A 244,591-nucleotide genomic window follows, 5' to 3' on the forward strand; every position below is an offset into this window, starting at 1 on the left:
TTCCAGTGCCTAAGCACACCTCACGGCATGGCAGGTGGCCTTACATCGATCAGACACAACACTGCCAAGATTGGTCGGCAGAATGAGGAAAATGGCAGCTCACAGTAATTGTGTTTGTCTTCCTACTATTCTGTTTCACAAAAGGTTCTCCATTTCCATAGGAATGGCCTGATGATATTGAACATATCCACAGGAGTCGGGAGCATTGAAAAAATGAAGATGCACTGTTTATTTTTACACCTACACTACAGTTATGGCTTGGGCAGGTGTAAATGTAGAGATACAGCAGTAAAACACAGAAAATGGACATAAAAATGCTAAATCGGCACATACCCTGGAGTAACTGCATATTCTGTTTATGCAAATATAAAAAAAAGTACCATCCCCTCTGGATTAAAGTTAAACAAAAACTAGCATTTAGAAGAATATATTTTCAGATATATATACAGCACTGCACAAAAGTTGTGAGCCACCAGTCATATCTTTTTATTTGGCTAAAAAAATGGGAAATATCTACTGGCTGTTATATAAGAATAACAGAAAAAAGAATAAGACAAATAACGCCTGACTACAAACTGGTATTTCACAAAATCCCATAATATTCTATATAATCTTTGACTCGACTTCAGCACTACTTGCTGTATAAAGTATATGGTGTAACTCATACAGTCTGACTTCACATCAGTACTAGTGTATTGAGTATGAGTATGACAAAATTATGAGGAGTTGTTAAATTGTGCTCTGACTTCAAAGAAAATAGCTATGAAAGAGTTAGGTTAATTAATTAAGGTTAATTAATTTTAAGGGCAGTCTCTTAAAATAGAGTTCCCCGATTTAGTGTTTCAGTTTCCAGCCCTAAAAAATCCTTGATTTTTTAGGGCTGTAATAACAATAAAGATCAACAATAACAATAAAGAATTTTTTACCACCAATAGACATTCTCAAAGATTCATGAAGTCTTATTCATTTGTGGTTGTGTATCTTATCTCTATATGTGATTGGTTTAATAAATTATCTTGGGGCCAGAATTAATCTGCACTCTCAGTTGAGCTGACTGATCATCGTGACATCTAGCATCAGGATATAAAAGAAAACGATTCCACTGGTTCCACAATCAGTGCTGCAGGAACACTAAAAATTAGCCAGTTATTGCCCTGGGTGGATTAACACCATTGGCAAATTTTATCAAATACTATCCAGCTGTGTGCCCTCACATTATTTTAAATGGCCAGTGCTGACTTGTTTTCAGCAATCCTAATGCATGGTCATTAAACCACTAAGAGACATTAAACCACTAACTCTTAGAAATCCAGCAGAATAAGTATGTTAGAACAGCTATGCAAAAGTGTGGACTTAAAATTACAGTAGATTCAGGCTTATGTATTGCAAAGAGAAAATCGAATCTGGAGGAATTTGGAGGCAACATGTCTCTTAACTGGAAAAGGAGTTGACAATGAAGTCATATATCGGGCAGAGTTTATGAAGAAAAAATGTATTACAAGCTAAGGCGTTGACCACTAAAGGGTCCACTTCACAATAATTGTAAAAACAGATGACAACCATCCTGGGAGATGTACTGGTATTTCCGTTGTTATTGCTTCTTTAAATCTGAGCAGAGATTTGGGATTACTATCTGTTCAAATTAAAGCGAATAAAGGATGATTAGAGAAACAGAAGACAAAAAAAACAAAAAAAAAACAAACTGGATCTATTATGCTCTGATTTTTGGACCTGTGGTTCATAGAGGCCTGGGTCAGTGAGCTAGTGAGCAGCCCCATTGCCAACTCACCTGCCAGTCAATATCCTATTTAATTTAATGTCACAGCCTATACGAGCAAAGCATATTGACAAGCTGCCGAATGCAGCTTCAAGAGGCCCCCAGCTGCAAGTGCCAGATAAACTGCATTTGAAAAATTCAATCTTGCGTTCATGGATGCCCCTGAGTCCCTATAAATTATTAAAGCTTGTCCACCAAAAAAGTATGGAAAAAAACTTATAGTTAAGGAGCTAATGTCAGTCATTTCATAGGTGGCATGAGTGATCTGTTGTTACACAGACAAACTGCTATTCCCGCGTCACATTTTTAGCTAAAACCATCTGTTCTGAAAGGTGACACAGTCTAACTGGCCTTTATGAATGTTTCAGGGGAGACGAAGGAAAAGATGGCATTTCAACATTTAATAAAGTGTCCTTCCTTGTGTGTAACGATGGTTCTATATGTTATGATGTAGACTGACATTTTAAATAAGGCCTCTTTTGCTTTCTGAATACGATGAAGAAGATGGCAAATCAAAGCGCATAATGAGACTTGTGGCAGCTCCATTTGAACTCTCTGTCTCACTAAACAAAATCAAATGTTGGCACACAATTGCCTCTGATGCATCCCTTTTGTGTCTCCAAGAGTTCACTGGTTGAATGACATCTGAAGGTGACTTCCTCTACAAGTCTACATTTTTGATGCCTCTGTCCTGTCGCAGTCAATAAGCCATTTAATCTTGGTGCTGAGCCGAGTCGATGCAGCCGATGTCGTGTCCAGGGCTTATAGTAGACAAGATGAGGGTTCTGCCCGGGCCTGATAAACCATTCATTTCCTTGAGCTCCTTTGTTTTCCATTTGTTTCAGAGAAAAGAGCTCTTGGCCTATTTCAATCATGGGTGCCTCCCTTTAATGAGCTACTTTAATCCTTAGCAGTGAACGCAGCATGCCTAGCCAGCATGACAAAAATGTACAAGATTAGAGGATTACTCACATTTTTGAATCCATGTGCTAATTTATGAACACAAGCAATTCTAGGAATCCCTTGCAAATTAATAACTATAATGAGAGTAGGTCTGTATCAGTGTTCATCTGAAAAGCTTGTGTTGCACAAACTGGCCTTACTGATATGGGTTAGATTTTTTTTTTTCATTTACCTACATAGATAGGTTTTCATGTTTGTCGTATTAGTTTGAAAAAAAAAACTGTTATAGTTATTGAAGAGGAGGATTACTGCTTTGAAATCAGTTAATAGGAACAGTTGGAAAGACACAAATGTTACCCACGCTGTTTCTTTTTTACTTGTGATCTAGCAACTGCCATCAACACAGCTCATGGAACGAAGAATAGAGATGAAAACCTATGTTCACTGCTCAGAGGCATAAAAATGTCAATATTTTGTTGCCGTATGTACTCCTTTTTTTAACATACTGCATTCTGACGCTCCTGTTTTTACAAAGAAAACAGAAGGAATGAGTTCTTTGTTTGTATTAGCAATCTCTCAAGAGTCCCTACATGTTTTGCAAGCTAATCTTATATTTCCATTCATTGACATGCATAATAACAGACAAATGTTTTTGGGTTTTTTTGCATAAACCAAATTCACAGGCCAGTGTTTATTTGTGTCTAATGACACATTTCAGTAGCATGAAAAAAGTGGTAGCCACAACAGGCAAAGGTCACATGAAAATACTGAGTTGGATCTGTTACTTACTGATGATAATAATTAGTCGCTCCATGGTGTAGTGGTTTACACAGTTACCTCGTAAGTGCAAAGCTCCTGGTTGAATTCCAGCTGGAGACAGACATTCTTGGAGACAGAAATTCCTCACACTCTTGCACTAGGATGGGTGTCTAGTATAAAAAATGCTAACACGCAGAGTTACCAACTATGGTGACCCTTTGTGACTAAGGGAGCAGTCAAACATAGCTTAATGACAAGTAGAAAAAATGCTAGCTGGAGTATTTGTTTTGAAGCCTTTTAAGTCCTGAAGCTGTCGCCGTCATGTAAATGATTGTCCCAGGCTAACTGTTAACCAACTCTATCAATTTCCCTCTTTGCCTTCTTTGCTTGCATTTCCAAAAGTGCTTATATTTCCACTATACCAGCTAACTAAAGATATCTCAAGATAAAAATCTAATCAGAATCAGAATCAGAATGGGGTTTATTGCCAAATGTTGAGCAGGTTTACAACATTAGGAAATTGCTGCGGTGCTTCAGTGCAAACATGCTGTCATAAATAGCACTTAAATAGACATGGAAAAAAATAAAAGTAGGGATAAGAATTAAAAGTGCTACGTGGAAAGATATGTGCATGAGATATACATGAGATATATACATGAGAATAAGAATTAAGAGTGCTACGTTGAAAGATATATACATGAGTGCAGGTGGTGATCAGTGCCAAACATAGAATGATGCAGTGACACAGCGTAGGGTCATGTGTTAGTGGCGGGTACAGTCATATGGTTATTGTTCATGTGTCCAACAGCAGAGGGGAAGAAACTGTTCTTATGGCGAGAGGTTCTGGTGCGAATGGACCGGAGCCTCCTGCCTGAGGGGAGCAGGTCAAACAGACTGTGTCCAGGGTGAGAAGGGTCAGCTGAGATCCGAGCTGCACGCCGCAATGTCCTGGAGGTGTACAGGTCCTGCAAAGATGGGAGTCTGCAGCCAATCACCTTCTCAGCAGAGCGCACAACACGCTGCAGTCTCTGTTTGTCCCTGATAGTGGCTCCAGCGTACCACACGGTGATGGAGGAGGTGAGGATGGACTCGATGATTGCAGTGTAGAACTGCATCATCGTCCGTGTTGGCAGGTTGAATTTCTTCAGCTGCCTCAGGAAGTACATCCTCTGCTGGGCTTTCTTGATGACGGATGCTAGCAGACTCATGGTTAAGTGATGCAGGTTAAAGGCTCTAGCAATCTAACAGTGGCAAACGATTAGCAGCTAACTGCTAGATGGGTACATTTACACTCAAGCAATTATCTGGAGCAGCGGTCCCCACAGACCGGTACCTGTCCGTGAATTGTTTGGTACCGGGCCGCGAGAGTGAGACTCGGGTGTGAAATGTATGGTTTTCAGGGTTTTTATCGGTTTTCAGCATTATTTTGTTATCGTTTTTTTCGTTAACTCTGTTTTCCTGGGTCTTTTCACGTGTGTTATGAATAAAGCTTATTTTTTTCGGTACCGGTACTAGTTTTATTTTGTTGTATTTATCCGCAACACCTTAAAGGCCGGTCGGTGAAAATATTGTCAGGCACAAACCGGTCCGTGGCGCAAAAAAGGTTGGGGACAAAAATGTCAAACTGTATTCTTGTATAGCAAGAAACTGCCAAAACTTGCTGTGGTATTGGCTTCTGAAACTAGTTCTTGCCATTGGCCCAACATTTAATAGTGTCATTTTTCAGTGGCTACTACAAACAACCAAAATATTGCATTTTATAATAAAAAGTTAAGATGCCATCTAATTTCTCTCTAACAACATTATTGTACTATAATTAGCTAAGTATAGAGCCTAATGTTAAAAAAAATACATATTTTTGTTTGATTAGATGTTAGGAAGTAGGCTATAACACTTTTCCCTCCATAAAATTTTATGAAATGGACAATTAATGTTGCATATTTCAGGTAATTTTGGATACTGGCATAGATCTTGATATAGATACAGAAAATGAATGTGATCATTTTAGATATTTATTCAAAAATATTAAGATTTTAAACAAGTGATTTTTCTGTTCAATCACTTGTTTCAAATTTTTCAGTGTTATTATCGTCACAGGTTGATTAATACTGATTGGCTTTTAACTTCACTTTTTAGACTTCTGCAACTATTGTATGTGCGGGTTTCTATATGGAATATGAATGAAATACTGACTTTTCAATGGAGGTATTATTGTGTGGATGAAAGATCAAGTCCATTGTAGCTTATGTGGGAAACAATGAGTGTGAGGGGTGTTGGTGAGCAGACAAAGTGCCGTGGGACACCTCCCAGGCTCCTCGGGATCTGGCCACAGAACATCTCGGTAAATGCGGTCAGACAGATGAGTCTCGCCTTGGAGCGCTGCCTCCCAAGGGCAGAGTGACATTTTCTGGGGACAATATGGGACTGCAGTGACATAGAAAACACCCCCCTCCTCCTCTACACTGCATTTCTATGGCCCCTCTTCTTTTTTCCATCTCTCTATCCTTTCCTACTTTTCTCTTTGCTTTCCTTTCTCTGCTAATTTCCCTGATCCTGAGTGCTGCAGTAACTGCCTTCCGCCTTTTCATTCTGTTACAGGTCAGAAGACTTGACTAAGTTCCAAAAGCCTGGTGGCACTGCACCAGGGAGCAAAATGGATGAAAATGTGACTGGGTTCAACAAAGAAAAATGATTACTGACAGAAAAGACACACAATGCCAGAACAGTACGATGTTTTCAGAAAATTCTGTATGTAAAACTCAGTCATAAATATCAAAGTTTCTAAAATAAAGTTTTAAAAAACACATTACTAGTCACCAATTTGAGAGATGTTGAGTATATTTTAGGATATTTTTTAGGTTTTTTTTGGTTTGTTTGGCCCTGTCTAAGTAAGTAAGTTTTTAATTTTCTTTACTCTAATGTTCAAAGTTATTATCTTAATATTCAGCAGGTTGAGTTTTGGATTCATCCTCTAATGACTTCAACTAGTAATGTTTGATTATATTTGATTTGTTGTTCCTGTTTAATTTTAAAGAGTTTTAGATTCCTGTCCACCCTCAGTGTATAAATAGTATACTATAAATAGTACAATGGAAAGACATTGGCTTTTTACACTACTTTTTATACTGTTAACAAATAGTATACAAAACAGTATAAATAGTCTTGTCTTTCCATTATCATTTGTCAGAGTTTTGTTTATGTTCTTTGCACCTCACGTTTTAAATTACTATTCCTTTTTATGTTTTTTAACCTAAATTAAGAGTTCACCTTAGGTTATTTAGTGTACAAATATAGAAAGTAATACCTCAATGCTCATTATAGATCATCGCCATAAATGTAGACCAATAGTTTAATTAAGATGTATGTCAGGGTCCCCGCATGTATTTACTGTTCAGCCCCTTGTACAGGGCTGTCATCCATTTGAGTCAGACTGCGCATCTGTCATTGTGCATCGGTACAGTGGTCTGTATGACAGATGAGTCCTTCCCCCTCAGCAGGCACTCTCTCCGGGGAGGTGCAAATTTCTGCGCATCGAAGCATTGGCAATCACGCACAGCACCTTGATGAGAGACAGGCCCCTGCCACTTGATTGACTGGCATACTAACATGACGCGAAGGCTACAAACACCACAGGCACGGAAACATAAAGACCACAGGCAACAAGCCACATCCTTGATACACAGAAACATGCTTGGACACACAGAACAAATCACTGCACATTAAGAGCTCATCTTTCACTCGCTCTCCTGGACTGAATAGTGTGAGTAGCTTATATCCATGGTTAATCTCATTTGGGTATGTCACAGAGGAGGGGACAGGTTGCTATTGAAGCTGCACGAATTGGGTATTACTGCTGATTACACAAACACAAGACTCTCCATCATGGTTGAGGATGTTTTATTGTCCACTTCAGAGGTAGGATAATATATTCAATCAGGGTTTGGAGAGTTTCTTGACATGGGTAGCAGAGGGTCAAAGACAATTAACTTTCAAGGGTCTGGTGAATCAGGGTTAAAAGCATCCAATCAAGTCAGGCAAGTAATTTGCTGTCTCCCTTGTTGCACTGCTAAAGCCAGTTAGTGGTCGATACAATTAAGACTTTGGTTCAAAACTGGCCCCGTTTCCCCTTGCAGTGACACCCTGCAGGTAGAGACGCACAGAGCAGGAAAAGATCTCTGCGGAGAGCTGTCTGTTGCACGGGGATTGTTTGACACTCTACTTTGATTGCTCTATTTTTCTGCGCTGGGTTTCACTGTAGGAGGCTAACGGGCTCAGTTCAAGACCGTCTTTCTGTCTGTCCTCCGCAATGACACCAAGCATAGCGCTCCCACAGCAGGACACTGATTGGGTGAGAGATTCAGCGCCTGGCAAGAGTGAGAGAGAGAGGAAGGACTCAGTGGTCCTGCTGTTTGTTTAAGAGCAGGAAGCCGTGTGGAAAGGCCTAATGTCTTAATTGGTGTGAGTGGCAACGGACGGTACCTGACGAGACCCATTAATCAGGATGGGTTGAAAAGACTAGAGGCTTGGATACCAAGAGAGAAGTGGAGGGGGCTGGTGAGTATCAGACCAGTGCTGTATTTCAAGCAGGGCCCTTTAGCAGCCTTCTCCTCCTGCCTCCCACAATCTCAGACACCCACTGACACCCTTGCAGCTGTGTCTGTCACTCTGAGTTACTCAACCACAGAGCGCAAAACAATGCAAAAATAATTTGAATTTATTTAGACTCACACACAGGCATGCAATCCATGGCATAATAACACAGCAACACAGCAATATTAAGTGTGGTATGTGAACAATAACATTGATCACTGATATGTGCAGGAGTGCTGAGGTTGTTGTTCCTCTGGGAGTTTTTCATCTCTGTTTGTCATGTTTAACATTGCTTTTGCTTCTGGGTGACAATGAAAGCTGTGTCTCACATCTCAAAGAGCTACCCTCCAGAGAATGATGCTGTAAAACAACAACATGCACATACTCAGACATGCACGCAGACATAAAGAGAAGAAATTATCACAGACACTTGTGCATAATACACACATACAAAAGTTTTCCCCTAAGTCGAGCCCATCAGACAGCAGCCATTATGTAGGGACTGATGTTCTCTGCACAGCGATTCTTTTTTCATCATTATATTTCTCAGTGCATTCTTTCACCATGTTTGCCCTGATCTCGTCTAGGTCACTTCACCCAATGGAGTAAAATGGAGACCCCAAGGCCAGGAGTTGTCCCGTGGACACAAACACCCATGTTTCGGGACAAAAACTGTGCCTCTGCTCCAGGCTTGCAATGAGAGATGTCACTTAAATGCCTTTTGCATTGCCTTTTTCTCTGGCCATTCATGGGCATACCATTAAAGCAAGGCCCTCTCTACATCTGTGTCACTGCATTTATGGCTGTCCTGCATTTCTGTCATTCACATAAGAATCCTTTTTAACATGATACCACTGTGATGCTGCAATAGAAATGCCCCATACTGTAAGTCATAAATACAATATGTTATTATTCATTTTGTAGCCACCTTTTTATATTTTCAAAACTTTAATGGATCTCCTACGCAGTGAGAATTTGGAGCATTTTGTGGACTTAGATGATAGTAACTCATTTTCAGCTAGGTGTAGTTATGCTGTGTTTACGCAAAATAATCACTTAAGTTCACTTTTTTTAATTTGCTCTCTGTACTGTTAATTGTCTCTTACATGTACAGTATGTTAAGAATTTCTCTTCAGCTTACATAACAATATAATTTTTTTCTAGTTTCTTTGAGCAGTGTTAGTCCTTCTGATGGAATTTCATTCACAGATGTGTCAGTTTCCAAACTCACTGGTGAATTTACCTCTCACTTTTCATTATTTGCAGGATGGTGTAAAAGAAAAAAGAGAGCATTTACACTCTGTTTCCTTCTAAAAAATTGTTCCCCAAACTGAGTGTAATGTCTTTATCACACAGGGACAATCAATTTCAAAATAATCACTGCAGGCTTTGACAGACCATGACCTAGTACCTACCCACAATAAGAGCATTCCAGCTGTATAACCCACCAACATTTCCAACCCCACACAATTGTTCCCATCAGGAAAAGTAAGCTGTGGAGGGACAGTTTGCTTGGTGGGCATTGTTTTCTTCAACTGTCCGCCCACCAAAACTCATCATCTTAATTGTCCCTTCTGTTGATGTGAAATTCAATAAACGTGGCAGGGACCATTTTGAATTGATTTTGAATAGATGCCACTGCCTGGTTGTCTACAATCGTGACAGCTCGAGGAAAGTTGATGTACTGTATTAGACAAAGTGTGCATGTGCGTGTAGTTGGGGGTGCGGGTGGGGGCCTTCTTCATTATCTTGACTTGAAAAGTGTTTTGCTCAGAAATGTGGCACACCAGTGACAAATTGTGTCGGCATCGCCCACCCTCCATTTTTTTTTTTAACATAACCTTGCTAGTAGTGCATAGCAAATCTGTCTCTTCACATTTGTATAGATATGTTCAATTGCTTACAGGGCATGAATTTCTCTTTGGCGCTGGAAAAGAGGGAGGTAAAAATGAAAGACCATCAAGTCCTTACTTTTCACATGGCTGCACTCAACCCATTGCTCTTTGATAGCATGCCTCTGCAACTTAAGCTGTGAATAATGATGGTTTTTTTTAGCCCTTTTAACCTTGACTCATATACAGCTTGACCAATCTTTAACATGCTGCAATTCCTAGTGCTAGTGCTGTCCCCTGGGAAACCACCAGTAAAATACTGGTGGTGTTGGTTTCAAAGAAGATAAAGCTTGTCAATTTCAAAATGAGGTGTGTAATAACAGGTGATCATTTGGAGAAATGCATTCATTTATTCATCTAGAGAATTAATATTCTAGAGGTTAGGACCTACTTTAGTGTACTGAATGCACTAATGGTGGTAAATCATACAGACATAGAAAAAGGACATGTAATTCTCCCAATTAATTGATCTCTTTCCATGGCTATTTTTCTTTATTACAAAATAGGATGAAATGCATTTGACTGCTCTTTCTTGATAAATCAGCAGTATTGATCTGTAGAATCAACGGATGTGTTCTACTCTCCAGACAGCAATCAAGACATTCCAGCGCTTGGCACCCATTTCCTCTCTCCTCCTCAGGCTACATTGATTTTATGAAAGAGGGGCTCTTCTAAATCTAGTCGGTACTTTAAAACATCATAGTCCTCTATAGCCCATTATCATCATGGCTCATGAGGCCTTTCTGCCATTTGGAATGACAGCTATTTTGGAGAATCTTGCCAGGAGGTTTGCCTTATTCCCATTTCATCTATGTTTTTAAAAACTCCATTGCTTTCATCCTCTTAATTTGTAATTTTCCGTGTCAAAGAGGTTTGATGTTTTTTTTTTTTCTTTACAGCTTGCGAATATTAACTCACTGCATCACTTTATGTCATATTATATCGACACTCTATATTATATACTGATATTGGGTGACTGCTGCTCCCACACGAGAACCTGAAACTGCAATACGATGCAAGTGGACAAGCTGTCTGTTTCTCAGCAGATTAAGGCCCAGTGATTGTAGTTCTGAAATAATATTTGTGTGAGACCTGGAGCTGTTTGGCAAACTCAAGAAGTCACTATAACAAGAAAAGATTCGCATGATTTGGAAAGATAACTATTAGTAAAACAGTAACTTGTCTGCTCATACTGGGAGGTTGTAAGCCTTGAAGAACAATATACCATTCTTTAAATGCTTTGAAAAATGATTCCTAATTATTTGAACTTTATTTACTCATAACAAGTTATTATTCAAACAAGGAAACAATGTCCAATTTTAAAATTATTAATCAAGCAAGTCAAATTTTTGAAAAAATGACCACCCTTCTAAACAAATATGGGGTTATAGTCATATAGTTTAGCAGATTGTGAAAATTACATACATGAACAGATTTCTTTATATGAAAGTTTGCACCCATTTCAAATTGAAATTATTAAGAACATGTTAGATCAGATTACATTCAGTCTAACAAATAATCATTATTCTGACAGAAGCTCAGAGTTTTTGCAACATAACATATAAGTTGTGGATTACTCTTTATTCATTTCACACTCGGCATCAGTAGCACTTTTCACAGCACAAGGTTAACTTCGCCTAGGGAACCTGCTGTCTATAATGCCTAATCTACTTACAGAACATTTGGCCTTTTTTCTGGAATAAACCCTGGTCAGGTTTGTGGCTCATGTATCTTATTTTGTGTGGATCAGGCCTAAAGGTCTGGAGATTTTTAAAATGATAGAAGCTTTCAGCCTTTGTCTTTAGGGCTCCAGATTATGTGGATTTGGAACTGACAGTGGAGAGCTGACCCTTCTAAAGTCAAGCATGTGAGATATGTCTGTGCAGTTGTTCAATCTCTGTGAAAATGCTTCATGTTGTTTCCTACTGGAGTAGATTAGATAGACTAAAACACTTTTTATGCTTAATAAATTCCTCCTACAGTGAAAAGCATTAGATTTAACCCCATCTTTGTAATGTATAATGTATGTTTTTGTTATTATAACATTACTGCAATGTATTCCACCATATCTGTGGTGTATGGATTGGATTAGATACAGAATACATAAAGGGATTAGTACGATCAGCGTCAATCTCCGGCAGAAATGATTTATAATGCCTAGGGTGTACTTGTTCTTTTGAGACAAAGACAAGTCATGATTAATTAGTTGCAAAACATTGCAATATTGCAGTGACGCATAAGGTGAAGAAAAAACAAATTTAATTTGGAATATCTGTTCCGTCTGATGTATGAATTTTTCTGGTGCGCTTGTAATTGTGCTCTTGCACAGTAAATCTCCCATTCTGTTCGGTGAAACGCAACCCTCACAACTCACCTGGGAAATACATTCTGTTATTGCTTTGGATAAATAAATAAATTCAATTATGTCCTATGCATCGAATAACTTGGCTCAGCTGTGCCTGTTTCAAAGTGACTAATGTTACAATGGGGAGCAGTAACAGAAACATGGAAGAGCGTTCCTGACATTAAAGCACATATCATCATACAAACTCAGACTCAGCCTATCAATGCTGGCGTCACTCCCACGTCCAACACCTATGCAGAACAGATTGAGAAGTTTCTAATTTCAGCCAGGTTTATTGAGGCGTCAGATTGCACCTGCTGTGGGCATACACACCGATGGCCTTTCAGACCTTAACTTTCTGTCTCAATCAGGGAAAATGATTGCCTGCCTGGCTGCTACCTGCCTGCATCATCCTGTAATTATACTTACTTCCATTTAGAAACACATGCCTAGCAGCTCTGACTGGAACCTGACAGCTCCCACTGAAAGACTATGGGCTGGGTATCATAAAGGACACAGCTAGTAGATGAGGTACCAGATGAGGTCTTCTTGTGCTGCCTCTGTTTTTATTTAAGGATAAACGACTGATTCTATAGTAATCACAATCACAATATCTTGTTAACATATTTGTCTTCTTATGCCAAGTTAAATCTTCACATTGTGCATTTCTGTTCCAGAATCATTCAAACAGTACTGTCTATCTATGTAGGACTACAGCTTTGAGATTCTTTTAAACATAAATCCAAAACTGCCCAACAGGATCCAGCAAAACAACAGCACCTCCAGCACACACGATAATAATGCTCACATTTTTCAAACAACGCCCCGAGAGACCACGGTGGGTCCATCCTAACAGCTGCAATAGTTCACAAGTTTGGCTTAATTTCACAAAGCGTCTGTTGTGCACAGTTTTGTTTGTTGTGTAAGTTCCGCCAAAGGATTTTTGTGCTTTTTGTCTAAACCGAGCCTAGTTGTTTAGAAGTTAGCTGGGTAGAGTCATGACACAATAAGCTGTGTCGCCATCTGTTTAGAGAAGGAAACATTAAACACTCCTGTACACAAGTTTGTTTTCTCTTTCCTTAATGAGTGGAACAAAAAACTGTACACATCAGCATAATGGTATAATATCGCTTGTTTTCCAGCTGTTTCTAGATGCTACAGATGGTTCTGGGGATGTTATCTTTTCCTTACTACATTTTTAAATAGTTACTTTAGAAAAGATGCTACAAAAAGAACTGTGTATTTGAATGGGATCTTCTATGTTTTTTGGTGCTTATATTAAAGGAAAATAATTACCATTATCCTCATATGCCATAGACCGAGCATCCTGTTTCAATTTGGTGTTCTGTTTAAGCCATCTTTCCCTCATGACCATTGTTGCCCTGCATTGTTGTCTGCTCTTTCAACCACTGTACCACCAAGGCATCAGCTTATAGGCTCTGAGGAGATGTTTACTTGTCACTTTCCAAATTTATTTGTATCATTTTTGTGAGTTTGGAGCCTAGATGCCAAACTCTGTATATTCTTCTTCAGTAATTATTTTAAAGGTGATTTGTAAGAATAAAAGAACAAAAACAAACCACAGTCACATTTGTTGCCAAAACCCAGCAGTTAGAAGATATCTTGTCAACAGAAATGCTAAAATAAATGCAAGTGACCTTTTCTACAAGTTGTATACTGAAAAAAATAATCTGTTACTATTAGTCATTGTTTGTGAGTCTGAAGTGAATGCAGGATAAGCATCAACAAAAAAGACAGACCAACCACAAACAAAACGTTAAGCTGGAATGCTGAGACACACAACCCAAAAGTGACGCGCCACAGCTGAATGCCTTGACAATGGCTAATTTATCTGTCATGTCCGTGGCATATGCCTCAATTAGAAAGTAATTTTCTACATACATCATTGTTCAGCTTCCCGGTCTATTTTTCCCGCTTTCCACAGTGGTTCAGCTGCAACAATGCTATACATTAGGTGCATTATCGCTGCCTCCAGGGGCTTTTTGATCACAAAACATAGCATCCAGGTTTCTAGGGGACTAAAAGAGAAATTTGGGGCAGGGTTATGCATTGCATCAAGATGATGGGCCATTTTGCCAAATGGAACCCAATATGGAATGACTTTCTTTAGGAGCTGCAGACAATGGCCATCAGAGCTGCAGGCCAGAACAAAGAGGCTTCATTATCATCTGTGGCTCTCATTCCGTTACTCTTGGAGTGATGAGGAAATCAAATAGAAGAGAAAACTACACAAAACGGAAGTAAATGTTCAAGGTTATACAACTGATGGAAATGTGTTGAAGCCATTTTTTTATTTTTTGTCTTGCTTGTCAATAATTGCATCAGCTTCTGGATGTGGCCATATCACATTTCTGCAGGATATAAAGGACAAAGTCAACCTGTGTGTGCTGTAATGAGCTTTTTGATTAAGAATGAAAATCCGCTGGAGGGGGGGGGAAAAAGTCTTGTGATAGAGTAATTTCCTCTCGTGCCACTATGTGCCTGCCTGCGTACACCGAGAACATTAAGCTGCTGCTGTAGCCGCATGTTCACATCCTCCTGCTTTCCATGCAGTCTGCCCAACCAGTAAGGCAAGGCAAGGCAAGTTTATTTGTATAGCACAATTCAACAACAAGGTGATTCAAAGTGCTTTACAGAGACATTAGAAACAAAAACAAATAAAAAGCATGATTTAAAATTGATTATAATTGATTAAAATTGATTAAAATTGTTTTGTTTGTTTGTTTGTTAACTAATTAACAAACAAACAAACAAAAATGAGCTTCCTCCGAAGGGTGGCTGGCCTCTCCCTTAGAGATAGGGTGAGAAGTTCGGCCATCCGGGAGGGGCTCAGAGTAGAGCAGCTGCTGCTCCACATCGAAAGGAGCCAGCTGAGGTGGTTCGGGCATCTGACAAGGATGCCCCCTGGGCGCCTCCTGGGTGAGGTGTTCCAGGCATGTCCCACCGGGAGGAGGCCCCGGGGCAGACCCAGGACACGCTGGAGAGATTATATCTCTCGGCTGGCCTGGGAACACCTTGGTATTCCCCCCGATAAGCTGGAGGAGGTGGCTGGGGAGAGGGAGGTCTGGGCCTCTTTGCTTAGGCTGCTGCCCCCGCGACCCGCCCTCGGATAAAGCGGATGAAGATGGATGGATGGACAAACAAAACAGTATATAAAATCAAAACAGATAAAATCAGAACAATAGATAAAATCAGTAGTTAAAATGTTAGTTTTGAAATTTAAGCTTAAAAGTGTGGATTTGGTGCTTTATTCAAATGCAGCTGAGAATAAGTGAGTCTTCAACCTGGATTTAAATAAACTGAGTGTTTCAGCTGATCTGAGGCTTTCTGGGAGTTTGTTCCAGATATAAGGAGCATAAAAGCTGAATGCAGCTTCACCGTGTCTGGTTCTGACTCTGGGAATAAAAGACCGGATCCAGATGAGCTGAGGGATCTGGAAGGTTCATACTGGGTCAGGAGGTCACTGATGTATTTTGGTCCTAAACCATTCAGAGCTTTATAGACCAGCATCAGAACTTTAAAGTCTATCCTCTGACGGACAGGCAGCCAGTGTAAGGACCTCAGAGCTGGACTGATGTGGTCCACTTTTTTGGTCTTAGTGAGGACTCGAGCAGCAGAGTTCTGAATGAGCTGTAGTTGTCTGACTGATTTTTTAGGTAGACCTGTAAAGATGCTGTTACAGTAATCAAGCCTACTAAAGATGAATGCATGGACTAGTTTTTCCAGGTCCTGTTGAGACATCAGATCTTTTATCCTTGATATATTCTTGAGGCGATAGTAAGCTGATTTTGTTACTGTCTTAATGTGTTTTTCTAAGTTTAGGTCTGCATCCATCACTACACCCAAATTTCTCGCCTGGTTTGTGGTTTTTAGATGTATAGATTGAAGTTCTCTGGTGACCTGTAATCATTTTTCTTTGGCGCCAAAGACTATTACCTCAGTTTTGTTTTTGTTTAGCTGGAGAAAATTGTGGCACAACCAGTCATTAATTTCCTCAATGCATTTACATCTGTTGTAGTTTTGGCCTATGTGCAGAGTTCATTACTCTCTTTCTCGCTTCATTACAGCCTAAAGATGGGCTGTCATCACCATTGACGGCTGCACATTAGTATTTCCCCTCTCTCTCCTCCCCCCACTCCTGTGAGAGGACACCCAGCGCAGCAAAGCAGACAAGATGGTGTCATGTGGCATGCGCATGTTTTTGTGTCTCTTATTTGGGAGATGGAGCTATTTCAGTGCTCTCACAAGAATCTCTGAGCTGTTATCAGTGGAAATAAAAGTCACCTGCCTGTAAGAGATCCAAGAAAATCAGCCAAGAGGAGGAGCAGGAGAGAGAATGAGGGATGTTTCTAATTAGAGCCCATGGTGAATTTGGTGGCAGTGGTGGAGTTGTGGTGATGTCTGTTTTGCTGTAAAGCTTCGGGGCACTGGTAGACTTCCACTGGCTGTGTATTGATGACATGCTGCGTCTGCATGTAGAGATAATCAGCCTCTATTCAGATGAGGATCAGGCAGGTTTGTTTGCTGGAATCCTTAGCACCGTATCCCTGCCATATAAACACGATGCACGCCACGCATGGCGGGAGGCTGTTGCTGCTGCCAGAGGTAACAGAGATGAAGCATAGCTGCTGATTGAATTACAGCTTTCATCAAGTGATTTTCTTTTGAGTTACCGTATGAGTCATAGTTGCTTCATATTCTCCTTTTGAAAAGTTTTCATCATCAGAATTAACTTTTTCACAGAGCAGAGTAGTTCAGAAGAGTCTTTGACAAGTCACTAGTTCTGAGTGAAGGCTACTGAGGCTCTTTGCAAGATAATTTATAACTGACATACCAATGTTGGAGATTTGAACAGCAGGAATATATTTTGGGAAAATTGTCAAAGGGGATAAAGTACAAGGATACCATTTCTAAAAATCAAAAAAGGTACTACTTGATATATACAAGTTCAGGTAGCTGAAAACCTTTATTTATTCATTTAAACAGGACCTGATTATTGTTGCAGAGCCTCTTGTGTCTTCACCTCTCATGCTCCAAATACTTATACATGTCTGTAGGTGGCAGTGGCAGTCTGATTTTTTAGAGGTGTTTGACAGATAGGATTGCTAATTTTGTAACTGCATGAAATACACCCTTTCATCTAGCTTAAGACAATGCAAGAACAGATCCTGCATGGGTAGATTTCAAAAACTTTAATAAATTTGTTTGTGATAAGGATATTTTCAAACGACAAGTTTGTCTTTAAAATGTTAATTAGACGTATTGCCTTTGTCTCTGTTGGTATGAATACTCATTAGCACATCGCAGCATTTTGAGATTGCGGCACTCTGAAGTAGTGCACCCTTGCTATAGTATCTTTTGGTGAAAGCTGGAGAAAAGAATGAAAGCGAGATGGTTGTGGTTAGAGTGCTCGAGTCCATCTGTGGCAGAGCAAGAAGGTTACTGTGTCATTTCCCACTCCACTGCACTAACATCCTCAATTAACAGCAGCCAGATACTGATTACATGTTTTCAGGATGTTGCTTTGCCTCTGTGACCAATCTTCTCACACTCTGCTGGGCTCCAAACTGCCAACGGAAAGCTAAGGTTAGAGGACCATGCAGTGGCAGCACACGTGCCTATACCTTTTGCACCGTTCCCACTGTTGCTCTTTTAGTCTGCAGGAGGAAAGACAACCAAATGTGACTTAAGAATTTGTGCATAATCGCATCTCCAGGTGTAAAGGAATTTGTGCCTGTTTTTTCTCCCTGGCTGCATATGGAGCACATAATCAGTTGGCACTTGACCTTGACTTGTGTCATTAATTCAGTGAATAAACTGTCAGCCTCTTTCACCAGCTGTGCTCTGGATTATAACCTTGGTTCCTTGAAGGTCAAGTGTTCTTCACAAGAGTTTTTACTTATGGAAGGATGGATGGATGGACAGGTAGATAGATAGATAGATAGATAGATAGATAGATAGAGAGATAGAGAGAGAGATAGAGAGATAGAGAGATAGATCTATCTATGGTTCTGGCATGTTTTGCATTCTGCAACATGATCTCCACAAAATGACTTACTTCATGCCTGAAGCCTAAATCTAATTTACTCAAATCTAAAGCATCTAATGTAATTCTTACTGTAATTGTACAGTAAGCTATTAACAAGCCACACCATTATTACATCACTTAAACATCACTATCACTAAGCCTTTTTTTTTTTATCACTAAGCTTTTTTATTTTAACTGTCCGAAATGATGGCCTTCAATGTCCCCAGTAATTTCTAAGTATCTATGTATCTTTTTAAAGTCATTATAAAAGCTTTAAAGAAGAACCAGAAATGTTAAACACTATGTAATTAGTGTTAGTGTTAGTATTAGGTTCCTTCTTTCTTCACTGCATCACACTAAATATACGAATAATACACTAGATTGGCAAAATGCATGTGAATCATTAAGATAATGACACCAAGAAGCACTAGGTTGTTTCTCAATCAATGTGGTCATTACTCCACCAGTTGTTGTTTCCCAGTCTTTAAAAATGGCTGGCTAAGGTTAGTGCAAGTATCTCTAAGCCATGTTTAACCGTTGAGGAACACACACTCAACTACATCTGATGAACTTCCACTTGTGGTCTATGGAGATCTCTACTTGAGCAAACCAGAAATCTGGTCAGTGAAGACTAGAAGTGTGTTAGAGAGATGGAGAAAGATAAGAAAGAGGACAGGAGAGGAAGAAGAGAAGTTGGATTAAAAGGTAAGGACTCCTTATTTAAAGCTTACATGTAAGTCCTCATGTTTTTAAGTGAGATAGTGGAGCTGTACATGTGACATCATGTTTTTGTTCATATTGTGAAACATGCAAATCATACTGAGGCAGACTAACTCTGCTATTTAAAGTCTGCATAAAAATCCTCTGCAGGTTAGTGCAGGATAAACAGGTTAGTTTGCTGTAGTGTGATGAATTTAAAGTAAACAGTGGCTGTGGTTTCATGGTCAGTTAGGTTACATCTAATGTACCAGAGATTCATGTGAATTTTAGTTGATGATGCTGAGATTCATTGAGTGAATTCCACCTTCATACCAACTTTATACCAGTTAGAAAAAAGATAGCATAAACAGTGTACTGTCAGTGTAGTGGAAACTCATGAAACATCTGCTGACATCTGGTTGAATCAAGTTGTGCACATCCACAAAGAGCTGCAGGTCAGCTGATCAGAACCTGCATACTAAGAAAGTTTACTGGAGCTCTCAAAAGAAATTATTCTGATTCTTTTCCCCACACTGAACATTTACAACCAATTTTAAGGTTTCCCCACATTCTGAATCCCAAATTAACACCTTTGACTGTACATATTTTCCTGAGAGCCCCCCTCTACAATGTAGGCAACAGAAAATAAAGAGTGTTTTTTTTCCTTCTTTTTCTTTAGATTCAAGCAGAATAAAATTAGAATGTTAAAAAAGTAGAGTTTGTATTCCCATCTACTGATATTATTTTATCATTACATTAATATAGCACACAGTTCAGTTAGCTTTGCATAAAAATAGAAACCCCCTCCAAAGAGCTACTTTTTTTTTTTGTACTTTGAGTACATTTCAGAGCGTGTTCTTTTTAGCTTTTACTTGAGTAAAGAAGTTGAATCAGTACATCAACTTTTACTAAAGTATTTTTTAGTAGCAGTATTTGTACTTCCGATAAAGTACAGAATGTCTGTACTTTTTCCAACTCTGCTACATTTGTAATTTGTAGGGTTTCTGGGATATTTAGAACTTTGACTGCACAGTTGGAAATAGTTTATTTTCATGCACATGCTTTTTTCTTTTTTTTCTTTTTTTTGCAAATTGTGCACAATAATATCTATTTTTGTTTTTGCTGCAGTTTAGAAAAATTAGCAGATCTCAAAAATGAAATTATGAAGACACTCAAAATAAATTTCCTGCAGTTAGAAACAGTTAGAAGCAGTTGTGTCACGGTTCTGGGTCCATTGGACCCAGTATTTTGAGTTTATTATGTTTTGGTTTATTTTTGCATTATGGATTGTTTTCTGATGTTCTGGTGCTTTGTTTATTATTATCATTATAGATCTGTCTCTGTTATTCTTGGTGAGGGATCAGTTAGGTTTTGGGTTCTCATGTGTGTTGCAGTTTCTGTTCAGTGTCATGTCTGCATCTGGTTTAGTAATTCTTGTTTCCTGTCTTATTGTGAAAGTCTTTGTCTTTTGTTAGTGTGTGCAGCTTAGCTCCCCCTAGAAAAATGCGTCAAAATAAACAAAAACAGTGCAATTTCTTTGTAGATTACTGCACTTATTAGAAATTTATGTAGTAACTATGGACTTTATACATATATGTTATTAAAATTTGGGATATAACGGATGTAATGACACAACTTGAAATGCTCCAAAAAATGGCACTACAGCATCTAAAAATGTAAAGTTGAGCCCCGGCAGGCTTAAAACATCATCACACTTGTTTGGATCTCTTTGTTTTCAGCCCCTGTGACTCTGGTGTAGTAGCAGTTGAGCAACTGAGTTACCAAGCCAGGAAATTTATTTAGAGCCCAGAGCCTGACTGCATTCAGTTTATTATGGTGCTGCTAACAAAGTCCTTCTGTCTGACCAGATATAGCCAAAGGCTGCTGCTTTTTGTTGGTCCCATCAGAGGTGACGCTGATCAGCTCAAGATGCCCTCAATTCTTCCTTTGCCAGCAAGGAGTGAACAATGAATTACTCCAGCTTTTGAATCAGTTGTGAAGTTCTACTTAAAATCATTTCTACCCCTGTGTCTCCAATAACACCCCACCTGCCTTCAAATTACATTAAGGACGCTCTATAGCACATTTACCAGCGGACAAATCAAATTGCCATTTTAGAGGGAGGACCAGAGCTAAATGAGGCTTTCAAGAGATTTGGACCCAGACTGACTTTTAAAAGCTCATCAAGCAAAACACTTATCCCTGACATGCCCTTTAGACCTCAGTGCCTTAAAGTAGCATCTCCCCGGCTTATGTTTGTAAGGATACATCATGTCACCTGCTCTTCCTTGTTTGCGGTGCTACAGAACTCAATCAAATGAAGCATTGCTGACTGAGGGCGGGTCACTGCAGAGATGTCCCCGTCTTTGGCGTGATATGGCTATCTCAAGTGAAATGAGCTGGAAAACCTGCTGTCATGAGGTGGCAAAGGAGACGCGGAGTGTGGATGGAAATAGATTGTAGTCAGAGCTAGATCTGACTTTTGATAACAGCAAGCCGGCCTTTGTGCGAGCAGACATACTGATGTGCAGTTAGCAGGGGCAGTCATCCTCGGAGTCGATATAAGTCACATGAACCGTGAAGGGCAGAGGTCAGAAGAGGTTAGTCACACACTTGCACACCACCTATGCAGAAGAGCAAGATGCTAAATGGGAAACAGTATCTGTGACTAGTGATGTGAAAATGTTTGGAGCAAAGACCAATCTACATGTGTTATTTTGGTACAGCCAATTTCGTATCGGTAGTCAAACATATAACATAAAACATATTATGTGATCAGAAAAGAATAAAGAGGACACTGGGGAAATGCATGCTACTTGTGTTGTGATTGATTGCTTTAAAAAGCCAAATGCCAAAGATTTTCTTATAGTCTGTGATACTTTTGCTGTTATGGATTTTCAGGATGCACCAACTGTCTGCTTTTTCAACACCAGCCTCAGTTTTAACTAATAGTACCTCTGCTTCTGTATTTTACTGCAAGGAAATCAATAATGGATGGCTGGAAGTCAAACATGATCTTTAGCTTTTTGGCAATTTTCACTTTACACAGGGACTGTCGTCAATTCTAGTTGGAGGGGTGTCGTATATTCTGACTAATTCCTTTATTATTGGTTTCATATGTTTGGCCTGAAACAACAGTGTAAGTCTGTAGCATAAATGAAGTTTTAACTTTGAAAGTCTGATGAATATGAACGTGTAAGCACTTTAATTGTCTAAAAGGCGAGGGCAATCTAAAGGATTGATTAAGGGATTCACACTGAATAAAGCAAAGATGAAGCCAAGTTTGCAGCTAGAGGCCAAGACAAACAATTAGCTTGCTCTCCTACCCATGCACATTTCCACTCACACATACACACTCAAGGAAACAAAAGAAACCTGAAGTCATCTCACAGCTCTTTGTGTCTTAACTCCAGAAGACTCTCACAGGGCTGCAACCACTTTACGACAAATTTATTACTGAACAACCAAAGAAATCCTATCTCACCGTGTCACAAAAGTGTTTATGAAACTTCCTCTACTTCCTTGTTAAAAGGAAATAAAAAACCACATGCAGTCTGAGCACTGTCTTAAGTGTTCCATGCACAGTTCAAACAAAGGTTATTCAGTGGCTTTTTAACTCAAGATACTATTTATTGCATGGTACATGTCAGTGCCTAATGTCCTCTGAATGTCAGGAAATGTGGTATATAATGGTTGAGTGTTTGTGACACCCTGTCCTGCCCCTTGTTCTTCAGCGACGGTCAAAGCCACTACTAAGTATAGTGGGCCATAACTGAATTAGTAAATTCAATCTTCTAAAACAAGATCATGTGCTCTTGAAAAAACACTCACGCTACACTTTTAGTGTAATTGCCCAAACAATTATGCTAATTTACTTTACTTAATGCATTATGTGTTTGTTATGGATAAAACCGTATGGTAATTTAAAGGGAACGGTTTCTTCATTAAAGATAAAAGGCTCAGATAAATTGGACGGTCCTTTTTAAAAGTGCTTTCAAGTATTTGTGCACTAGAAGTGCTTTAGGATAGTTGTAGCAAGAACATATTTTGTCCACTATGCTACTTGGGCTATAAAGGTCATTTTAAACCAGAAAATTACTTTAACTACAAATATCATAGCTTTTCTCCCTGTGCATCTCTTCTGAGCATAGTGAGACTAGGGCCACACACAGTCTTTCACTTCTATTAGAAATGTGTTTGCCTCCAGCCTCTGCTCTTCCCAGCTGGTCACATCTGTGTGAACAAGCAGAACAGGGACAGCCGTTCGGCCTGTGTACAGCATTCATGAGCAGTTGTTGCTTGGCAACCTTAAAACTCTAGGTGATTGGGGAAGTCTAGCTGACTGGCTGACGGGTAGGGTTAAATGAAGAGACGGAGAGTTTTAGCCAATATGGCTGCACTAGTCTGAGACAAAACTAGCTTTGACTTTCATGTTTCTGCCCTGATATCTGTGTTGGGTACAACATTTTTGAGCCATAGATACCTACTGTATTTAGGGATGAAATTCAAAACCTAAAAGGCAAGAACAACAAGCATCAAAAGCGCTTTACTCAAAGCTCTTGCAAAGAGCAGTCATCTTGAAATCATACTGTTACCGGTTTAAAGGTTAGACTTTGAAAGTGAAGAGTGTCCTTGTGTGTTAGAGCCAAGACACAGAGGTGTTAGCAAGTAGAGCATTTTGCACACGTGTGTGTGGCTTATAGAGTGTACTCGTGTGGGAGTGTGTGATACACTATATAATCATGATGCTGTCCTACTGCATAGCCAAGGGCATGCCATCGTAATTGCTGTGAGTGATTCAATTATTATCTAGTTCTACCTACTCCACAGGGGGCAGAAGGTGCAATGGGACATTAGAAATGGATAATTTACTTCACTGTCAAGAGATGTGTAGTGCTTAGTCTTTTATCCATGACAAAACACACATGATTTTATGTGCACTACAAAAACGCTAAACATATGGGTTCAACTTTAGATCTCAAGCTGTAGAGAAATGTGTTTTCTTCTTTTTTTTTCAGAAATGTCTCATTGGATCGTGGCTCCATTAACTCTACATGCTACATTAGGAATGTCGTTTTATGGATTTCACAATGACTTTCTTTAGTGAATCTAAAAGTAACAAACAAAGAAACATCTGCTCTGGCTCTTGAAAATGTACGTAAAAAATGTAGTTGTGTCCCATCCGGAAGGTGTGTACACTATCTTAATGAATCCTGCTTTCCTATCTATGGTCATAACATGATGAGGCCTGCAAGGTCTGGCAAAAATCAGCCATGTGTGAACAGTAATCATGTGGTGTCAATCATGCACCTGAAGCTTTCATTCAGGAATCAATCAGCCTTGGGCGGCTTACAGGCAAATCAACACTTCTGCAGGTGGACAGGATGGACTGGCTGACTGGCAGCTTATTCTGTCTGTCAGCAAAGAATTGCAGAGAAATCGAACACTGCCCTGCTGTAAAAACTATCCGGAAGACTTTTCAGAATGATCCCCCCCCCCATCACCAAAAATACACATTTGCACACATTTATCAGTTTCCACACTGAGAAAACTTGAGCTCATCCTGTATCTGTCATAGCAGAAAAACAGTCACATAAATCTTAGTATGCTGGAAACATGATTTGAAAGCTGTTTTAACCATTGAAAAGACAGAGAGAGAGAATCATCACCCACCCCTATAGCTAGCGTGAAAGGAAATGATGGCGAGCAGATGCATGAATCCCAATTTTACTGATCCTCGTATGATTCAAAACAGTCTCCGTCAATATCTTGTTGAAACCTGAACACGAGTTTTTTTTTGAAAAAAATAATAAGTGCACAGAATCTCTTCTAACATGCGTCTCCATCTGCTCCACATAAAATTATTTCAGCTAACTAGTGCATCAGATGAACCATAGTTCACTGCTCGGATTTACACTGCAATAAAAGGACCAATTAAATGCCCATTCTCTTAGTTTCTCTTATGTAATGGCGCTGTTTGGCTGAGAAGACTTCAGCTGGTATCCAGCTGAACTTGGTCATTGTCTCATACTCTGCTGCCAATCCAGCCCATGTGTTGACATGCCCCATAAAAATTTAACTGCCATTTTACAGAGCTGTAACAAGTCACAAAGAGACACACCGGGTGTCTCTAACAACCGCTTTTTAAAAAAATTACTGACATTCTAATTTACCACTGTGAATGGAATTGGTAATCAACAACAAAAAAAAAACACTACAAAAAAAAAGACACTAAAGCAGCAGTGCTCCAAAATGAAAAAGCTGTTCAATTTCACACTAGCATATATGTTTGAGATTGTAGCTTAATCTTCGTCCTCTGATCCATGCATGACTACCTTTGTACACATCATTCAAACCAATAGGAATTATATTTAATTCTCCTGTCACACAACTTATTCAAACTTCATTAGCCTTCTGGGCACAGAGGTGGGTGACGGCAGTAGCAGAATCCAGTTATGATTTAACATAGCAGGGTTCAGCCATCATTCACATGAACACATGGCTGGAAGAGGGGGCGTTGACTAGCAATAGGACGCAAACTTTCATCACTCACGAATGTTGAAAATTCATCATTACAGCATATATGGCATAAATGCATGCAGTGAGGTTTTGCTCTATCTGCCTTATAGCAATATATAGCACTGCGTTGTTGATGATTGAATAAAGTCTGATTAGGTTAGTGTACACCACACTAAAAAATAGCATTAATTAATATGTAACAATAAATTAAATGCTAAATGGTCAATCCTGGAATAAAACTCACGTACTGCCATGCAATCCAGAAATTCCTTGAACCTTGTGCTATATTAATACAATAATAAAATAATATAAGTACATGAGAATACAAGTGTTCAATTTAAATTCTAGTTCTAATAAATGTACTCAGGTTGAATATGTTATGCAGAAATAAGCTGTGAAAATTATTAAAAACTACAGCTCCATTGTCTGTTGCCTGTTTATACTGTTGCATTGAGAGAATGAATCTAAGCATCATTAGTTTAAATTCAGATTAATCTCTGCTACCGTTGATTTAGCCTAACATTAACCAAGAACACTGGCGCTCTCTGCGTCAGTCCAGCATAGTGCATTAGTGTAAATTCACCACAGTATGAAAAACTGTTTATCCTGCAATAAACTGCTTAGTATTCCATCCTATTTTGCAGGAAATTTTGCAACGTAAAAATACATAATTTACCAAAATACATCACATAGAGATCCAATATTTGATTGAAAATTGAGTACATTACATGTAAGCCTTAAATTTCCATTTTATCAAATGCCACTGAGCAGACCTTGCCTTTAAATATAGCCTCTCTCCATCATCTCCTGTCCCCTCTTTCTTATATCATTTTCCATCTCTGAGTGAAGTTATCTGTCATTCTGGGAAATACAGCATCTATACCTTTAGCTAGCAGACACACTGTATGGCAAGTGCATAGAAACAGTTTTTTGTTTGCTGTTAGAAACTTTGCATTTTAAATTACCACAGCACGTTCCTCCCTTTATGCCTTTTTCGACCACAATTTACCGACATCTGGACTCTTTCTGGGCTACTCTAACCCCTGAATATAGCACTAAAATGATAAATAACCATTTATCATTTATCATACTGCTCTTGCTCTTGACGAAGGCGGTCGCACTTTTCTCCTCTCCTCCTCTTCTCCTCTCCCTTAGCTTCCCTGCTTAGCGTCTTATGTCTTTGTCTAGTCTCGTGTTTTTTGTATTATTTTTCCCTGGAACACTCTTTCACAGTCTGTTCTCTAAAACCTAAAAGAGGAATTATGAATTGGATCAACTGGTCCCTAAACGCAATTGACACCCCTTTCTCAACGAGAAGTTTGGGCTTGGGTGAGCCTGAGTGCTGAAGATATCTACCTATTTGGAACCATGGTAACAGGGTTCTGGCTGATCGGAGCTGGCTTGGCCCTGACTTATCGAAGAATTAAGAAAGCGGAATCGGCTGTTCAAACCTCCACAAGGCTGCCCGCTGGGATTGAAACGATGGGAAGAGGCATGAGTTTCTCAAAATGGGCTCATTGAGTGCAGCACGGATAAGATCTTGGAAAGGCTACGGCTGCTGTGAATACTCAGAATAAGATCTCTGAGTGCAGACTGGATTACATCTCGGAAGGGCTAGCTCGGAATAACATCTCTGAGCGCAAATTGGATGACATCTTGGGGAGGCTCACTGTTGTGAGTTCTCAGAATAGGCTCCTTGAGCACAAGAATGACAACATCACAGAACGCAAGTATGGCGAAGCTCGCGGCTCTCCAACAGGAGATTGAGAGACCAGTGTTGGACTGTAGAACTGCTTTGAAATTCATATGAGCTGTTCCCACTAAAGTAAAAAGCACCATCATTTCATGCGGATACCCTCTCGGCGCCAGCTGCGGTCGCAAGCTGCGGTCGCAAGCTGGAGCCTAACAAAAACACCCTGATAACGACTGTGTTTAGACTGTTCCTTCCCATTCCATGCAAGGCCACCTGGGTTGGCTGGAAGACTGTTTACTTAGCCTAGCAGGGCGAAGGAAACTGTCTCAGCTGAACTCTGGACACGCACACACATACATATACACTGATGTGCACACACTCATCCCCTCTCCCTTTCCAAACGCCTTCGACGCTTGTTCCCTTCCGATGCTGACGGTGGATCAAGGAGACCAGCGCACAGGCTGCAGGCCCGGATGTACTGTCTAAATCAGCCTTTACCCACCCCTGTTGCTTGTCATGTGTTTCTTTGGTGTTTTAAGAGTTTTTTTTTTCATGTGCTATGTGCAGAGGTGTTTTTTTCTGTTCTCAAACTGATCTCCCTGTTGGAGCTCAGTCTGAGTGGAGTTATTTTTTTTCTCCTTATCTTTCCTCATGTGGTGCATTTTCCATTGTTAAACCTCTCTGACCTGTCTTCCCCATGTGATGTTTTGTGTAATGTATGTATGGTCGGAGGGTAAGATCGCACCGCCATTGCGTGCAATAGGTCGGCAGCCTTATGAAATTTCCCCTTGTGGGACTAATAAAGGTATATCAAATCAAATCAAATCATTTAACCACATCATCCATTATTTGTATGCAATAAGCCCCAGTGACAGAGGACGCACCGTCCATTTAGGCTCAAATCCATTTGTTGTTTTGAAGGGATGCAGTAATGTGAAATAGTAATGCCACTCCAATGTCTTAAAGCTAAAGTAATGAGCCCACAAAAGACAATTGCTTTATAACCACAGTAGCACATATGTGGCAAAATTATTTAGTCTTTTAGAAAATAATCAATCTTTGAGTACAACTGATGAAAAAGTGGAGTTATGAGAAGATTCATTTTTCTTGATGTACTGCTTATCCAGTCTGCTATTTAGGACACAATTAAGGTCTCTGCAGGTCTCACAGTCAAGTGATTTTGAATTTAAATTAGGAAATGATGATCCTAAAGCTCAAAACTGACCATCCTTTCTTTAGGGGCCTATTTAGCTTTTAACATAAGTAGGACACTTTAAAATTTCAAATTTAACCTCCATAAGCACATACCTAACCTGGCAGTCAGACAAGATTTGGGCTCAAACAAAAGGCTTATATTGAAGTAAAATGATATACTTCAATAAATGCTACGACTGCCCTTAATTTTTGGACAGTTACCTCTTTTTTACAGCATCATTCATTCCCTTTGTGTTCCAAGTAACGAACTGAAGCAAGCTGTCCCCTCTATATTTTGTGTTGATCATAAACACCTAAAAAAAAATTAAAGGAACACTTGAACAAGCTTTTCGATTTGACTTTGACTCTAGCCCTCAAATGGTTGATGATTTTGGTTTCTGCCAAATATATAATTATATATATTTGATATATATAATATAATTTTATCCTCAATAAATTGCACAGTGTATGTAGTCTAGATTTTCAACTTTTCATTGATCAATATCTTATATTTGATTTAAGCACTCACCTAATTTTTTGAGCACTATATTTGATGTGCTCACATAATAAGACAAGTAGATAAAACTGTGACTGCCAAAACAAAAAATTACTGTAAGATAACAAAAAAGTATCATTTAGATTAAAAAAAAAAACCTATTGGTTGTATCTTTAGAGATAAGACACACAAAAGAAAGCTTTCTTAGGTGGTTTGGTAGGTAAGACAGCTACCTTTTGTTTCCATTTGCCATTTCCTGTAACCATACCAATTTGCAACACATTTTCCTCATAAAAAAAGAACAGAAAAGCCTCAAAACAAGAGTAGCGAGCTGTGCTGCTGGAGTTGTCTTTGGAAATCAAGCTTTAGAGTCTCTGCCATCAGCGATGTTTGGTGTGCAACACAGGGCACATGCTGGGCAGGCTGCACAAAAATAGTAGCATTACTAAGGATCTTAGGAGGGTTTGGCTGGTCACAGGTCCCTGGGGAGGAAATCCTGATGCACTCTCTGACTATCATACACGTCCACACATGCACACACACATACACAAGCAGAAAGAAAAAAAAAACAAAGGACATGGCATAGACGAGGAAGAAAAGGAAACAGAATGATAAGACTGTATAATTCATAATAGTCATTGTAAATGGGACCCTTACTGTATTTTTATGAAAAAAAAAACATACTTGAAACAAAATATACTTCCTGCTAAAATGAACAACAAACTGCCTGGAAACTGACTACTGGCATTAAAAGTCACGTCTTTAATAACACACAAAATTATAAGACTTAACAAAGCCTTCAGAGAGTGACGTATCCTAAAATCCAACCCTACTGCAGCTGTCCTGAAGCAGAAACCTTTTATACCAAGCTGTGATATGCCTGCAGGAAAACTGGGCAACACTGTTTCCACATAGAGAACTATATGGTCTGAAGTTTGGAACCAGCCTCAAATGGCTTTTCTGGAAACTCTAGTCTCTGGTACTTCCTTTATGGCTTAATTTTTCATTTGCTTGTATTACCCCAGAAATACACCTTCTCTCTACTCCACATTGCTAAAATAGTGCCGGATCAGTGCTGTCAAGCTGCACAAAGAAGATGAAAAAGGCTAAATTCAGACAGGAATAGCACAGTGAATCAAATTTCAAAATAAAAGACCTTTTGCACACTAAGCACTCTACCTCTGAAACAATCCTGGTGCGATCAGAAGCCATGCAAAGGATGGAACAAAAGCACATCAGCGATGCGGTTTCACAGACAAACCAGCACACATTGCATTTCCGGGGTTAGAAGTGACATTTCAGTGACTTCATCTTTGATTGTCTAATAAAGATTGAAGGATCCAAATATAGAGACTCAATCCTTTTAAAGATTAATTTTCATTCTTGAACAAGCTTTGATTTTTGGTGTGATTTTTGAATCTTGCTGTTACATTTTGTTCACAACAAATTACATAGGGGATGTCAGCGAAGATCTTCAACTTGAATATGTCCCTTGTATTTCTTTTTAAAGACACATTTTCATTGTTTATTACATTTAGAAAATGTCACATTACATTTTTGAAAAGATTGATTTAAAAATGATTTTTTTCTGTAAATGAAATAATTTTCAGTTATTTGAGTCATGGCAATGTGTTTACTCACTGTATCTCTGAACTCGATTCATATTTATATTTGGGAGTCAGCTATCCCTGGTGCCATAGTTCAACAAATGGGGTACACCCTGGACAGGTTGCCAAATAATGTACATTTGTATTTATGACAATTCAAAACTCCCACGGGATAAATTTACTAGTCTTTGACAGTTATTTCATATTTAGTGAATAATTCATGATTAAAAAAATGAAAACTTTGAATTAATTAATTTAAAATGACTTTTAATTTAGCAAAGGAGAGAATGATTACAGGAGCTGCTGTAAGCAGTTAAATGCCATCCTGTTAATGTTTGTCTTCCTACTCTGCCCACGTGAACATGAAATTGAATGCAGCACCATCACAGATTTTAGGATACACTGCAACAACAGAAGAAGTTGTGCTGCAAAAATACAATTGATTGTTCATGCAAATATATCATGTAATTACTGGTGATGAATATGTACCATATGGACCACTTAGTAAAAAGTATTAGCATCATACAAATTTGCTTGTGCATTTGTATGTAACTGCCTGAGGTACATGTTATTATTGGCTTACTTTCTTTCTTTCTTTGTACTTGTGTGACGCAGAATAAAAATGAAGGTGTAAAAGACTGTCAGATGTTATGCTGGCATTTCCCTATTGACACCGTCAATCCCCCATTTACATTTCATATCTGGATGACTGGTTAGAGTCCCACGTGAAAAGGCCAGGTTGGATTAAGGTGTCTGTGTGATTCTATGATATCTTACGGACAGGCAGGCAGACCTAATTCCCTTTCTGGAGCAGGGCAGGTCTGAAGCCCCTAGTAAGCTCTCATCAGTCTCATCCTCTATCGCACGGCTCTCACCCTGTCATGAGATCAGCCATGATGGCATGTACTGGTGGATATACAGTAATTGCTTTGTCCTCTATCTCCCATTTTCCTTTACTTGTCTGTTATGTTTGAAGTAACCAAAAGAAATTAGGTGATACACAAGGAGAGCACAGACTCTTTCTGTCAAAGAGCCTTGTGATTTCTGTCTCAAATCCAGAAGAAAATGTCAGATTGCCTGTTATTCGACAATATTTTGATAGCATATCTGGCTGTGTTTTCCTTCTCACCCACATACATCTGGTAGCTTAGTATAAGTCAACTTTTATATATTGGTGCAAAGCAGGAAGTAGCAGATGCTGCATGCTGTCTGAATATGTTGTTCTTTCTCTGTTTCACAGGGCTTATAAAACATCAACTCGTGTTTCATTTCTGCAAGCTTGCTCCTCGGGACTGGAAATCGCCAGTATCAAACAGTGAGCTAAGGTGGAACAGTAATCCAACCCAGCGCAGCCAGTTGTCAGGATTTTCTTCCTCTCCTTTAGAGATACAACAGATAAAGAGATTGTCTCACACTCATGAGTCAGAAAATGTGTTTCTCGTTGTTGCAGAACATATCCTATCCCCCATAACCGTGAAGGATAAGAATATTCAAGGTCCCTCGTTAGTATGCAAAACAACGCATCATATTTTTCACCATGTCTCATTTCCAATTGCAAATGGAGGAATGAAAAATATGCAGGAGATTACTGCATTAAACAATTTGGTTCTGCTTAATAGTGACTCCTTTGATTTGGTCCCGGGCCCCTGAGATGAGCATGGATGAGGAATGATTGAGATGCATGGAGGAGCTTGTTCCTGACTGCTTACACTGCTAAGCAGACCCACTTCACAATAATAAGAGGTCATCCCTGGTGGAGTGTGGAAATGTGTCTAATTAAAACAAAATGGTTTATCAAGAGCTGAGGCGAAGTGAGCAGCCCCAGTAAAATAAATAGCCAGCAATTTCCTGAGATTCAAATTCTGATAAGCATCTTATTAAAACAGTCCACCATCTAATGGAAATGCTTTCTATTGTAAGGGGATAATTCTTCCTCTCTCTTGTGCTCTTTTTCTCTCTCACCCAGCCTCCATGTTGCATGTGCGTGTCTTTGAGGATTCATGTACATGTTGGCAGCTAGGTGTGTACACGAGAAAACCATACTGCAACAGATTGGAAGCCTGCCTATTTTGTTAGGCGTTTTGGATTTTGCTCACCTTGCAGCTAAGCAGGAATGTAAATTACTGCTGTAGGCACACATTACTTAATTGTTTTTCATATCATCATTATTCATCTTGTCTGACAGCTCAGTTGTGGCACTGATGTGTTGAAAGATGGACCATCTGTACTTTTGTCACTTTCTCGCTTATGCTCCTTTTGGAGAGCCGTGTTCCATACTGATGGATGACATGTCCATGATTTGTTGCCATGTGATGCTTTAGATTACAGCACAAAGCTGAATCTCATGGAATGCCTCCAAGCAAGGACAAAATAATGACAATAACGCTAAATATTTTCATACAATGCTTCACTCGGCAAGCATATTAGAGGAGCTTGCAATTACCATGTCTCCTGCGAGTGCATATCTGTGGAAATTAATTGCATTTTGATATCTGCTGACAAATACCGACAAGTTCAGAAAAGTCCTCCAGTGACAGACATACGTTTGTGCCGAAGATCGGACACATTATCTTCTACTGAACCTCTGGATTGGTTGTTTTTCATGGAGAGGAGACAGAAAACATAACAAATATGAAACCTCTTCAAACTAAACTCACTGAGAGCTCACTCTCACTGCCTCCAAATAGCTGCAATTTGTTGGCTAAAACCCAAACAGGGCATGATAGTGTCAGATTTAATTTTCATTTTGCTTCTTTTTCTCTTCTGCTCACTTCCTGTGTGAAATAGTTCTCCTCAGCATAGAGTAAAAAAGCGAGCCCTTCATCACAACATGGTAGCTGAGGCTCCATCAGTGAGCTATTACTGATGTAATCGGCCACTTGTGCGAATGTGGTTTCTGTGTGTAAGAGTGTGAATGTGTGCATTTGCTGATTGCATTGCAATATTCCCCAGAGCCTTTTGAGTATGTATCTGGTACCCAGTAACAAGTGGATGGTGAAAAGTAAGCAGCAGGATAGATGGACATAATGGACATAGTTCAACTGACACACAAATCCAAGTTTGAGGATTCCTTCTTGCCACTCTGCAATTAAGAGTAAAACTAAATATACACCTGGAAGCTAAAATGGGAACACAGAATGCAATCATTTGAGCTTGAATTAGACCATTATGAGTTTTAATGTCACCTTCACACTGATCTATTGCCTTCTTGACAATAGAAGAATTATTTTTTATGTTATGAATATTAAATTCTGCAACAAAAAACCTAAGACTTTACCATGGAACAGAATTATTTGGCACCACATGCATATGACTGACAGTTAAATTTTTTAATCCGGTTGTTTCCTGTTACATTTTTGACTCTCCAGTTAAGCTGATTGCATGTGCGAGCAAGAGAGAAGGCAGAATGTTTCAGTTTCAGTAGAGTTGACATGATGCCACGTTCCCTCGTGATATTTCAAATATTGCTAGAGGGTGAAAGAATTAAAGGCATCACAAGAGGGCCCTTTGAAACCTTCCAACTTGGTATGAAATCGCGGCATGTGAGCACTTTGATCAGCAAACGGTCAAGCAGCAGCCCTGCAGTCAGCCATCCCCCCACATTGGGCGTCTCTTCCCCAGCAATGTGAACACTCGTCCACCTGACCACTATTTGATTTGCTCACTGAACTGATCTTATAACAGTTAAGCTTTGTGCTATTTCACAAATTACTGCCCTCTATTTCTAATCAGCCATGCTTTAAAGCATGTTTGTATCTACCCAGCCTCCATGTAGATGCATCGATTAAAAGCAGACATTATATATCACACAATCATGGTTTCAGTTATTAACTTCTTTATCCATTTTGGGCTTTGAATCTACTTGGTTTCTTATTTATAAACCAAACCAAATGTAAAAATTAATGTAAATTGACTTGTGGTTTGCCTTTAGTAGCCACACCCTAAAGACCATTGATACCAATGATATCGGTCATGGCAGATGGCCGCCGCTCCCTGAGCCTGGTTCTGCTGGAGGTTTCTTCCTGTTAAAAGCAAGTTTTTCCTTCCCACTGTCACCAAAGTGCTTGCTCATAGGGGGTCATATGATTGTTGGGTTTTTCTCTTTATGTGTTATTGTAGGTCTACCTTACAATATAAAGTGCATCAAGGCAACTATTGTTGTGATTTGGCGCCGTGTAAATAAAATTGAACTGAATTGAATATGTGCTTTGATTTCTCATACGGGGTGGAAAAGTGCCCGGACTGATACCACTGAAAAGTTGGAGCAGTTTCACACAGCTTTATGCTACATAAGATCCAGAATTTGAATTCTGTTGTTTTAATTTTTAATTTTTAGTTCTTAGACTATTTCTGAGTTATGAGCATTTTGATAAGCACTGTATCTTTTTATTGAATTAAACAGCTTGGAGGAACTGAGCTAAGTATGAAACATAACCAAGCAAGTATCAATATTTTCCTACTACACATATTTGTGCTTTTGACAGACAATAAAAAAGTAATTAAATTTTCTACAAAGTTTTCAAAGTTCAAGAAATTAATATCATACATGATGAATTGGGCTACGTATATTTACAGTCCTTGCAATTCTCATTTACTTTCTAAATATTTATAATCGGAGCTACAAACTCTTTCTATTTTCTTTTTGTTTTTTTCTGTTACAGAATCAGGAGCCAGGCTTAGTCAGTCAATATGTGTCCTAAAGTGAAACATGACTGATAGAATTGTACTGTATGTAATAACCAAGCTTCACTGTACAAAATGGGTTAATCTATCATCTTTCTCTACATAAAACAGGCAAAATGTCTTCCAGACAGTTTTGTGCAACCTGTTCTTTCAATATGAATTGAGTTATGCTCCAATCAAACAAATCACAGCTTGTTCCAAACAGGGCCATGAGTAATGGATTGAAAAAGTCTGTATTTGATTACCCCTGCTGCCCAGGGTTGACTAAGATCCATTTGAGAGGCAGTGCGGTGGAATTCCAATATGGACACCCTCCAGCTATTGACCCTGTCTTTAAGTGGGCGCTGTGCTTTTAGTGTACTTACGCTGGTTGTTCCACATCTTCTTCCTCCTGGCAGTTTTGCAATAGTTTTGATGGCAGATCCGGGCTAGTTTTTCACTACACTGCATTATTGATGCGTCAGAAGATGTGGATAGCCTACTTTTTGTCATAAGCCACTGAGCGTACAAATGCAAGAGAAGGTGAGGGGGTTGTGGTATAACTAGTTCAAAGTAATTACTGTGAGTTACTGCAACAGAACACAATATGATACACAAATATATAATAAATATACACATTGCATTGTACAAGCTGATCCAGTTAATGCGATACCAATACCAACTGCTCAACTTTTTTGAGGCTGCTCTGAAATTTAGCATATCTTCAAAATATAAACCGGTTGCAGCAGTTTCATTTTTATTTTATGTTTTTATTTTATGTACACTTGCAGATATGTGTGTGGATACATGCAGTCCACCTTTATTTTTTTTAGTACCTCATGTCTGTTTCATGCACAGATAAACATCAGTGTCTCTGGTTGGAAAAGTCAAAATCTCCTCAAAATGCAAACATTTACAGCCAACTTCACATGATGTTACCTTGAAGTGAGGTTAAAAATAGAAGAAATCTGAATCTGAATCATCTTTATTTGACCAAGTTTGTGCACACAAAAAAAGAATTTGACTCTCGCTTTGCTCTCTGCATGTACAAAAAAAAAGAAGCTCCTACCACGGACCATATGGGTACAAAAGTACCAGGCAGAAAGGTTTGATCAAATTGCAGGATATGAATGAAAAATATACTAGTAACAAAATTAAATATATTGAACTTCTTCATAACTAAACAATGTTACTGTTTATGTATCTGAAAGCAATGGCTGTTCAGTGTTAAAAGCCAACACTGCTTGGTTACTGACTCAAGAATCCCTGCTGGACAGGAAGTGGACAAACAATCACAGGTCTGAAGTGCAAAATCCATGGGCTGAATGGCATTAGCTTTGTGTTTTTTAGCTTAATAAACTCAAATACAGTAGCTTTTCTACTGGTAACTACAGCATTGCCCAGTGACCCACTCAGTGCCACATGCAAAGAGCATTAAAAGTATCACTGATCAAAGCATTTAGGGGAAAATGCTAATATGTCATGTCAAAGATTCTTGAATGTCTTCAAACTAAATAGAACATAGCTGATACTGAAGTCTAAAACACTAGAAACATTTTTTCTAGAGCTAAAAACCACACACACGCACACAACCAAACTAATCAAAACAGACACTGCAGCAGAAAGAGGAGACAAAGCATGGGCATCTGGCAACATACCATAACTTCAAGGCGATTTGTCACTAATATCACGCATTTTAGGAAAAGATTTAAGGATTAGAAAACGCTTTGTTTTTTGTGAGTATCATTTCCAAACTTGGAACACTCCATAACTGCTCAGATCAGCTGTTGAGTGGGGCAATAAATACACAGATGAAGAGAAAATAAACCCAAAAAGAAATAATGATTCTTTTTGTAAAATGTCATAAATGTAAAATGCCAAAAAATATAAGAGATAGTGAGAGCGAGTGAGAGCGAGAGAGAGAGAGAGAGATAGCGAGAGAGATGGAGCGAGAAGTATGTTCACAGTTTAATCCATAGATGGCAGTACTCTAACAGAAACAGAGCTGGACGAGCACATGCCACCGACACCGGCTTCAGTGTGCTCTGCAAGGACAAAATGCTGTCATAGGTAAGATTTTTTTCTTTTTCATAATTGTGATACAAATATCTTATAGTTATATAGGCGATTCCTAAAAAGAAAACTACAACTAGACATTTGTTAAAAGAATTTTCCAAACTCTTAATCATGCTTAATACGCTACAGAACTTTAGTGTATATTTACTGAAGCATATTATTTTTATTGTTGTTATTTTTGGTAAAAATGTAATTTGGCAGGTGGGTAGATGGTGCTCTGCACATTTCTCTAACCCGCCGTGTTTGTGTTTGTATGTGTGTGTGATTAAATATTAACGTTTAAAATCTTTTACTTTTTATAACTCCACGTTTTGTACTAAAACTGGTGAATTATTAAATGGTAGCCGACGTAAATGTTTATTTCTTTTATGTATGATTAATGTTTGGGCGGAAACAGTTAACACCATAATGAGCGTGAGGAGTGTGAGGGGGCTGGGTCTAAAAGCGCAGTGTGCCAGCTACAGGCAGCATACACAGACTACTGTACATTGATGGAGCCGATTTCTATGAGTCCGGCAGAGCCCTGTGAGAAAGCCACGCTGCGGGTCTGAACCGATGCTGCGAAATCACAACGCCAGATGATGGCAACTCTGGCCACGGCTTGTACATAACCTTCATGTCCTACAGAGCAGCTCGGAGGACGGTGAATGCCAAACTGAAGGAATGTGCCGTTTCTGTGACATGGTCTGGTAAAGTAACAGGTCAGTTCAGATGGTGAAGGCTCTGCCACGAAGTTTACGCGCTGAATTCGGAATTACCGGCGACGACGAAGGTTTCAACTTCAATGAATGACGCCGTCCCTTCACAGGTTCCGTATGCGTACAGGCAGTATTTATAAATTGGAAGAAGTAGGCTACTGACTATTAAAACTATCCTGAAAGGGACAGTTTGACCTGCTCGAGCATTTGGAAACATTTCTTACCCGCTTTGGAACTGAAGCGAGTCCAGCGCATCAGTTAAAGCCCAGAAGACAGCAGCAGCATTGGAGGGAACAGGATAGGGATAACCGGGAGATTCACTTTAAATGAAGGGGTGAGTGATGATCAGCACGCTCGTTAAGGCTAAATCAGCCTTACCGGGCACAAATATTTGCGTAAATCCCCTATGACTGTCAGCCACTCTGTTCCTCAAAGAGCTAATATCCGACACTGCGGAGAGTCAACTGTGGAGAGGCATTTTTCATCTCAGGCTGCAGGCTGTGTGCAGTGCTGGGGTACATTGTATCGTTGCCACTGCTCCCACTAGAATGACAAGGTGGCATTGTAAATACCGTGCGGGGTTTATGCATTTAAAAGCACTGCAGTTAGATCAACAAAAGGCTTTACGCACAGTCGTTGGTCTGTAATCTTTTACATTAATGCCATTTACTCTCCTTCTTTCCCCTATTCATTAGAATTTGGTTGCCTCACAGTACATAAGAATTACTGGATTACAGTAGGTTTTACTGAGGTGATACATCATAAGGTTAGCATCATTATTGCTTGTTAGTTTCTTCTGATTGTGTAAGTATATAATGAACTTACTTGACCAGAGGAGTTATTTTTAGAGTGGAGTGCTTATAATGCGTTGCTTGCAGTCATCACAGAGCTTGGCTTTCTAATAATTTTGATTTGTTGGCCTTGTTGGCGTCTCACAATTACACATGCATGGTCTTCCACACAGTATCCTCAGGAAATAGCCTTTGTGTGTTAACAAAAAATCAAAATTTGCTTTTGACTACACATAGTTATTACTTTTGATATACTGGCAGGTAACAGGTTACAGATCTGGATCCTTGCCTTTCTGCAACAAGTGATCTATGAATTTAAAGTCAGAATGACTTGGAGATTGTTAAATATCTCACTTCAAAATGACTTGGTCTCACAACGTGACATTATGCAAATTTTGCCACTTTTGTTGCCTCATTCTCAAGTGGCAAAATCAAAAACCTAAACTATAACACTGAAAACAACAACAACGTAATGTAATAGTGCCAGCTGGCAACAATTTAGTATTCCAGGTTGACTTCAGACCTCGTCTGTCCAGATCAGCAGATGCACCTACAAATCTTCCTTCCCTGTCTGACTGCCAGTTCACCAGCAAGCACCCATGACAATGACTCTAAAGAAAATAAATGTTGTCTTAAGTAGAAAATTGCCTTACATTTGCATGAAAATGACTTACATCTGCTACGGCTGATGGGTAGCATATTAATCCCTCGGCTTGTGCAATCAAAACCCCTTCCTTCTTGGTGCAATCAGGTTTTTTTGCATCTGAAGCGTGACCCATTCAGATAATTATTTTAATATCCATCTCAAAATGAAACAGTAGTTTGACCCCAAAGCAACCACCAGGGTGGAAATTGCTGCCTTTGGAAGAACAAACCAGCACTCAGCATTGGTTTGATTATCACATTCTGATTATATTCACCCAATTAACTCCAATCTAATGAAGAAAAAGGAGACATTCTGTAATATTGTGGTGCTTTCATTATCCGATTGACCAGCCAGCAGCTGCTATATGACTATGCTATTTTCTATTTTAGTTCAACTTTATTTTTTATCATTTATGAATCTTCTGTAACCCATGTCTGTATTACTGTTAGTTAAAAACATTTCTGCTGTTCATCATGTGAAATATTTCTGAGAGCATAGAATTTCAGTTCATTTGTTCCCCTTTCAAATAATGGAGGATATAAGCAGAAATGTTAAGAATTCTGCTCAATGAATTGCTTTCAAGTGAAGTCTTTGAACTCATGCCGTTCAAGAACGCCTTTTGAGAACCAAAACATCACACATCCATCCAATCAATAAGGTTAACCTCACCAAGCTGGAGAGAAATTGCTTTGACTGGACAAAGTTAGATCAAGCTTTGTTGATGCTTCTCTGCCGCTGCTTCCCCACTTTACCTCTTTATAAGGGGCTATTTTGATTAGATATTTAGTGTCGCTGTGTCATCAGCAGTGCATTCTGGAATGATTTGCATAGGTCTGTACTTTACTTCTAGATTTCCCCAGGGAATGTTTCAATCTCTCATTCTTTAATAGTGTAGTCTGAGCAGCGTACAGCATAGATGCATTTTTGTTTGAATTATTCTGGATATTGTCTTCATGCCAAACATATTTTGGAATTTCATTTGCTTTGTTTAAATGAATGACCTATATCAGTTTCTTAAGAGAAGCTGGTCCTCTAATGTGCTCTGCCTTGTTTGAAGAGAGTCTAAGGCATCATAATCTCCTGGACAAGGCTGCCTGTCGCTACAGCTACCACTGCCACCATCAGCATCCATCAGTATCTGCGACAAACTCTTGCTGGCTCAAGAGCGTCCTCTGTTGATGAAGAGCAAAGAGTCTAAACAAGGAGCTGAGTTAATTATTTGGCTATAATGTGAACACACAACCCCTCTCCGGTCGAGTCCTTTTACTTGGACTCTTTAGCAGCCGTGCTGATACTCAGAGCAGTTTTTTAAAAGCACAATTTGCTGCTGAATGAGTTGTTGCTGCTTTTCTCACCACCAGCATTCACACAGCATGCCGCTTGCTCCTCTTTGGATTCCCCCCTTAAGGCAGCCAGACTCGCCACAATTTAGCTTGAGAGATTTTGACAAGTCGCTACGCATGCAGGCAGAATCCTTGACCTATTTCTTAATGAGTGAATACTGCAAATGTGCTCAGCGGCTGTGTATTCTGAACACCCCCCCCCACCCCAAGCTTACAACAACCCCCACTATCCCAACTGTCTTTTGGTTTCACACATACATAAACACTTGAACACATGCTGATAACGGTGCTTTTGTGGGTTCACCGACTCATTCTCTTATAGATATAGGTCCTCTCTTTCCTATCTGATAGAGTGTACAAATACTGAGTGTTTGTTTTAATGCAATTGGCCTCCTGTCTTCCCTCACTGTGGGCTGTTTATCTGAACCTCTCAACTGTCCAGCTGTCACAACAGAGATCTCAATCTACTTGACCCACACACGCTCCGCTCACTCAGCCTTGCTATGCACATGCTTGTGTCTGGAATCTGTATTTATGTTGAGTGTGTGTGTCTGTGTCTGTGAGCGAGAGAAACAGAATTGACATAAGAGAGATCTGGATCTTTGGTGATAATGATCAAGTGGAGCCAGGGAGAACATTTAGTCTGTGATGAGTTTGGTTGGCTTCAGTGAAAAGCAGAAGATCACAACCACTACTCTGCTCAATTTATATCTTCCGTGCTTGCTCTCTCCCCTCTGGATACTGATTGTAAAAAGTTTTTTTTAAAACTGATCTCTGATGAGTCTTGCATCAGATTCCAAGTAGAGAGAGTTTCTTTAGGTGATGATTATCCTATCAAACGTTTGTACAACGGCTTATATGTTAAATTAGGAGTGAAAGTCTGGAGCTCTGCTTGTGGATTACACCACAAGAAACTTTTGATTCTCAGATATTGGTGAGGCATCATTATGAAGTGTTTTTTCAATTTCTTAGTGCAGAAAGAGCTATTCAACACTCTGTACCCATTAAAAAAAAAACCTGTTATCCAATACTCAATCCGTTGTTCTGCTTTCTGTGTTTTTATATCCTCATTTAAAGAAGTTCCCCTGATATTTTGAACCTATAGATGCCAGGGAAGATACAGGACAGAATTACTCTTTGATAATTTCCACACAATGGCAGATGTTTGAAAACACCACAGGGCTACATTTAATGGTCTAGTCATGCTGCTGTAGCCATTTTCATCATCTTGAGTAGTTGTGCTTTGTTGCCTTCAGTGACTTATTGAATCGTTGAAACCATTTTAAATTGATGACTACAGGCCACTACATTGTTAAGTAGCAGCTTGCTCAGTATGAACAACACATAGCACAGAGTGCAAAAATCAATGCCACTTTGCATTTCATTTTTCATCATATACAGTGAGTACTTGAAAGAAAAAAGCCACCTTTTCTGCTGTAGCAGTTACCGTGCTGGGACTTTTATTCTCTGTAACTCTGTGATAAGCCTGTTGAGAGAGTTTGTTTCCCCATATCTGTCAAGCTGTAGGCTTTTTTTTCCCCCAACAAGATATAGGCTGTGTGTGTGTGTCTCCAGCTTCCAGACAGGCTCCAGCCGGTCTCATCAGAGGACCAAGAGGGAATGGTTAACAGTCATCCCTCTGCCGTGCAGCCGTGGCCAGTCCAGATCCTGCTCTCCCTATTGATGGTGGCAAGTTTAGCAGTGAACCCCAATGCACACTCTGCTGTCCCAAAGCTTGCCAGCTTGCTGAAACAAAGCCTTTTGTAGGGCCACTAAATCCAACAGATGGAGAAATGGACAGTAAATGAAAGTAGAGGGAAAGGGGAATAAAGGAATTTAGTGGAGCATGTTTGTGGGTAGGCATTTAGGCTGCTCCTTTGGGAAGCCTAACACTCTTACAATGCAATACTGGCAGAACTTAACTGTTCTCTCCTTGACATGCTGCAGCAGCAGCAGCTTTGGGCCTCTATGTGAGAGTAGAAGGCAGTCTGCTCACGAATGCTCTCCAGGGCCTGGGAAGCCTTTATTAAGATGTTAATAGAACTGACTTCATGACACATTTCCATGGGACAGGATCCCTTGCTTCTGCCATTCTTTAGTGCCTCAATCTGCCTGCCACAATCATCAGTCTCTCTCCTTCACACAACAGCCTGTTTAGGCATTCAGCCCCATTTCCACATTCCCCTGCCCAGGCACTCTCACTTTATCTGATCTCTGCTGTCACAAACCATCCTATATTTACCACGTGTAACAAAATTACGCGATGCCAGTGATAAGGGCAGGAATCATGGCATAGGTACCCGCAGAATAACAAGTCTGGCTGTTTGTTTGTCACTGATCTTCTCACCGGCTGGAAGTCAGACTGTCACCCCAGCAAGCCATCAAGGCTTTTATGATTTTTATTTCTCCAACCACCGTTTTCCAGATCACTAACTATATTCTTCCTCCTCGTTCGCTTTAGTCCTCAAACTGCTTCCAAGGTTGCCTATGAAGCTACAGCAGCTACAAAACAAGAGACAAGAGAGACCTCAAGCTTTACATCCAAATACCTTGACTGACTTCATTTTCATGAAAGGCACTGAATGCATTGTCTCTACCATTTTCTCCTTTCACATGTATTTGAATATAAGTCAGTTTAGCCTGGCACCATCAATAATCAATTAGCTGGTGTCAAGGGAGGATGTGCGTTTTTGTTTGGTGGAAAACTCAACAATAAGTGAGCAACAAAAGGAGAGGCAGGGTGGGAGGGGGCTTCTGTTAGGCGCCAAGGGGCAGCTGTCAGGAGCAGATGACTGTGTGTGTGTGTGTGTGTCATATGTTCACAGATCCATGTGTTTGTGTCCATTTTAATTTATTTTAGTTTGACTGTGTGGCACTTTGTGTGTGTGTGTGTGTGTGTGTGTGTGTGTGTGTGCGCATGTTCAAGACGATATACCAGGGTAGGCAGTAAGGGTAACAACATGCTGCGCTGCCCACACTGCCCCCTGGTGATGAGGATGCCCCTGCCTGCCACTGTTACCATGGTTACTACAGGAAAAGGGGTGCAGACATTACTTGTCTAGTCTGCTCATGTGCTATAGGGGAGTCCGGCCAATGGCAGCTTTGTCCCTCCCATATAAACTGAGGCCAATTACAACTAGAACCGCTTTCAACTCAAAGGGGCTGTTATGGCCATTACCCCTTACAACTGTCAAACAATGTAAGTATTTGCTCTGGAATTGTAAAATGAAGAAAATCTGTGAATTTACGTGCACTTAATTTTCTCTGTAGTTAGTGTATTGACTGAAAAAATGTTAGCATCGAACAAAAGCTAAAATTCCCTCATTGGGCTCCAACACTCAGTGACATGTTGGTGCTTGCACTTGTGCTGTCTTGTTACTATTTTGCACTCAGCTGTGGCCTTATCTGGGTTGATATCTTCTCTCAGTATGAGGCAGGATCTTTGAGTCATCCTCATCCTTCAATAGAAAGAAAACAGAAGAAAAAAGGGGAAATAAGGCCTTCTAAAGTTGTTCCTGAGTTAGATCGCAAACAGAAACTGTCTGGAAAAGTCCTCCCCCTTCCTCTGCTATCTTGTTCCTTCTGTTGCGTGCACACACATCTTCCTGATTAGCTTTTTCCACTGTCGTCGACCAAAGTAAATTGTGCTAAATTGATGATGAAAGACCTTGAAACTCCCACAACTTCAAAACACAGAATCTGCCCCACTGTGGCTTCTTATTTCCTTGCAATTTTGATAGAGGCAAAAAGGAAAACAATTAATGAGTTGGCTTCTACTTGCAAAACTTCACATGTAATTTAAATTTTTTTTTCTTTTCTTTCTTACTTGAATGCTTGATCAGTTTCTGAAGGTACAGGAAGAAAGATCCTGGATGCATGATGAAAAAAAAACAGTCTGGACTAGAGTTTGTGCCGCCAGTCTGTAGACTGCAGACTCTTTACTTTGGCCCAAGGTGATTTATAGTGTCCACGCCAGAGGAAATGAATACTCCTCTGGGATAACATTTATGTTTATGCATGAATCCGTGACTCTGATCCACACACTGAAACCAGCAGGAGAAAAGGGATGAAAGGTACTTAAAAAAGGGAGGCAGCTTGTCATGAAGCCCACACAAAGTCTGTGAGGACATGTCGTTACTTTCCCAACTTGCTGTGACCCAAACCATTAATAACACTTTATGAATGTAATTGCTTTTGTTGTTGATTTTTCACCTCTGCCCAACCTTTTAGATTACAGCTCAGCACACCATAAGCATAGGGCTTTGTGAAATGTGTGGGATACTGAGGAAGCAAAAACCTCTTCCTTTTTCTTTTTTTTTTTTTTTTAGCAGTGACTTTTAGGGGAATGTGTCGTGTCAAAAAGAATCAGCAAAAGTTATCACTGTGAATCACACTGTACAGTGTTTATATTAACAAGGTTAATCTATAATGGGAATGTTGGATGTTGTTGTTCCACCACCCTTACTTCCTAGTGCCCTTTGCTATCAAAGAGGAACGCTGCATGAACTCAGCAGGAGCTCACCCAGACAGGCATGTTTTTCTTCCTCTGTCATAACCAATGATATATGAAAGATGACAGCAATATCTTCTTGTTACCTACAAAGAAAATTATTATCATGTGATGTGATGCCATGCTAAACACATAATCAAAATTCATCACATTTTCGACCATCAGCTGCAACACAAGTTGTGGGCGTTTGGCCTCATTTACTAGCAGTTTATAATTACCTCTACCACTACTGCTACTATTGCTGTTGTTGTTGCCTTTTGGACATTTACAGTTTTCCAAAACAACACAGGCCACAAACTGGCCTTACATAGCCTGTTAAGAAAACAAAATACTTCATGGAAAGGTTTAGCTTTAACCTTTTTTATTTAAAAATATTTCAGTGTTCTATGTCTCATCTTAGCTTAAACTATCTCATCTTTAATTAAAAACGACTTCTGTCTTTTCTAATACGATCACTGAGTCTAAATTCTTGGCACGTTTCCACTGATACTGAAGTATCTGGATTTTTTTTAAGTTAAGTCTCTCAGCTCAAGAGTTTCTCATTTCGAGCTGACAGATCGCGTATTCCTTTTCCTCCACCTGTTTTTCTCGTAGCCTTGTAGATGAACTGTTTTTAGCCTCATAGTTTTTTAAAAAAAATATAAATATATATTCATTTTGACATCCAAATAGTTTTCTTTGTTTTGAGCCACAGTGAATGTGTCAGGGGATATTCTGAAACTTATTTCACTTTCAACAAGATTTTCATCACTCTGGTGGAAACACTTGGAGAGGCGCGCCTTTTCTGGCTTCCTCCTCGGACACTATTGTTTCCATCAGAGTTTGTCATGCCTTAGTGGTGCAGGCTTGTCTCCTACAACATCATCACCACTTTCTCTGCTTCACTTGGAGTGAAGCGGGCTCAGCTGTATGCAGATTGCCCAAGCCTGCTGGGATAGAAAAAGTTACTGGCATATTTATTGTGGTAACAACAAAATAAACCTGTGCATATGTTTCAAAAATTCAACAGTAATTTTGCATACATTACTTTTTTTTTTTTTTGTGCAGGGCAAGAATGTAATGTTTAAGGAGAATGAAACAAGATATGAGACAATTATTCAGATTGTGACAACCAAACCTTTTGCCGTGGACCGTTTGAAATCCCTGTGTTGTCCATGAAGATGTTGATTAAACATGACTGCTCTGAAACATCTTACTGCCTAAGGGAGGCAAAGTGGAAGAAGGGAGGTGAGTAAGCAGAGAGAGTGAGAAAACTGAGGATTGACTGGGCAGGTTTGTACTTGAAAGCAATGAATGAGCATCCTTTCTTGTCTTAATCTGCTCCAGTTAGGGAATTATGCTATAGAAGTTAATACAGTACATTATCCACACAGAAGGTGCATTCAAAGGATATTTGACACGTTATTGCCACTACAGGCCCAGTTTTACTAGACACATCTTTATTTCCTCATTCATCTTGCAGTAAGAGCTAGAGTAAAGCTGGGAATTAGAAATATTTTTCTCTCTGCAGAAGGCATCTCTGAGCGTGTAAGTACAATGTTTACCGTTAAGTACTTTACACAAGCCGCGTTGCCTTTGCTGCCTCAAGTCCTCCCCCACATTTCTCAGAAAACATGTTCAACCTGACAGGGGTGAATAGGTGAGGTGGATTTGCATTTATTTACAAAGTATGCACAATGTTTCAGGCATATTTTTGTGCACATACTGTTGAATGAAAAATAATTTGCTTTTGCATGACTTTAAGTCCCCCAAAGAGTGTCCTTATTCAGCATTTTTTTTTTTTTTTTTTTTTAAACAGAAGTAGAGTAATTTATTTTTTAGCTACACACTGAAAGTGTCCATGTTTTATTTGTTCTGGGGATTTACATAATGCAGTATCATATCCTCTGTGTCCACTCTCCACTCATCTGTCTGCCTCTTCTCTTCACCTTCCTTTCCTGTGAAAGGGAGAAGCTGCAAAGGTGGGTGGAGGCATGCCAGAGGGTACTGGCATATGGCTGGGAAATCGTAGCGCATTTTTGCATTCACCTGTGTTTTGGGACCATGGCCTGCATTCTGCTTTGCATCGTCAAACCAAAAGGAAAATTACAAAATGGAAAACAGGAACGGGCTACTGGGCATTATGTTACTGTTGAATAGAGTGAGAATGTGCATACGTATACTTTCCATCATTTCAGGGCGCACAGACACGCTTATTTCGCTGCAGTGTGCACAGACATGGACTTGCCTGATAAAGGACCCCTTTGCTTTGTTTATTTTGTTGAGGCACAGTGTTTTGGGGTTGTGTTCAACAAAGCATTAGTAGCTTCAATGGCTTAAAGTCTAAAAAAAGCTAAAATGGGGTGTCTCTGCTTGCTTGGCTCCCTGTGGTGCAGAAAATGTACAGTAGCTCTGTGTCAATGTAAACAACTCCACCTGTGTTTGCATACTATTACTTGAAACAACCAGTTAGAAAAGGGAAAGCAAAGGAAGCAGAATGAAACTGCAGGCTGAAGACTAGCCAGAATGATTTCGCTGCAGGAGATATTGTTACGTTAATTTAGTGCAAAGCCTTTAAAACACAAGCTAAAAAAATGTGCTTCAAACATCATGCGTCTTCTTGTAATGTTTGACAATAAAGGGTGTTTCCCAGGAAGAGAAAGTGGTTGCAGAATGTAAATGCAGCTATACTGAACATAACCAACAGTGAGATGTCATTTATGAGTTTGCTCTGCACTTGATGCTGTTACTAAGACTTCATCTTGTTGAGATTTTCTGACTCGGATCATGATTTTAGATTTGTGTCTTGGATGCATGTGATCAACCTCTATAAACACAGAATCAGAGCTTCTTAATTGAAAAACTGGCGTATTGCTCCTGTTTGTCAGCACCTTGATCGTGACTCATCAAGGTCACAGGGTCACACTTAATTCTCAAAGGGTTCCCAGTACCAGTGAAATGCAGCATTCCCAGCCTCTTTTATAAAACAAAGGAAGAAACGGGGAGGTCTGGGATTTTTGCTTGTGATACCGAGTCAGACAGGAAGAGAAGAGGAAGCTGGAAGGGAGTGACGGAACCGGAAGACAAGGCTGTTTTCGTAGGAGTGAAGGGCACCATTTGCCAGAGAGAGGTATAAAAAAAACAAACCCACTGAGAACATTTGCACTGGGCTAGTTAAGGAAAACTGAAGACCTGGGATCAGCTGACTAACCATGCTTTGGTGATCTCACCGGATCTGCATCTACATCCTTGTAGATGATGTAGGTGTGTGTTGAAGTGTAATACTCCAGACTAATGGGAAAACACACTCTTTCTTAGTGGGTCCTAGGCAGACTGAAACAGCAGTGAACCAACCACCAAGTGTCCTAATTAGCCCACTTCAGCATGTTATTCTGCCCCAGCTGCTCCTATTTATGTTACTGATGAAATGCTGAATGGGGCTTTTCCCCCCCCCCCTTGGTTACATTTTCTCGAGGGTAGCAAATAGTCGATTTTTATCGTTTTTCTCTTTCCTGTTATTGCAGTTTTTTGCTGGAGTATGATTATATGTTTTCTCTACTGCTGATGTAGTTTATGGGAAGCAGCACCAGCAGGGCTGTTTTGTTTGGCTAAAAAGGGTGGCTGCTAAGTACTCAATCCAGTGTTTTGCCTCCCCATATCCCCCAACTAAGAAATGACAGAATCTGGTGATAGAGAGAAATACTCTGTTTGCCCACTGCTGTGTTTATGGTGACTCCATTGTGGGCTTTAGTTTCATCATATATTCTGCAATAGCACACTAATCATTGAAAGAGTTCAGTGAGATTTATCTGTTGAATGCAGCGAGCTGGCCTACTTGTTGAAACTTCATTTTACTGCTCTACTAAACCTGCAGACTATGATCACATTTAAAGTAGTGAAGCCACAGCATTTCTCCCTGAGCTTCATCATCTATGTGTGCGGCCTAAAGAAAGAGTTACTGAGGGAGAAGCTGCCACAGAGGAATTCAGAGTCTTGGTTTGGCATTGGTCATAGTGACCAAGTTAGGAAAGCTCGTTTCTTTGATTTATGTTCATTTATTATTCCTCTGTCTGTTTTTGAGTCGTGTCTTTGTTTCTCTTGGTCTTTCCTTTCACGCTCTCCTCTGTTTATTGCACTTTTCTTTTTTGACTTTCTGTCTTTATGTCTCTGCATCTTGCAATCTGGGATCCGGTCCCTGCTTACTTTACGCCCTTAACAAGGAGACAGATGGTAATTTTAATCATCGTTCTAGCAGAGATTAGTCTTTGATCAATTTTAATGCTCAGAATACAACCGCTACATTTAGCTTGAGAAAGGGGGAGGCTGGGCTTGTAAAAGTGATTTGGTGACTAAGGAAAGGCAGAATACTCCAAGATAAGTCCTCTATCCAAGTATTTCTCATGCCCAACATTTTACATGCAGTCAAAGCGTTGTTAGAATTACAGTCTAGTTAATACTTCAGCTGGATTTGGGAAATTCGTTCTCTGATTTTTTTTTTTTTTTGTATTTTTGTTTGTTGTAATACCCCGTTGAGACCTACTTCTGTACATGCAAGTATATGCGATTACTTCTACGCTATGCCTTCCAGAGATCCAAGCCTCTTTGCTCTTTGGGTGACTATATCAAGATGTCGTACAAGAACACTACTGACAGACGGTTATATAAGGCTGGGTGGCCACATATAAAATATGGTCTCTGGTGTCTGCCTGAAGAATACAGATGGCCTGCCTGTCTACATGTTATATCTGCAGCAAGAGCAGGGAGAGAGACTCGGGAGTCTCTGGCCTGTGAAAATGAGTGTGAAGCACTTATTCCCAGAATGGCTATAGTAGCTCTTCATACAGCTCTGACACACTCAGAGCAGCTCTGTAGTCACAGATCGTGTACATTATAGGCATTTCACACACATGCTTTGCTTGTAAATAATATTGGTGTGTAGTTATTGTGGTTACATCAGTCAATTATATTGACATTTAGGCTGTTTACATTTCCGTAGTTCATCAAAAAGAGCAATACCCAGCCCAGAGCTGACGCAGCAGCAGAGTGGACCAAGCAACAAGCAAGCTAGCCAAGTGAAGTCTCTAGATCTTTACTATTCCCTGGTCGTTTGTGTCCGTGGCGCCGCTTTCAACCTGGCGAGTATTGGATCTCTTTACTGATCCCTGTACTTCATCACAGTGCGTATGCTGATGCTTGGAAAAATTGATCTAAGCGGCCTGGAAGATGTGTACTATATGCCTAATACACAGATTATGAAATGCTTTTCAGTGATCAAAATAAGAACTTGGTCAATAGCCTGATGACTTTTGAAAGAAAATGGTTAATTAGTCTTTTTGTGGCAGCGAAACAAAAAATAATTATTGAAAGAAAATATAATTGTTTGAAAGTGCTTCAGCCAGTCAACACATGAGTAAATGGAGCTTTTTACATCCCAACACTCTGTGTAACGCAGCTTGTAGGACTCTTCCTTTATCTCTCCAGTATATGGAAATTGTCTTTTAGCTCCACTCGTATGCTTCAGCTGTGGCTGTATGAGACACTAAAAGATAACATTCCCATATTAAAGCAAAGTCCTCATAAGGAGGTTGGCATGGGTGGGGCAGGATATTTTCAAGAGACCCTGGTTCATTTCACATTTGGTCCGTTTTGTTTTGCACTATTTTTTTTTTTTCTCCCTTGCCTTGCTTTTTAAAAGAAAACCTTACTAACATTAGGATTAGGAAACATTCATGGTACCGGTTCAAACACACTCCTTCGAAAGTAACCCTTCTTGTTGACAAATGACAAGTTGGAAGTGACCCCTCAGTATCAGGTATGTGATACCTTGTCCATCAAAGTAGACAGACATCTTGTGTGTAAGGACGTTTCGCCATCAGTTTTGACAGACAGTGGGCTGAATGAGCAGAATATTAATAATCTAAGTTTATGTATCTGCATCGCAGGTATAAGGACTACAGAATCAATGGAACATACAGCCACTAGTTAATATTGCCAATAGCAGTTAACAAGACAAATAGCAGCAGATACCAGAAACCAATATTTTCACCATTTCTAAACTGCAGCACAAATCTGCAGTATGCTCTACTAAAAAAAGTGTTTTGGCTTATATCTGTTAGATTATACATCTGTGATCAGCCAGTATCGTTAGTCAACGCTGATTGTTGTGCAGGCAGCATTCTTATCAGATTTGCTTGTACTTCAGCTGCATCATGTTTTATTTGTGTACTAGAGTTTTTCTAAATAAACATCTCATATGTTTAGCAAAGTTTATAACAATCTTTGTTCTGTGTGTGTTTATTTGAAAAGTGTTTGCCTTGGTGATATGCCTGCTAGATTCTCAGGACACTATCTGACAGGAAACCAGCAAGTGCTGATTTTCCACCGTATCCCAGCCAGAACTGCATCCTGTACGGGGCTCACATGGAACAGGCCGGAAGGCATGCGTGTGTGCTTCAGCACTGATCCAGCAATTCACTCAGTCAGTCATCTGGCTTGCTCTCTGTGCTCTGTCCCATCATATTCAGTCCTGTCCTGGCATAGCCTGGCAGCAGCTGCTGCACCCCTGAGGACGATCAGGTGGATTGTTATACGCCCACCATGCGCAAGACTGAGTTAATGCTTACTGCAGCACTCACTACTGCTTTATTATTCATATTCATTGCAAACCCTAGTTGGACTTGCATACAAATGTAGTGTAAGCTTTCCTGCGAGCTGTGGTCTGTAGTAGCAGTGTAACTTTGCTTTGCTTTGTACTGCACTTTACCCATTTGAGAAATGTTTGGAAAGCTTTCAAATCAGCCTTTGAAATTAAGCATTTCTCAATTGATTTAAAAGTAAAGATCTCCTAGTGGAGCAAAGTTTGCAGGTGGTTGCAGTTTTGTTGTGGGAACTGTGGCACATTTGGGTCCAATTCATCTCCTTTCTGCTCGCTTTATACCTGATGATTATTTTCAGTGTACAGACAGACAGTCACTACCTTTGTTTTTGTTTGTGGTCTGTTGTGCACAGTCTTGACAGTAACCAGGCCATTCTGCTTGCTCGGCATGTATCCTTCTGTGTGAATAAGCACCCAATTTCCTCACCACATGCTGTTATTGCCTCTCGTCCAAAGGGAGATTGGGCTAAGTAACTAACCACAGACTGATTTTGTGGTGTTTTATCACCCCTGATGAAATTAGAAGGGCCTTGACCAGGCTGAGTTAGAGAGAGAAACAGACTGAGAGAACAGGAGAGAGGTTGAACCCTGCTCAGCTGTGTGATAATGCATCTGTTTTATGTGTCCAAGCAAAGAGCTCTCGAAAATAGGCTTTAATGGTCCTTAGACAGTAGTGTGTATTCGAGAGGCACACAACATTATGCTTGTGGTCAAAGCCGATTGTGAATACAATGGGTAAAAGTTTCTTTTCATCCTGTAGGGGTTCACAAAAAATACCACAACATTAACTTAAGTTTGCTTTGATACTTTACTGGTCAAATGTTAATTAGATTACCAGACAAAAAATGAGTTACATATGTTTATAGGTTTTTTCATATGTTTCCATATTAAGGTCACAGGTTTTAAAGTCTCATTATCTTTGCCACTGTAAACAGAGACACTGTTTGCCTTTGGTCAAACTTCAGTGTTTATTCAGGTTTTATTGCAAAAAGGATTGGACTTTGTGAGGACAAAGCATGACTGCTATACTTCTGCACTCACTGTGGCAGGAAAGAAGAGTGGGTCATTAGGGTTAGGCGGTTTAACTTCTCACAAGTGCTGCCATTGCAAGGTAGCAGCCTTACGTTTGCGATAAGACAGTCCAGTGTGTTTGTACAGAACTGCGGCTGACCCTTTTAAGAGTTGGGGTTTGAGAGAACTGAGATCTGTGCTGAAGCTTAGAATGGAAGGAAAAAAAAAATCATAGACCCAGTGTGACAGCTGTAGGTTCATGCTTTCAGTGTGACAGCAAAAAACATTTCACTTTTGTAAGAAGAAGCATTTGTTTATACAGTCTTGCTGTGTTTGTTAAAATTTCCATGGAGGAGTGTGGCTAGCTGTAAACAGAATAGTCCCAAAGAAAGCTGTCTGCTGTCCTGGATAAGCACAAGGAATTAAATCAGCCGCATGCGCACTGACACAGACAGAACAACAACTCGTATAAACGCAGCATGTACACACTGCGGAAATGAGCAACTGAGTGACTCTTGTGTTTATTATCAGACAAAAAAAAATGACTCATAAAGTTCATGGAAGAGCGATGGGTGTTTATATGATTTTTTTTTGCATAATGTAGTTAGTTCCCTCCCCCCCCATTTTTGTCCTTCAATGCCGGTACTGTGCATCCTGCCAGCCAACTCTTCTGGCATTCAGAGCATTCACAGAAACTGAGGTCACATGCTCAACTGTTATTTTAATTGCACTGGGATATTATTGATTTTTAGCATTGATAGAGCTATATCTGGCACAGCAGTATAAATTTCTCTTACATCACAGATCACATTCTCACTGTTCTAAGTTACACCACAGCCCTGGTTGTTGGGCAATACTTGTCGCTATAATCAAAATTAAACCCACATACTACCTTATCTATAGCCTATCCTCTGTAAACCATGCAGGGATCCATAGTGACCATGTTTGTAGAGCAGTTCAACAGAAAAGTGTGTTTCCTGCTGAGTTTATAGTGCCTGGTTGTTAGCCAACCCAGAGTAGCCTCATCCTTTCAACCAGCGTGTGATTACAGAGCTCCAGGCTATATCATACAGTCCTTAGATGAAACGGTAGCAGTAGAAAATGAAGGGATTACTTTGACTGACAGGATGCACATCATTTTTTCCTCTCCTCCAAAATCTCTTGTATAACCATTCCTTCTCCCCCTCTGCATTTCCTGAATGAAATAACAGGTCTCGTCATGTAATGAGTAGATCTATTATACATTTAGACCAAAGAATAGTCCTGTGTAGATTTCACTCATCTTTGACCGTCTTTGACCTCCTCATTCCTTTCACTTTTTGATTGATCTTCCTGTAGCCTGAGTGTGCCAGCCATGTTGTGCCAATGTTCTCCAGATAATGGAGAGACCATGCCAACTTCTAGAGTTATGGCTGCCGTAGTCTCTAACAGCCTTGTCAACTAGCAGCAGTACTTGACATTCTTTGTCTTTTTCATACACCATCATTGATTCTATCCCTCTTTTGGGTTTCGGTTTCCCTCTGTCTCCTTCTTTCTTAGACCCTTTCAGCATTAGTCACCTTGACCACTGAGCCATGCCTTAGGACTATGATCCCAGTTGAACAAATGATGAAGCTGTGGATGGAGAAAATTCATATTACTACACATTATATGGAAGGTCTTCCTGCAGTGTTTCACACACATATGGAACATGTATGGAAGAAGTACTTAAATTCACACACATCTCCCCACTTGCAGATCAGTTTGCTGGTGTTTTACTGTGGATTTGGCATGATATTTTTTTGACAGAAGGTTCAGTCCATCGGTGCCTTATTCTGACTTGGCAGCTGCACACCAAAGGTCAGAGTCCATGCTTTGTTTAGCAGACTGCAGCTACAGGCAGATAACGCCTCTGCGGGGAAAGTCTGCTGATTTTTTTTTTTCTTTTTTAAGTAAATCAACGCAAACCAGTACACATAGACACATGCTATGATGATGCAGCTGCTTGCATCCACACACGCAGTTTGCGCTGGAGTGTGGTATTGCTTGGTTTAATGTCATCTGTGTCTTTTTTGGTTCGGCTGCCTTTACCTCTCTTATGTTTGGTGCTACAGCACAGAGTTTATGCAATCTGATTTCACCAAGGCAAGACGAACTGAGCCTTTCATGCATTTCATTTCTACTCACAAGACGCGCAATTGCCCACTCGTTCAGACCAATGCCCCTTTAGCTGTCCTTTGCACCTGCTACCTGGCACACCAGCCAAGTTCTACATTTTGCCAAGTTCATTTGTCTGCTTCACCGACTCTTAAATTTGCATTGAGATTTGGCCACTATGAAGTTGCCTTAGATATGAGAAGAGCTATTGGTAGTTACGAGTTTCAAAATATTCGCTTTGCTGAACTGCCTAAATTCATAATGTCATGTAAGAGATCAGATGAATTGATTTTATTCAAATGCTTCTTTCTCTGCTCAGTTCACGATAACCTCTTGAAAGGACAAAATGCTACTGTTTTTACAGGTGTTCAAAATATTGTGAGCTGTGTGTTTGCAAATTTCCTTTCTTCAGTAATTCATAGGAAAGTGATTCAATTTCAGATACGCAAACCACTGAAACACACCCCATCTACTTTAACTTAAATGGATCTCTTCACATCTAGCTTCCATTATACTATTATACAGACTTTCAAAGTGCGAGGACAGCCCAGCATCCACCACGTGCGTCAAAAGTAGTTAAGGTCCTTCGGTTTGATAAAATGTGTATGATGTCAATCAAAAAAAGCCTGATTCAATTTCAATCTGTGTATGAGCTGAGGTAGATATCTGATCCTGTGGTCTCCCCTGACATCCTGCTTTGTTTGTTTTCTTTGCCCACTGAGGATTTGCTCTGCTCTCACTAAGGCCCTTTACAATTTAGATTTATGGAAATGCCTCCTAATAGAAATCTGCTCTCATCGGATGACAGACAGCAATGATGAGACGTACACCACATATGACTATGCTGGGATTGATTGAGAAGATCATGCCTCAGGATTCATCCTTCAAATGAACAAAAGCATGTAGAGCTTTGTTAGTTTTGTCAGTCAGAGCAGAATTGAGAGGGAAAAGGAGTAATTCATTTACATTGAAGCTGCCACTATGTATTTGTGTATCTTTCATTGTAGCTGTGGATACGTACATGTCTAAGCTTGCATGAAAGTACAAGTTTAAATGTGTGCATGCCTGTGTGTTAGGAGAATGTAGCGGCTGTGGGAGCGGAAAAATATAATTAGAGTAGCAGTGACACTGTAATCTCTTTAGTAAATGTTACTGGTTTTAGCTGCAATACCAGTGTGTTAAGTTTGTGAAGTGGGAGTGGAACTGTGTAGAGACAGGGTTAAAGGGAAGGATTAGGTACACATGCCCTTGTTTGCACTGGGGAATAAGCGTCTATGCTAAGTCTTGACTATACCTGATGAAAAATGTTTTTATGTAAGTTTGTGGTGGGTTGTTCTAATCATTTTTATGTGTTTTCATTAAAATAATGCTAAAGCTGGGGCACGACTGTGACTGCTTTCAACAAATGCAGCTCATTGACAAGCAGTTCAAGGCCTCTCTGTACGCCTCTAAACTCAGATGCTCATGAGCAAGTGCACTGATATGGGTCACTAACAAAGATAGTGCTATTAAATACTGGATGCAAAGTGCTCTGTCAGAGTGCCCAGAGAGCTCATGCTTAATTGTGAGCAACTGTGCATTAATTTACTATGCATCGCTAAATTGCAGCTCTTTCAGCCATAGCTCAGAGCCTCACACATATCATGTCAAAAGACAAACAACAACTAAATGGCTTATAAAAAGGTCAAATTAAAACATTTACACAGTGATGGTTTTAATTTAGCAGCTCTGGACTATTTTTTATGTTATGAGGAAGGCTTTAATGACAGTAATTTCCTCCTGGTTATTAGGGTTTATCTTTATGGTGGAATTTTGAATCGTTACACAAGAAAATATTGGGAATAACCAACCACGTCCAACATCACAGCACAGGAAACCAGACAGAATTAAATGATAGTTACTGGAGGGCTTGTGGTTTCTGAGGGTGTTTTCCCTTTCTGTTGCTATTGGGTCGTAGCAGGAGAAAATGCTATGTTTCCTTGCAGTGGCTGGAAGGATGGATGACTGGAGAATAGTTTTCCTGGAAGCTGACAGATCGTAATGGCACTGGAACAGAGAAATTCATTTCCTATTGTCACAGAAGAATGTATGAATATAACTCCAGCTCAACAACATAAGATACTAACGAGGCCTCTCATTATTTCTTTTCCTGATAGCAGAAAAGAGAGAAGACTAATAGACAAACCTCTACTGCTAATACTTTTTATCGGTTCCTATAGAAGGAGATCTCCCTTTGGGGAATATAAAACTTTTTATTTTTACTGTCCAAATTGCCACATCCACTGAAAAGTTTACCAGGAAATGAATAAAAAAATCCAACATATTTTTAAACCCTTAACTGTACTTTTCCTAACTAGAAAGTTGAGGAAGGTTTGTTCCAAATTGTCTCTTTGATTCGAAGCATATCACTTTCACTTAAGCTTTCAAATTTCATGCTTTACATTAATCGTTGAGGGAATAACACATTAATCCAAGGCATGAAATTACAATCTCCCATTTCCTTTTTTTTTTTCTTTTTTTTTTAAATTCAACAACAATGGATTCAGCACCATAAATGGATTTGGTTTACATTCTTTATCTTCTGCAGTACAATTGCTGTAAATATGAATTTAACAGATGAAGCAAATTTGGCTAGAGTGTTAAGAAGCTTAGGATGTAGAGAGAATAAACTGGGGGAAAGCACAAAAGCAGAAGACCTGCTGCCTATTTGAGGGTGATGGAGCTTTAGGGCTGCTCCTGCTTCAAAGACAAATTCCTTCTCTCCTGTGCCATTTTGCTAGTTGCTGGACTACCCTCAGGCTGTTTCTTCCCAACCATCATTGAGGGTTTACTTAGCTCTCGTTTTGCATTTCGCCACTCCTTTATCCTTGTCCTGTACCTAATGTCGCTCTTTTGCATCTTTTTAAAGTGCTACAATCCAGCTCTTTTGGCCACAGTTGGCATTGTCACAGCATCATGCCCAGTGGCTGGGGAAATCACCAGCATTTCAGCAAGAGACCCACAACCAGTCACAGTGACAGTGCACATGCAGCCAGTGGGACCAGTTTGTTTAACAAGCACTCTGAAGCAGCCTGGCTGAGTGTGCCAACACAGTGTTTTGTGTGCCTGACTATTCATTATGAATGGGAAGTTTTGCAAAAACTGTCTTTTCTCCAAGCCATGATCACAGCTTGCGTTTGTGCGGGAACGTGAGTTCTCTTCCGTCTCTCTTGACATGAAGATTTTCTTTCTTTGCCTTCTACGTCTGCCAAAGAGACTGTCATATGAGTGTGAGTCTTAAAATGGAAATCTACTGAGAATGACCATAAAGAATTTTGTTTTGTTATATAATTTTTTTCCATTTTATATTCTTATTTGACGCTGACAGTTTTGTCATCATGGCAGTCTATCATTCTTTCTGTGCCACGGCCACAATTGTGAAACATCTGCACACTGAATTTATTTCAGGAACAAGACTTTTTTGGTTCATCCGCTCACCCTATGTTTAAAAGACAAATAAAACGTCGATTGTCATCCGTGCCTCAGCATTAATGGCAAAAATCTCATGTAGTGAAAGTCTGAATTTTTATTCAGAACTACTAGCTGCAAATGTGCCTATATTCTAGTTTACCTGTAATTCAATGTCAACATAGTCATGCCCTCTTCTTTTTCCAGGTCACTAGTTAACTATGTTTAAGTATGAATAATTTCTGGTTGCATTTATATGTTAATTTTCTTTTACTTAATTCTGACTTCTCACAAACAAAAGAAAGATATGGCTTTGAACTAAAGAGCACGCTGGGGGATCGAGTTTTGTTCGTATTCTTTTAAAGTCTTCAGCTGCATACTACTGTGGAGTGCTATGTCAAGTGCAACAAAGAGGTGGTCATGCAATCAGCTTGAACAAAGACTTCATTCCCTGTGTTATTGAAAGCAATATGAGGGGATAACCTTTTTGTGGAGGTTTTTATTTACACCATTCAGTCACTCTTTTTCTTTGCATGGGCAGCTGTTGCCACAACATAAGAGACTGATGCATAATTTTACTCCTGACAACTGAGGAAACGTAGGGAAAAATAAAAAGTAGAAGGAGAAAAGATGGATGGCCTTAAAACATTGTATATACATACGATTAAAGCGTGGAGGTGGAGCGTAAGATCTAAAGGGCAAAAGGCTTTGGGGCTTGAGCGAAAAGCTAGCTCAGCAGGAAACTGATTATGCCACCAAAGGGATCCACTTTGCAAATCTACCATGTACAAACTCAAACAAAGGAGCATGGCAGCATGCAGGCAACTGAAAGTGAGGGTGGGGGTCTGACCCTTGCTGTTTTCTAGAGTCACTGGCACTTTTATGACCATGCTAATAAAGTGCTTTTGGGACAGCGCACCTCCCACGCCTCTGCCTGTGCACACACACCAAGAACAGGTTGACTGGGCTTTAGGACCTGTGTTTCTGGACACATAGATCAATATGCTTCCTTAGGGTTATATTTAAGATGGTGCTGTGTAGTATACTCGATCACAAGGAGTAGGGAGGGACCCTAAGATGGCCATTAACGGATTTGGATTGAGGTCTATGAAAGGGCTGACACGGCTCAAAGGGACCCCTAAATTACTGCTGCAAATCAAACCTGCCTTGAACACGTCACAATGTAAGCTGGCTATTCAGTATCTTCCCATACAATGTTCCCTCCCCTTTTCAGTCGCTTGTTAATTCAAGGTGCAGTTACTGATTATTCAGGCCACATCTTTTCACCCTTGATTCTCTGTGCCCTCGCTGCTGGAAATGCAAATCTGGAGCGTGACAAACGACGTAGGGCCGTCTCTGACACATTCAAGCCCCCGGCGTCCCCATGTCACTCCCCAGCTTACCACCTCCAGCGCCATAGTAATTACCCTTGTTGGATCGCTACGCCTAATCGTACTTGATTTTAGGATGCACTGCCATTCTCTCCACTTGTTAGCCCCTTACACTACTTGGTTCTGATAGAGTACACCGATAATACTTGGGGAATGAGACACACTCATACATACATCAGATGTTCTATTAGTTAATCTTTGCATGAGGATGTTTTGTATATATCTATTACAGTGGAGGGATTAATTATAGGCAGCACAAAAATCACCTTTAAATTAATCAGTTGTGATCTGAGCACACCAGTATTAGAGGAACTTGATTTATAAACAATGAATAAATAAATAAATTGTATAAAAGAATAATTAATAGATTCAGAGTCTATAAAAATGAGCCCCTTAAAGAGCAAGAGTAGGGGTGTGTGCAAGTGGCTTCCAATTTGTTCTCAGTTTGTTCCAGTAATGAGATCCAGGCCGTCTTTTCCAATGGATGAGATAATTAACTCCTGGGGACAGACTGCTTGGTTTTATAGCACATGGAGAGAGATCTTTACAGCCCAGGCAGAGCATGGTTGCATTAATTGTAGCGTGATACATTTTGACTAATATAGTATATCAAAATGGGCAACTGATAGGGGATGTGTTTAAAGAAATCGTGAGGATGGGGTCAGTATAAAAATAAAAAGAAGAGAATGATGTTTTAAGGATAACAAAGCACACAACGTTAAGCTGTGTGCTAATGTTTGGCATGGTCTCTAATATTGAAGATGTGTTTTAGGTTTTCCTTTGTAGGTAAGCCCTATCATCTGGAGATGGCGTGATTAGATGTTGGTGGTCAAAGATCAAACATTAGGTCGCTACAGATTAATGTATTTTCTGAACGAAATATTCCTTAAATCTGCCCCAAATATTCACTTGCACTCAGGGATGAACTGATTAGATCTTGGTGGTCAGTAGTCAAGGCCACTGTGATGTTATGCCCATCCCATTTGTGAATGGAATATCTTTGGAAAGGTATTTGGAATTTTGTCCAAATTGGACACAATTATTCACTTTGATTTAAAGATAAACTGCCTAGATCTGCCATGGCCAAAGTTTCAGCTACTAAAATCCTCATAAAGGGTTATGGACAATAACTCAGAAATACAGATGCTAATTATGACAATATTCTAAACCATTTCTAATAAAATAAGTGAATATAATACATGTGTAAAAGGTTAGCTTCACTGAAGTGTCACATTGTTTTGGAAGAAAAAGACAGTCAGTCTCACAACACAGTGACCTTGCTTTTAGCGAGCAATGCCTGTTTTGGCCTTTTTTCTGTTCTTGGAAACCTCTTACTCAGTGTGTGGTGACAGCAGCAGCGCTAGCATGAGTCAGGTCAGGCTAATTTCCGTTGCTGTAACCTGCCCTGTCCTTTGGAATGTGCACCATAATGGTTTCCACCAATTGTCTATTCTCCACAGCTCATTGCTTTATTAAATTTGAGCCTCTTATTCCTTTTCACTTTGAAACACTCTTAAATGCATCTTCTTCGTGTGACATGTAACTCAGCTGTGACAATTTACAACTTTTCTCTTTGTTTCTTGTTTTCTTTTACAGAAACATGTGAAAAACCTTGTGAAGCTTGACCTGCAAGATAGCCTTCAGCAACACAAAGGCAAAGGTCTCCTCCACGTATTCATTACATCCATTCTCTCAACTCCCTTAGCGATTTCCTTCCAGGCCTGTTAAACATGGAGGGCCAGCAAGCATTTCGCAGAACTTTATCACTTAACCCTAAAGTGGGACCAATGGCTGCTCTACTAGGCTTCTGGCTCATAGTAATACCTGCTTTATCCAATGGGCAGACTTTTACTAGTTTCCACCCTGAACGTCGGGACTGGGTATTCAACCACCTGACAGTTCACCAAACCACAGGCGCTTTGTATATTGGAGCAGTCAACCGTGTGTACAAGCTCTCAGGCAACCTGACTCTTCTAGTCTCCCATGACACAGGCCCAGAGGATGACAACAAGGCGTGCTACCCTCCTCTGATTGTCCAGCCTTGTTCTGAGCCCCTTGTCTCAACCAACAATGTCAACAAGCTTCTCTTAATTGATTATTCCCAAAACCGGTTGCTGGCCTGTGGCAGCCTGTACCAGGGAGTTTGTAAACTCCTCAGATTGGATGACCTCTTTATCTTAGTGGAGCCTTCCCACAAGAAAGAACACTACCTCTCTAGTGTAAACCAGACTGGGACTATGTATGGGGTCATTGTGCCTTCGCAGGGCCAGGATGGGACCCTGTTTATTGGCACGGCGGTAGATGGCAAACAGGACTACTTTCCTACAATCTCCAGTCGAAAGTTGCCCCGTGACCCAGAATCCTCTGCTATGCTTGACTATGAATTGCACACAGATTTTGTGTCCTCCCTCATAAAGATACCATCAGACACACTGGCACTGGTCTCTCACTTTGACATCTACTATGTTTATGGCTTTGCCAGCGGCAGCTTTGTTTACTTCCTGACTGTTCAGCCCGAGACACCAGAAAACAGCATGTCGTCAAGCGGATCCGGCAGTGACCTGTTCTACACTTCTCGCATTGTTCGCCTCTGCAAAGATGACCCCAAGTTCCACTCCTATGTTTCCCTGCCTATTGGCTGTGTGAAGAGCGGTGTTGAGTACCGGCTACTGCAGGCTGCCTACCTTGGCAAGCCAGGACGTGTTCTCGCTGCATCACTCAATATCAGTGCCCACGATGATGTGCTCTTCACCATCTTCTCTAAGGGCCAGAAGCAGTTCCATCGCCCACCAGATGACTCAGCGCTCTGCGTCTTCACCATTCGTGACATCAATGCACGAATTAAGGAGCGCCTGCAGTCCTGCTACCAGGGAGAAGGAAACCTGGAACTTAATTGGCTGCTTGGGAAGGATGTGCAGTGCACCAAAGCGGTGAGTTATACTAAATGGATGACAAACACTTCATGCTTTACATGCACCCATCCACAGATCTCCAGATCATCCAGAGTGTGAAAGGGAGAACAATTGAAATAACCCTCTTCCATATGGTAACAATGTGAAAGAGGATTTGAAAAACTTGAAACGCTTGTCATTGGGAAATATTATTGGGATAGTATAGGAAATAATGTAAGGACACTGATAAATTGGCGAATAATTACTTGCACATTTCTGTTTTGCACATTCGTGTTTAGATGAATCAATTTATACTTTTTTTTCCTTTTAAATTCTTTGAGCTTCAAGTAGCTGAAAACCAAAAAAGAGCTATTCATTTATATAATAAGGTCTGAAATTTTTATAAATTGAGCAACTTCTACATTTAGATTCTTTCTGAAATATGCTGGTAAACCGTGAAGGGAATTACTAAGTCCTCTCAGTGAACCAGAAAAACACAGCAAGTTGTGCAAGCGTATGCTGGTTTATTTATTTATATATATATTTTTAAAGGCAATCACCCAGAAATGCTTTTGAATGCCTAGTATTGCATACTATTTTACAAATGACTCTTCTACTGCACTCAATTATTTCAAATTGTTTTGTAGCTTTGATATCAGAAAATATCCACTTTCAAGTACATTTCAATAAGAGATATTCATAAATTAGAGAGGATTTATTTTTCTTGGCAACCATCAAAGTGATAACATTCTCCTCGAGCACAACACAAGTAAACACACTCCCCTTCTAGAAAAATAAAGTGTGTGTGTGTGTGGTGGGGGGTGTCGCTCAAGTTACTCTGCTTCTGATGTTGGCATAATGTAGATCACACAGCAGACTATTCCTTCTGAAATCCCCAATTATGCTATAATACAAGGCCATGTATCCGTTACATGTTGTCACGTACAATTAAGGTTTCGCTCGTTCCCAGGAGGCCACAGTCCTCTGTGCTTTCATTCTTTAATTGCAAATAGGACTTTAAGAATATTAAGAATTAATGACTGGCTAAGTGTGCATGTGTGCTGTATATCTGTGTGTGCATAGGAGACACTTTTAATACTGGGTGTACAAGCAGTATGTGAAGTGTGGGGTTTAATGATATCCCTATCCTTCACTATGATGAGAACCGCACTGATCAGCTTCTTTTGTTGCTAACCCCCCCGGGGAACTCAGTTGACCACTGCTATTAAAATCAGTAAATTCCCCATTAGCACAATGTCAGAGGTGACTGTCAGGAGGAGGGAGACATTATCTCAAACTAGCTGTTGGACTTTATTAGCTCTGCTGAGAAGGCGGAATAAGATGTTGTAAGATGCAGAGTTGGCAGAAGAAGGGGAAATAGTGGTATAAACTGATGACACTGGGAGCCTTTTAAACTGTTGGAGCTCCATTTGGAATATTTTTCTAGTTTCCCAGAAGATTGCCCAATCATGTATGTGCATGTTTATAGTTGCTAGTTTTTATCTGCAAAGCTGCACCCCCACTTCATTCTTTAGGCATTTATTTCCAGTAATGCATTACACTGCACCAAGCATTGTATATTTAGCCGCAGTCACATATAAAACGCAGTCCTTAAGACCAAGACTGGCTACTAAATCCATAGTACAATATGGATTATAAAGACAGATGTCAGTGCATGTGGAACTCATATAACCTGTCCCAAATACATTTAACACCCAGATATGTCAAACATGCTGACATTGTGTGCTTGATGTTAAATCCTCAACTTAAGTAGTGTGACTACTTTCAAGTACACATACTGTATGCTTCACATCTTTCTTTTTTTTTTTTTCTTAAGTATGTTCCTATGTGACTCTGTGTGGTATTTTTTAGTGTTTGACATCCATCACAATGTGAGGTTCTTCAAGGTTAGACCAACCCAAGTGTATTTTAGCTAACTGTTAACTGTACCTTTCTTGGTTTCTGAGTAAATTACACATGCAGCTTCAGTACCTCTCGTCTGGTCTGTTGTAAACAGCAGGTAGCCAGCGAGCTCAAAGCAGAGAACTTTAATTATACCCCCAGCTCTCATTCTTGCAGACATTTTACTGTGTTCAGTTACATGCAGGCCAAGGCTGAGGCTGGGAATGGAACTGAGGCTGAGCCAGGGGATTCAGATACAGCAGCCAATCAAAGATTTATCACCCAGCCATCCAGCCTTCTGCCATCTGGAGATTCACACCATCTCTGTAGTCAATCCCATGGAGTAGAGCCATGATGGGATTCTTTCTGTATCACACTGTGTGTGTGTGTGTTTGTGTGTCCATGTGTCACACTATCCTCCAGTCTTGCTTTTTTTGCTCATGCCCTTAGAACTAATTAACCACTTGTGAAAGCGAAGTGGGACTGGAGTTGATAAATTTGATATACTCTGAGAGGAAAAATCTCTGAGAGCACATATCCTGTCACATCTAAACAGGGTAGCAGCTATTTTCTCAGCAGAAAATTAATATGATTTCATGTTGTGAGATGTTCAATAAGGATTAATCGCATATGTTTAATTTAGGTCTCATATAATTTGTCTCTTGAAACAGTGGTATAGAAAACTACATTTCTGCACTACTCGTGAGATTTGTTGTAAGTCAGCAGTAAAAACACAATGAAACAAAAAAATCTGCAAGAAGGTGAACAAGAAAGCTCAACCACATGGACTCCAGGGGGATTTGAGCTGTCTGCCAAGTCTACTAAGCATACATCATCTGAACAATCTAGATATAATCAGAACCAAATGGTTAGGAGCCCAACAGACCATATGTGGAATAGCTGCATGATTTTCAGGGAGTATATATTGATAAGCCGATGCCTGGAACTCACGGCTGTTCCTCAAGATAGCTGCTAGCTTTCCCATCTGATTCATACCGTCTGTGTCATCAACTTGTGTTTAAGAGAAGCCTAGAACAATTGCATACAGTACATTTGATGTTATCACCACATGAGACATGAAAATGTTAACTCACCAGATTGTTTTTTTTCTTTTTAAATACCGCAGTAGTACTCCATAGCACTCTGTGCTATTTTGGGCAAAGGGAATAAAAGGAAATGCCACAAAGTGAGGGGCGTGAGGATACAAGCGGAGGCGATTATTCCCCTTCAGCGTTATTGCTCTGTTCATGAAAATATATGTAGAAAGGTTGTACAGCCACTGTGTGAGAGACAGAGCTGCCTTCCACACATTCTCAACACAGTCTGCTTAGACCATTCTGACAGTGAAAAAGACAGAAGCAGGGATAGAAAGGAGACGGATGAGAAATGTGAGAGTAAGAAAACTAATGAGTAGGGGTTGTAAAAAGGGGATATATATTTAGAATTTGAATAAGATAGAGTTTGTGAGCAAGGGACTATGGGATATACACATGTAATGCTTGCCTGGCCATTTCACTTTAGCCTGCATGGCACATTGAGGCCAATGATACTTGGTGACTGTCAGCTGACCTGATTCAACACCAGACAGATCACTGTCTTACTTCTTATTCACCTCCTCCTCATTGCCTGTATTTTCATATCTTGAAAGAACAAGAAGTTTTCATTCTAAGCAGCTGTCTTAAGGCCCAAATTTTCCTTAAGAGCTGAATTTAAATTCACTGAGAATTCACTATAGCAGTTGTTTTCTAGTGAATAAGTAAATGTTATTAGTGCTTCTTTGGTTACATGCACATTTCTATGTTGCATAGTTATCACGCATTGTGCTCGCTAATGCCCACTGTTATCGTGCAATATGTGTATTTCTGCTGTGATGTTGTGATAGGCCAGGGTAATGAGCCACAGTGAGAGCAAGGTGGAGCTCAGTCGGGTGGAGCTGATACATATTCTTTCTGGTGTGCCCGAAAGAAAAACGTTTGTCTGGCTAAGAGACTCACGTGAGCAATTCCTCCTCACTCTGACCTTCCTCTTTCCCTCAGGCTCACCTCTCTCATCTGCCCATCTCAAACACTCTCTAACACTGCCACTATTTCCACAACTTTGGCCATCACCCTCGTGTTTCAGTCTGTCACCTTCATCTTTGGTCCTTACTGAGCTGTCTTGTTTTATAATGCTCTGTATCTCAGCCTCTCTTTACTGCTGTTGCCTCATCCTGTAAGTCTGTCTTTCTCTGGTGTATTTTTTTTTCACTTCCTATTCCTACAATTCAATTCACTTTAATTACATTTTATTTATATAGGGCCAAATCACAACAATAGTTGCCTCAAGGCACTTACAGTATGTTTAATTTTAAGGAATTCTTTGCTTAATGTCACATATTACCCTGATAATCATGATCACCATTTTTTAAACATTCTTGTTATTAATTTGTAATTCATAACCTTTTTTTCTTCTGTCTTTAGCCCGTGCCCATTGATGACTCCTTCTGTGGTCTGGACATCAACCAGCCACTTGGCGGCTCTCAACTAGTGACTGGCCACACTCTCTACACTGAGACTCGGGACCGTATGACTTCTGTGACCTCTTATGTCTACAATGGCTACTGTGTAGCTTTTGTGGGTACCAAGAGTGGACGCCTGAAGAAGGTGAGTACCAACTCCCTTCCTCTTCTCATCCAGCAGTTAAAGGTCTCATGTATAAGTTCTCTGCTTGTGTTATTACTGTGATACATAGGGAGTTATACTGCTCAATAGTCCAGAGGGGACTGACACTGTGAAGTGGTCCTATTTCTGTGTAGATGGATGTTGGTCACAAGGAAACATAGCTGCTTAATATTTAATCCCAGCTGTCAAAGTGTCAGGGAGGTGTAATGGCAACAGCTAGCTCACTGTAGTGGTCATTACCAGTTCCTTGTTAAATGAGCTCTAGTGTTGCACTGTTAAGTATCCTGCACTGAACCATTAATTTTAATAGGCACCTTTCTGCTTTGGCCCACTGAGAGCCAAGGGAAAGAGCCAGCCCATGCACTGAAATTCCTAGTCTTGGTGAGAGAATACAAAGGCTACAGAGGGTTAAGGGCTCCTGGCCAGTTAATAATAATAGATTTCACACCCTAGCTACAAGAAACATGGTATTACTGTGGATTTATATTTCACTGGGAAATCTACACCACAGCTACACCGTAATGGCAAATCCCTCTGAGACCTTACATTGTAACTTACGGTGCATCTCCATAGAAATGTGTCTACAAGTCTCATCAATGCAACTCATAACTATTCGCTGCAGTTGTTGAATTTTCAGTGAGAGAATAAGAATCATGATCTCAATATAAGAAATAATAATCATAGCATCAATAAAAGGATTTACACATGTTGGCAAATTCCTAGAGGAGGATGGGGGAAACTATTGGAATGGACATGAGAGAATGTGCAAAGAAGTGAAAAACATTCAGGAACAGAAGAAAGAAATTTTAATTGTTTCTGCTGGTTGGCACCACATGTAAAACACTGGGAGACAACTGCGTGGTAATTAACGTGTAATGTCACATGCATTAGTATAAATGTCAGCAATGATGTTGGCCACTTATGTAGGTTACATTACCGGCTCAGAAGTCTAAATCAGGCATGAGATTAAACTTTTGACTAGCTGGAATAAATAGTGCAGAGGAGAAGTGCTGTTAAGTGCCGCTCTGGGTTTGATTGTCAGTCAGACACATCTATGATTTATTGATTGTTTTCAAACAGCTCTTGCACTGTTGTGTGACACTGACATTCCCCCAAACAGCTGATTAGCTATATATATTTTTATAAAAAGTATATGTTACACCAATGTAATGCATATAGGTTTAATATACAGACTCTCAGCTTTAACTTAAACATAAATAGTGTACTACTAACCACTAAACAATTGTAAGTGTTGCTATACACAGTCCCCCATTCTCAGGCGCCAAAATGTAGTTACCTGTCTGGTAATATTGTGTGATATAGCCTACTATATGTATGCATGGCTTTGGTTGAAATTTGAGTTTTCGGGTAGGCCTATCATAGTTGTCCTTTGTCTCGTGTCCAGACTGCAATTAGACAGCTAGTTGAAGGATATTGATAGATTTATTGACCTTGCTTCTCTCATTGGGCTGACTGTCTCAGTGTCATTCCGAGATCACAAATGTCAGGAGTGGAACATAAATGTCAGTGTCGTGGGTTATTTTGGTCTTCATTTTTCCATTATTAAATCAATTTACTAATCAGGCTGTTGTGTAGAGAATATTAATTTGACTTAACCACCAGTTTGAGCTTTAAATAATGTCAACTTTTTTTTAACCTTTTCATCTGTTTCAATTATTTCCAACAGAGGAGTGTTTTCCTCACTCTGTTGCTTGCATATGGTGTGTGTTTGCCTGTTTCTTTCCACACTCTTGTCTGTACCTGCCGCTCGCAATCACCCATTTCCCTCTGCTATGTCCTTAGTCTGTTTCAAAATCCATGCAAAATAGCCTTCTGTGCATCTGTGTGACTACATACAGAGGCGTGACTGTAACCACAGTAACGCTAAGGTGGGGCAGGAATTAATCAGGATATGAGAAGCGCACCTAGACAAAAGGTACCACGGTCCAGTGGTCAGAATATAAAAAAAGCAAGCAGTCACCCACAGAGAATGATCCCATGACACACAGAATATGGTTTCACTAACAGAGCACATTAGAAAGTTCAAATGATGTGTTGTCTTAATATTTATGATTATAATAATCTTCTTACTATGAGGTGGCTGAAGTGAGAAAATAGTGGAAAAAGTTTAACTCTGTTAAAATATTCTCAGTAATGTGAATGAACTCAGCACGAGATTATATTAAGTGTAGAAATCAAAATGTCTGCCATAATGAAATATTAATTGTATATTTCTGTGACATTCCCAAAACTTAAATTGCATTTTGCGTTGTTAACTCAGGTTTTTACTGCTAAATAAAAGGTTGTGTTTTAGTGTGGTCTTGCTGTCAAAGTAAGTTTGGAGGACTTTAATTGAACCTAATTTGCTTTTGATCGCGTGAGAATATATGCACTCTTCTGCTGTGCAGAAATTTGCAAGCAGATGTGCTGTTGGATAGTGAAACGTGATGATTTGCATGAACGCAAATGATCAACAATGTACAAGCTCTGACTGCTGGGAGAATGACAGAGAATTGGGATTCCCCTGTAGCAATTTGCAGCAGCTTAAAAAAAGCTGTTTTCATGTATAATGACTAATTGGTAATTAAGAATAATCAGTCTGTCCGAAGTATGCATTGTTTACACTGAATGTTATTCAACACCCTGGCTATCCCCTCCACCCCACCCTTCTCCCAGCCTGCCCTGCCATGCCGTGGCACAGGGAGGGCAGAGGGATTGGGTGACCTAAAGAGTATGAGCTACAGTTTCCTCTGCAGAGGGATGGTAAGCTCCTACAGAGTTGCATGAGACACCTACATGGAGTAGGATGCTGGAGGCTTCCTGCAGATCTGAGCATGACACAGCTAGGGTGACAAGATTTGTTGCTTTGCTGGTGATACAGTGCTATACCTCCAGCTCTTTCATGCATCCAAGAAAGACAGACAGATGGGGAAAGGGAGGGGTGTGGTGCATAGGGATGCACGATTACAGGATGTGAGTGTGAGCCACGATGAGCAAAAAATAGGAAACAGAGTAGCAGGAATAGGCATCTTTAGAAGAAGAAGCAAGAAGGTACTAGGGGAGGGAGGAAGAGACCGTCGAAATGTGAATTTTGTGCCGCCAAAGAAACCAGGGCTGCACCACTGCTTGTAATTGGATTGGCTCCCTTCCCAAAGAATACCCCCTCCCCATCCTTCCACTCAATGCTTCCCCATTCAATCCCACTCCTCCTTCCCTCCCTCCATTTCCCTCCTGCTTTCCCTGCAGATCAGCTCCCGTATATGCTGCTGTTTCCTTGGCTTTGCGGGAACATGGCAAAGCATGAGGGATGATGTTGGTGGATATCGCTGCCTGTGGCAGGCTTTTGTAGGGGATTGATTGAGGAAGAGGGGTTAAGAGGGTGGGGGAGTAAGCAGACACCAAAGTAAGAAAAATGCATATATAGTGTGGAACACTGCAGGAAACAATAACACTACACAGGAGTCTCATACAGTGCTGCAGCAAAAAATATTCTGTCGTGATGTTAACAGAGTGTGAAGTCATTGCATTTTGCTGAGAGATGTGGGAACAAATGGGCATCTCATATACTTTATGAACTTAGAGAATTTCACTGCAAGCATAGACTAACACATGCATAAGCTGTGTGGTTGAATGTGTTGTGAGACTTCCATAAATTGGGTGTGGACTTCTGGGTGGTGTTCTTGAAGGCAGTGATTGATGGTGGAGGCCAGTAGGTGTTCACCTCAGCAGAAAGCTGTAGAAGACGCCCAGTACACCAACCCTTATGAATGTGTTTTAGCGATTGGAAAAACATTATTTATCCCAGTCAAAGCTATCATTACAGATCTTCTAGTGAGGTGGTAGTCCTGCTCTTAAGTTAATGTATTATTTAAATTCTAGAGCAAGATGTAAAGTAATTGTGTCCAGACTGCATATTATCCACATCAGCCTCTATCATCTATGTTATCACGCAGAAACCAAAGATGGCTCTGTGGGTGAACTTTATAAAGATAGGCAATCTGCTATGCAATTGGACACACATTACCCAAGAATTGCATCATCCAAGTTAAAACTGACTGTGTGTGGTTCACTTTTTGCTGGGGAGGAGGCATATCCCATATGGGGACTGGGATTGGTGGGAATCAACGATGGCATTGTGGAGCAGAGGAGCTGCGGAAAGCATTGCCTTTGATATAGATGGGGATGGAGGGCACTGCTGCACATGTAAAATTAGATGTTGAAAGAAGCCAGAACAAAAAATGAATGGGAAAGTTAAAGCATGTTCAGCAGAGGGGCATTCACGATTCCCATCTTAATTGGAATCAGTTCACAGACAATGAGAAGAAACATCCTCTATCCCTGTTTTTCTCACAAGCTCAACAGAGTTGTTGAACCTGGGACCATAGGGATACATTCCCAAATGGTAGGCTCCCATGTATTCTAAATCCTGCAAAACTATTAAGATCCAAACAGGCTTTGTGATTACATTATGAAAAGGTAACTGAGTCATGAAGGATTGGCATAATTTGTATAGCTATTGTACTGTACACTTTACAAACAGCAATTATCTTAGTAAATGTCGGGTAGTTTACCCTTCAGTGTTTTGGTTTGGATTAGGCGAACAAAAACCAAAAATGGAAAAGTTTGTTGTTGTTTTTTTTTCTGTCATGCCCTGATGAATAATGGGGTAATTGGTTTGGATAATATGTTTTGTAGCTAAAAGAGGCAACTTAAAAGGGTGGTTCAGGTGTTTAACTGGACAAATGTCCTGTAGATCTGGTTAACGTAGCAGAGTGTGCGCAGCTTACTCACATGGCTCCCACAGTAGCCTGAAGAACAGCAGGGTTGTGTGTGTTGTGTAGACAGTGATGTTTGGGTGGGGGGGGGGGGGGGTCACTGAGGGGAACAGCTGATCACAGGGCATAAAGTATTCCAGACTTAAAAGGCTTGTAAATGCAAGCAGCTGCTACTACAGGGTCCTGGTGGACAAGTGACCATCCTCCCTCCAACCCCACTCTCGCCCTTCTATGCTGTGGTTACCCCGAACAGAGAGGGTGATTTTGCAATGAACCTCTGTGAATTATTTCTTGGATTTGTTGCTCTGAGAAAGAATACGATCAGAGCAACTTGGGTGTCTGGCCTGTCAGCCAAGAGGTTGCTCACCTGTCTTTGTGTGGCCTGGCTTTGCCTGGCATGGATTTTTATGTGAAATTGATGGATTAGCTCAGCAAATTTACTCACTGCTTTCCAACCCTTGACTTTTGTTTTCACTGTAGCCCGGCTATGTTGTCTAAATAGTAATGCACAAGGATACTGGGGCAGTAATGAAGGAGAGAAAGAAAGTAGAACAGGTGGAAAAACTGAGTCGGTGAAATAATAATAGACACAAAGATGAACATCTAGAGTAAAAGAGGGAGAGAAGCACTAAATATCATTGAGGATGATGTCCATAGCAACAGCTGAAGCTCATGGCAACAACTGAAAGGAGGCCCATCCTGTTCCCCCAGGGGTACAAATTATTTTGAAAACAGAAGTGAGCCATCCTGTCACCTGCATCCCTTAAAACGCGCTAACACAGAGTGACTATGTGGAAATATGAAACCTAACCTCTTTTTATGGAAAATGTTCAGTTGTTGTTCATAATTGCAAAAACGAATTCCAAAAACCTAAAAACACAGAAAATTAATATTTTTAACGGCTTTATTAAAGATCTTTGTAGTCCCTACACAACATAAATTAACCTCACAATACAATACAATACAAAGAAATACAATTACAAGTGAAAAGAACTGTCACAATCGCCACCAGGTAGAACTTATTTCCAGTCATCATAGTCAGTAATTGCTATTTCTCACTGAATGCTTTATATAATAACAATTGCATCACTTAGATTGAATAGTGTGTTCTACTTAATCCCAGACTGAACAAATAATTGCATTCCATTGTTAAATTATTGTTTGTTTTGCCTTGTGTGGTTAAAATTAAATGGAAAAACATCACACGAAATACACCTATTTATGGAGCAACTGACATTTTAGATAAAAAGTGGCATGTATGAGCGATTCTTTAACTGATATTACAGCTGTGTTATGCACCTATTACAACCATCTTTGTGGGTCTCTCTCTCCTTGATTGCTGGCAATCTTTTTGATCACTATCAATACAGCCTCAGTTTCCCTACTAGAAACAGCTGAGCGCTTGGCATACCCTCTAGAAATCACTGTTGCTGGTCAAATAATTTTTTTCCTCCCAGCACAATTTCCAGCACATCCACAGAGAGGCTGGATCAAACCAACACAATATCCAAAACTGCGAACAGAGGCAAATTTAATTTGTGTAGCTTTTGTGTGTGGTACCTGAGAGACTATCTTTTTTTACAATTTCAAAAAAAAGAAAAAAAGTACAGTAAAGCTCTGTCTTGTGGAATTAAACTGTCTGATCAACAGCAGGATATGGGGGGGAAGGAACTTCAGCCAGGACTGAAGAAGTCCTCTGTTGGGTGGTTATTGAGACTATAAAACTACTTTCATTGGCATGTTAAATCTGGAAGAATCATATTTTTTGTATTCTGTTTATTTTAAATGATATATTTGTGTAGAGGCTTTGTATCTTTGGGTGTAAAGATGGTTGCCATAAATGTTTAATTACCACAACCATCTCTCTAGTCCAGCTCAACCCCAGCTTGTTTATGGATTTTTGGACTGGCAGGATGCCTGTGTGACCTTTTCGATCCTGGCCTCTACTTGCTCCTGCCCAGTCTGTTACCCTGAGCCAGATAAAGAGGTGGCCAGCGGCATCCCCAGCCAGCAGGAGCAGGCTGTGCCTTTCATGGCTCTCTTTAGAGCACAAGCTTCTCTATCTGCCAGACCTGGTCGAGGCTTCCCTAAACACTTCACTGTTAAAAGGCCAGCAGAAGACCAAGAGCCCCTGCTGTTCCATTCATCTGAGCTTTATATCTCTTTTTTTCTTTGTCTGCCTGATTTACTCACTTTCTGTCAGTCGTTCCGTCTCATTCCCCCTGTCTTTTCATAGCAGTGAGTTAAATGTAGCCAGGTCAGTCAGCTTGGTTTCTGCTCAGTTTTTTTCTCTTCCCTCTCATGTCTCGCTTTCTACCCCATTCTCTGTCTCAGTCTCTAACTCTTTCTGCCACTCTATTTTTCCTCCTTTTTGCTGCTCAGACTTTTACAATGACACAGCCTACCCTGCAGTGATCTCATTAATCACATTCAAACAGCTCTATGTTGCTTTCTCTCCTTCCATGTGTCTCCCTCTCCTTTCACTTCCTCTAATTGCCTGCTCTTTTCTCTGCCAGTGTTTCGAAGGAAGTGTTTTTCATTATCTAACAACAGGAGACAAATACTCATGCAGTGCATACATTTTACAACAGATGAATTTTATACATGTAGGCTTTATTTAGCCTAAAGGTATTCATTCACCTATGCCAAAATGTCATCCGAATCCCGAAAGAGACAAAGTCTGATTCACACATGTCCCTAAATGTGTTGTGCACTACTTATTTATTCATTTACCTTTGTCTGAACAGAACTTTTTTTTGTGAGACCTTTCATTAGCAATGCATTTTATTACTATTATTTAGGAGACAAATATTCCCTGTAGAGTGTGTCCCATAATTGGACTAACTTCACAAGTGAAATTAATTAACCCATTGTTGATTAGAGCCACTTTTCACTGGAGATTGTCTAAAGAAAAAGCCTTGCAGTAATCTAGCTTCTTCAGCATGTTTTCCTATTGATTAGGCTTCAAATTGTGTTAATGGCGGAGTTATGTAGCTTGAACTTTTTGTTATGTTTAAAAACTCTCACTTTTAAACTTTTGTTTGCATGGAGAGCTGTAAGTGAAGTCTGTGTCATTGCTTTGTGTGACTTTTATTAATGTGTGAAGCCATTGTGGTGTTAGGATTAAGAAGCCACATCAAACGCAGATCCGTGTCTTCCAGGATACACAGAAAGGTAAACAAGTTGGGAAAAAGCTGAATGTTCTCTTCATTTCTAATGAATATTGTATTTTCCAAAATTTCCAGCCAATTGAATTTGTAATATAAAACGCACAAAAATACTGTATGTTCAGAACATGAGGGCGCGTTGGGAGGCAGCTTATCCCAGCCTATCAGTTTTAGCTGTTTAGTCTGCTGCTAGTGTAGGCACCACAGGGAGAACATTTGAAATTCATAGAAATAGTTATCAGTTTTTGCTATTGATCTGTTACTCTGGAAATGGTATAGTATGGGTGTAAGCCTTATTTATTTATTTTCTTTTTGCCTGAGGTATGAATTTCTGAGATGAAATGTCTTCCAATCCACCAATCAAAGAGGAAAAATTTCTCTCAGCTGAATGAACTTTAAGTATTCAGCACTTGACTTGTGTCCCTTCTGCAGCAAGTGTGAAATGGAACACAGTTCTGTTTTCTTCTTCATTTTCTCCACTGACCTTGCTGAAATAGACAGGCAGAAAAGGACGGCTAGCTAAAGAGTAAACATCTTTAGGACAGAATGGCGAAAAAAAATAGAGAAAATAGATTAGCAAGCAACATCTGTCAAAGTGGATGACTGGCTCAGTGCCAGGCTTTATTGATTTGCTTTACAAAGCACTTGAATGGGCCAGATAACTGTGATTAGCCAATTCATTACTGCTGGCTCTTAGAGTGGTCCAAAATTAGATAAAAGGAGGAATAGGAAGGACAGAGGGGGATAAGAGCAAACTTGTACTTTGTAAACTTGAACAGAAACTCCAGCAGTGACCCACTATAGAGGGAATCTTTTTGAAGTTCGTGGTGAATTTTCCATATTTTACATGCATCTTAATGATCGTCCTCATTAGAAGCAGTTAGAAAATTAAAAAAAGAAAAGAAAGCCATGCCTTGTTTATGTGTTTGATATCATGCATAATCATTCCAGATTACACAAGCAATGAAAACAACATTCCTCTCATCTATTTTGCAAATGTGTACTTCCATTTCAATAAGCTTATAGTGCCAATAGATCTTATAAATGAGAATTGTTTGGGCTTTGATGATATACTAAACCGTTGTCTATGCTGAGACAAACTGAGTGTGACAGCTACTAATGTTTCTGTCTGATAGTGAGACAGCTTTACTGCTTCTACTTCATACAAGACAGCAGCAGCTATCAGTTCCTTTAGAGTTAGGCTTGTCCTGGTGACAGCATTGTTTAATGCATTTCTGTGATCACACAATGTTTACAGGAAGCTTTAATGGGCGCTACACAAATCATTTCTTTGATACATGCTTTTAGTCATTGAATAGTCATCTGCTTATCATACATTATGGATGTTATGACAATAAAAATTGGGGATTGTAGTAATGTGCCTCATTCTTTCTTGTTGTGACATTAAATACCACAGCTGTCCGGTTTCCCATTGAGGTTTTGCCTCTTGGTTAAATGTCTGACAGTGAAGGATTGAGGCAAGCAGACCCTTATCGTTCACCCTTATTTTCCTTTCGCAATGATTTCCTTTTTACATTTTATTTTCTGTGCACGGTGTAACTCCCAGAGTTCTCTGTCTTTACTCACTCTTGCCCTCACACTTTTCATCTCTCTTCCTTACAACAAGGCTGTCAAGTAACTGCACCTAGCCATCAGCCTAATGAACAGTGATACAGTACTAATAGCATGTGATAATATTTCAAGCCACTGGTAATCTCCGCTCACTCAGCCTGCTCATCACTTCTGAGACACACACTCACACCTATACACGCACTCACACAGGGCATCTCTTTTCTTGACAACTGTATGTCAGATCTTGGCCTCATGCTGTCATGAAAAAGAGCTGTCAGCCGAGACTCCCTCTTAATAGTCCAGCTGTCCAGCAAAGAAAAGTACAGTCTTAATGCAAGCGGACATTTCTTTCTGCATAGCTTGTAACACTTTGTACCAGAGCGTCCATTCAAACGTCTTTTTCTTCTGTTTTAAAGACCCTGTTATCCATGTATCTATTTTTATATTACTCCATTATATCATACATTTTTCCACTCAAAAATCATAGATGAATTACTAATTTATGTCCCTAAATATTAATGAGTGTACAATGTACAACACTTTTAATATTTTAATTTCAGAGAGCAGACCACTTGAGCACAATGCTTTATAGTCACATAAAGATCATATAGAGTATTAGATGCTAGAAACATTAATTGAGAATGTACTTTAGAATGAAGAGAAACTCTAAGCTATGTGAAATGTGTGAAATGTCAGAATGCGTCTGTGGTTAGATTGCTTGACAGGTTCATTGTACAATGGAAGGAATGGAGAAAAGGTGCAGAGCTGCACATAATAACTGTGACCCAGACAAAACTGAATACGAGGGCATATATGTGGTTTTTGAAAAGCACCTGTACTTCCAGAAAACCCATGGCAGGCCACTGAGAGAGCATGAACAAGGTCACGATATCAAAGAACTTAGCAGGAGCTAGAGGCTTCAGCCAGCCATAGGTCAGCTCAGCTACTGCTGTTATTCATTAAACACTAATGGTTAGCGGTTGGGAAAACATTATCTGGGCCTCTGGTAACTTGACTAATGCAAAGGGTCAGGGTCGGAGCCAGGGGTGAGGCATCCCAATGTGTGGTGACATGGGCCCACTGTGTCAGACTGGATTATTGGTCGAGGCACAGACATGATAATTTGATGGAATCACAACACAGCCTCAAACTACTGACGTTCCTAATTTTCACTCTGTTTAAAAGGGCAGTTAAATATTTCTGTTTTGGTGTAATTGGTAGCCACAGTGTGGTGCTGCCACAAGCAGCTGTTTGCTCAGTGGGGTGTGTGGATAGAGGTGGTGTGTCTCGTGTTTGTGTGCTTGTGCGTTTGAGCTGTATTAGTTGGCTGTGGCAATGAATCAGTTCGGTTTGTGTCATGTTTGGGAGTTGTAGGGCAAGCATTTTGTCAGCATCATTTGCATGTTGCGTCTCTGAGGTATTGTGCCTTTTAGTCTACAAACTGTTTAATTTTAATACGTGCCATAACATAAGTGGTTCCAAGTTTGTTTACTGTGTGTTTTATAAGGTGTACACATGTTGATAATATTATTTAGTCAGGTGCACATAGAGGTTTTACGCAGTTATTTGTATGTGGGAGGTGTGCGAAAACTCCCTTGATCATACATTCAAAGACACTTGGTTTCACTCTATTTCAAGAGTGTTTCATCACATGAAAACGAATGCACACACACACACACACACACACACACACACACACACACACACACACGCAGACACACACAGTGGGGAAAGAGGAGGGGGTTGCCCTCTAACTGATTAGGAAACGAGAAACACTTGTGTCATGAGTTTTCACCCTAATAAGTCCAGATTGTTGCAGCTGGGTGAACATTTGGTTGCAGGTATGCTGTGTTTGGGCTGCAAGCTGGATTAGAGGAGAGGGGAGAGGAGGGAGGGAGGGAGGCGACTGTTGGGTTGGAAGGTGTGTTAGATCAGATGACTGTGTCGTTCTCCCCAGGATCATCAGCTGAAAGGGAATAGGACGGTGTTTGGGTTACACCATGCTGGTAGTGATGTCCTCTTTGAATAAGACACACTTGAACAAAGTACAGCTGATCAGATTAGTGTGGCTGATCAGGCTTCTCAGCAGGTTGTTGGCTCCCACTGTCTGAACATCTTGAGTAAGAAATGTTGTTAATTCTAAACACAATGAAGAACAAAGAGAGTAGATTAAAGGGATATAGCAAGAATTTTTGCTGTTGTGTTGCAAATTCGTGTGCGATCAGTAGAGCTCTAGCGGTTAACATTGTAAACATCTATTTGTTCAAGGTTGTTTTTTTTTTTTTGTTTTTTTTCCACATGCAATTTTCTCAAGGGCAAAAATACTCTTTCTGACATTAGAGAAAAATTCTACAATGATCTATGGGACTCAGGCTGAAACAATGGTAGTAGGATGAATTTTACCGTTCCACTTGTGCTGGGCTGTATTGTTAACTGTGCTCTTGTTACAAGGAGGAAATTGTTTCTGTTTTGGAGACCTGATGCATCTCTCTTCAAAGACTGAAAATCATTGAAACAACATCAGAGGAGCAGCAAACAAAGAATATCACACAATAGGCAGCATCTTAGTTTCACTCTCCATTTCTTTTCGATTTATTTTTTTCATATTCTGCTGCTGTGTACTGCTATCCACTTTTATTTTTTTCCTCAAAGTCCAGTCCTCATTCCTGTCTCTGCCCTCTTCTATCTGTATTTTTCATTCTCCGTGGCTTTTCACCCTTTATCCATCCAGACCAAGTCACAATCCCTTATAAGGCCAAGGGAAGCCCCCATCTGGCCTCTTATTTCCCTATCAGATCTGTAGTAACAGACAGGATTTATACAGGATCAAGCCTGGAATGTGAGGCTGCCTCTCCGTCGGCTATGCCACAAACCCCGCTATGCTCTCTGCTCCGAAGCACAAACCTGGTCAAGCCTCCTCTTCTTCCCTCGCTCCCTCTGCTCTTCTTGCAGCTTCTCTAGCCTCTATTTTACCCACATTTCACCAAGCTCGTCTTCCTAAATCTCTCCTTTCTGCTTTTCCTTGTGTTTCTTCTTTCCTGTCTGTTTTTCTTCCCAGCTACACCTCTCATCTGCCAGTATCCTCCATTTCCAACCACGCTATCACCAAACGCTTACTCATGCTTCTCTTGTCTCGGCAGCATCTTAGCAAAGCACACATTCACGTTTGGGGACAGAAACACGGCATGCTCAAATGTTTGCTTGCTCTAAGTTTATAGCTTACGCTGAAATGGAGCCGCAGACGGCTCAACGAGAGACTAAGCCACATCTGAGACCAAGACAAAAAGAGGAATGCAGTAAAGCCAAACAGAACAACACCACAACAAACATTCTTAAAACAGACTCATAGCATCTGTGGTTAAAAGCTCTCTTTCCTTCAAAATCATCATTACAACTCTGTTTTTATGTCTCTTTCTATGCTTTATGCACTCTCCGAGCCTGTTCCTCATTACAATTTGATGTTACCACAGGCTTTCTTCCCCTCCCTGCCGAGCTTTAATATGTAAAGTGTCGACTTTCCTGTGTGTGTGTGTGGTTTGGTTTGTTGTCGTAGTGAGTCTGTTTCTGATTAGGCCGGCTCTCACTAAGCCTTCCCTTTACTGCCACATTTGGGCCTTGCTTGGCAGTGGAACTTTTAGTGAATCTCATCCAGACCTTAATTGTTTTAAAAGGCTGGCAGACCCGCTTTTCTCTTTGGCTCTCCATTCTCTCTTGCATCTCTGCTTCCATTCCACCACAGATTCCTTTGTTCCTCAGTTCTCTCTCTGGGTCTGACATAAATGGAGGGATATAGGGATGAGAGGGGATCTCATATAGCCTATAATGCTCATCTCCACTGGGGCTTGTATGGCTCATTAACCTACGTTAGTCTCCACATGGCTCCATTAAAGAGAGACACCTGGCTCCCAAGAGCCGAACAGGGAAAAGACAAGTCCAGTGTGCTTTACCTTCATTGGCATCCTAAACACACATAGGGAAAGGACTCATTACACAGAAGAATGACACATTCAGGACTCCCTGACCTTTGTACTCCTGCAGCACTTCCTCTTTTGTGGCTACAACCGTCATTGATTCTGACATTTTATGTATTGTCATGTCAGCTGCACTGTAATGGGATCTGTATACCACACTGAAATGATGAGATCCACATTATATACAAGAGGCTTTCCAACAAACAAATAACAAGTAGCACTGCCTCTCGCTTTAAAGGAAATCTGAGTGTTGAATTTGAACGACACAGGAGAAAAGCTCCAGCACTTACACACAGCAGCTCTATTCAGAGCCAGGAAAGCATCAGTTACATTGCGGGTTACGCATTGAAATGTATACTCCCAAGTTATTGCCAGTGAAAAGCCTAAATCTTATTTGGGCAATGCTTCCTAAATCTGTGTTCTTGTCCCATGGCTGGCTCTGGTTAATCTGCTTGGTGGGGACTTAGCCTTTCTAATGTTCCTTCCATCCACCCCACAACACAGGGGATTGCTGAGATAAGCAGAAAATTTCCCCACACTATGACACCTGGCCAAAAAGTAAATTCCGTAAGTTGTCTTATTATGAAAACAGATGGACAGAGATGCAGGCTATCAATCTTTGTTAAATTTTCAGGATATACGGTAACTTTGTTCTTTGTTTTTTCTTTCTCCACCCATCTGTCCTACTCAGTCACTCCTTTATATTTTATTCCCCTTACATATCTCTTGACAATGCATTTCTGGCGCTATAGAGCATGGAAGTTGAGCTGCCTCACTTTAATGTCAGACTCCATGTTTTCCGCAATACTGACCTCTTTGTCTTCTGCTGCCTGCAGTTTCAGTGTCGTCTACTCTTCATTTCTTCTTCTTATTCCCCAGTACTCCCTCTCACCCAGTGTGAGAAAGTGTGTGTGGGTGAGTGAGAGAGAAAGGGAGAGGGAGCGTGCTTGTTTCTGGCAGACAAGTGGATCTTAAGGAGTTACCATGACCTGGAACTATTTGTAGAATCTCTTTTCACCATTTTAACATTTTATCCCCCCCCCCACACACACACACCCTTTCCCTTCACTCAGCACATTTCTCTTCTATTGCATCTGGCTGCTTCTTATTCTTCAGCCCATCTCCAGTGCTAAGAAATATTAGCATATCATTGCCATAAGAAGCTTCAAACTTTACAATTAATGGGTTTTTAATGGTTCCTTGGGCCTCACTATTATGTGACTGGGCTTTTTAGCCTAATCCAGTGGGGACCATATGGGCAGCAGGCTGACTCCATACATTGGACCCAGAGGCGTATTGAAGCCGATGGGGAAGCTGAGCCAGAGTGTATTTAAATGTAGTGGAGCTCAGAGCTTTATTTAAACCCAAAGAGAGTTTATTTGTTAGAGGACCTCGGAGAGTGCGGCGAGAGTAGTCGCTCTCTTGGTTTTACAAGAACTTGTTTATTGTTCTGTAAATTTCAAGGTTTAAACGTGTACATTAGTGAATCCAGTTTACACTTTCTTGTGACTCAGTGTCATTAAAAATTTGTATGGAACTTGCTGATTGTGTCTTTTAAAATACCGTTGAGACCACCAGCGTGGTTGTCTGTTATCCATGTTAGGGGGACTTTGTTGATTTGAAACTTCAACAGAGGAAAATAAACACTGCATTTGACACACTGACAGTGTTGTCACATTGAAACCTGCAAGGGTTTAGTTTTGAACATTATGTTTATATTCACGCATCCATCCTGCCCCAAAAAGGAAAGCGTCTGTGTTATAGGTTTGAGAGCTGCTGTCTGTTTGGACAAGGTGCTTCAAGAGAATGTGGCTCAAGTAAATACAGAAGTAGATACAGTTTATGCTTTAACTGTGAGACTAATAGGAATGAACAGAAAGAACCAGACTCAACCAGGTAGAGTTTTTCATTTAAAAATCTGATCAGGCATACATTTTTGTTTAGAGCAGAGTATTCTTTTATGTTCCTTGTCCATTAGTTTGCTTGGCTGTTAGTTTAAATTCAAATTTCTGTGTCTTTTTAAAAGTTGTTGGTTTATGTTGTTGTTGTTGTTGTTGTTTGCAGATCCTTGATTTAGTCTGCATACTCCTGCACATTCATGTCAAAATGTAGACCAGTCACACTGTGTCCTTGTTCTTTTCAGAATAAACTCTGACTGATCCAATTTGGAAATCTTATATTTCTAGTTGGATATGAGAATAAATTACTAAAGGTCAAACTAACTGGCCAAGCAGCTAACAAGCCAGCAGACCACAGTCAACACCTGCGTGGAAAGCAGCCAGAAAAGCTCTTTACTCATTACAGTTTCTGTCAATGGAAAGAAGATTAAAGCGACTAAGGACTGTGTCGCCTCATGTCACACACTTTTCTTCAACGTGATCCGCTTAGGCTTTTAATGTAATGCATGTTATATTGCAAGGTTGTAGTGTTATGGTGTATACACGTTACTCGTGTGTGTGTGTGTGTGTGTGTGTGTGTGTGTGTGTGTGTGTGTGTGTGTGTGTGTGTGTGTGTGTGTGTGAGAGAATTCTAGGCAGTGCAGTAAGTGCTGATGCAAGCTTTAAGCATCCCTGTCCAGGTAATGGCCTGTAGCAGTACTGCAGCCTGGGGCCTGCCAGAGGAGGAATGACATTTACTGCCACCTTAACTAGCTCATTAGCCTTCTTCACAGTCTGTCTCTCTATTCACTCCACAGAGGGTAATGAGAATAGCACTGTTTTACAGTGCCAGTTGTTATTCTGCTCATGCCCTTCAAGGCCATCGAGATGGAACACTCAGATTGTTTTGGGAAATGGATTCTTGTTCTCCTGCTTTCTATGCTGTTTTAGCACGAGGGTTCACTCAGTGTGTCTTTGAAGAAACAACCGATGATAGTTTTGAATCTTTTTATGATTGGTTTTGTTATTGCACTCTTGCCGAGATATCAGTGTTACATGCTCACCTAGAGTGAGCTCATCTGTTAATCAGCCGTGATCCAGCAGACTGATTGGCCCTATTGTTCAGTGTATAGGCTATTGAAATCTTCCTTTTATTTCCCCTAAATAGACAAATACACATTTGTATTCACACACAGCAGCACAGGCCCTTGCACTCACCTGTGCACACACTTGTGCACACCATTACACAAACTCACATCTTTAATATGCTACTTTTTCGGTTGATTGGAGTGTTGTGTGATGTTAATGTGTGCTCAGTATAATCCTTCCTCTCCTCTCTAGCTGCCTGACATTGCTTTGTTGTTCATTAGGGACAGAAAAGGTGAAGGAGAGAGGCACAAAAGTACAAACCGGATTCCAAAAAAGTTGGGACACTAAACAAATTGTGAATAAAAACTGAATGCAATCCAGTTTGTAATAGCAATGAAATGATATTCAAATAACAAAGATATAATAACAACATCTAATCTACAAGTCTGGGCGCCTTTAGTCTGGTTACCTCATTCTAGTCAGTCTCTCCTGATGACTGGCATGAACACTGACACAGAGATAAGTTTGTTTAGTAGGTGTGTGAGTACAGTGTCTTTACAGTGATCTATGCACACACATGCATACACACTTGTTCAAAACAGTAACCACACATGTGCAAAGGAAGAGCACAGTTTTGCCTTGGCTTGTGGAATGCCCCAGGCTCAGGCACATCGTGAGGCTTTTGTTCTGGTGATGTTTTCTTATTGATAAGGTCTGGTGGGAGTGACAATAATAAAAAAAAAATAAATAAAAACCCTACAAGAAGTGATTGGCTCATTCTTAACCACACTAGACTACATTTCAAAACTACAAACAAAGCTCACACACAGCTTTTATTGCACGACCATCTGTGCACTGCCCTCTTGTTTTTGGTCATGCAGTTATTTATTTATTATTAATTATCTCGTGTCTCTAGTGTAGGTATGCACTCCCTGCCTGACTAAAAACAGCCCAAGGCCTGTTCATGAAGTCTGAACTCCCTTTATATACCTTTCACTAATTTAGTGTGTGTGTGTGAGCGTTTATTCATGTCTGTGTGTTTGTATTTCTTCACCACAACTACCATATCCTGTGTTTACAGCATTAATGTCGTTGGGTAGATGTTGGACTGTCTGTGACTCATAATGAGTTATTGCAACACTCCAATAAGACCCATTCAGAGATATGACCGCGGGCAAAGCACAGAGGCCTCTATGTGTCTGCACTCTTAACAGGTATCAGACAGCATTACAGGTTCCCACAAGAAATGGATTAGACAGCACATACTTGGCTCCTCAAAGTAAACGCACCTTTCTTTTCTATCCATGTCAACATTAGTCCGGTGTGCTTGGGTTCAGGCTTTGTTGAGGAACACTGGGAATATGAAACACCTTAGGTGGCTGTGCTGTAACATCTCATGTGCTGTCAGTTTTGTTTTAGAAGTATTTCATTCTGTGTTGCTCTTTTAACTTTGCACAGCTGAATTATTGTTGGCTTAGCTCTTCTTAATATTTATGAAGCAACACTTAAGTAGTATTTAGTATTTAGTATTTTAGTATTTATTTATTGTCATTGTCAATAAAGATGGATTAAAAACCTGCTCAGGTATTGGGTTGAATGAAGATGTTTTAACTCCCTTTTAACTTCTGGCACAATTCGACGTTTAAATGGAGTTGATTTTGGTGCCAAACCTGCTGCCTATTTGGCTGGTACCTAACATTTGACTCCATTCTCTACTTTATCCCAAAAAGAGGGGAAGTGTCCTCGGCAAGCAAATATGCCAGCTGTGACCAGTCACAGAGCTCCCCCCATAGCTGTCTCCATTTACAGAAACTATATTCTCCTCAAACTGGCATTGGTCTCTGGATCAGTGCCAGCCCAAACAGTAGTACTTTTCGCAATCTTTTATGTCAAAATAAAAACAAAGTGACAGCACTCTTTTTTCCTTTCCCCTCATAGCACTAACTTCCGACCTTCCCATTATTAAAGCAGCTGCTTATTTCAGGCAGCCTAAATAAGCTGTCTTCGTTTTCCCAAATGCTTTGCTGGCTTATATTATGTGCTTATATTTTCAGTCTCCTGCTTAATGACATCTTTGCTTTGACTTCTACTGTGTGAGTAATTGTGATGTGTGTATTGTTGGCTTGCATGCACATACGTGTTTGCAAATTTTATGGCTTTGTGGAATGGCAGTGTCTGTTTTTCCTCTTACAACCTTGTTTTGGGGATTTTGTGAAAGTTTCGTGTTTCAGTGTGTTTAAAGCAGGGTCAGCATGGGACTATTCTACTGTAGTTAACTTTTCTAAGAATGGATTAGCATGGAGGCCTTACTCCTCTGTTACAAATTTGTCAGGCATTTTGAACGCCCTTCTCAGTCTGATCAGTCAACTGGCATTTCCAAACAGACATATCTGCTTGTGTCCAACAAAATATTCTCACTCACATTATCACATTTTAATGCACAGAATCTCCTACTTATTCTATTTATTTCCTGATGTGCAGGTGTACTGCACCAGAATACCATTATACAACAAACGTCCCCAGCAGATGTCTGGAGGGGTGGAATTGTCATAAGTCAGTGGACTTCTACTGAGAAGACGAGACTTTGCAGATGTTAGAGTTTGAGTTTAGGCTGTAAAATGCTTAAGGATATGAGAACTTAATGCTTTTTGTTTAAATAAAAAAAAAAGTTTTAAATAATCTTACACCTTAGGAATGCTTCATGTCATTTCTTTCAGAATTTCAGGGACTTATTTGGCGTTCTGTGAAATTAATCTGCTATTGAAAAAATATTTAAATGTTGTCCTGAACAATTTATTTGTATGTGCTGAGTTAAGATTAACTCTGTACAATATCACTGCAGAACACAGGCATTATATGCACAAATACATAAAAATCTTACAACTATTCTCATACAGTATATACACATTAGTCAGTGTGGCTTCAGTGATTGTAGCTGAGCTTTTCTGTTTGTATCTCATGATTTTCTGAAATGTGGGCCATTAAAAAGGATGGCCTCATTTCCTCTGATGACTAGCTAAGAGTAAACCACACTCTGTCAGATGGAAATACCAAAGTTCTTGTTTAATTTATTAAACACAGCTGTCCGTGGTTGTAGACTGATTCTAACAAGAAACTTGTGAGAAACTTTTGCATTTAATGAATTCATTCAGCATGCCTTATCCACATGTGAAGGCATTGGGTAAACTCAACTGACCATTTTTTTTCCTCTGAAACTTTTGCAACACATAAACAGTCCTTTTCCTGAATAGTGGGTATAAGAGATTTTGGTAATTTCCAGCAGAACAGCACTTTTTACTGAAAAGCATTTCATTATGATTCCACAGATAAGTTAACTAAACACACTGTACATTGAAATAACAAATTTCATTTCTGTGGAAAAATGAGAGTCACAGTGCGGATGAGAAAGTAGTATTCTTTAATCTACTTTAATTAGTTACACCTTAGTTACCTTTTGTTCTCTGGTATATTGTATCTCTGGGTCCAATAAAGGCATAGGAGGCAATTTGGTCTTAACCAAGCCATTTACTTTATTGTTTGTGTCATTACAATTGAGTAACTGTAATGGGTTTGCACAGACACTAGTTGACCAAGTAGCCAAACAATATAATGCATCACACACTGAAATACTTCTAATGATCTTAATGCAGCTATAAAGCAAGATAAGCTTTTAATGAAGTCATTATGATTCACAGGCACAGACACAGATTTACTGTAACCGAAACATATCCATGCATGTAGCCTAAAATGCACTTCATTTTTTAACCACAATAACATTTTGTTTCATAACAGTTATTCTACAATGATTCTAAGTGTCCTGTTTCTTCTTTCCACTCAGAGTTCAATGTACTGTAGGGCTCGGGGAAGGGTCATGCGTTGTTTGGAAAATGGTTATCATAAACAATAATGTTATGTTATGGATTCCAGTCATTCAGCTATCGCAACACACTAAAAGAATGGTGATTTATCAGACCAAAACATGATCAATAGATTACCCCAGCTGGGGATACTGGTTGTGTAGGTCTCACATTTGCATAATTTTTTTTGTCTTTGTGTTGTTTGCCGTCATGGCTGCTCAGTCATCTAGGGAACTATAGGAGGCAGCTGCACTTCTTTGCTCTGTCTCCTGCTCAGCGGGGAGGGGGGTTCCACTAGGATGAGGCAGCCTGGGGATCGACTGCAGGGAGGGCGTGCAGGTTGGAGAGGAGGGAGGGATAGACGGGATCTGTATCTGTCTGTGTGTCCGACTGGCTGCTGGCTACGGGCAGCATGTCAGCTGGGCTTGTTCCCCAGACCCCCACCCTACTACCCCATTTTGCCTTTCCAGTCTCTCTCTCCCAATAAGTGATGGACGGATGGTTTGGAGAAGGAGGCGGCGTGCAGCCAGTTAGTTCCACCCCACAGCAGCCTTCTTTATTGGGCCTTCATTGGGGATTATTGTTATTGAATTATGGAGGGCCTCCCGTTAGACAAATCTCTGGCAGGAAGTGGGAACCCCAGGCTTTCATGCAACTGCTGATGTGTGACCCTCTTTCCCACCCACTTTACTCCTTATGCCCTCTTCCTCCAATTCTAATGTAGCCTCATAGCTTCAGCCAGCTCCTTTTAGTATACACGCCATCTGGATCCCTTACATGTGCATATGCATATACACAGTCAAAAGTGCAGCCTCATGCAGGCGCACACCTTCAGATGTCAAAAGGAATGCACCATTTATAGTCATTTGCCTTTTGGCTGGCATTACCAAAGCATCAAGAGAATGGAACTATAAATAAATGGAAAGTGTGAGGCAGACAGATGAGGTGTATCGAGGAGATCATTTGAGAGGAGCTGTGGGTAGGGGGTTCCTGTGTTTCCATATCGCTGCCTGTCTGTTCACCCCAGTCCATCCCTGTCATTGCCCTTAGGTCTCTGCATTCCTCACATCCATCCCTAACCCCATCCCCCTGCTGTTGTCTGGCCTTAACACCCCTTAGCCTCAACTCCCATACGTGTGTTCAGTGGAGAGGCACAGACCAAAAGACACCCGAGAGACAGAAAACTATTTATGCATGTATGAACGTTAACACACGAGTGTGCATGCACTCTCTTGCTCTCACACAGACTTAGACTCATGTCAGTGCACATACATACACACACACACACACACACACACATATAGTTGTTGTCTGCTCAGCACTAGCTCCATGCCATGTAAGGAATGGATATTATGACTCCCTATTGTGCTACACCCATAGGATTACACTAGGTGATCCTAGCTTTGCTGATGTCTGGGACCTACGTATATACAGCGCGGTAGATTAGACATTGTAATTTATAAAGTATCACAGGATTGGTTGATGTCATGAAACTGTTATGACTAGACACCCAAATTAGTTCTTTCCACTGATGTTTAGGTGATTATTGGGGTAATCTGGTTAAAGACGTGCTGTCGGCTAAAGATGAGGGATTAGCTTTATATCCTCCAGGAAATGGTTCATGATACCCTGCATGCCCCATTATGTTTCCTCTTGACCCTCAACAAACACATTCATTTTTCACATGAGATGGCTTATAAAGAGATTTTGTGACCTTTGGCCTTGAGTGACAGGCTTCATCCCTGGTGAATTTAAACATGCATGAAATAACATGCGACAACTGTAGAACTGCATGAACACCCAACGCTTTCCATATAGACAAATGGCTGTGCTGGAGCAGCACCTAACTTTTCAAATTATATTAGCAAAGCTTTAATCATTTTTGTTTGTTTTTTGTGTAAATTCATCAAACTGGAAGACTACATTTTCATTTTTTCTTTGGTTAATTTGTTCAGTCGTTGTTTTCATACTCCCCTAGGTGCAGTAGGACATTCTCTGTTGAAAGTTATTCTAATTCTGTGTGTTCTAGCCTGTATGTCGTACAAAAACACTGAGTGATAGGTACACTATTCCATACCAGTTTATGTCTTTCTTTCAGCTTCTTTTCCTGTTTCTCTTTCTGGCTCTCTCCCACTCTCTTTCTCTCTCTCCGAGCAGTATGTGTGGATGGAAAGTGAATCAAGTTGTCGTTGTGGCTGGCTTTGAATGAACTATGACCTTTTAACAATTCCTTTGGGTGTATGTGTGTGTTTGTATGCATGCGCAGATACGTGCATATTTCTGGGTGTGTGTGTCTAAAGGAGTATCCACTGTCTGCTCACTCCGTGACACAGAAAATACCTCCCTCAGCCTGCCAAAAACCGTTAACCAACTAAACACCCAGTTTTTCGCCTCCTCCTCCTTCTCCTCCTCCTCCTCCTCCTCTTTCCTCCTCTTCTTTAAGGCCACAGTTATGTAGTCTCTTGTTTTAGAGAAACAAAGAGCAGTGGTCAGGCGGGAGAATTGCAGACGCATTATATCATTGTGCTATGAATCCTTCCCACACAGCCTCCACTCTTCCCCTGTCCCCCCTGGAAAAACGAGCTTTTAGGTTTGTGTTGACCCAAACATTTATGTGGTTTTTGCAGCAAGAACAAGGAAAAGGACATGGAGAGAAAGAGAACCAGAAAACATGTATTTTTCCATAAAGCCCAGTTATGGAATAAAATGAAGCCTGGGTTTTGGGGGATCTGGACTGAGGTAGCCAAACATAGAGCCGTCTGGCCGGAGTCTGTGGTCAACTTGTGAAAAAGAGAAAAAAGAGAAGGGTATTGTTTGATGTGGGCTTTCAAACCTAGTTTTTCCAGCTCCCTCTCTCTAGCTTGCTAAAAACAATAAGGAGATTTTTCCCTGATATGCCAGGTTAGCTCACATTTGAGAGGCACATTCAAATCAAGATATCAATTACTGTGCCTTGGAATTTGAATTTAATAGTGTCACTGTTAGAGAAACCTTTCATCAGAAAACGATCTCATGCCTAATCTGACTGAGCTGAGAGAGAGTACGAGAAAAACGCTAATATACTGTAGCATGCTTCCTTTTTGGATTTCACGCCAGTGTTGCATGCTTTTTGGCAGATGATTTTTAATGTAACAAAACCCTCTGCGGCCCCTGCTGCTAATACTAGACATTACCTCACAAAAGTGGATTTATACAGAGGAAATGGCTAATCCCTCAGGTAATATTGGCATGAATCAGTCAAGCCAGACAGCAGGGAAGCTCATGCTTGCTTCTTCACTCAGCTCCAGAAACACCAGAGATAGCCCCGTACTGCTGTAGCTATTCTGTGTAGTGTATGTGGAGGAAAGCAAGAGAGCTGTCACAACCCTTTATATTGTAACTCTTACTCTAGCTTAAGGCTAGAGCACATATTGGTGTATGTGCTTGAGCATGGTAGCAGTGTTGTTTCAGCAGGGGGCTATTTTAGGGCGTTTTGCTTAATTTCTTTAAAAAAAAAAATCTGTTTTAAAATATAGATTAAAAATAAGTACACATGTTTGTTTGAATATGCACATTCATGTGCTCCACAGCCTTACACTGTGTGGGCACCTAGCTCATTTCTGTGGAATTTTGAGATCGTTAGCATATATACCAATCCAGCACAGAGTCATAATGTATCTCCTTCCTCAGGGTGTTATTGCACATCCTTAATTTCTTACATGCACACACACATAAACTGGCTGGCTGCTGACCGGCACTAATGCCCTAATGGTGCTGCCCTACATACTTGGTACACTAGTGTCTGTTGGTAACTTCATGACCTACCCTAGGCTGGAGGCAGATGGGGAGGACAGGGGAATAAGATGGAAGGAGAGGTTTGCTTTTAAGCTCTTAACACCTCAACTCATTTACCTTGTGTTGCATTTGTAGTAGAAGCTACTTAAATGCTATTGTGTTTTCAAAAAGAATAGGTTCATATAATTATATTTCATCTTTCTTTTATCATAAAGGTCTAGAGAAAGCTGGCGTAAGTTGGGTTGGTAAAAGTGAAAAACCATTATATATGTCTTAGTTAGGTGTTTGGCCTCCACATGCTGCCAGGACAGCTTTCATTGTGTTACGAATTATTTTTCACAAATCTGTTGAACTGTAACGAAGAGGGGGAGGGGAAGGGGGTGTTAAACACCATTCTTTCAAAGGATAATTCCTCACTTAGTGTTTTGATGCTGGAGGCGGAGAGTGCTGTCGAACAAAATCTCTCCTAGGTTTAAACTGGGTTGTGATTTTATGACTCAAATTGCCATAGCATGTGATTCATATAATTTTATACTCATCAACCTGCTAACGGCTGCAGCAGCAAACCGCCATCGTTTGTATGGTATATGAATGTGGGCAGGCAATGAGCCACCTTTTCCAAATCACTCAAAAATAAGAGTCAGTCAGACTAAAAAGGAAACAGTTGTCTTGACTGTCAGGTTTTTTTTTCTGTTTTAATCAGTTCAATTTTTTCAAATTATGCTACGGTACAGTATTGATTTTCTCTGGCATGCTTACCAAGAAAGACACTTGAAAAGATATTTTTAGGTTTCTGTTACACGGTGAAATAGTTATGAATGGCAGTTATCATTCCTCCTCTCTGTACTGGTTGGATTTCACTCTTTTAGTGTAGAAAATCTATGCTGCACTGTATCTAAATGTAATGTGGTGACCTCTGAGTCAACTGAAAAAACCTTTTCACTTTACTCTTTAAAAATGTGACACGTAGACAAATTGAGAGCCTTGTACCAGTTTTCACTCTTCCTCAGTCCTTACCTGTCACATGTAGATCCTTCATCGTGCCATATAGTGATGGTCTAACAGAGTTGGATGGTTACCACAGTGGTTACTGCACCCTAAGCAGAGGATGTGTCATTGTCTCATTTCCCATTTATACATCAATCCCTGAACCCTCCATTACCCAACCCTACTCCCTTTACATTTTGAAGAGAAGCAAAAGCTTTGCAGTGTGATGGAGGTGTGTATTGACCCAGAGAAACTATGAGGATGGAATACTAATAGGGTTAATAGAATTAATGGTGCTGTCACCCTTGTTTGCGGAGGAGTGTCAGGGTTTGTGCTGGCTGTTTGCTAGCTGCTTTTGTGGCTATACTGGTGCTCTGAGTTGCTCCATTGCTGCCTTCTCCCACTATGCAATTTTGTCTCTCTTTTTTCTTCTCACCCTTTTCCTGTACATCTGTCTAATCCTTGCAAAATCTTCCGTAAAATGAATGAAATCCTTTTTGATGCCGCTACTTTTTATACTCTTCTTTCACAAATGTCCTTTATTCATTCAGATACTGATAAAATAAAGTGGCTGTGATGTACAAGTATTTATATTCCCTAGGTTCATGTGCAAGAGTGATTTGTGTGCTGTTTGTGTGCGTGTTTATGATTCTGTGGTCGTTTTAAGGGAGGCACTGTGTGTGTGTAATAATTGAAGGTTGACATTTAAAGCAGTATATTTAGTGCCACTGAATTAGCATACTTTAACTGGCTGCTCTATTCCTTCTGGAGTGAAGCAGGCATTAAATCCCGACGCAAGATTGGTGGGCATTTTTAAAGAGCTTTAGTGAAGATTCATAGACTACAAAATGTGCTGGCATCACACAGAAACTCACGCTTATATACACATTTTCTCTTTCTCTGTCATTTTTTTTAAAGAAACTCTGACCTGAGAATATGCTGCTTTCCTATTCTGCATACACAGCAGTTTTCCTCTTCTGCCACTTCAGAACATGTGTATGAGTTACGAGGGAATAAGAGAGGACTGAGGAGTGTGTGGATGTTTTGTTTGAGTCTGAGTGTTTGGGGGATAAAGGAGGAATCCTCTGTCACAGACACATGTCTCTACTGATGAGCATCTCTGATCTCTTGGTCTACAGGAAGACTCAGGCCTGTTGCTGTTTTGCATGTATAATATACAAATAAAGACACACAGCTGCATTCAGGAGTCTTTTTAAGCCTGTGGCTGTCTGACGCTGTGTTTGTGTTCCTCCCTGTAAATCTCTTAAATGTGCATAGAATTGCTGAGAACACAGTACCATAAGTCATTTTTTACAGTGTTTTCTAATTAGCAGACTAATGAATCAAGGCCCTGTTTGCTGCTGTTCTCACACAGAAGAAATATGCCTGACAGTCTTTATCTTGTTTTATGTGCAGATAGCATTAGACATGCCTGTTGGAACATATTTTAGAGAGGGGACATGTACATTTTTTCTTTTACTATAAAGGTATGTTTGTGTCACCAGTTCCAAGTATGTTGTTGTTACTAACACTAATTAACATTAACTGCAATTATTGCCCAGTGTATCCTGTTTTCAGTCTCGAGACTGTTTCTGATGGAATGCTATAATTTCCTGGAAAGCTGATCTTACCACATGTTCTAATTGGGAGCGGGGGAACAATCAAAAGGCCTCTGAAGGACGGAGACTAAAAATGAGCACCGCACTCTCTTAATCAGTTCAACTTGAGCCTCATGACTGAAACAATATTAATGACATAACGGCTTTTTTTTAAAATATCCAAGAATATCTGTGGACATATACATGTATTTACGCAGACAGACCACAGTTTTGGCTGATTCCCTGCTGATCTTGTGCCCAAGGGGAGAGAGGTTACTATGGCAACCCTTGTCCAGCACAGGGGTTTTGGCCTGGTTTTCTTGTTAATAGTTTGAATAGGGTCAGACACCCAACCCCTCCTCAACCCATCAGTAGCATCACTGTGTTGCTGAAAAGGACTGATTGGATAACCCTTACCCCTCATAGTCCACCCCATGTTCTTATCCCTTCCCCCTTCTGCATTGTTTCTGTTGGCCAGCAGAGGTCAAAGGTCCCCAGAGTGGTGTTCATCTTACCCCTGTCCTTACCCTCTCCACTTACAGGGGGAGCTCTAATTATTCAAGAGTTGCTGGGAAGTTGGTAGATGAGAGGTTAAAGGTTGTGATGTCTGTCTCCATAGAGTTACATGCGGTATGGTTTGAAATTTAGGGTGGAAGGGTGTAATGGGCTGTGAAGGTGATGGACCTCTGGTTTAGCCACACAGTCACCTTTGAAACTTTGAAATTATGTCTGATTATTTAAAGCCAGTGGCAGTAAAAAATACCAAGACAACAATATAATGATGGTAATTCTTATTTTATTATTTTTTTGTGCAGTATACAACTGGGAATGTAGGAAAAAAAAACCTGTGGATCATATGTTGTATTTATGTGGCATGAGAACTATATCATCAATAACTTGTAGAAAAACACATCATTTTTTAATAGATTGCCTGAGGGGAAAATGCTCTCAGTACACACTGCGTGCAATCACAGTGCAATAATGATCAAGGATGGTGCCAGAAATAAACAAAAACTATGATTATTTCAGATTACTATTTCTATAACATCCAGTTAGTAGGTGTAATCTTATGTCTTATCCTTTTTCCTTTTCTGTTCTTCTCGTCTCATTTACATGCCTATCTATAATATTCTATCATGTGTCAAAGAACGCCTGTAATATTATGGCCTTAATGAAGACGGCATTGAGTGTCAAGGCCTTATCACAGCACAATGCATTCGTCAAAAGCATGTTCACTTACCACTACCAAGTACATCTCAGTAATATAAACCACCCCATGAAACATGTAGGGAGATTATTCAAGTTCAAACACATTACAAGTATAAAATATAGTCTTGGTTGAAGTGCTTTTATATTCTCATTTGTTGTACGGATCCCACTGGCTATAATTTCCTAGTATCACATCTACCTGGCAGTCTTGTCCCACATTTAAATCTCACAAATCCGGTGGGAGAAATTGGAATGATTTCAGCTAATTTGCCCCTCACCTGAACCTCTTCTGAGCTACTTCTTGATTCAAATATCTTTGTGATCTACTTTGAAGTACACCGAGGGAGAAAGCAGTAGAGTGATATTTTCTTCTGGTTCAGTATGTTTGACATTCCTCTAATAACTTTTGTCTAACCATCAGTAGCTGTGTTTGCTGCATCTAATAGTTTCGTGATTGTTTTGTCCCTTGCTTATTTACTCACATAAAATAGGTATAGCTTTTCTTTGTTCTTTCGACACGTACATCGCATCAGTCAATGCTCCATCTTTAAAAGAAAAAAATCTCTGGAGAGAACGTTTCCTTATTAGAAGATGAGGTTTCTCGCAGAGGTAGCTGTTATTTTGTGCTCGTAACTTGGAATTGTGTGTGGGCTTATGTGTAGCTATGTAAACGTGTAATGTTTTGCATATATGTTCAACTTAAAGTTGTTGGCATCGCCAGAATGCAGTTTTTAGAAAAAACAGTTTCTATGTGCAAATAGGAACAATAGCTTCATCATACTAGCAAACCCAGATTTTTAAGGGCTAAGCAGAAAATCCCTCCCACCACATCCCTCTGTTTTTGCTCTCTGTGAACCTTTCTGGACTGTGTCCATCAGCAGCAGCATGCTGGTCTCTGTTCAGTGTTTTAATGTGGAGCTAAATATAGGCCTGACATTGTGCTGCTGTGCTTAATATGTGTTTGGGCTGATTAGAGTTGAGGCCTGATCTCATCCCACCACAGACCCCTTAATGCATGCCGTGGTCTCTGGTTTCTTTTTTTACTCGGGGGCAAACAGAAGAAAGTGCTGATATAATCATGTTTTGGGTTGTGAATTATGTGACCGAGAGAGATGGTAATATTGCAGAGCTAAAACTTTATTGAACGAGTGTTGGATATAGCTATTATCCAGACGGCAAATTGCACCATTGGTCTCTGGAAGTCAGTTTAATAGAATGTTTGCTAGTGATACTCACTGATATTTAGTGGGAGCAAAAAAATGGCCATTTGAATGGTCAGCATGTGTGATTTGTTGTGGCGTCTGGGCAGGCTTTTGTTTTCCTTTTCAAACAGATGAGAAAAGGTGCTGTCGAGGAGAGGGTTAACTGCTTTGTTCATGGGGCGTAGAGCCAAATCAATAGGCTTTATGGTGCCCTGCCAAAAATGTGAAGTAATTGCCCCTTGTAGGCTCGGGTCACTTTAGCTGATATACTGCCACTGTATGAGCCAGGTGAGGGGAAAGGAATTCCACTTACAAAAAGAGTGATGTCTCTTGTGATTATCCTAATTCCAATGTCTATTTTCATTTTCTTCCCGCTCCACTAATATGTAACCTCTTTAAAAATTGCTTTATTGCTTACATTTTTTCCAAACTCTGTAATTGTTTATAATTTTTCTTTCCTTTTCCTCTTCACCCTCTTCCTGCCTTTTCTTGTGTTTTCCTCCTCACCAACATGTAGTCTCTCCAGCCTCAGTCTTTCCGATGGGAACTGACACAAGCTAACAGAAGCCTTATGGGAGCTTATATTGTACAACAGGAACAAAAGAGATGGCATACTGGGCTGTTGGGAGTCTTCTCACACATATACATAGGACATTTCTACACGCCGCTCGCTACTGACACCAGAATTCTTCAGCCTGACACTGGTGATGGATTAGATGCATTATCAAGGCGGAGAGAGGCTCCATGTTTTCTCCCAGTGTGCAGAATAAGGAGAGGGATGAAAAGGGATGGAGGAGACTCGCACACAGGCAGCTGAATAGCCTGAACCTATTCCACCTGAAGTAGAGAAATACAATAGCAGCCTGCTACATTTCAAGCTGGGTTTCCAGGACAAACATGAAAATAGACATAGTGAGCCTCGTTGGTACACAGGGTTCTGCAAGGTGTGGAACATAACCAGCTGTGTGTCTGTCTGGCTGTAAAACTGCTCATTGACTGTGTTCCTTGAAGGACTACTCAAGGTGTTGCAATCATGAAGATGCTGCTCTGTTTTACTGATGTCCTTAAAATCAGAATGAATTGGTGTCTTACTGGTATTTTATTCCTAGTGTGTTGGCAATTAATTTTTTCCCGAATGTTACTCATACCACCAGTCCACTCTTAGTGATACATGCCCAATCTCACGCCTAAAGCATCTGACTTCATCTAGTATGTGTCCATATCAACATATCCCAGGGCGTCAAACTCTGCCGTTCTGTCAGAAGCTACTGGCATATCAGATCTATACCACCAGACCTGGCAGTATTGGATTTGGAGATAACAGTCTTCCTTTGAAGAGTGGAAAAAGTCTGCGTTGGGAGGTTGGGAGATGGTGGTGTAGTAAATCAGACGTTTGTCAGCCATGGTTCGTGTCTTGTTTGGCTTTGATTGTTCACTTTGTTTCCATGACTTACACTTTCTGATTCGTTTCATTTGCACCAACATTTTACTAGTCAGTAGCTAAGTTGAGGCACTAAAACATACTTGGTTAGGTTTATGCACCAAACTACATTGATTATGTTTTGGAAAATATTGTAGTTTAGGTTAAAAAAAAAAAGCCTCCTTAAGTAACCATGCATGTTGAAAAACAATAAATAAATATGTAGTGATATTCAATTTGATGGCAAGGGGCTGTTTGTACATTAAGCATGCTTTTGGGAGTTGGAAGACTGAGATCAATCACATTGTTAGTTAAACCTAGTGTGTCACACCACAGATGCAAAAGGACAGCTTGTCTATAATTTTCTGGACTCTAGCATCTTTAAAATATACTGCCGTATTCAATACTCTGGACTGGTGGATGGTGGGCCATCCCCAGAAGGTTAGTCTTATCAGCACACCTCACCATTTTTCCCACTTCTGTGTAACAGATCTAAAAATATTTATGTGAGCTTAGTGTAGCTTTCTGGTGTTTCTAGTTCAAGGCTGTTTCCTTGATATTCTCATGCATTGGAGGGGTTTTAAGGTAAAAGACAAATTCTGAGCTTGTGGAAAAGGTCTTTTTCTTTCTTAAAGGTGTGCTTGCAATGCAAAACCTGATGGCATAAGAGCACCTTTGGCTATCACAAAAGCTTTTGAAATCATGAGAAGCATCACTGGTGCTTAAAATGCTTTCAGCAGTTTATCAATTGTCATATGATCCAAGGTGTGAGGTGGTAGTCTCAACACCACGTTCAATGATTCTATCAGAGAAACTGGGCTTTATTAGTGAAAGTCCATCGTGGTCTATGTCAGGTCTCCTGGTTGACTTTAAACTGTATTTGACCTTAACTGAATACAAGTGCCATTTACCTAAACATAGCTGCCTCTGTGGTATCTCTGTGTATTGAGACAGCGTGTGAAAGTGTGCGGTGGTGTACTTTAGCAGAATCTAATCCAGTGTGTGGGATCAAGCAGATAAAGGCAATGCCTATCACTTCAACACTCAAGACTACTGAACTGGATTAGCGCAGATGCAGAAGATAGCTGCCAGATAGGTTATTCAGGGACTCTCTTTCTCTCTCTTTGAGATTCAGCCATAAGAGCATAATCTCCTAGAAATCAACTCTTGTTTTACTATTTTGGTACAACATGTAGGTGGAAGACCTACAGTATGACTTAATTCTATCCCAATGCAAGGTGTTAGTGTGTTGTACTCTGTGGTTTGGTAAAGGTTCTCATATGTGGGTTACATTCTGCTCTGCTAGCTGAAATCTGGTGGTAAAATAATGTGCACTCTCTGGATCTGTATTGGTCTTGGCAACGAGCTGTACACATGCTTGTCTTGTTTCAGAACACTAACCTCCCTCAAGGCTAAGTTTTGAAAATAAGATTTCCACACATATTTAAAAAGAAAACAGTTCTCAGGTAATAGTTAGCAGCTGGACCATTAAAGAAGAAAAATTCTTTAGAAATTGAGCGTCTACTGTTGAACAAACACTTGGAACAGGGCAAGCTGTGAAACAGACATCAATCTATAGACATGAACATACTGTTACATCTCATGTTACTTCACGGTTGTATTTTGAGACCAAATCAAAACCATTTTGGCATTTTGCATATATTACATTTAATATTGATTTTTTCTTTTTGATGAAACTGCAGTTTGTTTTTTTTTAATGTTCTTTCCAATTCCTTTTACTGTAGAACAGCAGCATCCACAACACACTGCAAACACACATTTGATGCACTTTTTACGTAGGATTTATTCCGCACTCAAGCAAATTGCTTCACACGGACTCTCGCAGTTGGGGATTCAGTGTCTGGCACAGTGTTCAAAACCAGAGAGACCAGGAAGGGAAAGAGAGCAAGAGAAAGAGAGGGAGAGAGAGAACAGGACAGGGAAAAAAGGAGAAGGGCAATTTGAATTGGAGTTTGGTCAATCTTCAAACGTTTTTTCAGGGTGCTTACATGGTCTGATCAAAAGCACCCCACTGGCACAGGGCCTTGTAGCCACAAGGGGAGGCCTCTGATGCCTCTGCCATGGCTTCCCTGCTGGCCAACCACCCCAGCCCCACTCTCCACCCCCAACAGCTACCCATTTAATGCTGACTAGGTGCTGTGACAGAAAGCCTGTAAATAAAAGCAAAAGTTGTTGTTTTTTAATCTGTTGTTTTTGCTAGGTTCTGGCAGCATGGCAAAAGATGCTGGTTACCTGCGGAGTCCAGATGTGCATATTGAAGTTTTCAAGCCAAATACACCACCACCTTTATAATTAAACTATTGCCTCATGATAGTTTTAAGGGGCTTGGATTTTTAAAACCAAGTATCGCAGCTATCTGTGTGCTTCAAGTTTTTATGATGCCTGTTTTCATCTTTTCACCGTGATCATATTTTTTTCATCATTCATGACAGCGCTGTTTTTTCTCTTCAACATAAAGCTGCCCGTGGTGGCCCCGGGGGAGAATGTAGACTGTTTTTCAACAATCTCATCCATCTTCACTTTTTCCCCTCTTACTCAACTATACTCAGTTGCAGCTCTCCAATGCTGGTGATAGAGAGAGGCTAGCTAATGGCTGTGGTGTTGAAAAGGGAACCATGTCAGGCCAGGACAGACCAAAGGAGAGCTCTCTGGGGTATCAGGGGTTGTTTCCATGGATGGGCAGTCTTAAAATAGAGGGGCAGTAATATTGTGAGGCAGTTGAGGGTATGAAACCAACTTGTTTGCAGCTTTTTCACCCGGCCTGATAAATAATGCAAGGTCGTACAGCGCAAAGATGGGATAGATTTAAGTACCTGAGAGAGCAGGCTAAATGTTGAAGTAAAGCGATGCTGAGAAAAAGATGTTTTGAGCATGAGAGTCGCTTACTCAGGTGGTACATTTTGTTGACTGGTGGAATAGTAGTGTGGGAGTGTGGTAAAGAGAGGGAGTCTTTGACAGAATTATTTTTGGTCCACTAAGCACTGGTGCCTCCATTTACTTGCTCTGGGTTTTCATTTTCTCTTTTTTCTCTCATTCGCCCACCCAGAGGTGAGTCTGCTCTGGAAAGTACTTGTATTTAACTGACCCAATTCACACAAACGTTCATATTTTTTTATACTTTCTAACAGTGTGTCTACATATGTGTTAATATAATAGTCTTTGCAAGATTTACAGTTGCTGTAGAAAAGGGAAAAAAAAATCTGGATGTGAATGTGTTTGTGTTTACATAGTGGGATGGTGAGAGTGTCATTTGTCAATAATGTTTATTCGGTTTTCTTTGTGAGCTATAAGCCTTTGGGAAAAGCATACATAGAAGCAAAGAGTGAGAAAGAGAGTATTAGTGAATCTTCTTCCCTCGTACCCAGTCACTAATACAATGTCTCTGTAAACAGTCTTGCACTTGCATTATTATTATTTTTGTTTTTTAAAACAGGACTGGGCAACTAATCTAATTTTATTTTCAATTTTAATGTTGGCTCCAACAGCTACAATAAAAACAAGATAAGCTGAAAATTATTATTGATTAAAATCAGTGTACCTCATTCTGTTTGTGTTAATTATGCTGTGTAATATGTTAAATAAATAAATAAAAATAAAAAAGTTGCACATTCTCTGTCAGTGCCGAATGTAGCAGGGGGACTAGGTGCACATTCAGCAACTGAGCCTAATACGCTAATCACTAATAATCAAGTTTATTTTAAAGTGCACTAAATATGTAGGCTAAATAATCAAAATACAATTGAAAAGAAAATATAGAAAACAACAACCTACAATAGATGTATCCATTTCCTGACATATTTGACCAGTCACCCAACCTTATAAAATGATCGTGTAAAATGGTTGTAGTTTTTATATTGAACAAAAACACAAAAGCAAACACAAAAAACTATTTTTGCCTTAATAGAGCAGCTCTACTGTCTTGTTGCTGGTAGGCCTAGTATGTTTGTTCTTCCATTATTTCACAATATCATTCTCACATTACATATCTGTGTCTTATTTATTCACATAGTTATTTATTTCATCTTGACCTATTTATTTATTTAATTTTGAACACTTTGGAGTTCCATATTGTTCCTCACACACTCATAGACATCTCTGTATGTGAGTCTCTTTCTGGCCAAATGTTAATTTAAAAGCCCCTGGACAGTGGTGAGAGACTGTGTGATAGCGATCTGATTCAGATGAACTGCAGGCCTGCAGTGGGAAGGTCGGGTTATCTTGTGATCCCTAGTGGCAGCCTGCTAGGACACATATCACAGCATGACAGACTGCTCCTACGGGTGCACACACAAAAATGCACTCACAACACCCACACTGACACAGTAGTGAACAGAACAGTGCTGGCCTGGCCGTGCGCCGACATGCTTTATGGATGAGCATATTTGCTGAGGTCTCCCTCCACACTGCAGTGTCAGTAACCAGATGAAGACTGGCACGGCCCCCACATCCTGCCTTTCTCCTCCTACATATGGTTTTCACATATGTCCTGTTTTCAATGTTTGGATTAGTCTGCCAAGGTCAGATGTAGGTCAGCCATGGAAGGCTTAACCACTTTGAGCTTTGTTCCTTAACTGTGGTGCCTGCTGTCGTGTACCCAACTAACCCTCAAGCTTTGAAGGCAGAGCTCCAGGGATTTTGTGTGAACTTAAATCACATTTCTCTTACTTGATCATCCAGCAGTTTGACACATGGTCTTGCTCACACATTCGTACACAACAGTTTGTGCGTGCACTCGTTTTCTCACCCCCCCCCCCCCCCCCCCCCCCCCTTTCGCTGTAGATCTTGTTTTGACAGACATATGACCTTGACTTTCCCCTCTGTGAGCCTGACAGCTCTTTGGTGCTGTCATTGTTTGAATAAACAGATGAATATTTGGGTGGATGGAGGCATGCAAGGATGGACAGATGATAAAGCCATCAGCTTTCATGGTTGGAGGAGGGCCTAGTGACATGTGACATCACAGAAACGTCAGAAAACCCCCACTCAAGTTTAGACAACCCATGCTGCTCCTCAAGATTTGCTGTTCTGTTTATGTCTGGCCAAGGGGATCTAATGAATGACGAAGGCTAGCACTGGCCCATTTGGGTCAGATGCCTAATATAAGTCATTTAAATTCTTTTCCATTGCTTTTGCAGTACGTTGGTCTTGGCTTCAAGTTCAAAGCTTTCCTGAGCAAATACATCATTCACTGAGGGAAAGAGAAAACCAAAACACAGCTCAAGTTTCACAAAGGTCTAATAATATCCACAAATAATTCCGCACAGTTTTTATAACCCCGTCTTACAAGGAACTTATAGAGGACTTACATTACCTCATACTATGAAAATATTATGGTTTGTTGCACAGTTGTTGGCAATTATAAAAAAGCTTTTATGTCATATTCATATTCATTCTTTCTAGTGGAAGCGATCCTCAAGGAGAATCTCCACCTCCAACTGAAACGTCAAGTAGCTAAATAATTTCAGTGTTTTTCAAAACAAAAACAAAAAAAATGAATCATGTTTGTCATTCCTGTCAATCATTTTTATCTGGTTTTATTATTCCTGCTGTCACTGAGGTATAAATAGCTAAATCTGACCTGTTTGTGTTCTGTTTTTTGTCAGATTCGTGTTGATGGGCCTCCTCACGGTGGTGTTCAGTATGAAACGATCTCGGTTATCAAGGATGGGAGCCCTGTCCTCAGGGATATGGCCTTCTCTCTTGACCGCAACTACCTCTACGTCATGTCTGAGAGACAGGTAGGTATTTGAAAGCTGCATGCTTGAAAATATGTGACGCAAGTGTCCATACATAAGAAGAGATGGTTTTAATGTGCCTTTGTCTCTGTATGCATATGTTCGAAATGTCAGGAATATTGTGCGAATGTGTGAGCTCCAGCAGGGCGCAAGATGGCCCACCTCTCAACATCAGCAATCCACCACCTACTGTTAGCTATAAATAACCAGGGTGGCACAGCAGGGGACATTGTGACAGCATTTGATAATGAAGGAGAACAATGAGGGCAGGGAAAACGAAATAGACAGACGAGGAAAAGATAAGGTACAATGAGAGTGGATGAAGGAGAAGAAGGGCAGAGACTGGCAGGTTGACTGGCTGCTTGAAGCATGGGAGAAAGAGTGATGATGGAAAAGGGACAGCTGGAGGAGTGTACGACTTAGGAGTAAAGGAAAAAAAAATGGAGACAGAGTGCAAGGTCATCTTTTCACACTTCTAATGAAGTGACACAGCACTGCAGTCTGGGTGGGCAGCAGCTGATAACCATCAATGCAACTGACATACTAAACAGGTAGAAGAAGTGCGAGGACACAAGGGTAAAAGGGGACACAAGGGCAGAGTAGAAGGGAGGAGATGCAAAGGAGGGGAAAACATGGTGTCTTGGAAAAGAGATGACAACAGGAGGCGAAGAGGAGAGGAGCAGCTGCAGGGGAGCGTGGCAGCGTAGCAGCCCTAGAGAGAGACAACGTGCAAGGCTGTCAGTGTGAGGTGATAGATTGCCATCCTCTCCTCTTATCTCTTCTTTTAACACACCCAGCTTTAGCTTATGGGTTGAATCCATGGTGGATGGATAACGTGTAAAAGAGTAATTTTGAAATGATGTCCAATTCAGAGACGGGAAAACGGAGCCGTAAATGTAGTACTACGTTATTTTTTTTATCCTTCAGCACATGACTTACACTTTCTTTCTTTTTTTATATATATATAAAAACAAACACTTGAAAAGTTGCACAGTTCTAGCTGCCTACCTGATGTGAGAATAACAATAAAGCCAAAGTCGGATCACTTCACCAGTAACAGCTCAGTACTTTGAGCAAAAAATATTCCAAGATTATAATTCTAGTTTATCTTTTTTTGCTAAAGCTTGCTAAAGTCATCGCCACAAATATTCAGACATTTACACAGTTTTCACAATTTTGCCTCTGCACACTACCATTCTGGATTCTAAAAGCAATCAAGATGTGACTGGAGTGCCGGCTTTAAGCTTTAATTTAAGGAGTTAAGGAGTTTAACAAGTACTGCAATAACTATTTAGGAATTACAACAATACATAGTCCCTCAATTTAAGAGCCCCAAATTTAATTAGACAGCTAACATTATTTTAAATAGAAATATTTTGAATGAAAATCTTTTGCAATCAGTGGCTGCCTAAATTCTAGAAGCCATGCAGATCATCAAATGTTGTGCTGTTATGCCTTCACTGAAGAATATCCAGTTTCTTTCCCTTGATAAACTCTTGGGTAGCTTTTGCAATATGCTTTGGCTCATCATCCATTTGCACTGTCTGATCAGTTTTGCGGTATTAAGCTGAATATGAGCTCAGAATATAGCCCTGTACACTTCAGGATTTATCCTGCTACTTCTATCAGCAGTCACATCATCAGTAAACACTAGTCTCCTGGTTCCACTGGCAGCCGTACATGCCCATGCCATAACACTGCCTCCACTATGTTTGACAGACTACGTTATGGATCGTGAGCTGTTCTTTAATTTTAACCTTTTTTAAATACTCTCCTACCATCATCCTGGTACAAGTTTGTCTTTATTTCATGTATTTAAAGGGAAAACTTTAGTCATTTTACATGCTTTTTTTGGTGTTGCTCTGCCTTCTCTCTTTTTCAGAATGTACCAGTGTGTTGATTTGGCCCTTCCTAAAGTTTGTGCTATTTCTTTAGGGTTTCTTTTGTTTTTTCATACTAATGGTGATGTTGTACAGTTGAATTGACAGCTTGTGCTGAGATTTCTTGTGAAGAGCTACCAAATGCAAGTTCAGTGTTTAGGACTCCAGGTCTTTTATCTGGTTAATTTCTCATGATATATTAAGGGAAACGGCCAATCATGTCCAATTATATGCAGGCCTCTGAAAATTAGGACCATATATAAAATTTTTGATAATTACTAAAGGTTAATGCAGTCCTCATGTTAAACCCCTTGAATTAAAGCTTCAAGTCTTCAGTTCAGTCCAATATTGGCAGTTTGATTTAAAATCCAGAGTGAAAATTACAATTATTGTCAAAATAATTATGGATCTAAATGTACATTGAAGGCCAAATTATACTATTTAAGTTCAGTTCAATTCAGTTTTATTTATATAGCGCTACATCACAGCAGCAGTCGCCTCAAAAGCGCTTTATATTCTTAGGTAAAGACCCCACAATAATACAGTTTATCAAGCCTCTTTATAAGTATTTATATAGTATATTAATCAAAAGATATAACTGTACATCTCTATGTTTGGAGGAGGTTTGCATAGATATGTATATATAAACAAAACATGTATATTGATATTAAATGAAATATAAAAATTTCATGCATAAACATAAGATGCAGGTATTGGACAATGAACTGATGACTCTGAAGCAATGGACTGAGCAAGTAAAGAAGAGTTTGCACTGATTCTAAAGTCTCTTTCCCATATTTACTAAATCCTTTATTCTCACTGATTCTGCAGATGAAAGAAGCTTTTGATGTTGAGCTCATAACTGCTAGTCATCTGAATGAGAGGTGATCGTGGTGAATATTATTAGTATTCAGTGTAGGGATTCTTCTGTCTTCCTCTCTAGGGGTTAGGGAGGATCGAAGGAGACAGACACGCACACACATACTGAAACATGCTCAATTTCTTCAGGGATGTTGGCATGCATGTTGAAAGACACCTCCTGATAGTCATATCGTGGCTCAAGAGTTGGGAGTTCGCCTTGTAATCAGAAGGTTGCCGAGCTCCGGCTTGGACAGTCTCAGTCATTGTGTCCTTGGGTAAGACACTTCACCCGTTGCCCACTGGTGGTGGCCCACGGGCCCGGTGGCGCCAGTGTCCGGCAGCCTCGCCTCTGTCAGTGCGCCCCAGGGTGGCTGTGGCTACAATGTAACTTGCCATCACCAGTGTGTGAATGTGTGGATGACTGGATGTGTAAAGCGCTTTGGGGTCCTTAGGGACTAGTAAAGCGCTATACAAATACAGGCCATTTACCATATCTGACAGTGTCTGTAGAGAGGTTGTGCATGTGACCCATATGGCCCTTTCAGTTGGAAACAGTTCAATCAGTGGCAAAGGAACGTTATGTTCATCTGCAGTAATATATATTTGGTTGCATTTTGGTATTTGCTTGTTCTAGGACATCCCCACTCATCCTTGTGCATATATGGAAAGTAAAAAAACACTGAGATCAGCAACAAGAACAGAGCTGATACCAATGACAATAAATATGACCATTAAGTCATATACCATGTAAAGGAGTTTTTTTGAAAGTGGGTTGCAAAGCAGCTTGCAGGTGTGCAGCAACTCTGGACAGGCTAAAGCAGCTTGAGTGGCATGTCTTATATGGGAAATACCAGCTGAATGCATAGACTGGTATCAGCTTAGCCATGAGCTCATTTTTCACAGCAGTGTACTGTGCTCAAAATTATCCTCATTTTTTTGGTATGTTAGGTAAAACAACATATTTTTTCGTATGAAGACCTTTCTTGCAAAGCTGTGATCCAAATATATTTTTGAGTTTTCCGGAGTATGCCTGGAATTCAAATTTGCATGTATTTTGTCTTGCCCAGTTTGACCTTTATCTCATCATAAGCTTAAATATCACCTCGAGCTACACTTGTAGTCACACATCCAGGACATCACGAGCTATATCTTGTCTAAGCTCTACTTGTTCCCATGTGTCTGACTAATGCCATCTAAGGCCAAGCACATGGCGATGGGAGACGGCAGGAACAAAGGAGGGATGATATCAAACGGAAACCAAGGCAGATTTGGCTCCAGTTGCATTTCCTACTCTGAATAACAAAGAAGTCCTCTGTGTTTGGCACAGTGGGAAATAGAGGGAACAGAGAGAGCAAGAGAGAGACAGACATTAAGGGGGAGACGGACAGAAATTGGGAGAGCAAGAGTAAAATTTGCTCAGCAAGGCCATGCTCCAGAATTCTCTCTCTCTCCTGTCCTCACACCCTCACACACAACACTCTGTGTTGTGGCTAAGAATTGTGGGATGTGCAACGCCTCTGTGAATACAAACATGCAGACAGGCACCCACGGGGATGCACACACAGTCACACAAACAAAACACATGCTTCCCTTAGTATTCATTTACATACATTTAGTCACAATGCACTGGTTCTCCTTATCATGTGTACACTGTTATAAAAACACTGGAACTGCACATACATGAAAACACCAATCTCTCAATATTGTAATGGCAAGTCCATAAGGCTGATGGAGACTTCATTACCTATAGCCTATTGCATGTGAATCTTCAGTCTGACTTGCACACAACCTTCCTCGTGTAATATTTTAGCAAACTTTTTCTTTTCTCTTGTTTCATTTGTTTCTTTCTCACATTCTCACACAAGACACCATCACTGACTCACCTCCAAACATATTTAATAGCTCCCTTTTTCATATTTGATCCATCGTCCTGCCATGTTAAACTGTGCTTTTGTTTTGTAGATGCAATGACAATAGCATTCACCATATTAATGATGTGGTGAGATTGGCCCAATGCGAGGCAGTGCAGTGGAACTGATGAAAAGACCTGGCTCACTGGCTTTCTCTACTCCCTGAGCAGTGTGTGTGTGTGTGTGTGTGTGTGTGTTTGCCCTCCTGTAGGGGTATTGTATCATTACTGACAGTCCTGAAATACATAACAGCAGGTTTTCATCTCAAGATTTATCTGTGTATATGCACTATGGTGCCTCTTTTGAATAATCACAAGACATGCTGGTTTAATCAAATAAAATCGTTTAATTTTATTAGGACTGACTTTGAAGTTTGTGCATTACAAATGTCCTTGTGTATCCCGTGATTCGGCAGATCCGTTGTATGGATTTCTGCCAGATCACATGTTTGAGTCATGTTATGCGAATTGTCTGCGCAACTGTTTCTATATTTATACCAATAATCCAAAAATTTGGGGTTTCTGCTGTCATTGCTGTTTTGGGAGATTCGAGTGAGCTGCTGCCTAGACAGTCTTTTCTGTCTCGATGCGTCATATGTCTTACATTCCTGCAGCACCTCTGCATAAATTGTATCAAAAGCGTTAGGCTTCGAAGTGAGTACCACATCTTCCTCTACATTTACAAAGCACACATGGTTATGCACCACGTATTATCTTCAAAGGTTATTCTTTAATATTAATACTAGCAGCCACTTTACATGCATCAAAAAATACTCCAGTATTATAACAGTCTCTCCAGATTCTGCAATTAGATTGATAAAGTATTCATGTACAGTATGAATGGCAGCTGCAGTAGAGCTAAGCCACTGGTTTTGGAAATTCAGTATCTGCCATCTGGCTAATCCTCATAGTTGTTGTTATTGTTATTATTATTCATATTTTTATTATTATTTAATGAGGCAGCACAATGGCTTAGCTGACCTAATATCTTCATTCCAGAAGAGCTGCAATGGAGCTCAGACCATGAAACACTGTCCCCTCTTGTTTTCACCTTTACAACAGATAAAAGATCCTCTGCCTAGGATTCTATGGCTAGCATGCAGTACAATATATGGTGGCTTATTAAAATCTTAAATGAATTATTAAACATATTGGAAGCCAGTGTATAGAGACTTAAACATGTGTAAGGTGGTCACTTTGTTGGCTTTTAAGTAAAAAAAAAAAATTACTTATGGATTTTTGATGATAGACAAACTGTGGACATTATCAAGAGATTTGGCTGCCATTCAGCATCGCATGTAGCGCTTCATGTAAGATGCATTTTCATTACTGCAGACATTCTGCCTGGTTTTCATCAGGGGTGGCACCTGGGCAAAGCATGCAGGTGGCAGGGCACATGAGAGAATCTCCAGAAAGTTAAATACTCTCTGGAGTTCTCACATGGTTCAGCCAGATATCATATGGACTTTGTACTGGGGAGCCGACAGGGTAAAGACCCTTTTATGCCTGATTCAACTGATTCATTTGCATTCTAATGTGCACCTCCTGTGGGTGATGTCTAGAAAGGTTCAAGGCTTCAGTATATGTGTGGAAAGAGCTTTTCTGTCTTTCTGTCATTACTAACGTCTCCTTTTTTCCAGTATACTTCCAGAGTTTCTTTTATCAGGCTTTGTTTTCTTGAGAATGCAAACACACCCCTTTCTTTTTTTTCTTTTTTTTTTAACCACAGAGGGCAGGTTTGTGTTTGAGTATGTACGTGTGTAGTTTTTGTGTAGTGTGCTGCTTTTGAGGAGTTTAGACATATGGGAGAACATTCAAGCACACATGCCACTGTGGCCCACAGAAGACCCGAAGCAGCCTTTGTTTCTTTTTGTTGTTAGTTTATCAACAGAATGCAGCATACTGGGATAAATGGTGACAGCTACTCCAGTACTGATGGGGTCTTATAGGGCCTAGATTATCAACATTTGTATGACTCCCTTTCATGTCTTTTGTGGTGTTTTGTGCTGCTCTGTCTGTTGGCACTCGGGGCAAGCACTCATCACACATGGTTGAGAATCAGTGACTGTATTATTTCAGTTGCTTTGGTCAGCAGCCAGGCTATAATGTATTATTCATGGGGAATAATCAAGATTTATCATCTGAAAGGGTTTTGAAGTGATACCTGTGGCGTGGCTTTAGTTCTGTCTGAAAAAAGGTTTTTGAAAATACTGTTTTTTTTTTTAAAAAAAAAAGGAAACTCAGAGAAATCCTCACACAAAACTGAAGTGGTTACTTTTTTATCTTGCTGTAATTAATCCCAAGAAAGGAGGCAGGTGTTGACTTTGTAATGGAGCTCAATGGTTTTTGTAATGTTTTATGGCTATGGTGTACAATGGTGCATAATAGACCTTAAAAGACTTAGTGTTTCCAGTGAAATAGTGTCCCTCTAATTGCTAGCTCTTTATAAGGATAAGTGTGAAATTCCTGCTAGCATGACCAACTGAGGGATACTGAGCTGGCTTGTAAAACAGACTCGTCTTTCATGGACAGACACACAGTCCTCCCCCTATAGAGGCGTTCAGCCATGTGCTGCTGTCACTCTCCAATACACTCTTGGCTCTTTAGCAAACATTAAACCCCCTCAGCCTCCAATCCTTGTATTCCATCCTTCCTCCCTTAGCCAGCTTCATATATGGAACAGCAACATTACAGCTCACAGATTATCAAAAAGAAAAGAAGACCTCTTTTCCAGGCCTGGCAATTTCCTCCAGGTACTCAGCTGTGAAATTTGAAATCCATGCATGAATTCTTTCTTTTTTTAAACCTTTTTTTTTGTAGGAGGTCTGCTCGCAACCTGTTCTAACACCAACCTCCCCCATTTCCTCCCCCCTAGATTTTTCTGTTTCCCCTACTTCCCTTGAACCTTTGTTTGGCTGGTGTGGTTAGATTAGGTGGAAATGGGTTCAGTGGTTATAACGACAGGAGTAAATAGGATTCATTCACTTCTCATCCAAGCTGAGATTAGCTGACATGCTACTGGCTCATTATTAAAGAAGACTTCGGTGCATGTAGCACACACGTGTGACATGGAACACATTGTAGCTAATAACAAGCAATCCGCGTTTGCTCTACTATAGATCTAGCTTCTGCAAATTTAGAGAAAGCGACTAGCAGCGATTTTGCCAGAAAGCCTTTTGTTTCCTAGATTTGTTGTGTCTCGCTTTTTGCAGACTCAAACACATATATTAAAAATTATTCATGAAAAAAAAAATTATGAAACACGGCAGCGAATGCTTCTAGCCCAGCTCAACACGCTCTTTGTTTCCCTAAGTCTCTACAACACAGGTGGTGAGTACAAAGAGCGCATTCGATAATAAATCTTGAAATAAACCAGCATTATCATTTAGGTACATATCTGGACTTTCCTGTTGGGTTTTTTTGTTTTTCGTGACTTGGTGAGAGTGAGTGGGTGTGTGTTTGTATGTTTCCCCAAATGTTCTCGTCAGGAAGCAAAAGTTCAAACCAAAAAATTAATACAGACCAAAAGCAACATGAGATATTAGCACTTTACTGAGCTTCTTTCCACACCATCTTTCTCCCTTCTCATTTTGTCAGGAGGGGGTAACAAAAAGGGATTCTGGCATCTACCTCAGCAAGTGCTGCCTTGCACATGGTCCCTTGACCCCGTGTTTGCCCCAGGGCAGTCTAGCTAGCACACAGCTGCACGAAGATGATTCAGGCGTTTGACTCTTGACCTTAAATTGTTTTTTTTCCCCTCACCAATCTGTCTATCTATGACTTTCAGATAAAGAGTCCCAATAACTTAACCGTATACCATTACAGCACAGAGGACAATGATGAAGTTGCTTTTGGGAATATAAATCTGCTGTTATGCTGAATTCAGTTATCATTGCTATAAAGTTCTGCAGCCATCTCACTCCCCGAGTCTTTCCTCAGTCCCATTTGAACACAGTTCACTTTCAGAAAGCAGAATGCTGAATATTTTCCTCTGCTACCCCTGAATGTGCAACTCATTTCCAAATCCCACAGACTGTAAGAATAGATTTCCCTCAAATGTTCCTGAATGTTGCCTAATTCCCAAGTTGTATGTAACTGGCTATTGAGCTGCATGAATATAAGTTGGTTTTTTTTAGGATCTATTGTACCTAACTGGACTTCAACTGAGATTAAATGAGGACTGTTTTCTATAAACAACTGACAAAAAACAACAGGTCCTTTATATGTTTGACAACAATGAAGAAGATGGGCATGAACAAATGGTTTGTAAACTGTCATCTCATGGGCCATCATATAGACTACATATCTACATTTGATCACACCCTTAAGGATGATGAGGGAGGATTTAGCTTACAGGTGTCTGTTTTTCACCAGACATCTCTGGGACGTCGTGCTGTCAGTTAGACAACAGACACTGGCCTTGATGGATTGGCCACCATGTTTTATCTGGGATGTAAGCACAACAGCGGGGTCAGTTTGGCAGCCATTGGAGTGAGGGCCAGCAAATTAATCGCATGACTGCTTACTTACCCAGGTGCTCCATGGTTTGAACAGGGGCCTGGAGCTGTAGCTTAGAAGCTTGAGCTTAGATTCTTAGCTGCTTCCCTGACAGCTTCACTTGATATTGACACCTGGACAAATTAGGATAAATTCCCCTGTCAATACAGACATCCAATGTTATTGATGATGCCATTTAGCTTTTCATTCTGAAGAAACTAGTTTCAACACTGTCTCTCCACTTGTCAAACTCCCTCGATCAGAAGCTTTGTTGTGTATCCATATATGTGTCTGTTGCATGCATGTGTTGATTTCGTTTCCTTTTAAAATAATCTGACCACAAGTTATTAGATTTAGTTATAGCTGCCTTAAATTAGCACTTTCGCTACCTTTCTTGCACGTTTATTATTTATCATGTGCATTAGTTTGCACATTAATCATAATTACTGAGTGTCACTGTAAACCAGGCTGATTTTCACCTGCTATCCTGTGATCGAGACTGTAAAAACCAATTAAGTCATTTAATTGGAGCCTGACTGGCACATAGCTGTATTGGGCTCTATATTGGGATCTGCCTATATGTTGACTGATGTGAACTTTAATATTACAGAACCTAATGGAGAAAAAGATACTTGGGACCAATTTAGACATAGTTTCAGCAGTGCCTGCAGCACATAGAACAGACCAGGCATGATGGTTGACCAGACAGTGCTGAGTCAAGTGGAAATTTTAATTTAAGCTACTATTGAAATAGATAAGTACATGTGATGATTTGTTATCTTCATGACACTGCAAGTAAAAAGAAAGTGTTTTGGCTTAAACTACCTTTTCAAAGAATATTTGATGTTCCCTTATTTCATTTCCCCTTTTCTAAACGTTACATGCATGCGTGTTGACACACATTCACATGTTTGGTTTAATAGACGTTTCTTTTATTGTTTAATCTGTATGCAATGTTATTAAATTTTTTGGTCAAAGCTTGTATGAGGTCTAAGGGTTGACTGACTGCATCAGACTGAAGAGACGTCTAGGGCTGGGCCATATCACACCGTTCACGGTAATACCGGTATAATGTTGGGCAACGATAAGAAAATGAAATATCGCAATAGAATATGGGTAAAACGCGCACGCGCAGTGCCTTTGTTTTCATGCAAACATGGCGGAAAAAGCATGGCGGCGACAGAGAATGAGAAGGGCGAAAGCGGATCGTTGAATGAAACGGATGAACCAGAATTGGTTTGTAAAAATGCTGCAACTTCAGTGGTGTGGAACTGGTTTAGCTTTCGTCCGTCAGCTACACAACAAAGCACTATTTTTGGTAGAGCATGCTAGCGGGCCGTTGTTATTATCATCGTGTTTTTTGGAGAATAAGGCACACTTAAAATCAGTCCTCTGATTTTTCTGAAAATCGACAGTGCCCCTTATAATCCCGTGCGCCTTATGTATGAATTCTGGTTGTGTTTACTGACCTCGAAACGATTTTATGTCGTACACGGCGCTCGAAAATCTGTCAAATGGTTTAGTACGACTTTACTAAGCTACGAAGCCGCACCACTTGATTAATATTTCCGCATTGTGTGTGTATAACCTGTTTTTAAGTTTTGTGGGTATTATACATGGTTATGCTGAGGATATGTCGGCCAATTTCCACTGGAAATGCCTTTTGGTTAAACTGTCAGCAAGGAATTTGCATTTGCACCGTAAAATTTTTATATAACTTTAATGCACATAAAAAACAGCTGCTTGTTTAAGTGAAAATACATTGATGGTTTTTGGGGGTTTTTTTTGCACTAATAAAGTTGTGGAGTTGTAAAGTATTTTGTCTAGTGTCAGTTATATAGTCAGTTATGTCGTTATCGCAAATTTTCTAATGTATATCGTGATAAATATTTTTGATCATATCACCCTGCTCTAGAGACACCGTTACATAAGTCAGCTATTTCTATCTCATTATGACTTTTTATGTTTGTCACCCTTTTTACTATGATCTAGAGATGTTTTACACGTCTGAATGTCAAGCCATGTTTTCTCCGTTTGCACTAGCTCACCTAACAAAGGCCCCTCATTTGCATTAGTCCCTGAGCAGGCATTGTTAATTGACTTAAGCTAGGATTAGTGTTAATCAGGTTTTGTGCCCTGGAACCATTGGCCAATCCTAACCTCATTATTTGATAGCAGCACACGTCCTGTCAGCCCCCATCAAGCTGTTAATTAATAGAAGCACACCAGTGCACCCCAGCCTGCACTCCCTCTCATTTTCCCCTCTCCCACCCTCACATCTTAGCTCCTGCTGTGTCAGTGGAGGTCAGTATAAAGAAATATACAGTACCGTGTAGCTTGATCTCTGTTTAAGGTGAAATAGGCGAAATGCTCTGCAAATGAGTACATTTCTAGACACATGTGCATACCTATGTCAGGGCTGTGTATTGCTTTGTGATCATGCATGTCTGCACATCTCTCAGTGCCAGTTTAAACCTCGTGGCTGTCTCCCACCCCAACTCCTCTGCTGGCGACATTCACTGGCCCTGTAACATAATATGAGGTAATAAGGGCAGAGGTGGGACCAAGTCATTGTTTTGCAAGTCTCGAGTAAGTCTCAAGTCTTTATCCTCAAGTCTCAAGTCAAGTCTCAAGTAATGTCAGGCAAGTCAGAGTCGAGTCTCAAGTCACTGGTGTAAAAGTCCGAGTCAAGTCACAAGTCTGAAATTTTGAATTTCAAGTCCTTTCGAGTCTTTAAAAAAAAAAAATGAAAAAATAATGTTGCAGTTATGCTAAATGTAAATATTAGACCATGTAATTTTAAAATCTGTGTTTTTCTCAACACATGACAAAATAGTGAACTTAGAAAATATACACAAATTGTGAAATTGCACCTCTTTAAAATGCAGCTCAATTAAACCTAGCTCCAAGAATAATTTTCACCGACAGTTCTGAGATAAGCTGCATGTTATTCTTGGATGCGGTTGTAGGACCAGCTTTAAAATCGCATGACAAAAATATCATACACATTTAAAAAAAACTGCATCACCAACGTAGCCTGGACAACATTTGCTAGTTAGATGAAGTCAGCTATCTCATCGTAGCATATTTATATGCATATTTATAATCATACGGTCCTTGGAGTGAGTGCATACACTCATGAAGTTTAGTAACTTCAGGTCACTGCAACAAGCCCAGGTACAGTTTACCGACAGATGGGTACAGGACCTTGAAATGCACCGTGTAGAAAGTAAAGACCATCGTACATATCATAAGTTTACCAGTCTCACAAATCGTCGTCATAAATACACATTCCTTAACCGTTTATTAATAGGACCTTTGAGCTCAACAATAATTAATTAGTAGTGGAAATAATTTCTGGTAGCATTACAGAAATGTAGCAGTGACAATAATACTGTATGCTGTAATCGTACTGGGCAATTAGTGATACAAAAACCCTGTTTTATCCTGTGAATAAAAGTATATGTTTTTGTCAGTGTACCATAATAACAGAAGCGAAACGCAATATTGTGTCAGGACAATTCACTATTTATGCACAATAAATAAAGGAGCATAGCGCGACAATTTCTGTTCAGCGCCAGACTTGCTTGTAACCTATATCACCAATTATGTTAAGAAAAATGACGCATTAACTACAACAGCAGACTGACCTTCGTGTAAATGCTTGGAGCAGACTAACCTGTGAGCTGGAGTGTTCTGGGACGTTATATTTGGTCTTTGAATGGCTGCAATCCAGGCCACCCGTCGCGTCTTTGTTACTTCGGAAACATGGCTCGAACAATTTCTCTTCAACGACGTAATCCGATAACAACCGATCTCTTTACCCGTCGGCTTCCCGTGGCTGTCATGCGACCGGCTATTGCAGTTAATAATACAACGGCTTCTTGACATTTTTGTGTTTCTTTTTATCGCTGTGTGACTGAGTTCAATTGAAAGCCTGCGTGCGCTAGTACCTCTTGCCACGAGTTCCCAGAATCCTTTGCGGTTCTACCCGTGAATGACGTCACATTTTCAATCTCTATATAATATGCATGTTAAATTTTATATTTGGGGTAAAATATCAAGTCTTTTCAAGTAAACCGGTTCAAGTCCAATTCAAGTCCCAAGTCATTGGTGTAAAAGTCCAAGTCAAGTCACAAGTCTTAGAACATTTTTTCAAGTCAAGTCTAAAGTCATAAAATTAATGACTCGAGTCTGACTCGAGTCCAAGTCATGTGACTCGAGTCCACACCTCTGAATAAGGGTACCTCATCCTTAGAGACTCTGACATCTCTGCTTCTGCTTCTCTGCAGTCAACTGCTGCTTCCATAATAGCCCAGACCAAAACGTTTTTTAAAAAATCAGTTGAACCTGTTCTCTATGTGTAGAATCTGTACTTACACTTTGGTGCTGATTGTGAGGAAATCTTGCAAAATTTTTCAAACAGACAAACACATATTTGAGGAGGAGAGTAAATTTGTGTTTTACAAAGGAAGCTAATTACAAATATTTAGAAATAAACATTCAAAAGATGAGGCCAGTCGAAGGCAGAAAGTCCTCACTAAAGGTAACCTTGAGTAGCACACTTATTCTTGAGCTTGTTGAAAGCCCCTTATCATTTATAAAAATACTGTTTATCTCTGATTAACCTCCTATTTCAGTCCTAAGTTGCTTCTGTTTCTTTGTTGTTTCTGTTTATTTTTGTCTCACTGTGCTTCCATTTCAGAGGATCCACCTTTTTGAATTTGTGTCTGGGGATTTTTGTTTTTTAACTCATGAGTGCATATGTGCCTGCACACTTTGTCACTTTGGAGAATGTGAGCTAAAGTAACAGTCCAGCACCAATCCTGCCAGAATAATCAGCTCTGTAATTAAGAGCTGTGAGTATGTCAACTGTCTTCATACAACCCCCCCCCCCCCCCCCCCCCCCCCCCTTTCTGTCTCTTTCACTCTCACTGTCTGACTGCCTCTATAATGGCACAGCATTTGTCTGTTTCCTCCCTGCGCCTATGCAGAATGCTCATGACATTTATTGTGAAACTAATGGCAGTGCTTCAGTCCTCCTAATTGTAGGCTTTAATTGCAATAATTATTTACAAGCCTAATTAGAGCCTAGAGAGTGTCAGGGAGAAACAGGAGTGCCAGTTGAAGGAATCACAACAGGGTTTGTCAGGAACCAGGCAAAGAGTAAAGTGAATGTGGTTGCATTGTTTGGTCTATAATTGGGGAAGGCAATGTCTGGAAGTCTTGCGTACTCCCGCTTTTTCGCATTTTTTGTTTGGTTTTTTTTAACATCTCTTGGTTGCCTTTTTTCTTAGTATTCTCAAAGTGTAGTGTATTGTACATGGTTTTTGAAAGTGAGCCCACACATGACTGGATAACAGCAGGCTGTCCCCTGCACTGTTTTAAAGGTGCTTATATAGAGGTCTCCGGCTGACTCTGTAGACTGAGCTTTATTACTTGAGGAAGGGAGATACTCTTTTTTTTTTTCCCCTTTTTTTTTTTTCAACACTGCCAGCTGCTTTGTAAGGGGTGAAGAAGTGTGTATGTGCACACATGTGAATGCATTTACATTCATTTGTCAATGAGTACATGTGTTGCTGTTTGGGTTAAGTTAATTTACCACAGTTTGGCGTAGTAGCTCAGGAGGTCCTTTGTGTGTGTGTCTTTTACTGAGTGATGTGGCCATGCTGCCAGGCCTGCAATATGCTCTTTGTCTGTCCTTCACAAGGCCAGTCTTAGTAAACAGGCTACAGCAGGAGAGTGTCTTTTTTTTTGATGGGTTAGCCATGGCAGCTCAACCCTTTCTTCTCTTTCTTTCCTTCTGTTTGCTAAGGTTGTGTAACACATTCTCAAAATTTTCCTCCTTCATTCATCCTTTTCTCTTCTCCTTTTTCCCCCTCTCCTGTCAGAACAGCGTCCGATGGGAGAACTCAATCCCACACTGCCATTCTCCTAACCCCTGCGGCTCACTTTGACAAAACTGTCAGCCTGAGCACCAGTGATGGATGTAGTATTGTACAGTGTGGGTTTACGTTGGGATATGTGTATTTATGTGTGACAGTTAGGGTGTTTTTTGATGTTAAAAGAAGACTGGTACCCTATTTCAGACTATTATTGGACAGAAGAACAGCATTATATGCATGAAAATCAGTAAATATAACATAAAACTTACAAATGTGTACTATTTTTATTTACTCGTATTCATCTTTAAATCCACCTTGAAGAACTTTAGATGGGTGGGCCTGGAAATGGGAATTGTAAATTATACCCCTCACAGAAGAACTTATGTAGCAAATATTAAAGAAATAACTTTCTGTAACACGCACATCTTAATATACACAAAAACAGATGACTATTTCTCTGACTGCTCAGACATGTGCAGACATACATTTTGTTAAAGAAAGTAGATGAATGTGCAGGGAAGGGTTCCCTATCTGTAAGGCAATATTTGAGGAGAAATATTAGAAAGAGAACAGGCAAGATAAGACTAGTGATTTAAACAGTATGCCTGCTGACAGCCTGTTGAAATATTACTCTTTTTGGTGACTTGTAAATCGGATATTTGTAGCCACAAAGATCACATATTGGTAAAAGATAAGATCATATAGTGGCAGTCGTAGGGGATTTTGAGTAGGGGAAAAAAAAGTACTACAACTAAAATTGGTAACTAAATTGAATCGCAAATTTTGTTACTTACACACTGAATTTAGGCGGCACCCTGAGCTGTTTAAACTTTATATGTGTAACCAAAAACACTATACCTCGGAGGCAAAACGTTTATTTATTTCACACTTTCCAAAAGCAGCTGGGGAGCAGTTAATTTGGTTGCACAGAAGCAGCTGTCTAAGAATCGAGGGATGGGAGGGAGAAGGAGACAGAGGGTAGAGAGAGAAGAAAGACGAAGAGAGTGAGACACAAAAGCAGTTTGGTCTCATTATGTTGATTTTTTTTTCTTTCTTTCCTCTTCTGCCAAACAAAAACACCCAGGCACCAACGAAGATCACTCACTGCTTTCTTTCTCCTTCGCACCACAGAGTTTCTTTATAAGCAAAGCTGATGATTTTTACTCAACTGCAGACGCGTCTTTCGCCCGAAACCTTTGTGTCTGTATTTTCCTTATAGACTCAAATTGAATTCAATCACAAGCACTATTACAGGTCCTAAGAAAGTCTTCCAGCCTCAATAACACTTCACCATATGAACTCCAGCTGAGGAGTGTTTTAGCGTGTGTTTTACAAATGCAAATAAATACACAATCCATATGTGCATGCATGCATCTAGATAAAGATACCTATACGACAAAGCTATACACACACACGCATACACAAACATTGGCTGGGGTTGCTATTCTTTACCACCTGAGCCTAGTTATCAATGCCTCCCACCCTAATTTGGGTACAAACGCACACAGACCCACATGCACAGAAGCTTACCCTTGTGCACAAGCAACAGCCCAGAGAGCAGTGGGGTGTAACCAAACCCTTCATTTGTATGTACATCATGTACACTGGGAGAAATGCTGAGACAAAGAGAACAAACATGCTCACATGCATGCACGCATAGACACACACACACTCTTGCACACAGAGGCACACACGCACACAAAATCTAACACACTCAGACATGCACTGTGGAGTACCTCTGTGGATCAGAATTCATTTCTGTCTGCTTTTTCCCCTCCAAATCAATACCCCCGTCGGTCGACAGACAGCCGTAAGTGTGCCAAGGAGGCTCTGTTGCCTTCACACCCTCCCCATATGCGCACACATGCACACACACACATACACAGACACACTCATGGTTGTTGATGTGTGATGGCCTCTGCTGCTTCCTTATTAACTCCTCACATGCTGACTGAAGCATACACCTCATTACTGGCTGCATTGACAATCTGGCACCCTACTGAGAGGCACTCACACAAGTTAGACTTGGACAGACAGGCCAGAGATGGATCGAAAGACAAAGAGGTACAGTGAAGCGACCAATATAAAATAAATGTGACATAGATGAGCAGTCCAGACAGGTGGGTAAAAATAACGCAAAGCAGGTAGAGTGAAAGGCAAGAAATTGCATTAATAATGGCTGAAGCTTTGCAAAAAGACATTGTGACTTTTAATCATTAAGGCTGACCTGGAAAGATGCAAGTGTAGGATTAAATGTAGGATTCACAAAAAAACATTTGTTAATGTTGATGTAAGTATCACTCATAGAAAGACGTTTATTATATATGCATTACTTTCCTCTCAGCTGCAGGTTAAGTACACTTGATCTGAATCTTTCACATCAACCTTTTTACCTGAATTAACTAAAGTTTTTCTAATACACTGGTAATTTCATATCATATTATTACTTCACTTGACTGCTGTTCCAGATAACCTATACTGTTAGTATCAGTGAAGACTCACTGTTTCTTAGTGGTTAGTGGCTTAGTGTTGCCATTTATGAATACAGTTTGTCAAAAATGTGCTTTCTAAGTGCAAACCCTCTAATTAACAGGCTTCATTTACAATATAATGCAGAAAAACTTAATTCCTCATGTCATCACTCTCAGTGTCATATCTGTCTTTGCATGAGTACACACGCTCACACATGCACACTCAAAAATATTCTTTGGCGCTTTCACAGCTCCCTGTGCCCATTTCTTAAATGTCAGTGTGGGCCTTTAAACCAGTTGCCAGTGAGCAAGCATAGTAGAGGGGGGCTGAGAGTTCAAAGTGGTCAGGCAGCATGGATGTAATTTCCTCCTTTTAGCCTCCTGACTGAATTACTGAGCAAAGAGGCCACCTCGACTGGGAGCTGCAAAGGAGAGGGAACACTGGAGCGTGGAAGAGTGTGTTCAAGGCAGGGAAAAACATAAGGGAGGAGATGAGAAGATAAGTGAAAAAAGACAGTAAAGGGTCAGGAAAAGAGCAAGGGACTTTAACATAATATCACCAATATCAGTCCTAACATCTTTATCTTGTGTAAAAAGGTGCAAATGATACGTGGAAAGAAGTAACAGCCATGCTGGTATCATTTGCAATGCTTAAGATTCAAGTGATCAAGTGAAGTTGTTAAGTCATGCACAAGTAAATAAACATATTTTTCCCTTGCTAGTGTTTTGCTAAGATTATTAACAGGCACAAAATCAGATTTCTGTCAATGCTTTTAGTTTTTCAGTGCAAGTTAACAGTGCTGAGGGCATGAAAGCTGTTAACATTGAGAGCTTCAGTGATCTACAATATATGCAAAGCCACAGTTGAGGTACAAATAAACAGTAGAAAAATACACAGGCTTTTGGAACGAGCCAATTCCCCACCTCTTTTTACCCCAAAAGAGAATTGAAGCCATACATAATTGATACACTCCCAGCTGTATTGACTGGTTGTATTTTTCGTCCTCCTCACTGGTCGATTCCCTCACTCCATTATTTCTACACTTGCTCTCTCTCCGCTGCCTCACAGGCCCCTATGACTCCTCCCTCTAGTCCTCCAGCCTGTAATACCTAAACACACACTCACAAACACACATAAACAAAGATAAGGAGGCAGTCCCATCTCCCTCCTCCACTGTCCGATTGCCCAATGCCCCATTTTGCTTTTGAGACACACAGTTGTCGGTCAGTCCAGGGGATGCCTGCAGAAATCCAATGCAATGCGTGCACAGCTGTATTATGTATGTGGTCTGTTGAATGCTGAATTAATACTAAGTCCATGTTTTTTAGGGGGTGGATTATGTTTTTTAGAATAATTAGACCAACCTGTATATGCTTATTGTCACTAAATGGTAAATGGCCTGTATTTGTATAGCGCTTTTCCTAGTCCCTAAGGACCCCAAAGCACTTTACACAACCAGTCATCCACCCATTCACACACACATTCACACACTGGGGATGGCAAGCTACATTGTAGCCACAGCCACCCTGGGGCGCACTGACAGAGGCGAGGCTGCCGGACACTGGCGCCACCGGGCCATCTGACCACCACCAGTAGGCAATGGGTGAAGTGTCTCGCCCAAGGACACAACGACCGAGACTGTTGGAGCCGGGGCTCAAACCGGCAACCTTCCGATTACAAGGCGAACTCCCAACTCTTGAGCCACGATCGCCCCATAAGTCTCCTCCCAAAGGGATTTAATCATTTAACCCTCGGATGGTCTAAGTCAAAAGGGTCCCTTTTTTATGGCATTTAAATTGGGTAAGAGAATTATCCGGATGTATTCCTAAACAACAAACACCCAAACAGTTATTCTAAGTTAAGAGATGCTAGGTGGAAAGCATTAAACTGTATTATTACCACTTTACTTATGTACTTATTGTTCCTGGGTTAGCATTGACACATAATAGACGTTCAGCATCAGAGTTCAAACTGCGGTCAGTAGGCACACGCTTGACCTGCTCCTTCCCTTTTTTCCTGCCTGGCAGTTTGTCTCCTGCCAATCTGTTACTACTTATGAGCTGCCAAGGGCCACGCCTCCCCAGGACCGAGGGGCATGAGAGGGCTAAAGACCTAATGTGGGGTAGATATTGATGCTGTTTGATATAAAAAGGTAACAGTATTGTCTTGATATCCACCTTGGCTTAGTTTAAGTTCAGAATAAGTTAGCATGGCCATCTTTGTTGTTGTGTATGGATTCCAGTCCCTCTTTTTTTTTTATCCATCTTTTTATTATTATTAAATCCAGCTTTGTAGTGCTGCAATGTCTTGAGTTTTTAGTTCACTCAAATCTCTGAGCATGGGCAAATTCCAATAGTTAAATAAGTGCATGTGTATGTGCAAGCATTTTCTTTCTGAGTAGGTGAATACACACACATAAATAAGGAAGTGGATTCACTGAGAGCGCTGGCTGTGACAAAAAAGGTTAAAAGCTACCAATTTCACACCCAATCATTTCTGGAGTATGGAAGATGGCTGCTTGTAGATGAGGCACGCTGTATCATTTCATTTTGTTGGAGTCTTTTCTACTGTGGTTAGCTTTTTAAAATCAATGACTAATACCTACTCTGAATGTTATTGCGTTTACTTCAAAACCAGTTAGTTTGAAAGCCACCCAGTATAAAAGGGTCTGACCTTCATAAAAACACTAATACAAAATAGTACCACATCTTCCACTGAATCCTTCCTGTTTTTATGCCTGTATCCAGAACCTTCTCTGCATTAATCCTGTAGATGGCTTTTTAATAGATGTTATACAGTGGGGAAAAAAATCAATATTCTGGATTCCTACACAAAATGTGTGTCTCTCAAATGAATTGTAACAAAGCCCTCTAGCATTTGTAACAATAAAACCAACAAACAAGCATTCTAAAAGCAGTTCCTTTCAGAACTGAACAGCACGTGTGTAGCTATACAGTGTATCTTCTTAGTGGTTTTTTTTTTTTTGTTTCATTTGTTTTTTAATGCACAAGATGTGGAGTATTATTATGCATCGTTATTATATTCATATGTAGCTGTAGCTGTAACTAATAGCTTTAACACATCTGCTCTTGGAATGCTGGGTTTAAGCTGTCATCAAAGCTTCCAGCTGTTGTGGTATCGTTGCACAACTCAGCTCAAGGCCACCAAAGGATCAGATCTTGTCCACCCCCAGCATCCAAGAGCATGCCCTCATTTTGTCCTTAATCACGCTGGGTGTAATTGGTGAGGGTCTTGATGCCTGATTATCCTTGGAACAGCCATAATGCATAACCCCTCACCTCCATTATCAGGTCCAGCCATATATAGGATGGATGTTGATGATTAACATGAACCATTGACCGACCTCGGTGTAAGACTGCAGAAGAAGTGAATTATTCTCATATTCAGTCTTAAAAACTTCTATAAAACAAGTTGAAGTCAGAGGGGATGGGTGAACCTTTTTTTTTTTTTCATATGCAAACTTGAGAGAATGTGAATCCTCGTGGGTGGATGTCAGTGAGCTAGAGGTGATGGCTCTGCCTAGAGAGTACAGTGGGCAGATTTTCCTGAGTTGAGGACAAGAAGACCAGTGGGAGGAGGACAGGGTGAAACAGAAGCAAGGAGATATAGCTGCTGTCCTAAGGAAGAGTCTCGGCAGGATTACTAAAGCAGATTAAAGGGTGGCCTGTCAGGCAAAAACGGCTGAGATGTCCTTGTAGGTAGCCTGAATACAAGAAAAACTGGCTGCGGGGTCACTGTGAGAGTAAAAGACCCATAAGCCTGTATTTTTCATATGTTTTCATCTATTTCAGCTACAAGTATTTGCTCTGCTTTTGAGCTTTAGTCATTAAGCTGGCTCAAACTGTTTCTCTGTCTCACTCACACACATACAATTACACACATAAACACACACACAAGCAGACACACACTCTCACATACACTCCTCCCATGCTTACCCTCATTCGCTCTACTGGAATGGGTATTGTGTTCATGATCGATGTGCCTCATTCCAGTGACGTGGCAGCCTGGCTAACTCTCATTAAAAATGGATAGGGTGTAGAGGAGCCGCCAGTGTGTGTGTCTACATGTTTAAAAGGAGGTGTAGGTGGCAGGAAGTCCCAGAGGTGCCAGCTGTTTACCGTGCACTGCTCAAGGTTTCGAAGGTTGGAGGGATTATTGGTGGTGGTAGATGAAGGGGGGGGTCCTGAGGTCAGAGCCAGGGCTGTTACCTTGGTAACAATTGCAAAATAGCTTCCTCTCCATTACTGGTGATGGTGGGATTTTTCTCTTTGTGTTGCTTTCTCTTTTTTGCTCAGCCTTGTGAGGCACATCTGGCAATACAGAGACTTGGTCCCATCAGAGCACAGGGCAATGGGCTGTTTCTACTTTACTTTGTCTTCGTTTATCTTAAACCCCCCCCCCCCCTCCCAAAAAACTCTTCTTTTCCATCTTCTCTTCAAACTCTGCTCCTGTACTGCCTCCCTATCCATCACGGAAGTGCAGTGCATGACTTGCTCCCAGGACAGCAGAGCAGAAATGGAGTCACCATTCATTCTTAGTCACGGATTGTTTGGAACAGATGAGACTGTTCCTGCTGCTCTCTAATCAGCAAACACTGTAAGCCCCACTTGGGTGCCACATCCAAATGTTTCTGTCCCCTGTTATACTCCAAACAGCCTGGCAAAACACATTGGTTTGGTTTTTTTTAGTAATCCTAAAAGCAATGCCTCTTTTACTGAATACCACTACTTCTGTTTCACTGCCACCAGACTATCAACTGTCTGTTTTTTAGGAGGTTTTTTGTCTTGAGTGCCACTGCAGCAAAAATAGTTGAATTTTATATTTTATAATCATACATAACAAAAGTTCACAATGTTAGTGGCCTCTAATGGCAGCAAGAGTTGCCCAGTACAGTTCACAAAAAAGATGTTCGGTGACGTTAACAAATAATGCCCTTCTCAGTCCGCTGCAGTTGTATAATTTGATGGGTTAATAAAAATTTAGTATTTATACATAAAAGGATATCCTGATGTTAAGGGTGGCCATTAATAATGCTAGCCAAATCTGTAGCTATACTTTCCTGTAAACAAAAGCGCTCTTCTATTATAATAATGAAAGCTGAAGTCTTTTTTTTCAGCGTGAGGCTTTGAAAGAGAAGAAGCTGTCTGTTTTAACCTTAGACTGTGACTGTCAGTCACCCAGGTCGCTCCAGTATGCAGCCCTGCTGTAGCCGCTTTGGTTGAATAACCCCCTGCTAGGGTCATCTTAAGCTGGAATTTTATTAGCATTCATTTGAGTAGCGCACAGTGCATCTTTACTGACAATGTTCAGTTTACCTTATGGGTCAGCTGTGGCTATGAATGTGTTCTGGGAACCTAGAGGAAGAGAAAGTTTAAGGCATTATTAGATCACATGCAGGACTCTTGGTCTTCTTTGAAAACACAACAACAATCTGCACATCCGTTGCAGCGTTGTGCACGTGTGCATTCAAATACGCGCGCGCACACACACACACACACGCACAGACTCACAGTTGGAGAAGGGGCTTCATTGTGCAGCCCTGCTGTTTTGAGTGACTGTAGCGTGTGCTGGGCAACAGCTGCTGTGATCCCCCACTACCCTCCCACACCACATTCCCCTCACCTACACTCTGTGCTACTGGCCCATGCTGGTCTAAAACATCAATACCCTCGCAGCGACATAGACGCGCAATATTTATTTACAACACACATTTACAGTGCACATGAGTAGTCTCTTATTTTGTGTGCGTTTTTTTTTTTTCACTTCTCATCTTTTTGTTTTCTCTTTACCTCCCTCCCCTTCTTTTCTTATTATTCTCTGGCCTTTTTGTTCTTCAGTCTGTACTGTATCAGCTGACAGCCTTCTGTGTCTGTCAGTCTTTAAACACTGCTCCATAAGGGACACCCTAAGCTCCCCTCACTATTCTCTGACTTTCCCCCACTGACAGCTGTCTCTACAGTGTAACCCTTTCATGGGTCTGGGCCTCTGTGAAAGTAATAGTATAAAGTTTCAGCAGCCTCATGCATGTTTTGAGAAGGATCTGACGACTTTCTGTGGTTAAGAGAGATTCAGAGGCTTTGCGATATATACACACACAGACTGAGTTGCTGCTTCCTCAGCCAAGTCTAGTTCCTGGTGGGCTTGTTTGTCATCGGTTGCAGCTTCTGCTGCTGATGTGACCTCGTCTGCAGCTCATTACAGCATGCCACCTGTTTGTCCCGAAGCTAAGAAAGACACACACACAGACACACACAATAATAGAGTTTGTTGAATTGACAGGGGGTTAATCTAACTGGAGTGTCCATGGTGGAACTGCCACACAAACTGTCAACTTCCCACCGTGTCAGTGGCTTTCTTTGTCCTCTGGGCTTGTCTTTCTGTAGGACCAGGCAGACACTATGATGAGCTTCTGAGTAGCAAGCACTAAACAAAGAAAGAAAAATACACACTGGAACAGGTGTAGCTCACAGGTTTTACAGCATCTGACAGGTTTGCTGACTATAACTTTTCAGAATCCATGCAATAACAGATGCATGTTTCAAATTTTACTGTCAGCTCTTTGTAAATTTTCAACACTGTGTACCATAAAAGACAGGATTTTGATGAACACCCAGCTGTTATTTCTAACTGACAGTTAATTCCAGTCCATGGTTGCTAACAGCAATTATTATCACCCAGTTGTGAGTGATATGCACAGGGTCAAAAAACACTTAAAAGGTGCTATTTGCACCCTTAATTCGATCCATCACATTTTACAGAGGAGTCACTTATTAGGCATTGGTGTGATCCTGAGGTTTGCATCTGAACAGGGCAAACACTGTCAGAGCTAGCACTTATCATCCAACACGCCACTTGCCAAGAGACTGAAAGACATACAAAACTGGAAATGAATCTGTGTCAGACTCTAAAATGAACTGATTCAGCCCCCGCTTTTCTTATGCCATTTTCATCTGCTGAGCAGTATTGAGGTTTTCTGGCTTCATGTTACAGTAGATGTACATTTACAGGCGGACACCCACACACACACACCAGCGCACAGAAACCTTTGACTCTGAAGCCCTCCAAGCTAGACAGAAAGAAGGAAGGTCGTTCGAGACGGCAGCACCACATCAGACAGACAACTAGATTCAGATGTATAAACACTCATGCTCTTGTGTATATAAAACCTACCTGGAGATAAGTGTGTGTTACGTAGGCCCAGATTGTGGTGCACACTTTGGCAAACAAGCTGTGAAGTTTGTTCTTCTCTAGTGTGTTGTGTTTACATAGGTTATGGAACATCTCAACCCTGAATAAAACAATATCAGTCAAATCAAGTTCGTACAGTGAGCACTAGGATATTTTTTTATTTATTTTTTTATGCGACTCTACTCAAATAGCACTGTGTGGGTTAGTGTGTGTGGGTTAGTGTGGTATGGGGGTGTGTTTGGTTTCCACTGGAAGCGCTTAATCATATCTATTGTTGCTGACACTTTCAACATGTAATACTGAAATACCAATTTTATTCCCTTGTCATATTTTAAAAAAAAACATTTACAGTACAGCTTTAATTGTTACTTTCCAGTTTTAACAGTCATGCCGCAGGCCTCTACTTTTTTTTTAATAACATTGATAATTTCAAAAGTTTATCTTTTCTTTGTTTATTTTAGATATAGTTATAGTTATACTCTTCAATACACTTGACTCTAACTCTCTTCCTAACACATTTTACACTTGTGTCATCAAGTTGTACTTTGAACGCTCTCTTGAGAAAAACGTCTGTCACTCGTCCATGTGTTGGTGTGTTTGCACAGGCCATACCTAGGTGGACAGATGCCCTGGTGCAGACAAAAACCCATTGATGGCAGAAAAACAGATTTGTCTTGCCAACTGATCCCAGCTGTTCAGTAGTTTTTATGGCTTTAAGATAAAGGCAACAGTTGCTTGGGCAGTTGGCATCTCACACATCAGTATACAGAGGCGTAGTGTAGCCAAACATTTTGAGGCACATCATTCTCTGCAACAGGTCCACAACAAACAATAACACTGTTTAATAGGGATGGAGGGGTAATGGTGCGTGTCACATTATTACATTTCATAACATAGATTAACTGTGTCAAAACATTGCACATTAATTAATAGTTTCACTGGCGTCTGTCTGTGTGGGACTGAGCATGCTCACACACAAACACATGCATACTCAGAGATCTTTGTTGTACATTTTGTAACGCTTTTCTGGCTGCACTGAGACAATGATGTTTTAATGTGTTTGCAGGTTACCCAAGTTCCCATCGAGTCATGTGAGCAGTACGGGACATGTGGAGAGTGCCTGAGCTCTGGGGATCCACACTGTGGTTGGTGTGTTCTTCATAATATGTGAGTATCCCTGATTAGCTGTCATGTCTATTTGCATCCATATGCCCATTTTCTACCAGTTATATGTATCCAGAACATGAGAGCAGTTGTCTGCTGTTTACCATGCACCGCTCCATATTTAGTGGTTTGTTGTGTTTGTTCATTTTTTTTCAGTTCAGACAGATTTTGTTAGATGTCTCTCAAAATGGCCCTCACTTTGCCCACGCAAAGGCAGACAGGTTATTTTCCTAATGTTTGTCTCTGATGAGATACAGTTTAAGGAAAGGAGACAGCATCTGACTGAAAATGGATAATTGTGCCTCAGAGATGGTTCAGAGCTTCTTGTTGCTGCCATTGTCATTGCAGCTTTATTCTGACATGACTTGATATTTACAGGAAATGATGCCATTCATGTTATATATGTTTGAATGGAATTTAAAAAGACAGGCAACAACAGACCAAAGAGATCAATCAGAAAGTTTAAAGATCAGAGAATACGCATAGAAAGCATGAGTGACACCTGCTGGAGCTCAATAATTACTGCAACAAAATTAACCTTCAAAATGACAGGAAGAAGGGAGAAACGGATGCGGGAAAAATATGCGTGTGCATGTATTCATCTGAAAAAGCAACTGATATGTGAATATTTAGATGAAACAATGTAAAAGAGTGGAATACAGACAATACTGAACAGTAAAAAAAAGCTGAAAGATGTTCAGCTCTGACTCCCTCTCCTGCTTTGTTTCTTAAGTACACAGATTTTATTGGAGTTTTTTCTTAGTTACTGTGTCCCCATTTGAAGCCCCCCTAAATACAGACCCACTCTGTAAAGGTATAGCTGAATATTTGTGTGTGTGTCAAAGCACTGCTGCAATCATCATTATCATGATGGCAGCCCCTGCAAAGTGCACTTAAAGTAATTTACATCACTCCAAAGCTGGGACAGGACAAATAATTGCCTAGCGACAAGGTAATTCAGCATGTGCTTGCAAAGAGCAGGAGGGGCTGACGAAAGCTCTGTATTCTGTGCAGTCTGCGTGCCTTCACACAGGGATCATTTAACACAACATAAGCCTCCATGCTAGACTGCTAATCATATGCTTTTGTGTAGGTGTGGTAGGGGATAGAATAATTCACGTTGATAGGAATCTGAGTCCACTGCATGTAAAAGGTGTTGGTCCTTAAAGGTGAATGGCTTTTGGAAGCCAGCTGTGATGAGGGAACAGCTGTTTGGTGTTTAAATTGCTTCTCGAGAAAATATGTGAGGGCTTACGTTTGAGTGGGTTCATGCATGTGTCAGTGCACATGGGGTCGATTTTTATGTACATGGACAAACACTCATGTGGATCACTGTACTGTACTGTTGGGAGAAAAGGTCAGCTCCCTGATTTGCGTAAGATCAGCCATCTGTCCTCTCAATACAGCGAACGGTTTTGCCACCTGTCTCTGATCCTAATCCCCCTTTTTCTAGCCTGACCCTGCAAAGAGTATCGCAGGACCCCTGTCAGCTTTAGCTATGCTGCCGCAGAGAGGAAAAAAGTTACTTGGAGAATGGTTAGCTTTTCTCTCTGTTGCATTTTCAGGCCTCCATATGGTTCTGCCTACAAATGTATTGAAAGAGCTACGATTTCTGCAACAGTTCTAACGTGAAATATCGGTTTTGGTGCTTATATCCAGCTTCTGCATGATAAACACAGCATAAATACCTGGTGAAAAAAAAGACAGATGGTTACAAAAAAGATTCTACAAAGTTTACAATTTGTCCACCTTTTGGCAAAGGTGGCACAAAAAGAAGATGCAACAAACACTGAAGCAAGTATTTTTTGAATATGTCTTGACATAGCATTGCCTTATTCAGCCTGTTCTTCTCATGCACAAAGCCGACGTGCCACCACTCACAATTACACACCTCTGTCAACACAGCAGCTCATATATATATACGTCATCAGACAGGGAAACCTCAGAAAAAGCAGAAAAATGTCATCTCGTGTTGTTAGCTGCAATGAATTATGAGTGTTGCTTGAGTGCTTAGGAGATGATGTAATCTTGTCCACTTCGACTACTTCATCAAAACACCCACTTATTAACTGAAAGCCAAGAAATTTGTACAGGATTTTAAATGAAACATACATAATTGCACAGCATAAAAAGGATAACAATTATCTATAAACCAGTTTGTGGCTTTAGTGTAGTTAGCGTGGTGACATGAATGCACAATATAACTGACAATTAAAGAAGATATTTGTCAAATACCACTAAGGAAAAGCAGCTGCACCCTTCTGGTGAAGCACCCCCCTCATCCCAGACACCCAGAAATTAAATTTCTTGCCAGCCTTCTTTCTTTCCTCAGCTGTGATTCCTCTTCCATCATCCCCCGTTTCCCTCAATTTTTCCAATTCTCTGTCATCCATGTCTAAGCCATTGTTGATTTTGTGAAATTATCTTTCCCTCTTTCCATGTTTGCATCTTCCCCACTACCCAAATAGCAAAGCTAGTCTCTAAACTATTCAACTCTACTGATCTCCTCAGCCCAGTGTGGCTCACTGCTGTCTCCTATTTAGACACTCTCCCCTCTGGAATCAGCCCTTCCACACTCCAGAGATGGTTGGCTTGCCACATATAAACACCCCTTGCTTTGATCACCCTCCTCCTTCCTTCTACAGCTGTCATCCACGATATCCATCCTCTTTTCTTCTCCAACTCCTGCCCCGCAACCCACTACTATTTCCTTTATGTTTGCATGTGCATGCTCATTGAAGTGCGGCATTCTAAGGTGGCTAATTAGGAACACGGAGAGACATTAGTTTGGCTAGCAATGATGAGGAGGAGAGAATGTTGCAGAGGGAGAGGGAGGCACTGAGATGACCAGAAGTGGCATTTCTGTCTTCCCTGTCTTTCTACTCTCTTTCTTCTACCTCTGATCCAATGTGGTGTGAGATTCTAAAGTCCTTTAATTACCAGCAGCTGCTAGGCATTCACTGAATGCACGAAGACCAAAAAGGGAAAAAAAGAGTGAGGATAAGAATGAGCAGGGAAGAATGAAAGAGGGAGAGAGTGTTTGATGCTCTCGTACACTCATCGGCCGACAAAACGGAGCAGCATTTTGATTGCTGCTCAAAGGGAGCTCATCATCTCGAGCGCTCTTCAGTCGCTGTCCTGTGAATGGGTAGTTCAGCCTTCGTCTGACCACAATCCAAAAACATGGCGTTATGGTGATGCTCCCCTCCCGCCCCCCTTCCCTCTCCCTCCCTTAGCCTGCATCTCGCTGCTGTTAGATTAGCTCTCTAATCATGCCCAAAAGAGGCTTTTCCATCTCAAAATGTCCCATATCACTCCGTCTCTTTCCATCCTCTCAACTCACTCCAACATTCCGGGAGAGGCTGAATGGTTTTGTTGAGATTTGTCAGGATTAGTAACAAGTTTGAGTTATGTCCAAAAGGGTACCAGGTTCAAGGTTAAATTTTTTACCATTATAGTATTAAATAATGTTTGCAGTATTACTAATGTTGTAATCAGTGACTGGTTGCGGTAATGTATTATAAGCATAAGGAATTCCGTTCTCTGTGTCAAAATGAGTGTTTGTTGTGAGGGTGACAGCTTAAAGGGTAGAAGTATAGTAGACTCCAGCAGAGAATGAGTCAGCATTTTATTCTGAGTAGAATAATATGTCACTACTACACGGCATTAGTGTCTGACTGTATGTGGCTAATCCACCCAAATCTGTTTCAGTAAACCACAAAACAGTTTGGGTCAGGTACCTGCCTGTCTACCTGTCTAGCAGTGGATCTATTGGGTCCTGTGGCTCAGGGAATGGGACCTCTCTGGACTGGGCTTGTTCCTTTGCATCCTGTTGTTGCTCATTTGAATCGTGACCTCGGACGTTTGGTTGGCGGTCATGCTCGGGAATCAAATTTGACTTTTTAAGCTGTTTTTATGATGTAGTAGTCCATATAATCTTCCTTGGAAATATTATTGCCTTTGGGGGGTTGTGAATGGCCTGCAACAGTAGGTAACACCCATGCAAATATCAATACCAAAGGCTTTCCAGCTGGGCGGTACAGTGTAACAAGAGGATTAGTATTATTTACTTTTCTGTCATTGGTTTTAAAGTTGTGGGTGTTCAGCATATATTGAAGCAGGAAACATCAACCTAGAAAATAGTCATATTTGGCGTTGCATGCATGTTTGCTAAAACACACACACAGACACACACACAAAACCCCACAAACTTATTTCTTAAATTATTGTTCCCTAGTTTATGTGGCATGTTTATTACTTCGCTGCAAATTGTGTCACCCAACGACCATAAAATTTCCTCTAATTTCACAGTGGCAACACCAATTAGACTAGCAATGAAAATGGCTGCCTCAGTCCATTGTGAATGTCAGATTGTGTGTCTAATGGCCAACTCATCAGCCAAAGCCTCAGTTAGCAGTCAGGGGGAAGCTGCATCCATCTTCCCAATTGTGCCTAATGAGATATCGATCACAAACATGCAGATCTATCGATATTTCCATAGATTCCTAGCAACTAGAGCTAATACAGGTTGGCAATATGCAGAAATACTGCACCAGTGTGTACAGTATATGTAGGCAGGCAACATATTATACAGTTAATGATCCTAACAACCTACTGTGTATCTCTTGCTTGCTCATTGATTTTCTTTTTGAGATGCTTCCGTCTCTGCAATGCTTCCACTGACTTTTTCCCTTTTTCTCTTTTGCTCTCTGCTCAGCCCACACAAGAAAAGCTATAGCTTGATGCTGAGCACTGAGGAATGGTCTCTTTATAAATTCTCTGGGTTTGCATAAACCTTGACATGTTTGTTCATCTGACCATGGGTTCTCTACTGTTCTTGTTTTGTATAAACACACTGAATTTACACCACAGTAGTTTCAAGATCTTCAAGATACACTGAATGAGATGTGGTCTTGATGTGTTCTGGGTCCTTTGGGCAGTGCCCTGCTGTGACATTATCAGTCACCACTGGAGACAGGCTAAGAGCTACAGTGGTTGGTTTGACCCCTGACATGAACTCTGGGTTTCAAAGTACATGTCAGCCAAAGCCCTGAGGAGTTTACTATTTCCCTTTTCACTTCCTTTAGTACTTCTTGAAGTTTAAATGTATTCCTATACTTTAAAAATGGACCAGTAAGAAACAAATGGACTGGATAAGTTCAAGTGAGGATAAAACACTGAAGAAGGGGTGTGCAGCTATGTGTGTGTCACACAGAGAGCAACCCAGCACAGTACAGCACAGCCTGACATATCCCTGCTCACCTATTGAGTCTGCTTTTCATATTAAGAAGCCAAAGACCCAGTGCAGTCAGCCTTTATGCACATTTACATTAACAAGTTTATTTGATGAAGCACACAGTCCCCAGTCTAGGTTCCCATTCAAAGCAAATCCTGCCAGCAATTCTCTAACATTATGGGTTGCCTCTTAAAACTAGTAAAGCTTTGTTAAGCTCATCAAATATTCAATATACATCCAGTTAAGTCTCTCTGTACATCCTTTATAGCTTCCCGCTGTACTCCTTTCCCCAATCCCCCTGCCCTGCCACCAAAGCTCCTGCTCTCTGCTGTCAAGACCATAGTGTGTGCATACGTGTGTTTATGTTATTATTCGATGCTGTCTATTAAATGTGTGAAAGATTAAGTGCAAGGCACTGTATGCTATTATGCACATGTAATTTCCAGAGGGTTTGAGTATACATGATTTGTATGTGGCCATGCCCTCGTATGTGTCTGTTTTAGTTTGTATGCAGGGATGATGCTCTCTACCAGTCGTGCGTCTGTGTGTCTGTCAAGACAAGGTGGAGAAGAGATGACGGTGTAATTTCCTCTCCAAGGCAACAGAATAAGATGCAGACATTGGTGGAATGGACCCCAATTTCTGGCGTCTGCTATCCTAACCCCTACCAACTATAGAAATTGCTTCCTCAGCCAACACTACACCTTACACTGTACATTAGATATAAGTTTCTAAAAGTGAATTAGATTGCATATACTATGTCAGATTTACACCCTGAACAACGGTGTAGCCCGAACACACTGCTACAGTAGTAAACAATATTCTCCACTCAATTTTAGGGTGCATTTTAGCAACTCACCTCCCATGGTTGCACAAAATGGGACTGCCACTCACAACTTCTTTTGTATTCTGCAGAAGACTTGTTGATACCAGAGAGAGCTAATGATGGTGCATGCAGCTACTTCAGCACCCTGGACAGGGCTTAAGGAGCCTAACCAAAATCTGACGCCGCTAGCTCTGGCTGGAATAAAATAGTTTTCAGTTGCTTATTACAGGAAATTGAAAAAGATAAACATATTTGTCCATCTTTGCATATGGAAGATGTGCATTAGAGAACACTTGTTGTATGAAGTGATGGGACACTAAGCATGAGTGAAACTACTGACTGACAGGAGAAAAAGGGAGATCTACAAGGCAGGAGGTCAGAAGGGGGAATATGAGGAAGTCAGGATTGTAGTCAACACTCAGTGGCATGCACTTCAGCTAATGAGAGAGGCAAGGGGTCAGCTTCTAACTACACAGAGATAATGGCCATCTCCTGAAACCATGGCAACAGCTGCCATCCTGCACGCCTTCCACCCCCGCTGCCTCACCCCCTTGCTGCGCTCTCATCTTACTTCACCCCACTGAAATGAATTTTATTTAAAAAAAAAAAAAGAGAGAGAGAGATTCACATTGAGGAAAATCAATGCAGAGCTTTTTGTCAGTTAATGACTGCCCAGGTTTTTGCATCTGTACCCATACAGCTTGGAGACATGCATAAAACATCGTGCCGCAGCCCACACCTGAAAGCACATTAAGTATCATTTTCTCCTGCCATTGTGAATGTAAAAGAATCACCAAATTGCAGGCAGAGTAATACCTTGCCTAAGAAAGGTGTACTAATTTCAACTTGTATTAGAATAAGACAAAAAGGAGTGTCTTGGGCCGATAATAGCGAGAGAGACGGAGGGGAAGAGAAAGACCGAGGCAAATGAACCAGCGGTGCGGTCAAATGTGTAAAATGAAAAGGTAAAGTAAGAAAAAAACCATCAATATTAAAAAGTATAGTTACCAAAGTAGTGAAGGGGAAAAGCAGGTGATCATCATCAAAAAGTGCTGCAGTGACCCTCCTTTCCCAGTGGGAGATTTCTCACTACTATAATAATTCCACACTTTTCTGCTCTCTAAATTCCCTAGGGAGTGCTTGGAATATTAGTGTGTGTGTGTGTCTTGGTGTGCCTAGTAGTGTGGACTTCTGACAACATAATTGCACACAGAGGCTGTGGATGAAGATGTAGCTTAGAGTCAGTATATGTGAGAGTATGTGGTTAAGAAGCATGATACGGCGCAGAGCACACGGTGCGGAGCACACAGTGCAACACACAACACACACACGCACAGAGCAACCAGGAGAGAATAGCAGAGCTTGTAGTGGCACATCAGCACCATGGACAGCAGCTGACCCTTTAGAGTCCAATTAGAGCTACTGTGACCAGTCAGCCAGTTAGCCAGACACTATAACTGGGTTGGATAAGGATAGAGAGGCTTTGGTGTAATGGGATGGAGAGACCGCACAGTTTTAATAAGTGGTGGGAGGTGGCACAGTTTTAATGAGAGATGTGGCAGTTTCTTGTGATACTTGATACGCAGTCTGACCATTAAGATCTCTTATGAGAGAACGCCTTGTAATTTGTACTAGTTACATCTACAGAGTTATGCTGAGATTGAAGGAAGCAATCTAGCTGTGTTGTGCATCCACTTCTGTGCCACCACTTGTCGCTGCAGTTTATTGGGAATGCATAGCCAGTCACCTACATGTTTATAATAGAGATCAGCTGTTATTAATGATGTGAGTTTCATAAGATATCTTTGAGAATGAGCTATTTTGTAACTGGTTTTTTTAACCAATCCAATAAGACAGCAAAAATGTTTAAAATAATTTTTCAGCCTGCCATCTGTTTAGCGGAACAAGAGAGAAACACAGTCTGTTAACAGCAACATAACTTGTAGCCAGAATGTAGAGCATGTCACATTTACAGCCTTGATCATCACAAAATAAACAAATCTGGATGACTAACACAGAAAAGCACAAAACAAGGAAAAGTGAGCAAAGAAGCCCCAAGGGTTTGGTGTGATTTTTATTTTTTTTTGTAGGTTATTACTGATCTGTTCAGATGTCCTAAAACAAGCATGGGAAACATCGAAAGGTGGATGATTATGGACTCGTAAGTGCCCATATAGTGGCTGGTGACAAAAGTTGGCTATTAATGTGTTGAGACAGTGACAGTGTTACATCTCCCTACAGCACTGCTGCGGGATATTTGTTTTATTTCTGTTACAGCATTGTTTAATATTCCTTTCCCTACACAGTCTTCACCATCTTTGACAATCCTCATGCTTCCTTTCTTCCGTCTGTTTTTGGAAGGAGTTTAAAATTGTCACAATTTCTCATTTGCCCTCCAGTCATAATTGTTACATTATAATTGTAAGTTTCATTTTCACATATTTTCATTGCACATCCCTTTGGCGGCACTTTTTTTTTCTTGTAACTTTTTATTCATGGAATAAGTTGTTTTTCCTCTATTTCCTATCATATCCGACGCGCATATTTTTTTCAGTGCTGTATAATATCACTGATGGCATTGAAAAGCAAATATCAGTAACTTCTTTCTATCTCGGTCCTTTCTCCTCTCTGTTCAGATGCTCTCAAAGGAATCGATGTGAACGTGCAGATGAGCCGTACCGTTTTGCTGCTTCGCTCAATCAGTGTGTGAAGGCAACCGTGTATCCAGACAGCATTGCAGTCTCAGAACCTAGCGTACATGTAAGTCTGCACACAAACAAACAAGCACTCGCTCACACATATGCATAATCCTACACACAGTATACAACATACCTGCAATATCAACCACTGCTTGCAAAGTCAAAAATGAAAAATTAGCTGCTATCTACGTATTTCCAACCCACGCAACAAAAGCAGAAGTTTTTAAACGATCCCACATAGCTGTTCATCTAGTCTTGAGTTTGGTTGATGCATAAACATTAGATGGGAAGGTTCATAAGGGCTTTACGTGGGCGTTTCAGCATACATATGCTCACTTTTTACAGAGCAGTCAATATGTGTGCCAAGACATGTTTGTGTGGGTGGGTGTGTAGGCGTTAAAGTTGTCCGAGTGCAGTTGAGTACAGTACAGTATTTCTACACGGATTCAGTAAAAGCACGCAAAGATCAACAGTGAAAGGATCTGCCTGTCCAGATTCTGGAGATTGTTGTACATCTATGCACAATCCACACTATTAATGGGTCATTTTATGCACATCCTGTTCAGAAAAATGTCTTTGGTTTGAAATGGTATGAGATGTAAGACACTGACTTATAGATGTATTAGGATACATGAAATACTTTTGTGCTGTTCAGAACAATTTAAGTGGACTGAAATGTGAATCTTTAAGCTGAGAGTAGCTGCATTACAGATTTTTAAATGATTTCTTGGGATTTTATTGCAAGTAAAAAACCAAGAACCAAGAAGATCTCTTTAGCACTCCTCTCCAGACATCTTTATAGATTAATTGACAACACATTTTCTTCCATGTATTTTGGTGAGCTGACCTTTTAATTTATGTGGTTAAACATAAAAAAAATAAAAATCTTGTTAACATGCAGTTGGCTCTTGCACTGACTCACCCTGCACCACATTATATCTCACCCTCAAGCCAATGCTCAGCATACCTGGCCCCCGTTGTCCACTTTGCAAACAGCAGTTTATTACATTTTAACAGTTTCACCAACCCCCCCGTTTTGCTGTCATATCAGAAACGGGGTCATCTGACCAACCACAAAACACTCAAATTCACACAGTTCACAAATTCCACAGGGGTAGACTGCTATCACCATGACAACGCAGCTTCTTGAAGTGGGCACCAGGACAGATAGAAAAGGCAGTGAAAACAATGAAATTACCTTTGCTGAAATCTGCAACCAATTATGGTGACTGCCAAGCAGCAAAAACCCCCACCACCATCGTGGTGAAAGGAAGCCAGCAAACGAAAAGAGCAAAATCTTAACTCTCAGAAACAAGCTTATTTTGTGCAATAGCTTACTGTGTCTGTGTTTTTGTGTGTGAGACAATTTCTGCATAAGCAATTTTTGAGTGTTTATCTGTATATGTGTGTCTGAGGACGATGAGAGCTAATTATTGTAGAGAGGTTACTCAGGGAATTCTGCATTGAACAAAAGACATTGATTGCTGTGATTGCTGTAATCAAGGATCTCTCTGACACCTCAGAGTGAAGCAACACAAACATGGTGAAAGTAAAACAGGGAAAGACAAGAGGTCCTCAGCAGAAAAAAAATAAAAGAAATCATCCATCCTCTTGATGGGTAACAGAACAAGCCAGCTAACGAGGGAGGCAGTGTAGTCAGCCACTGAGACAGTCAGCATCTCTTAAAAGACCTACAGTTAAGCTGCTCAGCTGCCTTGCCTGTCCCAGTAGCCCTGCGGTGTTTAGTGAGAGGCAGATAAAACAAAGAGAAACTTCAAACGGTATGGCCCAAAAATAACAGCTAATGGAACAAGGCTGTGAAATGCCATGGTGATAATTATCCAGACTGCCTCTCTTGGCTAGAGAGCCAGATCACACACCCTGCACAGAATACATTTATTTATAGGAACAGCAGCTGAATGCTCCAGCCACAGTGTCACTGCTCTCCAGAGAATGACTTCAATCGCCTTTATGTGCATCGGCACTTGTGTAGTGCATCTCATATGTGAGTGTCTCTGTGTGTATTTTTTCCTGTATCTGTCTCACCTTCTAAATACTAAAGAAAGGTAAAAGAAAAAGTAGAATTTGCCATGTGATATTTTTTCCCCATTTTTTCCTCCATGTAGCTTCTAGTGCTTCTGAGTGGGTCATGATATTTACCTCTGGAATGATGCCTTCTAGAAACAAATAAGATTAGCTTCTAAATAAACCTTTTTTCCCTTATTATGCTGTTTTTAAGATGCAGAAACAGTTCTTGGCAAAGTGGACGGACAGCTTTGCCAACAGCAGTGTTTTCTTTTCTCATCCTGACTAGAGCTGCTGAATTTAAGCCACTGTCTCCTTTTATAATTTCATCTCAGATTTTCATGTCTTGTTTATCAAAGATGCAACTGTTAATGTTGGTTATGTGTTTTCCCCTATCTGATGTATCACGCATTAGTCTTCTAAATCAGCTCCAGGTATGGGGAAGTTTTAGGAAATTTTTACCAATTTTTTATCTGTTTTCATTAGTGTTAGTGTCCATTTTGATCCATTCTCAAAAAAATGTGTACAACAAACTTCATTACTAAGAACATTGTCATGTCTCACACCATCTGCAGCTGCTAGTGAAGGTGAGCGACGTACCAGACCTTTCTGCCGGCATCACCTGCTCGTTTGGCAACTTGACAGAAGTAGAGGGCCAGGTCAATGGCAACCAGATACTCTGCAAATCTCCTGCTGCTAAAGATGTCCCCCTCATCCCCACTGACCAAGGTAGATACAGAAAACAGACACACATATATTACCATGTATGCAATGCCAGCTGATGAATGGCTTAGTTGTGAAAATGCTTATTTTCCTGTGCAGTCAACAATACGCTCATCAAAACACAGCCTTTGCTGGATTCTGATATGTCCCTCCCTCTCATTTACAAATCTCTGGGCTAACTGTTCAGCTGCACGTGTACAAACTCTGAAACATATTTAGTGATCCAGCACTCCCAGTTTATTCAGGGGCTGTCTAAATAACAAGCACCCACAGGATTCAGGTTGTTTTGCTGTGAACTGTGCTAACACATGACCCCGGCTACTTTAAATCTGCTTGAGGATCCAAATTAGATCCCCTGGCCTGTGGTCCAGCTACGTTGCACTTAATGTCTGGCCTTAGATTTGCCTAATAGGGGATGGACTAACACTAGTCCATGGTCTAACCGTAGACCATTCCCTATGGTCTACTCTTCAGTCAGGGATCAATTAGAGGGAGTAAGTTGATTTGATGGATTCCAGTCTTTGCATAGCCAAGGCATAGACAGTGTGTTTGCTCTTTACCTCCACTGGTACCTGATGAATTTGAAAGTTTGAAATTGGCTAATTTTATTGAACTCCACAAAACAAGCATGTCACATGACACCTTCTTTGGAATAAACAAGGAAGACTGCTTTTAGATCTTGTGTAAAGGTATGCCAATAACCTCTCTTATATGATTGTTGGAAATCTCATGAACTTCTATTGTAAATACAGGGCACAAATATATCACTCTGGCTCAGGCATTCATTTATTTGCAAATGTGTATATCATTGTGAATATTAACATCTGTTGTTTGACAATAAATGCCTCTTGTTTGCAAGGAAAGATGGCTGCAGGATAACAAAACTAAACTGCCTGAATAATATATAATATGCAGTGTATGGAAGTCAATGTGTGTTTTGGGGGGTTGGTAATCCTCTTTCCTGTGAGTAAATGACAGACCTGTTTGCCCAGAACTCCCATGGGGACAAGTGCATCAGGCACTAATATGAATGTTCTCCCCCAGGTAAATGTCAGCCAATCCCCCCTGTAAGACCTTCCTCCATCCATCAAGCTATCCATCCAGCTGTTTATACCTTTGTTTTTACTTCACATGCTTTCCCCTGAGGCCACCTCCTCCTGACCTCCGTCACCTGTCCCCCTAGCAAGTCTTCTGTCTGTTGCACATCAACACTGATTGTGCCGTGGTGACTTGATCTGAGGAGAACAGAGGAAAGAAAGGAGAAAGGAAGAGGGGGAGGGGAGATCAAGACTTGGAAGGTGGAGACTGATGGAAAATACAGGAGAGAGGCCAAATTAAAATACAATTATGTGAAGGGGCAGGAGAAGAGGTCAGGATAAACTGTGAAGACACTGAACTCGTTAAAGAAAATAGCTGGCACCCTTGTCCACTAAATAAAATGGTCTTAGATGAAGTTTTGTGCAGATATGACCTCTATATGACTTTATCAGATCCTGTGAGACAAATATGTACTAGTAGAAGTCTGTTATGTGCCTGCTATAGAGACTTGTGTGAAACAAATCCTGATTCCCAACAGGTGCTGTGGAGAGAACAGAGCACTAAGGGTCAGTCAGCCCTCCTACTCACTGAATGTCATCTGAAATTCAGGCTGCTCGACACATACAAACAGACACTTGCACATATTTATGGAGCTGGTGTTCTGATAGAGAGAGATAATGTGGCTTTTTTTTTTCACAAAACACAGTCAGAGCTCTGTTCAGCAAAGTGAAGGTAAATAAATTTGGATCTGATTAAATGGTTCTGTATGAGATTGAAATTCAGGTATTTAATTTTCACAGGCTCAATGCAAGCAGTATTCCTTCATGTTACATATTTAAATATATGCAATACTACACAAGAAATACCTTTCTAAGTGATGTGTGTATGTGTGCTAACAACCTTCGTTTCAAAAATATTAATAAGCCTAAAACTAAAATCAGTCTGCTGTTCACAACTACGCAAACAGTGCGAACATATTCACTGCTCTGTAACAGTAAAAGATTAAATAAAGGTTGATGTCGTGTCTCCTCTCTTTCAGATTGGTCAGGCGTTGAACTGAGGTTGAATTCTAAGGAGACCGGTCAGATGCTTATCAGCACAGAGGTCAAATTTTACAACTGCAGTGTCCACCAACTGTGAGTATCGCTCTCTGAGTCCATTCATTTTCTTTTTTTGACAAGAACAATGCCCAGAGCTGCTGCCCGAAACCACCGAATCAGTGCTGTGGGACTTTAATCACTATTTGTCTTTAACGTTAGCCTGCCCCAGTCCCCTAAAAATATCCCCTGTAAAAATTAATGTAATCTGATCGCTTGCTGTTCCCCGCGGTCCACACAGGAAGAATCTGTGTTGTGTTGTTAATGAAGCATTCTTTTCAAACATGCTCAACTACAAAACACTCTGCTTTCTGCCTAACAGGCCTTCTGTGGGGATTTCATGCCCATTTTCATACCATGTCTGTCCCTGATTGAGTGATGTTGAATTGAATCCCTGGATTGGAGATCTTAGTGTCTGCGGTGCCTTTGCAATTGCTTGCTTCATTCCAGTGTGGCAGATTCTGTTTGTGTGAGATTCAAAGGCCTCATTGACTTGGGAGTATCACTGAATTGAGAGTAGTTGAGAAAGGGTATCACAGGGGTTCAGGAATCCTACCATGTCAAATTATCCTTTGACTCTCCCCTTGACATTAAAACAAAATGTTTTAGCCATTGTCTCCTTTGCTAGATAAAAGCAGGCAGTGTTACTCTGCATCTCTCTCTTCATGTTTTGTCTCCTTTCTCTTCATATTGCTATTTGAGAACCTTGCCTGAGTAGCACAGAATGCAATTACCAACTCTCACGTCAGCTCAGTTAATCACTGATGACAAACAGAGTGCACACAGCCACACACGCGAAGAAATATGCATACATTTGAAAAGGGCATACACCATCCTTTCAGTAATGCCACCTCCTGTTACTTCCCTCTTATTGCACATATCGTTCCCTGTATATTCCTGATAGTGAATCAGCCCGATTCATTCAAATTAGGCTTCTTGACAGAGATCACTCTGATGATTTTTGCCTCAGTGATAATATTTCACAATGAGCATATGTGCAAAAAGGAGACAACGAAAGAGAGAACCAGTTGTGACAACCCCCCCAGCCCACCCCTTTTGAACAACTGCTCAAAAATACATAGCACAGTAAAATCTCATCACAGTCTATTAAAAGTGAGTGCTGTGCTTGCCTTGGTTTGCTTTAGTAACATGCAGAATAGCATGTCTTGTACCTAGTATTTTCCCATCAACTGGTTTTCTTTGGCCATTCTTGTTTTGACTCATCTCACCTTCTGTTCATCTATATAGTTTCTATATACAGTGTTGGAAAGTGCACGTTTATCCTCATTACTGCTATCTTACTAGTATAACACTCCACCTCTCCATCTCTCTCTTTCTTATTGTGATTGTGGTGTCCTATTCACACATGTCACACGTATTAATATATGGTAGAGGAAAATGTATGCAGGGAGAATTTGGCCTAGCAGCTATTAGGTACTGTGCCAACCACAAGGGCACAACAACAGCAGGTGCCCACTTGGGACATGAACTCATTTCCTATGTGGCACTTCCCCCTACTTTGGCAAACTCGTCCCTCCTTGACTGCACTGTTCTTTTTTTTTCCCCCCTTTCACTCAGTGTGTGCGCATGTGTGTGTTTGTGTGTTCCTGCAGGTGTCTGTCATGTGTGAACAGTGCCTTCCGGTGCCACTGGTGCAAATACCGCAACTTGTGCACCCATGACCCCTCCAGCTGTTCCTTCCAGGAGGGACGGGTCAACGCTTCTGAGGTTGGTGGAACACACATGCACAGACACACGGACTTATAACCTAATCCATCTTTTCCTCTCTCTCTTTCACCCTTCCTTTTGCATATTTGCACTTGGTTTCTTTCTACCTGCCTCCTGCACTGCGTTTCAGCTCTGTGTCAGCCTCGGGGCATGTCTTCAGAAAGACAGCCATCTAAGCTTTTCTATTTCTGAAGTGGTGCTACTCATTCAGAGCTCTTGTTCTCTGCAATAGCAATTAACAGTCTATTATCCTTGGAGTTACTGAGCTTAACATGTCTTAACAATGACACAAGATCATTTTGACCACATCAATAATGATCACTATGTCACTAGCTATGCACATTTACACTACTGGGATTTTAAGTGTTTGCCTTTATTCATTTAAACCCATTCACTTGTATTAAAAAAAACTTGTTAATAATCCCTCTTCTGTACATATATGAGTAGCCCGCTTGCATTGCCTCAGTTCATATGTATTTGCTGTGCATGGCACACAGAGCTTCAGTGGTAAGATTAGATGCAGTACTCACAATTATGAATTAAGACCAGCCTTTCTCTATGACATCAGGAACAGCTATTTTATTTTAGCAACCCTACAATCTAAAGGTATATTTGAATATCGCCTTATGATATTGTATCTATACTTTAATTGACTTGAGATGTAAAGATTCACAAAGCTAAAGGCCATTAAGAGTGAAGCTTCATTGTGTAAAGCCATAAAGGCAGTTTTCTCAGAGTATTTCAAATAGCAACGACCTCCATTATTACTGAATACTTTAAACCACTGACTACTGATACCATTCTCAGTTTTGACGAATTGAGCAGTTTCATAATTCCTCTCTTGAGAATGTGTATTTCAACGCAGCTCATAGCTTTCCAAGGTCACAGAAATCAGTTATAAATTCTAACTTAGAATTAATTTCCACATTAATTCCACATATTGTGTTTCCTACTTATAATCATCCTCCTTTTTCACCATTATTGCAAAGTTCTTTTGTTCTCCTTGTCTTGCTAAACATGAAAGTGGAACGTTTTTCTTTTTCGTGGACCCTCTCTGCTTTATCCTTCCAGGACTGTCCCCAGCTAGTGCGCTCTGAGGAAATTCTGATCCCAGCAGGCGAGGTGAAGCCTATAACCCTGAAGGCCAAGAATCTGCCACAGCCCCAGTCTGGCCAGCGGGGCTATGAGTGCGTCCTGCACATCCAGGGGGTCAGCCACCGAGTCACTGCCCTCCGCTTCAACAGCTCCAGTGTACAGTGCCAGAACAGTTCGGTAGGTTGTGCGGTGCCTTTTCACATTGAGACAATATGAGTGAAATTGATGATGTGTAATTTGATTTGTCTGTAATTCTCCATTATATAATTACGCACACATTTTAAATACTGTATACAAAAACAGATAATGGCCTGAATCCCATACCATGTGTATGCTTGTGTGTGTGTGTATATGTTATTTAGTTAGTGGAGAAATAGTAGCCATCATCATAGATAATTATACAGAAGAAGACTGTAGCACGAGTCTGCCTTCAGAAGTCAATATACTGCTGACTTCTGTAGTATATTCCCAGAGGTACCACAGGCATGCATGTTTTACTTTCCAGTCTTTCGCTCTCTCCTGCACACACACAAACACAAACACAAAAACACACTTGGGCAATGAAAGTCAGGCTAGAATTAAGCGCATGGGAGGCAGTTAAGCACAGCATCAATAAAGGCCAGAGGGAAGCTCAAGCTCCTGCCCAGCTGTCCCATATCTTGTGGCTTTTCACTTTGTCTGCTCCTCAGATACTGAGATGATGTAAGTATGGGGTAATATTGGAAGGACACAGTACTGTCTCCACTTGGGTTCACGGGGATTCAAATTCCCAGACTTCCCATTGAAATCCTCCTCTCTTTTCTGCTTCTATCCCAATCTCTATCTCTTTCTCCCTCTTCATCACTCTGTGGCCTCTAGTATCTGTATGAAGGAATGAAAATCAGTGAGCTTCCTGTGGATTTCTCAGTGGTGTGGAACGGCAACTTTATTATTGACAACCCAGAAAATATTAAAGGTAAGAACAAAAGATGCTGATGTCAATATCTGCTAGAAAATAGGATGGACGCTGTCATTTTTGGGATATTTTTGTTGGTGCAAATATTCCATTTTTTTGTGAGAGGTCACAAAAGCATTTGTATGTATTCATGTCAAATCATTTGTAGAGTATTTAAGAAATTTGAAAAATATTTTACTCATAGCAGACTATCTACCAGTTTTCCTTTTAACAATAACAGCAATACTTATTGGTATGTTCACTGTATTGCCCATGTCATCCCACAGTGCACTTGTACAAGTGTGCAGCCCAGCGGGACAGCTGCGGCATGTGTCTAAAGGCAGAGAGGAAATTCCAGTGTGGCTGGTGCAGTGGTGAGGGAAGGTGTACACTGAGGCACCACTGCCCCCCCATCAACCCTTACACAACCCGCTGGCTGAACCTGTCCAGCAAGAATGTGAAGTGTACCAACCCACGCATCACTGAGGTCAGTACCTATAATCCCTCGTCTGTCCTTCCTACCTGCCCACACAGATCCAGCGGTCAATCGATATGTAATTATCAGCTTCCGTTGCAAGGTGTGTCTTGCATCTTGTCACAGTTCTTTCACAGAGGGTCATGAGGCGCTCAGCTGAGACTGTAGAAGTATACTTAAAATTCAAAGTTAACAGCTCAGACAGCTTAAAACGGCTTAATAAGACATTGTCATCTGTGCCAGTGGCAAGGCAGTTACAAAGTGAAAAACCTGTTCGGTATTCTCCAAAGCACATCATGATCACTAAATTGCAGCAGAATAAGAATACACTTGACTCTGGCATGCTGTTTTTTAACATTTAAGTTGAAGCGGTAATAGCGGGATTCTTTAAAGAGATGGATAGGACCTCTGATAAATTAAAATTTTTATCTTGTACAAGATAGAACAAGGTGTTGCATGAGAAGCAGCTGTTCTACTCTACTTTGGTTTTGTGTGGACTCAGAAAGAATGAGAATAAACCTTCAATAGGCTCCCTACTGTGCTTGGCCCACCAAATGCCTGCACATCCTTAAATGTTTGTTGCCTTTCTGTCTGTCCTTTTATCTTGCCTTTTCTTTTTCTGTGTTTATCTATCTTTATTTGCTTAAAAACAAAAATTATATGTATGGCTGTTTATGTACCTGTGCGGCTATATGTGTTATACTCGCAGGTGCTTATTCTTATGAGAGTTCTTTTCATCTTCAGGACTTATCCAAGGGCAAGGACACACAAATACATGCACGCACAGAAATAGAGCTTGAGATTTGTAGTTTTAAAGGGCTGTCTCTTTGACATCTGCTTTCTCTTTGTGCATAGGCACAGCTCCCTGCTCATAGATTTTAATGTCTTTTGTCCTCACACAAGGTTATTCCAGCCCTTTGAAAGTTTCTTTGGCACCAATAACTGTTAAAAAGGGAATTTCACAAGCAAGTAATCGTAGTTTTTTTTTTAATTATCTTTGCATCCATAACCAAGTGAATGAGCGGTGCTCCTTCTTGTTTTTTCTGTCATGCTGAATTTTCACAGACATGACTAGAACCCAATAGCTGGATGTCCTCCACATCAGCAAGATCGGGATCATGACCTGGAAGTGCTTATTTGTTTTCCACAAGCAGACCTTTGCTTACTCAAAGCCCCCACTGTCGGTCTGCTGTCACAGAGGAGTCAGGCCAGGAGGGGCCGACTATTTAATTAGCTTGGTAACACACCAGTGCATTGTGGTTAACCTACCAGACCTATCTGCCTCCACATTTATTCATTTAGCTTCTTTTTCCTCCACTACATACCCACATGTAACTCTAGCCAATTAAAAACTGAAGCTAACAACTTGGGTAATTGATTTGCTATACTACACGCAAATAATCACGAAAAATAGGCAAGCTGATGAAGTCCGACCGATCTTCTTTTTTCTTTTCCCTGCTGTCTTATACCTCCATGTTTTTTGTTCTTGTGTCTCTGTGTTTAACTGTTTCTGACTCTTTTTGCCAAATTACATCCATTATGATGAGTTTGAGACTTTGACACATCATGCAATGGGACTTGCAATAGTGAAGAGCACAAAAGAAGCAATAAATAAAACATGTAACCAAAAGTAAGCTTAAACATTGAGAACCTTGCATTACTATATCTATACTGCATCCATCAGTTGTCCAATGTTTAAGCAATGATGTCAAAAGCAAATCTGAAAACTACAGAATGTAACAAACCGGTTTTGAAATGACATGGCAAGCCAAAGGAAAAAGCTCACAGGGGAAATGACTGGCATAATTATTATTTTTATATTATTCTTCAATTAGCACTTCTATCAAAAACCAGTGATTGACAATATATTACAGAAGCAGAGCTACACGGTCAGTCTTTCCGTTTAAGTGGAAGAAAAATAAAAAACTACACTTGTGAAAGTATGAATGGTTTGGGTGAGGTGAAACGATTCAAGCAAGACAACAAAAGACTGAGGGGGAGATGTAAAGTCATCAAAGGTGGGAAGAACAAAGGAGCCGGGGAGTAGGGGGGAAGTTTGGGCGTGGGGGGCTCCTGAGGCCAATCTAAAATCAGATCTGTTTATGGCTGTAGGTGGCAAAATCAACTCTGCGTGAGCATGTACTTCAGACAGACACACCTATTTTCTACTCATCATTGGTAGTGAAGCCGGCGCTCATCATTCGTGCGTCGTCCTAGCACCCCCCCGCCCCCACCCCCCTCCCGTCTCTCAGTGATTACAGTTTCTTTAAGAAGCCGACATCCCCCTGTTGGGCTGAATTTATTAATAAATTTGGTTTTGATTGTATGCACCAAAGCCCCCATCAAGAGCTGATTTGTATACATACTAACACATTAGTAGATGTGCCTTCCACAAGATAGGCCTTTTGAATAATTAATGTTTCTATTAAGTGCCACGGTGCCTCCCACCACAGGCCATTAATATTGAAGAGATGTAAGCCCCTGCTAACAGCAGAGGGAACAACATCAAATGAAGCTGGGAGTTAGATGGGCATATGAAAGGCGTTTCCTCAATACGCTTCGGCCGTGGTTTCTGTATGAGTTAACTGTATAGCAAAGAAGCTCCCCTGCCTCTAGTGACAGTAAATATAAACATCTAGCTATAGCCTTAGGAAAGAAAAAATATGGGATTCCTTTTTTCTCTTTCTTCCTCAAACATGCAAGTGAATGCATGCTTTTTGTTGATATTTTGAACTCCACGGGGATAGCAGGCCTGTCAGCTGTTATCAGACTACAACTGAACTCTGCTTACTGCTGTAACCCCGAGAGTGCTTCTGTACTGTATGGATGCTGACCTTTATTAAATCTGCCAGCTGAAGAATAAAATATTGCTCAGCACCCCACAGATTCACATGCAAACCAGATGATAGGTTACAATTCCCCATTCAAATCACAGGTCTTGTTTTTTGTTTTTTTTTTACATAGTCTTCTTTTGTTTTTTACTTGTTTTCAGCTCATTTTCATTGTGACCAATATGTCTTAGCCTATTACAAGACATTTAAGACTCTATAAAGTATTTAGGATGCAGTTTGTTCTGGAACAAGCGATCATTGGGGTTTTATGAAGCCCATTAAATGCTTCTCACAATTAAATGTGACATGCTAGAATTAGTCTGAGCTAAGAATTAGTCTGAGTGGCAAGACAAAGAGATTATCTGCAAGCTTCTAAATGATATCAAAGGTTGTTTAATTTCAAAAGCCAAACATAGAGCTTTGGGAAAAACAGAAATCTCCCACTGTGGTGTTTTTAAGGGCATAAAAAGATCGTATCCTATACAGGGAGTGCAGAATTATTAGGCAAGTTGTATTTTTGAGGAATAATTTTATTATTGAACAACAACCATGTTCTCAACGAACCCAAAAAACTCATTAATATCAAAGCTGAATGTTTTTGGAAGTAGTTTTTAGTTTGTTTTTAGTTTTAGCTATTTTAGGGGGATATCTGTGTGTGCAGGTGACTATTACTGTGCATAATTATTAGGCAACTTAACAAAAAACAAATAAAGGAAAGGAAGTTGCCTAATAATTATGCACACCTGATATAGGGTGTTGATGTCATTAGACCACACCCCTTCTCATTACAGAGATGCACATCACCTAATATGCTTAATTGGTAGTAGGCTTTCGAGCCTATACAGCTTGGAGTAGGACAACATGCATGAGGAGGATGACGTGGACAAAATACTCATTTGCCTAATAATTCTGCACTCCCTGTATATCTAAGCTTTATTGAAAGTAGATAATAATGAACATACAGTAGATTTTTTTCGTATTATAGATTTTAATAGTAAATGAGGAATATTATTATTGCTGAATTCCACCGGGCTCGGTCAGCTGCCATAGTTACAGTGACATGCTTGGCTTGCATAGCCCGAAGGCAGCTCGGTTGGTGTATTGCACTCTGCTCTATGTATTGAGTTTAGCATTGGCTGCATCAGCACATCTTTCCCCGCCATTACTTCAGCTGAATATGTCAGCACCACGCTGACAGACAGCCCCAGGTTATTCACATTGAAGCCCATTTCTCTCTGTCGCCATAGTTTTTGTTATTTCTCAGAATAACAAGGTGTCTTCTCAAAACTAGCCAGCATTTTTTTTTCTGGAAATTGAATTCTTGTACATCAGAATGTCTTTTTTTTTTTTTTTTTACTTAAGCCATGCATTTTTATCTCTAATGATTCTACTGTTTTTTCATTTATTCTTTTCATGGTCTTTTGGCCAGAGAGAGATACATTATGCCAGAGCGACTGCATGAGTAGGAGCAGGGAGAGTGGCTTGCAAGCTGACTGCCTGTTTGCTGGGAATTACCCTCTATTGACAGTGTGACAATGCCAGGCGGGCAGCAGCACTGCTGCTAAAAGGATTACATAGGGAGCATGGCATGGCAGCACTGGGTGGGAAAAGGGAGCTGGGGCAGAAGGGCGTGTGTGTGCATGACCAGCAACGCTTCCTTTTCCCTTCTGAAATACAGTTTGGTAAAGCAAAACAAGCAAACTAGAGGAAGAGGAAGATGTGTCACATGGCCTGGGGAGATAAGATGATGGATGGGAAGAAAACAAAGAAAGAGTGATGCAAACAAGATAATTTTGCAGTGAAATATAAACACAAACCTATGCTACCAGATGATAGTATATATGACTACTTTTATTTGTCTATAAAGACCATTAGAACTAATGTGATTGGCAATCAAATCAGTCTTGTAAACAAAAAAAAATTCTTTATAGATCTGGTTCCTTTGTATGTGTTAGAAATGCAGACACAAAGACAAAGAGCAGAAGTTCTCTTATGCCTCACAGCCTGGTGCATCTTTGAAGTGATAGTTTTTTTCCATGATCCAGATGAATCAAGGCTCTGTCTGTCAGTGGGGAACTCAGGGAAATGGGTTTTCTGCGTGAACTGGACTATCATCATGTCCTTGGTCCACCATGGGAAGTGTCCATTTCAGTCTCTAAGTAGAAGGAGGAGGACTCCCAAGCTTTTAGCATGCCCGTCTGTGATACAGCACTGCTGTCCTGTCACCGTCCCTGCCTCACCTGTCACCCGTCTTGTCTGATGGGACCGAAACTGCGTCCACTTCCCCCCGCTGCTCACCCCATTTTCACTCTTCTTTCTTCCATTCCCTTCCTCTTCGTGCTTTTCCTTTCTTTTTTTCCCCTCCCTTGTTTTCTCACAGGCCCTCACGTTGCTTATGTAACCATCACTAAGTCTACTCGAATAGCTGCTGCCATCGCCTGACATGGATATATTTAGCCATTATGTTCCCCCCTTCTATACCCTGCATGCCCAAGCAGTGCTAAAAGATTCATGTATTCAGGCCCCTCAGGCGTTGCAGTGACACACTTACTTTACATCCAGAGCAATTAATGTCCACTGAATCTAGATTACAATGCCAGCATCCCACACGGAAGCCGCAATGCCCTAGTGGGTGTTGGGGGTGGGGATAGAGGGTGTACAGCAAGTCTTAAAGGGTTGCCATCACGTGGGGGTTTGCAGTTCAGTGAGCGGGTACAACTGACTCTTGTTTTTTCCCTTCTGCTTGCATGGTCAGTAATAGCGTATTGATTGTTTGCATAGCAGCCCCACACAGCAAAGTGACAGTCTATCCTCCCTGCTGCCCTCCTCTCTTGGTTTTTCTGTATTCCTTTGGTGACTGCACAGTATTGCCTACTCTTTTGGTCTTTTTTTTCTAACCTTTTTTCCATTTCATTCTGTGTTCTCGTTTTTGTTTTTACTCCTCCTCCTTATCTTGTCCTCTTGTGTTTAAATGGCTGTGTGATGGCCAGGTTGGTGCCTCAACAGGACTCTGCAGCACAGAAGGCACTGTGCCACCCTGTGCCAAGGTCATGCTGGGCAGCCATATTGCATTTTATGAGTAGGTGGTCTTCGCTAATCATTAGTATCCCCCCTTGTTAGATTTAACATCCATGTTAAGCAGGGTAGATTCTGAGCAGGTGGCTTTGCTGAGTGTTAAAAACAGCTTCGTCTTTATCCCAAAGTTCCTTTTTTTTAAAAGATTTGCTGTTGCAGGAGAACGAAATTGCAAAAGAAAAAAAACCTTTGTATTCACTGGTGATTATGTATGCATGGTGTGTGGATGGGTATAATGCCACATTTTAACAAGAAGAGCTGCAAAACAAGTGTCATTAGGTGCTGTTGTGATTAGAAGTTGCTCTTGGCACAGTGACTCATGGCATGTTCTGACATTTTGTGGATGTAGGACTGGGGAGTACACTTAATTGCTTTTACAGCCACCTGGACCAAAAGAGCATATTTACCCTTGAGCACATACAGAAACCTGTACGCATTTATGTGTTTCTATAAACCCGCCGCATCCCTGAAGACAAAAACATCATTTGATGTCTAGTTTCTCTCCAACATTATAGGTAACACCAGTGGCTGGACCCCCAGAGGGAGGCACCCGGGTGACCATCCATGGCACAAACCTTGGTCTGGCTTTCTCAGATATGGTCGGCAATGTAGAGGTGGCAGGAGTGAGGTGTACCCCTGTAGAGGATGGCTACATCATTGCTGAACAGTAAGTGATCCAAACAGGAATGATCATTTCAAAACTATTGCTAATACTTATTATTGATGGATAACTACACAACATTTAATTACAAACACAATTATTCCTTCAAGTTAAGTGAAAACATGACGTTTCTTCCAACCAACCCTCCCAGTTTATAAGCAGATCTCATTTGCAGAAAGTGTATATGTACATTGTATGTAATAACAGTTATTTATAGGAATTGCTGCACACGGTGTGGCCATATGCCCTCTCACTTGCTAACAGTAGCAAAATATTCTAAATGGACTATATTTGCTGTTCCTACAAGTGTATAAAAGTAGGAAAAAACAAAATGACAGAGTGACCGAGGTTTTAAGTAATTATTCAGTAACTTTAAAAAAAAAAAAATTATAATTTATTTCATGTTCTTTTATTTAATTAATATTGAACATAGGGATGCATTCAATCCGTTATTAACTCTCATAATAGCATGCATCTAGCCTTAGGTTTTGATACATTATTTATGTGCTGTAACAGCTAATAAGCTCTAAACTATATATGTGTGTTGCACAATCTCCCGCTTTAATGAAGACTGGAGCAGGTCCAAACAGTCTGGTCTTGACATTGCTGTTTTCCCTCCCTGCAGCACAGTAGCCCAGTTCTCTCTGTGTAGCTCATCTAGTCAGCAACAATCCCATAACAGCTGTGTGTGTTTACTTGTGTTTACCTCCTTAATTGTCCCATGCTGTGTGTACATCATGGTAAAGTCTGTCCCGTTCACCCTGAACTAATGAAACGTGGCCCATGCTTCCCAACTTGCCCACCACCCCCTTGGCTAGACACACAAACGTGTGTAGACTTAAAGACCCAGCGCCTCATGGTTGTTTAATCTCAGGTTGTGTTAGCCCTCCCAAGATAGATGTATGTATAGATAGTGTGTTAGTTTACCCTAAAAATATATATGTACATATTTAGACTAGGGTTAGGTTGAGTTGCCTTTGGGAATTGAGCTTCATTGTTGAGGGAAAGGCAATACTTCATTATAAAAAAAGCTATTCTATTATGATTTTTAAGCATTTTATGCAGAAGGAACAAAAATACACATTATGGAGCAATTACAGGTTAGATAATTGTACCACGGAAAATCAATAGGATATGAGGAATAGTCTATTAAAATAGTACAACATTGCTATTATAACCTTTATTATTGGACCCTTCAGCCACCACAGCTCTCTAGAAATTTTATTATAATATTTATAGTTTTCTTTAGGAGAGACAAGTACTCAGAAATAATTGGCTTTTCTTTCAGTTAAAGTGAAATTCTCTCTCTACTGACTTTAAATCTGTAAGAAAATGGTGTTAAGAATGAAATGTATAGCAATTCACTAAAAAAGATGACAGGCATGAACCCACATGTGAATGAACCCACACACCAACACCCATGCAGCCTATCACTGGCATGGTTCTCAGAGGAGCCTTTAACCCTAATTTTTTCTTTGACCTACTTGTGCCCTCAGAAAGAGAACAGCGAAGCGTGATGCCATTGCTATAAGTCGCATAGTTTAACTTCTGCATGGTGTTACAAAGACATATCTCGCAGTCACATGTGCACACTTGCTACTACTGTTTACTGTGATGCGGTAATAAAGTAGTAAAGCTATAACAGCTCACATGGCATAGAGTATTTCTGTGGTTCCTTGCCCTGCATTGAGTAGCTGTATAGCTGTAATTAAAATCCACTTGGCTGTAGGAGACACTTTGTGTGCAGCACACTGATCTGACAGCACTTTAATGCGATTGGGGACAAGCTGGGGAATTCATTTATATGGCGGGTAAAGAAAAAAAAATTGACTGTGCAAAATTAAAAAACTAACCTATAACCTTTTAAGTCCAACTTTGAAGGAGATGAAGTCGTCCAGATGATATACTGAGCTGGACTTTTATTCAGCACCTTTGGATTGTATTTTGCCTCTAGGTTCATTATGCGCATGTCCTTAGCTGACTGTTGGTGTTTGTTTTGAGTCTTAATTCAGTCATCAGCCACCCTATGATGGACTGGACTGTACAAAAAAACATACATATTTATGTGTCTTTTATGTTACTACTTCAGAGGTGTGTGTGAAAGCTACTCCTGCTTTGAAGAAAAAGTCTGAACTTTTGTTTGTTCCTTTTTTCCAGCTGTCAAAAAGTACTTTTTTAAGGACTGAGACTATTCTGCAGCATTTTTTGTTGTAGATTCCAAACTGAAACCTTATTTGTATGAATGAATTTTAAAAGTAACCTGCAAGTTTGTTTGTTTTTTTTAGCAGACTTAATTGCGAAGATCCACAGAGAAAATGAATGATAAATTAAAAAAAAAAAAACCCCACAAAAAACCCAACTTATTATCATAAATCTGTAACTTTGCAAATGGCCAGTACAGTTTTGCTTTCAGGTAGGAAGCAAGCGAGTCTCTGTTTTTGTGAGGTGCAGTAAGAGGATATTATTAGGTTTGTCAGCAAGTAAATCCTCCTTTAGCTACACTCGTCCACATAGCTCATCCAACAAAGCTCTCAAAGTCATTTGTTGTAATTCAGATGATCAGTGCTGGAGAAACAATACATCTGCTCTGCTTCATCAGCTCCGCTCCTACCTGCCCCTGCCATCTGCTCCCCCACATATTCCATCTCTCTTTCCACACTGTGATTGCTTCTTGTACTTTATTACTCCCTGGCACCAGCGATCAATAGACGCTCTCATTTTATTATGTCATTCGATCTAGTCACCTGCAGTGCTGGGAGATACCTGATCACATGATATGATGGAACGGTATTGATCTTGCTGCATGATTAACATTAGTCTTGCTGTACTGGCACAGCACCACCACTGTTGGGGAGGGCTAGCTGTTAGTGGGAAATTTACTACATTCAGGTGCAGCATGCTGGAGTGCCAAAAGAGGAGCAGACATGGTCTCATTTAAAGATTGTCATCGATGTCTGACTGTGTCATGTAATGAAATGAATGAAACTACAAAAGATATTGTAATTAGAGCAGAAGATATATCAATATCAAGCAGCGAAGTGCTTTGAATATTCTTTTCTACAACGTTGCTTAAGCATTAAATCATGAAGACCATGTTTAAGTTTAATGTTACTTTTTAAAAAAAAAATTGAATTCCCGCTTCAAGTATGGGAGTATACTTCTGTTCCTGAAGTCATTTTAATTGGAAACCCATTTTAACTGTCTTTTGCAGGATCGTATGTGAGATGGATATGGCCCATGCGGACAGTATGCCGGGTCCAGTACAGCTCTGTGTCGGAGAGTGCAAACCAGAACTCCGGGCTCGTTCCTCACAACTCTACTCCTTTGTGGTATGAGTGTAATTAAACTCCATTTGTATTGTATTCTGAAATAACACTTGTGATCTAGCCAGTATATGGCTAAAAAGAATCTATGTACAACTAACTAAATATATTATATAACTATATATATATAATTATATATTGTATAATTATATAAATAGCCATATACTTAGTATATGGCTATTTCCAGCTTTTATGTACAGTCTGTGTGTACTTGCCATCCTCACACATTCGCACACATTTCCTTTTCTCAGATATCTGCTGTCTACCTGACCTGCACCTAACAGTTAATCTGCTTTCTCATTAGCACTCTCTCACACCTTCACAATTAGCACTCTTTTAACTATTAACAGCAGTCAGTAATTACTGCTGTTGTTTTCAGAGTACCTGCACTATCCTGCATCCTGGATGTCACACGTCGCTGTCAGTTTTGAGTTTTGTCAGCATGATGCTCTTGGCTCTGTAACACAGGCTTGGCCACTTTTTCTCACCAGTGATACGGCTGCTACTCTGGGAAGCAGTGGAATTCCTCTGAGATTACTTCACAGAGCTTAGAATTGGCAACGCTTACAATTCCCTTCTATTGCAGTGCACCTAAAAAAGACTGCATCATCACAGGAGCATTCTTCAGACAAGACATATTCCCTACGTGACCTTGTAGACAAAGGGACATTGTAAATGACAGTGTGCATTTAGTCGCTTTTAAAATGGTTGTTTTATGTTTGTTCAGATACAGGTGTGTGCACACAGATGCTTTTATGTGTGTACGTGTGTTCCTGTGTATGTGTGCTGTCTACTTGAATATTACTCCATCTGTCTGTGTGACAGCATCCTGGCTGCACGCCGCTGAAAGCATTCGTTATTTTCAGATTGTCTTTAAAAAAGCTCCACTCAGATGCAACCCAGCAATGCAGGGCACCCAGTAGTGGAATCTATAAGAGGACACTAAGGCTTTATTGTACTGCAGTTCACTGCCATCACTCTGACAATACGAATAACTGTAATTTGCTGGAAATTAGTGATAACACTGAGTGTTACAACAGAGATGCTTCCCTGCTTACTGTAAAATGCATATATCTTTTAATCTGTCTGCTGGTCTCGTGTCATTTCTTCCTGTTCCTTTCCCTCATTTTAAATGACTCTGACAGTCTGTCTTAATGTCTCTCTTTCTGCATCTGTGGTTTTTTGTTTTGTTTTTTTAGACTCCAACTGTCACAGGCCTGTCTCCTAGAAGAGGTCCAGAGTCTGGGGGCACTAAAGTAACTATAATGGGAGAAAACCTCGGTGCCGGCAGCAGTGTCAACGTTAAGTTTGGAAACCAGACATGCGAGTTCTTTGGGTGAGATCTTAATCTCCAACATAATTGTCCTGCATATGTGCTGCTACAGAGTCTGCAGAATGAGGAAATGCACATCATGGTGGAAACACGAAACGTTTATGTTGATATTGTGGAGTTAAACTAATCCAGTCACCATAAATGCCATGAATTTCCATACATAGCACAAATAGCAGTTTCTCATAGTATAAAAATGATTTGAATTAGTTTAGCTAAGTTTTTGCCCTCCAGCATAACTGTCAGAAAATGTTGGCTATATGGCATGCTATTAGCAATTTTTAAGAGTAAATAAATAAATAAAACAACAGCTTGTGTTGTCAAGATAGTGATTTATTCACATTAAATAAGCAGCATTTCTATGTCTTTATTCTTTTGTTTTGGGGTTTTTTTTCCTTTGATATTATACTGCGAATACCCCCCAAGGGGAACCTCTTTATACCTTTGTTAAAACTTGTGTAAATTCTAATAAGGTTTTGATGACCTACTGCATCAAACCTTGTAATAATATCTTCCTTTTTTTATCTAGCCCCATCCTTCTCATTCTCTTCATTCTCCCATTCCTAATTAGTTTATCTGTTCTCCCCCATCCCTCAAATTTTTTAATTCTCAGTCTCGCAAGTTGCTTCCATTTCTCTACACCCATCCCTCCTGCCGTCTTTTAGTTACTCATACATGCCCTCTTTCTGATTTCCACTCCTGGAGGCACCTATTTTAAGCCCTGCCACAGTGTTCTGACTGTAATGTTGTAAGGTTGAGGAGTCAAGTAAACTTTAATGAGATATGGGGCTAATTACAGCTTCTTCACTGTATTCCTGTCATGGGAGAAAGAGGTAGATGTGGGCCTGTTCTACTACAAGCACTCTACTAATGAATTTGGACAAATTCTGAGGGTTTGTGTGTAGATCACAAAGTCTTGTACAGGGAGGAGAAAGCATGTTTTAGAAGGATGTATGAGAGCTGAAAGTACTGACTGCATGTTAATGTGCACTGAGTGCACCTGTTCGTCATGTTTTGAGTGGGATAATTACAGAACAGGTCTCACAGAAAAAAATAGTATGTTTTTTTTGCTCATATAAATCAAGTTTGTGTCTTCTCATATTCATTCGTTTTGCTACAGATTTATATAGGTGTTCTTATTTTTTTGTGTAGAAGGACAAAGACAGAGATAGTGTGCTACTCTGCCCCTTCTCTGTCTGGAGTCGGCCCAGTTCAGATCAGCGTCAGCGTGGATCGTGCCCAAATCAGAGAGAGCCTCACCTTTGAGTACACAGAGGACCCTACTGTACAGCGCATTGAACCAGACTGGAGCATTGCAAGGTATGCACATTCCTCAGATTGTATGTATGAGAGTTTTATTCGTGTCCTCAGCTACCAGCCTTGAGCTTTTGACACGTAGACAAGAATTTCCCAATCCAAAGCTTTAGAGCCAATCAGTCCAAGCCAGCAACAATAAACAGACGAGTCAATATTGCATTTTCAATTACTGTTCGGTTCTTTTCCAATTAGTCTGGAATTGATAGAAGAAGTGAAGCTCACTGATTGGAGAGGATGGGCACTTTTGAGACTGAGATTCTCCTACTGAATGCAGTGTCGATCCATGTGTTGAACGTCTTTGGCAGATAGATACACAGACATAGAAGACTACTAATTAAAAGGAGGAGAGGGATGAAGATGAAACAATGGCATAACAGAACAATGTGCTATCAGAGGTGTGAGTCCACAACAGATGGCGTGAGCTTAGAGATGGAGAGTATGGCACACTGCAGCAAAATCATGACAACACAAAGGGAATAGGAGGAATAACGAAGGGAGAAACTGATAGGAACCACATATCTGTTTTGCTTTCTTTGTGTTTCGGAAGAGAAAATAAATTAAATTTCCATCTAATTCCATTTTAAATTACACAGTGTGAACTGATTTTCAATGTCTCAAAAATTGGAGCTCAAATTGTGTAGAAAGACAGAAAGAAAAGCGAGCACGGAGCAGTTATTTTGCATAGTTGCTGAGTGTATAATCTATGGACGCCACGGACAGCACACAGTCTGTCCACAGTAACTCACTACTGGTACAGTGATCTTTACCCTAAACCTTTATTCAGCAAACCACATTGACAAGTGCAACAGAAAAACCATTTTTAACAAATCCAACCAGCTACAGGAGGGCTGGGAATTCAGCAATTTTCCACCTCCTCTGTTTATGCATATTAATATATTTGAGCTGTCTGTTTTTTATTTATTTTTTTGCGCTACTTGATTGTGAATAGTAAAAACATAAAAAATGCATCTCTAATCACCATCTTCCATGGGCTGTTTTGTCCCAAATTAACCTTTAAATGGCTTTTGATATGAAGCTTTTTGTTCCCCAAGTGATGGGGAACACTTTGAAGAAACAGATCAGAGTTAGAAAGTTTACAATAGGCTTTGGACTGCTGCGGGTCTTTTTCTCAGATATTCTCTTTCTTAGTCTGCACAAAATGAAATTCGGATCTGACAAACATGATTATAAAAACTCCTGTAATAAATTTTGTCTAACTTCTTCCATTTATTCAGCGGTCACACACCCCTGATGGTGACGGGAACTAATCTGGATGTGGTTCAAGAGCCCCGGATCAGAGTGAAATATGCTGGCCGAGAGTCTGTCAATGTAAGAATCACTCACTATTAATCTGTTTTCAACCACAAAGTCTCTCCTGTATGTGTAGTAGAAATCTTCTACTATACTACTTCCAGCTTGCCATGCTATATAAGCAGCTAAGTGACATTTACTTCAGGTAAAATGGTCCTTAACAGGCCCTCTAGCCCTCTACGCTCTCTGATTTATGCTTGATCCCAGTCTTCTTGACCCCAGAGCATATAAATATTGCAGCTGTTGGTGAGAGTGATCCACATGCACTATTTAATATAGAGTTTACTTAAATTTTTTTTGACCATCTCACCTCCCACCTACTTGGTGTTTTATTTACACTGCTCTCCTGACTCCCGAATACCATTTTCACTTGTTTGAGAAAAGATAAAGAGGCAGCTGGAGGACAGTAGAAGTTGACCAAGACTATAAAAGGTTCAGTGGGGAAAATGTTAGAGGTGTGCATCGTTGGAGGCAAGAAGGCTCATAATGACTTTCAATGGAAGATTAACTGCAGTCAGAAGTCTTTGGTCAGCATAAAGACCGCTTGTATAATCAAAGACTTGTCTGAAGGAAATCGTTACAAATTGCATTTGAGCCCCTGTCCTGGGGGTCCTTGTTTAATTAAGAGGATGGGATTTCCTCTCTGTGGTCTGCTATAAGGTGGAGAGGGCAGATGAATACGATAAAGGGGAGTTTGAGGAACAGAGAGTGGTGAGCCCATTATTGTGTATCTGTTTAGTTTCTGTGCGTCTTTTGTAAAATCAATTTTCACACATGCACTATGGCCCTGACCCACGCTGCACATTACCGAGCAGGGATGTAAGTAAGAACTGAAGCTGAAATCATTTGGGGTAATTAGGTCCATGTAATGGCTAATTCTGGTGTAAAAATAGAGCAGTCAATTTTTGAGAATTCACAGTGAGTGAGTGGGCATCATGTATCCTGCCTCTAGATTGGCATCATCCCGTGGCAGCATGGTAGCTCAGTGGTTAGCATTCGCTTGCTTCACCGCACAAGATTTCTTGATCTCAAGACATTTCCTGATGCCGCCAGTGAAAACACAATCTGTACTCACTCTGTGCTAATGCAACATGGCCTAAGATTCTCAAAAACTAACATCTAACTGTGGATAATTGCCAGAATATGTGGCGTGAGTTCTGCTTTGCAAGACAACATCAGAAGACTTGACAAATACACACTATACATTTTCTGATATATGGAAAAAACACACTAGTTTGGAAATATTTCAGTCTCACACCTTAAATTTTCAATATATACAATGTTTAAAAACATCATAAAATAGAATTTCACATTGATGCAGGGATGCACAAAACCATCCTCAAAGCTATCCTTCACATACACAATTCCCTATAGATTTACTCTCATTGCATTTCCAACTTACTGTCTCTAAATTAGCTGTCTAAAATTGGCCTTAAGTGTCTCTCTTGTTTAATGAACATTTCTGGAATGAAAACCATCATTCTGTTCCGAGGTTTCTGAGCTCCAGGATCCTCGTGCGAGATACTGACATGCAGACCTTATGTGAAGTAAAAGACACATAAGACACTGTTTTTATATTTGGAGGAGAGAAAAACACTTGATGAGTGAGACAGAGAAAATCTGGTGAAATGGAATTTGACTTGTGTGTGGGTGCCGTAGTGTCTGATATGTCAGTTTCCAAATCTTTGAAAGCGAGTTGTTCATCTCCACCCTGCCTCGTCTCATCCAACTCCCCACCTAGTGCCTCGCAAAAGACGACTGTGTCACCGTCTTGACTGCCCCCACAGCCACAGAGAATGAATTTCTATTAAATGCTAAGGTTACAATTACCCATCCTTCATCCCACCCTCCCAGGCCCTTCTACCCCTTTCCCTTTTTGTCACGGGAGGAAGGCAAACAGCACAGAAGCCTATAGCAATAAGAGCTGCTGTCTGTCAGCCAGCCTTCAAATGATCACCTGTCTTCCACTAAATTGCTTCTCTTCTCTCCCTCCCTTGTGTCACCTGCATAGATTCACAAAGAAACCAGGAAAGAGGAAAAAAGACAATTTTCTTTGTGAAATGCTCTGTATCTGTCACTGGATTCGCAATTGAAACATTTATCATGATCTTGATTAAAGCTAAAAGGGTTATTTCCCAGCTCTAGCATATTTCCCTGTCCCATACTTTAGATGCCTGGACTGAGTGTCGGGCTTTGGCATGTCAGGTACATTTACGGTTACTACTGAACATAAAAGGTGTTCAGCATGAGTGTACTGATTGCTCTGCCTGATTGCGAGAGGAGGCTGCAGATCACTGCATAATTAGATTCACATTTTTAGAATTATTTTGCATATTAAGCTATAGAAATTATGTATCCTATAATGCTATACGTGATTTTAACAGTATTAGCATCATGAGCTGATTATTGATCGATATTTATGGCATTATAAATGTCCAAAGTCTCAAAGGCTAGCACTGCTTCCATGGTGGCATTTCTTCTGTGTACTTCTGTAACTAGCTTCAAACAAAACGAAAACCTTTCACCATATGAAACAGTGCTTATGGGATAAATTGGTTTCTGGCTCCACTAGCTAACAGCCACACAGATCTTGGATAGATTGATTAGAGCTGAAGTTAGACTTAATGCCAGTATTAGCAGTTGGTTGGAACAGCAGGCAGGCAGGAAAATAGACATAGTGTAGGAGTAACCAAGTATAGGAACAGCAGAATAACCAGTGACTAGCTATCAAACGTTAGCCTTCAGATGACCTTTGACTCTGTGAAGCCATCGTATTTTTTCCATCTCTACAGTCAGCCAGTCGTATCTTCGCTAGCTCTGACTCTCTCTCTTACCACTACCCTGGCCAGAGACCTTTGAATGATTGAGTGGGCTGTATCCACACAGTAGATCATGGTAATATATTCAGCCAGAGGGGTTGGAGTGTTACTGCCTTAAAACACCCTGGCTCTATCCAACAGTAGAGAAAGAAGACAAATGAGACCGAGATTCCAATTATTTTCTCTTTCTGTTGACCTCAATTCACTTTATCAATGCTGTAAATCTTGTAGCTTCTTTTGCCACATGGCCTACAGGAAGAGATGTACCATTTGTATTTGACAATTAATTGTAAAGTTTTACTGCTTTACTGTTATGACTGAAGCAATCATTGATGAGACGTAGATGGAGTGTAGGAAAACAAGCTTGTAATTCAGAATTTGGGACATATCTAATATCCAGATCTGCTAAAAGGAAGAAATACTGCAAAGGTGTCATGTTGCCCTACGCAGAGGGGAACCAAAGTATCATTTTTTAAAATAATCTCGCATTGCCCCATTTACCCATCGCTACAGTACTCACCCATCACTTTGGATTTGGATGTTACGCTCACTGAAAAACATCTGACATTATAGGAGCAGTTTCCTGGCAGGATTTGGTGAAAGAAAAGATTTAAGAAAGAGAGCGAGAGAGCATAATAGGAAAGTGAGGACAGTGCAAAAAAAGCCCACAGTATCCATCCACGGCAGAGCAGATGGTAGTCAGAGCTTTAGTTGACTTGCAAATGCCTTACTGTTCCATCCCAGGAGTCACAAGGATCGTGTTGGCCCATATGGACCTGTCTATACTGTGTAATGTGTCATTATGCTAACATTAAGAAAGCAGTCTATATCAACTAAACTTGAAGTCTTCTGTCCAATCAACCTTTAACCCTGATTTAAAAACAGAACATACTGTTTTCATTGGTTAATTTGACCTATTTCACTCTGTGATCATATGGGCTTACACGTTAAACAGCCAGGATGACCACATTGAAAGCTCGATGGCTCAGCAGTACAAATATGAGTGGATAAAATTAATTAACTTGATCTATTCATATAGCACTATATTTGCTCTGTAATCACTCAGAATCTTTTGAGTCTCTGAGTGGTACCATTCACACAGTTTTCTTCCTGCTGGCTTGTATTTGTGGATGTGGACTATGCTATGCAGATTTTAATAGTTAATTCAAGCTCACTTTGAAGTGACATTTCTGCATGATAAAGCATCTGAAAAAAAATTAATTCTGATTTCTTTTTTTATGCTGTAACTTTTTAGTTGTTAATGGGATTTCACAGAACCTAAAGTTAGTGAAAGTATGTCATGTGTCCTATCTGGCCTTGCTATCTATTTTCATGAGCTTATCTTTCTGCAAAGCTAATGCACTGCTACTGTGCTTTGTAAAATATAGAAATTAAAAGAAAATTGACAAAACCTAAGAACAGTTTCACACACACACACATGCACACAGAGCTATATTCCAGATATGTTGCTAAGACTATTGCATCATCACCCAGGTTTTGCAGCAAGTGCAGATTTCCAGGCAGCTAGTCAGTCAATTATACATTCGCACAACTGATTTAAAATGCATCACCAAATATCAAGTCCCATTACAATTAAAAGCAGCAAACATTAACTTTTTAAAATGTGAGAGTTTTTGCCGCTTTCACTTTTTATTATTGTATCGTTATTGCTGCAAACCAAAGATATTTGGTTTAAACTATTCATCAGACCCCAGAAAATGTCCCTTTTCAATGCGCTCAACTACTGACAGTCACTTGTATCATTTTCTGACTTTAGATAGGCTAAATGATAAAAAGAGATAATCACTTATTTGAATCCGTAGTTGCATTTTTAAGTTGTATCTGAATTTATTTTAAGAATGAGATTCAAGGCTACATAGTGAACATAATCTTCAGTCTATTTCCGAGGGCAAACTAAATAAAGATGCCAGTCCCTTCTTCCACCTCTGCGATCACACTCCTGCAACTTAGCTTGCACCATGCTGGCAAAATCCAATTGGTGTACCCTACACAGAATGAGTTTGCATCGATCTTTCTGGCTTTCTCTGGAGCACGAGACAACAGGTAGGAGGCGTGGTACTCGCTAGCGTTCACCACCTTTGATGATATTTACCTCTAATTAAGTTTCTTCCCCAGAGAGAGAGCTGGGAGGGAGTGAAAGGAGATAAAAACCTCTCGGAGCAGAGTGCTGTGCAGCAATCAATCCTCTCTCCCCTTCCCTCTAGAGCTGAGACGGGGAGGATGGATGGAAAGCAGGCCTCTCATCTGGGCAAACTTGAGAGAAGTAATAAAAGACCCATAGCTCAACCTCTTCCAGAGGAGACAGAGGAGAAATGCCTCCATCCTTTTGTGGTTGTTGGCCTGCAGTGTTTTTTAGTGAGGCTGTTGGAGCAATTTATTTTCAATTTTATAGAGGCTTCCTCTACAATAAAGATGGATTTAATGACAGAAAATAAATCCTATTTTTCTGAAAAGTATTTGGCCTTTATAGGTCAATTATAAGGCTGGTGAGCACGCCGCAGGGTTCATGTTGAAACCAATGTGTTTCAGTTAGGATCGCACTTTAGGTTACAGAACACAGAGGATGGAGCAGATTATAGGACCAGAAGAAAAAGAGAAATCATAGCTTTTCTGAGCTGTTCAAGTTTATTCTGGATGACTGAATTGCAACTCTTCTTTCATTTAAAGGGCCACAGGCTATCATTTCGTGATGCGTTGATTGTTTCAGTGCAACACATCCCAGTAGCATCACAGAAAGTTTCTTCATAACATTTTTTCTCTTCTCTTCGTTCACTCTCTCCAGGTGTGTAAAGTATTGAACACCACCAGCATGAGCTGCTTTGCTCCTTCTTTGATGGCAGAGTACCATCCAGGTTTGGACACCGTGAAGCATGCGGACGAGTTTGGATTCATCTTCAACAATGTCCAAGCGCTGCTGGTCTACAACAACACTAACCTACTCTACTACCCCAACCCCTACTTTGAACCGCTCAGCACCACAGGCATCCTTGAGCAAAAACCAGGCTCACCCATCATTCTCAAGGTAAAGGAAATGCAGGATGGATTCATTTAATTCGCGGATTAAAGCCCCAATATAGACCTATCATAATATTTATCATTCGTATTCTGCTGCTAAGTGGTCATTTCCATATACTCATACGTTTTTCTCTAGTTCATTTTTATATACAAGTCCTATTATCTGGATGCTTCCATGTGTAAAAAATCAAAATCTGTATGGCATTCGCTTTCATAGATGCTTTGAAGCTTTGTTGAACTTCCCTTGTAGTGAACCCCTCTGGAGATTGTGTTCACCCTTTTGTTGCATCTCCCTGTTTGCCTGCATTTGTAATTGGTACAATCTCTGCTCCATTCTTGGCCAGGTCACTGTTGGAAAATACATTTTTCAACTCAATTAAAAATAAAAGATATGATGAAATAATATCCTTGGGAAAGATTTTAATTCCTTTTTCACTCAGTCATTATTGTGTTTGTATAGTAATTATAGTTAGTTGTATGTTTTGGGGTTTTTTACTGGTATTTTTTACCTGATAGATGGAGAGCAAGGAATTTGTCAAAATATATATTTCAATCCTTTTTCCTGATTACCAGCTGCTCCCACTGTAAAATATATCAGCCTGTCTGATCTTGGTATGGAATCCTATTGAGTGGCAGCTGTGCCCAAACCTAGGGATTTAATTTGTACTGTATTCAGGTGACATATCAGTGTGGTGCATTAAAAATAATGTTTGATTTTTGTTTATGTGTGTGTGTGTGTCTGAGTTTATCTTTAAATTTTACACCCCTCTGTTCATTGCTCTATGCCCACAGGGCAGAAACCTGGTTCCTCCAGCATCAGGAGGGGTGAAGCTTAACTACACAGTACTAATAGGAGAGACTCCCTGTTCTGTCACTGTGTCTGAGAGCCAGCTGCTGTGCGAGCCTCCCAACCTCACTGGGCAATACAAAGTCATGGTCAGTACTGGTCTGTTCTGGTGTTTTGTTATGGACCTAACTTTCTTTCCAACTTACTTTCCATCTATCCCTGTATTTGCAATTTCTTCTTTATAATAGTCAACCTCTAAGCTCTATTATTTGTGTTCTCATCATTGTTAATTCAGCTGAAGAAAAGGGGTCGAAGCGAGAGCAGCATGGTTGTGCTCTACATGTCAGAAGGTTCTGCCACAATCCACCGCAATTATTCTTATTTACCCACTTGCTTATTGAATGCAATGTTCGTACTATTTCCCTCTCAACGTGATAATGGTCATGTATTTGCAGGCAGTTTCAGCAGACAATATTTGAAAAGGTTTTGGTCTAATTTTCAATATTTGGTTGGCTTAGTCATTTCTGTAAAACAACAATCATGTAACATACAGCTCAACTGCATGTTTTCAATCGCTCTTTTAGTTTTAACAGTCTCATTGTGACTCTTGCCTTTCTTGACAGGTTCAAGTAGGTGGTCTTCACGTATCTCCAGGTGCCGTGCACATCATGTCTGACAGCCTGCTGACCCTACCGGCCATTGTTAGCATCGCTGCAGGTGGCGGTCTTCTCCTTATCATCGTCATCCTCGTCCTGATCGCCTACAAACGAAAATCGCGTGAAAATGATCTGACCCTTAAGCGCTTGCAGATGCAAATGGACAACCTGGAGTCACGAGTTGCCCTAGAGTGCAAAGAAGGTTAGTGTTAGTGTAGAATAGTAGATACAGACTTAAATGTTTGTTAAGTGCTTTGCTTAACCAATAGGCTTCTTTATCACTCAAAACAAATAAAAAGCATAAATATGTGTATGTGTTACTCAAATCAATCAGAGCTGTCTGCATGTTTTAAGTAATTATCAACATTACGTCAAATCTGGATCATCCTTGTTTTTTATCACAAAAGATTAACTTATTTAGCCCTCTATGTGACCTTTTTCATCATGGAGTAGTTTGCATGCTGGAAGCGATTTTTCATACAGCTAACATGAACTCTAAACATACAGGAACCGAACACACATTAGATATGAGACGCACAAACGTTCAAACTGTATTTTAAATTCTGCTGTAATTCTACAGTCATGTCTTCATAGCAGGTGTTTGTGTTCACGCTTTGTATGTCTGTATATATTTTTGTAACCATGATATGTTAAAACAAAAGTGAGCACTGATTGCTCTAGTTTTATTTTAGATGTGAGCGTCACATCATTTCCACATCGCTACATTGAAATAAACACCGTTGATTACTCCTACTGTTATCATTGGGGTTATTTTAGCTAGTCTGTGGCAAAAGTGAGGTTTAGGTCTGACAGTGTTGAGGCGATTTCATCAGCCAGAGGGGACCTTATTACTTACCCCCTCCAGCTACCCCTGATCAGCTGCCCCAATGTTATTATGTAGTAATAGAACACAATGGTCCAATGACAGATACAGACAGACGGGCACATAGAGTAGGCAAACAGAGGGAATCATACACAGGTAGCCTTAGGACAGAAGAAGATTAATGTTTTAACCATTAGCATTGGCCTGGCGAGTACTTCCCCGCAGGGTGGATTTAGATAGCTACCAGAGTTCCTCCTTATGAGTGTATATATACACTGTGAGTCCATGTGTTGGTGTGTAAACCAATGTGTCACAGGGGACTTTGGTACCAGGAGGTGAGGGCTAAGACTGGTTAGAGATGGTGGGGTTTTGAGGAGGGTTTTAGGAGACGACTGCTGCTCCTGTGATAGGCTGCAGGCAGGGAGCCTCCCCAAGGGCGGCAAAGCAAGGCAACAGAGCCGTGGGCTTGAACCAGAGTCAGTCAGGACGGAGCCAATTAACTAGTGCTCACCTGCAGCTTCACACTGAGATGCCACACTCTTTGGGGCCTTTGCTTCAGCCAATTTACTGGGTGGTAGATAAAAATGAGTAAGAAAAGGAGGTTTGTGTGTATATGTGTGTGAAAAGTGAATGTAAAAGAGGGAGGGAGAGAGATCTATTTTTTTAGAACAGAGATGTAAAATATTGAGTTCCTCTGACATGAAGACTATCTTGAGCGTTCTGTCATCTTCATCATAGCAGCAGTAAGCCCCATGAAGATAAGAAGGATTCACATATATGGTCCTTGGGGATTAAATAACAGTTTTATTTTCAGGATGCCTTTCACAAGCGCTCCCTTCAACTTGTCTCGTTTCTCTGCCTTCCTTCTCTTCTAGCCTTTGCCGAGTTACAGACAGACATCAATGAGCTCACCAGCGACCTCGACAGAGCTGGTATCCCCTATCTGGATTACAGAACCTATGCCATGAGGGTCCTCTTCCCCGGCATAGAGGATCATCCTGTCCTCAGAGAACTGGAGGTAACTATGACCAGAGTGCAAGAGAGAGATACATTTTTAAAAAAGAGAGGAAGGACGAGGGAACTTCAGTTTGAGCTGAAATAAATACATAAATATACAAAGTGGACAAAAGAGAGAGAGCCAAACGGCATGTCTGCCCTGACCACTTCTCCCATAGGCTAACCGTAAGTGGGAAATTGCTGAAGGGGGGAAAGGATACCAGTGTGCCATCTATCCTTTCTACACTCTGATCTCACACGCACACACACAGTCAGTCAGGCTGGGCAGCATACACATACACATATATATATATATATATACACCTCACATGCAAGCTCCCTCATGGAAAACAGGGTCTCAGCACATGGCTATTTCATCCACCAGTGGCTGCAGTATGAGGGGTAATGAAGTGAGTAATTCCCAATCCTCAAGCAGAACTTTGGGTTCTTCCAAGGGGGGGAAAAACTGGCTGGTTAACACTTTTTCCTCCTCTTCGAGGGGCCAGAGTAGTGCTAGGAAATGACTTTATTTTATGTTGTTGAGACTGGTGTCCAGAGGATGAAACTATCAGGGATAAGAAGATTAATCATAGTAGAGATTAAAGTCAGCAGTGTGAGTCAGGCTAACTAGCCAGGTGTAGTTAGTTAAGTGGATAGTTGCTCAGGTAAGGCTAGCCGTGTTTGCAAGAGATCAAAGGAAATGTAATGTCACATCTTAGAGCAGTGGCATTTGGTGAGTCACATAAATTTGGCATTGCCTGCCAGAGGACCCATATTTTTATGCAAACTTCAGAAAAACAGTCATGGGTGCTCAAACAAGTACAAAGCGAATATTACTTAGATTGTTTTACCCTGAAAGCTTGTTTAACATTTAATTTGAAAGTGAAGTGACAGCTAACTCGGTGTACAATGCTTTTTTTTTTACTGGGACCCGGTCAATAATTGATTAAGATCTTCTCAGTTACTCATCATGAGCCAGAGCTTCTTTCTGCCTGAGGTGAAACATGAGTAAAGATTTTGGTGCCTTTGGAAAAAATCTTTATTTTTTGTGAGGCAAGGTCACAAAGAAAGTTAAAGAGCAACAAACCTTTTCAACCAATATTTCAGCAATGTATCATTAAAGGTGTTACTAAACAAATTCCTGCTTGATACTCATTAGCCTTAACTCATGCACTGTTGTTGCCTCTTTTTTTCGGTGCAGGTGTCAGGTAATGGCCAGCAGAACGTGGAGAAGGCCCTGAAGCTGTTTGGCCAGCTCATCAACAACAAAGTGTTCCTGCTCACCTTCATCCGAACACTGGAAATGCAGCGCTCTTTCTCCATGAGGGACCGCGGCAATGTGGCCTCACTTATCATGACTGCCCTTCAAGGACGACTGGAGTATGCCACCGATGTCCTTAAACACCTGCTGTCAGACCTGATTGACCGCAACCTGGAGAGCAAGAACCATCCCAAACTGCTGCTGCGCAGGTAACACGGCAATAATGTTCCTTCATGATATAAAGACTTGAATCGTGCCCAACTGAACTTAAACCTTACTTGTTTGTTCCATCTTATTATAAAGCTTCAAATAGTTAAACGAAGAAATGAATGAACACTAAATAAGATAAACAAAGGCCTCTCTATTGTGCACAATTGTAATGAGAATGCCTTAATCCTCGGTAATGCTGTTTGTTTGACATAGCTTTATAATATTGAGCCAGAAAGGATAAAAACACACAGCATTACTGTTTATCCCCTCATATGCGATGCTGTTCTTTGATAGCTATGTAGATAACAAAAACAGAACGTTCATTAGCAAAAGAAGAGGTGCAGCATCATATAACGTTTTTAGACAGATGGATAGGTTTTGATTTAGAATCATATGTTCTATAACCTTTTTCTCATGTTTCTTGTGCATTCCTATTTCCCCATGTTTCCATGTAGACACTTCACAGAATCACACTTGTAATTAGTGTTATGGAACTTGTACATCTGCAGCACAATGAGATAAACAACATGCAATATTTGCACGAGGAGCAACATCTGAGTTCTCTGCATAATTCCACATTCCCTCTAGCTTCCCTCTTTCCCACCGCTCTCTCTAAATACCAGTGTCACTCTAACTTATCCTCCGAGCTCAGGCTCTTTATAAAACATTTAAGTGGTTCAGCTGAACTTTTTTCCCTGTGTATCAAATGTACATTGTTTCTCTGGGAAGTTAGAATGACGTGTTAAAACTTTAAACACCTACTAAGTTCCTGCTCAGGTTTCCGCAGCTGCTTTTGGCAAACAAAGTAGCTTAAAAAATATGTGCAAAGTCCGTCACAGTCCTTCGTAAAGCCTGGCTGCTCTGTGCATGATTTTGACTATGTTTACTTTACTTAATAAGATGAGACCGTGAGACCAGGCAGCTGCTTTGTTTCCAAACATCCTTTTCTGCTGTTAATGCTCCTTATTTCAGATACATTTAAGAAATGTTTCTATTTTTTTTTTTTTTTTTAAGTCACGTTAATAGTCGAGCTTAAATTACTGCCAGATAGAAAAAACCCTGCATATTGACAGAGGAATTGACTAAAGCATCACAGCATCAAATGGACCTGGATTAAGCTGTTATTTTACATGACAATAGGGCTCCATGTCACCTCTAAGTTTTCATTATCCGTTTCATTATGTTCTTATTAGGAACACAGTGGTACATAATCCTCGGGTCCCGCCTTTGTAGCCTGGAGGGCTAAATGCCCTATAGTTTTTACATTTCAGTCCCCATTTTTATGAAAAATTTAAGGGATTAGTGATTTGACATGGCTCTTTGCTGTTGTTGTCTTCCTCGTTGCCTATTTGGAGAAAAGCCGACGTGAAGCCAGCCAGCTGACTCACACACACGTTCAAACACGCTCGCACATCTGTGATGATAGTCAAATTGAACATTTCTCTAAGCAGTAATTGTGTTTGTGCAGGCCGTAGAGTGAGGCTGCTGGGCTGTGCTTTGTTGCCATTTTCCCGTTCAGCTGTTTTTTCTGTCACGTCTCCTCAGTTTGTTTTTTATTACATATAACAAGGTAGTGAAACACCTGCTATTATTCCAGCTAAGATGCCCTTTGTTTTGTTGCTTTAATAAAATAGCTGTATTTGGACAGATGCTTGTGCTTTTGTACCATGTATCTTTTGGGGTACAGTGCGTATTTCTGTAGATATCATCCTTGTTAGAACACACAGATATAAATCTGTGCTGACTATATTGGATTCCGGTGATATGAATTTCTAATGCATAATTAGTGAGCTTACACTTATGCAAAATTCACACAACTACAATAGTTCAGCAACATACATCAAGGACATCCAAGGCAACCAAATCACTTTATTCATTCAGTTCAATTCAAACCAAGTTTTCAAACTAGCAGGCTCTACAGGAGAAAACAATAAAGACAAGAGCTACAAATACTGAGAACTGGTTTCATCTGTGATGGGTTTAAGCGGCTCATCACGATCCCACAATTTAATGGTAACCAGAGTTTAATATGCAATGACCTCAAATTGTTGTTTATTAAAGATTGCAGTTGCTCGTATATGCACATCTCTGACATCAAAAGTGTATGTGTGTTTATGTGCGCATGTACAGGTATTTTAATAAAAGACGTCTGTGAAAATTCTACAGGGAACATTTAAAGCTTTACAGTGAGATGTGTTCAGAGTATGAACGCTATATACTGTAGTGTATATTTATACTACAAAACACAGCAGGTACAGTATATATGCACAGCTTTGTCATCGAACTGAGCTGTTATCTGTGCAGTAAGTTTGTGTGGGAAGCTGGAGCACCATGCTGTTACTAGCTTTTGCACAGAAAAAAGGGGAGGAGGGGTGTCGGGTGTGGAATTCTAATTAAACAACTAATAAGCCTATTAATTGAGCAGATTATACCGAGGTTTGCAAGTTTTTCCACAGATAAATTTCCAAGTTAAGTTTGCAGCACGTTCAAGATGCTGATTGTAAAAGCAGGCTCTGATTAGCATTGACACCGCACCGCCTCTTACTTCTCACCACCTCTGCCTCCATTACAGCTAATTTCTCTAGTCCTCTCAAATATTCTGTCTCTCACACGGGGAGATTATCTCCAGATAGCATGTTTTCTATATTTGAGTATTTAATTGCTGATGCACTATCTACACTACATTGGGAATGATAATGTCAATTAATTAATATCCTTGTGCAGTTTCAAGGTATGCAGCTTTCTTGCTAAGTGTGCAGGTTTAAAGGTGGGTTAAATGGAACAGCATGTTAAAGAAACAGCCCTCTTCCTTAAAACGTGTAAGGTGTCTGCACAGATCTGATGGTGCATTTACTAACTGTAGACGTGAGGATATATGGACTAATATGTATATAACTTTAATAAATATGCAGCTAGCAATTTAAAAAAAATATTTCTGATCTTTGACACTGAACGGGTTAAAGAATTATGTCACAGACTTAAAATGAATCCGTGTGACATGCCTCTTGGCAGAGTAAGCATAAAAAGTAAACCATTGCCATCTGCAGTATTTGAGGAAGTAGTTAACCTCATTGTAGCTGAAAGGAATACAACACAGCTCTTGTCACTGAGAAAGTTTGATGGTAGGTTGAATGTCTCTGAAAGCCAGGGGGGAATTTGGAAATCTTATACACCAGTTGCAATGCGACATATACGCAGTTTTTACTCTTAAGCTCAGCAGAGTGCCAGGCCCCATTTTACCATCAATCATATCAGACTAGTGAAAACAAATTATAGCACATTGTACATTATCTTGCATTTATGCAGCATATATCATCCCCAGTCAGTTAAGTTCCTGGAATCATATTTGAAGGGTGCACTCGTGCTCTTTTGAGGGTTGTTTTTCAGAGAAACTCCTGTCTGTTTGGTATTTAAAGATTTCAAATACCTTCTGTTGTCTTTGCCTTGATAAGGAATGATTTTGGCTCACAGTCACTTTCATTCTCCTAAAAGCTTTTTGAAAGTGATATCTAAGCTTTGTGTTTGATTTTAACACTCTTCAGTGCGCTAAGTGGAGTTGATGAAGCACCCCATATTGTTTGGATTGTATTTACCACCATTAGTGCTCTTGTGTTCACGTTCTCTCTGTGTCCTATCGTTCCAGTTCTCCCATTCTCTATATGTACCTTGTCCTCTGGCCATCTTTCTGCCCCTCCAGTTTCTCAGACTTTTACAGATTAAATGACCCCTATCAAAACATGCTTTTTTATGCATTAAAGTCTCTTCTCCATCTATAAGTTTTCTCAAAGCCTCTTGATTTACCCAGTTTCACTTTCTCTTCTTTATAATGCTCTTTTAATGGAATCACTGAACATTGCTTCTATCACCTTGAGACTTTTCAATCTTGTATTATTTTTCTCCTACGCGTTTTTGTAATGAGATTTCCGCCCATGCAGAGCAATGGAGTACAGCATTATTAAGAGAGTGAGTATTGTGTTTGGCATTAGTTTCACTGAAAGACATTCAACTGGCTGCTAAAATAGCCCCCCCAGTCCACCCTAGCTGCCATTAGGAGACCAGAGATGGGGCCTGTCTTAAGCACTATGTGGGATAATGAAATCCTGATGTTCATTAATGAAACTCAATTAATAGAAAGAAGGAAGTGGAGGCAGATGAGAAGGAGGACAAGAAGAGAAGGAGAAGGAGGAGAACAAAGGGCTCCCCCCCGCCCGACATCCAAGTGAAGAGATATTAAAGGGGAGTCAGCACAGCCCCCTCACAAAGGCTTTATTTGACTTCCTTCTTCGAGACTTGCTGAGCTTATTAAAATACTTAATAGGTTCCATTAACTTCTAACACACTCAAGTCTCATACAGGCAGGGAGGGGCACATGGTAAGCATGAGGTGGGGGGTATAAAGAGGGGTGAATTCTTGTAGAGGAAGGAGGGCAATTACTCAGGGATTTGGAGTATTGTCCAAAAAACTCCACAATACCTTCAAGTTTATTCAGCATGAAAACACAGCCTCAGGCTCTTATGGATCCTTATTATGTTTTCAAATTACTTTTTTGAAACCTTGGAGAAATACTTTGTGTGTTTCTCTATGTATGTATTCTCTCTGTTGTGTAGATATAGTGCTGTGCAAAAGTCTTGCGCCACCCCTTATTTCTTGGTATTTTGCTTCCAAAGAGCCAGATTTTTCTTATAGTTTTAAACGGTCTTAAGCAACAGTTCCTCAGGCTTTCTGCAGGTCTTTCAAAGTTCTCCATTTTCAAAGGAATGTGTTTATGTCCAATGCATGTCCTTTGGAATGTCCTCAAAAAGCCTAGAGAACTACTTAAAGAAATTATGAGAAAGGTTGCGTAAAAATTCAGGCTGTGCTGAAGAATAAAAGTGGTCATAACACTTTCAAGCTTGGTAGAGTTGTACAATGTCTATTTTTGCCTTATATATTTTATTTCCATTTATATCTACATATTTCAGTAAATCGGTGGACCTATTTTCCATAAATAAAATAAGTGGTGCGAGACTTTTGCACAGTACTGTACGTATATGGAATGACAAAGAGGACAGAACAATAGAGCTTGTATGTTTTCCCCCAAAGAGAATGCATTGTCACACACACAGACATACATGCACAGAAGCGTGCAATCTTTCAGCTCCTCAGCATTGTTTACTCCCTCATCCTGTACCTGAAACTGGGTGAACTAATGTACACGCTCCCCCCGCTGGCACATCGCACTTCAAATAAGCTGTCACACAAGTCTCCATCCTCTCACCAAGCTGCCAATAGACTGGCCAGCACTCTCGTTGGCAGGGGAATAGCCTCCAGGCGTGGAAGACAACATCACAATTCGACCGCACATCATTCAAAACAAAATATAACCTCTGCTCCTCTGTCCTGGAGCTGAAGGAAAGTTTTGTATTTGCAAGTAAAAAATAGACCAATACCTCATTCAATCTCAATTTAATGAGAGAGAAAGAATGACTGACGCTTTATCTCGTCTCACTGACTAAATTGTTGGCTCTTGTAACCTCGCTGGTTCACACAATCCTGCTGGGACTTCTGCGTTGGTCCCAGACTCTTGCTCATAGCCTTCAAACACGACTTAACGCAATTATCTCCACAATAGTCATAATCTCCCTTCAGGTCCATTCAGAGCCTGAATAGGTATAATCATGCCTAGCACTATTGAGGAGACGGAAGCCTTCTAACTTGTCTTTAATACCTGGCTGCTCCGATTCCAGCTAATCCCCAGTTCAGCACAGTATGCTATAAAGACCTTCCATCATATCCACCAGAGTAATCACAGTAATTTCCTGCTACATTAAGAGGGTCATTTTTTCCACTGCACTGTCATTTAAATTGGCAATGCTCATGGACAGACTGACTGGCAGTGATCATTCACGGCCAGGTGACAATCGCAGGCTTCAAACAGCAGTGCAGTCCTATGGGGCGCTTTACCATGGCATGTTAACTTATGATTAGTGTTGATAGTAGCTATGTTAGAGCTAGCAGGAGGAATGACACTGACGATAATACAGGCCAAAGCTAGCTGTTAAAAAAACAGTTTGTGTTCCAAAACAGCTTGGTATTGGTGTGTTCCAGGTAGCATTTTTAAATCTCTTTGCAGGAAGCCTTGTGCAGTCGTCAAATAACAACAGAGTAAGGTAGAAGCGCTTTTACTAGATGAGGTGGAAGCTACTTGTTGTTATTCATCTCAGGTGCTTGTCCACCCAGAACTAACCCTTTCATCTATGCTTCATGCTCGTTAACCATTCCCACCTGGCTGGATTCTGTTTTTTATTTAAGTGCAGCTTCTGCTTCTCTAGTGTCCCATAATGGTGCTAATGAGGCAGTGGGAGGATGTTTGTCTGGCATTCAGAGAAAGATATGAGTCGAAATTATAAAGGAGTCATACACTGTCCTCTCATGTTCTCTGTGATAGAAATAGTCGAGGGGTCATTGCACACTTGTGTTTTTTCATGCCCAATCAAGCCCGGCAGTGCGCTGTACCCCCTGTGTGATTGACTGGGAAGGGAGAGGAGGTACGGAGGAGGAAGAAGAGAGGAAATGAGAGGAGAGGAGATCGTTTTGGCTGTGATCAGGCGTTACCTGGCAGTGACAGCACTCGTCTCTCTCAACAGCTGAGGCTTGTCACAGCTGCTGATGTCCCACTGTGTTGAACCACACGTGAATAATCAAGCTCGCACACATTGGCTCACACTCATGCATACTCAATCACGCACACATACACACAGGCCATACACGTACATGCACAAATGCCCGCTCTCTGATCTGCTCTGTTCACTCACTGTGACCACAGACTGACATCCATGATGTCTGTCTGTGGTCAGTGATGTCAAGATACCCTCCCTGTAGTTTATAACCTCCTGAAATATTAAACTCTTTCATACTAAATGTTTTGAAATAAGATTTTAAAAAGTAACATTTAGACTTTTTTAATGCATTTTCAGGACAGAATCGGTTGCAGAGAAGATGCTGACAAACTGGTTCGCTTTCCTCCTTCACAAGTTTCTCAAGGTTAGTCCAATACAGTGATAGTTTGTTTTGTTTATTTTGATATCTTGAAAAATCTGATGTTACATGCTGTTCTCATGTGCGAATCTGTGGATTTGTTTGTGTGTGTGCAGGAGTGTGCTGGGGAGCCTCTGTTCATGCTGTATTGCGCCATCAAGCAGCAGATGGAAAAGGGGCCCATCGACGCTATCACTGGAGAGGCCCGTTACTCCCTAAGTGAAGACAAGCTCATCCGCCAACAGATCGAGTACAAAACCCTGGTAAGTCACACTTCACCAGCCTCACAGGAACTGTGCACACTGGCTCAAAGGCATACTGAAGTACAGGTTGTGCTTCACTAAGAAACGTCTAAGTAACATTGTGGCTAAAATGCTGCTCACAAGATGCACAGACACACAGACTCCAATATACCAAACAATAAATCAGATTTTAAGATGTCATAGCCATGTTTGCTATGTTGGAGTTCTTCATTCTAGTGCAGGAAGAAAATTAACTAATTATCCCACTACCTCCAGTGTTGGCCCAACATCAGAGTGGGTGGCTGTGGAGACTGGAACACACCAAACATAGCCCTCTATATACACAGACAAATGCACAGAGAAAAAAAGCACTCACAGAGTCAGCATGTGACATGACAATGCTCTGATTGCTCTGACTGGGAATTTGGCTCATTACGTGCTAACACCCCGGCAGAGCTGGAAATTGGTGTCCCGCCGAAGGTGTGAAATTAGATTTCTGGATGCCAGCAAGAGCGGAAATGGTTTTTCAAAGCTCCTGCCATGCTCCGAGGAGACTCTAATGAGGGCAAAGCTTCAAGCTGGACCAAAGTCCAGCCAGTAACAGGACACCTCAAGCTTTTTGCTCTGCTCTCACGTTTTCCCTTTCTTTGATATTTCGTCCCCTCACCCACTCTTCTCTTTTCCCTTATTTGCACTCCAGATCCTAAACTGTGTGAACCCAGACAATGAAAACAGTCCAGAGATTCCAGTAAAGGTGCTGAACTGTGACACCATCACCCAAGTGAAGGAGAAGATACTGGATGCTGTTTACAAGAACATGCCCTATTCTCAGCGGCCACGTGCTGTCGACATGGACCTCGGTAGGGCGCAAACACACACACCCGAGCACAAATAAATACACAAACACACACAACACTCACAGATGCAGCTGGCAGGTGTAAAGTCCTTCACACCCACAGATTAATGTATCAGTCAGAGAAAACCTAGCCATGTGTACAGATTATTGGTGCATTAGTGTGATAAAAGCTGTGTTCTAGCAGCCCAGCCAGGTAACCAGCTTCAGTGTACTGCTGCCAGGCTTTCTATCAAACTGACTGACAGTATGCGGCGCATCCCTCCGTCTGGCAGCTTTTACTGTTTGGTAGCGCCAATAAGACAAAGTAGATCGAGATAGAGAAGTGGGCTCGTCTTTGTGTGTGCGTGTTTGCGTTTATGATGTGGGTGTGTGAGTGGCCAACACAAGTAAGAGCTGGCAGAATGGCAAACCAGCGGCACTGCCATTTCCATCCCTTGCCTTCTCTCTGTCTCTCGTTTTCTCTTCATATGCATGAAGAGGAGAAAAAAAACACAGCTTGCTGCATACCATCCATCACTCCACAGTATCGCTCTCAGTGCATCTATTGCCTCCTTCTCAAAAATAATTGCATCTCTATAAGAGCGTCTTTTGTTCTTCAGCTTTATCTGGAGATTTGAGTGTAGGTTAGAGGGTGTGAGGAGTGTGTTATGTCAAACAGGAATATCATATGGTCATCTGGCGGATGCACAAAGTCATAGAACTTAGTGAATGAGAAGCAATTTGATGATCGCTACCAGTATGAGGCCCACAGTGGCTATCCGCTTTCCACTTTTAGCATACTTATCATTTCATTACCCCACAATGACCTGTCAGAGCTGCTGCCCTCCCACAGTGCTTATAATCTCTACCTGTTACCCCTACCTCCTATTTTTTTCCTTTGAAAGGAGGTGATTTTCTCATTGCTCATTTTTTTTCATCCTGTCTTGTCTGCTCTCCTCTTCTTCTTTTTTTTTTTTCTGACCCCGATGGGCCAACTGCTGCGTAAGTGACACAAGTACCAATTAAAGTGTGCAGCCTGACTGAATATACATCTTGCAATTGTTTGTGTGTAATGTTTAATTAAGATGCGTGTCAATCAAAGTCTGTGAGAGGAGCGCACATGCCGAGAGCCGTACAAGAATACAGGCTACTTATATCTGCTCTTTTGTGTGTGAGTGTGTGTGTGGTTGTAGAGTGCTTTTATTCTAAGCAGGTTACATTTCACCAACTGGAAGGTGAGAGTTTGGTTTAGCGTCATAGGAATTCACAGTTGCCCTGCACGGGAGCCATCTCTGGAAACACTGCATAAACCAATATTATGTAACTTCACAGCATCCTCCACATATGGTTTTAAATTATGGCTCACTATGATGTATAATTTGCACTATGCGGTTGTTCATAATTCAGTATTTGTGTTTTTGCGCTTTCAGAATGGCGCCAGGGACGAATGGCTCGTGTGGTGTTGCAAGATGAAGACATCACAACTAAGATTGAAAATGACTGGAAGAGACTCAACACTCTCATGCACTACCAGGTAAACACACACAAATGCTTTAGAGCAACATTCCTCCTAATCACTCTCAAACTTTGCTTTTTACATCTTAAAACACCCCCGTCTCATTTTAGTTCCTGATGTGGATTTTACCATTCAAATTGTGCCGCACACTTTGGCAAACTTTGATGTTTCCTGCTCTTGACTTTTAGGCAGCCAATTTTCCACCCCTCATTTGCATGCCCATGCCTGGTGTAATCCAAGTGACTCCGAATAGAGGACAATTACTGTACAGGTGGCAGGAGAGATGAACTCTCAGCATCTCAGTTGACACTTCTCCCCCCTCCCTGGAGAGATGAAGCTGCTCCAGTGGGGAGGAAAAACAGCTCTCCTTCTTTCATTTTCCCTCTCTTTCTTTCCCCTCTCTCTGTCGTTCTCTGACTTCTATGCTGTGACTGCCTGCTTCTGTCTCTTCAGTTCTGGAACCTCCTTTCACACCCCACAATTTGAGAGCCCATGGGCGAACCTGTTGCCCTCTGTTTAACAAAGAGAAACGGAGGCCGCTAAAGACGTGGCTTTCTGATAAGGAGAGTTCTGCATTTTTTTTTTCTGGGAAATTTAAGGCTTTTGACATCGTAAACAAAGAGGGGGGGGGGGGGGGGGAACAAGACGGGGTTAGTGGAAGCCACAGATAAGATAATAAAACAAGAACAAAAGGAATAAAGAAATAAACAGGCAATTCAGAACTATCTCCGCAGGTCATGAATCTTGCATCCTAAGTCAGCTCTCATTAGCCAGTCAAGGGGGACAGTCTGTTTAAAGGCTGCATGGAGTTTGATTCTGGGTTACCTGCTTAAGAGCTGGGATGCAGCTTTGGCTGGATTTGAAAATTGGGACCATGGGGAAAGGAGACACATGTGCATCTAGAAGCAGAAAATGGCTACGAGGTGGTGAAGCTCAAGCCCTCGCAGTAGGGGGTCAATCTGAACTCTTGCCCCAGAAGAACAAGCAGAATAATTTAACAGATGTAGGAATCATTAGAAGATGGGACACATCACAGTGTCCTTCACACAGGACTTGGCACCATGCAGCTTCTTTCCCCTTTGTCTTTCCTTGCTTGTCACCCTCCATTTTGTTCTCACCTTTATCTCCCCTTTGCCACGTTTTATTTATGTATTTATTTACTTACATATTTGCTTTGTGTACATTTTGCCCTTAGCCATTTCCCTTTTCTATTTTTTCTAGTTCGCTAACAAGCAATAAGATCTCCTCTTCCCTTGATTTTTTTCCCCACTCACTTTTGTTCTGCCTTCCTCTCAAGCTCTGCCTACCTCTTGGTCACTGCAGTGCTTTCATCCTTGATAAAGCAGTTCAGTATGTTTGCTTCCACACCAAAAATGTGCCTGTGTTGTGGTTGTTGTTGTTTTTCCAAGTTCTTTCTGTCACAGTTTGGTTGCCATCGTTAGCCAAGGGATGCAACAGGACACACAGCAACATGTGTGTGGCCATTTAACTTATTTACTCGCTCAATAGCAGTTCTGACTGCTATTGATTATGGATGTAAGAACGTGCCTAGAATTGAAGGCCCAGTAGTGTACGCCATGTAGAGTGCAGGGCATATCAGCGTGGAAGGAGAGGAGGAGACGGGGCATTGCAACATTAGGCAGTCAGTGGTGGAAGGGATCAAAGTAGGATGGAACGACTTTGAAACTTCATTGCTGTTTTGATGAGCTGGCAATAGTCCCCTATGTATGAGTTTGTGTGTGTTTGTGTCACACACCATGGCACTGCATTGGCAGCTGTGACAACACATCTGGCTACATATGAAAAGAAGGAAGCTCAGCTCATTAGGCCCCAGACTGACGGGAAATGTTTGAAGAAAAAATGGGAAGAGGTAAGCAGGAAATAGTGAAAGGGGGTCTGAAATATGCAAAGTGAGTCTGAACATCAGCTCAAGTATTTGCTAATTCTCTCATAGTAGAGACACAGGGACTAGACAGAGGCATTAAAATTCATAGGGCTCACAGCAACCCAAGAAACCCCATTGGCTATTTACTCTGCCACATGGGAAATAATGGTTTACACAACCAGAATGTGGAATTGCACCCTCCCTGCTCTCCCCCTCATTTCCCAACCACTCTAAAATTAAAAACATAAATGTACACACTGAAAAGGAGTTCAGACTCCTTGTTCATCACCTTTGGATTCATAGGGAGGGAACTCAAACCCCTTCTTCCAACCTTTCCAATATTTCTGTATTTTATTTTATTTTATTTTATTTTATTTTATTTACTCTTTCTTGCATGGTTTAAAAAGTATAGAAGCACACTGTAACACTGTATATACAACAGTATATATTCTCATTTCACTTGGTTGTACTCATCCAAACTGAAGATGAAATATTATCCTTTGGATAATAATAATTTGGATAATGTGTTTTTGTTTTTTTGGGTTTGAATTTGTTTTTTGTTTTTGTTTTTTTTTTGGGGGGGGGGTTGACTGATTGTTGATTTCAGTTTTGCTTTGCTACTTAATCTTCCTCGTTGTCAGAGACAAGCTCTTCTGGCACTTTCTTCTCATTCTCCATTCTCCTCCTCCTCCACCCTCCCTTTTTGTCATTTTAAGACAAAGATGGGGGTGGGGGAGCTACTGGATAGTTAGTAAACAGAATTACAGAGTTACAGAATTACTGAGATCACTTGAAGGCAGCACTGACAATTCCTAAAGTGGGCATTATCGTGAGCTGTAGCCAGAGTTGTTTTTCCCCATGATTCAAATTGCAGACAGGCCAAGCATGTTGTTCCCAGTGCACGGTGCACTCAATTACTTTGATTATGTTTGACAACAAGGTTATTTAGTAGATGATATTATTCCACATCCAATTATGGGGCAAATGCATAGACTGTTTTTTTCCCTTGAATATAGTGGACGTATTTTTCATACTTCTTCCTAAAAATGCAAAATGCTAAAATAAGGGCGGTTTAAAAGTTTTTGTAGCCTGAGTGGTGACCTCTGTGTGTCCTCCTCCTCTGTGGTGAAGGAGTAGGAAGAGGAGAGACTGATAACCACACCAGTAGAGTCCGGTTACCCAGATTGCAGACTTGGGGCATTTAGGCTATTTTCAACAACCCCAGACACAACAGATACTGCTCATTTTTCTGTCTGTTCATTAATCTAATGCTGTGACTGTCAAGTTGGAATATAAAAGTTGGTTAGGAGGAAAACTATTGTCTATTTATAGCCGAAATATTTGTAAGAACTAATATCCCATTATAAAGTAATGGAAATTTGCATTAAAGTTTTTTTTCCTGTTGCCATCCAAGAAAGAAATGTTTGCGTATAATAGCCCATTTCATATTTTTTCAGTTCTGACAACAAACATGCACAGATGATGTGTTTCCAAGCTAGTGGGCAGAGTCCGTAGGTGTGATAAGCATCATGATCTGAGGGCATCAGTCCAGACGAGATGGGATACCAAGGGGTAACAGGCTTGGACCAGAACAGTGGGTTTGTGTGGGGAGGGCTGAAGGGGGGGGAAAGGGGAAAAAAAACATCTAGGATGACCACTCTCTGCTGTCTGGTCCACTCTGTACTGTCTAATGGAAGGTCTTATCACAGGCAGGGCCCACAGCCCTTATCACACCTGCCCACTATCAGCCCCACACTGGATTATCCCTGAAGGGCGAATCTGCACGCCTTCAATCATTTACTACTATCACAAGGACCCATCTCTGCTCTAGCCTCTATGTCAGCCATAAAAAGCAGAGAGAAAGAGAGAGAAATGGAGGGAGTGGAAGGAGGGGGTGCAGAGAAGCTATTTCATGCTCCCAGGAGAAAATGTATCACAGGAATAGCGGTGCAAACTTTACGGAAGTCCACGCTGTCAGTATATTAGAGTTGGTCCGTGGATTGTCAGCCAAGAGGTGGCTATAAAACGGAGAGGCCATAGAAATTAAGCTTAGGAAAGCAAAATGCACAAGAGGTGAAAAGGGAGAGAGACAGTTGAAGATGCTAGTCGCGAGTGGGGGTTAGGAAGCAGATTTTTCATTTCCCTTCAATAGGCCTTGGTGCCTGAGCTGCTTCTTTAAGAGGATTCTTCCAGACTTTATCCCCATTTTCGAGTGTCTGTTCAGTAGAGACCAGATGGCAACTCCAGCTAACAGCAGAGCTGAGATTAGTTTATGAAAGTGGAAATAACGGGTGAAGACATGAACGAGAGAAGGTGGCTTTCCAGAACGGGGAAAAGCACCATAAATGCCCATCCCAGTAACCAGTGGTTCATTTCCCAACGAGAGCCCAAAAGGGTCCATTCTCGCTAAAGAAAATGAAAAGCCTAATTTCCTGTTTTTCTATAGATTCTTTGAGGTATTCCTTTTGGAGCCTGGCATTTTCCTTTTGTTTATTTCTCCACTAGAGGCTCATCAGTTTTTCTTCACTGGGTTTGAAGCAGAAATCCCTCCTTAGGGTGAGCTGTAAATGCCAGCCAACAAGCTGTTTGTTGTTTTGGTTTTCAGAAAAGAACCACCGGTTTTGTTTGCTGTGTTTTGCATTTTCCAGACTAAATTCCTTTGCTGTAGCTGCACTAGTAGCACATAACTGTAACTAAACTGTCATTTTTTGACCCATTAATTATAATACTAGATTGATGAAAGATCTCTAAAAAGAGTTTTGAGGATGTCCTTTCAAATGTAAGTTATGTCAGGTTTTCTCAGGCTACCACACCACAGGGGTGGGGTGGTGGGGATAAACCCCAGTGTCTGTGTCTTATTCATGACACAACATCTTTTACACAGCCTTTTTTCTTCGTCTTTCTCTTTGACTCTGACTCGCTGCTCCTCTATTGCTATTATTATACCTGCGTACCCCATTTTTTTTCTCCAGTGGTGTCAAGTGTACACAAGATGAGACATTCAGCATTCTAGTCTCTGTCTCTCTCCATCTGACACTCTCTTTTTCCATTTTCCTCTCTCTTTCTCTCAGCATCTTATCCCAGTTCCAAAGCTTACATCATGTTTCTAAGGTTTGTGAAGGGTGATGACAATGACAGTCATGTTGAGTACAGCCATCATGCAGTCACAGCACTCTGCTCTGCCGAAAAAAGCCACAGGGCTGTGGTAGAGAACAGCAGGGAGTGCAGATATGACAGGGAAGGATGTACGGGTTTGAGATGTGTTTTGCTCATGGGACTGTTCACTCAGTCCCCTACATTCCCATTTGTAGTCTTCTCTTTGGTATGAAACATTTGTGAGAACATGTGATACATAAATAAATTACACACACGCGGTATGTGATGGTGGCCCACAAAACTCTCCGGAGAATGGGTTTTAAACAAGGAATAGTGGGACTTTATTTTAGGAATAGAGAGATATTTAACACATGTATGAACATGGAATGCTTCTTTTCTATTTAAAAGATTGATTTTTGTGAAATCTGTCTCATCACACAGGTGTCGGACCGCTGTGTGGTGGCTTTAGTGCCAAAGCAGACCTCATCATACAACATCCCTTCCTCAGCCAGCATATCGCGCACCTCCATCAGCAGATACGGTGAGTCACTAGACATGATTGCTCTTTATATGCCTTTGTTTTGGCTGGCATTGATTGTATTGATTGATGTAGCATATATATTAGGTAATTACAGGTGGATTGTGAGGGTTAGCCATCAGTTAAATCCATGTTGATGTAGTGCTATTGCTGCTTTTGATAGATACATCAAAGTACTTTTACATTAGTTGTTTCAGATAAGAACAAAGGGAAATCTTCTCTCCCCAAAGCAATGGTCTACTCTTTTTTTTTTCTCTTTAGAGAGGTTCTAGCTGCTTTCTCCCCCCCCCCCCCTTCCAACTGTGTGAATGCTGCAGTTTGCCTCACAGTTCAGGCCCAACCTCTGTTGGATGGTATGGAAAGAACACTGAGAGAGAATGACAGAGAAAGCCATTGTTTAGTTTTGAGGCTATAATATTTTTTATAATGAAGATCCGTTCTCTGCGGGACATTTTGGGCTGCTATTTGCACACATACTTGTGCCCACGTGGGCATGCACACAGTACATGCAGTGCCTATGCACGCAGGCGCTCACATGCTTTAGATGTGCTTGTTGTTTGTGCTGCCGGGTGCCAACATTTGGTCCTATGCCAAACACACAGCAGCAGCACACAACTTGTGATTGCTAATTATTCTCTGTGAATGATACTTCACACAAACAGAAAAAGATAAGTGAGCATAGCCAATTATCAGGATCGGCACTAGGTGAACGCTGCCTTTAAACTATCTAACTCAGAAAAAGAGCTAACAGCGTCCTTATCTTTCCAACCAATTATGCTTATTTACAAATGTTAACAGTGGACACCTATGGACACTCCAAAATGGGCCATCATCTTCAGTTTATGTGCTGTGAAAAATAAAGTGTAACGATATTTTCAATGATGACATTTAGAAGATTGCAGCGTACTGAGTCATCACTTTCTTTTGAACAAAACACCGTAAAGGTTGTTGGGAGAGATGGCAAGATGATGGATGACCAAACTAATGTAAAAAAAAAAAAAAGAGTACAACTACAAAAGGAAAGTCACTTTCTCTGCATTATGTAGGTTGTTTCTTGTCAAGCTTAATTTGTTCTCTTTGGAGTTTTATACCCATATATTCTATTCAGGCATTGGAGCTGGTTGTGCACGGCATAAAGAGCAAAGCCTCTGCTGGCATGATCCTGGCTCTCATCAATCATGGGTTGGCACAGCGGGCACAGCTGCACCTCGACACCTGCTGATCGATTCATACCAATTTCACGTTCGGTGCTTAGCATCTTGACTCAATTTACACCCCCAGAACACCCTATTAGCTTTAAAATCAGCTTGAACACACTCCCCTACTGACTGGCTCTGTCCGGGAGCTGCGAATTGCAGCCAAGCAGGAAAGGGTTGCAGGTCACTGCTTAGTGTTTCGGGGAGTTAGGAAAAGACTGCGGTGCAGGCAAAAGAATAGCCCTGCCCACAAAAAAGTAGAATAGCAAAAGAAAAAAAAAACAGTGACTGGATTAGGATGGGATTTGGGTCCTCAATCCACCCTGCACACAAGTGCATACATCATCCCTTAGTGTCCCTAGTGCCCGTTCCAGAGCTGCAGTTTGGTCTTATTTGAAAGGTATGTGGTTTTATTGGCAGCAAAAGCTTAGTTGTTCAGCTCGGCATTTGAAGATATGTGAGAGAAATCCTCATTGGGATGCTCAGATCCTGAATCTCTAGAGAGCCACCTGCCATGATGACAACTAATTAAGGAAAGTGAAAGCAGTATCATTCTGAGAGAATGAAAAGGAGAGGTACACAAAGGTAGGGATGTATGGATGAAGGATGGTGGCTACAGTGCTTAACAAGTTGCTGCAGGAATCTTTTGATGTATTGATTAGAGGATGACAGGGACATTTGGCATTGGCACAATGTGGCGAGGAAGAACCAATTATGAGTGCTTTAAGTGGAACTCGGCACAACAGTGTCTCAGTCGGTGAGACGGGGATTATATAAGAGACAGAGAATGAATAAGATGAAAAGCAAATACTCATCAGATAAATAATGGCATACAGAGAGAAGAAAAAGTAGAGTCAATAAGCAGAGTAATACATATTTAGTATTTTTAGTCCTGCACAATAATAATTTGGTTTTGCATGTGAAGGACAGAGGTCAAAGTCTTGTTTTCATCCATTTTCTGTGTCATTTAAGATTCAAGTCTCAAGATGGCTATTACTAATCCGTGCAATGCTAGACACCACAACTCCTCCTCCCTTTCATTACTTTGTTGTTCTTAGAAATTATCCATTATTGCAATTTCCTTTATAGCATGGCTTAGAGGAGGAGGAGCGCAGAGGATTCGGCTGTGTAATGAGTTACAAAGCAGAGATGGAAATGAGAAAGGGGCTGTGTATGTGTGTTCTTGTGTGGGTTTGTTTGTGGGTGTTCTATGTACAGTAGGTGTGAGTGCATGCTAAATTTACATGATGATGCTACACCTAAGGGAAGCTTTTTTTAATCACAGTCATTTAGGCTTGCTAATAATTCTCTATCGCTTTTTTTTTTTCCTCCTCTCCTTTTTTCTTTCCTGTCCTGGACAGACTCTTCATTCCGCTACACCGGGAGTCCAGACAGCCTCCGATCACGTGCTCCCATGATTACCCCCGATCTAGAAAGTGGTGTAAAGGTTTGGCATCTGGTGAAAAACCACGAGCATGGAGATCAGAAGGAAGGAGATCGTGGCAGCAAGATGGTCTCTGAGATTTATCTGACCCGACTGCTAGCAACCAAGGTACGTCAGTATTCTCTCATACATTTCTGTGGCCACAGAAAAGTTTGTCACTTTTTATGATAACGCTGCGTTCACAGTGGATTTTTCTTCTGTTATAATCGTTGTTTCTTGTTGCTCATGCATTGTTAATCTCTTTACTCTCGTTCTTCTACTAGGGTACACTACAAAAATTTGTTGATGACTTGTTTGAGACGTTGTTCAGTACAGTCCACCGAGGGAGCACCCTTCCCCTGGCCATCAAATACATGTTTGACTTCCTGGATGAGCAGGCAGACAAACACGGCATTCACGACACAGACGTACGTCACACATGGAAAAGCAATTGGTAAGGGGTTTTCTACTAAAGACAGTAAAAGTAAGATTGCATGTGACTATCTATTAACGCCTTTCTGTATTTCCCTTATTTTTATTTCTGTCTGCCAGCCTTCCTTTGCGTTTCTGGGTAAATGTGATCAAGAACCCGCAGTTTGTCTTTGACATCCATAAGAGCAGCATCACGGACGCCTGTCTGTCTGTAGTAGCGCAAACCTTCATGGATTCTTGCTCCACCTCAGAGCACCGCCTGGGCAAAGACTCTCCATCAAATAAGCTGCTCTATGCTAAAGATATCCCCAATTACAAGAGCTGGGTAGAGAGGTAGGGGCCGTTACATTCACTTAATACACCATGCTAACACCCCCCACATCTTTTTTTATTTTTTATTTTTTTTGTATCCTCATACAATGAGAGTTGGATCTTTGGGGAAACTGATTCATAATGCTCTTTTTTCATGTATTCATTTCTCAGCCAGATTCAGTAAAAGCTTTGTCAGTGACCGTTAGCAGGCATTCATTGTTAGTGAAAGTGATATAATGGATCCAAATTTGAAATACTGTATAAAAGAATTTAAGCCTCAGTTGAACTATCGCATTGACTCAGCGAGTCTGTGACGTTTCCCCTCGTCTGTATCCCCAGGTACTATGCCGACATCAACCGGCTGCCAGCCATTAGTGACCAGGACATGAATGCCTATTTGGCAGAACAAGCCAGACTCCACTCCACAGAGTTCAACATGCTCAGTGCTCTCAACGAAATCTATTATTACGTCAGCAAATACAGTGAAGAGGTAAGCGATATTAGTGGTCTCAAACCTGTCATTCAGATGCATTGTGTGTCTGGCATTGTGCTCCTTTTTTTTTTCTTGTTTTAGGTGTTTGTTTTTGTTGTTTTGATTACACTTATTTTGCATAACAACTGAAGAGCAGCCAGTGTTTCAGCAGTGAATAGCACCTCTATCTGTAGTATACAGGGATTTGTGTGAGAATAACAGAAGGAATGTAAAGGGATGTGTGTTTGATTGCAGACAATAAAAAAGCACAAATAATGAATAACGTACTTATCAATTCCAGCTAGTTATGACTATTTTGGCATTTTAGAAAGAGGGATGAGGAATGTGGGTATTTGCTAATTAAAGTACCTCTGTCCTAGTTAAACACTGCCCATATTAACAACATATTCCTCAACCTGCTCTACTGTCTCTAATTTTCACTCTCTTTTGTAATATGTCAAACTGCATGTGTTGCGTAAATTCCTGAAAATAAGTTTTATACAATATGATCTATTATACTGGCGTGTTTCTCAGGTGAGGTTGAATCTCAGTCTTGTTAAACTTTTGTTACTCTATGATAAATCCTTCCTATGAACTACATTCTGAGCTCGTTCATTTACAGAATTTACCTTGAGGGCAGTCCCAGGCACTGATTGCGTAATGAGCTGCCGCCTTACTCAATCAGCTGCTAATTATTGGCAGATTGTGAGCGTAATTTGAACGAGAGGCGTGCCACAAATTTGCCCCGCACTTTAATGTTCTTATATTTTGCCCTTGGTGCTTCCAGACTATTCATAACTGGAAAAGGTTGGCGAGGTCAGCTAAGAGTCTTCAGTAGACTTCCCCAAAGCCCAGAGGTCTAGCGAGACCTGGGCTTAACAAGGCAGCACGCTTGATCTGTAGAGAAGAAAGTGAATGTCTACAAGCTCTCAGCATGTTGCTCTGTCCTTTTGCTGGTGCCGAGTTAGAGTAGACAATCTGTCATATAGGGTTCTCATGAGCAGAATCATGGGCAATACACACACATCCTCTCAGATCGCAGGAAGCATAAAAAAGGAGGGAAGACGATGAGAAAGAAAGAGAGAGCATTTATAGAGACATTCGGCTTCTAATGTCAGCACATCCTCTGGGAAGCTTTAACTTGACCTTTATGTTGGACCATAGTACCTCTCTCTTTTTCTCTTATTCTCTACCTCCTCCCTGTGCATTCCTTCTCTTTTTACCCATTATCCAGTCAGCTTCCCCTTTGCTCGCCATAAATCTCATATGCTCGCTTTTGCTGCAGTTGCCATTGTCTGATTCACACATGCACAGGGACGCAAACGCACTCACTTCGCACACATACGTGCACCATTGCTCCTGCAGTATCTAGCAGAGTGCAGTGCGTAAAAACCTCATCTAGCACCATTAACAGTTGTTCATTCTTACTCAGCCCTTCACAAAGGTTGTGTGTCAGGCTAACCAGACCAGAGCTTCAGCTTGCTTAAATGGATTTGGGAGTTTGCAGTGGGAGCTACACCTGCGTACAGAGCTGCAGATTAATTATAGATTGCTGTCGGGCCCAAAGTGGAGGAGGAAACGTTCTGTTACGTAGCTGCCAGCCTTTAAGAGCACTTACGCAGATGAGTGGATGATGGTAGGTGGGCAAGTCAGACTCTGTGTTATGCATCTGGACAGGCAGCAAATAAAGGTTTGCCATGGTATGCTAAAAAAAGGAAAAAAAGCAGTTCTTGATATGATTTCCAAGTCAAATTTACAGAAAGGGTTAATAAGCCAATCAAAAAGAAGCTCTTGCTACGATAATTACATTCTTTGGACATTGAGAAAATATTTTTAAATAACACAGTGTCTAAAATACCAGATATTTTGGTGTATTTTAGAACAAAATAACTCATTGAGCCTGCATATAAAACCAAAGACGATAAATGAGTGAGCTGAAATGTCACTCGACAGGGATAAATGGTACATTGAAGATGACACTTTTTTTTGTTGCTTTTTTCATTTTTTATTCATCCCTTACCTCAGAACTTTTTAAAATGCATATTGCATAAGATGGGTCGATGAATTATTTTGTTTAAAATATTAATAATTAAGTAAAGCACAGCATTCAAGTGTAGCCAAGAGTAGCAAATAGATGCACAGTGCCACCAGAAAGCATGTATTCAAATGGCTGCAGCATCTGGATACAGGGATTCATATCAAAGGTAATGCATATGAAGGGCTCTCGCTATGTATTTTGGCATCACTCTTACACAGATTTATTATGACAAGGCTGACACTAGATGAGAGAATGAAAAGGAGAGCCTGTCTGAATGTCTTTTGAACCCAACTTGACAAATGCCAAATTTAAAAGATGGGGCTCAGAAGATAAAACGCGAAAGACTCGTGCACAAATATTTCTCGAAGCTGTCAAAGTCAAAGGGAGTGATGGAATTATTATTTTTTCTTTTATCTGATGTCCATATAGAAATCTGGGAAAAGAAAAGGAAAAGAAATTTAAAAAGTATTATTTTCTTTTAAATGTAACTAGATCTGAATTTGTGAACAAATCCTAACAAGCAAGTGTTTCACAGTATATTTTTATTGATGATGTTTTTTGGGCGGGGTTTGTCATGCACAGATCACAGCAGCCCTGGATCAGGATGAACAGGCAAGGAAGCAGAGGTTGGCCTACAAAGTGGAGCAGCTCATCTCTGCCATGTCCTTTGAAAGCTGAGAGTGACTACTACTGAGAGAATGTGAGAGAGAGAGAGGACCACAGTCTTTACGTGACCTACCAAAAAAGGTCTTGCATTACTTACCTCTCATGATGGGAGCTGAAACCATGAACCAGACCTGGGACCTCTGTATCTACAGCTGGACAAACATACAACTGCTTGAGTTTGTAATTCTCCCACCTCCTTCCATGACGGTGCCAACGCAGGGCCCGAAGACTGAAACGGAGGCCTCCCTGCAACTGGAGCTTTTGGCATGAGAGACTATACCAGAGAAGGGAACCACATGGCTTGTATTTATTTTTTTCCTTTAATTTTCCACAAAGGACATCTTCTCTGTTTGACAGGGAATTGTATGTTCCGTGAGTGTGTGTGTGCATAAAAGTGTGGGTGTGCATGAGTGTGTGTTTGTGTCATACTGAGGAAGACTCCTACAAGAAATGGAGAAACAGATTTATTCTCTAGCAACTCGCGGCTAAGTGTGAGGCGGAGAGAAAAAAGGCGAGAAGTAGAAGAGCAGATCTCATGTTGGACAGCTGAGATTGCATTCAGAGTTCTCAGATTTTATTTTTGTACTTTGTACATTTGAATATTATCAGTTGCGGTTCCAAAATATCCACCTCGGATCCCAAAAGTGTTGCTATGTAAAGATGCAAAGTGCGTAACACCACTTTAGATTAGCGTGATAATAAAATGGGCCATGACTCGTGTCTTCTCTCACTCCTCTCTTTGGACTGAAGCTTCACGCAACATGGACAAAGCCTCTGGTCTTTATTTAATCAGATATGTATAGGAAATCATAAAACATGTGTCCATCACATAAAAGTTAACAGAACTCTACATGTGGTGGTCATCACAAGTTAAGCCAGCATGCTTGCACCTAAACTGAAGATGATGAAATCTGTAGTGTAATTAGGAGGTGACCTCAGATAAGGATCACTCTGGTATCAAAGGCTCTTTACAGCAGTTAGCTCATCTGTGTATGTACCAGTTGATACTTGCCAATCATTGTATGTGAATGTACAAATTTTTGTTTTTTCATTTTGTATCTTTGTCTGTCTGTTTTAAGTTTTACTACAAAAATTGGCTCATTTGAATTGAGCTTCATAGATATTTCCTGTAGCTTGTTGTGTGAAGAACTCAATTTTGTTCATCCCGGCCCTGTTCCATCCAACTGCTTCTTTTGGCCTAAATTGCTTTCCTTCTAAAGAAGAGTGTGCATCGTTATAGTGTCTGTTAATGCTGTAAAGCCTGTGGCGTAGGCTGCAGTATCCAGAGGTACAGTGGCAGTTTGAAAAGAGCAGGTAAAAGCAGCTGGTTTCTGTGCTCACATTTTATGTCCACTTTTTTTTATCTTTTCAGGACCTCGATCAACCTTTTGTGTAATTTGCATGCATGGTGTCACACATCAAAGTGTTTGAGGGTCCGTCTTTTATTTTTCTCAAGTGCCAGTGAGTCACACTCTAGTTGGCCAGTTGAAATGTTAGCTGATGGAAGATCTTACCTAACCACCACATGTCTTCGCACAGATAATAAGAAGTCTGCGTGGGCCTAGTTTGACAAAGTGCCAAAAGATCCCGGTATTTCAAGTAGTTCACAAATGTATCACAATCGGTTTATGCTTTACAGAGGAAGCAACACTCGCATATTTGAGTGTATATTCAGTTAAAACAGAAGACTTAAAAACTGGAATGGTGAGTTTTCAAACTCACTAAAGGTACGAAACATAAGCGGGGGGAGAGAGAACTGAGAATAAGAAGAAAAACAGAGTTAAAGTGTGTTTTGTGTCATGTGATGCATCTCCTGACTTGAACCAAACATTAACAAGCTTAGAAGCTTATGTAACTCTCCAGACTTTAGCTGGATGACAACAAACTGTAGATTTCATCCTCTGGATAGGTTATTTCATTTCTTCCAAAATATATATTTGCTTGTTGTTTACATCAAGTACTTGAAAAAAAGGTAGTAGTAAAGAGTTGTACAGTGTACTGCAATTGTGTGTGTTGAGAGCATGATAAAGGTGGGTGAAAGGTGCTTCTTTTCTCCGTGGCCTTAGATACCCACCTGCTTAGTGTTCCCATACCTATTACTTCTCATCTAGGGCACCGTCCTTTCAGTGCTTCAGAGCCCGTTAGGTTTGTTTTCTCTCTCTTCTCTTTTTTTCTTTCTTCTTTTTTTTTTTGGTACTGCTACCTGGCCCTGGCACTCGGCTGAGAACTGTCTTAGTGAGATGCAGTAAAAGGAAAGGTGAAGAGGCTGTGGCCTTGCTTAGGTAGACGTTGCCTCGTGCAGTACTCGGCATCCTGAGCTGTTTGAAGAGAAGTCTTGAGAAATGAGGAGCAATGGAGAGGTAGAAAGAGTGAAAACCCCTTTAGCTCTAGTTTCCTACTCCAGCTTTGAAGCTTCTCTTTGATCTGAGTCAGTTGTGTTCACAGTGTGATCAGGAGATGTAAAGAAAAAAAAAAAAACATCAAACTAACAGGCAAGGAGAAATGCAGGCTGAGGTGACGACTGAGTGCTATGACTGTACCCGACCAGTGGGGGCAGAACTACGAAAGACCATTTCATCTGTTTATTCATCTGAAAAAGCAGCTTCTTACAGAAGAGCTTTGCCAAAACAAAAGAGAAGATATTAGATAACTTATAACATAACTGCCTTAGCCGAGTTTGATTCTTAAACTTAAGTTTTTTGGTTTCTTTTTCTTTGCAGTGAACATGACATTGATTCGAAAACTTTGTATGTTGTTTGCAATAACTTATTTCACAAAGTACGAGAACTGATCTTTTAGTAATGAAATCTGTTCATGATCATAAGATCATATTCTTGAACTTGGGAGATCCATAACGTTTAAATTGTAATGCCCAGATCTAGTAACTATTGATAATGTTAAAGTTTTGCCATAAGTTATTTAGTTTTTTCTGTGTGTTGTGAACGCAATACACTTCTGTACCTTCTTGCTACTTAATCCTCTGCTCAACATCTACAGGTACACAATTACACACACAGTACAGATTCAAAGCAGAAATCTTCTTCCTTTTGATTAAGGTGTCTTCCCAATTTCAGCGAATAGAATTGTATCCTCCTCATACCTCACATTGCTTTTATGTAAGTAATGCTTTTTATCATTTTAACAGGACCTAAATGCCTTTTCCTTCTCCAAGGAATAAAATGTATGTTTATTACAGTCCTTCCAACTCTTAGATGAGCTCGCCCTATACAGAATAGTGATGAACAAAATCAGGCACACAAGTTGGTGAAGAATGGCTTTGATTGTTTTTTTTATTTTGTCTTTGTGTGTGATTTTTTTGCATGCATTACAATTTATGTTTTAGTCATGCCTGGTATTCCATATCGATCTGCACCATCGTCAGCCTAATGGCAATTCTTCCATTTGCAGATGTCTTAAATCACAGCTGAATGCACCTTTTTTTTGTGAAAGAGTTTTTTTTTTTTGTTACTAAATAATAGCTTGTTTCCATGCTGTATGCTCATTTCTAGAAACCTTTTTAATTCAGTTTGAACTGAGAAGAAAAGAAGTTTGTTTACTCTTTCTGCAGTGCAGAATCCCATTTGACTGCCAGTTGTGTGATATGGAGAGATGCTCATGAACACAACCTCTTTTCAGATGAAGTTGATTACTAATTGAAGATGCTTTGTGCTCTTTTTGGCTCCTGGTGAAGTGTGCTGCCGAAGAGATGGTGTCGTGGCTTCGACTGGCGTATGCCATTCCTTATACAAAACAAAGAATTAAATTAGCATTTCTTGTGTTTGCTTTTTGGCATCAGACAGGAACTGAAAAATCCAGATCAGTGTATTGCTCACCACGTATTAAATGAGTATCCTTCCATTATAAACACATTGTAAACAAACCCTTTGTAGACACTGGAGTTCTGTAAAATAGTAATTACTGGCGATGATGATGATTATAATAATAATAATGGCTGTCTGTTCTTGTTTTATAAAAGTGTTGTGAAAAATTGTAAGAAACTTAAAATATTTAAAAAGGTTGTTCTCTTGTTTTTTATTTGCTTTGATTTTGTTATGATAATATATTATTGTGTACCTAATGTAAATATGAAGCACACCTATTTTGCAAGCCAAGGATTCACTTTGTACTGTTGTTATATATAAATAAACTTTGCTGGTTAAAAATTGCGTAGAACCAAAAATCAGTTATCACGTTATTGTCTTTGTTTTAAGCCAATGGAAAGAGAGACGACTTGCAGCTGGTTCTGAAGCGAGTCCTCAGGTGTTTTGTATCTCCGAAGGCAGGGGTTGCCCCCCTCCTTCTTCTCCCCAAGAGCTACAGTTCCAACAGAGCTTAAAGTTCGCCAGTACTGTGCCGGAGGGCTGTTTTCAATTCATAAATGTATAATTATATTTCCAAGGAAGTATTCTCACTCATTTTTCTAACTGTTGCACAGCAAGAACAGTGCTGCATCGGTTTCTACACGGCTATAGGAAGCTTGTATTTTGTTTTCCCCAAATAGACATGCATTATTATCACAGTAAGCATTTGTTTACATAGTGGCTCAAAAATGTATGCAACTATTTGGTTTTGATTTTAAATCATGGTGGGCAGTGGGCATAGTATGTTATATATTTTTATGTTGGTTCATATATATATATATATATATATATATATATATATATATATATATAGATATATATAGAGATATAGAGATATATATATATATATATAGAGATATATATATATATAGAGATATATATATCTATATAGAGATATCTATATCTATATATATATATATATATATATATATATATATATATATCTCTATATATATCTCTATATATATATATATATATATATATATATATATATATATATATATATATATATATATATATATATATAGAGAGATATATATAGAGATATATATATATAGAGAGATATATATAGAGATATATATATATAGAGAGATATATATATATAGAGATATATATATATATAGAGATATATATATAGAGATATATATATATATATATATATATAGAGAGAGAGAGAGAGATATATATATAGAGATATCTCTATATATATCTCTCTCTATATATATATATATATCTCTATATCTATCTATCTATCTATCTATATATAGAGAGAGAGAGATATATATATAGAGAGAGAGAGAGATATATATATAGAGATATCTCTATATATATATCTCTATATCTCTCTCTCTCTCTCTCTCTCTCTCTCTCTCTCTCTCTATATATATATATATATATATATATATATATATATATATATATATATATATATATATATATATATATATATATATATATATGACCTACATGTAGGTTTTACCACAGCTGTCATTCCTTTTCCTTCTAGTCTACAGCACCATAGGCTATGTTTTGTAATTTAAAAACTGTAAGATGCAGAGGATGATAAATTTGTTGAACTGCTTTGCTTTTGTATAAGCATGGGGAGATGCACCCTAGTGGCTTAATGAAAGAAGGTTGTTTCAAAGCACTTTCACTTGTGAAACTACAACCATCTTTTACATCCAATCTGTGCTCCACGCTCACTGACTCAGACATTGCAGTCCACTCCAGCTTTGACTGTAAAGGTTTATGCCACTGCTACACATTTTCAGCTTATTATGCAAACCTTTTTATATACATTATAAATATACATTTTTCTTTGGTTCTGCAAGAAAATATAATTTATATTTTGATGCTACTGTACTTGAGGAAGCCAGAAAGCATGAAAACAGGTTAACAAAAAGTTTAATGGCTACTCCTTGACCTTGCTTCACAACTCTGTTAAGTTTAGTAAAAGTCAGAGTGGTATCATTTATTTACTTCTTTCTTTATTAGCATAGTCCTGCTGACATCAGTTGCCTTGAAAACTTGATCTTAAACAGGATTTTTACATTTGTGCCAATCTGAGAGAAAGGGAGACTCAGACCAACATTTTTCCACCATAGTCCAACTCGGTGAGAGATGTCCCATGTGTCGTAGTCTGCTGTAGCTTCTCTGCAAGACAGCGACTTGCAAGTTGGCAAAAACTGAATGTGTTGTGAAATTAGGCATTATTAATTTCCACAGAATAAAAAAGTAAATATGCAGTAAAATAACATTTAAAGTTGTTTCTTCTGCCAAAAAAAGAAAAAAAAAAGAACAGAGCACGAGGAGCAGAGTGAGCTGTGTAAATGTCAGCTATAAGCTATCTGTAGTTCTGACTCTGAAGACACTACAAATTTGAAGCAGTATGGATATGGCAGTCACAGCTTTAGCATCGTTAACTCAATAAGTAACAGACACCAGTGAGAAATGAATTTCAGGTGTGAGGGGAACCAGAGGAGAACTGTGATAAGTGACCAACATGAGCTGCTTTCCTTTTCTTTTACAAAACAATAATTTAACATTAGCTGATACTTTAAGACAAAACAGAAACAGCTTTGTAAAAAATAAAGTCATGATTCTCATCTATACTAAAAACCAGCATCGTATGGAGACTTTTACTAAAAGGCAATCAGGGACTATGCTTCCCTCCGCTCACCCACCCAAATCATCCTCCTCCTCCACTATTTAACAATTTAACAAAACAAATTAGATGAGATTAAAATATGCCATTTGTGTTGCCTGTCTTCACTCTGCATGGAAGTCTTAATTTTTCCTCACTTCTTACTGGTAAAAGAGTTGTAAAATATTACTACTTGTATAGTTAAATGCATATCTACTATAGATAGTGAGAAGTGGTGGAGGACTTTTTCAAACCATTCATTTTAAATTATTTATTCTATTTAATTTCCTGCATCTTTTTCTAGAAAATGATATATTTGTGGTGACTGGAAAAAAAAACAGTTGTTCATAAGTTCTGAAACAAAACAAAAGTATACTAAAATATACAAATAATCAAAAGAAATTAAAAGGCTTGTTCCTCAGCCAAGTTACCAAACATGTTTTTTTTTCCTTCACATCAGATTTCAGAAGTAAAGTGTTGACATTATCTTTATTGTTATTGCACAAAAGGACAAGAGCATGACGGTAAAGACAAATAATGCAAAGCTGAGTGTATGCTGACCCCATCTGAGCACCCACACCCTGATCCTCAGCAGGCAACAAAGACGATGATGAGCAGTCAGGCTTGAAATCTCCATTTCTGCCTGTTTATGTTTCTAAATTAAAATCACTGTGGAGATCGCTTTAAGGTCTCTTTGAGGTGGTTTTCAACTTAGCATTGTGTTTGTATGTAAGAACTAAAAGAAACATTGTATGCGTGTCTTGTGTTGTTGTCTGGGACTGTAGCCTGTGGTTTATATTGTTAACTGCTAATTATGAGACAATGGGTTTCAGGCCATTTTACAGAGTAACAGAAAGTAGTGACGTGATCAGTGAAACTAATTACTTTTTCCAGCAAGTAATTAAGTTACATACAGCATTACTTTTGAGTAATCACCCTAACACTATTTACAGAACAGCTCATGTTTTATTAAGATGAATCTCTGAACGATCACCAATCACCCTTGCTCCCCTTGGCACCTCTAAAATGAGCTGCTGCTGAAAGTCGCATCATGCTCCAAGCTTGAGTTTGAGCAAACCACACTCTCACAATAATATACCATGATGAAACTCAGACTCAGTGGCACCAACTAGTACACAGAGCTGGGGGGGACTTTGGGGGGACTTGTTGAAAAAAGAAAACAGCTTTTTTAATGAACAGCAGAGTGCTGCTAAAATCCACACTTTTTCATCTGAAATAAAGTATACATGTCTTACAAATTTACGAAGCTTTTACATAAGTAAAACTGAATTTAATTTAATTGAATATTAATTTCAAAGAAATGTATACTTTAGTTGTAAGATTTGCATTACCGTTACTTTTCTATTAATTTCACTGGTTTGGTTGGTTAGTTGTTTGTTTCAGACCAAGTTCTGTTAATCTTGTAGATAAATGTCTGTGAAACTACCAGGAGAGAATTTTGCATTTGAAATGAACACCTACCACCATGTTTACTGAGCATCATGGTGAAACATTTTTCACTTTGGCCTCAAACGTCCAAAATATATTGTTGCAGAAATCTTATGGTTCAGATGCAACTTTGCAAACTTAAGCTGACATCTTCTTTTAAGAAATAAGAGGCTTTCCTCTTGCAACTATTTCAAACAATCCATACTTGCTCCGTTTTCTTCTAACTGTACTGTCGTGAACTTTAATGTTTATCATGCTGAATGAGGCCTACAGAGTCTGATGTGGAGCTCCTGGGTTTTTTGCTGTTTCTCTGAGCATCCCACAGTCTGATCTAGTGGTGAATTTAGTCAGACGGTCACTTGTGAGAAGAGTGGCAGCTGTCTTGAATGTTCTCCACTTGTGAATAATCTTTTTCTCTGTATAGTGATGCAACTTTATATTGATTGGAAATAGCCTTATAACCCTACATGGGGCGATCGTGGCTCAAGTGTTGGGCGTTTGCCTTGTAATCGGAAGGTTGCCGGTTCGAGCCCTGGCTTGGACAGTCTCGGTCGTTGTGTCCTTGGGCAAGACACTTCACCCGTTGCCTACTGGTGGTGGTCAGAGGGCTCGGTGGCGCCAGTATCCCGCAGCCTCGCCTCTGTCAGTGCGCCCCAGGGTGGCTGTGGCTACAATGTAGCTTGCCATCACCAGTGTGTGAATGTGTGTGTGAATGGGTGGATGACTGGTTGTGTAAAGCGCTTTGGGGTCCTTAGGGACTAGTAAAGCGCTTTACAAATACAGGCCATTTCCCAGATTGATGGGCAAAAATCGCTTCTCTAAGATCGCTGCTGATGTCTTTCCTCCTTGGCATTGTGTAACACACACCTGAGTCTTTTATAGCGGTGGTCACACTTGCTGATTAATTAACCAAGTGCATTTGATTAGGAGAATCTGGCAACTACTTATCCTCTTAATTCTGGTGGAAGGAGAAAAAGTTTAAATTAAACTAAACTTCCTGTTTTTCTAGATTCTGATATTTAGTTCAAACTTCACCAGCTCCTTTTAACCTGCCTAAATAAATCAGGTTTCTGACACGTTTAGCTGATTACATTCACTATATTTGGATTAACAAGCAACAAAATCAGTTTACTTAATAATGAAATTGATTTGCTTTCTGTCTTTCCCTTTACACTTCCTCTTTTGAAGCCTGACCATTGTCTCCACAAATCTAACAGCATGCGGGCTGCAGGGTGATGCATGTCCGTCTTCCCGTAGCTCTGGGTTCATCATGAAATCGACCTAATGCTCTCACTCACCTCCTGCTGAATGCTTAACAGGAAAACCAACAGCTACAACGTACTGAATTGCAGTCATTTGTCTTCACACAGGTCTGTTTGGTCAGGCTAGGCCCAGCTTCTCTAAACCAACACAAGGGCTCCAATTACATTAGGTTAGTAATAAAGGTGTGGGTCAGTGTGTGCAGCTGGTCTAAAATAGCCCTGAGGTCATTCATTCCACCAAGGATGACTGAGAATAAGGCATCAGATCACTCTACTTATTAAAGAAGATTGCAGAATAAGTAAATGGGTACAGTGAGAAACAGAAAGGAGGTTTAGGTGCCCATGCTAGTGTGAAGTCTAAGTAAGATTCTTCATCTTTAACAGCTCATTGTGTAATAATGTCACACTGACATTGTGGCTGCTGGCTCCTTTCAACCAAAACAATGACAAAATAAATTGTGCGACAACCGCACCATTATTAGATAGTCTTATTGTATCATATGACTATCTAACGGTGTCATGCCTGATATAAAAGTAGATTGAACAGAATCTATTGATCTGTTTTATGGATGATCATTCATTCTGTATGACACACTTGAAAGATGTAGTCTCACAAAACTCACCGAGTTGTCATAAACCTGCTTTGTGCTGCTTAACATCTTGGGGCAGTCAGTGTATAGAGCAATATGTGTTCTATATCTTGAGTCCTTTGGCCATCTCTTCAGTTTTTTTCTGTCTCTCTCTCTCTAGGGAAGGTCTAATCCCTGCTGCTTCTAATCCTGTACTGCTGAGACCAATTCAAATCCATGCGGGACTTAACGCCCTGTAATGCCTTTACAAGTAGTTGCATAAAGCTGACATCCCATTCGTTCTGGGTAGGATTCTCAGCCTGGATTACAAGGCAAAATCTGAAATAATTAATGTGAGGGTGCCAGGGGTGATTTCAACCCTATTTCTAAGAAATAGGGTTGAAATCTGTGTATATTAATTTTTAAGTAAAACAATCCCTAATACATTTTTTGGACCTCTGTGCTTCCAATTCTCATGGCTGTTTAAATGTTTGTTGAAAGTTTTTGACTTGCCATCATGTTTTGGTTTTTTCCCCCACGTCTGTCTAGTCTCTATGTGTTCTGTCTCCATGGCTGTCTGCATTCTCTGTCTTGTCTAGTTAAGTTGTTTGTAGTCCTGTCTCTGTATTATCTCCCTACCTATAACCATGTCCCTCTCTTTGTGTTTCTCCCCATGTTTCTGTCTTGCCACCATGTCTGTTTATCCCAAGTACCAGTGTCAAATTCACGTCTTGGTCTGAGTCTCAGTACGTGTGTGTGTGTCTCATGTTAAGTTTTGCTTGATTCGACTCGTTAGCAGTGATTTAGTTCAGCTGTGTCTCCATGTGTCTCCACTTCCCTTGATCACCCTCTTGTGTATATGTTGTATGCGTCTCCTGCTGTTTGTTGTCATGTTCGCCCTCATTGTGGGTGCTGTGTCTGTCTGTTCGTCTGTCAAACTTGGCTTTTTGTCTGTTTGTAGTCAGTCAGCTGGTTTGTTCTGTGCTCTGTTATAGTTTTGCTTTTGTTTTTTGTTGGCTTTTGTGCCAGCAATAAAGCTGTGGTTTTTAGTTTTATCGCTTTCTCCTGAGTCCTGCATTCCAGTAATGTCCACAGACTTTAGAAGGGAAGGTGGAATGAATCAAGTATTTGTACAATATGGATTTCTTACAATCATTTACAAATACAAATAGCAATAAAAAATATGCTGTTTATAAGACTTAAATAGATCACATCAGCAAGTGCGTGCTGCCACTAATTGCATTACCTCTGGCTAAGACGAATAAGCAATCTAGTATATTTTGGAAAGCAGATACATTTCCTTCTTAAAAGATACCACGCTGATTATATCAATTTCTTGTCATAATGCTACAGTCATTGCGATTGTAATGGCTGTAATGTTTGAAAATACATTAGAAGAAAAGATAATGGGTGGTGTTCTAATTTCATGAAATAGAACCCCACAGAGAGTGTGGGTAAAATGAGAAAAAGGAAAAATGGTAGGAAGAGAAAATGCAGACCAGGTTTTGAAATAAAGGAAAAATACAAACCAAGTAATTGACTGTAAAGAAAGACTCATTTTGACACAGAGAATAAGAAACCTTAAGAAATCTTATTCATGCTTAATATAACACAAAAGAGAAATATGGGTTGCGGTTGTTGAAGTTGCTCTGAAAGAAATTTCGAACTAACATGAATCCAGTTTTTATAGGGACTCAGCACAGGCTCTATTTATAGTGTGGCTTCCCGCTGTTGGAGCTGTCATTCTTGCTGTGCTCTGCAGCCCATCTCACCTGCCCCATACGATCCTCTCTCTCATTAGAACGCCACAGCAAAACACACGCCGCCACGTCTGTTGGCGCACTGCATGATTCACAGGTCAGAGACTCATTCACCAGCACGTGTTCTACTATTTACCGGATGTGTTATTTTTATGTGTGTACGTAATTGTCAGTGTGTGCAAGGTTGTTTGAAAGCACGTGTGAACAAAATAGTGCTTAATCTGCAATATGAGGCCTGGGGATTGTGTAAACATGTTCATAAGAAACAGGAAATTGTACAGGTATTAATTGAACGTTTCTCTCATGCATGGGCATCTAGAAACTTTCCCAATGACATTTGCTGACAAGAAGTTCTTCGACTTTTCCGAGGACTGTGGCTGTCCCTTTTAGCAAGTAAGGCTGATGATCAGTCTCTGGTTGCGACTTGTCCAAGCTCCCTGAGATGGTAATGAGGCTCTCACAGCAGGGCTGCTGACAGCCTCCTGTTGTGTGGCCTCATCTCTTTTAGCAGTGCACAGCAAAAACAAAGAGGTGGGTGGCTGGCGTCAATTCGACCCAGTGCCCCCCGGTCCACCCATACCAACTGTGCTTCCAGAAAGTGCAGGGGTAAGTATTTTTCAGCTATGCAAATACACGGGGACATTAAAATACACAAGTGCACCCAGGAACAGGGATGTGTTATGAATATGAAGTCATGGAACAAATATAATTTTGTGTGTCTGTGCACCATGTGTCCACACACACACACCTACACGTGCACACAGCGACACTAACTCAACTACCCTGCTGCTTTCAGGCGCAGGGTGCAGGTGAGAAACGCTTGCCAAATTTCCCTAGCTGGAGCACTCGTTTGCATATGCAGATGTTAATTACCACTGGAGCTTGTATGGGCCAATCGGCAGGCTGCTGGAACAGCTTGTGCATCTCTCTCTCTCTCCCCACAGGTCGCCGTTTCCACGGTTACTCCCCTGGCTGATAATAAAGATAATCACCTCAGATTTCCTTCATGGCTCATTTTCTCCTACTCGCTTCTGAAAGGCCAGAGCGCCGCTGTCTGATTTTCCACGCCGAGCTCTTATCAGTGCGCCAGGGCCGAGGACTGGGGTGGGGGCCAAGTCGATGAACCACCTGCCACATACTCACCAGAGGGGACAGATCTGTTCAGTCAGGGTCTCAGATATGGTGGGGTAATGAGTGCGAGATCATCCATCCGGTATGGTGTAATTGTGGTTGGAATAAGAGCTTGGATGAGAGCAATGTCAGATCAGATGAGATCTGGTGAAGGCTGTTATCACACAAAGACTGACAGGACTGATCCTGGCCTGTGCCGTTTGAAAGAAAGTAGGGTTTCAAAAAGATTGAAATTAAGAGCATTAGATCAAAGGATATCGATCAGATAATTTAGACTGAATTATTCTTTGACCTCAGTGGCAGTTTAAATGGTTAAAGGTGATGAGGTGCTTGGGTAATTCTGAGTTTCATGAGGTGCATTTGTCAGTGTAAAGCAACATGTTTAAATTTTTACACTACACTTAATCTTCTTTCACCGTAATCTCTTGTCATTAAACATGGCCCGTTGTACCACTGTATATCCAGTTGATACCTCTTAAAGCAAGCCATCTGCTATGGGCCTGTACAAAAGATCCAATTCCCGCTCAGTCTCTCTCTCTCTCTCCCCCTCTGCCAACCCCCCCCCCCCCCCCCCCCCCCCGTTCTTTCTGTCTCCCTCCTTGCGCTCCCTTGAATCCATTGTCCGGATAGAAACGTGCCTTGGATAGCAAGGCCTAGCTTTCGGCACACTTCTTTGAGAATTATTTAAGGTTTAGGAGTTTCTGTGAAATGAATATTTGATGTGGAGGACCTGAGCGTCTCCTGACGAGCCCAGAGCAACACTTCAGAGAACGACTGGGGTGAGGTGTATAGCTCCATGCTTCAAAACACACACACATATGTGCACACACACACACAAAACATCACCCGCTCATCACCATACCCAGAAAATATACCAGACATTTTATGGCAGATTATTGAATGAAAAGGTCTTCATTGTGAAGTCTGGAGGCTGTCCAATCTGATCCTGGATGCATGTTGTCCGAGGCTTTTATTTGCCTTTTTCCTTTAACCTTTCTTTCTTTTTTCAAGATTCTTCATAATATAAACCATTTCTCCTTCTTCTTCTTCGTGTTTGGTATTCACTATTCAGGCCTTTTCTTCTCCTCAGGTTTTCATCAAAGTGTATGCCACATTACCATGAATCGTATGGCAACAGCAAAGCCCTTATGTTTTATATGCACTTATCTCCAGTTTTTCCTGTTACCACAAGAGTGCAGAGTTGAGATGTTCAGAAATATCTTTTCCCTTTGATGGTGGCATTTTTAAAAGCCTGGTCTTAGAGTGCCATCTCATGGTTTGTGTGTGAGATAACTTGTGAAAATTTTCCTCGTGAAGTCAAGCAAACAAGAAGCAGAAATCAAACCATTAAAACTATTAATTGTTCAACAAAAGACATGTTAATCTGGAGTCTAAGCTCAAATATTGTGAGAAAATAGATCAATAATAATATATTAAATATGTTGTTCCAATAAGATTTTTCTTGTAGATCTTGATAGAGCCCCTACAGACCACAAATTCAGTCACTGAACTTTGGCAAAAAACATTAGATCTGGTTTGAATTATCAGGTTTTACACAAGAAGACCTCTTAACTGCTGACAGTCTGATTCATGACATTACACTCCAGAGATTAATCAAACAGATACATATAATGAGAGCCATCTGAGCAGCCAGTACGTTAATAAATTCAATCCACAGACCTTATCTGACCGTGTGCTCCCAGAACATACAGTCTATATAGCAGGACAACTTGGGATGCCAATAATATGATAGACATCTGGTGTCACGCAAATGAGTGCGTTTGCTTTTTCTGGATCGTGACTGGGATGAATGCAACAATAGATCTAAAGTTTCAAACAAATAATTTAAGAGATTTAAAAACAAGCACAGTCAAATATAATAAAATGTAATAACAAAATAGATGATGCTGTTCTTGTCTTTCTTGTCTCTGTTTTTCTTCATCATCGCCTGCTGTTGTGACAGAACAAATAAATAAATCAGATTAGTTATATAACTTGGACTAATAAATGATTGCTCAGTGGAACTCCACAAACTGGGATTTTCAAAAATATGTCAAAGTGAAGTATGACTTCTGAACTGCTTTTTGAAGTACTAAATACTTTGGTCTCTGCAAGTGCTTATCTCTGCATTAATATGCATATATTGTACATAAAAAGGATTGGGGATTTTAAATCTCCTGGGATTCTGATGTAGAATCTCGGAGACCCAAAGCACTCCCAACCTCTGCAACCCCCTTAACCTTGAGCATAAATCACTTCAATATGTCTACCAAGCCACTCAATAAGAGCCAATTAGGGCTAGTTACAGGACTGTAGAGTTTGCCCTTTTCAAAAAAGAAAGAGAGGAAAGACATAAGGAAGCTGGGGATGAAGAGGAGACTGAAAAGGAGGTTGTGGAGAGACTAAAAGAAAGGCAGAGAGAGAGGGAAAAGGGGAGTATACAGTATGAGGGCATGTGTGTGGCAATGGCTGTTGTTATTAACATTCTCTAGTTTATTGTGGAATCTTTTGAAAAGTGCAAGGAAAAAGGAATAAAAAATATGCTGTGTTGACTAACTTTCCAGTTCGGAATATTGTATTCAAGACTTCGAATGCTCCAGAAACACTTGCACTCGGTACATGTGTGCTTTAGGCATTGGGCGGGGTCGGCAGGGACCATGGGACTTGTATGGAACAATAGGAGAAGACTTCTTCCAAAGGGGAGTGCTAAAAAAACATCTGTATGAGATCAAGGCAATGGAGAGAATGAGCGAAAGTTAAAGGTGGGAGGAGAAAGAAGGAAAGGATTTTGGCACTGCATTCAGACAAAAAAACAAAACTGTGTTTTGGAAAGCACAAAGTACGGGCCTCTTCTATAAAGAGGGTCATGCATATCAGAACTAAATGAGTGACTAAGAGAGGAACATTTTTTCCAACTCTATTATCAAGACTGACTATCAGATATTTTCTTTACTTTTCCCAAAGGAGATATTAAGCAGTATGTTGTATGGGAAATATATTTATGCAGAAATATTTTGGGGGGTTCCCAGAACCTGTTACATCTGTTTATTGTTTGTATCGCTGTCGCAACTTGCAATCTGTTTTACTCATGAGGGCGCATCCACAGACTGTATCAATGATAAACTCAGTGACGTCCACATTTGCCTGTAAAAACAAAGAATTACCAGATTTTTTTTTTAAAACATATTTTTGTTTTTAAGAAAAATAAGAGCCACATTTGAGGATATTCGTTTAAAATTTTGATAGAACAGTAGCAGTATAATGTCCTCGTAAGTGGATATCAGGCCCTTGTAGAGCAAAACTGAGTATTTTGGTCTAAATAACCCAAAATGTGATGTCCACATATGTGGACGCCAGGTCCTAGGAGGTTAAATTAGACATATTACACTTTGCCATTATTTATTTAACATTATCTATTGTGTGAAAAGCCAAGTAGACCCATGTTTCAGTAGTTTTTTGAAGTGTGGGTGAATAGTTAAATAGTTTCAGCCTTCATAACTTCAAGTATTCTGAGGTAATGGTTTTCTGTATGGCTGTCAGTCTCTCTCATCGCTGTTTAGAGCATTGCTTCATTGAAGTTTGCAGCTAGTTCGTAATGATAACACGCAGTTTTCTCAAGTTCTTGCCACAGCATTTCGATCAGGTTGACTTCTGGACTCTGAGTCGTTGAAATACCTTCATTCTTTTATTTTTTAACCCATTCTGTTATGAATTTGCTGGTGTTTATTCTACTGTTACATAAAGCTTAAACTGTTGGACACTTGTCTAAAAACTAGAATAATTTGGTATAGAAAGGAGTTTATGGTTAACTCAGTCACTGCAAGGTTACCAGGTGCCCGCGTCCTGTGGCTGCAAAACAAGCCCCGATCATCATCGCTCCACTACCATGTTGCTTTTAGCTATTTGTGCTGATGTGCTGTGTTTGTGTTTCCAAACGTGCCGCTGTGTATCATGGCCAGTCATCTCCACTGTGGTTTTCTGTTCAGAGGACATTGTTCCAGAAGTCTTGTGGCTTGTTCAGATGCAATTATGTAGAGCTAAACTGTGCTGCCATTCTAGATGGAAGGGGTTTTCTCCTGGCAACCTTTTCAAACAAGCCACACTTTCCATACAAGTGGCCACACTTGCTGATGATCAGTCAGTTCAGTGTATTTGATTATCAGCACCTGGCTGCTACTTTTCCTCTTCCGATGAAAGCAGTCGGGGTGCAGTTAGTTTTTCTTACACTGATTCTGTATTTTGGTTTAATTATTGGTAGCAAAAATATTAAATTTACTCTACCGTCATTCAAGAATATTCAGTCAGAAGTCTGGCTGGTGTAAACTGTACTTTATTCCTGCCTCTGCTGTCTTCCTCCCTGCAGAAAAACTTGGAAAGATCTGTTCCGTTTGTCTGTCGTGGGCTTGAGGTCATCACTGGGTCTGTCTGACAAGTTGTATGCTTTATTGTTAGCACATACCATGTGCAAGGAGAATGGCAGGAAACAGAAAAGGAATTTCAGTTCAGGAGAAATGATGGATGGAGACTAAACTGGGGCTGAAGGGTAACTATACTGGCAGGAAACAGAGAGTAGGACTTTTGTTGTTTCCTTAAACACTTTAGGTAAAATCATCACTGACTTCTATGCCTAGGAAACCTCTCCAATAGAGTCTCTCTGTGCTTACTGTAAGCTCCTAAACAACACCCCAGTTCAACAAATGAAAAGAAAAGCAGGGATGCGTCTTTACTTCAGATCCCATCTTATGTTGTCCCATAATACTTCAACTGAGCTGTTCAAATGTCACTGTTTCATTAATCTATTCACTTTTATTTTTTTATATATTTCTACACAAAGTGCTTTACAGAGAGAAACAAAAAAATCTGAATTGTTTCCACTACTGTTAGATGGGATCTTTCAAATTTCACATGGTGTGTAAAATGTTGGACATTGTGCTCTATATCAGTGTTAGTTAAAGAAGAGACATAAAAGTTACTGTTTTTTAGCTATTCAAAAGAACCGACAAATTGAAAAATTAACTAAATGTAAACAGGTATTACACTTAAAGCTGAATGAAATTATATAATTAAAGGCCATTTTTAAAATAAAAAACACTCTGAAATTTACTTTTGCCCATAAGAAAAGTTAAGTAATCCAAGTTCAGCATTCATCATATGATATTCCACAGCACAGAAGAAGGAAACAGAATAACACAGAAGGATATGACCCAGGGCAGAAAGACTGAAAAGGGAAAATAACATTCACTAAGGCCCTAAAGTCTTTCCTGAATTCTAATATTTTAGTATATATATATATATATATATATATATATATATATATATATATATATATATATATATATATATATATATACTGACGGCTCTTCTAGAACACCAAAAAAAACCAACAACTCCAAAATGTCCTTTAAAAAAGAAGAAGGAAAAAAAGGGCCCTGAGGGTCAGATTTTCTGCTAACATGTGCTGATCCTCGTGATGTCCTGGCAAAGCCTTCCTCACTACACAGAGAATTCTTTGTGTATTTCAAGAAAAATAAGTCAAATGGTAAGTTAGCAAGGGCGAAGAAGAGAGAAAATCTCACAGAAATATCAGGATTCGTAAACAGGCCAGACCCATGCTGTACGTTCTGTGGGGCAAAGCACAAACACAGATAATCAGATCAGATTTGACATAAGTTACTGGTCTGCTGCTCTTAATGGAAATTTCACCTCATCATGATCCACCAGGTTGCATTTATTTACTTATTTATGCTGATTTCAGTTTTTATCAGTTTCTGTCGGAGCCATTCACAATTATTTTTATGTATTATTATAATGAGAGAAAATTCAGTGAAAATTAGTTGTTTGACCTTAAAATACACCTAGGCTTTTTATTATGTTGTTTATTGTCATACCAGCTTTAATTATGTTTGTTTCAATTGTTTTTAATAACTAAAGACATGTAATTTATAAAATCATAATGCAACATCATTTTCAAACAAAAATATGCAAAATTATTTTTCAATTAAGATTATTCCGTTAACTGGCTTTCCCAACACATGGATTAAAAACACAGTTTTGAGTCAGTTAAGAAAATGAACTATTTTCCAGTGAGATGTTTGGATACATACAAGTTCATGATATGGCAAATAACTGCAAAGATTATGACAGAGCAACAATTAACAGAAATTAAAGTCCTAAATTCAGACTTCAAAACTTTACAAATTCAGATTAAACATTCTTATTTACTTTTGACTTTTAAGTTCCTCTTAGAAAATAGCTGTTATGAAAACATGGAAGGTCACCACCAGGGATGCCTATTCCCAGACATCAGCCTGATCTTGACTGCATTGATCTTCATATGGTTGCATTGTTTGACAAGCATGTCTCCTGGCAGTCCTCAAAAACCCAGCAGTGGAACTGCAGTGATTCCAGATGTGGCTGACACAGATATGTGGAACAACACATCGCTGTGTGAACATGAATGCTGCGTACCACTCATCAAACTCCTACAACAACCCACATGTAAGTGTAGCAGTTTAGCTGATGTGGTGCGACTTTGAAAAAACACGTTTTGTCTATAATCTCAGTGTGTGTGTGTTACGACATTTGAAAAATGCAGAGTACAGTATATCAAACCATGCATGTGTTTTTGTGCCATTCAGATGACTCACTCTTGGCTTTTGGTGATTTAGTCCACCAGGGACACACAAAAACTGCAGCCAAGCTTGTGTGTGATGTCATGTGTTTTCACAGGCCTTTTTAGCAATGCAAGTTCACACTTTGTAGAATATGAGAAGACTTCCTCCTCTTTACCATGTGCATCATCAAAGTGGCGCACTTCACAGCAAGAAGACTCCTGTAATGGACTGGTGTCCAGGTTGGACCCCACCTCCCCACCCCACAACAGCTAGGATAGGCTCCAGCCCTGAATTGGATGTGAAGTTAAGAAAATGAATGGATGAATTATGAAAAAGCAAAGCTGCAACATATTGTGCTTCTGTTTCTCCTTTTTTCTTTTCCATTTCTTCTTCTTTCTTTTTTTTTGCCTTTCTGCAAATCTTTAGCCAAATTGAAGTCAAATGTGTTGCAGACAATTCTTTGTCTTCTCTCAAAACTCTGTTCACATTTGCACTTTTGCCTACATCTTTTTACTGTACTTTTGCACTTGTTTTTCATAGACCAGTCAATAGAAATGGCTCATATTTCTGCTAGAGTATCACCTGAAGCCTTTCTTAAGTCTAAGCACAACCACCAAATTGCAGAAAAATCGAAACAGTGCATAAAATGTGCACACTTTTGTGAAAGAAGAACCAGGAAACCAGGAAACAAACCTACAACACATAAAGCTTAGTCTGCTGCCAAGTATCTCCCAATAACATCTCATTATCCCATTCTGGCCAGCTAATCATGCGAGCACACACAGGAACACAGTAAAGGGAGGAAGAGGGACTGTTGCTCTGGGGGAAATGGGCAGGAGGCAGTTAGAAAGGGGGTGTGGAAAAAGCACAGAGTGAGAGGCCAAAGAGTCGGGCCATATAAAGAGAAAGAGAACACAAACCAGGCTCTATCTTTCTCCTCTATCAGACCTCATCGACGACCCTTTGCTTCCCCTCCCTCACACTAACCTTCAGTGTGTAGAAACTTTTTGCTCTAACACAGTCCCAGCACCAACTGAGACCAAAGAGGATGGCTACATCAACGTGGAGAATGAATGGACTCTACAGAAAGATGACTCAATCTCTGTTTCTCTGCACTCTGGTCCTTAGCAGTGAGTACTGTAATAAGTATTTATTAAAGTATGTTATTTTGCATTTTCGGGCATTCATCCTTAGTTAGTTATTCTATCCAAACAGAGTTTTATATATTGTGTGAAGTTCATTTATTTTTTTATCTAAAAGTGTCTAACGTTCTACTCCATCAGCAAGATTTTGTTTATGTCACAGTAGCTTACAAACTTGCTGGGGATTTGCTTTGATGTGCTCCACCATGAGATTGCACACAAATGCAAAGAGGCATGGTTAGCAGTGGAGTAGCAGCAGACACAAAGGCTTTGCTCAGAAGTGGAAGCTGCTGTACATACTCATTATACTTTATACCCTGCAGTGTATCTCCGTGGAGCTAGTAAACCACACATAATATAGTCTCAGAATACACACACACACACACACACACACACACACACACACACACACACACACACACACACATATTATGCGGAATGTATTTAGAGAGCTGCACATGTACTACATGTGTAAAAGTAACCACATTTCATATTATTTCATCACTGAGCAAAAATAGTTCTTTCATCTGTGTTCCTTATAGTAAATGTGTGTGCCTTTGTGTGCACAAGTGTGCAATTATGCGGATGCGTGTGGACACACTGGGCAGTCCACTCCAAATCAGTCCGAGGCCTGACGTTAATTGCAGGGTAATGTATGGCTTGGACGATAGAGCTTCCTCGCTTGTTGTAAACCAGGTCTAGTTCTAGTTCAGCCCAATGTAACGACTTCTGCAGAGCTAAGGCCACAGGGGCGGTAAATGCTTGGAGTGACCTTGGGAACACTAAGAGGAGTTTTCAAGATTGATGGAAAATAACTGAAGCTTAACTTTTAAAGGGGAAACAATCATGGGATGGCAGAACATGTTTGTAGTGTAGTAAAGAGCCATATTGCCTGCATCAGCAGCCTAACAGATGGTAATTAAATTTACATAGAAATCTAATTACTCTGGGCACACCCCGTCAACGCAGATTACTTTTTTCGATGTATATAGCCTAGTATACAAGTCACAAAGTCACCTCAAGAGGCGTTACTGTTCAGGCAACATGCTACTCCTTCAGTCTTTCTAATATTTAAAAACGTGAGAAATAATGTCTGACAAGTAAACTAATAACCAACCATGTTTATTTGTGTTAAGCAATGAATGATATGCACTCATACAGTAATGGACCTACAATGAAAGGGACTCACTTGACTTCAAGAACAACTTGTGGCTCACTATTTTGCCAAAGAACATTGGCATGTGAACAGACCAGGGATGAAACCTGTAATTACTAAAGCGCTAAAGCACCTGAGCTCCAGTGACCCTGGTTATTTGTGTTCTAATCTAGTCTAGTTTTATTATGTCAAGAATTTTGTATAATTTAATTAACTGAGTTTGTTTTCACCCACTTCTTATTATGATTTCAGCCATGATCGCCTCGCCTTTTGCTCTATTTGCAAATCAATGTTTAAGCAGTGGTCTTAATTAGCATTTCAGAAACAAAGGATATAAACATTGCACCTTTGTTTTAGGTTTAAGCACACAGCTTCTGATTTCTACTTTAAGAACTCTGCAGTTGTGTTGTCTGCTCACCCGTCCTACGCTTCTCACCACATCCAACAGCAGTCCTTTGATTACACAAATCTGGTCACAGACGGCTCAGAAAAACAAAAACTGAACATTTCTCACCTAATTATATGTGATGGATTGTTGTGTCTTCATGCAGCTCTGCCATTCTGTGTGTGCGTGTGATTATTTTGTTTCTTGTTTTGATTTAGTTTACATGGGTCCCAGCTCTAGGTCACAAGAGACAAATTGTCATTGATTTCTTTTGACAATACCAGCTTCTGTGGTTGCAGTAGTATCAGAACTCTCTGATATCTGGTAACCTTGAATACACATTTTTGCAAAGTCTTGGAAAGTCCCACATCATACAAAACCTTTCGCAATTTGGTATGTTGGCATTGTGACCGGTGTTGTAATAATAGTTTATCTCAAAGTCTCAGAGTATTAGAAGGTAAATGAAGTGTTGGTTCTCACTTTCAGCTTGTTGTACGTGGGAGGAATGGACAGCTGTAAAGACTTTTTATAAAGACAAAACTGCTATAACCAAACAACTTGAAACGGCCTTTGGTTGGAGCATTTCCAAAATGCCAATGGGCTGCTTTCAGTCAGGAGTGATGACTAGCTACTGAAACAAAGGATAATAAAGGACACACCAGCACCAGATGTTATATACAACAAGGCACCCTTAGAGATAGAGTCCCTCAACTGGTCAGAGTGTTTTTTATGTGCCTGTGGCATGTCAGCAGCATATTATAGAGGATGTTTAACAAAAAGTTTTGGCTTAGCAGTAATGTCATGTTGCTGCAAACGTGCAAAGAACTATAAAAAAAAGTGTCCCCTCTGCACAGTTTTCATAAGGTGGAGATTTGCTATTGAGATAAAGACTGCTTTTTTGTTGTATCAGGGTGTAAACATGTTTATTTCTACTGCTGGGACATTAACTTGGGCATCTTGGGCACTGACTTGCAGAATCAGTCTCAAGTGGCCATTCAAAGAACTGTTTTTTTGGAACCAAATTTCCTTCACTTTTAACCCCAGAATTACTCACTTGGTTTATCAGAGCAAACATCCTTGTCACATATAAACAGGTCTCTCACCCTGACTGCAAACAGATTGAGTTTATACACTCACTTCCCATGGCTGTAATTCAGTATCTATGCAGGCGTGCAAATATGCAGCGCTGACATGGCCATGGACTAAAATCTTAGATGATGTCATTCATTGCCTTTTGGAGTGTGTTATAAGCGGTCTCTCTCCCTCTCTCTCTCTCTCAAGATTTCAGGGGAAAACCCAAGCTTTAAATCTGCTCTGGAGAAGGGGAAAAACATCTTGTCTCACTTACTTCAGCTTGTCATCTACAATGACTGTTTCTGTTGCTAAGTCAGGGCCTCAGGCGGAGCAGAATAGGATAGAACAATTGCTGCTACATATCATAGTGAAAAAAGTTTCATTCATGGTTGGAATATTCCAGTTTCTTATTAAGTTACTTGTGTGCATTTTTGCACATGTGTAGAAGTAAAAAGCCGTTAGTACTTTGTGATGATCTGTAAAAATATGAGACTAATTCATTCTGAACAAGAACAAGTAAAAGATGAAAGGGTCAAGACTTAATGTTTTAAAGTGAAAGAGCAGACTTCAGTGAAAATAAGCCCTGATATGTCTCTGCACACACATTTTTGAAACTTTGTTTCTCAGAAAACAACTTTGCCAATGTAAACATGGCCAGAATATTGCCACTCATGACCCTCGGCTATTGACCAGCATTCTTTCAGTCTCAAGTTGTGATGATGAAGTTTGAGTCACGTCATCTGCTGAAGGGTGTGGGTCTTTTATGTAAGCCTTGGCAGATCATGGTCTTATGTCAGCCTAGGGTGTGTGTTCACTTGGGCCCAAAGTCATGGTTGAGGAGCCATGTGAGCTTGCAGAGCAATTAAACCTGAAGCCTGTGTTCTGTAAAACCAGCCATTTTGCTTTAGCGATTTCTAAATGTGCAAACCGGGTTAGATGTGAATAAACAGCTTGTATCAGTGTACATTCTGACACCATATCTCTGAACCCACATGCGCAAAATCACATTTTGAAATGTATTTCTCTCTGAATTATCTTTATTTGGAGCCAACTTCCTTCCAAAAATGATGTTAATGAAAAGCAAAACAAAGCCGCTAACTAATGATCATCCATGAAAAGGAAATTACTTCAATAAATAGATTGTCTAGCAACAATATTTACCTTGTGAAACAATCTTAACTAGAAAAAGTTGCATTTCCTGCAAAAATGCAGTGTGAATTCTGTGTAGTGGAATTTGCTAAAAACAGCTGAAGAAGCTGAACTTTCTGCTGAAAAGAGGTGAAAAAAAATGAAAATTCTGCTGAAAAGAGGCGTAGAAGCGGAATTTGTGCTGAAAACAGGTAAAAAAAAAAGCAGAACTTTCTGCTGAAAAGAGGTGAAGAAGCGGAATTTGTGCTGAAAAGAGTTAAAAAGCTGAAATTTGTGCTAAAAAGAGGTGAAAAAGTTGAACTTAAAATAAATTTTGCTTAAAAGAAATTTAGCCATGGCTGACATTCAAACCCAGTCCTCCGAGTCACAAAACAGCTGCTCGTCTCACTGAGCTGAAACACAGCTCACCCTTGTGAGCTAAATCAGCAAACACACTTGTAATGTGGTTCCATTCATCAAAATGGGCCAAAAAATGGCATAAAAACCTTCATATTTCAAAAAGTATAAAAGTTATGAGCACCAAAAGATATACCAACCGTTAGCAGAGTTTGAATGGTGGAAATTGTATGAAAACTGAAGGGGTAGTTAACCAGCAAAGAACGGAGCAACTAGAATAATAAGGTAGAAGAAAGAAGAAAGAGAAACAGGATCTCAAATTCACACAACAATGAAAAACAGAAGCTGTGCTACCATTCAAATCTTCCTTCTTCCAATTACTGCTGTTCTGGTGAGCTTATTGTTCCTTGTTCCCCTGCTGCAATTTTACAGCTGCTAGGATTGAAAGAAAAAAAAAAGTAGTCTCTCATTTAATTGAAAATTGGCAGTATGAGATGTCCAAAGGATGAGAAGCTCTTAACACCTTTGCTCAGATGAACCTCAGCTCTATATTCAGCTAATGAACAGAAAATAAGTGTGATTTCTAAAACAAGAACTTGGAAAAATCGTTTCACTTATTATGTCATCATTGCTTTTTCCCTTGCTAAAACGTAAGCAACAGATTGTCCTCACTGACTTATGTAAAGTTATGAGGATGTCGTAACACCAGTAGAATGCAATCACTGCATAAACTACATAATCTACGTTGGATACCCAGGCTGGGATTTCCTTAAAGAGGGCTATATTGTTTACCCAGGGGGATAAAAGCTCTTAATGAGCATTAGTGGGGGGTTTTGACTGCCAAAATAATAGCTCTTGGTAATTAATGTTCATTAAATGGCACACTGTTGAAGGCATACTTTAGACATCCTAATTGAAAGCATAAGACTGCACCCCTTGCTGTTCTTAAAAGCCCTTGGTTGGAACACCACATTCATTTGTAGCGTATATGTTTCTGGGCAAGTGTTTTCATTTGTAGGAGATACTGCATTGTTTAGAAATGCGTAAGGTTTTTGAGTTATTACAGTTACTTCTCTGGCTTCCTCTTCCAATTTGGTTCCTTAGTTTCAGTAATATCAAAGCCAGATTGTTTAGAGCGATATGTTTCAGTCTCTTTTTTCTTTCCCAACAGAGTATCATGAAACATGTCTTGAAATCAATCCATGGATAGAAAAGGAGAGCAGCTTGCCGCCTCTTGGAACAGCTGGTGTGTCCAGTTTCTAATCCACTAAGAAAATGGATAGACTGTTTTGGAAACATAGGTTTTGAGTTTCACTGCCCTGCTGAAACGATTTTAATGAGTAAATTAGAGGTTGAATAAAAACAACAGTGAGCGGCTGCTATCAGTAATAATGTTACCTTTTTGTTTTTTGCTTTATTGCTGAAAAACATTTTTTTCAGTACTATAGCTTTTGAAACACAATAGGCTTGGGTAGAATATCAGTAAGTAAAATCTTCCTAATAAAAACAGTCCCAGGTTATATTTCTTAACAACAGGCATTATAGTTCCACTCCAAGAGTATGTTCCTGGTGATGGCTGTTATCTGTAGTTTCCAGCATGTTTGTCCCTGTAGTTCAAAGAGGTCACTGTGTGCTGTGATATCCACATCCTGTCATACAATAGGATGTGCATGGATAACATTCCAAGCCTGTTAATTATTATTGTTTTTGGGTTGTTTTTTTATGGTTGTGTTTTGTTTCAAAGCAGGGGCGTGTGCAGGGTGGAAAAAGTCAACATTTGCCAACCGTCTGTGCAGAAGCAAAATTAGTTCTTATGTTCACTGATTAACTGGTATATTCCAAGTGTTTTCATTGCACCAAATAGCAATAAACGGAACTGTAGTGATTTAGTGTGCTGTTGTTTTCTTGTTTTTTTGGTGTTTAGTTGGTTTATGCTATGAAAAGATCTATATTTTTCTTGAAGGCCTGCAGGATTGAAAAGAATCTCTGCTTAAATTTGAAATATAAAATAGAATTCCTCTTAATAGGAACAACTAGGAGTAGCAAGGGATGAGTGATGGGAGACTTTGGGCTCTGCTTTGGACATCTGGTGAAGTAATGGAAGGAGGGTGTGGCTCATTATGACATCCAAGGTGTTGTCTCTACAGTCTGGGTGGAGGTCAAATCTAAGCCCCAAGGTTTAGGGCTGAGACTTTTCTCCTTTTGCATGATGTTACTGATTTCACAGCACAGCACATATGTAGGGAGGGAAAGAGCTCCCCAAGGAGACTTGCTGCAGCTGCACCACTCATCCCCCTCTCCAGGCCTCCTCCCCAATCTCCCCAGAGAGGAAACAGGCCTCATCCTCAAATACCATAAGTAAAGGACTCCTGTCCCCGGCTTATACTGTCTGACTGCAACCACTTAATCAGGTGTGACAACGTTTGTTTTTACTGCAATTTCCTGCTTCTTCCCCACCCTAAAATCAAAAGCTGGGATGACAATCACAATGGCAGCTGAGAGATTTTTGTTTCATATTTAGTTATTTCCCATAACAGCGACATGGGAAATAAAACTATTCTTATTCTCATATATAGGCAGACATACAGTAGACTTGTGCATTAAAGGAGTCTGTTTATTCAGTACAAGTAAAGTATTGATGATGATGATGATGATGATGATGAATTCAGAACAAGCATTCCAAGTATTGTATGTAGCAGAATCCACTCATGCAGTTTGAGCACTAGATCAACGATTTCAATTTCATCATGGTTGAATTAGAAATTCAAAGGAAGTGCTCAACCTCTGATGCTAAAAAAAAGTGCATTTTTATTATTGTTATGCTCATCATTATTGCTATTGGACTCAATATCTTAACTGCCCTTTAAATGTAGGAAATAGCTAAAAGTAAATCAAGTAAATAAGGTGAAGCAAGCACAGGATAACATAAAAAGTTTAATTTTTGTACTTTTTTATGAGTAGAGAAGCTGCATTCTCAGGAAGAGACCTGAAGCTACCATTAAAATGAACACACAGGAGTAAAATCTGTATTTAATCTTACCTTACCATGGTAGCAACTGCGTTTTAGACAGATTGAACTATCTTCAGAGAACATTACGCTTTGTACATTCTCTAGCTTGTGATTTTGGCACCGTGCTCTTGAAATTATGTTTTTGCATCTGTTAGTGCATACAGCAAGGGAAGACTTTTCCCCAGTGAGGAGGAGCGGTGAAAGAAGGTTGTCTGGCATTAAACAAAACCAAATGTAAAAATGAAAGGTCTGGCTGTCATAGCAAGTTTAGTGCATAAATTGATGATAATGATACGCGGCCTCCTCCCTGCAACATGTAGCTATAGCACCCCTGCACAGACTTGAATCTTCTATAGACTGAATACACAAAGCTTTTCTAAAAGTAGTGATTGATGATGTGCAATCCAGGTTGCCAGTTCTGTAATGACCTTTCATGCTGTAATCCATTACTACAAATCCAGTCACTTGTGAAATTCTTGAGAATCTCCCAAGGGATCATCTTGCTTTATTTCTGGGGCTGACATCCACAGTGTTTACAGCGTATCTGACTTTAGGGGTTGCTTACATTCCCCTGCCATTTAAAGTACATGAAGTACAGTTGGATTAAACTTGAGACCAGCATCTCATTACTCCAGCAGCATGTTAAAAACTCTTGTGGTCCTATAAACTATGTAAAGAGAACAAAGCACTTCCTGGGAGATACATGCACATCATGGCAGCAGACAAAGCAGGTGCTTTAAGAGACTCATATTTCTTTTTTTTTCAAAGAAGTTTTACCTTTTGTCTCACTGTCTGTAATTTTAATTTGTCCAACAACAACTACAGTGTACAGCACATCTGATTTAACTTATTATTTAGTTCTTTACATCTGGCTACACACCACATCACCCAGGCTAAAAGGAGGACAGCCAGGCCAGGAAGTCCACTTCATGTAGTCAAGCAGTGATGAGCAAGATTTACTCAATCTTCACCCAAGATTTACTCACAGTCTTGGCCTTATGCTTTCTGAGAGAGACCAAGGATGTGTTTATGCATTTTTTTGTGTTTCCCTGTGTTTGTGTTGAGACTGGAGCGCCTAAGGCTTCTTGTTGAGGCCAGGGGGGCCTTGTTGGAAACATAGGAAGACTTTTCACACAATTGTATAAGCTGTCTCTGTCCACAGTAGTGAGGCACTACTACCTATAACGGTTTGACATATTCCATAATGTTTCAACATGTAAGGATTAATGTAATCACCTTTTTCTTGAATTGTGATTTTTTTTCATTTATAAAACATAAGAATAAAGGGATTTACAGTGTCTTACAATTCATACAGACTGCTTAGTAAGTGGAATGCTTTAAAATCTTTCACTGATACTGATTGCACTAAGAAATATTTAGAGTCACGAGGTATAAACTAAGGTAAGTCAATTTGGTAGGCTGGCTATTTTTGACATATTAAACACAGCAGATTAAATCATAATTAATCGAATGATCTGATAGCCCAGATTTGTACCCCAATTTACAAATTTAATTGTAGCATATGACCAACTTTGGTCAATATCCAGCCATTTGATGCTGTTGGTGAGAAAGAACACATTGCTGGAGAGAACCTACATGGTCCAATCTAGAGTGGTAGATGCATCATATTGGCCATTCGCTAGCTTCTTGTTTTGGATGAAAACATTTCAAAGTGACCTTGGCACTTCCCCAGAATATGTTCAAATTAGCCATGTTTATAGGATTACAAACACACGCTAAACACTTAAATCTACGTCCCATAAATGTGTGTTGTGTTTCACTAAATAATGATAGTGGTGCACTGAAAACATTTTGCTCTGATTGCAGAATAGTTTTGGTTACACGTAAAATTGTTTACACACTACACTGGGTTTCTTCCATGAGGAGGGGAGTGTTTAGAAGTTCAGGCTGAATTGAATTACACCGCCATCATACAGTAGGCAGGATGATCCCTGATGCTGATTATGTCTCATTTACCCTTCATGACTGTGGCAAAGCTGTGCTACATAGTTATATCTTTTTGCGGCTGTTTTTAAAAAATAAAAGTCAAAGGAGCTTTTTATCGGAGCATTTACGTTTAATAACACTGTCTAGTCTTCAATATATAAAAATACTTGTTAAGATTAATTTTCAGTCATAATATGATTATGATATTAGATTTCCAAAAGAAGTTATTACATAAACAAGATTTCTCCCAGGAGATGGATGTGTGGTGAGGTCACGACCCTTTGAAACTTAGCTGCTCATTTTTATATGATGCAGAGAGTAAAAATTAAGACAACCGTGAGTACTAATTAGCAAGTACCCTTAAGAAAATATGCCAAACTGTTAAATGTTTTTGGGTGGGCTTGAGGCTTAAATCACCAGGAGAAGATGTTCAAACCACCTTTTTAACCTCTATTAGAAACAAACAAAATGGAAAAAAAAACCTCACAGATATTTACATAAAACATCTTTTCTTAAAGGTGATTATATATACATTAGCAGTGGGTTGCAACTGCAAGAAGTACTGCACTGGCATAACTGTGGAAAACCAAGTGTAAGAAGTTTTTGATATTTGATATCTGAGAATTACAGATGATGTGAAGACAAGAGTCAATGCTGGAGATGGAAAAAACTTTATCTTTGGAACCTTAACCTGTATGAATGAACTGAAACAACTAGACGTTAACTACACTCATTTTGTGGGATTTGGTATATTTAATGTAATCATAACTGCAGCAGAGACAGTGGCACACATCATGGAACTAATTATAGTACTTCAGGTAGGACCCGATTGATTTAGTTTGCATCAGAATTTGTAGGCTAATCGTTTAAGATTTGGTACTTGCTCTCATTTGAGACTTCACTATCACTTTTATATAATAAATAAATAAATGTCCTCTTCCCAAGGAATCATAACATTTGGGCTGCACTGCAAGTTTGAAGCAAATCCAACAGAATAGGTTCAAAATAAGGCTTGAACTGTAATGTAAAGCTAGCTAATGTTGCCATAGGAAATGACATTATACTTTGGACCTACAATGCCGAGAAAAAAAACCCTGCTTTGTCTGATTGGCATCAAACTTTATGAGCACTTGCAAGAAATGAAATGACAAAACATATGGGACAAACTGTGTATTTATGCAAGAAGCTTTTTTTTTTTTACCATTTTAATTATAAAGTGTTTAATTTGCAATTCCTTTTTCTCGATGTCTCTGTCTTTCTGTGATTCACCTGCTCTCCCTTCCTTACAGGTGTAGTGATATGTCAAGACCAAACCACCGCCTCTACCAAAACACCAAGTGTCAGTAACGGTAAGAACCTTCAAAAAAATGTATAATGGGATGTGAGAACAGCACTGGATTCCAGAGAATTTCACTATATTTTAGAGATATTATTTTAAAGTGCCAAGTTCCTTCAAAATATATACAGACATGCTTTTGTGACATAAGACATGGTGCCTGACAAAACTTTGTATTTAAACTTTATTTTCAGAGACAAACGAAACCTCCATTGATTCCCTGATTACTTCAATAACCAAAAGTTTGGCTTCCGGTAACGACAGTGCGTTTTGGTTTCTCACGGCAGAACCGCAAATGGATGAAGAAAACACCATCAATGATAATACAATGGTAAATACCGGCCTGTAGCATCATATTTTCTATTTATTAACTAATAGTACCTCTATCACCAATAAATCTAACAGCAAAAATGAAAATTATATATGTTATGCTGCATGTTATATAAATGATGACATTTATTTTTTAAACATGTATTTACAAGGGATGACAAAAGCTGTAGTTATATGTATATGTGCAATATATGTGGAGTATAAGTACAGTGATATGAGAGGAGACAGCGCTAATCCCAGTCACGTCCTGGTGGCATTCCCTCTAACCAAGACCCTTTATCTGGCTCCCTACACCTTGGGCCCCGAGGAAGTGTTTTGTGCTGCTTGGAGGAATCAACTGAATGTGTTTAAAGACCTACAGTTGGAAAAATTGGTCTCATAAAAGTGGATCTTTTCTCAGACATTCCTCAGCAGTTGTAAATCATAAAGCTGTGCTCAATGCTGGAGACAAATGAACTGGAGAGCTAATGTTTCCACTCATGCACTCGAACAGGTGTGGCTCATTTTTTTCACAACTGTTTTTTGCAACAACTTTAATATATTATAGATTTTTTATTTCTTTTTAAGGTTTGTCAAAACAGAAATATCTGACCTACAGAAAGAACTACAGATTTATCTTACTGTGTAATACAATATACTTATCCTCACATTATTAAACTGTAATTGCACATGTATTTTTTGACGAACAACAAAAGAAATTTGATGTTAAATGTTACATCGGAAGTCATCGCTACATTGTGCCATATGTGACTCCAGGTGTGTAGAGACAGCGCAACAAGTCCGTTATATAGGTCATTACTGCAACATCAAGCCAGGACCATCAACTGTCCAACTCAACCTGAAACTAAACATGAAATTCCTAAATAGCTTGATATGACACTGATAACAGAGTCGGTATCAGTGGATCACATTTTATAATATTACAATGGAGGTTATGGGAAATAAGAACACTAAAATCTGTAAATCCAACACATGTTTTTCTCCTTCTATCTTCAGTATCAAATAAATTGTTTATGTTAAAATATGCCGATTCAAATTAAACATCCAACTATGGTCATGTAAGTTCAAGCAAAGCAGGAATGAGATGTAGGATTTGATCAGTCACAAGCAACAGATGGAGAACAGCACAGATTCCCTGGGATTGATTTTGTCATCTGACTTCAGCCTTCCTGAGTTTCTTCCTCTTCTTTTCAAAGCTCTGAGCATTACAGACGAGTCCAGCTGTGAGCCCACTCCCAACTAACTGAGGATTCAAAGTTACAGCTCACAGTGGTCTTCTGGGAATGCTGAAAGCAGTCTGGATCACATTACAGAAGAATAAAAAGTGTTCCCAAGTTACAAAGCCTGAAGTTGTGCAATGATGATATCATTATTCAGGGTTAAAGTGGGTAAAAAAAACGAAGGTGTGGTCAGCAAGTTCACTCAGCTGCATCTTGTCTGTAAGGCACACAAGGCCAGTGTGTAGTCTGAAACACACGTTTGATTGGTGGCCCTGTGCTCAATGTGTATGAATAAAACTATGTACTGAAAAGTGAAAATTGCATTAGGCAATTGCAAAATAGGATATATTTTGTAGGAGATTGCTCCAGCCTAGACAGTGACATATGGAAAAAGTGTACTATTACAGAAACTACTGTCCTTCCACATAACAGCAAGTATGTACTTTTTTGTTTTTCTTACTTTGTGTGAAAACCCTTCATAATATTTTTTTTAATATACTGTATATGAGTTTCTCTCAAAGCTACAGAAGGTGAATTTCAGAAAAAAGTTATTTGTCCATCCATTCTCTTCTGCTTGCCCATCATCATCATCATATTTATTTATTTATTGTTTCCGAATTTCTTTTTTAAACTACTTGCAAATAGACAATCCTCACGCTTCCTTCTTTATTCTATTTATTGAAATAGGACAGCATGGACATTATACACCGGCTACAAATCATATTATAAAAGGCCAACATTTGGCTTCACGTTTAATTTGAACCCTACTCTCCCTGTGAAAGTTCTCTAATTGTAATGCACCACCACAGATACAGACAGCAAAAACTCAGCTATGAGAACTTAACTTGCACTCTCACAACTTGCATCTCATGACTGAGATAAGAACACCTCTTATTTTCTTCTGGACTTTTTTGACCAGAAATGTGTTTTTAACTGTTCCCATATAACTTTTTTTAATCACACATTGTCCTTTTATACTTTTTTTGTAGGTGGGAAGTACTAAAAGTCCATCACCATCATTACATTTATCACCATCATCATCATCATCATCATCATCATCATCGTCGTCGTCATCATCAAATTCCTCTGTGTTTGTGGGACTACTTGTCAGTGGTCTGCTTGCTGCCCTTGGAATCACTGTGGGTTATTGCTATTGCCAACGCAGGACTGACACCAAGGCAGTGAAGCTGGTAAGAATATTGTACAATATACAGTAGAGTATCTTTCCATTGTGGAACTCACTTATTTATATATTCATGCTGGCACAGGTGTTACTGTAAGCTGTAGTACACCATACCGTGCACCCTGGATTAATTAAAAATCTTTATAACAATTGTAAATTCTGAACAGAAAGACGACTTTATATTATTTCATGTGTGTATTGTGATGGTCAGTTGAAAATTTCTAGTCTTTGTTTGATGAGCTCCTACTTGTGGTCTATTTACAGACAGATGAGACCTATCCAGCAGATCAGGAGAACCAGGGGAGCACTCTTGCTTCTGTAGCCCCCCTCATCCCCACTCCCGAGACCCAGGAGAAACCCAGCGTAAATGGAGAGTCCCCCGAGGCAGCAAAGACCCAACCTCCTCCACCTACCAACGGCCACTCCACCACCAAGACAGCAGACACTGAGCTGTGAAATAGTCCAAAATGAATTGAATCCCAGGAACTACCCATCTATACACACAGACACGTCTGATGAAAACACATCTTTGTTTCAGAATTCACTCCTGCCTAATCACACAGAGGCCACAGAAATGTGGACTTTAGGGACTACAGCAATCCCTTACATAAACACTCCTGTTGTTATATGGTCCTGTTACCTGCTCTTTTAGCTACGTGCCTCAAAAAAAAATCAGGAAAACTAGTCTGATGATGACAATAATAGTAGAGATGAATGATGCTGATTAATCACGACGAAGACTCGGTTCCTGGGTTTTGATGGCAGTCAGGAAGGAGAAGAAAGACAGGAGATGGGCAGTTCTGGGTGTGAAAAGACTATAATGTTAGTATTAACCACAGCTTGCTACCATGATGACTGCAGCCTCTGGAGTCACAGCAATGTGCTGTCCACTTCAGCAGAGGCTCTGCCTGTCATCTGGTTTAATGCTCCAGCCAATCATCCAACTGAAAACACAGCTAAAGCACCTAAACAACACGTGTCCTTACATTAATGTAAGACCATAACAGACAGACAGGAACTAACTTACACTGCCTTGAAATCTGTTTACAAGAATACATCTTGTATTCTTAACGTGCGTAGGTGGTTGAAAGTGTGTGTGTGTGTGTGTGTGTGTGTGTGTGTGTGTGTGTGTGTGTGTGTGTGTGTGTGTGTGTGTGTGGGTGTACTATGACATTTTGCATGAGTGTATTAACTTGCATCTGTACTGTGCATTGACTGTATATATCCATACATGCATCTACGCTTATCCTCCTTATTGTACTGTATGTACATATGTGTGCTTCATGGTCATTTTGATCAGTCATGTCAGTGATCGATAAATCTTAACCGCATGCGACAGCCATGAAAAATGTAGAAATTTGTAAAATGATGGCTAACCAAGTTGTGGACAATCGCCATGGTGAAGCAAAACGAGTATTGACATTTAAGTCACACCATGGCATTAATCACGAAGCCAAAAGGCCTCTTTACTCACTGTTTGACCAACAAACTCACAAGGACTTTAGACACAGAGCCTCCTTATGTCACCTCTGCCCATCTATTTGTTAGTATTATTCTCTGTCCAGTACTGTATATACTTGTTTTTATTCTGTGTATCCATACTTGTATTGTTCATTCTATGTGCCAAGATCTTCATTTTATAACTTTTATTGTGTTTATATACTTCTCCCATCATCATGATATTTTATCTAGGTTATATGACAAAGAAATATATTTAGAAATGAATCAAGTTCAGCATCTAATGGTCCAAATATGCCTTTTTTAATCCTATAAATACAGGTAACATCAGTTTTCCCTGACATGCCTAATAACAATAACAATAATGATAATAACTTTGAAAACTTTGATATCAAACTGGAATGTCCTGCATTCATTGTTCTTTTGATCCATCTTGTATCGTACCATTATCACATCAATATTTCAGTGTGACTATTTAATTTCACTAGCACTCTGTAGTTAAAATGGGATTTAACATGAAAAAAAAACCTAAATAAATAACATTGTATATGTTTTCCTGTTTTCAGCCTATTTTTTCCCAGAAAAAAGCGAGTGATTTTGCTTGAGTTTAAAGAGAAGTTGGATTTTTAACTGCTGCCAAGCTCCTTAGACAACTACTGACAAATTGTACACAGACACGTACATACTTACACACATCTGTGGTCTAAAACACATGGAATTTAAGTCCCATACAGCCCATAAGGTCCACAGCTGGTTTACATTAGCAGTAGTAGTGACATCACTTAACACTGTTTTGTCTTTCACAGTTTGGGTGGGGCAGTAAAAACATCCCCCAGCTGTCTTGTTGAATGGATCAGGACATGCTCAGAGTCAAACGTCAGTTAAAAGTCAAGGCCATCATCATGGTTATACACATTTACTTTAAACATTCATGTTATATTGTTAGTATAGTATTTATAATATTATATTGATGTACAGGGTGGGCCATTTATATGGATACACCGTAATAAAATGGGAATGGTTGGTGATATTAAAGTCCTGTTTGTGGCACATTAGTATATGTGATGGGGCAAACTCCTCAAGATGGGTGGTGACCATGGTGGCCATTTAGAAGTCAGCCATCTTGGATACAACTTTTGTTTTTTCAATAGGAAGAGGGCCATGTGACACATCAAACTTATTGGTAATGTCACAAGAGAAACAATGGTGTGCTTGGTTTCAATGTAACTTTATTCTTTCATGAGTTATTTACAAGTTTCTAACCACTTATAAAATGAGTTCTATGTGCTGCCCATTGTGTTGGATTGTCAATGCAACCCTCTTCTCCCACTCTTCACACACTGATAGCAACACCGCAGGAGAAATGCATCCAGTATCCGTAGTTTCAGGTGCTGCACATCTCGTATCTTCACAATTGCCTTCAGATGACCCCAAAGATAAAAGTCTAAGGGGGTCAGATCGGAAGACCTTGGGGGCCATTCAACTGGCCCACGACGACCAATCCACTTTCTAGGAAACTGTTCATCTAGGAATGCTCGGACCTGGCACCCATAATGTGTTGGTGCACCATCCTGCTGGAAAAACTCAGGGAACATGCCAGCTTCAGTGCATAAAGAGGGAAACACATCATCATGTAGCAATTTCAAATATCCAGTGGCCTTGAGGTTTCCATTGATGAAGACTGGACCCACTATCGTTGTACCCCATATACCACACCAAACCAGTTAGTGTCAGACCAATAGCGGTGGTTTTGTTTGTTAACTTCACCATTCACATAAAAGTTTGCCTCATCACTGAACAAAATCTTCTGCGTGAACTGAGGGTCCTGTTCCAATTTTTGTTTTGCCCATTCTGCAAATTCTGGGGCCGATCTGGGTCATCTTCGTTGAGATGCTGCAGTAGCTGGAGTTTGTAAGGGTGCCATTTGTGAGTAGCTAATATCCGCAGAAAGGATGTTCGACTAATGCCACTCTCCAGTGACATGCGGCGAGTGCTACGCTGTGGACTCTTGCTGAATGAAGCTAGGACAGCCACTGATGTTTCTTCATTAGTGACAGTTTTCTTGCTTCCACATTTTGGCAAATCCAACACTGAACCAGTTCCACGAAACTTAGCAAGCAGTTTGCTAACTGTAGCATGGGAGATGGGTGGTCTCGTAGGGTGTCTTGCATTGAAATCTGCTGCAATGACCCGGTTACTGCGTTCACCAGATATCAACACAATTTCGATCCGCTCCTCACGTGTTAACCTCTTCGACATGTCAATGGCTGTGAACAAAGAGAAACTTGTAAATAACTCATGAAAGAATAAAGTTATGTTGAAACCAAGCACACCATTGTTTTTCTTGTGACATTACCAATAAGTTTGATGTGTCACATGGCCCTCTTCCTATTGAAAAAACAAAGGTTGTATCCAAGATGGCTGACTTCTAAATGGCCACCATGGTCACCACCCATCTTGAGGAGTTTGCCCCCTCACATATACTAATGTGCCACAAACAGGACCTTAATATCACCAACCATTCCCATTTTATTACGGCGTATCCATATAAATGGCCCACCCTGTATTACGTGTTGCTCTCTGCCACACAGACAGTTTAGCTATTTTTTCCCATACATTCATGCCTTTATTCCATCACAAGATCAGGTCCCATATGAATTCCTACCCTGGCCTGTCCCTCTCCACACCCTAAAGGAAAATATGTCCTCAATGCCATTTAGCAATGCCGTAGGACAACCCTGTTGCCACATGAAGTCACAATGTAAAGCCAGCAAGAAGCGCATACCATACTAAATGTAGTCAAGTCTAAGACTGGCCATCTGTCAGACAGCATCAAATTAAAAGGTGCAAATCCCAGAAAATGTTAAAATTGCTTTATCTATGCTCTCAGACATGTATCTCTGTTATTTACAACCTACTTGACAGGCTAATATTACATTATTTATTAAGCGTCTACTTTCAAGAAACACACTCCACCAATGTGAAAACGCCTAATTAAAGTTGTTTCCATCAGCTTTTACATGTTTACTCATTTCCCAAGTTTCTAGTTCATGTTTTAAGATATGTACTTTTTGCATTTGTTTTCCTCCATTTGTCCTGATGCAGTGTAAATTAACTGTAGCTGCATGCTGCACTGAAAAAAGAAATCAAATAAAGCACTGATTCCATATTGCTGTAGAAAAAACACTATCAGCTGTTTCGAAAGAAAAGATTAATAAGAAGTACTGTCTGAATTAACATGAACCTCATATGAGAATGTAGTTTAAGCCTTGAATTTTCCACCCCTATGCCCCTGCAGAGTATCAGTTCAAAACTTCCAATTCTCAGCTTTTGTTCAGAGTCACATAAGTCCCCTAGTTCCAAGCTTGTTCCTTTCGCATCTTTTATCCCATCCAAATCTTAGTCCCCCCACCCCTCTATACTCCTGGATTTGGCCAAGAGTAGTGTATGTGTGTCGTGGAATCTGGAATGATGGACTAAACTCAGCTGGTTGTTTTTATTGTGGGGATGATCCCCCCCTTAACATAGTTACAGCTGTCAAATACGTCATGTTTTCTTTCTCCACGCCAAAGCTCAGCCCTTCTAAACTCCTTAATGGTAAGATAATATTGGTTGGAATGGGAGGCTGGAGGAAAAGTAGAGCACTCGAGAGACTTTGTGGGACCCTGAGGTCAGAAGGTGTGGCCTGCACACTGAGCATATAAAGACTGATAAATGTAAAGGTTCATGAAAAGGTCATTGCTAACAGAAAAATCAACTTCATACTGCACAATACATTTAACCTGGAATATCTAAGTTAATGTGTCTTCAAGGAGAAAATACAATAAAGAATGCCTGCAGCTTGCAAATATCTGGATTATTATGTGAGCTGTATTAACAAAACAACTGTGCATAAGAAAGTGACTCTCTCTCTCAGGCTTAGGGCGTCGGGGGGTTCCCCGGAGGCATCTTCCTTGGGGGGCTCAACCCGGGGTAGCGGTCATGTCCGGTTAGGGGCTCTGTTGGCTCTCAGGTGACTGTTTCCTCGCGGCTGCGTGCAGCGGGGCTAGGGGAGGGTCTGTGCTGACGGACGTGGGTTACTGACCTGGTAGCCTGGCTGCCCCTGGGTGGGTCCGGGATGGGCGTGAGGTTCTGGGGGCGCTCCGTCTCTGGGCTGGGACCCGGACCGGGCCTCGGGGGCTTGGGTCCTGGTTGGTGTGTTGCCGGGGTTGTGGGAGGGTGGGTGCATGGGGGCCCAGCCCTGGAGCGGGGTGCCGCCGGTGCATCGAGCCACCTGGGGGGCTCTTCAACTGGTGGGGGAGATTGTCACATCTTGCAGGAGCTTTCCTCTCTTCAGGAGCTCCCTCTGCAGGAGGGGTGGAGGAAGATCTCAGCCTGGGTGTTTATTGTCTTATGTAGTCTGGAAGATGAGTGGATGGTGGGGTGGGTGCAGTTTTCTCTGTGGTGGGGTTGGGAGGACTGTCCCGGGCTCTGTGGGGCCGGGAGGCGCTGCTGCGCTGGGCCCCGGTCTGGATGGGCCTGGGCCCCCTTTCCCTGGCGGGTCGCGGAGTATGGGGGTGCCTACTGGGGTCAGCGGGGGAGCTGGCCCCAGGGAAGGGTCACTTGCCCCTCCCTTCCTTCCCTCCCCATCTCCAGCTGCCTCCCTCTTCCCGCTCCACCACAACCACCCACACATGCAGGACCTTGGAGCAGGGGTATGTCACCAGGGTGCAGAGGAAGCTACCCCCCCCCCCCCCCCCCCCGTCCCCCGTCCCCTTCTGGCTGCCTCTGCCTCAATTTTATCCCACAACTTAGACATTCACATTACTCACACTCTCATTACACATACATATAGGATCTTGGGGGTGGGCACGATACACGGAGTCCAAAGTACCATCAGGGTGTACACCCCACCCCTGGCATCGTTGCCCACCTCTCAATTTTAAATACACGTAGACATTGAGGGCTAGCAGGAGGGACCATGCGCTTACCTGCTGCTCTCTGGCAAGTAGCTCCAAGCCCTCCTGGGTTTTAAATGCACCTTAGAACACACATGCATCAACACTACAATGAGCGGGTGGAGGGAGGTTTGGAGTCTTCTCTCACCCCCATTCTCTGCGACCTGCTGGAGCGGGGGGGCTAGGAGGAGGAGTTGGCCGTCCGACTGCGGTCTGGAGTGTGGGGCCTTCCTGCTGCTGCAGAGTCGGGGCGGTCTGTCTCCCCCCACCGTAGGGAAAAGGGTAACACCACCTGGGTCTGGGTGCAGTTCCCCCCTCCAGGGGCAAGGGCACCTAGACCCGGTTTGTAGAGTACGCTTGGGGAGTGTGATCGTGTGTACAGCGTCTCTTTATGTCTGTCTCCACGTTGGTTGAGTGTGGAGTAAGTGCATATGAGAGCATGAGGGTGGGAATGGATGTTGTATCTGTGTGTGCCTGTATGTCTGTGTCTATATGTCAGGTTGGGTGTCAGGCGCCACCTCTCTGGGGACATCTCAGGCCCTCCAAGGTATGGAGGCCTATCTCCCCCTACCACCACTTCCCCTGCCAGTGGCGGTCCCCCTCGGACATCGGTGCGTTGGTGGTTCTTTGTGTCCGGGGGTGGGCGTCCAGGTACACACCGGCTCACTCCTTGGCGGCCGCTTATCGGGGCCTGGAGCCTGGGGCTCGCTCGGGCCACTTCGGAGGTGGGGTGCCCCCGGCCTCTCGGCCTGGGGCTCGGTCACTCAGGCGCGGCTGGCTGCCGGCGGAGCTCACGGGCGCGTCACTGCAACTCCCCCTGGCTTCTGCTCCGTGGCTGCTGGGTGAGCCCTCATCTGGGACTCTCCTCAGCTCTTTCTGGGACAGTGGGGCAGCTGCCCCTCTGTTGGTCTTCCTTGGTCTCTTGTGTTCTGGGGGCCTCTGGATGTCTGGAGTTTTGATCTCCTCCATACCTGCTTCATGCCCTGAAGGACGGGGCTGTGGCCCCCCCACACCCTCTAGCAGATTATTACATGAAGGAACCTTTTAAAAAACAAAAAACAAGCGCGTCCATGCTCACAGGTGTACACACGGGTGATCACACCCACAAACTACACCCTTTTTGGCTCCTACCTCAAAGCACACTGTGTTCTGTTGATCTTATGTGCTGCACAATAATGTTTAATATTTAGTATTTACTGTCATATTCCCATATATCATTGTGATGTTGTTTATTCTATTACTCTTGTTCTCTTCTGCTTGTTTTCTTTTTTCTTTCTCAGCAGGTGACCCAGGTGATTGATATATGCATTTTTTTTTCTCTGCCCGTTCTGTTGGTTTTTGTCTTTTGCCCTTCTCCCCCGTCCCTCTTCTCAGCTGTTTCTCTTTCCCTCTTTCTTTCTCCCCTTCTTTCCCCCAGTCAAGTCTGTCCCGTATTCAGTAAGTGAAAATAAAATAAACAATAAAAGGTGAATCAAATGGACCATTACGGCAAGGCTGGGATGGTCAATTTGGTAAAGTAAATCCGTTGGGCATCTTTCTTTGCCTTTAGACAACAATTCTGATGGCAAAAGAGCCAAACGGGACAGGCAAAAAAAAAAAAGAAAAAAAAGAAAGAAAAGAAAGTGACTCTCTGAGGCTTTGACCGTGATAACATACTCTCTTTAGTCATATACAGTATCCCTACCGTTTATTCAGTTATGGCAGAGAGCTCTAAATCCCAATGTGGATACAGTGAAACAGATATTCTGTTTTCTTTTGGATTCATTCATTACATCTGAAAAAGAGAAAGCCTTTAATAAAAAACAATGTTTTTTTTTAATGTCGCATTCACCAAATTTGGAATCACATTGATGCCCATTTGTGATATGTGTATAAGAATTTCTTTTATTTATGTATTAATCACATTATTTTATTGTATAATGCCTTGGTGCAACTGGATTTTAGCATGTCTCACACTCATGGCTGCCTGTCCGTCAGAGGATAGACTTTAAAGTTCTGATGCTGGCCTATAAAGCTCTGAATGGTTTAGGACCAAAATACATCAATGACCTCCTGACCCAGTATGAACCATCCAGATCCCTCAGGTCATCTGGATCCGGTCTTTTATCAGTTCCCAGAGTCAGAACCAGACACGGAGAAGCTGCATTCAGCTTTTATGCTCCTTATATCTGGAACAAACTCCCAGAAAGCCTCAGATCAGCTGAAACACTCAGTTTATTTAAATCCAGGTTGAAGACTCACCTGTTCTCAGCTGCATTTGAATAAAGCACCAAATCCACACTTTAAGCTTAAATTTCAAAACTTACATTTAACTACTGATTTTATCTACTGTTCTGATTTTATCTGTTTTGATTTTATATACTGTTGTTTGTTTGTTTGTTAATTAGTTAGTTAGTTTATTTGCTTGTTTTAATCAATTTTAAATCATGCTTTTTATTTGTTCTTGTTTCTAATGTCTCTGTAAAGCACTTTGAATCACCTTGTTGTTGAATTGTGCTATACAAATAAACTTGCCTTGCCTTGCCTTGCCTCATGCAGTTAGACAGAGGGTGGGGGTCTGGTAAGGAAGTTGGGGGAAGCAGAAAACTCCACAGGAAGAATCTTTTGTCTCTCCAGAGGTGTGAAATAGCTGTGTACTGCCTTTTGTTCCTGGACAAGGTATTTAACTAAGAGCCATGCTAGGCTCAGAGAGAGAATCTGCTGACCGTCTGCCCCACGATCATGCATGCTCTCCACCAAGCTTGGTTTTCTGTTCTTTGTCTTGACTAAAGAATGTTAGCTACTGCTCACCGCTTGTCTGCAGGGTTTATTTAATGGAAAACTTCCACAACGTATGTAAGCGTTGGAGCAAGTGCACACTGCTTTTAAACAACCTTCTAAGGTTTTTCAAACATGGCTGGTTAACTTAAAATTTACTTTAAAATTAACATGTTCCCCTCCTTGTGATTCATGTATGATGATACTTCTTAAGAGGTGCATTTAACCGGACCAAGTTACTATGCACAAGGTGCCTGGTGTTAGAGAGACTGCAATGATTGGTTTTGTTCTCATCCACCAGTGTGGTTCAAATTGCAATTACTGACAACTACATTTTTCAGAGATTTTGTCCATATTGAACTGACATCATGTAGTTGCTGCAGATTTGTCAACTACACATCCATGATGCAAATTTTCCATTCAACCACATCCCAGAAGTGTTCAACTGGATTGAAATCTGGTGACTGCATAGGCCAGTGAAGTCACTGTCATGTTCAAGAAACCAGTTTGGTGCAAAACCATCTATGTTATAAAGCTATGTTTAGCTTTATAACATAGATGGGTATATTGTCCCAGATGGGATAGGCTCCAGCACCCCCCACGACACTGATAAGCGGAAGCAAATGCATGCATGGATGGGTATATTGTGGGCATAAAGAGATAGATATAGTCAGCAACAATACTCGAGTGGCTGTGGTATTTGAATGAGCATCAAATGGTACAAAGGGGCCCAATGTGTTCTAAGAAAATACTCAAAACTCCACCATCACCAGTCTGAACCGTTGATACAAGGCAGGATGGATCCATGCTTTGTGTTGTTTACTCCAAATTCTAACCATTACCAGGCAATGTTTTTCCAGTCTTCTATTGCCCAGTTTTGGTGAGTTTAGGTTAATTTTAGCCTAAGTTTCCTGTTCTTAAGGTGAAAATATCCATTGAACTACTGCTCAGTGGATATTTTCTATTTTTCAGATCATTCTCTGTAAAGTGTAGAAATTATGTGGGGAAAATCCCACTAAATTATTAATTCATGAAATCTCCAAAAGTTGACTCTGTTCATCTGGACGTAACGTTTTCAGTGGGAGAAACGTTTCGTCACTCATCCAAGTGACTTCTTCAGTCTCAGCTGACTGCAGGTTTCCCCAATCTTGTAAACAGTACACTTGCATAATGACTGAAACCAGCTCATTGAATGAACAATGGGCTGGGAGGTCAGTTCCTTCATCATGATTATGCAAATGCTCATGACCACTGATCAAAGACCACTGATCAAATTCATGAAATACTCAGAGAAACCTCAAGCAACAACAATCTTTAACATGTCAGTAAGCCTAAATGCTTTGAGTTGCTCACATGAGCTTGGTTGATTGGATATCTGTGTATACAAGTCACTGAACAGATTTACCTGACAAAGAGAGAAAAAAAATGCAATTTTTACTTCTCTACATATACAATTACAACTATTATCCATCTCTTTTGCTTATCCTTTTTCAGGGTGGGGGGCTGTAGCCTATCCCAGCTGTCTCAGGGCGAGAGGCAGGGTACACCCTGGACAGGTTGCCAGTCTAACACATAGACACAGACTCGCACTCACATTCCCGCAATTTAGAGTTTCCAGTTAACCTATCTGCACGAACAGCATGTATTTGGACTGTGGGAGGAAGCCAGAGTACCAGAGCATGCAAACACAGGGAGAACATGTAAACTCCACATAGAATGACTGATGGTGGAATTGAACTCAGAACCTTTATGCTGTGAGGCAACCGTGCTAACCATCGTAATTATTACAGCTGTTACAGTTGTGACAGTTTGAAATACAGAGCGTACCAACCGTTGCCTGACAGTCAAACAACAACTTACTGTTGAAGTACCAAATGCAGTTAGGAAGGATGTGAATGGGTGTCTAAACATGACAGGAGGAAGTTAAAGAAATGTGAGCCGCTTTTTTACTGGCATTTTAGAAGTGGTGAAAGGGCCACAGCAATCCACAGCAACCGGAGAGAAACCTAAGATACTTGAACATAGTTTAAAAAAACATGCATTGGGGAAATGTAATTTGCAGTTTCAAAGCTGGGATCCACATTAAAGGTAGGTGTTCTTTTGAAGACAAATATGGGGTTTCCCTGACTAATGTGCACACATAAGGGATTGACCAGACTGTCATTGTGTACATTATGGTTTTAAATGCAGTTTTTATTGGTTCTTTTTTAAAAGTCAGTAATACTAGGACACTATTTAAATCTCAAACTACATCTTATTTTCATAAATGGGATTAGATTATTCCTTTATTTAAACTCTTGTTAAGTCATTTCAGGTCATACAATAGTTTGCAATAGATTTTTCTGAGGTGCATTTTGAAAGTAACGAATTCAAACTGAAAAGGTGATATTTCACATTTTGTCTCCATAGAAACCAAGACAACATGTAACAACGGAAACTTGAATTGATATTCCATCTGTTTCCTGCAAATCTCTCTGTGATATTGTTGTCTATTACCAACATCTGCTGTAGGAAAGAATCTGGAAAACATTGCCTCTTGTTTCCAGTGATGCAACAATCCAGAAGGCACATATCACCCTTTAGTAAACTGTAGTAAGCCTGAGCACAGTTGATTGCAGTAGAACAATTATTTACAAAACCAGTTACGAGTTTACAAAATCACTACACCAGACAAACTACACAATAACCCCACATTTTAGGTCTAATTTATTAGGCTAATAAAAAATACCTCATTTTAGCCTCAAAACACTTCTCAGCTACCCACTATAAAGTAGGTGTATACAGAAACACAACATTCTTCAAGTGACTTGCATGAGGTGCTTTTCCAAACTAGAGTTAAGAATGGACTGGAAAGTAAATGTGATATTGTTGGGTTAGGATGCCCCCTGCTGTGGCCTTAGGGCCAAACTGCAAACTCAAAGTTAAAAACGCAATAAACAGCCTATTCTTTTTTTTTGTTCTCTCCGGAAGCAGGCCGACAGACACAGCTACTGCTGCTGTTCACCATCAGCTCAACATATGGACATTCTTCACTTGACTCTACAACTTGATGATCAGTTTTTTCAAGCATAATTTTCCACAGAGGAATGGCCAACAATGAAGAGACAGCAACATTCAAGCCTAATATCTGCAGAAATATTATACATTAATGCCTTGGTACTGGAGGTAAAAGATCCAGTTAATCTATCTCTTTGTGCCTGATAATAAAATGATTTAAAAACAAATTAATCTTCATAGAGCCAACACGGGGAAACTGTACGGAAAAAAGTTACAGGAACATCTTAAAATTGAAAAGTAGCTACTCACTGAACTTACCAGCTGGATGTGCCAACATAGCATTGCTGTCCATCAAAAAACATGTATCGCCACTTTTGACTTTTTATAAATGTAATGTGCTCATTCTGCTGTGTCTACTCTCAGGTGTAAGAACTCAAATAACTAATGAAAATAAATGTAGTAGATTTATAGAGCCTTTGCTTTAAAAAAAAAAATGCAATTCAAAGTGCTTCACAGGTCTCGGTCCAATCAATAATCTATGTTAAACCATGAAGCTGTGTTTTTATTACTCATCTTGTTGTGATGTCAGAAAAGAGAACACGAAGAACAAACAGTACTAACAAAGTTTAAGAAGAATTAATTTATGCAGACTAAAGCAGTGCTCAACTATGTTGACGTTGGGTAAAACACTAAATCAAATCCTATGTTCTGCAATCTTTTTTTATTTACTTGAAAGTAATGAATATGAATCTTCTGCTGCCATTGTGCTAGGTGAATATGTTGATGTAGGTTAACACAGTGTGGCTTGTCGGGGAAGGCCAAGAAAGAGGGCAAATCCAAGGACCTGGATGAATGTCCAGAAAAAAATCTGAATGAGAGGCCGGTCTTATACTAGTATTTTGGGGACAAACTGGACTGAAAGGAAACACTTTGTTAAACCGCTGGTGTAGGAGAGCAGTGTGAACCAGTGATGAACAGAAGCAACTGAACCCAGGAGGTCAACATCAGTTTTTTTGCCACCTTGTGGTGGACGGTAGAAGAATCAGTTTGCCAGCAAATACTCCTGTTGATCTTTGGCATTAAGCAGTGGTGTTTTTTGAAGTGGGTAGGAAGAAGAGGGAAAATTCCAGAGAAGACGTAGAAAGCAAAGGTGAGGAGTTAGACAGAACAGCAGGACTTCCTCAAGACCTTTCTTCTGGAGCATCCCTGTAGGTCACTGTACCTTCACACACTCCTCTGCAAACCATTAAATCCAGTGTGGAATCCAGTCTCTGTCAATGCAAGTGTTCAAAAAATATTAAAAGACTTAAATCTGTCCCTAGTATACTTTTTGTGCATTTAAAGCAGGGAACAACAGTGCTGCCATGTGGGACGAATGACGCATGAAAAAAGACTGTGTAGGCTATGAAGGAAACTGACAATAAAAAAGCCAAGTGGTTACATGTATTGACCTACAGGGTCTCCCTGCTCTGCCACAAGCTTCAAGCTTTTGCCTTTTGTTTTTTATAAAACAAAACTAAGCGCACATAACTTTACCATCTATGACAAGGCATCATGTGATGCAACAATTTACCTTTGCCATTTGAGTTATTGGCCTCTCTGCCAGTAAGTTTGCTTCATGCATTGTACGTTTTCTTGAAGAAAACTCCTCATATAAAGAATACATCCTGTGAAGAGATGGATGCGGCTACCAGAACCGAAACCTCCTCTTATGCAACACCCTCCGCAAGTTTGCTACTGAAAACAAGAAGCAAGTTACGCAGTAGTATCTTAAAAGATGTCACACACAAATAGAGGGTAATTTGCTGCATAGTGAGAGAAGCCAAAGGAACAGAGACATCCATGTATCAGGTGAGTGTCCCGCTGTGATCCAGGGAGCTATGCCCAATCCACGGCCATACCATGTGAGATACATGGACTACAGTTTCTTCGCACACTTCAGCCAAGTGCACACCTGCAAGTCAATCCGACCGGGGAAAAGTGCTGCCGATCCAACAATGGATTCTCTCATTTACTTCACATTTACTTTACTTTCACACTGAGATGATTCCAGGCTATTTAAAAAAATGCATGCTTACTTTTGAACATGTGAGTCCAATTTTATGTTTATATAATGTGTGAATGTGTTAAAACTCAGTTTTTGGTTCTCTCTTCTGCCCCTATTTTTTCTTCTTTCCTCCTTTGATATGAGTTGATCCACTAGATTCAATGCTGGTGAAACTATATCATACCACCACCACTGATAACGTACAACCCTAACCAACCTCAGGAAGAAGAGGAGACATCACAGTGTCACTATTATACAGCACCAGATGAGAAATTAAGAAGCTTAACATCTTCAAACGCTTAATTTTTTTAACATGATACAGTGTCGTGTTATTGACCTTAGCACTAGAAAGTGTGCACCAGAAATTACTGGTAAATTCTCATAATATGTGGTCAAATGTATCTTAAGGAGGAAATCACTACAGATAATTTTATTACTCTTAATAGCCTTCGGACATTATTTGGCCAAGCTCGAAGTTTTTATAGAAATTGGGAAACTGCCAGGCTAGGAGTTGAGCTAGATTAGCTTTGGGTTGTTTTTTTAAGACCAACCTGTCAGACGGATGCGTTCGTGTCTGTGGAAGAAGGCTAGCAATTAGCACAGAAATGCTGCGCATTTAATTTAAATATAGACGAGGCTTCGATGCAGCGAGTGCGTTGTGTGGAAATAGCCTTGCTATCGCTAATTCAACGGCTGAATGGGGAACAAGTAGAGACCCAGGACGTGAGGACATTTGAAAAACACGCATGTCCACTTGTGGTCACACCGAAACAAGTAAGTACATTTGAAATATTAAACGGCGCACTGATGACTGTGTAAAGTCATTTCGCATCCCAAATGTGTACCAAAATAGCATTATTGCTTCATTTAGGTATTTAGTTTTACATGAAACGTGTATTTTTTCATGCTCCTGATTTTATTTATTTATTTACTTATTGGATGTACGTGCTAATCGTTGGACAAGTGGCACAGAAGTTGACCCTTTATTTGGTTCAGCTGACACTGGAGGGTTTTAGTAAATGAACTGTGCTTTTATAGTCCACTGATTATGTCTAGGCCTGGGCTTTGATGAGTGAACTCCAGAAGCTTAAATTGTATTCCTTTTGAGACATTTAAAGGTGAATCTGGTCTTATGCTTGGGATCATTGAGGCTGTGCATTACCCAACTTTGCTTGAGTTTCAGCTCAGGGACTGATAGCAGTTCACCCAATTCATTTTTATTTATATAGCGCCAAATCACAACAGCACTTGCCTCAAAGTGATTGTAAGGTGAAGACCCTACAGTAATACAAAAAAAACCAACAACCCATGAGTCAGATGATCTCCGATGAGCAGCACTTGGAAACAGTGGGGAGGAAAAACTCCCATCACGTGAGGCCCTTAGCAGCCTAGGCTCATTGCAGCAGGGAGGTTTCAGGGTCACCTGATCCAGCCTTAACTACAAGCTTTATCATAAACTTTTAAGCCTAATCTTAAAAGTAGACAGAGCACCTGTTCCCCAAAATCTAAACTCGTTGCACAGAAGAGGGGCCTAAAGCTTAAAGCTCTGCCTCCTATTGTACAGTGTAATACTCTCAGACTGATACCCATCAGTCTGAGAGCAAAGTGCCCTACTGGGGCGATATGGTACTATGGCATTTTTAAGATAAGATGGGGTTGTTCAAGACCAATTTTGGATTTAACAGAGTGAATGAAGATAAGCCAATATGGGAGAAATATGCTCTCTTTCTAGCCCCTATCAGTACTCTCACTGCAGCATTTCGGATTAACTAAAGGTTTTGGTGTTTGCCATCGGATTTCATGGATAGATGAGGCTGGTTATCATCTGCAGTGTAAATGTGTGCTATGCCTTCTAATAATGCTACCTAAGCAAAGACACCCCAATAACTTTAGTTTGCCACCTCCATGTTTCATCGTAATACATATTATGTTCTGTTTATAGAATTTTGTGTTTGATTTACCCAAAATATAATGAGACCACTTTCTATTGAGCAGTTGAATTTTCAACCACTGGGTGGACGGAGCACTCTCCCATCTACAAAAAAGATTTAAGGATCCTCAGTTTGTGTTTTGGCAAATTCACAAAAGCCTTTTGTATTCTTATTGGTTAGCAATTGTTTTTGCACTGCCACTGTTCCATAGCTGATTTTCCACTGTCTTTTGATCAGTGAAGTCTGACCTTTACTGATATGAAAACAGCCTGCTCCTTGTATGCTTTCATTAGATATCTTGTAACTTCCTCAATGAGCTGTCACAGAAGGATTTTTGGATAAGCTGCCACTCCTGGGAAAGGTAAATGTTGTTCCAAGTCATTTCTGTGTGTGGACAATGTATCCAAAGTTTTGTAGGCCTTTCCAGATATATATTTCAATCAGCTTCTTTCCTTTTATCTTCTTCTATTGTTTCTATTTAATTTTGGGACAGCAAGGTACCGGTGAGACTGTTTAGCCAACATTAAGCTATGTGATAAACTAAGTGGTAGAATAGTTTCCTTTTTTAGTTTAATAAATATAACTATCATTAAAAGCTTGTTCCAGGACTTTTATAATTATTGTTTTCTGTTGAACTGAAACAGTTTAGTTTAAAATAGAGAAATTGACAAAATCAGTAAGAAGACAAATTCCTTTTTCATTACACTGTATTTGAATAGCTTTTACATACAGTACTGTTCAAAAGTCTTAGGCTGTCTTTCATTTCTTTATAATTTGGTGGGAAACTAGAAATATGGGGCTTTGTTAAAACGCATATGGAAATAAAATATATAAGGCAAAAACAGAATCTGTATAATTCTAATGAGCTTGAAAGTCAACATTTGTATTGAACACATTTTTTTCTTCATTAAACTTCATCAAATGTCTTGAACAAGCTTTCTTGCCATTTTTTTAAGTAGTCGTTAAGTAGTAGTTCTCCAGGCTTCTTGAAGAATGTTCAAAGGTCAAAGATCATCCAACAGTACTGCAATAATGTTGAGGTACAGTCGATGACTGATAGTCTTCTCTAGTGTGTTTTCTATGTATGCCTTTGTGCATTAGCAGCATTTTTCTGGTTCATTATCATGCTAAAAGCTGAGCCCCTTTTCAATCAGACTGCTTCATGATGGGTCAAAATCTGGCAGTTCTTTCCCCACAGTGTGGGAGACCCATGCCTGCCCCATTGTTATCTTGATATTTTTCATAGATTCAGCTAAAAAATGGCTTTTTCTTTTTTTTTTGGCAGACCACTAGTCCTTAAAAATACAATTTAAAGTTGCTTCTTTACGAAGTTGTCTTTTACATGTAGACATATCACTGATTCATCCCTTCCGTCAGTCTTCTCCTGCTTGAATCATTCACAGATTCGTTTTAAGTGGTTTAAAAAAAATTGGAAGATCCTCAGAAAGCCTGTAGAAGTTTTCCCCAAGCCCACTT

At 40.3% G+C, this 244,591-nt stretch overlaps 2 protein-coding genes across 4 annotated transcripts; both read left to right on the forward strand.

Annotated features, from left to right (window-relative positions):
- The first annotated feature begins 37,187 nt into the window (after positions 1–37,187).
- plxna2 (plexin A2) lies at positions 37,188–197,605 on the forward strand. 3 transcript variants are annotated; one of them, XM_004560401.3, is made up of 32 exons: positions 37,188–37,254; positions 61,464–62,797; positions 67,120–67,302; positions 103,443–103,577; positions 129,354–129,454; positions 138,150–138,273; positions 140,813–140,966; positions 143,038–143,134; positions 144,709–144,823; positions 145,895–146,095; positions 146,777–146,873; positions 147,140–147,339; positions 153,749–153,900; positions 157,106–157,223; positions 158,417–158,553; positions 159,700–159,867; positions 161,100–161,193; positions 166,798–167,037; positions 167,823–167,966; positions 168,441–168,675; positions 170,172–170,314; positions 171,494–171,762; positions 178,720–178,786; positions 178,897–179,043; positions 179,723–179,882; positions 181,288–181,391; positions 186,796–186,895; positions 189,450–189,640; positions 189,796–189,965; positions 190,064–190,276; positions 190,595–190,745; positions 193,348–197,605. In XM_004560401.3, the coding sequence occupies exons 2-32, from the start codon at positions 61,598–61,600 to the stop codon at positions 193,441–193,443; spliced, it is 5,706 nt and encodes a 1,901-aa protein (XP_004560458.1). In that variant the 5' UTR covers positions 37,188–37,254; positions 61,464–61,597; the 3' UTR covers positions 193,444–197,605. The 3 variants fall into 3 exon arrangements, with proteins under 3 accessions (XP_004560458.1, XP_004560456.1, XP_004560457.1); XM_004560399.3 differs by lacking the exon at positions 37,188–37,254 and adding an exon at positions 37,709–38,292; XM_004560400.3 differs by lacking the exon at positions 37,188–37,254 and adding an exon at positions 37,709–37,961.
- A 16,013-nt stretch (positions 197,606–213,618) lies between these two features.
- On the forward strand, positions 213,619–229,000 carry cd34 (CD34 molecule). Its single transcript, XM_004560398.5, has 5 exons — positions 213,619–213,850; positions 224,209–224,268; positions 224,450–224,586; positions 226,795–226,995; positions 227,253–229,000. The coding sequence occupies exons 1-5, from the start codon at positions 213,769–213,771 to the stop codon at positions 227,442–227,444; spliced, it is 672 nt and encodes a 223-aa protein (XP_004560455.3). The 5' UTR covers positions 213,619–213,768; the 3' UTR covers positions 227,445–229,000.
- Positions 229,001–244,591: the final 15,591 nt, after the last annotated feature.

Source organism: Maylandia zebra, linkage group LG20 (genome assembly GCF_041146795.1).
Source record: "Maylandia zebra isolate NMK-2024a linkage group LG20, Mzebra_GT3a, whole genome shotgun sequence".
NCBI lineage: Eukaryota > Metazoa > Chordata > Actinopteri > Cichliformes > Cichlidae > Maylandia > Maylandia zebra.

Bases quoted from the DNA above. Each gene is read 5' to 3' on its own strand.
- plxna2 (XM_004560401.3), top strand. From the start codon at position 61,598: ATGGAGGGCCAGCAAGCATTTCGCAGAACTTTATCACTTAACCCTAAA. The intron at 144,824-145,894 runs GTTGGTGGAACA...TTATCCTTCCAG, and splicing joins GACGGGTCAACGCTTCTGAG to GACTGTCCCCAGCTAGTGCG. The intron at 147,340-153,748 runs GTCAGTACCTAT...CCAACATTATAG, and splicing joins CCAACCCACGCATCACTGAG to GTAACACCAGTGGCTGGACC.
- cd34 (XM_004560398.5), top strand. From the start codon at position 213,769: ATGGCTACATCAACGTGGAGAATGAATGGACTCTACAGAAAGATGACT. The intron at 213,851-224,208 runs GTGAGTACTGTA...CCTTCCTTACAG, and splicing joins CTGCACTCTGGTCCTTAGCA to GTGTAGTGATATGTCAAGAC. The intron at 224,587-226,794 runs GTAAATACCGGC...CTTTTTTTGTAG, and splicing joins CCATCAATGATAATACAATG to GTGGGAAGTACTAAAAGTCC.